The sequence below is a fragment of the Dama dama genome, chromosome 5 (genome assembly GCF_033118175.1).
Source record: "Dama dama isolate Ldn47 chromosome 5, ASM3311817v1, whole genome shotgun sequence".
NCBI lineage: Eukaryota > Metazoa > Chordata > Mammalia > Artiodactyla > Cervidae > Dama > Dama dama.
The window spans coordinates 1,401,340-1,649,996 of record NC_083685.1 but is presented as its reverse complement, the minus strand read 5'-3'; the positions used below and the strand labels follow the sequence as shown (position 1 = coordinate 1,649,996).

Here is a 248,657-nt window from a genome sequence, read left to right as displayed (position 1 = left end):
CCAACCCAAGGGTGGAACCAGGGTATACTTCATTTCCTTGCATTGACAGGCAGGTTCTTTACCACTGAGCCAGCCGGGAAGCACCTAGTTCCTTGGTGCGTGCATGTGCTAAGTCGCTCAGTCGTGTCCGATTCTCTGTGACCCCGTGGACTGTAGCCCGCCAGGCTCCTCTGTCCATGGGATTCTCCAGGCAAGAATACTGGAGTGGGTTGCCATTTCCTCCTCCAGAGGATCTTCCCTACCCAGGGATTGATTCCCTCCCAAGTGTTTTATGTCTTCTGCCCTGGCAGGTGGGTTCTTTACCACCACTGTCTGGGAAGCCCGGGGATCAAACTGGAGCACCTTGTGTTGGGAGCACAGTCTTAGCCAGTGGACCACCAGGGAAGTCCCAATTCAGCAGATTTAAATGATTTGGTGTGAAAAACACAAGATGCTTTGGAGCTCCCAGGAAAGGGTGATTTCTGGCACAGAAAGGGAAATAATTTAAGACCTCAAAGGAGAGGCCTTATTGCCAACTCAGAATGCCTCAGAGGGAATTTGAGCCTCCCTTCTTCCGCCCTGCTCTTATCTTCTATTGTGGTATTTCCTAGTTTAGTTAATGGCCTCACTGCCCACTCATTTGCCAAGCCTTTGGGAGTCATCCCCAGTTCCTCCATGTTCTTGCTCCCATACAATCAAGTTCTGCTAAATTTATCTCCTGCCTTTTGTTAAAATCTTTCCCTCTCCCACCTCATGCCTGCAATCATGTCATCTTTTGCTTGAATTGCTGCCAGTCTTCTAACTCAACTCCCTACCTCTGATGTCTATCCTTAGTTGTCCTTCTAAAACTAACATCTTAGCACCCTTCACACCCTCTCTTTTATTATCTCCCTGCTCAGAATGACCTCCGTCTTCTGTTTTGTGACCCGTTAGTCGTCCTCCAAGATGAAGCTCATGTGTCCCCTCCTCTTAAGTCTCCTCCAGTTGCTCCAGGAGAAGTCAGACTCCACTAACCCTTTATGGATACCTCTATTAGAGCATTTATCAGACACTATTATGTAATTATTTCTGAGCTCCAGGCAGGGAACTGGGTCTGATCTCCTTTTGTATCTTCAGGGCTTTGGCACTCAGTAAATGACTGCTGAAGGAATTAATTCTGGGGGGATCAAGGACAGATTCATTAAAGTGGTGACATTTGAGCTGGACCTTGAAGCAGAAGGAGAAACTATTATTATAGTTAAATTGCTAAATCCATCTTGCCCTGTTGTTCAGTGATAGGTCTTCACCCTAGGTCATTATAAACCAGAGTTTCACAAATATGAAACATGTATTTGAGAAGGATTTTAAAAATTATGTTAATTTTTTTATTTACCCAATTTATTTTCATTCTAAATCATAAGATACTTGACTAGATTCTTCTGTGGTAATGAGTAAAAAAGCTAATAGGCTCTGCCCTAGTTTCTCTTTGCAAATCCAGCTAAATCCCAAAGGTTTTAACTACATGCAAGCATACTACAGTGAGGGACTCTTCCTTGTTATGAAGACCAGTACTTTCTGTGGCGATATGGTCTGGTTTATGGATATGTAATAATTCAGTAGTTGTATACAACATGAGCAGGAAGGATGGAGTAGGGATCATTTGCTGACATATAGTTCTTTTTTAAAGAAGATTTGAAGCATGTGATACTAACATTTTAAAAATCTGGGTTTTGTTATATTTTTTGTTTGAAGTGTCATTTTGTAGAGGAAAAAAGAGCCTTATACCAGGAGTCAGGAAGTTTGTAGTTTAGTCTGGGTTCTACCATTACCTCAGTCTTCCTGTTGTAAGAAAGATGGGGAAGGGAAGAAATCTGGGAATACAGTCTGTAGAAACTATCTAAGCCTTTTCTAATTCTAATAAAATATGAGTCTAACAATCTAGTTGCATATAAATTTATCTATTTACATGCATGTTTACGACAGAGTTTCATTATGGAGACTGGTTTTATAGAAAGAGCTGATTTGTTAAAAATGTATCTGTTTATTTTAGGTGTTACTTTTAAATTCATAGTGTACATTACTTTTAATTCTTAGGGAAGGTACTTAAGGTACTGTGGACTGTGCTCACCAACATCTGAAAGATTTGAATGATTTTTGGTCATCATTGGTGAGCAGTTCTTGTACAAGCCATGACATGGAGACCCCATCCACCTCTTTTCTCCGGTGAGCCAAAGGGGCTGCTCATGACCTCATTCAGCTCTCTACAGCACACAGAAGCTTTTGCCTCTTTTTGTCCCCATTAATTCTCTCAGTATTACTGTGAACTGTGGGGCAGGAGTTCTTGGTATTTGTCAGATTTCCAAATTAAACATGATACTTACTGGAAATAAAAATACAGGCGCCAATATTTCACTTGTAGTCAGTCAAGGAGGAAAGACCTTAAGGGACACTATTTCTAAAGGCCCAATGTCTGGGTTAGTTTGTCCCTGTATGGTGTTCCTTAGCTCGGAAATTATAGTTCTTCTTCTTTGCTAGGGTGTATTTTATTGTTAATATTACTATCCTTGTGTAGACTTAAGTGGCTAACATGAAAGAGTTTTGGCATAGTGCACCCAAGTTGCCTGAAAATGGATTTTGTAGCAGAGCAGGGCCAGCCCAGGCAATGTGGTGACATATGGAGTTTCATGGTTTTTCCCATCATGTATGGCTGTGAGAGGTGGACCATAAAGAAAGCTGAGTGCAGAAGAATTGACGCTTTTGAACTGTAGTGCTGGAGAAGACTCTTAAGAGTCCCTTGGACTACAAGGAGATCCAACCAGTGAATCTTAAAGGAAATCAGTCCTGAATATTCATTGGAAGGACTGATGCTGAAGCTCCAATACTTTGGCCACTTGATGCAAAGAACTGACTCACTGGAAAAGACCCTGATGCTGGGGAAGATTGAAGGCAGGAGGAGAAGGGAACGGCAGGGGATGAGATGGTTGGATGGCATCACCGACTCAATGGCCATGAGTTTGAGCAAGCTCCGGGAGTTGGTGATGAACAGGGAAGCCTGGCGTCCTGCTGTCCATAGGGTCATGAAGAGTCGGACACGACTGAGTGACTGAACTGAACTGATGGAGTTTCCTTTTGAGCAGCTTGAACTTTTGTTCCTTGTTTTTGCTTTGAATCCATTGCTTCTTCCTTCATGACTAGCCCTGCCCATCCCTGCAAGGCCTTCTTTACTCTCAGTAAACTTTCATAATCCATCTTAATGTTAGCTGACCAACACTAAAATGTAGTGATCACCTCCATTTAGTGGGGGAGATCCTACAGAAGGGAGATCCTACAAAAGGAAGCTCTGATGACAGAAGTGTCAGGTATGAGAAGAAATTCTGAGATGAATATTTAAATCAGGAGACCTCACCCCTCAGAAAACGTCATTCAGTAGCCTCCTTTTTTTCTGGAATATGACCTATCTGATACATCTTATACATTCCTATTGCTACTTATACATCCATGCACAGGCTCTCATCTGAATTACTTCAACCAACTCATGATCAGTCTTCCTGCCTCCCAACTTCAAATTCCTCCTTAGCCTTGGTTCCCAGGGTGATCTGTTCTTCAGCGGCACTTCATTAGTTTAGGCCAAAGTCCAAGATGGCATGGCATCAGGCCCTCTGACTTGGCCTCATTTTGTGCTATAACTCTTCCCTGCCTGTACTTTGGGCTCTAGCACCATCAGACTGTTTCTAGTTGCACAAACACTCCGCACTGTTTCATGCCTGTCTTTGCTCAGCTTTTTCTTCACCCAGAAAATTCTCACCCAGACCTTAAGATTCAATTCAGGTGTCTCCTCTTCAACAAATCCTTTCCTGGCTCCTCAGGGTTGCTTAAGTTCCCACTTCTGTGTTTCCATATTATTGAAGCTATTAAGTTTCTTGAGGATAGTAGTATGACATGCCTTTGGAAATAAAGTGCTTTGTGTATAATTGATGCTCAACAAATGATTGTTGAAGTAAATTAAACACCATATAAATATAAGTGTTTATATAGTCACAGGGTCCTTTTGTAGCTAAATATTTAGTCTGCTTTTTGAAAAGTCCACCCAAAGCTATGGCAGCTTCATAACTGTCTCCTTTTCAGCTGTCTTTATACCCTGGTCATCTACGACACAAGTCCTGGATGGAGGCACACATCCATCCAAGTCCTGGAGCAATTTCTGTAACAGTATTGTTGAGAGGAAGAATCCACCTTCAGGGGCTACTTCGTATAGCACAGCTCTGTTTACTGGGAGGTTGCAAGTTCAACAAGTCATGGTCAATCCCTCTTTGATTATCTCCTCACCCATAGTCCATTGGATTAGGAGTTTGGCAGGATCATTAGCCATCACTTTCTTGAGTTGTAGATAACACACATCAGGTCTCATCTTCAGAAATGTCCTAGCTAAAGGTAACACACAGATCCCTGTGGCTTCCCAGGTGGTGCTAGAGGTAAAGAACCTGCCTGCCAATGCAGGAGATGTAAGAGATGTAAGTTCAATCCCCGGGTTGGGAAGATTCCCTGGAGAAGGAAATGGCAACCCACTCTAGTATTCTTGGCTGGAGAATCCCATGGACAGAGGAGCCTGACTGGCTATGGTCCATAGGATTGCAGAGTTGGACAGGATTGAGACGACTTAGCATGCAAAGGTAACAGACAGCTTCCTACGTGTGTCTTGAGAAACAATATGGTATAACAGAAAGAACATCGAATTGGGTATATAAATAGATTCTAATCCTGGTTTTGCTATTAGGTAACTGCAGCTTTAGATAAATTACTTGGTATCTCTTCCCGGTCGCTAAAGTTAAAGGTATTGGACTAATTCTCATAAAATTTTATGATGGCTAGAGTTTGGGATCTCTTAAGTGTTGTGACAACTTTTCATCTTTTCACTGAGCCCCCCCCCTTTTTTTTTAATCTATATGACAAGGGTGAGTAGAGCGCATGTTATTTGCAGCTAGAGGAGAGCTCCTTGGATATTAGTGCTCTGAGGCCAGGACCAGGACACTCTTGTGTTAGAGTGCCATGGCTACAGGGGGAATTGCACTAGACTAGAAATCCCAGGACTTGGGGTTCAGTCCTTGTTCTTCTCCCGACAAGTCATGACCTTTCTAGGTCTGTTTATTCATCTATAAATGAGTATGATAATACCCACTCTACTTTCTTTGAATTGAAATAATCAAATAAGCGAAGTGGAAATATCTTTGAAAATCTATACAGTAGTATTTCTTCAAGATATTTGTAATCAAGGAAAAGGTGTTCAGGTATAATATTCCCATGGAAAATCATAAATATACCATCCTTAATGTACTGGGTGCTTATCTTTGGAGTATTTTTCAGTGGTGATAGTATCTTTGTATTGAATCATTTATACTCTTTCTGCCAGTTCTTCTGGTAATCAAAAGCATACATTTGAAAGATGAGTAACTTTGAAGAAGGCTGCATTCTGAGGGAAGCCATGAAATAAAATCAAAGTTGACTAGCCTAAACTGAAATCTAGTCCATGACCCATCATTAGTTTGTCTAATCATTTGGACTAGCAAACTAAGCACAGGTTGATGTATCATTGGGAAGGCAAAATCCTCGGTTGAATTTTTGGGACCCAAATTTCATGGTTTCAACAAGATAAACGAACCTTCTTAAATGAACCTTCCTGTCAACTTCCTGCTCTCCCTAAAACAATGACATGAATATGCAGTGAGCTTAGCAGCAGTATGTGTGGCACTTAAGGGTATTTGGCTGTTCATAAACTCAGTGTGAGTCAACTGAGTGTTGTAGCTTCAGAAAAGCTGATTTAGTCTTCAGGCTGCCTTATGAGAGGTTTAGTGTCCAGAACACACCTGTAATCTGTCTGGTTCTGGGCTATATGTGTGGCATATAGATCATTTTGAGTACAGCCAGAAAAGAGAGAGATGATGCTAGTGAGACCATCTAATAGCAGCAAATGGTTGAAGGCACTGGGAACATTTATCCAGCAAAACAAACACAGGAGTGATAGTGTCACTTTATTCAGATCTCTGAAGTGGGCCATGTGTAAGAGGTTTATATTTGTTCCATATGGCTCTGAGGGGAGGTGCTGGAGTCAATGGATAGAAACACAGGGAGGTGCATTTCAGCCCGTTACTTCCAGCAGGTGATTCAGAGATGAAATAGACTGCCTCCGTAGGCAGTGGGTTCTCAGTCATTCTGAGTGTTCAAACATGGTCCCGATGACCACTTGGTGGGAGTGTTGTAGAAGAAAGTCAGTCATCAGATGGGTAGTTGAACCAGATAGTCCATGATTTGAACATATTGCTTTAACATGAGCCAAAAAACAAACAAAAAAAACCCCTTAGGGATAGCAAATCGAAAGAGCCACAAACAGACCATAGACCAACAAGATACTTTGGTTTCTGAAGAAGTGAAAGTCAAGATGAATCTGTTACTGAAGAGCTAGGTGATGGGAGGATCTTAGTATACCAGTGGTAGCAGTAGTGAGTGTTTGTCATGGTGTGTTTGGCTTGGTTGGTTTTAATCGAAAGGACCACTCTTGTTGCTAGTAGTGTGGACTTAGATTCTGGGACCCAGTAGTGACTGGATAGAATTTTGGTCCCAGAATCAGGATGAAACAACTAACTTGTGGTTGTGAAGAGTGATTTCAGCTTGAAAGTGGTTGTATCTGGCGATAAGTTAGGGGAAAAACACTGTGTGGGGATGAAGAGACCAAGCAGGTACACAGCTGTACACAGCCCCAGGGTGAGACGAGTGAATATGGATAGAAAGATGTTTGTTAACCCAGACCAGACAGGCTTGTGTTCTGTACTTTGCGAGCTACAGATAACTGGTATCTAAGAGTCCTCAGCACTGAGGCCAGGCAGACGTTGTGCTCAGAGAGGCTGTGCTGTGCTTGTTACCCACTGCAAAGGGCTTACAGTGTCGTAGCAGGGCAGATTCTCTGCTCCCTCCGCAGTTTTACCAGTGGCAAGTTCTGTCCTTAGTGCCGGAATCCGAGTCGCTCTTCAGAGTTCAACCTTGCTGCTAGCCCTGCCTGAATAATTGATGTCCCAAGTCAGATAGCTAGTCTGCTGTGGTTGGGGCATTAAACACGTTTGCACTCTGGTTCAGTAACTGAATCTAGGTTTTGTTTCTTAAATCCAATCTCCTTCTGGTATGCCAGTATACTGCCTCCTTTTAAACTTAGCACTGCCAAGGACTTGAGTCTCATTCTGCTCACCGGGCCCTACTAGCTGTTGACAGACTCCAACACAGACTACTTCCTGCCATTGCCAAATCCCAGTGCCCCAGAGACTCACCTTTGGGTCTGTGTGTGCGCTGAAGGTCTAGGCTTCTGTTCTCTAAGAAATGAGGCACCCCCTTCATCATCAGGAGGCTTTCTTACAGTCCTAAGTTTCTCCCTGATCAAGGGAGTTGATTTGACCATGCCATCTACCTCTGGGAGCCAAACTGATGCTGGCTTGTGCCTGGAGCATTCCACAGGAGGCCATCTTCCATATCAACCTCTTCAATCACTAGCCAGCAAGAGCTTCCTGAACTTGAGACCTTGCGTGCTTCTAAACCTCTAGGCAGTGCTTCTGGGCTCCCCAGCCCCATCTCTGTGCACTTAACTGGGTGCTTTTCCTGTCTAGACTCCAAAGAGTGAAGTTGTAGCTGTCCACGGCAAGCTGAACAGCTTGTCTCACAAGGATCATACAGACATTTAACATTTATTCTCTTCATTGGTTAGTTTTGTAAACGTGTATTGAGTAAGCCAGACAGCTGGACCAGGCGCTGGGGTCAAACATGAGTAAGTCCTGTGGTACTTGTTCTCCTAACCTAGTGATGGTGCCTATTTATTGAGTGCCTGCCGTGTGCCAGGCCTCCGAGTGACACTCTTCACAGAGGAGTGTTGTGAGAGGGTGGGAGGAAAAGCTGGGTAGTTTGTGTTACAGACATGAGGCTCCAGAGACAGCGCATGGTTAGTGCTTAATAAACAGTAGCCGTGTTTACCATGTTGGGTGATAACATTACCAAAAGTGCCACACAGGTCCAGAGGTGGGAGAACAAGTGTCTGAGCCAGAAGGATATATGGAGGACACAGGAAGGTCGATCCAAGGAGGAGGAAACGCAGGACTGCAAGCAGAAAAAGGTGGCCATTAAAGAGTAGCCAGTCTGTCTGGGGCACCAGAGTAGATAAACAGTCACGCTGCACCAGTGTTCGGGAAGATAGAGTTCTAGAGACGTGTGCTAAAGACAGATTCTAGCCATGAAACCTTTTACTGTATTCACAGGAGAAAATGCATGAAGTTGTAAAAACCGGAAGGGTAAGACAAGCCTGAAAATTATCCAATTAAAGGAAGGAAGATTGCAGACTGCTTAGTCACCTGAAGAGAGAGAGAAGACCTTGCAAAATGAGAAGAGATGATTACATCACTTAAATGAACATTGATCAATGTGTTTGGCAGGACAAGTGGAAATGTTTTTCTCTTAAATAATTCAAGCCTGCCAGGCTTCCAACCCGGTTTAAGATAGTATAATCATCTGCTATGTATAAATGTGTATGGTGTTCCAGTGTTGAAGGAGTAGAGTTTAAAGGAGGAATAAATAAAACTTTCTGTGTTCAGCAGAGAGTTCATGAATAAAGCCCTGCTGGCAGATACATGAGAACCTTCCGCTGAACACATTATCCTAAGGAGACGGGGATACTGTTTGCTTGTTGACCTGGATTGTAACATACTTAAAACCATATTATCAGGAGACAGGCCTGATGATTTAAAGATATTTCTGTTTCTAATGTTCTATATTTTTATAAGGTAGACTTAATTCAAGATCTATGACAGATTTTCATGGCTGGTTGGTCATATTTTCCCCAATCAGTAAATACAGAAAATGATGGGGAAACAAATGAAATTAAAAGACTATTAAAATCGTGGCCATACAAGATAAGATTATATAGTAATGATACTGTTTAATAATGTCCCCATACGTTGGGTTATTTTATCAAAAACAACATGGTACAGTGGTAAAATCATAAGTTTTGAAATTCCCAACTCTGCTATGTATTAGTTTTATAACCTTGAGAAAGTAACTTTTCTGAACCTTCTTTTTAATTTTTTGAAAAATTTATCTTTAATTGGAGGATTGTTGCTTTACAATATTGGGTTGGCTTCTGCTTTACAATATTCTCTTCAACAGTGTGAATCCGCCGTAATGATACACATGCCCCTCCCTCTTGAACCTCCTCTCCGCCTCCCGCCCCTTCCAGGTGGTCAGGGAGCAGAGGCTGCGCCCCCGTGTTGTATAGCAACTTCCCACCAGCCGCCTGCTCTACATGTGGTGGGCGCATGCTTCAGTGATGCTGTCTCAGCCCCCGCCCTCCCCTTTCCCCGTCTGTCCAGAGCCTGCTCTGTATGTCTGCATCTCCATTCCTGTCTGGGCCTTCTTTTACTCTTCTTTAGCATAAGATGGTAATACTTGCTTCTATGGCTGCTTCAAGAACTAAATGAAAAGCAGGTCTGTGAAATAATCAGCAGTATGATGCCCCACTCTCCGTAGGGACATCCCTTCCCGACATGGATGGAGCCACTCCTTGGAATATTTGGAAAGCCCCTGAGGGTGTTGCCTATGGAGCCTGTGTCACAGCTTCTGGAACAACTTTAGTGCTGATAAGGTGGTTTTTTTTTTTTTTTTGACAGTGGATTTTATTTTTGAAAAAACAAGAGCTAAATTATTGGATGATGAGGTTGGAGGTTTTAAAAGAGTGTAATGGTAAACTCTGGATTATAGAATGACCATGAAAGCAACTCTGACAAAAAAGTTCCAGAGAAGTGATGAGCAAACACAGCGTTTTAGGAATTGGTTTTGGATAGATAAGTTCTTGTGTGTTTCAACTTTGTTATGTTCTACCTCATTTCTGTAGAAAGGATGATGCAAGACAGAACTGATAATAGAGATTAGCAAAATGTGGGGAGAAAATAAAACACAGGAGGCCATCCTACCGGCAGAGAGTTTATTAAAATATTTGAGATTCTTTCGTTATATACAACTCAGGGCTGGGTGCTAACAATGTTAAAAAATAAAAAAATCTTGCTTCTCAGTCTTGCTGTATTGGGCTTCCCTCGTGGCTCAGTGGTAAAGAATCTGCCCGCCAGTGCAGGAGACACGGGTTTGATCCCAGGTCCGGGCAGATCCCACGTCGTGTGCCGCAGCTACTGAGCCTGTGCAGGCTTTGGAGCCCAGGAGCTGCAGCTGCTGAGGCCTGTGCACCCTAGGGCCCGCACTCCGCAACAAGAGAGGCCGCTGCAGCACAGAGCCCGGGCGCCACAGCTGGGGAGCAGCCCCCACTCGCCAGCCCTGGAGGAAAGGCTCACAGCAGCAAAGACCCAGCACAGCCAAGGACAGATAAGATTACTTTTTAAAAAATCTTTTTGTATTAAGGCCTATTACATTCTCCCGGTCCTACTTTGTCTTTAACGCAATGTTACCTTCAAATGAAGTTATCGTCCTCTTACTAATGTCCTCCTCTCAGTTTTCCAGACATAAAAGTGTGTCTGATTCTCTTTTTCGTACATTAACCATTTCTGCTTTAGAATGTTTTCTGTTCTGCCTCTTTTCCAGTCTTGCTGCATCCACCATCATCACTTCACTTGCTGGATTTGCCTGGGTAACTGTAGTAGCTAGGAGGCTGATTTCCTAATTCCTCCGATCAGTGTTTTTGTCCTCTGAGAGAGCCTTTTGCTTTTAATCTAATACTTTTAGATTGATTTTACTAAAATAACACTGCCATGTCGTTATATGTTTGTTACAACACCTGACACAGTGCTGTGTAACTGTTGATGAGATCATCACTGGCGCCCGTCTCTGCTTGGACACTGAGCCCTCTGGAAGCAGGAGTGATCTTCTCTGCCTTTGCCTATAGTGCTCAGGGCTTGCACAGCTGTGTGGCCCCAAGCACATTATTGAACGGCTCTATGTTTCACCTTCTTCATCTGCAAAATGAGGAGAGTAGTGTCTGAGAGCACCGCTGCATTGAAAGAGTGTGTGTGTGTGTGTGTGTGTGTGTGTGTGTGTGTGTGTGTGTGTGTGTGTGTGTGTGTGTGTGTGTGTGTGTGAAAAGGCAGCTTCTGTATTATTGCAGCTTTTGTATATGACAGTTTCTGTATTGTTAGAGCACTCAAAAAAGTTACTACTTTGTTTATCTGGTCAGACTCCTGTTTCCTTGCCCTTTGAGGGCTTCTGTTTTCTGACTCGCCTCTTCTCCCCGAGTGAGTCTCATGGGTCCCCCGCATCATCTCCCATTCCCGGTAGCCCAGGCTTCTTCCTGTTGGCAAATACTCTGCCCTTTCTACTGTGCCCTTTCTACCTCGGAGCGCCCCGCCCCTTCTGTTGCTTCCTCACCGTCTTCACCTTGCCCTCCCTTCAGGCCCTCAGGAAGCCTTTTTTTCTCTGAGAGGTCTCCACCAGAAGTTCCACCTCACACTCCTCTCTGCTTGAGCATTTACAGTTTGTGTCTCAGCTTAGGTACGTAATAGTGTCTTCGGTTTGTTTTGTCTCTCCAAAAAGAGTAAAAGCTCTCTGAGGACAGGGATCACGTTATATTTCTTTCATATTCTCTACTGTACATGGCACGGTATACTGGGTTTGTATTTGTATAATAACCTTTCCTTTCTTTTCTTTGTATATTTTATTGATGTATAGTTGACTTACAGTGTTTCAGGTACACAGCAAGGTGATTCAGTTGTACATGTATACATATATTATTTTTGAAGCTATTTTCCATTATAGGTTATTACAAGATATTGACTAGAGTTCCCTGCACTATACAGTAAACCTTTGTGGCTTGTTGCCTACTTTTTAAAATTAGAAATCTAGCATTCTATTCATACTAAGTCAAACAAATGGAATCAAAATATAAATTTTTTAGTTAGGCAAAAATTTGTAAGTTTTCTAAAACATATATATTATACATATTTTTATCTATATATATAGATAGATATATACAAAAGCTTTTCTACTAGACTTGATAAAGACTTGAGAAAGAACATCAAAAAAAAAGATGGAAAAATTGGAAAACCTAAGCTAAATGAAATGGGAGCAGTGAATATGAAATAGAAAAAGTGGAACAAACTAGATAAAAGTAAAAGATTATCATCTAGTCCAGTTGTTTTTAAACATGACTGCTCATTAGAAACATATCTGGAGCTATAGTGAAAAAAAGCAGTACCTGGGCATTTGTATTTTTTAAAAAATACCAAATAATTCTGCTATGCAGGATTTTAAAAAATGATTACAAGTTTTTCTATTAAATGGTAGTTTTGGTGATCTAGAGTTATATTATTTTTCTGTTTACCAACTGTGATACAATAGTATTACGTAACAGTTGCATAATCACAATAGTAAAAGATGTTTATCAGTTTTCATAATCAACAGTCAGACAAAAAATAATTACAGTTGCAAGCCATAACGGAAACATGATTAACCTAACAATATAAAATAATTACATACAAGCTGGGGAGGGGGTCCAGCAGAGGGATGTGGTAAGTGGAAGTGTATACATCCACATGTTTCGTCCACCCAGCCAGTCTGTGTCTTTTAGTTGGTGTGTTTGATCCATTTACGTTTAAGGTAATTATGGATATATATAATCCTATTACTCTTTTCGTAATTATTTTGGGTTTATTTTCTGTAGGGTTTATTTTTCCTTCTCATGTGTTTCCTGCCTAGAGAAGTTCCTTTAATATTTGTTGTAAGCTGGTTTGGTGGTGCTGAATTCTCTTAACATGTGCTTGTCTGGAAAGCTTTTGATTTCTCCATCAAATCTGAATGAGAGTCTTGCTCGGTAGAGTACTCTTGGTTGTAGGTTCTTCCCTTTTATCATTTTAAATATATTGTGCCATTCGCTTCTGACTTGTAGAGCTTCTGTCGAGAAGTCAGCTGATAGCCTGATGGGAGCTCCCTTGTATGTTATTTGTCATTTTTCCTTTGTCTCTTTTAATGTTTTTTATCTCTGTCTTTAATTTTTGTCAGTTTGATTACCATATGTCTCAGTGTGTTCCTCCTTGGGTTTATCCTGCCTGGGACTCTGTGCTCCCTGGGCTTGGTTGACCGTTTCCTTTTCCATGTGAGGGGAGTTTTCAGCTCTCATCTCTTCAGATATCTTTCAGGTCCTTTCTGCTCTCCTTTTGGGGTCCCTGTAGTGCACATGTTGGTGCGTTTAATGTCCCAGAGGTCTCTTAGGCTGTCTTCATTTCTTTCTGTTTTTTTTCTGTATTCTGTTCTGTGGCAGTAATTCCCACCGTTCTGTCCCCAGGTCATTCATCCGTTTTCTGCTTCAATTATTCTGCTGTCGAGTCCTTCTAGTGTATCATTCATCTCTGTCTGTTCTTTAGTTCTTCTTGGTCTTTGGTAAGCATTTCCTGCATCTTCTCCATTGTTTTCCCCAGGTCCTGGATCATCTTCACAATCATTATTCTGAATTCTTTTCTGGAAGGTTGCCTATCTCCATTTCATTTAGTTGTTTTCCTGGAGTTTTATCTTGTTCCTTCATCTGGGACATAGCTTTCTGCTTTTTCATCCTGATTAATTTTCTATACTGTGGTTTTTAGCCACTGTGGGACCGTGGTTTTTCTTGCTTCTTCTGTCTGCTCTCTGATGGAGGAGGCTAAGAGGCTTGTGTAAGCTTCATGATGGGAGGGACTGGCAGTGGGAAAAACTGGGTCTTGCTCTGGTGGGCAGGGCCTTGCTCAGTAAAGCTTTAATCCAATTATCTGCTGATGGGTGGGGTTGTGCTCCCTCCTTGGTCATTGTTTGGCCTGAGAGACCCAGCCCTGGGGTCTGCAGGACTCTATGGTAAGGTTAATGGCAACCTCCAAGAGGGCTTATGCCAAGGGAGTACCTTCCCAGACTGCTGCGACCGGGACCCCTGTCCCTCGGTGAGCTCCTGTTGACCCGTGTCTCCACAGGAGACCCTCCGACACCAGCAGGTGGTTTTGGCTCAGCCTTCTGTGGGGTCACTGGTCCTTTCTTGCTGGGTCTCGGTGTGGGCAGGATTTTGTTTGTGCCCCCCAAGACTGGAGTGTCTGTTTCCCCCAGTCCTGTGGAAGTCTTACAGTCAAATCCCGCTGGCCTTCAGGGTCAGATTCCCTGGGGATTCCCAGTCCCCTTGTTGGGTCCCCGGGCTGGGAGCCTAATGTGGGGTTCAGAACTTTCACAGCAGTGGGAGAACTTCTTTGTTGTTGTTTGTTTTTTTCCGATGCTGCCCACAGCATAGGGGATCTTCCTGACCCAGGGATCGAACTCGGGTCTCCCACCTTGCGGGCAGATTCTTTACCATCTGAGCCACCAGGGAAGCCCGAACTTCTTTGGTATTATTGTTTTACAGTCTGTGAGTCACCCACTTGGCGGGTATGGGATGTGATTTTTATCATGATTTTTTTATCACCTCCCACCATCTCACTGCAGCTTCTTCTTTGTCTTTGGACATGGGGTATCTTTTCTGGGGGGTTCCAGCATCCTCCTGTCAATGGTTGTTTAACAGCTAGTTAAACAACTCTTGCAGGAGGAGATGAGCACACATCTTTCTACTCTGCCATCTTCCATATAATAACCTTTCTTGATGCTTATTAATGTACTTTAGTAGGCAGCAAGATACAGTACTTGAAAATGAGGTGCCTCCATTCTAATAGGGAGCTAGAAACATAAATATTCAGAATGTCCCTTGGTCACTGCTGTGGAAGTTTTAAGAAAAGAAGATTAATATGCTCAGATCTATTAATTAGATAAATCATGGATCTGTGCAAAGGGTAAGTAGGGTGAGTAACTAGAAGTAAAGGCTTCCAGTCTGCAGCTTAAGCTGAGACGTGACAAAACCCTGATCTAAGGAGGTGGAGAGATTAAATTCAGAAGATACTGTGGAAATAAAAATCAAAGAGATTTGTGTTCACTCAAATGGCGTATGGAAGATAGGGACATTCAAGATGAGTAGGCTTCTTTCTTGAACCTTGGCTTAATGGTGACACCAGCCATGAGTGAAAAAGCAAATTTGGAAATTTAGATGCTCATGGATCTTCCAAAGATGGCTCCCTCTGAACAGTGGGAAAGTTGGGTCGGGGGCCTAAGCGTTAGAACTGGGACTAGAGAGAGTGAAAGTCAGAGGTCTAATAAGCACAGTGATTATTGAATCCATGGCATAGAAGAGATCACCCAGAGACAGGACGCAGAGAAATGAGAGGTAGAAAGTGGTGAGACAGAAAGTTCAGGGGACTTGGAGGAGATGCAGAAAGGAGCAGGTCATCTGAGGTCGAGAGCTGGCGGCAGTTAATGTTTGCCGTGGCGTCAGCTCACAAGCGTGTATCGAACTCAGGAAAGTATTAAAACGGGCTGAGCTGGTCCCTGGTAGGAGCTCAGTGTATAGTGGCCAAAATGGATTGAGTAGGGGAACAGAAGGGCCAACAGTGAGGATAAAATGTGAATATGCTTGGAGTGACAGGAAGGAGAGAGAATAGTTCATTGTTTGAGGATGAGATACGGCTTTTTTTTAAAATGAAGGTGTTTTGAACGTTTTTTTGTGAAGGGAGGGAAAGGACCTGGGAGAGGGAGAAGACGGCGGCAGTTGTGTGCTGCTGCTAAGGTGCCTCAGTCGTGTCCGACTCTTTTGCAGCCCCGTGGACTAGCCTGCCAGGCTCTTCTGTCCATGCGATTCCAGCAAGAATACTGAGTTGGGTTGCCTTTTCCTCCTCTAAGAGATCGTCCCCACCCAGTGGTTGAACCCACGGTTCTTAAGTCTCCTGCATTGACAGGTTCTTGACCACTAGCGCCACCTGGGAGGCCCATCAATTGTGTGCTAGGTGGCCCTTTACACATTCTTTCAATCCATTCTCATAATCATCTTGAAGTGGGGCCTCCCATCCACGTGATGTCTGAGGCTCGGCTCAGTCAAGGAAATTGACCAGAGGGGTGAAGGTTTGTTTGACTGCAAAGACCAGACTCCACCACCACATGTTACTCATTCTACACTCTTACTCCCCTCTGTATAACCTGTTGGTCTGGGTGAAGAAGGGAGTGGGAAGGAATGGGCCACGGTGGTGGTGTCAGGACGGCCCGGGGTGCAGTGGGGGCCCCGTCTCCATGACAGGAGGCGGGGTGCAAGGAAGAGCCGGCACAGAGCGAGGCCTGAGGGCAACGTGCGGGAGCTGAGTGACACAGCGAGCCTCAGTGGTCCTCTCTGACGGGGGAGGGGCAGGGAAGGGCCCTGAGGTCAGACACGCTTGCTCGATGATTGACACTTAGAGATTATAGCTGAGTAGCTGTGTTTAAGATGCTTTGGGTAAAAAAGGGTAAACTTGGTTAAAAGATATCAAAGATTCTTAAAAAAACACCTGTCTGAAGTTGCCTTCACTTTCTTGGGATTTAAAAAAAGGAGAAGTCAAGAGAGAGCCAAGTTAATACTAAAAAAAAAGAAGTCCCTTTTAAAAGGGTAGGAAGAATTGAGAGGTCAGTATATTATGAAGGAAGTCTATGAAAGTATTTTTATGTTTATATAAAGCTCCAGTCCCTAAAGAATAAGGGTAAGATATGAAAGAACTCCAGGCCCTTAAGATGAATCAGAGGACCCAAGGCCTCTGATGCAGCAGAGAGGGCATTGAACCTTGGAGTGGAGAGCCCTGCCTCAGTGCCTGGCTCTGTCACCAGGCAGTTCCCATCATCTCATGAGGTCTGTTTTCTCAGCTGCAAAAGCTGTGGGTTGGTCTGTGATCTCTACAGTGCCTTGGAGCTGGGAGTGTCTGTACTGGCGTTGGCCACAGCGTGTGTGACACGGTGGTGGTGAGCACAGGCTCTCGGCAGTGCTCACGTTAAACCTCCCTGCCTCACACCCAAGCTGTAGGGCCAGAGGCAAGTTATCAGCCTCCCTGGGCCTCAGTTTCCTCATCTGTAAACTAGGAATATTCCTAGTAACACCCCCACCGGGTAGTTGTGAAGATTCATTGAAAACAGTCTGTAAACAGCGCCTGGCAGCAGCAAGTTCTAAATAAATACAAGTTGTTGGGATCATAGGTGCTGTTACTCTGACGCCCTTTTGCAGCACTGGGAGCGCACACCACTTGCACCTACATCTTGAGGGAACAGAAGAAGGTAAACGGAGTTTGCCAGGTTCCCCTTTGGGAAAGGAATGAAAGGAATGAAAGGAATCTTCAAAGACTTGAGTTGTCGGGACCTCTGGGTTATGATTCAGCCACAGTCAACTCTCAGAATTTTCCCACAGCTCAGTGGAAAGTCACTGAAGGCTTCATGAAAGCAGTGCTGCCGCCTCCTGTGTTTCCCTGCTAGGAGGCACCGCTGACCCTGGAGTCCGAGTCTGCTGGTATCCCAGCAGGGGTGAGATCTGAGCAGCCTGCTGGACTCAGCGTCTGCAGCCCTGAATATCTGCCGTGCTGCAGACTCCCGCCTGTGGGTTTGTTGTCAACCCAGAGGTGGGGCATACGGAAGAGAAGTTTGAGGCCCAGATTATTTTTCTAGGTGGGCACAGTGACGTAGTAACTGTCAGGTTACTTTGGAATTCAGGATCTCACGTCTCCATTGTCCACGCTATTCCCTGCCTCTCTCTATGGGTAAACTTAAGATTATGGATGTGACCTCAGAAGATAGCATACATTAGTGATAGTCAACAAGATTTTCATGTTTTCTCAAATTACCCCAACAGAACCTTCACCTGTTTGTAACTGGCCATAGTTTAAACGGGATTCCCTGGTGGCTCAGACGGTAAAGCGTCTGCCTGTGATGCGGGAGACCCTGGTTCAATCCCTGGGTTGGGAAGATCCCCTGGAGAAGGAAACGGCAACCCACTCCAGCACTCTTGCCTAGAAAATTTCATGGATGGAGGCGCCTGGTGGGTTACAGTCCATAGGGTCTCAAAGAGTCGGACACGACCGAGCGACTTCACACACTCACTCATAGTTTAAACAGAAATGGAAACATCTACACATTTGCTTTTAGTCCTGACATCTTTTGAAATCTTTTTAGATCACTTTCCCAAATTTGAATTCAGCGTCTCTTTAATGGACTGACTGTCTCTCAAGCTTCCCATTCTTAGCCTTGCAGAGGAAACTAGTTTCTTGAACACCACGATGTTCAAGTAACAGTTGCTGATCTGGGCCAGTGCTCCTTTTCTGTCTCGTGGTTCCCTTTCCAAGAGCAGACAGGGTAGGTCCAGATCTGGCCCTGACATTACCTCGCGTCGAGGTTTATCCAGTGTATGAATAGAACTTGAAACCTAGGCCTCTTGTCTAGGTATGAACGCCCTTCATGGCCGACCCCAGACTTGATAGTGGGTGCCACTCACAGCCAGACGTTGGTTGTCACACACACCTCTTGACAGCATTTTAGTGACTCTGGTACCTCCAAGCTGAAAAAGTCTGCCTTTGGCCTCATGACTTCTCTGTGTATTTTTTTGTCTTTAAGTAGATCATTGGGGTCCCTGCGCTTTGCAGAATAATTGACTTCATGGTACTTGAAATGCCATATGATTTACAGCATTTTTAGATAAATTGAGGTCCAGAGGCTTCCCTGGTGGCTCAGTGGTAAAGAATCCACCTGCCAATGCAGGAGACATGGGTTCGATCCTTGATTTGGAAAGATCCCACATACTGTGGAGCAGCTAAGCCTGTGGGCCACAGCTACTGAGCCTGTTCTGTAAAACCCAGGACCTGCAACTGCTGAGCCTGTGCTCCACTTCAGGAGAGAAGCACCCGCTCTCCACAACCAGAGAAAAGCCCACACAGCAGCAGAGACCCAGCACAGGCAATAAATAAATAAGTAAAATTAGTTTTTAAAAACTGAGGCCCAGAAAAGGCAATGACTTGTCCAGGTTCCTATAAGCCCTTCTCAACAGGACTCAAGCCCAGAATGCTGACTTCTCTAAACCCTGCACCATACTGATTGTGTTAACTAGCAAGCATCTTTTAAAGGAGAGGTTAAGCTGAGTGGAGGGAATGAGACGCTTCATGAAGAAAGGACAGAGCTGAAGGAGGTTAGAACCCAGGCAGGGGTAGGGCACTGTGTAGGGAGAGGGCCCGGGGAAGCAGTGAGTGCCAGGTTGCGGGTGGAGCAGGCGGCCCCCCGGGTGAGAACAGCACGCAGAGTGAGCTGCGAGTCCTCCACAGCACCCTTGGCCTGCTTGAAAACGCTCACCCGGCCAAACAGATACAGCTGCCCATCCGGATCTTATTATTTCTACAGCTGTGATTTAACTGCTGCTTATCTTTCCTCTAGGAGATTCCTTGGAATGAAACCAATGGGAGATGAGGGTTTGGAGGAGTCTCATCAGAGCAGATGGGCCAGCAGCAGCCAGAAAGCTTGTTGCCTTTGGCCGAGAGCACCGTCCTGGATCTGGACGCCTTGTGAGTAAAGCCCAGCAGGCTCAGCCCCCAGCCCCAGTGAAGCCATCCTGCTGCTTCTTGAAGAAGGACCTCATGTGCTCTCACGTCTTCCCTCCCCTCACGCTGATGCTGAGAATCACGTTCTCAGAGAACTCGGCTGTCTGAGCTGTGGTGCCGGGAGCAGCCCAGCTGGATTGCTTCTTAGTGCTGTTGGTCCTTGGGTATATTTAGAAGTTCGCTGCACGGAAGGTCAGCAGACTGGGTTCTGGTTCTGACTGAGCCACCCATTTTCCTCGGGACCTTAGGCAAATTGCTCCTCCTTAGGCCACTGTTTTCTCACCTGAAAGGTTGTTTATAGTAAATTATCTCTGTTTGTGAAATGGTCACTGTTATCTACCAGACTTAATCTCATAAGTACTGTTACTGTCCCCCGTTACAGATAGGAAACTGAGGCTTAGAATTCTCCTACCCTGACCATTTTACTTCAATTGCCAACCCCTAGCAACCCACTCCAGTACTCTTGCCTGGAAAATCCCATGGACAGAGGAGCCCGGTAGGCTACAGTCCATGGGGTAGCAAAGAGTTGGACACGGCTGAGCGACCTCACACTGGCCGAGATCTTCCCTGTAGCTCAGATGGTAAACAATCTGCCTGCAATGCAGGAGACCTGGGTTCGATCCCTGGGTCAGGAAGATCCTCTGGAGAAGGGAATGGCAATCCACTCCAGTATACTTGCCTGGAGAATCCCACGGACAGAGGAGCCTGACAGGCTACAGTCCGTGGGGTCGCAGAGTCGAACGGGACTGAGCAACTAACCCACACCCACACACCCTGGCTGAAGAATCCATGCTTTTGAACTGTGGTGTTGGAGAAAACTCTTGAGAGTCCCTTGGACTACAAGGAGATCCAAACAGTCAATCCTAAAGGAAATCGGTCCTGAATATTCATTGGAAGGACTGATGCTGAAGCATATGAAGAGCTGACTCATTTGAAAAGACCCTGATGCTGGGAAAGATTGAAGGCGGGAGGAGAAGGGGACGACGGAGGATGAGATGGCTGGATGGCATCACCAACCCGATGGACGTGAGTTTGAGTAAACTCCAGGAGTTGGTGATGGACAGGGAGGCCTGGCGGGCTGCAGTTCATGGGGTCACAAAGAGTCAGACACGACTGAGCGACTGAACTGAACTGAACCCTGACCAGCACTCCTTTCTCTCCCTTATTTTAGCCATAGCATTTCCTACCACCTGAAATATTATATATTTTACTTTTTTGTTTTCCCGCTCCCTCTGCAAGCTCCCTTAGGGGAATGGATTTTGTTTTGTTGTTGTTGTGATGCATTTACTATGTTCCCAGAGCCTAAAAAAATGCCTGGCACACAGTAGCCACTCAAATACTGGTTGAATGAAAAAAAATGAATGAATGAATTCTTGGTAGGAGTATAAATTGGTAGACTCTAGAAAAATAAATTTAGCAATGTTAATATTTAGCATGCATTAACCTTTTGAACCTGTAATACCAGAGCTAGGAATTTATCCTGTTGATGACATATTCATGCCTGTGTCTAAGGCCATATGTGCAAAGATGTTTCCTGCAACACTGCCATGGGAAAAGGCTAGAAGCAGTCAGACTGTTAACGCTGAGGGCACTCATTAAACAAATTGTGATAGTCCTCCTCAGTGGAGCTCTGTGCAGAGGTGGGAAAGAGAAGTAGACCTGCGCGTGCTGACACGCAACAACCTGAGGTATGTTAGTAAGTGAAGTAAAGCAGAGTCCAGAACACAGTGTCACTTTCTTTTAATTTGCATTAAAAACAAAAAGATATGATTTAAAAATATATTTGTTTATGTCTGTACTGTTTCTGGAAGGAGAAACACAAAATAGTTGCCCCTGGGGAGAAATAGTTGCCCCAATCAGTTGGACTGAATACTTTATTTTTGTAAGATTTATTTATTTATTGGCTGCAGTGAGTCTTCGTCGCTTTAAGCAGGCTTTTTCTAGTTGTGTCCAGTTGTGGCAAGTGGAGGCTCCCCTTCCCTGCGGCGTGCGGGCTTCTCGTTGCGGCGGCTCCTCTTGTTGAGGAGCAGCGGCTCTGAGTGCTTGGCTTCAGGAGCTGGGGCACACCGGCTTGGTCGCTCCATGGCATGTGGGGGTCTTCCCAGACCAGGGATTGAACCAGCGTCCCTTGTGTTGCCAGGCAGATTCCATAACCACGGGACCACCAGGGACGCCATTAGAATACATTCTTACAGTACACTCTTTTTTAAAGGTTTTTTTTTTTTTAAAGCAGTTTCATTGAAATACAATTCACTTATCATAAATTAATCCATTTAAAGTGTATAATTCAGTGAGTTTTGCAGTATGACATTCTTAATTTTTAATAAATTGTGGTAAATATATATGACATAAAATTTGCCATTTTAACCATTTTAAGCTATACAGTTGAGTGGCATTAACTGCATTCACAGTGCTGAGCAGCCATCCCCACTGTCGATTTCTGAAACTCTTAGCCTCAAACAGAAACTCTGTAACTGTCCTAGTATAGTCGTTTGTAGTATTTGATTTTTCTGTAAATTGAAGTGTGGTTGATTTATAATATTAGTTTCAGTTATACGACATAGTGATTCAGTATTCTTATACATCATACTCCATTTAAAGTTATTACAAAATAATGAATGTGTTTCTTTGTGCTGTATGGTATACCTTTGTTCCTCATGTGTTTTACACGTAGCATAGTAGTCTGTGCCTCTTGGCGCATGGCCCTGTCTTCCCCTCTCCCCTTCCCTCCTCCCGTGGTAACCACAGCTTGTTCTCTACACCTGTAAGTCTTGTTCCTGTTTTGTTATATACGTTTCTTTATTTTTTAGACTCTACCTGTAAGTGACAACATAGACTAGTTGTCTTTTTCTGTCTGAGCTATTTTCACTAAGCATAATACTCTCTAGGTCCATACACATTGTTGCAAATGGCAGAATTTCATTCTTTTTATGGCTGAGTAATGTACTATTTTATATACACTCACACACACACCACATCTTCTTTATCCGTTCGTCTGTTGATAGACGCTTACATTGCTTCCATATCTTTTCTGTTGTAAATAACGCTGCTATAAACACTGGGGTGTTACGTTGTATTTTTGAATTAGTGTTTTCACCCTCTTCATGGACGTACCCAGGAGTGGCGTTGCTGGATCGTATGGTAGTTCTGCTGTTAGTGTTCTGAGGAATCTCCACACTGTTTTCCACAGTGGCTATTCCACAGTGGCTACACCACGCTACATAGGGCTCCCTTTTCTCTGCATCCTTACCAACATTTGTTACTGTGTCTTCTTTGATGATAGCCATTCCAACAGGTGTGAGGTGATATTTCATTATGATTTTGCTGTGTATTTCTTGACGATTAGTGATGCCGAGCATCTTTTCATGTTGGCCATCTATATGTCCTCTTTGGAACAGTGTCTATTCAGGTCTTCTGCCCGTTTCTCAATAGTGTTGTTTGTTTTTTAAGAGCAATATTTATTTATTCAGTCGCATCAGGTCTTAACTGTGCATGTGGGATCTAGTTCCCTGACAAGGGATCAAACCTGAGTCCCCTATATTGGGAGCATGGAGTCTAAGCAGTTGGACCAACAGGGAAGTCCCTGGTTCTTTGTTTTGTTTTGTTTTTTAAATATTGTATGAAGTGTTTATGTCTTTTGGATATTAACCCCAATTGGTCATATAATTATAACTTGCAGATATTTTCTCCCGTTTAGTAAGTTGTCTTTTCATTTGTCAGTGCTTTCCTTTGTTGTGTAAATGTTCTCAAGTTTAATTAGGTGTCATTTATTTATTTTCATTTTATTTCTTTTGCCGTAGGGGACAGGTCCAAAGAAACACTGCTATGATTTATGTCAGGGTGTTCTGTCTGTGCTCTTAGGAGTTTTATGGTTTCAGATCTTAGGTCTTTAATCCATTTTGAGTTTGCATTTGTAAATGATGAAAGGAAATGTTCTAGCCGCATTCTGTTGCATGTGGCAGTCCCGTTTTCCAGGCAGCACTTCTTGCAGAGACTGTCTTTTCCCTGCCGTGCACTCTGCCGCCTCTGCTGCGGATGAACCGACCACGCTTGTGCGGGTCTGTTTCTGGGCTCTCTATTCTGTTCTGTCGATCTGTGTGTCTGTTTGGTGCCAGTCTGTTTTGATGACTGTGGCTTTATAGTATAATCTGAAGTTGGGGAGTGTGATACCTCCAGTTTTTTCTTTTTTTCTCTCACTAGTAGTGAAATTTACTTTGTTATTAAAAAAGAAAAAGTTCCCAGCAAGCAAAAGTGCAGGGCTGTATAGCTTTACCAGTGGAAGTCTACCAAACATATAAAGAAGAGTTAATATCTACTCTTCTCAAACTGTTCCAAAAAGCTGGAGAGGCAGAACCCTGCCAGACTCATCCCACAAGCTCCCCATTTACTAAAACCAGGAAAAGGCAACACAAAAAGGAGAATTACCAGGCCCAAACCTCTAATGAACACGAATACAAAACCCTCAATAAAGCATCGACAAACTGAATGTAATCATATACACAAGAATAAAATTTTAGCCATCTTTCTGGGTAAGGGAAGTGGATACCATCTAACCCTCCATTTGACAGATGAGAGGCCGACCCACAGAGGTAAGGTGGCTGCCCCACGTCAGGAGGCTCGTCAGTAGCGGTCCTCCCAGTCCGAGGGACGGTGGTCAGAGTAGGTCACAGAAGAGGTCTCTGGCTCCTTGGCAGAAGGTGGGGCTTGTATCTCTCCTGACCCAGAGAGGGTTTAGGAGCCTCCCACGGGAGGTCTCTCTTGTATGGCCTGTGTACCCGTCCGTCTAGTAGTAGGGAATGGGGCCACTGCACCCTGGTACCAGTGTTTCTGTTTATCTCAGACTATGCAGCGAATCTTCAGGGCCCATCCAAATCCCCACTTGATTCCTAATTCTTAGAAACATTGTTATTTAAAGCATTTAATTAGCAGTCAGAGAATGGTGTGGGACATTTAATAGCTGTATCAGTTTATGAGCTCCTTCTGCCCACTAGTGTAAGCTCCAGGAAGGCAGGAGCTGGTGGTTGATTCACTGTAGTATGTGCCCAATTGATGGGTGATGGTTGACTGGGTTAGTTTAGCTGTGCTGTTCTGGGGGAAAAAAAAAAAGCTATGGTATGAGATGTGAGTTCCTCACAGAGTTTCTCTATGCCGTCCAGCAGAGACGCCTGTTGGATCTCAGAACGTTGGAACTGACAGAGGTTGTGACTGTCCCCCAGTCACTGAGAACCACGTATGGGTCTTCCTTTGTCATACTTACATGGTGTTAGTGGCACCCTCATTCACACGACTGATTACAGCTCATCTTCTCTCTCCTCTTCTCTTCCGCCTCACCATCGGTCTCAGCACCCAGCCTGGTAAACAGTCGGTGCTCAGAAAGTACTTGCTGAAGGCATGGATGAAGGAACAGACCAACTTGTTTTATAGACGAAGCCGCAGAGGCCCAGGGCGGTCGGGCTTCTCGGTGACAAAGCTGGGACAAGCAGTCAGGTCTCCTGGGTCTCAGGCGGGTCCGCATCCTCTCCGCTTTCCTTTGTGTTCGGTCAGTATTGGGGTCTAGTCCAACCTGCTTGTTTCCAGAAGGGAAACTGAGACCCAGAGAGGGGAAGGACTCGCCCACAGCCACAGAAGAAGACCATGGCGGAGCCAGGCCTAGAACCGAAATCTCTTGCCTCCCAAGCCAGCGCTCTTTCCCTGTAGAGGCGTAGGGAGACGGAGCTGGATCGGGCTGATCGCCAAGCCCCTGTAGGAGGTCACATAGCCGAGCGGCTCTCAGAGCTCCTTGTCTATTCTTAGCCTGAACTTTTAGTGACTTTGGTCTGCAGCGGCTTACCCCCCCTTTTTCCTCTACACTTGTTTTTTTGTGTATGTGTGGTACGGGTTTTTAAATAAGGGGCGCTACGTGGAGGAAGTGGGCTTCGGCGCCGTCCTGCCACAGGGGCCCTGAGAAGAACAAACGAGAGAGGGGCCCTGGGAAAACGACCCGCTTCTCTCCTCTGAGCTGACCCCAGAGCCGCGCTCCCTGCTGCCTCTCACAACTGTCAACGCAAGGCTGAACTCCTCGCACAATGAGGAGGAGATGGCCAGAAGGAACTTACAAAGAGGGCTGACTGTTAGTATTGGCCGCTGATGCCCCACTTTGATGAAGACTAAAAACGCGCTCCTCCGAAGCCATAGTCCCTTTTCTAACTTCCACCTCAGTTTCCCACTGCCCCGTCATCAAGTATGACTAAGAGCCGCTTTCTGCACAAATTCTCAAAACCCCTTTCTCTCCTTTGCCAAATACTTGCTCTGAACAGGGACACACACGAAATTTAAGCAGCTACTGACTTTGGGTTACTGGAAAGGACCAGAAACCCAGAGGATAGAAGGTAATCAGTGCTGCGGAGGAACAGAGTGACCGGTGAGGACAGCTCCGCAGGTTCAGAGGAGGCAGAAGCTGCTCTGGGCGGGCCCAGGTGAGAGAAGTCGCTGGCAGGGGCAGTTTGAACCAGGTCTGGTGTGTGAGTTGTCTGTTGCCGTGTAACAAATACCTCAAAACTTAGTGGCTTAGAGCAAAAGCGTTTATTGTCTCACAATTTCTGTGGGTGAAGAATCAGATCCAGCTTAGCAGGATGACTCTGGCTCAAGGTGTTCTGGGAGGTTGCGGTCAAGCTCCTGGCCTAAGGGCTCGCCAGGGGAGCCAGTTTCAAGCTCACCGAACTGGTCGTTGGCAGACCCATCCCTCGTGACACAAGCTTCTCTACACGACGGCTTCAGCCCTTGGAGCTGGCTTCCCCCAGGGTGAGAGATTTAAGACAGCAAGAGTGACTTAAGATGTGCACCACGGCCCTTTGGAAACCTGACCTTAGAAGCACTCTCCCGTCACTTCCGCTGACTCTTCACTGGAGGCAAGTCAGGAGGCTCAGCCCACCAAGAGACGGAGGTCACTGGGGGCCGTGTCAGGGGCTGCCTCCCCCAGCCCTGCTGGATGGACAGGGTTTAACTGAGGGGCAGACAGCATTTCAGGTGGAAATGAGAGTGCAAGCACAGAGGTCACAGAGGTCTGAGTGCGGCGACTCGGCTGGAGCAGAGCGCTTGAGCAGGGGTGTGGGCAGTAACTGGAGAGTCGTCTGGGCCCGGAGTGAACTGGGTTTAAAAAACATAGCAGGCCGCAGAGTTTTACTTCCGTCCTTAGGCGCTTGTCTCTACCGCCCCACTCCACGCTGAGCTCTGTACGTTTAGGAACTACTCCTGTTTCATTCTCAGTACGTCTCTGTGATTTACAGCAGAAGTTGGCAAGTGGTGGTGATCAGGAAGACTTAATGGATAAACCCGGTGAAGTCGGGAGAATGTGCAGCGCCAGATCTGTTGTCTTCATCCTTTAACGATTCAACGGGATCACCTGCAGAGCTCCCGATCAAGATTCAAACACTGCCCCTTATTCCTAAGGTCCCACGACTGAGATTCACAGCACACAGCCAAGAGGAGAGTTGGGCTTTGGACTACAGTCCAGGCGGTTGCAAAGAGTCAGACACAGCTTAGCGACTAAACAACACAAGCTCTTTCATCAAACCTGATCATCCTGTTGAGCCTCAGAAGCTTGGCGCCTGGGCAGGAGAGGACCAGCTTGGTGTCTAAGGGCAGGCAAAGCTGGTCCCCCTCAGCAGCGCGGGAGCGAGACGAGACCAGCACAGCCGGGCTAGGCAGGCTCCTCACGCTGGCGCTGACCACTTGCCACGCCACCTCCCCCCATGGCTGGCTGGAATGCCTCTCCGAGCTGCCTTCATGCATTGCCCTTCGGTGTGAAGGGAGAGAGAGCCTATTCTGGGGGAAGGAGTAGAGGAAACAAAACTATCAGGTGGAGTGTTTGTTTGGGGCCGCCCCAGTCTGGGAGCTTAACCAGTAGAAATGCCTTTCTCGCAGTTCTGGAGGCTACAGGTCGGCAGGCTGGGTTTCTCCTGAGACCCTTCTCTGCGCCTTTTGATGGTTGTCCTCCCATCTGCAGGCCTTTCTTCTCTGCTCACACCCCTGTGTCTTTTCCTCATCTTACAAAGTCACCAGTCCTGTTGGATTAGGACCCCACATTCATAACCTCATTTAACCTTAGCAACCTTGTTAAAGGCTTGTCTCCACATACAATCACACTGGGAGTCAGGGCTTCCTCATGCAAGGGAGAGGGACCCAGTTCATTCCATAATGGGAGCCAAAGTTTATTGCACACGTGCCTTACGTCCTGTCATGCGTGTTCTTCTAAGGGAGTGATAGCCTCCTGTTTGCAGGGATGGTGATCGATCATTCTTTTTTTCCCCCGAGGCTTTCCTTTTACTTATTTTTAAATTTGTTTCTCTGGCTGTGCTGGGTCTTTGTCGCTGCTCACGGGCTCTCTCTGACTGTGGTGGGGGAGGGCTACCCCCTGATTCGTGCTGCGCGGGCTTCTCCCTGTGGGGGTGCCTCTCGTTGCTGAACACAGGTGCTAGGGCGCGCAGGCCCCGGCAGTGTGTCAGTGGACTCGGTGGTTGCGGCCCACGGGCCTCGTTGCTCTGTGGCATCCGTGGGCTTCCTGGGTCAGGAACCGAACCTGTGCCCCCTGCCTTGGCAGGTGGATTCTTGCCCACTGCACCACCAGGGAAGTCCTGACCCCTGACTGCTAAAGGCGCTTCACAGCCACCGTCCCCCATGACGTCACAGGACTCTCCCGGTTAGTAGAGATGATGTCACCTCTCGTCTACAGAAGGGGAAGACAAACCAGGAGGGTTCCCAGGCTCCCCCCCCAGTTACAAAGTGTCTAGAATCTGGTTTCCAGATCCTGGGCCTCTCTCTATACCCTGCCTTGGTGTAATCTGCTCTTGACCACTTGGGACCAGCCCCTTAGCACCCTGACCTAGATTCTGACTGCCCACTTCTTCCTCCTGCCCACTCCATCAGAACCTAACCCCCCCCCCGCCTTCAAGTCCTTCCATTTGATTTTCAAAGCAACAAGTAGCTGACTGAAGAAAACTCAATAATCCATGTTGATTTGTTGGTGCAAGATTACTCAGGAGGGATCCTAGCCAAACAGGTTAACAATCTGTGATACTTTATAGCTTGTAAAACACTTTCTTCATATTCCGTATCTAACTTACTTTCACTATAACAAGGATTCTCTGAAGGGGATGCTACTACTATCCATACTTTTCAGACTCAGAGATGGGCAGTTAGCCCCGAATCACGCAGGTAAGTGCAGAGGTTGGACTTGAACCAAACACTGTGAGCTCTCTTTACTCTGCCTTCCTCCGCCTCCAAAGTCTGCTGGATTGTTCAGAGCAGTGTTTTGTTGCACGGACGCTCTCCTCTAACCCAGCCTGTGGTGCCCACCCTTCCCTGGGCATTCCTTCCTGACCGCCCCTCTGTCGAGCTCCCACAGCGCTGGGACTTGAGACTCTGCTCCCTTCCTGCTTAGCCGGGGTGACCGCAAACACATGTTCCCTCCTCACTAGGCTTTTGCTTCTTCATCTGGGATCAATTTCATTGACTAGGGTCATTTTCCACCTGTAAGAGTCTTAAACAAACTGATTGTCTTTATCTTCCGTTTCATTCATCCCATAAACAGTTATTGAGTATCTGCTATGTGTCAGGCCCTGTGCTATGTACTCTTCCCCCCTTTTCTCATTTCTTTTTAAAATAAACTTGGACCTTTGAGTGTCTTACTAACAGAAAACAGTAGCAACAAAAGAGAAAACCCAAGAATGAAAAAGAAAAAAGCTTCCTCAGCAGGTTCCCGCACTGCCGCCCCACCATGCGAATGCACGGGCCTGGGGGACAGACAGCAGCAGGTTTGCAAAGCAGAGCAGCAGCCCCCAGGACTAGCCCGGCAGGGACCCTGCCCTCAGGGCAAACACCTTCTCACCTGCCAGGATTGCCCCTTGAAAGCATCTGCAGGGTGCTTGTAGAGAAAAGCTCAGTCATGCAGACGAATGACTGAGGAAGGAAAGAAAGGCCACAGGGTGAGACGTGGCAAAGAGGGGACCTGGGAAGCTGGGCCTTTTCATTTCTAGCCTGGGGTGTTTCTCTTCCACACTGTCCTTGCATCGTGAGTTCTCCCTTCTCACTCACTGCTGAGACTGTGGCCTCTCTGCTGGGCGTTCCGGCCGAGGTCTGGCCCTGTGTTGCTGCTGATTTCGTAGCTGACAACAGGCCTCATGGGTCACCATGTCAACACCCAGATGTCCAGTTTCCACTGAAATTTTAGACACAAGAGTACAAGAGACAAGCCTGGTGCTCAGGCTGAGCCAGCTCACAAGCAGGGCTCCCCTCTGCTTCTCGCTTCTCTCTGTGCTTCCGGGGCAGACTCTGCTAGCCCTCTCTAGGAAACGGCGCACTTTGCTGTCCCACTCACTGCACTCTGCCCCCTGCTTTTCTCCAAATTAGGACCTGGAGCAGCTGCCTGTAGATGAGGCTCTGCTCGCTCTGCATGCCAGTTATTTGCTGAAAAACCTTCACCACTCCTCGCGTCCGGTCTCTCAAGGAGACGTTCCGAGATTTAGGCCACCGAGGAGAGTGTGAGCCCCAGTGTGGGATTAGCCCCGTGTTCCCCTCCATATGGAAGCACCCGCACCCGTGTGTTTCACAGAAGCAGCAGCTGGGTGCCTACATGTACATGAACACCTGTTTGCACTGTCCACCCTCAGTTTGAACGTCACCACACTCCTGTTAAAAATTGCATTCTATCAAAAGCACACCAACATGTGATTTAAAAAGCCAACTTCTACAGTCCTACAAGGTTTTAAAGACAAAGACAGAGTGGCCCTGGGCCTCTCCCCACCCACCCCATCCCCACTTTTCCTCCCCTAGAGGGACCACTTGCAACTTACTTGACTCTCGCTTTTACTGATACCCGTCTATAAATATTAACAGCAGGTTTGAAGTGCTGCTTCCTGGCTTTTCAGTTCAGGGGTTATCTGCTGCCGTCCCACCACAGGACGTGAGGACTCAGCCCCCTTTCTGCACTCACGCCTCCACACGTGTGTGCACGTCCCACGTTCCTTTGTCCCCGCTGCAGTGAGTGTGGTTTTGGGCAGACTGGTGGTTGCGCACTTGTCCCCGTGACAGAGCTAAGCCATGGAGTCACCCGGGTGGCTTTTCCTTCCCAGCGCATCTCTCTGTCTTGATTCCCATTTTTTCCACACATTTGGGTTTCTAAGACTGTAGCACTAATTCCCTCTCAACCCTGCCAGCTCTCCAGATCCCCCAGTGTGTCCTTGGAGGCTTCCTTCCCTCCTGCTCTGGGGGTGCTGGTGCGTGGCTGCCCGAGATTCCCTGGCCCCTTTCTTGTCTTGCATCACCTGTTTCTGGATTGCATGTCTTCTCATTTTTTGCTTCCTTCCCTCTTTTTGATGACTTACATTTTTGGAAACTTCTGAGAGTTCATGAAAGGCAAACTTTTTTAAACTTTGCATGTCTGAAATGTCCAACACCTGCTTGATTAAGTGTGGGGTCCTAGATAAGGAGTCGTTTTTGCCGCAGAACTTCGATAGCATGGCTTGTTGTCTTCTAGCTTTCAGGGCTGCTGTGGGGGCCATGCCTTCCTTGCATGTGACCTGGTAGGAATTCTTTGTCTTCAGTATCAAGAATGTCACCAGGTCATACCTATCGTGCTGGCCACTTGGTGGCCCGTTCAGTCTGGAAGCTCATGCTCTATGATTCTGGAGTATTCTCCTGAGTTATTTTATATCCTTCATCGTAGTTCTAAAACTCCTGTGATTCAGCGGTTGGGTTGAATTTCTCATCTGTTCTTTCCTGTTTCCTTCTTTGTCTTTTTTATTCTACTCTCTGCGAAATTTCCTCAATTTATCTTCTAATGCTTTTATTACATTAAAATTTCTGGTGTCATTTTTTTTTTCCTTTCCAAGAGCTTGGAGACTTTTCCCTAAAAAAAGAAAAAAAAAAAATTGTTTTCAGTGGAGTTTTAGATATAGTGAAATTAGATGCATGTGGCTAGCCCACTATTTTTACCCAGTGTCTCTAAATACATTGGTTCTCTAACAATTCCTACCTTCTGTTTGTATCAAATCCATTAAGTTTTTAGAATGGTGTCCTACTAGTTTGTACTTGACCCTCACAGCCTAGAATGTGGTATCTGTGTAGAACCTTGGGGTCGTCTGGTTCACCCCTGTCACTGACAGAATACCCAGCTCTCAGAGACGTGAAGTGTCCTCTTGGAAAACGCTTGTTCCTGCTGGGACTCACCAGAGGCGTGTGAGATGAATGACTTGGCAGATGCACTGTACTCTCGTAGCTTTTTTGTTTGTTTGGGCTAGTGGTAAAGAACCCGCCCACCAGTGCAGGGGACATAGAGATGCGAGTTTGATCCCTGGGCCGGGAAGATCCCCTGGAGGAGAGCATGGCAGCCCACTCCAGTGTTCCTGCCGGGAGAGTCCCATGCACAGAGGAGCCTGGCGGGCTACAGTCCACGGGGTCGCAAAGGGTCGGACGTTGTTTGTTTACTCTTTTCCAAAGAGTGTCACTGAGTTATAATTGACATATAATAAATAACCTGCACATATTTAAAGTGTGTGATTTGATCAGTTTTGACCCATAGACATATGGCCCACATGCGTATATATACACACATACGTATGAAACCATCATCACAGGCAAGACACTGATCTCTCCCCCAGTTCCCGTCCCCTTTGTCAATCCTTCCTCCTGCCTCCCGCCAGGCAGCCAGGGCTCTGCTTTCTGTCACTGTGGATTCGTTTGCATTTGCTCGGTACAAATGGAATCACGGAGTGTGGTCTTTCTGTCTGGCTTTTTCTGCACTAGTTTTGCTGGGTGCTTTGGAGGCCACGCCTGGCTGTCCAGGTGAGAAGGCTTCGCCAGCTCCACCTCCTTCCACAGCCTTCCTCTTCTACACGCTTCCCATCTCGCCTCCCACAGGGGCTGCCACCTGCCGTGTCCCGGCCTTCTCTCCTCCATCCAAGCCTGTAGTCAGGAAAGGACCAAATTAACATCCACAATGAGGTGACTGATACGATTTTATATGTATGACTTGGGTGACGGAAGACAAAAACTCATGTTTGGCTTGTGCCAAAGAAGTAAAGCTCTGATGGTGGATTTCTGAGCATGAGCACTTAAGTTTGGGAGAGATTTTTGGACAAAGGCCTCCCCGGAACCTCTAGACTTGCACCCTGGTAGCAGAATCCCCGCGAACTGAAATCCTCTCTGGTTCCATTCAGAATTTTGGTTTCCTGAAACGTCAGCCATTGAGAAGCTAAAAAAAGAACTAATGTCTTGCTGGCCTTCCTTCCTTTTGGTCTGTTTGGCAGAGAAAACAGCCCTGTGTCGATACGAGGTCACTTGAGAAGGCAGGGCTCCCGCGTTTCGTCCCTGGGTCTCTGGTCTGGGTGAGAGGAGGGCCACCAAAAGCGGTCCCGGGCCGCCAGACCAAACTCTGAAGCCTGCAGGCCGGCCTGGCTCTGGAAGTGACCCCCTTCTTTCCTTACTTGTTTGCACGTTTAATCTTTAATTCTTCATCAGTTAATTCACATTTCATTCTTGACAGTAAGTGCTGTGAAGGAGGAGAATTGGAAATATCTCTACATGTTAAAAATGAGAAGAGGGTGTAGCATAATCTCAACTTCAGCGCAGTCCTCAGCGGTGGCCCTGTCCGAGGGGAACGCCAGGCCGCTGTGCTCGCCAGGGAACGTAGTGGTTAGGGACCCTTGGCGCGGCAGCGGAGGAGTCAGCGTTACTTTGATAGGTAGTGTATGTGTTTGTGGTTTGTAAGGATTGCTGGAGCAACGATATTTTCACATTAAATAGTCATATTTATTAAGGCAAATTATCGTCTGTGTTCTTCAGGCTGTGCGTTAGAACTCTGTGACTTATTTACTAAAGACAAGTTTGTTCTCTTAAACACCAGCAGTGTTGCCACACACACACCCACCCCATCTCCTAGCACCATCGCTTTATCCTGCTTTTTACAGCGTTAACTTGTTTAGACGCCACGTGTGAGGGGTGTACAGTGCTTGTCTCTCTCTGGGGCTCAGCTCAAGGCCCAGCCGAGCTGCGAGTGGCAGAGGGTCCTCAGTCCCCACCGTGTGTGCTACAACCTGTATCCATTCGTCCGTTGGCGGGCATTTCAGTTGTTTCCATATCTCGGCTATTGTCAATAGGGAGTGCAGATGTCTTGCTGAAATCCTGTTTTCGTTTCCTTTGGCCATATACCCAAGAATGGGTTGCTGAATCACAAGGTAAATCTATTTTTCTCTTTTTTGAGGAACCTCCATATTGTTTTCCGTAGAGGTTGGGCCAATTTACATTCCCACCAAAAATGTATAAAGGGATTGAACTTATTTTCACATGTTTATTGATCAGTTAGACTTCCTCATCTAAACTGTCTGGTTTTAACTCCACCCATTTGTCTAACAGGTTATTTTCATAGGAGTTATGTATTGTGGACACTTATCCTTTATTGATTACTGACTATATGCACCATAGTTACTTTCTCCAAGTTTGCGGCTTCTCTTCATACTTTTTGAATGTTTCTTGTGGAAAAAGAAGTTTAAAATTTTAAATAAGTAGGTTTAGCAGTATTTTCTCTTACAGATTTTGTGCTTTAAGAAATCCATCTTTCCCCAGAGATCATAAAGTTATCTTTGTTTTTTTGTTTCTTGCTTGTTAAAAGAGTAAGTTTTTTTTTAAGAGTTAAAGTTTTTTTTAAACCACCTTTATTTTGTTTTCAGTTTTACTTTTCCATTAAGAAACTCTATTGTCTCAGAACCATCTAATGAACACTCTGTCCTTTTTCTGTGATTTGTAACGTAACCGCTACCACGTGACACATGCCCATGCAAGACAAATGTGTTCCTAACCTTTATATCCCACCCACTTTGTCTATTTGCCTGTCTGCCTATTGTAATGTCTGCCTTGAGCTTTGTACTTTAGATATCTTTTAAGGCAAATTTTCACCTTCTTCAAAAGGAGGAAAGTTGTTTTGGCTCTTTTTGCTCCTTTTTTTTTTCCCTCACATTATTTATTTTTTCAATCCAGATTGTCAAATTTCATGAAAACCCTCTTGGGCTTTTTAAGAGGTTTGTATTTCATTTAAAATTAATTTGGGAATAACTGCCAACTTTATAACACAGACTCTTCCTGTTCACAAACATGGCACGTCTCTGCATCAGATTGAGTCTTCTCTTTTGTGCGTATTTGTTAGATTTATTCTTAGGTACCCTCTAGTTTTTGTTGCTATTGCAAATGATATATTTGTAAATTGGTTCTTAGAATAGCTTTTAATTTTATTGTTATTTTGAATTTATTTATTTTATTATTATTTTCGGTTGCACCTGGTCTTCGTCGCTGCGCAAGGGCCTTCTCTGGAAGCTCCAAGTGGAAGCTGCTCCCCAGTTGCCGTGCGCGGGCTCCTCGTTGCAGCGGCTTCTCCTGAGGCGCAGAGGCTCACGGGCGGCTCTGTGGTTGCGGCTTGCCGGCTCCGGGGCCTGTGGGTTTCAGCAGCTGCAGCACAGGTGCTCATTAGCTGTGGCTTGCTGGCTTAGTTGCTCTGCGGCATGTGGAATCTTCTGGGCCAGGGATCGAACCCGTTTCCCTGCATTGGCGGGCAGATTCTTATCCACCGCGCCACCAGAGAAGTCCTCTTATAATAGTTTTTGATGGTATATAGGAAGGCTGTTGACTTATTTATTTATTTTGTTGTTGTTGATTTTTTTAACATTGACCATCTATTCAGCAGCCTTGACGAGCTCTCATTAGTACAGTCATCTCCAAAGAAATTTTTTTAATTTTTCAACAGAGAGTTAGTGCAAATAGTGTCACTTTATTTCCTTTCCCAGTCTTAGATCAGTTTCATGCTTACTGTGATCTCTCAGACCTTTATTACAATACTGAATAGTCTTTACTAGAGAGAGAAGGCTTCTAATATTTCACCATTGACTGAATATGATGTTTGCCATAGGTTTTCAAGAAATACTGTTTATTGGGCTAAGAAAATGCTTTTATATTTCTAGTTTACAAAGAGTTTTTACTACGAATAGATGTTGAATTTTTAACATCATAATAATTTGCTGTGTCTATTGAGACATGTTTCTTTAATTTACTAATGTGAATAATATTGATTGATTATCTAATGTTAAGCCACCCTGGCATTCCTGGGATAAACTCTAATGGGTGATGATTTATGTTTATACATTGCTAATACTGAAGAGTTTGTGTCTAAATTTGTGGGTAATATTGGCCTCAAGTTTTCCTTTTTCATACTTTGCTTATAGTATATAGAGGTGTAAACAAACTGTTTTTATAAGGGTTAGAGCCATTCGAATCAGAAGGGAGTTTAAAGAGCATCTCATTTGATCATATCACTGTAGCAGGAGAAACTGGATCCCAGAGAAAGGAAATAGCCTTTCCAAAATTACACAGCGTTAGAAAGAGTTGGGGCTGAAGTACTTGGATTTCCGACTGCTCTCCCACTCATGGTCTTATTCTGTCTACAGCAGCCTCGCAGGAAGAGTGTCGTTTATTGCCCCTCAGTCAGTAAAGAATCTGCCTGCAATGCAGGAGACCCAGGTTTGATCCCTGGGTCAGGAAGATCCCCTGGAGAAGGGCATGGCAACCCACTCCAGTATCCTGGCCTGGAGAATTCCATGGACAGAGAAGCCTGGGTTGGCCACAGTCCATGGGGTCACAAGAGTCAGGCACGACCTAGCGACTGAACCACCACCACATTTATGGTTGGGCTGAGAACCGGGGAAATCACATCATGAATTGTGTGACTGGAAGCCAGGCATCTTTCTCCTAGACCAGAGCCCCCTTCCAAGTTACTTTTGTTCTATGCCCAACCCCCCTGACAGATCCACTGTTTAGCCTGAAATGAAGGGAACCCTGAGACCTACATCCAAAATGATTAGTGTATAGGAGTCCAGCAATATTCTCACAGGCATGTCAGACAAGCGGCCCGTCTGCTTGAGCGCGTCTGTCTGAGTGGCCCACTCCAGCGGGCAGGGGCGAGGCCTTCATGGTCCCCAAGGGTTGTCGGGTGAAGGGACACCCTCAAGGCCATGTAAGTCCGGGGTCTCTGAGGCTGTCCCTCACGGAGTCTCTGTTACAGAGTCAGAGCAGGCCCTGAGGGCCTGTCCTTGCCGCCCCCGAGAACGGGGCTGCAGTTTGCCCCCCACCCCTCAGCCACACCGCCCCTCCCCAGTATCTCTCTGCAGGCTGCTTCCTGCACCTTGTTTTGCTGGTGCTGTTTGTGTCTGCTGCTAACAGCTGGCCCCAGCCCGGCAGCCCCTTGCTCGCAGGATAATCCAATTACCCCATTAGCCCAGCGTGTCCTTCCTTCCTCCAGAGCTATTAGCTCCCGCCTCCCGCTCCCTCGCTCCCTCCGAGGGCCGGTCTGTGGCCTCTGCCACTCCTTCCCAGCCCGGCTGAGGGCCGGGTCAGCCCCCAGTCACACAGACTCGGGGAGCCCCAGAGCTGGAAGGGGCACTCTGCGTGGCGGAAGGAAGCTGGCCGCCGTATTTCAAGTCCCGTGAGCCCGTTCGGCCCCACGAAGGCCTTAGGCCCCGGGTCTCGCGTCCACGGCCGTGTTCTTCCCTACCGCACCTGGTCACCACGCTGTATCAGGCGCTCACTATGCCCAACCCTAGGCTGGAAGGGAAACCATTCCCACTACACTGTCTGGAAATCTGTGGTTGGGATTAGAAGTTACCGTCTAAGGGAGCGCACACGCCGGTGAAAACCAGCACATTGCCCGGGAGCTCCGTCGTGCCTCAGCAGAAGAGGCGCCAGCGGAGTAGGGGACACGCTTCCGCTTCCGGGGCACAGAGCCGGCCCTGGGTGCTAGAGGCACGCTGGAGGGGGAGAAGAGGCTTCCCGCCGGCTCCGGAGGGCCTCCTGGAGGAGGTCGTGGGGAAGCTGGGGCTGTGCTGAAAGTAGGGGAGATTCAGAGGGTCCGCATTCGTTCCTGGCAGAGGCCTCCCTGAAAGGGAGAGACGGGGAGTGGGTTAGGATGGGGGGAGCGGTTCAGTGGGCTCATTCGGGGCGACTGGGGGACGAGCAGGGGCTCGGCCAACACAGCATCCTGAGGGAGGCCTGGTGTGAGCGGGAGCGCCGTCCTGGAGCTGATGCCGGAAGGGCGACCTGACTGCAGGGGCCGAAGCAGCTACAGCAAAAACAGAGGTCCGTCTGGAGCTCATCCAGGTGGGTGAGAAGATGAGGCCTCGCTAACGCCACGACTTTGGGGGCATTTCTGGAGGTAGGATGGATGGAACAGATTCAGAAGACGTCTGGAAAGAGGAGTTGGCAGGATACCACAGACTGGGTCTGGGGAGACATGGATCCCGGCAGTGGGAAGTACTGGGCAGGGAGGAGGCGGGGTGGGTGAGGACCCCCACTTCTGCAGCCTCGGGCACTCGTTAGGGGGAGAACGTCATAAACTGGCAAAGTCTGCTTAACCTGCGCCGCGTGATGCTTTCCCTACCCCACGTCCGAGCTCCTCAGGCTTCTCCTCCCCGCCTGCTGACCCCACCAGACAGCCGTGCATTTCAGAGAAGCCTTCACGCCTCTGGCCCCGAGCCGTTAACTGTATGGGACAGGATGGGGCCAGAGACAATAGAGGATCCGTTGTCCATGTCCCTTGCAGGCCAGCAAGGTGGGGGTGTCCTCGGAGTGCCCTCCCACCGCCTAGATCTTGAGCACCTTCCTTCGGTCACTCGCTGATTGCGCCAGGTGTCGCTGAGACTCCCTTCTCTGGGCGGGCGCGTCCTTAATGGGGACTTGAGTTTGCTGATGATTGGCTGTGGTGTTGAGACCTGAACACCATCCTCCTGCCTTGAGCTGGGACCCAGACGCCACGGAGCCCCTCCTCCCTGGGGCTCCCGAAGCGTGACGCCGCTGGAGGCTGCAGCCGTTTCTCCGTGGGGCACTTTGCCCAGAGCTCGCCGCTGCTGACCTTAGCAGCTGAAACGTTCGTTGTCGTGGCAGGGACTGATGCTGGTGGCTGCGCTCCGTCTTCCCACTTGTCCTTGCACGCTTGCTTTTTCCGACTGGCTACAGGACTTCACACTGATCTTTGCTCAGTTTTCTCTGCCTGGCCCCCTGAGGTCATTTTGAACCCCGATTTGGTTTGTGTTCCTTGCCTGAGCGGTCAGCCAGTGTTTACTCCCAGCCCCCACAGACACCAGAGGCTTCCAGGCGCCTGGTTTAAATACACACTTGCCACATTTCTGTTGTGGTTTACACTGGGTCTTCGCTGGTGCACGCAGGCTTTGGTCTAGTGGAGAGCGGGGGCCCTTCATTACTGTGATGCACGGGCTTCTCATCGCAGTGACTTCTCTTGTTTGGAGCACAGGCTGTGGGTACACGGGCTTCCAGTCGCAGCACTTGGACTTGGTTGTTCTAACTCACAAGCTGGGGGACACGGGCTTAGTTGCTATGCGGCATGTAGAATCTTCCTGTACCAGGGATCAAACCTGTGTCCCCCGCATCGGCCGGCGAATTCCTGTCCACTGTACCACCAGAGAAGTTTGCCACATTTCTTTATCTCAGAATGGCTGGGCATCTGGGAACATACCTTCCAAAGCACTTTCACATCTATTGTGTTTTATCTAAAAGCAGGCATGGCAGGTCAAAGAGAGACTCTCCCACAGCCAAAGAAGTCAGTGGCAAGGCCGTTTGAACCTGGTACCGACCCCCAAGGAGAGCTGCGTGAGGCAGGGTGGTGGTTTCAGGAGTGAACCAGGGGATTTTTTGGCACCTCTGGATGAGGCAGAAAAGACAGGCAAGCTGAAACCCCAAGGGGTAGGCTGGGGATGACCGCAGAAGGCCTGGCCCGGTCTCTCCAGCCCCCTAAAGATTCTGCAGCTGCCAACGGTAGTGACGGGCTCTGGGCCTGAATTCTACCAAGAGAAAACTACACAATTTTTATAATTTTATAAAAGTTTATCATTTTTATCTGACATTTCCAAAAAATCTCTGAATCTAAACCAGTTTCTATCACCCTCATTCTCCCTTCCAACCGAACTAGAAAGTGTGGGTGGATTGAGAAAGAACAGAAAAAGATCAAAACTGTGACAAGCCTCTGACAACATTTTAACTTGAAAATTGCCTGCAAATGGGAGGCGTAATCCCATGTGGGCAGATGTAAGTCAGGCGTGTGTCTGCTCCGTCTCCTCCACAGCTCTTGACAAACACCTGGAAGGCACGTCCCTGGACTCGACCATAGGTCTTGGAAAGATGAACCCTCGTCGGCCGGCCTGAGGCCCAGTGTCCCCGGCACACTCCAGGGGCCTGTGTCCTGCTGGCGGCCTCACCTTCTGCCGCCCCCGCTGACAGCACCCCTGCCCCCCTCCCCCAACTGCCCCAGGCCCAGTGTCACCCGCGGGCACTCAGGAAGTGCCCGGGAGGAACAGAGTCAGGAGATGGGGCTCCTGGCGGGCCTGCTCCTTCCCACCCAAGCCCGCTCTGGGCGCTTCCTGGCCATTAGACGCCGGTCCAGATGGCAGAAGTCTCTGTGTATCTCAACACACACGCATACTTCCTGGGCGAGGCAGAGACGCATGGATGGTTCTGCATCCAGCCTTTCCTCCTGGTGGGGGGAAAAACCCTTCCCTCAGAGAACACGGGCTCCTCATACCCATCAGCTGTCCCTGCTGCCCCGGAGCCCTTCTCCAAGCCCGAATGCCGGGAGGGCAGGGGCCTGTCGGGGGCCTCCGCCAACTTGCCCTTTCCCCTCTGGCGAAAGACGGGGTGTAGCCAGAGCCCCTCGAAAGATGCCTGCACACCCAGGCTCCGTGCTCTGCACGTCCAGCCCTCTCCTTAGCGTCTGTAAGTCATCCGACGTTCTCCTGCCCCTCCCAGCCCTGCAGCCCGCCGGGCTGTCCCACCCTGACAGCTGCTGCTCGTGAGGAGCAAACGGGGCAGTGAGGGGCGCCTTGGGGTGGGGGCGGGGGGTGGGGCGGGTGGGGGAGGGGAGAAGGGGGCCGTGGTCATCCGACTTCAGGTAGCGCGCTTTCCACTCTCCAGAGGAGAGTGGGCCCCGAGGGGGCGACCTGCCTCACCGCTTAGGCCTCCCACGTTCCTTCTCCCCTAACGCGGCCTCTGCCATGGGCACAGGCTGTCCCAGAGCTCAGGCAGAGCGTGGGTCTGGCACGGAGCCCGAGGAGAGCGCTCACCACGGCGACAGCCCCCCGGGACCGGCCACACTGGGGGCGTGCGTGCGTGACAGGCCAGGAGGTGTTCTCGGCCCCGAGCGCCTTCCCGACGCACCTTCCCTGAGGGCCTGGTGTCGAGGCGGGCCGCGCCGGGCCGTTCCTCCCACCCATGCCGCTGGCTTTGCCAAGCCCCCGAGTTCCTGTTTCTCTATCCCAGTTGAGAAGGCCCGCTTCCAGCTCTGGGGTCCCATGCCCAGCCCGGTGGGCCACGGGGTGGCCTCTCGTCTCCTCTCACTTCCCAGGCCACCCTCATCCCGGCACTGCTGGGGTCTGTCTCCAGAGCTTGCCACGCCCCCCCCCCCCCCCCCCCGCCCCCGTTGGTACATGCATAACTGGGCCTGGCCCACCCGCCCCGACAGTAGGCTCCCGGGAACCCAGCTGCTTTAGCAAGAGAAAGGGGCCTTACTACAAACGGGGAGCCTTGCAGAGGTAGGTTTTTCAGGGGAAATGGGGCCCGCCTCTCATGGGGCAAGTGAAGCGCCAGGACACAGCCTGAGCCGGGCCTCTGCTCACAGGCTTCCCTGGGAACCCTGGCGACACTCACCACAGAGAGGGCTGGACTCTGATAGAGCCCCGTGCCTGGGACAGGCTTGCCGAGGCCTGCTGCCTACCCCCGGCCCCGGGAAAGGCCAGGACAGGCCCGAGGGGCCCCGGGCTTCGAGCAGCCCCGACGTGGCCCCCAGCCGCTTGGCCCAGGGCCGGCAGGCCTCCGCAGCCCCAGGGCTGGGCTGGGCCTCACGGCTCGCTGGTGCTGCTGTCGGGGTGACTTTGTTTATGTACGTGAACGTTACGTACGTTCGTGTGCACACACATGTGTGTGTCTTATACAGCCAGGGCGTGACACACGCGTCCGTCTGTGTCTGTGTACACGCACATACAAGCGGGCTCCCAGTGGGAGCCTGCACAGGCGTGTGTGGTGAAAGGGCGCGGGGCCCTCTGGGGACCCAGGGGAGCAGGGTCACGTCGCCCCGGGACTGCCCCTGCGAGGGCCCGGGGCTCAGTTGTACCTGAAACGTCTCGAGGCCCGGCTCTGTTCCTCCCCAGCCCAAACCTTTGCTCCCCCGAGGCCTCAGCTAAAGGCTGGAGGGACAAGCTTTCTTCTTTTGGCCTTTGTGGGTCTCTCCGTGGCCTCCCCCCCAACTTGGTCAGAAGGATTCAGCCTTTGTGCTCTTGGCCGCCTCAGGCCCCAAGCCGACCACCATTCCGCCCCCTGCCCGCAACCAGCACAGGCCAGCGTGGACGGGGCAGGGGCGGCCGGCGTGGGTGGGGTGGACCGCGCGTTGGTCTCTGTGGTTCCGGTCCTGGCTGTCCGAGAGCGCCCCTGGGAACCGCCACCGTCCGCGTCCACCCACGTCTCTGCGGCAGGGGCTCGGGGGTCGTCCTGCGTCTCCTCTCTGTAGCCAGCCCGGAGGACCTCTGATGGGTGGGGCCGTGAGATACCGCCGGCGCGAGCCCGGCCTGGTTGGGGTCCTCACACACACATCTGTTCAGTAGGAGCGGAGATGAGCAGCGCAACCCAGGGAGCAGGGAAAACGAGGAGCGGGCGGCTATCAGGTCTCATGTCTTCAGCAGAGCGGTGGGAACATGGCGTGATTTCGTAGTTTCCCGTTTGGTTGAAATAGTTCATCCAGGTTTTGGATTTCACGGTCAGATAAACCTGGGGTTTTTAGTTCACGTCTGCCGTTTACAAGCTGGGGGCTGGGAAGGTGCTGAGCCTCTCTGTTCAGAGGCGGTCTGCTCTCTCTGCTGTCCCGGCACCTGTCCTCCCGGGGCTGCGTGAGGGTCCCCTGCAGCTTCTCCTGTTCCGTCTGGGCCTTGAGTGTGCCTCTGCGACTCGAGTCCTGGCCTGGCTCTCCCTGGGGCAGCCTGCTCTTCCCGGCTGCCCCCCATCCCTCGCTCCAGGCTTCTCCAGAACAGAATGGGGGGCACCTGCTCCTTGGTGGAGGGGGGCAGGGCCCAGAGACAGTGTCAGAGCAGGAAACCCCCCCTGGTGGGAGCGGGGGGTGGGGGATGGCTCCAGGGGAAGGCAGTGTAGTCTCTATCCACACCCCCCATCGATGCCAGATTCCTGTGGCCACAGGGAGGGGGCGAAGAGGGCTGCAAGGGTGTCAGGGAGGCAGGAGCCTGCTCCCCACACTGAGGGGGTCCGGGGGGGCGCCTCCTTTCTTTGGGGGTGCACATGGACGTGTGGATTTTGCTGCAAGCAGACAGCCTGCTCCCTGGGAAGAGGGGCGCCCTGGAGCCCACTCACCCACCGCAGCCCCAGGCAGACAGGCAGGCCGGCCGTCTACCTCACAGCTGCAACACACACCCATAGGCGTGTGGTAGGCCTGACTGTGGGCAGGGGAAGGAACTCAGACACCATTCTCACTGGACAAGCTTAAAACACAATGTGGCTCATTTTTATTTTATCTCAGAAAAAAAACAACAAAATAATATTCCCTTCAGAAGGCAAGGCAGCTGGAGAGGGCCTCTGCCTGGGAGGCTCAGAGCCACCTAGACTCACCCCCGCTGGCCAGCCCTGACTGCCTCCCTGCACCCGGGCCCTGGTCCCCTCGGCTACAACCCCCGGCCTCGAAGGGGACGCACGCGGCCGCTCAGGGCAGTGTGGGACGCCTGGGGCCAGGTTAGCAGCAGGACTGAAACAGAGCCAGCAGCCAGGGAGGGAAGGTAAAATAAAAAGGGTTTCCTCAGGCTTTCCTTTTCTCCTGGGAAAAAAAATACAACAACAGTCAAAGGCCACCACCAAGCGCAGCAGCTCTGAACCCTTGGAAAGCCTGGGGGGGCGGGGAGGAGGAGTGTGGCAGGGTGCCCTTTGGGGCCATTTCCCAGCCTCAGGCCAGCCGGCCTGCTCTACGGAGACTCGGCGGCACTTGGAGGTGTTTCAGCGGCTGGAGGCCGGCGCTGGCCTGGTGCAGGGCCGCCCCCGTGGGCTCCAGACCCTTCCTGCTGGGCCTCATGCTGCTCCAGCCGGCGGGGGGCTCACTCCTCGGTCCAAAGTGGGAACCGACCGCGAGAAAGGGGGTCTCCGCACATGCACTCTGCTCCCAGAGCCACTAGTCCTCCCAAGCGGGAGGAGAAAGTTCCTTCCCTTCCGAAGGGGCGGACTCGGCGGGTCCTCAGGATATTCCCGCTCCGCCCCGGGGGCCCCTGGGGCCCCTGGGGCCCCGGGACTCTGGGCGCCCGCCTTGGAGCTGCACGTCCGGGAGGCGCGCGTCCCGCTGGGACCCGCTGAGCAGCGCCAGGGCGGGGCCGTCGGGCCGGGGGGCGCTGCCGTTGGCCCAGACGCCGCCGGGGGGGTGGCCGTTGAGGCGGAGACCCACGCGCTCCGCGTCGTGAGCCGCCAGGGCGCGGGCGCCGGGGCCGCCCGCCTTGCAGGGCTCGCGCCGCCGCCGCCGCCGCAGCACGTGAGTGCGCAGGATCCTGCGGAAGGTGTGGCGGAACTCGCGGATGCGGTAGGCGTAGATGAAGGGGTTGACCACCGAGTTTCCGTGCGACAGGACGATGGCCAGGTACATGAGCCAGGCCGGGGCGTGGCCGCACGAGGGGCAGAAGAAGGTGAAGCAGTTGATGACGTGCAGCGGCAGCCAGCACAGGGCGAAGAGCCCCACGATGATGGCCAGCGACTTGGCGGCGTGCACCTCCTTCTGCAGCGTGGACCGCGCCCGCTCGCCCGGCGGCGGCGGCTGGCTCTCCGTCTGCTTCAGCTGCCGCCGCGCCGCCAGGAAGATGCGCAGATAGACGCCCAGCATGAGCAGCAGCGGCACCAGCACGCAAGCGAAGAAGTTGTAGTAGACCATGTAGTCCATGGGCACCACGTCCTCGAAGAGACAGGCCACCTGGCCCTCCCTGCAGACCTGGGAGCCGTTCCGGCCCTCCTGCTGACTGCAGTTGTTCCAGCCCAGCATGGGGGTCAGGCCGATGGCGAAGGACAGCACCCAGCAGATGGCGATGATGCCCTTGGCGCGCGTGCCCGTCACCAAGCCATTGTACCTGGGGAGAGGGGAGGGGCGTCAGACAGGAGCCTGGGCACCCGGGTAGGAGGTGCCCCGCTCCGGCACCCGGCCCCCGCCCCGCCCACCGGCTCAGAGGTCTTGGACCAGGCGCTTCCTGCCTCCCTGCCTGTGTCCTCTGATGCCTGCAGTCCTTGACTTGGTTTGGTTTGAAGGAACTAATGTGACTTGGGAAGGGGGAGGGGAGAAGTTATAACCTCCATGTCGATCTTAGGCGCCGCTAGAATGGATTTCCCTGGAGCGTGGGAATGGCCAGCAGGCTGCTCGCTGGCTGGGGACAGCACCTGCCAGATCCAGCCTGTCGGGGGGGTCACACCTCCTGCGCTCTGTGCTGTCCGTTTTCTACTTGACCTGGGGGTCCCCAGAAGCACCCCCCCCCCCCCGGGGGACAGGTAGCACAGGCGGGAAAGGGAAGGGTGGAGGTCCCAGGCCAGATGATACACTCATCTCCCTCCCAAATCCACCCACAGCCCTCTGGAGAGAGACGAGGTCAGGATGTCTTAACATCTGCACAGCAGCCTCCACACTCAAGAGGACGCAGTTGCTCGAGATCGTAAGGTCCCGAGAGGAGACGTGATCTGGCCCGAATCGCTCCTTACTCCGGAGGGCCGCGCTCGGGGAGAGGCCGGACCCGCCGGCCCAGAAGCTGATGCCAACGAAAAGAGATGGCAGGGACTTCCCTAGTGGTCCCATGGGTAGGACACCAAGCTCCCAGCACAGGGGACCTGGGTTCTACCCCCAGTCAGGAAACTAGATCTCACGTGCCACAGAGACCTCGAGTAGCCAAATAGATCAGTTTAAAAAAAAAGACGGCAGAGATTTTAAAGAACAGGCAGTCAAAAAAACTCATCTCCCAGACTGAGGAGGGCGACCTCAGTGTTCCGATGGATGACCTGCGCTTCAGGGGTTGGGTTCCCCAACACCTCTACCAGTAAACCCCACCCATCCTTTTAAAGTTCAGGTCAGCTATCTTCCCAGAGGAGTATCAAGCTCAACGAATCCCACCCAAGCTGGGCTCCCAAGGCTGGGGGCCCCGTGGATCCTGAGTCCATCTCTGCATGACCATCACTGAGACAGGACGGAATAGGTGTCGAGGAGAAACACGCTTCCCTTAATCCAGGGTTAGAAGTTTCCACAGAAACCAGCTCAAGGGGCAGCAGACACGGGGGGCCTGCAGGTCACGAAGGGGCGAGGCAGGCGGGCTGCCGGCTGTCACGGAGTGTGCAGGAGGCCCCAGACACCGCTCAGCCACCCCCGCGCCCCCCACCGCGACACACGCCTGCCCCGCGCTGCAGGATCTCGGGGGCCGGGAGCTGACTGTTCTGGGTAAAATCACCCATGGGTTAAATTTTGTCAGCTGATTCACATTAAGGAAAAGAGAAAACCTGGTAGCCTCTGACCTCTCATCTAACCATTCATTCTCTAGGTGGGGAAACTGAGACGCCAGGAGAGGCGTGGCCTTGCCGTAGACATTCCAGGAGTCCAGAGGCTACTCGGGCCAAGACGAGTCTGTCAGTTCTGAACCCAAACAGTGCCCGAGCAGGACCCCTCTCTCCCGAGCTCTGGGGCCCCAGTCACTGCGGGCTTGGGTGCCTCTGGCAGGAAGAGGTCATGGGCTTGCCCAGTTTGCCCAAGCCACAGAAAGTCTACACCGCCCTATTTCCGGTTCTGGAGCTTCAAATGTAAGGTCATATTTTTTTTTCCCCCCATTTAATTCTTACGTAGCATTTGCTGTGTGCTAGACACTGTTTCTAGTGCTCCGCAAACAGCAATTTATATAATCTCATTGAGTAGGAGGCGATTTTAATGCTGACATTTTTCTGTAAGAAAAGCATACCCCTCTCTGGGTTCTAGCGCTGGTGTGTTCCTATTTAGCCACGTTCTGTCACTCTGAGCCTCAGTTTCCTCGTCTGCAAAATGGGACTCAGAATGCAAGGCCTGGAGCACTGTCCCGTGAGGGCAGAACCGAGAGTCAGGGGGTGGAAACCACAGGCAGGTGGGTTCAGGGTAAGGGAGCTGTTCACAGGAGACATGGGCCGCCTCAGGCAGGAGTGAGCCCCCTGTCATTGGAGGCAATCAAGCAGAGGCCAGCCTTCTCACCTGCAGTCCCAGCATGCAGCTGCTCAGGGAGACGAGGCTTACTGACATTCCCCGAGTGAACCTGGGGCCCAGCGTGACGGCTGCTGGGAACACGGGTTAAAGAGCCCGGTCCATCCAGCTGTCTCCATGCAGACGAGGAAACCCAGGAGAGGAAGTCGGCCGCTGCAGGCTGTGAAGGAAGCCCCTCCTGGGGACAGGAGCAGACACGGGTGGCACGCGTCTGGGCAGAGGATGTCTGGAGGAGGCCCGGCCCTGCCCTCCCGGAAGGCGGCGGGGCGGGGGGCAAGGGCCCAGCTCCTCACCGGGCTTGCTTCTCTGCCTTTTGATGTTTTAATACGTGCAGTTCTTATTTAAGGAGCGCCCAGACAGATTAATCTTGTTACTCAAAAGAAAGCCTCTTAGGCCGAGAGCCCTGGACCCAGGCTCCCAGGGGACCGGGTCAACGTTTGGGCTCAAATGGGGCGCCACGGCCGCGCCCCAGCCTGGCCCAGCGGCAGCCCCCGGGCTGTGTCTGTGACCGGGGCGGTCTCGTCCTGCCCCGCGGGGCCTCAGACAGCTGGCCTGCCGTGCGGGGGTGTGCCCAAGCCAGCCAGCGCTGCGCGGTCCAGGGGGCCCCCATCTCTCCCACTGGGGGCTACCCTGTGACCCATCACACCGCCCCATCTCTCCCACTGGGGGCTACCCTGTGACCCATCACACCGCCCCATCTCTCCCACTGGGGGCTTACCCTGTGACCCATCACACCGCCCAGTTCTCGGTGGGACTCCGTGCCAATCTGCCCTTCAGTCAGGAGAAAGAGAGCTCTCCCCAGTCATCCAAAGGCGCCATGGCCCGCGGCTGAAACCCACCCTCCCTCCCAGGTGCGGGCAGGCCTGAGCCGCCTCACAAGCCCCGTGGGCCGTGCACCTGTCCCCTCTCCCTGCCCAGGGCCCGTCCGCAGGCTCCTTCCTTCCCCGGGGCGTCTGTCCAGGTGGGACCCCCGTTACACCTGCCCCCCAACACCAGCTCGCATCCCGGTGCGCCCCCAGCAGGCTCGGCGTCATGCCCTGCAGGGAGCGCTGTCTCCATCTCCCACTCAGAAGCCAGGGCGCTGGGGTCTGCCCTCTGGAGCGATCCAGCACCGAGGCCAGGACTCTGCAGCCCCACGGGGAGGCTGCTCCCCGGGTCTGGAGAGAGCGGTCGCCGGGGGCTGACGAGAGAGGAGGGAGGTGGCCTGAAGTGCCCCCAGGAGTCTGTCTGCTGGGGACGCGGAGCACGCCCATCCCCACCTCTGGGCAGGCTCTGCCTTCGCTCAGCAGGGCCCATGCACACGGGAGGCGCATGGACACCTTTCCGAAGCTGCATTATTTTTTTTAAAGAGAAATTAACGGTGAATGGTGCGGGCCTGGGGACGGGCACCTTAGAGCATCGGCTGAGGCTGGACTTCAGAGCAGCCAGCAGGCCTCCTGAGCGGAGCAGGAAACAGCACACGGGCCGGGCTGGCTTCCGCTGGAGGGGGCAGGGATGGGCGTCCCGAGCTGGGCAGCGGCCCCAGAGCTGCCAGGAGCTCCAGGTCCCGCCTGCCTCTGTCTCGTCCCCCTCACGCCCGGCCTGTTCTCGGGAGCCCCAGCAGACAGCGTCCCACGCCTTGTCCCCCGGCCCTGGCGTCCCAGGGTCAGGAGACACTTTTCCTTCGGAGCAGCTGCTGCCATCCTCCTGAGCAACAGGAGGGTCACAGCCGCCGCCGGCCATGTCACCGGCCGGGGATGAGCGGAGACGTGAGCTCACATCCTCTGGCGGTGGTGGTGCCCGGCCCCAGAGGGACGAACATCACCTCCACCGTCAGCCCACGGCCGCCTGACCCGGGAGCCAGGCCGGCCCCTCCAGAGCCCTGCCTCATGGAGTTCGGATGGCTGAGGTCGGGGTGGGACTAGGCCCCATTCCTGAAGGTCACAGGGCCCGGGAGGCAGGCGGGGCTGAGGAGGGGTGGCCAGGCCCACAGCTCTGAGCCTCCAGCAGCTTCAGAAAGGCCTGAATCCCCATCCACCCTCCTGCCATCCTCCCACAGGGCCCCACCACGCCAGTCCACTCACTGGGCCCTCAAAACACCTTTGTGAGCATCAAGGGCTAGAGACCCGGCCCCTGGAACCGATAAAAAACGGGCCCAGAGAGGGGCAGCCGACTCCCCACCATCACACAGCGCGGGCCACCCACTTGCACCAGGGAGCGAGGCTGGGACTTCTGAGTCTCAGAGAAGAGACAAGAAAAAGAAGCCACGGGCCTCTCTGTTGCAATCAGCAGCCCTGATCGCCCCCAGACCCACTGTCCCTTGCTTGAATCAGGGCCACAGCGGCCCTGTCCTGGAAGGGGACGTCAGTCAGACCAACCTCTGTGTCCTGGACCAGCCTGGACTCCAGCCTGCCATTCAGGCTGGTCCAAGGTTAGGGCCGGGGTCGCCTTTCCTTCTGACGAGGGTCCTAGGCTCTCGCGGGACGCAGGCATCTGCTGTCCCCCAAGAGCCCCGGGGGCAGTAACGGCCGCCTGACCAGGGGGCCGGCGGCAGGCGTGCTCCTTCCCAGACCCGGTCCTGCCGTGCTGCCAGCTTGCAGCGTGGCCCCAGGGGCTGACGCTTCCGTTGCTTTCCCACCCGCATGATGAGAGCAAACGACCTCTAAGCGCGCCCTCGGGTTCCACACACACCCTTTCCACTTGCTCATCAAGCCTCTGCCCCATGCCGGCCCAGGCGCCCTCAGCCCAGCGTGGGGCTGCTCCGGAAGTAGGCGCCACCTGTGCGCATTCACCACCTTCCTCGGGCCTGCCGCCGTGGAGCGGAGGGGCAGGGAGGCAGGGCCGAAGCCCCCCGACTCCCTCAGGGGTGGGGTGGGGAGGGACGCACTTCCTAGCCCGGCCAGGGTGGTGGTGGTGTGGATGGAGGCTGCATTTCAGTGAACTCAGCCTCGGAGAGAGTCTTTGTTTCCACAACACTTGCCTGAAGTCATTTCACAAGTTTCACCAGGAAAACCCCAACGGGGCGGAGAGCACCCAGTGACTGAGAAACACAATTTGCATAGAGGTCCAAGTGACTCACAGGCAGCAGGCCAAGTCACTTCCCCTCGGGGTCATTTCCCTAACTGCAAGCTGCAGGCTGGCCCGGAGGGGCTGGAAGAAGGCGGCTTCCAGCCGGGCCCTGTGGTTTCCCGTGGGGCCCGCCCCACCCCAGCATCAGCTGCGTGAGGGGAGGCTCAGATGCAGCCCCCCAGGCCTGGACACACGGGTCACCAGGAGCTGCAGCACGGCAGCCTCTCCCAGGTGGCCCGGGGTACCAGCCTGGCCCAGCCCACAGCGATCAGCCGGCGGCGCACCGCTGCTGGCCGTGCCAAGCCCTGGGCAGCCCTGCGGCCCCGTCCCCACTCACACACTGATGCCACACCAAACCCTGACCCCCGAGTTCACCCTGACCCCCCGAGTTCACCCTGATCCCGGGTTTGCCCCAATCCTGGGTTCACCCTGACCCTGGTGCACCCTGACCCCCGAGTTCACCCCAATCCTGGGTTCACCCTGACCCTGGTTCACCCTGATCCCTGAATTCACCCTGGCCCCCGAATGCACCCTGATCCTGGGTTCACCCTGACCCCCGAGTTCACCCCAATCCTGGGTTCACCCTGATCCTGGTTCACCCTGACCCCCGAGTTCACCCTGACCCTGAATTCACCCTGACCCCTGAGCTCACCCTGACCCCCGAATTCACCATGACCCTGGTTCACCCTGACCCCTGGTTCACCCTGACCCCCGAGTTCACCCTGACCCTGGTTCACCCTGACCCCTGGTTCACCCTGACCCCCGAGTTCACCCTGACCCTGGTTCACCCTGACCCTGAGTTCACCCTGACCCCTGGTTCACCCTGACCCTGAGTTCACCCTGACCCCTGGTTCGCCCTGACCCCCGAGTTCACCCTGACCCCCGGCACAGCCCCTCACGGGTGCGGCCCTGCAAGAGGCAGCCCCGGGAGCAGGACTCACCGGAGCGGGATTCGGATGGCGATGTAGCGGTCAATGGCGATGGCCAGCAGGCTGAAGATGGAGCTCTGCGTGAGCACCAGGACGAAGCAGGCGAAGAAGAGGCAGCTGTGGCAGGCGGCGCAGAAGCCGGTGCTCAGGGTCACGGCGAAGGGGATGGCGAGCACCCCCACGGCGATGTCGGCCGCCGCCAGCGACGCCACGAAGTAGTTGGTGACGTTCTGCAAGTTGCTGTTGAGCCACACGGCCCAGCACACCAGCACGTTGCCCAGGATGGCCAGCACGGCGATGGCCAGCTCCACCGCGATGTACACTGCGAAGCCCGGCATGGCGCGCGCGGCGGCCGGCGGGCGGGCTCAGCGAGGACGCGGGCCGCGCCAGCGCTCGGTCCATAGCTGCGGCGCGGCCGGCGCCGCCCAGGCCCCGAGCCCCTTCTCCGCAGGAGCCGGGGTGACCCTGCCGTCGGTCGGGGGCTCCCCCAGCGCTCTTCACCGCCCACGGCGCGTCTCCAGAAGGCAGGCCCCCTCCAGGCGCTCCTGCGGCATCTCTCAGCTCTGCTTCAGGTCCTGAGACACCTGCCAAGAGAGAAGGCTCGTGAGCAGCTGGACCTCGGGGCACGGCCTGAGATACCCGGGCAGCCGCCCGCCCCCCGGCTCCCGCCAGGCAGGCACCGGCCCGAGGACGACCCACCGTGCCCCGGCCCTCCCGGAAGGCGGGGGTCAGGTCAGCCCGAGTCTTCTCCCAGAGAAACCAAGACCTCGCAGATGTGAGTCGCTTCTGTGGTCTCCCCCCCCTCCCCGCCCCGGGCTCACCTCGCTTCTCGAGCCTTCTGTGGCAGCCCCGCCACCCCTCCCCTGGAAACCCCTGGGTCTGCCGGGACCACCCTCCTTGCTCAGCCGGCTGGCTCCATCCTTGGGAGCCGGGAGCTGCCCAGAGGCCCCGCGCGCTCCCACCGCTGGGCGCCCCACTGGGAGTGCAGCCCCGGTGCTGGAGCGCTCGGAGGGGGCCCGCCCCCCAGCAGCCCCCGCCCGCTGCTGCGCGTCTGGGCGGGGCGCTCCTCAGCCCCGCCCGCTGCCTCCTCCCACGCCCGCTCCCAGCCGGCTCCTCCGCCCGCGGGGGTGCTCGGCCCGGACTCGGAGGCACCGGCAACTGATGTACCTGTCCGGGCCTCGGTTTCCCCACTGACACAGCGGGGAGGCTGGACCCCCGTGATTCTATGAGCAGAAAACGAACACGCGTGAAACAGCCCCCCGCCCCGAGTCAAAATATCCTGGTGTCAAGAATCCGGGACAGCACTCTGCAGAAGCAGCCCGCCTCCCAGGGACCCCCTGAGCTGGTGGAACGTCCCCGCTCCCCCCGCCACTCCGAGGCCTCTCTCCGCCGCCTCTGCTTCCCAGTCACATTCCCTTGTGCCGCCCGCCAGGGTCCCCCGTGCCAAGTCCACCCTCCTCCCGCCCAGAGCTCCCCTGCCGGGGCTCCAGGTGTGCACGGCCAGTGGTGGCCGCGGGCCACGGGGACAGGAAGCCCGAAGGTGCCCGCACGTGGGCTGGGGGCTGCCCCGCCCTCTCTCCTCGAGGCCGCGAGGGATCAGATGGACAGGCCACCTTGGGAGAAGGCTGCTCGTGGCCCCTGGCTGCATTCAGAGGGCCGGGTCCCCTCACCCCGTCCAGGAGGTGCTGTGCCGCTGCGACAGAGGACCCGCCAGCTTCCTTCTGACCGCCCCCCGCTCCCAGCGGTGGGCACCCCGTGACACAGAACAGGAGAGAGGAGGCGGGGCCCCCGACAAACCGAGGGGTCCCTGCAGCCTGCGGGGTCTCCCAGCCGCCACGAACAAGTCCCACCGAGCCCCTGTTGCCCACACGGCACGTGCTGTCCAGTGGCTCACAGCGCTGGCCAGCAGCAGAGGTGGGCGGCCTCGGGCCACGCGGTGTCCCTTGCTGCTTCCGCCGGCAGCCGGGAGCAGCAATCCCCTGGGGCGCCTGATCGCTGAAGCCCCGCCTCCAGGTCTCTCCATCCTCCCACCGCAGCGAAGGGGCAGGCTCCCCTCTGGGGGGCCTCCCGGGTCCAGCGCCGGCCCCCGGGGACCTGTGTCCCCCCACCAGTGAGCCGCCGGCCTCCTGCCGACCCCCTGCCATCCTTCTTGCCCTGCCTCAGCCCCTCCCGGGGAAGCTGCGTTGGCAGTGCGTGGCCCACACTGGAAGCCTGACTCGGCCGGGACCACCTCCCAGACCAAGGGCCCTGGGGCCGGCTGACCCAGGCCGGTACCACGTTTCTGGGGAGCTGAAGCTGGACTGTCTGGGCCCACCGCCTGGAGCCCCAGTGATGGGGGAACACAGCCCACACCTGTGTGTGGATGTTGGCTGACCCCACGAGAGCCACGATGCTTGGCCCAGAAGGGCCTCAGGACCAAGGCCAAGCCCTCTGGTGACCACCTCCTGGGACCTCTAATCTGCAGGGCGTCCCCATCACCTTCTGCACCCGGGGCGTCCAGGCCTCACGGCACTTGGGGCCAAGCTGGAGCCGCCCTCCTGCCGTCCACAGGTGGCCGGGGGCGCCCTCCCGCCCAGGTCCGCTCTCGCGGAGCCAGCGCGCCCCGGCGCCCCGGGCTCCCGTCTGCCTCCCGCAGCTGCGAGCACAGCCCCGGCCACACAGACCACCGGGCTTCGGCCAGACCCGGCCCTCCAGCGCCCAGCAGAGCACGCGAGGGGCGCCCGGGGCAGGCGGGCTGGAGGCGGCCGCAGCATCCCGGCCGTCAGACCGCAAGTCAGCCTGGGCCCTTTGCCGGACTTTGCTGGGTATCAGTGCTCCGGTGACGGCCTGTTTCAAGCTGCTCCTGTGTCACTGACAGGAACCGGGAATCAATGCGCACAGCTCGGGAGAACCAGGCTCCAGCCCCCCGCTGACCACCCAGACCTGTGTCCCCCCACCGGGACCACCCTCCGGGCTCCACCCCAGAGCCCAGGCTCCGCGGGCCTGCTGGGGAGCTCAGGAAAGGAGGCTGCAGGGGCCTAGGGGCCCCCACGAGCCTTGCTGGGGAAATGCCCATGGAAAACAGCAGCAAGGAGGCTTCCTGGGGCCTTGGGCACCTCCCCGTAGCCCCGCCTCCGGAGGCTTTCCAGAGCCACAGGAAGGTCAGAGGCCCCAGGGCCCGGACCCAGATCTGGCAACTTCCTATCCTGCTCTGTTGGCCCTCGTTAATCCTCGAGTCATCTGTCGCTAGCCAGGAGGGGCAATTAAGTATTAACGATGCAGTATTTCCTCGTGATTGTCGCCGGCCAGGGACACAGCAGAGGGCAGAAGCCATCCACGGCAGGCCAGAGTCACGTGCCAGGGAAGCAGCATGCTGAGCCTGGGGAGGGCAGCCCCACGGGGTTCCCCGGCAGACAGGCTCCATCCAGCCTTCCTCCTCACCCTCACCAGCCTGGCCGCTCTGATTAAAACCTCTGTGTAATCACAACCCACACGCTTCCCGGCTGCTGGTCCGTCCCACCGGCGAGGCTTTGTGTACACACACCCAGATGGCGGGCGGCCCCCCAGGGCCTGCTGGACGGAGCGCCTGGCAGCGAGCACACAGCTCCCTACACCTGCCCCCAAGGACCGCACAGGCCGGGGTACCGCCTGGCCTGTCACAGCCACGCCGGGCCTCTTCCCGGGCTCCAGAGCCCCAGCCTGAGACCCCCTCCACCACCTTCTCAGCAAGCGTTTCCGAGAACTTGACCCCATGCCCAGCAGCACCCCGCCTGCCGGAGCCCAGGGAGCCTGGTGCCAGCCGCTGCCTGGCCTGAGCCCACGGCCGGGGTCCTAAGGCGCTGTGGTCCCGGGAGGCCGTCCCGAGAGCTGCCACTCACCCTGGTGTGCGGGTCACGCCCCACCTCCAAGACCTCAGGTCCGCTCAGAGAGGCTGCAAAGCGCAGTTTCAAAGCACAGGAGGAAAACTAAGGGTGAGAAAGATGAGCAACCGGTGGCCACAACACAGGCTGATTCATTCCAGAAGAGACGGAGGCAATCCAGTAACCGAAACGACGATCAAAGGTACTTAGGGTCTTCAGAGCAAGAAAGGAAAGGCATCCCTAAAGAAGAACAAGAATCCCTGGCAGCGCCGAGAAGGATGGGCAGACACCAGCCAGAAATGAAACCCTGGAAGTGAAGCACAGAGGGGCCGAGAGGCACACAGCGCGGCGTGCGGCGTGCACACGAGCTGAGAGCATCAGGGGCGTGAGCACACACCAAGAATCGTCGCCCAGGCCTCACAGAGCAGGCAGTCGAGAGCCTGAAGGTGGCAACGCCGACATCTGTCTCACGGAGGGGGCTTGGTGGGCAGCAAGAGTGGGAGAGACAGCTGGGCAGCTGGGTTCTCTCCAACTGCGAGCCCCTCGCTGGCCTTTGGGGGGCCCCAAGTCTGGGCATGAGCCTCCCCCAAGCCCCCAGGGTCCTGGGACCCGCCAGGCCCCTCTCCAAACCCACCAGCAGAGCAGTGACTCCAGCGCTGCCTGGAGGAGCCGGGGGGCCTCTTCTCTCCGGCCCTGCAGGGCTGCCAGCCCGAGGAACTCGGCACGGCCAGTCCCCAAGTGGGCGCCGGCCAGCGATCCCTCCCCCAGGGCCCCTGGGGGTGCAGCCGCTGCTCTCGGAACCTGAGGGCAGGATGTGGGCAGGGGCAGGGCTGAGGGCGCTCCCTGCACTGGCCCCCGCCCCACGGGCCCTCCCCACAGCAGGCCCTGGGGCCACATAAAGGGCCCGTCTCCCTGCTTGGGGCCTCAGGCGACCTCCCCGTCCCCTGGTGTCCAGGCCAGACGCCGGACAGGCTGCGGGCCCGGCCCCCAGCCTCAGATGGCACCCCTCGGCCACCTCCCCTGACACCCCGCTCCAAGGGGCCACTCCTCACACAGGGCCCTGAGTGCCCACTCCTCCAGCCCACGCTCCGAGACCTGAGCCAGGGGTGTCATCCCTGGGGGGTCTCGGCTCCCAGACCCCTTCCAGGTGAATCTTCAACTGGCAGGACCAGCTCCTGTGCTTGAAGAGGGCAAGGTGGGGGGGGGGGGTGCTTTCCAAATGGGGACAGACTGTAGGGGGCCCGGCGTGGGAGCTGGCGGGGGCTGGCCCGCTCCAGGGGCAGTGCCCGGGGCTCTCGGAGGCATCCACACGGCGGGTGGGGGAGGCAGACCCCCTTCCGGGCCCGAGGCATGGCGAGGTGCTGACGCAGCTCTGTGGGTGGATGGGGGTGGGTGGGCCAGAGCGGCTGGCTCCCTGACCCCTCAGTGGCCCTCCACACCCGCCTGGGGTTTGCAGAGGCTACTGAGGGGCCAGAGGTGAACCCTCCTGCGAAGATGGGCAGACCTGGGGGCGTCAGCGTGGAAACCACCGCCCTGCCGGCGGCGGGGGGGTGGGGAGGGGGGGAGGCACCGGGCGGCCCCTGCCTGCCTCTGCCTCGCACACCCCAAGGCCATCTCTCTTCCCGGGGATGGACGGCTGGGCTGACGGGGCGGCAACTGAGGCTGGAGCTGCAGGACCCTCCCTGCCCAGCAGGTTCTCACACGCCTTTCCTGCAGGAGTGGCTGCGGGCTGGAACCTTCTGGATGGACGCTCCGGGGACAGGCGCGGCTCGGGTGTGTCAGGGAAGGCTCGGGGGGCCTGGAAAGCTGGAGCACCCTGCCTCCCCAACCCCCAGCCCCTCTCCCCCTAGAGGGAGGGCAGCCCCCCTCCACCCAGCCTCTCCCACACCCTGTCAGGATCCTGTGGCTTCCACGCCCGGGGGGCCCCTCCCATGACTGGGGGAGGGTATGGGGGGACCCCAGCCACTTCCCTCCCAGCCCTGCCCGGGAGGGGAGCAGTCTCCCAGGAGGGCTTCTCCCAACATCGCAGCTCCGAGCTCCTGCCGTCCCTTCAACTTCCAGGGCAAACCCTCCTGGGGCCGCCTGCACTCCCCAGGCCCAAGAGCTGGAGCTCATCCTTCTGAAGCTCAGCTTCAGAAGGGGTCTCCTCGGGGTCGCCGAACACACACACCGCCTGGAACATCTTTTCAAGTCAGCCTTCAAGCCCTTGCCTGCCCTCTGGCCCTGCTGCCCTGGACGCTCACGTGTGCAGAGATTTCAGCAGACAGCAGAGCCCATAAGACCAGTCCCAGCTCAGAGGCAGGGGTCTCGGGAGTCAGGCAGGTTAGATGGAACGAGAGCGGCTGGCAGCTTTCACATCAGTGCTGTGAGCCCCGGGGGCCACGGCCCTGCATGGTGGACGCTGCCTCGGGGGCCCCGCAGTTTGCAGGGTGCGATGCCCGGGAGCCAGCGCCTGCTCCCCACCCGCCGCTTGTCCACCTGGCCCTCTGCTGACAGTGGTCTCTTGTGATGAGAGACCTTGGGGCTCTGGGTCTCTTGGGGTTCCCCAGCCCCGCAAGCCTAACAGCCTCTCCCCAGGGCTTCCCAGCTCAAGCACAGGCCCCAATCTGTCCACCCCCCTGACAGCCCCGAACCCGAAGCCCTGAGCACACCATCCCGCGTGTTTCACAGGATGAGAAGGCAGATTGGCCGGGGCAGGAAGCCCAGTGAGTGGATCCAGACCAGAACATTTGGATGTTCAGGCCTTGCAATCCGGCTGCCCCTGAAGCCGCCCACGGCCCCCGTGAGCTGCGGACTCCTAGGGGCCAGACTGGGGGACGTCTGGGGACCTGCACGTCCCAGGCCCACGTGAGAAAGGAAGCGTGTAAGCCCACACACACTCACCTGGCCAAAGTCCTGTCTCCCGTCGGCCGTGTGTGGGGAGTCCTCCGCTTTCCCGAAGCACTGAAGAGGGAGGCCGGGTCAGCCCAGAATACGGTCTGCTCTAAGGGGACGGGCCAGTGGTCCAAGAGACATCCGGGACCTGGGAGAGCCCGGGGACCTCCAAAGGACCCGGGTGGAGCTAGGAGGAGCGGACACCCTGGGATGGGGCCTGGCCCAGGCGGCAGAGCCTCTCCAGCCCACCCTAGGAGGAGGAGCCCCCGACACCACCCCACCTGCCCAGCCTGCTGTGCGCCCAAGAACTGTCCGTCGCGGGCCCTGGGCCGGACACGGCGGGGGCGGGGGCGTGCAGCCCAGCTGGGCTTGGCGGTGACATGGAGGATCTAAGGGAGGGTGCAGAGGCTGAGGGGGGGCAGCCTGGGATCCCCGCGGGAAAAGGGCACAGATCCCGCGGGTGGACGCAGGCTCGGGGCGCCTGAAATGGGGGAGGGGAGCCGGCTCAGGGAGCCAGCCCCGCCGCCCCCCAGGGGTCAGCTGTGTCCAGAGAAAAGGGGGTGGGGACACGCCCTCCGCTCCCAGCTTCTCTCCTTTCCCCCGCGGAGCCCTCGGCCCCCGCCTTCCTCCCATTGTACAGTCGGGGAAATTGAAGTCTACCGCGCGGTGGCCGCGCCCCAGTGCAGACATCACCGCTCGCTGGCCCGGGCCAGCCCCCCCACCCATCCCCTGGGCACCCGGAGCCAAGCCCCTCGAGGGCCGCCACCGTTCCCGCCAGTCCCGCCTCGGTTCAGGGCGGCCCCAGCGGGCCTCCAAAACGGTCCCCACCCCGGCCTCCCCCGGGGCGGGCCCCCGAGGCCGGTTCCCGCCACCAGCGCCCACCGGACGCGCCCGCGCTCGGCCGGCGCTCAACTCCGTTCCTTGCCGCGCCCTAGGCGCTCGGACGCCGTCCGCTCACCCAGCCTCCCCGGGACGCCGGGACGCTCAGGCGCTCCGCCGGTGGAAGTCCCAGCCCGCGGGGGCCGCCCGCCCCGCTCCGGCCGGCCTCTGCGCCCCCCGAGGGCTCGGCGAGGGCCCGGAGCCCGGGCGCACCGCGCCGCCCCCGCCCCTGCCGCCGGGGCCGCGCGCTCTAGCCCCTTCTCCTCGCCGCCTGCCCTGCGCGCCTTCCGGTCCAGCCCGGGGACGGTCCGGGGGAGTCCGCGCAGCGCCCCCGACCGCGCTGGGGAGCCGGCGGCGCGCCCCAGCCGCCCCCGCGCCCGCCGTTCCCGCCGCCGGCGGGGCGCGGACCCCAGCCCTCGAACCGGCTGTCGGAGCGGCGGGAAGAGACACAGCGGCCGCGCGCCTGAAGGAGGGGGCCTGCGCCGCCCGCGCCCCCGGCCCGATGACCCTGGCCGCCCACCTGCGACCCCAGACCCGGGGCCCCCACTGACCTGCTGCTCGAGAGCCGGCGCCCGCGGTCTCGGCGTCGCTGGGGCTCCGACTCCGCCCGCGGGCGCCCCCCGCCGGCGACTTCCAGCCCCACGCGGTCCGCGCCCCGCCCCGCCGCCCGCCCGCCCCGCCGTGCGCGGAGCCTGGGGTGCCTCGTGCGGCGGCTCGTGCCCCCCGCGGGCCCTCCACGCTCCCGGCTCCCGCGTCCACTCAGGCCACCTGCCTCGTCCCCTCCGACGATTCTCTCGGCCCGGGGCGCAGGCCCGCACTCGCTCCCCTCCTGCGCGAAGCCCCGGGGCGCGCCAGCCCCCGGTCACCGTGTCGCCAACGGGAAGTGCCCTGTGCCTGGTGTCCTCGGCCCTTTCCACGGCGCCCGCTCCGGAAGGAGAAAGCTTAGCCTCAAACCAGGGTCCTGGGGCTGGTCCCCAGCCTTGCCCCGCTTCCCGAGTCTGGCCGGCAGTGCGCTGGTCCAAGATTGGCCTCTAAGAAGCCGCCCCCTTTACAGTGACCCTTCTGAGCCCTCTCCAGGTCAGGTCCTTCCCCCTCCCCAACTTCTCTGAGCAAAAGGAGGAGGAGTCACCTTCGGCCTCCTCGACCCCCTGGGATCTCAGACTCTTCGCCCTGGGAGTCCTTCGTCTGCCCGCCTCACAGATCCAGGGTTGTGTGATTCCGAATGGGAACGCCCCACGTCCATCCTTCTCCAGCTCAGCCACTCAAGGGGACCCCCCCTTCTACCCTGACTCTGGACAGACACGGGGCCACCACAGTTCTGAGCACAGCAGGACAAGCCGCTCTGAGGCCGGGGTGTCGCTGCCAAACGTTTGCAGGAACCCCAGGGTGGGGGCACTGTTTGTTGGCCCCCTGGGTGGAGGCCGGGTTGGGGGAGCAGCTGTCTCTGCAGCAAGCCCACAGGCTCAGTGAAGCGCTGGAGGGAAGCGGGGGCTCCTCCGTCCGGGAGTGCAGCCTTCCCAGTTCATCCCCAGCCCCATTCGGCCAGCGGGGACCCCGCTCCCGTCTCTGCTGATGTCCAGTGGCCCCCTCCCCGGGCACAGGAGGGGTGCTGGGAAGCAGGATGGGACCCTGAGACCTCGCGGGGAGAGGCGCGGGAGCGCGTCCCCGTGACCCTGTCCCCGGCTCAGCCCCCCGCCCCACCCCCAGCCCGGCCCTGGTCCAGCTCAGCTGGCTCCCTCTCCCCAGCCCCTGCACTCACCTCCCCTGCCGGCTTTGGGGGGCCCCTTGCCTCACCTGTAGAGTAGGGCTGTTGTCTTTCTGTCCTGCTGCCCCCGGAGCTGTCAGACCACGAAGGACCACCCTCCAGGCCCTCGGCTTCCCTCCCTGGCTTCTAGGCCCTCCTGAGGGACAAACTCCTTCAGGGGGACAAAACCCTTCCGCCCACGCCATGGGCCCGAATTCACTCAAATCCTCACTCGACAGACATCCAGGGAGTTGCTTGAGTCTCCTGGGGCCCAGATGGGTCGGCGGGGTTCTTAAGGCGGGGACCACACTCAGCTGACCCCAGGTCACGCTCACCCCCAAGCGTGGGTCCCAGTTCCCTTCCGGGGCCCAAACCTTCCTGCCCAAACTTCCGCAGGTGTGGCCCGGCCCCAGCCAGTGCCCAGAGGGAAGCCCCTCCTCCGCGTGGGTGCCCCAGGCCTGGGGTAGCCGTGTCCTCGAGACGGGGCGGTTGGCTGGGCCGGCGGGACTCCAGCCCTAGAGCCAGCTCCCCAGGCGCTGGAACCCACCTGCCCTGGAAACACAGGGTCCGCAGCCTCCTGGCAGAGGCGGGAGGGGTAGGGGTCTGCCCCAGAGGTGTTGTGTCATCTGCCACGAGCTCTGAGTCCAATGAAGCCTCTGCCCAAAGTGGGCAGGAGGCAGGCAGAGGGGCTCTTCAGCAGCCCTCGCTGCCTGCCACCGTGGGCCTCGAGCGTGCTCCTCCAGGTCCGGGCCAGGCCGGGGGAGCCCTGCGAGCCCATGGCCGCACCCAGGTGATGGGGGTGGGGTGCCCAGCAGGCCCCTCGTGGGCCGTGGCATTCCTGCCCAGCCCCGCGACAGCCTGTGGAAGCTGTGGGCACCCAGCCTTCCTTCCGTCCGGGCCCAGCTGCTCAGGCCAGGCGGGGTCCGGCTGGGCTCCCCCCAGCCCACTCCCACAGGCTGTGTCCCCCGTCCCGGATGCACCTGCGCAGCCTCTGGCCCCCAGCTGGGCCGGCTCCGGGGCCGCACCAGGAGCGCAAGGCCAGACGTGGGGTGAAGCACCCCAAGGGTGCTGTGGCCAGGGTCCCAAGAGCTGCCAGGCCACCCCGAGTGCCCGCCAAGTCCTCCTCTGCGAGGGGGAGGCTCTGGAAATGTGGAGGCGGGGGCATCGCGGGGCTGCAGCTCAGGCTCCCAGGCCCTGAACAGACACGGGAGGCGGCTCCACGCCGCCAGCACCAGACGGCTGCAGACCCCGGCCCTGGCCCCGGCCAGGCCCAACCCAGGAGGTGAGCGCTCCGGGAACGCTGTGCCTCTGGCGGATCTGGGCGCATCCCTGTGGGCGGGGAACCTGAGGCCCAGGTGGAGCCGGGCCTCGTCCTGAATGACAGCGGCTTGGGCACTGCCCACAACAGCGGTCAGGCTATCAAAGGCGCCCACCCCCCCAGGAGCTCCCCACGGCGCTTCACGGGGGGCAGAGTCCATGGGGGCCCTTCCTGGGCCTACCCTGTTGCAGAGGCGGTCCCTCCCGGGAGATGGACGCAGACCTGGGGGGCGACCAGGTGTCCCCGCGTCCTGCCTGATGGGTGCTAGTAACTTGTGGCCCCAGGCCCCTCCCCGGCCCTCCTGGTCTGCCAGCCGAGGCTCCAGACCTCATGGTGGCTCCCTCCTTGGAACCCCGACCACCCTGGATACAGACGACGCAGACGCCGCCATCCGGGGTCCCCAGTGCCCTGGGCCTGGCACAGCCCGCAGGCAGAGCCCCCCACACTGCCCCCACAGCCCCCCAGTTCCTGGCCCTTCCTCTGCACCCCAAGCGGGGAAGGTCTCGGAGCCAGGAAGCCTGGAGCCCCGTCCTGACACCGTCAGCGCTTTCCCAGCGACCTGGGCCCCCGACAGAACCTGGGGCCTGCAGGCTCAGAGCCCCCACTGAGGGGCCCCCTTAGACAACCAGGCCTCCCCGAGCCCGGGACGCCCCCCACCTCCCAGCCCCGCGGAGGCGGCCGGCACAGCAGCAGGAGGGTGTCTGCCCCTCGCTGCCCGGGGTCTGGAGTGGTGCCTCCCTCCTGCTGCCTCAAGCAGAGCCCAGGTGCAGCGCAGAGCCTCTGGCCGCTGTGGGACAGCCTCCGGCAGGGCAGCAACAGAGGGGGCTCTGAGCATCCCCGGACAAGGCCCTGACCCGGGGAGGGGGTCACAGACCCGGGAGGGGTGCTCACGTCGCCCCGCACCAACAGGATCGCACCGTGTGCCAGGTGACGCGGCTAGGCCGTGGGGTCAGTCCCTCCACACGAGGAAGAAAGGCTGACTGCTTGGGCGCTGTGATGAGTAAAGGTGGCTGGTTTTTCTTTATAATTTTATATATTCTCAAGATTATCTCCGAGATATACTTCTACAATCACCCACCAAGCCTCAAGGGGCCCTCCCCCAGCAGAGCAGCACCTGCCCAGGCCGTGCCTCCCGCCACGCAGGCAGATGGCCGGCCCCCCAACACAGACCGCCCCCCCCAGGGCCCGGGACACCTCCTTGCCCGCGGGCTCCGGGGTCAGCCGTCCTCCCGGCACAGCCAGACCCTGGAAGCAGTGAGCATCCTGCTCATGGTGACCCAGAAAAGCCCAAGCCGATGTGTTACAACACTTTTAATACATTCAGGAGTATTTAATAGAACAAAATTTAGGGTATTGTCAGTCAGCAGAAGCCTGTGGTCAAGAGGAAGCCCACGGGTCCTTTTGCAGGAAGCTTGTGCTTGGCGGGAGGAGGCAGGCGGCCCCTGGCATGCTGGCTGCAGGCAGGCTGGGCCCCAGGCCGTCCAGACGGCTCCTCACAGCCAGTAGTCCTGACCAGCCTCCTGCAGTCTCCTCACAGGACCCCTGTGTGGACCGAGGGCCTGGCCACATGGGCTGTCGTCAGAGGCAGCAGGGCCCCCGGGAGACCCCCTTGCAGCCCCACCAGCCCTGGGCTGAAGCCGGGCCCTCCTCCAGGGGACGCCGGGGCCCCCACCCCCGGGCCTGCAGCAGGCATCCCCAGGGACAGCGAGCGGCCTACAGACCCAGGGAGGTCTCCGCCGGACAGGAAAGTGGCCCCCACTTAATAAATAGACTCAGTCGTGGCCACAGGCTGGGCACGCAGGCTGCCGTGAGCGTGGGGGAGAGGAGCCGAGGGGAGAGACGTGGAGGGCGGCCCGTCTCCCTGACGGCCACCGGGTGGGCACAGTGGCGCCTGCAGATGCGAGGGCAGGCCCGGCAGGCGTCCTCGGGGGCCTGGGCTCCGGCCGGGCGCTGCTCCACAGCTGACAACGGCGCTTCACCCAGAGCCTCTCACCCCACGGAGCCGCAGCGCCCGCCGCGCGGCTGCCTCCTCGCCCCAAGCCCCCAGGGTGCGGGCCGCCCTTCCGCCTGCCAGTCTGGGTTCTGGACACAGGTCACCCCAGCGGCTCCTGGGCCCCAGGACGGACCGAGGTTGGTCATCAGGATGCGGGCCCGGCCTGCAGAGCTAAGGCACTTTTGTCCATCCCGCCGGAGGCAGGCCATGTCCAAGCACTGCAGGGGCTGAAGCCGCAGTGTCTGGGCCTCAGCTCGCTCAGCTTTTCCTCCCGTTTCTGGCGACACTGGTCCTGTTTCCCCGCCTCACGTCCAGACGCTGTTTCATTGCTATGTTTACTAAAACAATTTAACAGTGGTGCTGAGAGAACAGGAGCCCTTCCCCCAATATTGCTTGTAAGAAACGCACTTTCTAGCCCAAGAACCGCTTGTGGAGGACTCCTCTGTCAGGACCCTGAGGCCAGCACCGGGTTCCCAGGCCCCTGGGGCTGGAGGGCAGCGGATGTGTCTGGGCGCGGGAGCCTGGGGGCAGGAGGCAGGCAGGTCCCGGCAGGCTCCCGACCCTGGTTCTCAGGTGGGCAGCCGAGGTGCTTCCCGGGGCTGTGGGCGCAGGAAGCCCAGTGCCCCGGCCGGCGGAGGACGAGCCTCCCGCCACGGCTCCGACCCGGGTGGGCGAGCGGGTCGGGCTGCAGGCCGAGTCCCCGCGGGGCGGGCGGCTGGGGCACAGGAAGCTTGCTGGGCCCTGTGACGGGTGGCGGGTGCTCAGGTCTCGAAGTACTTGTAGATGGCAGTCACGTAGAGCATCACACTCTGCCAGTCCGGCCGCTCGGTCCGCACCATCTCGCTGATGTCCTGGCGGGAAGCAAGCGGCCGTTAGAGCCTGGGCGGCCCGCGGGCTCCCGGCCTCGTCACACAGGCCAGAGCGCAGGGTGTGGCCACATCCCCGCCGGGTGCCCAGGGCCGCCCAAGGCCTAATGGGGCTCATCCCCACACGTGCGCGCCCCCCAGGCCCGCCGCACAGCCCCCAGCTGTGACCCCAAGGCCTGCAGGTGCCGGCCAATGCTGCTGGGAAGCGGGCGGGGGCCTGAGCTCTGAGCCGGGGTTGCAGGGCACAGATGAGCGTGGGGCCTGCCGGACGGGGAGAAAGAACACACGCGTGTTCAGTGGAGGAGCCTCAACGGGAAGCTTTCAGGGTGGGGGACTGCCCGCTTCTCGGACATCAGAACTTTACACGTGGCGTGAACCTTCCAGATAAAGGAACCATCACATAACCGTATTTCTGTCTACGTTTACAACCGAATAGAAGCCACTCAAAACCATGTGCTTCTGTGAGATCGCAAGACAGATTCATGGAACTCTGCGTGAACACTCCTGCAGGGTAAAGATGAGTGTAAACACTTGTTCAAAGCTATCGGTTGCTACAAGGCAGGTGACAGGTACCCTCGGGCTGGGAGGTAGCTCTGGGGGCTCCTGACCTGGCCCCGTGGGGTCCCTCACTCTGCGGACACCCTAAGCTGTGCGTCTCTGGGTGCGGGGAGGCTGGCTGTGTACTTGGATGCAGCGTTTTCTCCCTTGAAGTCAAACTTGCTGACAAGGCGGGAGCCCCCACAGAACAGTCTGTCCCGAGCACGGCAGCCCCGCCCCGCCCTGACCGCAGCCCCGGGCGCCCTGTGCTCTGGGCCCCCGCCCTCCACTGGGGCATAGGCCGAGCTGCTGGGGTGCGCCTCTGACGGCGACCCTGACCACCTCCAGCCAGGGCGCAGCCTCGGACGCTCCGTGTGAGGCACGGGGCACACGGGGCAGGCCGTCCACACCCTCCCGTGTCCCCGCAGCTGGCACCGCCCCCGAGCGCCTAGGGCCCCGCCCGGCAGCCCCCTCAGGATGAGTCCTCACCAGTGTGGACTTGATACCGACGCTCTCGGCCGCCTGGAAGGCCAGAGTGAAGTTCCTCCGCTGGAAGAGAAGCCGCAGGACAGCTGTGTGAGCAGGCGGGGGAGGGCCACCAGCCCACCCACGCCTGCCGCGCTGACCGCCGCCCCGGGCCTCCGGCCCCTCTGCCGACCGGCTGTGCGGTGACCCCCAACAGGGCTCAGACCTGAGCTGCCTGTACACCCCCAAAGCTAATAAGAAATACCTGTGAAATAGTTTTCCCTTTGTGGGGGTCTTCAGAAGTCATCTGAAGGGCAGGAGGGGCCCTGAGATGGGGTGCTGGGGGCAGTAGAAGGCTTGGGCTGCACTGAGCCCATCCTTTTCTGGGGGATGGTCTTGATCCCTGCCTCCTGTACAATGTCATGAACCTCTGTCCATAGCTCTTCAGGTGTTCTATCAGATCGAATCCCTTTCCACAGGACTGGAAAAGGTCAGTTTTCATTCCAATCCCATAGAAACGTAATGCCAAACAATCTTCAAACTACCGCACAACTGCACTCATCTCACACGCTAGTAAAATAATGCTCAAAATTTTCTAAGCCAGGCTTCAACAGTACATGAACCATGAACTTCCAGATGTTCAAGTTGGATTTAGAAAAGGCAGAGGAGCCAGAGATCAAATTGCCAACATCCGCTGAATTACTGAAAATCCAAGAGAGTTCCAGAAAAACATCTACTTCTGCTTTATTGACTATGTCAAAGCCTTTGACTGTGTGGATCACAAGAAACTGTGGAAAATTCTGAAAGAGATGGGAATACCAGACCACCTGACCTGCCTCTTGAGAAACCTGTATGCAGGTCAGGAAGCAACAGTTAGAACTGGACATGGAGCAACAGACTGGTTCCAAACTGGGAAAGAAGTATGTCAAGGTTGTATATTGTTACCCTGCTTATTTAAGTTATATGCAGAGTACATCAAGAGAAACTCTGGGCTGGAGGAAGCACAAGCTGGAATCAAGATTGCCGGGAGAAATATCAATAATCTCAGATATGCAGATGACACCACATTTATGGCAGAAAGTGAAGAACTAAAGAGCCTCTTGATGAAAATGAAAGAGGAGAGTGAGAAAGTTGGCTTAAAGCTCAACATTCAGAAAACTAAGATCATGGCATCCGGTCCCATCACCTCATGGCAAATAGATGGGGAAACAGTGGCTGACTTCATTTTTCTGGGCTCCAAAATCACTGCAGATGGTGACTGCAGCCATGAAATTAAAAGATGCTTACTCCTTGGAAGAAAAGCTATGACCAACCTAGAGAGCATATTAAAAAGCAGAGACATTACTTTGCCAACAAAGGTCCGTCTAGTCAAGGCTATGGTTTTTCCAGTGGTCATGTTTGGATGTGAGAGTTGGACTATAAAGAAAGCTGAGCGCCGAAGAATTGATGCTTTTGAACCGTGGTGTTGGAGAAGACTCTTGAGAGTCCCTTGGACTGCAAGGAGATACAGCCAGTCCATCCTAAAGGAGATCAGTCCTGGGTGTTCATTGGAAGGACTGATGCTGAAGCTGAAAGTCCAATACTTTGGCCACCTGATGAGAAGAACTGACTCACTGGAAAAGGCCCTGATGCTGGGAAAGATTGAAGGCAGGAGGAGAAGGGGACGACAGAGGATGAGATGGCTGGATGGCATCACCGACTAGATGAGCATGAGTCTGAGTAAACTCCGGGAGTTGGTGATGGACAGGGAGGCCTGGCGTGCTGCAGTCGTGGGATCGTAGAGTTGGACACGACTGAGCGACTGAACTGAACTGAACTGAGCCAGTCCTGGCTGGATGGGGAGGAGACTGGCCTGGCGTGGGTGGCGCTGCGCAGACCACTCTCCACACCAAGCCCTGAGTCTGTGTCATCAGCCAAGGGGTGAACCGGCAGCCCGCCCCCGTGCCCGCGCGCCCACACCTTATCCTGGCTGCTGAGCTCCTGGTAGGGGATGTGCGCGGGGAGGTAGGTGTGCAGCAGGGCGCAGAAGGCCAGCCCATCGTTCCAGCTGCTGCTGAAATTGGTGATGTCAATGTTCTGCAGGAAAAGAAAGAAAACACGTGAGTGACACCCCTGCCCGGGCTTCTCAGGTCACTGTGGAGGGGGCGGAGGCTGTCAAGTCCAGGCAGGACGAGCCTCTGTAGAAAGCTCGGTGGGCCGGGGCCCGGGCCCGCTGGTGTCAGGGGCCGCGGGAGCGGCAGCTCTGTGTCACGAAGAGCTGAGTCCAGCCGCCGCGCACCCCGACTCACAGGACGACCCCACTTCACAGTGAGGGCGGCGGCCGCCAGTCTGCAGAGGGGACACCCAGAGCCGACGGCACGGGTGGCAGGCCCCGTGACGCGTGTGCAAGGGTCAGCTCGGCTCCGACAAGTACCCGGCTCCATGTCCAGGATGCACTGTCCCCAACTATAGACGTGATGTGTCCCCAGAGCGTCTTATTATCTGACAGAGCAGGTCAGCTAGAGATTAGCCTTTACCTTATTTGCAAGAACCCTTTTGAAGCAGAAACTCCACGATTACATTTGGAAATTCACACACTTTATGAAAATACCATGAACTAAAGAGAGGGCGTCCCCGGCGTGGCACGTCCTGGGTGCTGTCTGCGGGCCGCCCTCCTCGGGGACACCCGGGCACTGCGCCCCATCCCTGAGCAGCGGTCACAGGGCAGTGCCCTGCATCTGCAAGGAGCTCCAGCAAGACTGCCCGCCAACCCCCGCACAGACGGCTAGTTCCTGACCCCACACGGGGCCCAGGGACCAGGCGGCGCTCCTGACAAAAGCCACAGGGGGGTGGACACGAGCTCTATTGCCAAAAGGAGCCGTCGGGCCCTGACCACAGGCACCAGGACGCTGCCCGCTGGGGGCGACGAGCCAGAGGTCACTCCCCCAGTGGCTGCCAATCCAGCCTGGAGGCCTTGTTCGTAGGCCGTGCTGACGGAAGTGACCAGGTCGCGGTGCCAAGGGGGCACAGACCTGCCGAGAGCTCTGGGGCGAGTGCAGCAGCGTGTGGTGGGCCCGCCACGGCCAGAGAAGGGCAGAGCCAGCCCCCCACGCCGAGGCCCGGAAGCCCCGCGTCACCGGTCCCCACGACAGCAGGGACCCCCCAGCAGGCTGGCCGCCCTCACAGCCTCTGCTCTGCAACGCCTGCCACCCCCACGGCCAACCTGCCCCTCTGCCCTCCCGGGGATCTCAGGATGCAGCCAATGGGAGAAACACGGACGGGAAGGAGGCCACCTGTCCATGGCCCCTGGGGGGCAGGGCCCCCGCGTTCCCACACAGCGGCGCGCGCTCCCCACGGAGGCCAGGGTCCTGGACCCCCACGGGACTCCTCTGCCCAGTCCTGGGGGCGCGGCCCCGACCAGGGAGCCAGGACACGGGCGGCCCAGGGGCAGCAAGGACAGAGCGCCTGACGACGTGTCCAGCTCCACACGGGCCAAGGCCCGCCGCCGGCCGCTCACGCAGGCCTGGAGGAAGCATGCCCCACTTCCTGCCCAGCGACCGGCCGACCTGGAGCCGCCTACGTGCCTGGCCTCAGCGGCTGCGACAGAGGCCCGGCTCTGCCGGAAGCAGCTGGGCCTGCAGTCCGGCAGCAGCGGGTACGCGGCTGACCAGAACCTTCAAAGCTCCGAGCACAGACGCACGCAGGGCACTCTGCCCACCCCAGGAGCGTCGCCAGGCCCCGCGGGCAGCTGGCCTGCCTGTGCCGTCTCAGCTCCCGCAGACTCACCTGAGGTGCCGCCCCGCCCGCGGCCCTCCTGAGCTCAGACGCAGCCTGTCCCCCTGCAGCGGGCAGGACCCACCTCCGTGCACTGACGCTGGGTCGGGGGGAGAGGGGGCGGTCTGAGGGCCGAGAAGCTATACAAACAGTATGTCAGAGAACATCTTAACACGTTGTCACTTGTCTTTTAATTAAGGGCCACGAAACGCACCCCCAAATACCACACAGTGGTGGTTCAGACAGTACATATTCCGCTTGCAGTGCAGGAGACACGGGTTTGATCCCTGAGTCGGGAAGATCCCCCAGAGAAGAGCATGGCAACGCACTGCAGTACCTGGCGGGCTACGCACAGGCCAGGGGGCTGCAAAGAGCTGGACACACCTGAGCGACCGACACTTTCGTATTTAAGGCAATAAGGCACGGGGCCTGAGCCCACGGTTTGCCTCTGCAACACACAGCTTCCTCCACCGGCTCAGCCATCACGGCGGGGTCTCCCACCAACCACACTGCCTGGCGTCGGGAGGCAGGAAGGAGCCACAGACAAGCCTCTGCCCAGGGGCCTCCAGGCCTCAGCCCAGGCCAGGGGGCAGCGTTTGGGGATGTTAGAGCCTGGGTGCGGATGGTGGGGAGGCAGGGCCCAACGAGGGAGAACCGGCAGGAGGCGGTTCTGGGCTCCCGGGTGACCCCCGAGTGACGGTCAGCAGAGGCCCCGCTGGCCCCGGAGGAGCAGCCCGTGGTGCTGGGTGCACGTCTGCCTGGGCCCTTGGCCAGGCTCCGCTCCGGGTTAGGGGAGGGAGGCCCGCGTGTCGTGACATCCACGTCAGACTCGCATGTGAAGTGGAGGCGGGAAGAGACGCAGGGCGGGCGGGCGGGGTGGGAGGGTGCTGGCCTGAGGACACAGCCGCCTGCACCCTGCGGGGCTGGGGCAGCAAGGACCCTGGCCCCTACTGAGCCTCCGCACGGCCGGCTGGGCCTGTCCAGATGCCCCTGGCCTGCCCTCCCCCGGGGAGCCAGCCAGTCGGTCGGGCACAGCTCTCCAAGGTCCCGGGGCCCAGCGTGCGGCCTGGAGGCAGGCCCACTGCCCTAAAGGCATCGGCCAGCCGGACCCCACTTGGGACGCCGCCCGCTGGGGAGCTGGGCCAGGATGGAGCACTGGGCAGAAGGCCCCAAGGCGCCCTTCTGAGGAGAGGGCTTCCCGCACCAGGCGGCCGAGAGGCTCCAGCCGGTGACCGTGCTCCACACCGGCCCCACCCCCGCCTGGACGGATGGATGCACTCAACCCCACAGCTCAGGGCTTCTGCCCGATACCTGAGCCAGGGGCAGATGCAGCCAATTCACCCCCAGACAGAGCTGTGAGGCTAGCCTCCCCAAGCCCAAACACAGACGCTCTGGACACACTGTCCCATTCCTTCCAGACAGACACTGAAAGGAAACAATGCAATATGCGAACCTTATTTGGATCTTAATTCAAGCAAATCAACTGTAAAGCTGACCAGGATCCAACTGGGAACTCTGAACTCTATCCAGACGTGTGTGTGTGTGCACGCTTAAGTCGCTCAGTCGTGTCCAGCTCTTGTAGCCCACCTGGCTCCTCTGTCCACAGGATTCTCCAGGCACAAATACTGGAGTGAGCTGCCACACCCTTCTCCAAGGGATCTTCCTGACCCAGGGATGGAACCAGGGTCTCCCGCATTATGGGCAGATTCTTTACCACCTGAGCCGCCAGAGAAAGTGTCCAAACGAGTGGTGATGTTAAATGGAATGCCAGGGGTGGGGGGGTAACCAGGACACCTGGGCCTGGGGTGTGTCCCCAAGGGCCATTTTACTTTAGCACTGCTTTATTAGCACAACGTACCTAAAAATTTCCATGAGAAACAAACAAACCTACAACTCAACAGCGAACAACCCAACGGTGCAAACACGGAAAAGGGCAGAGGCCCCGAACCAGCTTGTCTCCAAGGCTGACGGACGCCCAGCAGCACAAGAGAAGATGCGGGAGGCCGCTGGTAACCAAGGAACCGCAGGCCAGAACCCGGACTGTGCCACTCCACTGCCTCCCCCGCCGGGCCGCACGGCACCCTGAGAGCTGGGAACCCCAGGGGCTGGGGACGGCTGCACGGCGACAACCTGAGAGCTGGGCCCCTGAGAGCAGAAGCTGGGGACAGCGAGAAGCCAGAGCCCCCCTTCTGGCTGCGGTGGGGCAGGGAGACAACCCCTGGCCACACACACAGAGCGCCACCAGGGGCCCTGGGAAGGCCACCCCGAGAAGACCCGCAGAGGGCATGGACCCGAGTCCCCCTGGGAGCATTCACGGCAGCACGAGAGCTGGAAGCGGAAGCAACACAAACGTCTACCGACCAGAAAACGGACACGTGAAACGGGGCGCGCGCACAGGACAGAGGAACGGTACAGGCTACAGGCTGGATGCGTCTGGAAAGTCATGCCCGACCCCGGGCCGTGGGCCAGGCTCTGCAGAGGCTGCTCCAGAGCGGGCTTAGGAGCACCCTGAAGGGAAGGAGAGAGGATCCAGAGGCCTCAGTACAGAACAGGCTACAACACAAGCTTCGTCTCTAAAAACGAAGCCTGCTGAAAATAAGACACCACTTTACAAAGACAGAGAACCTACACCTGGGCTTGTTCAAACACCTTACGTCTGAGAAAGAGAGTCCACGCAAGGCGGTGGCCCAGGGTTCAGCTGCCAGAGCACAGGCTCTGGCCGCAGCCCTGGGCCTAGCGGGGAGAACACCACGCGAGGGGAGGCGGCCTGGACGCTCCGCATCTCCTCTCTGCCTGACCAGGCTGCCCGCAGGGCCCCAAGGGGGGCGGCAACGCGGGGACAGAGCCCCTCAGTACACGCACCCAGTCAGGAGCCCACTTCACGGCCTCCAGCAGCAACCGCTGCTCTTTCCCATCTTTCTGCGGTTCGTTCTGCACCGACCAAGGGCACCCGTCCACAGGGGCGTGGCTCCTGGGACCCTCAGCGGGGCGGGGCAGCCCCTGCTCCTGCACCCTCTCGGGCTCCCGACCCCCGCTCTGCTCCCACAGCCCCCGTCCTGGTTTCAGCTTGCACACAGGTCAGTTGCTGGTGTAACAGGGCTCAGGACACAGCCAGAGAGGCTGAGGGCCGCGAGAAGGAGGTGGTCCTGCAGAAGTCTGAATGCCATGCCCAGAAGCCTCAGTCATCTGAAGGCGGTCTACCGCAGTAAGAGACCTGGAAATACTATGTTTCAAAACTAATCTTGGAAGTTCCCTGAGGGCAAGGGTCATGCTCCAGACGGCATGACATCTCTCCTGGAGTGAGTGACCTCGTGATGGACACTTCACCAAGAAGGGTCCTGGATGTGTCGCAAATGAGCACGTGCAAAGACACCCAACATCACGAGCTCAGAGGCACCTGCAGAACAGAAACCAAACCTCACACGCGGGACAGGACCGAGGCTGCCCGTGCCCAGCCCCGGCCAGGACAGGGAGGACTGGGGGCCCTCGTGTGCCGCGGGGGACGGGAGCCGCAACCCTCTCAGACCACGTGACCCAGCCAACCCACTCCCAAACCCTCCACACACACCCACACAGACGGTCCAGGGGGCCTTTCCTCACAACAAGCGACAGCTGCAAACAGCCCCGAGTCCACCAACAGTCGAACGGATAATGAACTGGGACACAGCCGTAAACGGACGAGTCTCCAGGAAAGGAGGAGATGAATTACTGACACACAGCCATTACGCTCGGTGAGAGAAGCCAGACCCTCCCCAAACTGCAGCTGCGGTTCTGTTTACACAAAATCAAGAAAAACGCAAGCCCTGCAGTGACAGCAGACCAAGGGCAGGATGTTCTCAAGGAGACAGACGTCTGTCGGGCGTGGGGACAGATCCCCGGGCGTGCACGTGGATCAAAGTCAGCAAAGCTGTGAAACTGAAACCGTGCAGCGGCAGCGGTCACCACCGCACGGTAACGCCGAGCCCTGAGTCACGCCTCACCGTGGCGGGGCCACCACGCGTCAAACATGGAGAAAAAGAGGTTAGATTTGCGGTCACCAGAGGTGGGATGGGGAGGGGAACCGGAGGCAGAAACTTGCAGTTTCGAGATAAATAGGTCCTAGGGACGTAACTGGAGAAGGCAATGGCACCCCACTCCAGCATTCTTGCCTGGAAAATCCCATGGACGGAGGAGCCTGGTGGGCTGCAGTCCATGGGGTCCCTAAGAGTCGGACACGACTGAGCGACTTCACTTTCACTTTTCACTTTCATGCATTGGAGAAGGAAATGGCAACCCACTCCAGTGTTCTCTCCTGGAGAATCCCAGGGACGGGGGAGCCTGGTGGGCTGCCGTCTACGGGGTCACACAGAGTCGGACACGACTGGAGTGACTCAGCAGCAGGGACGTAACACTGCTGTATGCTATACATAAAAGTTGAGAGTAGACGCTTACAGTTCTCATCACGGAACGTCTTCCTACTCCACACGCACGTGAGACGAGGTTCACTCAGCCTCCTGTGGTCACACTTCATGTGTGCATGCGTAGTTGGACCATCACGCCCCACACCCGATGTTCATCTGTGCCGCGGTCAACCCCACCTCAGCACGTCTGCTTAAAAGACAAGAGGGCAGCCGAGACCACACTCACAGTCAGATCCAGGCTCTACACGGGGTCTCTCGGCTTCCCACCTCTGCAGTTCATCCCCAGTGTCTTGCATTTTGTGACTGAACACAGCGCGCAGTTAAACCACAGCAGAGCTAGCCCGGGGCTGCGGACTGATGGGGGTGCTGCCTGCTGGATGCTCGCGGGGGGGGTCCCCAGTGAGCCCGTGGGCAGCCTGCATGTATGGCAAGAACCCCTCCCCTCCCCTCCCCGCCCAGGCCCCTCCCCTCCTCCGCCCCTCCCCCTCCCAGGCCCCTCTCACTTGGGGTCCCTGTCGCACTAGTACTGTCTCCACTTTCTAGAGAGACGGCCTGGACTCCTGAGAAGCGGCCTGGTGGTGTTTCTGCCCTGAGTCCCCCTTAGAGCCTCACTGCCCATCAGCGTGGGGTCCACGTCCCTCCCCTGGAGCCGGGCAGGCCCCCGTGCCAGGTCATGAAAGGCAAGGGGCTGGTACTTGTCCCCCTCTCAGGATGCCTGCTCTGGGGCCGTGGCCAGCAGGCTGTGAGGAGGCCCTGGCCACAGGGAGGTGTCCACCCAGACGTGTGCGGGAGGGAGCCTCCGACGGAGCAGAGAACCATGCCTCCTGTGCACTACCGATGGGCACGCACGAGCCACGTCAACGCCGGCGAGCCTGCATCGCCCACTCTTGGCTGCAAACAGCCAGCCTGCTGTGTCCTGCATGGAAGGGCCCACTGGCAAGAAACCCAGCCCCCTTCCCCACGGTGCCAAGCGGTGGACCACCGTTCCCATGGCAGTGAAGCACCTCCACAAGTAACTGCCTTCCACAAACTTCCTGAGTGACCTCAGGCTAAACTTACACGTGTGATGGAATTAACCTGTCAAACCTCCACTGCTCTGTGGCCTTCACACAGTTATGCTGGCTTCCCATGCAAAGTCACTGAAGCACAAGAAGAAAAAGGCTTCTCATGATGGAAGGAAGTGAGGACTGTGCAAGCTGCTGGAGATGATACATGAAGATTATGTGACCCAGACAATTTAATGGTTCTGCTTTTAGCAAAAAAATTAAGCAGCTCTTGAAAACGTTGCTTATCTGATTTCTCTCCTATTTCTCAGCATTCCTCATATAATAAAAAGGCCTGCTTACTGGAAACCTCCTGGAGCCCAGGGCACTGTCTGGTGGGAAGGGCCTGGGGCTGGGCGTCGGGAGACCCCAAGCCAAGCGCAGTGGCCACAAGCTCATCCGGCCGGCGGAGCAGGAGCCCCTCGTCACGATTCCCAGGCCCGTCTCAGGTGTGACCTTCGAGGTGCGGGTTCCAATGAACACACGCGCTCCTGAGGCTTCGAGCTGACCAAGCACTAGTGGCCAGGCCGTCGGCCACACCCAGCGGCTGCCCTGTCGTCGCGGAGTTCCACAGGAAGGGAGGAGGAAGGCCAAGGGCTGGGACCCTGAGTCCTGGAGTCGACGACCCAGGGAGCCCTCCTGCCAGAGGAGCCTCAACAGGCGCGTCTGAGAGGCTCTGCCTGCCCGGGGGACAGCCACCCCTCCCGAGCACCTTCCTGAGTGCGCGGGCCCTGGAAGACACGCCCGGTTAGGAAGGCGGGAACTGGGGCTCAGCCGGGGCTGCTGGGGCTCCCCGGGCCGCTCAGCACTGCGGGAATCCTAACTGGCGTCATGGGGAACCTGCCTGAGCGGTGTCACCTACCTCACACTAACACGACGATCAAGCTAATGTATCAAAATGCTACTAAGCAATTAATTTAAAAATCAGAGCCCTGACATTTCTGGAAACACATGTTAGCACTGTCAAACCATGGATAAACAACAGAGCACCGGAAGTACATCGCGATTCTGGGAAAACTCGGTCTCCAGCTGCTGTGCTTGGCACGCAGAGGGCCCCTGAACACAGGAGGCGCCACCGCAGCCGAGCCCAGGCCGCAGAGCCCCTGGTGCCCGGCGGATGCATGAGCCCCCGGTCCGGCCGCCGCTCTGGACAAAGACGGTGTGTCACCAGGTCAGGACGGTCAGACCAGCAGTTTCCATCACTGCATGGGCAGGAACTTGTGAGTATGTGTGAGTCCACATAAAGAACGGGTGGGACCACAAATCTGGCCACTCGTTTCCCTTTGTTCAAGTATTTTAAACCCTGGGACACGGTGATATTTACAAACAATGAGAGCTTTCTGTATGGGAACCCAGTTTCCATGCAAAGTGACAATGTACAATAAAAAAAGCTCAGACTTCCAACCTTGATTTGATTCAGATCAAACCCTTATCTGCTGCCGGCACCTTCTGGATTTTCACCTCTGGGAAGGCATTCCTGTGACCTAAGACTCCAGATATAGCAGAGGAAGCTGAACCAACGCTGAGCCTGGCTCAGGAGCCTCTCGGCTGCAGAAGCCCCAGCTTCCCCAGCCTCCCACCCTGAGTCACAGGAGACAGGCTAGGACGGAGGGGAGGGGAGAGCAGGAAGGATGGCACAGGGACGCTCGCAGTGTCTCCCCAGGGACCGAGGGCCTCCTACGGAGCGAGGACAGGCGTGGGAAGGGGCGCGCCTCTCCCTCCCTGCCCCGCTCCAGCATGGAGTGACCCACATGCACCACAGGGAACCTGGGACTCTGGGGTCAGCCTCTCGGGCAGGAAAGCTGTCTTTGCAGCTCCCAGGTGTGGAGCAGAGCCTGGCGGTCTCTGCACAGGGTCTGGGAGGGCACCAGCAGAGGCTGGGGGCAGCTCCAGGCAGGGCCCAGGGGTGGGGGTGGGGGGGGCCACGTGGGCTGACACCAGCTCGCTCCCAGTGAACGCACACAGCCGCGAAGGGAACTTTCTTTTCCTACTTTGCCTACCGACCGTCCACTGCTTCAAAGGAAGCCGGGAAGGCCTGGCTATTTTTATCTGTCCATTCGTTCTCACTCTGCTGACTCTCCTCAATTCACAGGGATACACAATTCTGGGAGAATCTGCTGCTGCTTAGTGAAAAACAGTTGGGAATAAAAGAAAAACCCAAAAGGAAGCACGATGGGAGACTTTCCCTGTGGTGGGGCAGGGGCCAACAAACCCTCTCCTAACAAACACCACGGGGCTGGACAAGCTGGTCAAAAACAACCACTGCAGGACTCTGGAGATCAATCAAGGGAAATAAATTCAGACGATTATTCAGGAAAAGGGACCAAAATGTCAGCAAAGAACAGAAAGCAGGCAGCCCTCCCGCCAGAAGTCGCCCTCCTTACTTTCTTCCCTCGGGTTTTTAAGACGCACGCTGCATAGCGGAGTTGCCTGTGACAGCGCCGCTGGGTTGACAACACGCAGCTCACAGGCAGGACAGCGGGGCGGGGGGCGGGGGGAGCAGACCCGCAAGACTCACAGGCTGGGCCAGAAAAGCCTTAGGCTAACGGTGGTGAGGAGCATTTTGTAACCTACAGAGTGACTGTTAGGGAAATAACGTAAATAGTGATATGGCAATACTTGGTTCTATGCTACCTATCAGAAACACACTAGAAAGATACACACTGTGCTAAATGCAATCAAAGGGAGCCGGGGTGGGGCTATCGACCAGAGTGGACTTCAGAGCAAAGAAGAGTAGCAGGGATGAAGGTCATTTCATGGCAGAGGGAAGTTCCTCCATCCTCAACATTTATGTACCAAGTAACAGTTTCAACACACACAGAGCAAACAGCCTCAGCACTGCACAGAGACACAGAAAGCCCACGAGCTCAGGCCGAGACCCCACCCCGCCCCTCACTCAGCAGCTGACAGAGCCAGAGGATGTGGACGGCGCTCAACCAACGGCTCTAGCTGACCTCCGACAGCAGCAGAACAGCCTTTAAAAACTACACGCCGCGTCCTGGGCCACAGAATGAGTCTCGAAAAATCTGTGAGCGATTCAAGTTACAAAGAGAGCGTTCTCTGACCACAATGCAATTAAGTGAGAAATCAATAACACAAAGCTCTCTGGAAAATCCTTAAGTGCTTGGAAACTAACTAGCACACATTTGTACTTTATGTATGTTTAAATAACATCTGTCTTTTACACAGAATAGAAGTTCTTAGCAGAGTCTGATCTGAGAACCTGTCAGTCTCATAGAGAAGTCCAAGCGGGACTTCAATTACTGACACATAGCTCACTGACTAGCTCACAAGCTTCCTGAGACAGGGACTGCCTTTCTATTTCTTGATTTTTGTCTCAGTGCCCAGCACATGACCTGGCACAGGGCTTAGTATGTATTTGATAAGTCAATTTTATATTGGGAAATATTGCTAGAATGCAAGTAAAGCACACCACACATCCCTGGTTCAACCACTCGAGTCCATCAATTCTGATTCCGCTAACCTCCACTTAGAAATGCAGTGTCTTTCCTTCTTCGGTCCAAGTGCTAATGAGCAAATCCCTCAATAAAACTGTGCATTCTTACTGTTTGAGATTAAATTACCTCGGGCAGTACTGAAAGCTTCTGCTCATTTATTAAAACTATTCTGTAGTAGATTAAGTGATTTCATTATCCTTTGGATTAACTAATCCATCTCTAGGCCTGGCATTTTATCAGAAAGCAATGAGATTTCAAAGTAAAGCTCTCTTAAATTAACCTTTAGAGGCTCCTTGATTGTATTCAATTAGGTTTTCCAAGAACAAGAAAACAGTGGTACAACAGAAGCTGTTAAATATAAAATTCAGAACTGCAGGAAAGCACACTGCAAGGGTGAGTTACCCCGTCGCCTGGCTCCTCTGCCACGGTCCCCTCACACTGCCATTCCCTAAAGATACAGTCAGAGACGCCAAGCAGCAGAATGCAGGGTGATGGTAGAGGGCATGGATCACCACCTCTCTCCGTAAGCACTAAGGAATTAACTGTGTACTTAAATTACCTTTAAAACACAATTGTATACAAGCTGAGGTGCTGATTAGAATAGAAAAAGAAAAGACTCAATCTGTAAAGCAATGGTTCAGAAGCACCACACGGCCTTCAGGGAGTCATTTATCCCAATTCCTGGGGGTGGGGGGGGCTCAGGCAAACCCGACAGCAAGCCCCCTCTGATGGTAATAATCCCAGATTTAAAAACTTCAGTGAATAGTTGGTGGCAGGGCGCAATTTAAAAGAGGAAAATGCGTTAGATAAAAGGCAAACTCACAAGGGCTTGCAGTGTAATGGACAGCTAATGAAATTACAGCGATGAGGACGGGCACTGTAGGACGCCCCTCAGGAGGGTGAGCGGAAGGCGAGCTGAGTGTCAGCTGGGGAGGCTGCCCCCGCTAATTGGCCAGCGCCCACGACGGGCAGCAGGCTTGCTCCCAGCGCGGCCGGGACCGGAGGGGGAGCGCGTGCTGCCAGTCACGTATCAGCCACCACACGGCGGGCCCCACGCGGCGGGCTTCAGGGAGGGGACGCTCATCGGTCCCTGTGGCCAGATAAGGAAAGGGCTCTGGCACGTCCGACGTGGCTCTCGACAAATTAGGAGCTCTATCGGATACATCTCTCAGCTTAAAAAGATAATGCATATAAAATTATATCCAATTTTAACTCACAGACCTTGAAATAAAAGAAACAGCATCCCACCTTACTTTTAAACAGCAAAACAGATATTAGTTTCATAGGAAACGAAAGCCAGACAGAGAAAAGCCGTATGTAGACACCACTGCAGAAGTTTGCACGGTAAGCAAGGGGAAATGCGTCTGTAGCACAGACTGTCCAGTACAGAAAAGGGCTTTTCTTTATGTACAGTGACCCATTTTGCTCTGCATTGTATTTCCTCTTGCATTTTAAGTACGCAGGAAATGAAAAAATTTAAAATTATTAATGGAGGATTTTAATGAATTGATTTACTTTTTTTTTAACCTAAGGCAATGTACTTTTTTTTGGGGGGGGGGCAATGTACCTTAAAATCACAGAATCAGAGAATTTAAGTGGGAAGGAAGCAAGAGACATTAGTTAAGTCATTGATTTAATGCTTGAATGACTGCCATCAACTTGGTTACTTAACTTTTTAAACAACTTGATACATGGCAAAGTTCCATAATCTAGGGGGAGGTACTTTCTAATTATCTCAAATTAGTCAATTTATGTAATGGTCCAGAAAAATTTAAAGCTCATGTTACAAGATGACACAAAGTAACAGAAAAATAATGCTTTAAATCTATTAAACATGTAGCAAATGCTAGAATGTGTAGGACTTCCTCACTTAAGCCTCCATTTTACAAGGAATGGAGTTTAGGAGGAAAAGGGAGGCCCAGAGAGGCTAAGTAATTTGCAAAAGGTCACACAGTAACAGGCAGAGCTAACACTCAAACCTTACTTGACCTTCAAGTCCAAGGTGTTAATCACTACTCTATGTGTGATTCTCACAACATGGTCTACGGATTAAGTGCAATGTCTATAGAAATGAAGATTTCAGTCTCACTAAGCACCTCTCGAATTCTAAATGTTGAGGGTTGGTTCTCAGGAATCTGCGCTTTCCCCATAGTCTTCACAGGGTTTTACAGACAAGCTTGAGAACTGCTATTCTAAAAATGAACCTCCAGCGTCTCCCATGACATTCGATATACAAAAGTTCAGACAGCCACTGAGCTCTGCTGGATGCTGGGAGGCAAAGACAGGCCCTTCTGAGGAGCTCACAGTCTGGAGGAGGCACACACACTGGCACTTCAGTCCCCTCAGGATCTGGCAGGCAGTGTTCCGCAACGGGGGGAAGTGAACTACAGATACAGAGCCCCCCAGACACGCCCTGAAATGCAGAAAGCACCCACCCTGGACTTGGGTCCAGGGCGAATGGGACAAGAGAGCATGAGCTCCGGGGTGCTGGGGTGGGCCCCCGAGGGATGACCCCTCGCAGGGCGGGGCAGGGCGGAAGCTCCCCAGACGGAGGGGGTGCAGAGAGAGGATGGGGGTTCCGGGGCGGAGGAGGAGCCAACCAGACTACACAGAGGCCTGGTCAACCACCAGAGGCCTTGCTCTCCACACCAAGGATCCGGGGCTTTAAACAAATGGCAGAGGGGGAGCAGCTGACAGAGAAATAACCGGATGGCAATTGCAAACCGTTTCAGCAGCCAAGAAGCCGGACAGAAGGATGAGAAAATCACTTATGTCCACGCAAAGCTCAGCATCATATGTAACGCCCACAACAACCAAACACCGTCAGCGTGAGACGGGACGACCACAGGTGGTCCACAGGGCGGAACACAGTGCGGTCACAGGAGTGACCCATGGAGGCTCACAGGCCTCGGGCGAACCAAGGAAGCACGGCCCTTGAGAGCAGCAGTCGCAGAAACCCACACGCTGCCCAGCTGCAGCACCGCGACCCACGCACAGACACCCGCGGGGCCCACGTCAAACGGGGAGCGGCTACTGATGGGCTCGAGGCCTCCTTTCAGACTGATGAAGACACTATACAGCCGGCTGTGGTGATGGCTGCATACCTCTGTGAACACACTAAAATGTACAATTTTCAGTGGGTGACATATATCTTATGTGAAGTATAGCTCAATAAAAAACAATATAAAGGAAAAAAACATAAGGGGCTGGGCAATACGGACTTATGCTCAAGATCTCAGCCCGAGATCACACTGGGAGCTACGGTACAGGTGTTCCTGGGGATCGGCCCACTGTCAGGGTGCAGGACTGACTTCTCCAACTTGGCAAAATGTTTCCAAGATCCATCCATGTTGTATCATGTAGCAAATCTTCCAATCCATCAAAAAAAGGATCTTTCCATTTACTTAGATTTCAATTTCCTTCACAGTGTTCTGCAGTCTCCAGCAAACAAACATTGCGCCCCCTGGGTTAAATTTATTTATAAGTATCTTATTGTTTTTTAAAAATTTTTACTTTATACGTGTTGTGTTAATCTCAGGAGTACAGCAAAGTGATTCAACTGTATATACACAGGTGTATATTCTTTCTCAAACCCTTCCCATTTAGATGCCTGGTGGTGAGCAGAGTCCTCTGCTCTGTGGGAAGGAGGTCTCCGTCGTCCATCTGGTACAAACACTGCAGTCTGTACCGCTCCAAACTTCTGCTCCACCCCCGCCCTTCCCCTCCCCCCGGTAACCACTGGTTCTTTCTCCAAGTCTGCGAGTCCATTTCTGGTTTGTAATAAGTTCACTTGTGTGATTTTTTTTAGATTCTACATGTAAGTGATACCATATTTGTCTTTTTCTGACTTACTAAGTATGATAATCTCCAGGTCCATCCAAGTTGCCGCAAATGGCATTATTTCATTCGTTTTAATGGCTGAGTAACATTCTGTTGTATACACATACCACACTTCTTCGCCCACTTGTCTGTTGATGGACATCTAGGTTGCCTCCAGGTCTCGGCAATTATACACAGCACTGCAGTGAACACTGAGGCATATGTGTCCTTCTGAGCCATGTTTTTCTCCAGAGGCATGTGGGATCTTAGTTCCCTGGCCAGGGATCAAACCTATATCCCCTGCAGTGGGAGTGCAGAGTCTTAACCACTGGACCACCAAGGAAGTTCCCCAGATACATTATTCTTTATGATGCTACTATAAATGGAAATTCTGAAGTTCATTTTCAGTTTTCATTGCTAGTATAGAGAAATGCAGATAATTTTTATAGGACTGCAAGGAAGTCAAACCAGTCATTCCTAAAGCAAATCAGTCCTGATCATTCACTGGAAGGACTGATGCTGAAGCTGAAACTCCAATACTTTGGCCACTTGATGCGAAGAACTGACTTATCTGAAAAGACCCTGATGCTCGGAAAGATTGAAGGCGGGAGAAGAAGGGGACGACAGAGGATGAGATGGTTGGATGGCATCACTGACTCAATGGACACGAGTTTGCGTAAACTCCGGGAGCTGGTGATGGACAGGGAGGCCTGGCGTGCTACAGTGCATGGGGTCGCAAAGAGTCGGGACACGGCTGAGCGACTGAACTAAAGTGTATCCTGTAACGGCTGGATTTGTTCACTAGCTCCACCGGTTCTTATGTGACTTCCCAGAGGTTTGCTAGGCAGCATTCAGGTCGTCTGTGCACAGACACAGTCTTACCTCTTCCTTTCCAATGCCTTTCCTCCCTTTCTCGCACCCCGCTGCCCCAGAGGGAACGTGCAGTAAACGTCGAGGAGAGACGGTGAGGGGCTGTGCTTCCTGCTCATGCTCACCAGTGACCGTGATGGCAGCCCAGGGTTTCCAGACGCCCTTGGGCAGCTGGAGACAGCACCCTTCTAGTACTGGCTTGGTGAGTATTTTCACCATGAATGGGTTTTGCATTTTGTCGAGTACTTTTTCTGCACCCACTGAGATGATTCTGTGGTTTTTCCCTTTTATTCCACGACATGGTGTGTTACTTTTAATTTTCATATGTTGAACCAACTTTGCATTCCTGGGATAAATCAAACTCAGTCACGGTGCGCAAGTCCTTATATTTGCTGCTGGATTCTGTCAGTATTTTATTGAGGACTTTTGCATTAAGAAATATTGGTCTGTAGTTTTCTTTACTTGTGATGTCTTCTTCTGGCTTTGTTAATCAGGGTAATACTGGCCTCACAGAATGAACAACGACATGTTCTCCATTCCATTTTTGGAAGAGTCTGAGAAAGTCGGCTGTTAATTCTTTGTAAACGTTTGGTAAAATTTACCAAGGAAGCCATCTGGTCCTGGGCTTTTCTTTAGTTTTGATTACTAATTCTGTTTCTTTAGTTGCGATAGGTCTATTCAGATTTTCTTTCTTCTTGAGTCAGTTTTTTATAGTTTGTATAATTGCAAGGAATCAAAATCATCAACGTTAAGTAATTCGTTGGTGTACTGTTCACAATATTCCCTTTAATCCTTTTCATTTCTATACGGTCATTTAGTAAAGTCCTCGCTTTTACTCCAGAGTCTGGGAATCTCAGCCTCCTCTTTCTCGTCTTTGTCAATCCGGGCAAAGGTCTGTACATGAGCTGAGCTCTGTCAAAGAACCAACTGCTGGTGTCAATTATCTTCTCTGCTGATTCTATTTCTGTTATTTCTGCTCTAATCTTTATCATTTCCTTCCTCTGACTGCTTTAGGCTGAGTTTGTTCTTCCTTTTCTACTTTCTTCAGGTAGAAGGTTAGATCACTGACTGGAGATTTTTCTTCTTTCTAAAGGTAGGTGTTCACAGCTAGAAATTCCCTAACAGCTCCTTTTCAACATCTCCCACAGTGTTGTTAGGTCACGTTGTGAACATTTCTTCCACTATTAATTTCTAACTTCATTCAACTGTGATCAGAAGAGATACTTTGTATAATCTCAATCTTGTAACATGTATTGACGTTTGTTTTATTACTCAACACACAGCCTATCCTGAATGCTCCATGGGTACCTGAGAAGAGTGTGTATTTTGCTATTGATGGATAGTGTGTAAGAGGTGTCTCACAGGCCTGATTAGCATACAGTTTATGAATATTGTATCTGGTTTGGGTCTCGTGTCCTTGGCTAGGTTTTTCTATCAGGCTGTGTCCCAATCATTTACTGCTTTGCTTATTCTGCTAAACGATGGTTTTATAAGTGGACAGTTCAGTGGCATTAAGTACATTCACTCATACTATTGTACAACCATCACCAGCATGCATTTCCAGAACTTTCTTCAAGCATGATGGCAACTCTGTACTCTTTAAACAATGACTGCCCCATTTAAACAATGACACCAAGCCCCTGGCAACCACCATTCTACTTTCAGTCACCATGAATCTATTTTAGGGACTTCATATAAGTGGAATCATAGAAGATTTGTACTTCTGAGTGTTGGTCGTTTCATTCAGCACAATGTCTCGGAAGAAACCTCAACATCCATTGACAGATGAATGGATACAGACGTAGTGTATAAATATTATGATGGACTACTACTCAGCCATAAAAAAGAATGAAATAATGCTATTTGCAGCGATGTGGACGGGCACAGAGATTATCATATTAAGTGAAGAAAGCCAGAGAAAAACAATTTATGCTATCACTTATGGGTGGAATCTAAAAAAATTATACAAATGAACTTATTTACAAAACAGAAACAGACTAACAGACGTAGAAGACAAACATGGTTCCCAGACAGGACGGTGGTGGAGGGGGATGAGTCAGGAGCGTGGGATCAGCGGGTACGAACCACTGTATATAAACCAGACAGACAACAAGGTCTGCGGCACAGCCAGGGCAGCGGCCTCTACTGGAAAAGAACCGTGCGAGTAACTGCATCACTCTTCTGTCCCCTGAACCTAACCCCCGGAAGGGCAGGCGACAGAAGAGCCTGGCTGTGAGGTGACACGGGCAGAGACCGCACAGCGAAGGGGACGCTGAGAGGAACAACTCGGCGGAGCAAAGACTTTAAACCTGACAAACAACATCCTAATTTAAAGGAAAATATGTTTTCACTCTTAGTCCAGGTGAGGCCTCCACAAAGCGCTCATCCAGGAGGGACTTGGATGAGAACTGCTGCCGCAGCTGAACAGGGGCAGCGTGGTGGTCCACCGCTCTGGAAGGGAAGGCGCTATTTCTCCCGGGACCCCGTCACGTCCGGGGCTCGCGCTGCTCAGCTGCCCTGGACGGAAGGACCACGGTTACCTGATAGCCCTCGGTTTTCTTCTGACACCACTTCAGCAAGGCGTTCCTCTTGGACCCCCCATATTCTCTTGCCAAGGCCGACAGAGGATCCTTCCTTTCTTCCCTGGGAAGTAGAGAGAAGAAACATTTCAACTAGTGTTCCTTATCAGAGCACCCTTCCAAGCCAGAAATCCAACAAAAGCAGAACACCTCAACAGAACAAGCGCAGCCTCGGAGGCGGCCAGCGGCCAGACGCACCTGCACTCGTCTGACTGCTGTCAACCTTTATGGGCCCCGCAGCCCCACCGCCGCGTGGGGCTCAGTCGCCTGAAGGGAGGCCCTGCTCGCCACCCACAGGGGAACTGCGCAGGGCCAGTGCGACACGGCCCGGGACACTCAGCGCAGCGGCCGCGCCAGCGCGTGCGAGAGCCGCCACGGTGCCTTCCCCTCGGGCCTCGGCCTTCCTCGTCGCTACCTTTCATTTCACGCAAACTCTATGTCCTCAGCCACTTCACCTTTGCTTTAAAGCACTGGCTACAATCATAAAGGACAGGGTTAACCCAGCTGAAGGATCACTCCTGCCTTCAGAGAGCACACAACTGGGGAAGCAGATACAACTAAAGCGCGTTAAGCACAAACCACACCCGCAGCACGTCTCAAACGCCTTTACTGCCAAATTGCACATTCTTTATTGACTGCAAGTAATTAGCATTTTACCTTGCACAAAAAATAGAGTTCTTCTGTAAACTCATCACACGGCACCTCTTTACGAAGCACCACCGTGTCAGGCCATCCATATGCAGGTGCTAGGCGGTGAGCAACACAGGGCCCACCCCTCAGGGAACGTCATCGTGTAGTACGGGACGGACAGAACACCGAAGCTGGGGGAAGAATCAACAGCTACACAGGGCCAGACGCACCTGCAGATTCTATGTGGGGTACTTCAGGGTACTGTCAGGAGGCAGAATAACATCCTGCCCCAGACCAGAGACTGAATCTAAAGACTATGGCCAGCATGGCGATGGAGCAAGGGAGACCCAAACCCGACCCCTCCAGCACCAATCCTTCCTTCCAGGGACCACTCCAGCAGCAGGACAGAACACAGGAGCCCGCGGAGAGTGAGCTCTGCAGAACAAGCCATCCCTGACAGCAGATTCCAGCCCCACAACCGCACACCTAACAGTCCAGCCAGTGTCCCGGACGTCACAGGTGGCGCAGTGCCCTTCTGTCTGTATTCACCCCACAAAGGATGGGAGGACATCAGGGCACACATGAAGAACGAAGCTTTTGCCATCGAGAGGTGCACTGAAGTAGCACCAATTTGTGTTTATTTTAGAACCAAAAGTAAAATACAAAAATACTCCCACCTGCAGTCAGACCCCTGTCTTGAAGAATGACACTTTTATGCGTGTGCTGGCTCACCATATTCCTATTCTAGCTGAAAGGGCTCAGAGCGGTTTGTCACAACAGCACCGAACACAGGAAACGAGAATGAAGATAAAGGTGAGACGTGAACAAAACAAAAGAGCAAGCCAAGAGACAAACAGAAAGAACTGCCAGAACCACTGTGAAAGGCTTCCTCCAGCTCACACAGCCGTTCTGCTACAGAGACAGCCTAAAACAGCACCAATGCCCAGCGCGGTCCACGGGCACAACGAGAAGCTGCAGGAGGGAGCCTCCGAGCCTGAGGGGTCGTCTCCTGTAACTTCACTGTCAGACAAGGAAGCCAAGGCACAGAGAGGCCCTGGGGAGGCGCGCGGCTTCTCGCAGAGGGGCCAGCAACAGTGGGCGCCCCGCCTGGGGGCACTAGACACGGCCCACGTGGACAGCGCACCCCTCGCTCAGCCAGAGAGATGGGTGCCCCTGCTGCTCAGTGTCCGGGGCCGCTCTTCTAAGAGGTCGGTCCCCGAGAAGCAGGGTGTTAAACCTGAGGGTATAATCTGAGTTTTAGAGTCCAGATAGTCCACTTTTGTTCAGACCTGTAGGTCAATAAACAGGAAAGCTCCAAAAACCACTGCCGCCGCCCTCTTCGTGTTCAGCTTCCACGTTCACTGAGCCTCAGCCTGCCAGCACCTGCCCTCCTTCCCCAGCCCCGACCCTGAAGGCCTCGCTCGAGGTCCCCGCCTCCAGCCTCCCCTGCACTCCACCCACACACGGTGTTCAAGTGTCACTAACCCACAAAAAACAAAAATAAAAACACCAACTGCTTGGGGGAAATAATTATTTCTGTAACTTTGCTTTACTTTTGTACTTTTCATCATCTTTCTCCACTCTGGGCAAAGAAGAGTGGATCAGAAAACACTTGGCCCAGGGAGAACCCACACCAGGGCTGAACGCCCTTACTTCACAACCCGATCATTCACTCCCAAACGGCCCAGGGTGGCCCGAGGGGGGTGCCCCCGCAGAAGCGCCCTCTACCTGATGCGGCTGCGGGCGGTGGGGGTCACGGAGGCTGTGGGCGAGGAGGAGAGCGGCAGCTGTGGCGAGGCGGCCCCCATGGCCATGAGCGCGGCGGGCGACGCGCCCTCGGGGGCTGACACTTCACGCTTCATCTCCTCGCTGCTCCGCCTGGACACTGCGGGTCAGAGCAGAGGCAGTTCACACGGAGCTCTTGAGACATCTCGTTCAGCAGGTCCCCACAGAGCAGAGACCCCCGTGTGTTACTCCGTCAGGCCTGACTCTCGGACCCCATGGACTGTAGCCCTCCAGGCTCCTCTGTGCATGGCATTCTCCGGGCGAGAACACGGGAGCGGGCTGCCAGTCCCTTCTCCAGGGGTCAGACTCGGGTCTCACCTGCATTGCAGGCAGATTCTTTACCTTCTGAGCCACGAGGGAAGGCCAGAAACTACCACACAGGAGGAAAAACTAACATTGCCTTTATCTGACTGATAATGTGAAAGGATTGTATTTTTTTACTTTAAAAAACTGTAAAAAAAAAAAAAGGTACAGCAGTTGAAGTGTGCACAGAAGCCCACATCCCAGCACACACCTGGCCCACCATGAGTCCCAGCAAACCTGGTTCAATCACAAACACGACCAAAACCACAAACACTTGCTCTCAACTACAATCAACAAAACCCTTCTGAACTTGGCCAAAAACACTGAAGAGACAAAAAGGAAAGATAGGGGCCACGTGTAATTTGGGGTCAGGCCAAATTTTACAAAAACAGGAATCAATGAGATGGAAAAGCAAAAGACATCAAGTCAACTACTGAGAAGCAAGAAGCATCAGGAAAGTCCTACTTGGAGAGTCCGACAGAGTCAGGCACGCACCGTGGTGGACTCACAAAGCCCTGGGAACTGGAGGTGGAAGCAGCCCCTGAGAAGGGGGCCACAGGGGAGGCGGCTTCCTGTCCAAGGCGCAGGGGACCAGCGGGGGCTCACAGCGCTGGGCCGAGCGCGAGGGCCGGGAGACACGAGACCAGGCCCTGACCCCGGACGGGCCGCCTCCGCAGGCGCGCGAGTGGGAGCTGCTGCGGTGCCAGGCCGGACTGGCTGGGACGCAGGCCTGCCCGCACCAGCCGCCTCCCCGGCCGGCCGGCTAGCACCTCCTGGCTGTGGAGGGCCTGCACCTCTGCATCTGCTCAGTGATGGGCCCCACAGCTCGGAGGAGACACGCTCTCTCCTACAATAAGGTCTTAGTAAAAGGATGCACTTGCGCATCCGACAGAGTTTTATAATCATTCTGCCTTTTTCTTCCACTGTCAAATCTCTGTATAAAACTAAAGTTTCTTTCAAGCGCTGTGCTAGGAAAGGGGGTGAGAAACCTTTGTAATTTCACAGAAAGCAAAGGAAACAGACTAAGAAAGAATGGGAAGAACCCTGTGACAGGAAAGGCTCTGGGCCTCGGCTCTGCAGGAGAGATTCTGGCTGGACTTTCCACTCAGCGAAGGAGTCCTAAAACTACCAACTGAAATTCTCATCCAAGTGGGATGCTGCCCACAGGAGGCAGGGGTGAAAAACCTCTCCTTTGCTGGTCCAACTTCTAGTTGAGCTATTGAGGGTTAAAAGCAAGCCACAGAGGGAAAATAACAAGGACGCTGACAAACGGAAATGTCAGCTCAAGGAAATCAGCACGCCAAGGCCATCAGACACAGCACCGTGATGCGGCCCCTCACACGGCCGACGCCGGCCTCAGCGCATCTCTGTGTGCTGGGAAACAACCTCACAGCAGTCACAGCACACACTGGGGCAAAGATCCCGGCCCCCCGTGACTACGGCTTCTCTGATAGCTCAGCTGGTGAAGAATCCGCCTGCAACGCAGGAGACCCCAGTTCATTTCCTGGGTGGGGAGGACCCGCTGGAGAAGGGATGGGCTACCCATGCCGGTATCCTTGGGCTTCCGTGGTGGCTCAGCTGGTAAAGAATCTGCCTGCAATGCGGGAGACCTGGGTTCAATCACTGGGTTGGGAAGATCCCACATTTGTTAAGTGAATGGAACTATCTAGCTCTTTTTTTTTATTTTTGAAGTCAGGGCCAAGAAATATGATTTCTATGAAATCTGTAAGATACAATGGGGAAATTCAGAGTGAAAAACAATCAATTAAAGAGGAAGGTAAGGTTAAACGAGCCTAAAGAGAAGGTACTCAGCTCCACCAGCAGACCTTCCTGACGCATCTCTCAAGGACGTCTCAGGTGAGAGGCACTACCTGAGATGGTCTTTGCGCTCTCCATGGCAGGCACTCTCGGCAGAGAAGCAGGTCGGCTGGTCGAAGATGTTCTCAGCAGGTGCTCTGCACAGGGTGGAAAGTGCCACAGTGAGGAGACCTGACCCCGGACTTCAAGGGTACAGGGAGCAGGCAGCTCTCCTCTCGCCCAGAGGAGAGGCTTGTCCCTCCTTCCCGTCCAGGCCCCTTGACGGCTCCCAGAGTCCCCAGTACAAACACCTCCCGCCGACAAGGGCCATTTCATTCACTTGTATTTCCAGGGATGAGACATTCAGTGTGGACCAACGCTTCCAAACTACTGAGAGCTACTTCCGTCTGATGCAATTCAACCAGAAGCCCAAGACACTCTGCCGCATCAAGGCCTAAAGGCGCTCAGTTCACACCGTGCCCTGTGAGCCTACAGTGTGTGTGGCAGGGGAGCGGAGGGGGGCACACAAGTCCACGGCCAGAGGTGAGTCAGGGTGAACATGGGAGTACAGGACGAGTCAGGGTCATCAAGCCAGAGGGAGAGGCCACCCACCACGACTCGGGCGACGGGAAGCCTTCAGCAGCACTGATGAGACCAACTGGCCGGGTGTGCTGCTGGGACTCAGCCCAGCTCAGCCCTGACCGCAGAGGTCGGGGGCCACAGGCTCAGCGCTGCCGAACCTCGGGGCCGCTGGAGAGCAGACAGGGCTGCGGGGGACGGCTCTGGGGGCAGTGTGGCTGCTGTGTGAACATCAGTCTGGGGGCAGCAAGGACCCCCAGGGAGGACAGAGGCAGTCTGCACCCCACCTGTCCACCCCCTTGCTACACCAGGCCCGGCCGGGGGACTCTGCAGTCCCCTGGGGCAGCAGCTCCCCTGCCTCCTGGCCCGGCCATGTCACTGCCCTGGGGCCAAGCTCCAACACCCCTTCCCCGGCACCTGCTTCCCACAGTGGGCACCCCAGATCCAGGCCAGCACACCTCTGAGCCCAGCGCCGCTGCAGTCAGGCCGGGAGGACAGGCACAGGAGGGCCGGACGTGCTGCGTGTGCCTGGGCCACACGCCAGGTGGGGCCGCATGAAGACTGCTCACCCCTTCTGAGAGCAACACACTCGGAAGGGAAAGGAGAGTGACCGACACAAAGGGCCCCGCGCGCGCGTCTGTAAGAACAGCCTGCCTAACACACACTCCGTCTCAGCTATCAGGGCATCAGCTGCCTCTCCAGGACAGCGTGTCTCGCACACTGACACGCACTTCCCGTGCCCACACGGCGCCCTGGAGGGAAGGCAGGGGGACTCACACCGCCCAGAGCCACCACCCCCCTTCCTCGTCCTGAACCGACACACCCAGGGCAGGGCCTCAATCCTGACCCCGTGCGGCTGCCCGCGTCCTCACAGAAGCACAAATCGTGCACAAAGACAGACTAAGCAGAGTTGAGAGAACACGGACGCCTAGGAAACAGGAGTCAACATTTTAAATGGAGCCCAAGTGCCCACTTCAGTTACAAGATGGGTCCTGTCCTAGAGGCTTCATCTCCCAGGCGACGACAGTGAGACCAGGTAACAAAGGCACCGGTGAAGGGCGAGGGCCTCCAGGCACACAACGGGGGCGCAGCACAGGGAAGCCTGCCCACCTGCCGCAGCTGGCTCACTGCATGTCCAAGGACCCAAGTCGTCTCCCTTCTGAGGAGGCACCTTCCAGCGGGCCCAGGGGGGCGGCCGCACCCCCCGCACGCACACACCCTCTGGTCTGCTGCATGGGTCACTGACGCACGTGAACTGCCAGCGCGCCGCTTCGGAAAGGCAGTCCAGCGCGTCAGGCAGATGAGGAAGGCAGGAGACAGCAGACGCTGCGGTGACCGGGTCTGTTCTCGGAGCCCCTCTTGTCTTTAACCCATGCGTTACACAGAAACCACAGGCCCTGGGCAACACGTGAGGTTGGAGCAAGGAGGGAAGCAGGCAGGACCTGCCCTCGTGGAGCTGAGGCTACAGCGGAAGTCAGACGTTTAAGACAACCGCGTGCAAGGGACGCAGGAAAGCAGCAGCACCGGGGCCGTGAGCTGCCCGAAGAGTCTGGGGAGGCCTCCCCGGGAAGCGACGCTGCAGGGAGCAGAAGGGTGACTGGCAGCCTTTACACAGGCACAGGAGAGGGGCCTGCAGTGCTCAGCAGACACCAGGCAACGCCTGGACCAGCAGGGCTGCGAGGGCGGGGCTGAGGAGCACGCCCCCACCCCTGGGGGCGGGGCGTCGAGGGACAGTGTCCTGGGGGGCGGGGCGTCAGGGACAGTGTCCTGGGTGGACACCCTTCCGTCCGCGGGGGGGGTGGGGTGCAGGGGGCGGGGCGCGGTGCACGCGGGTGATGAGCGGACTGCAGGGCAGAGGGCGGGCGGCCTGGACGCGGGCAGTGCCAGGGAGACATACACGGACTCAAGGCTCCTCAGGGGCAGACTCGCAGACTGCTGACCACGTGGACAAGCAGTGAGAGAAAGGAGGGTCCCCGTGCGGAGATGCGCGGGAATCGAGGGCACACGCCGCACAGAGAGCCGGGGAGACGCCCAGGGCCGCCGGCGCCGGCAGTCGGCGCGTCCCGGGGACAGCGGGGGAACCCCGAGCTGACACCCAGCTCTGTCAGCACCCAGCGGACAAGACGGTGACAACCTGGTGGCAGGAGGCCATGGTGGCCGGGGTCGGAGCTGCTGCAGATGCTGGGGACAGAGTGAGGGGCGAGAGTGCTGAGGAGACTGGAGCAGGAAGTGGTGGCACGCGAGGTGAAGAGGCGAGAGCCGCGGGGTGGGCCCACGGCTGTCCGAGCCACGCCTGCGGGGTGAGCTGCGGCCCAGGCGGAGGAAGGAAGCCGCACAGAGACTCCCACCCACCCTCCTCATCAAATTTACAGGCAGCGCAGTGGGTTTAAAACCAGGAGCCAAGGGCTTCCCTGGAGGTCCAGGGGGTAGGACTCTGCGCTCCCCCTCAGGATACACGTTCGATTCCGGACCCAGGAACTAAGATTCTGCATGCCACAGGGCAGGGCCAAAAGAAAAGAAACACCTGTGACAAGAGAAATATGTGACTTCTTTCCACTATTCTGCGTGCTTGAAATGTTTCATGATAATATGCTGGAGAAAATATGACAGCCTAGACAGTCTGGTACCCACTCCAGTGTTCTTGCCTGGAGAATCCCAGGGACGGCGGAGCCTGGTGGGCTGCCGTCTATGGGGTCGCACAGAGTCGGACACGACTGAAGCGACTTAGCAGCAGCAGACAGTTTGGTTTATGAAGACAAACACCAAGAACCACCTTCAGAAGTGATCAGATGCACACTAGGATGCAAACACAGGAGGGCGTGGTTTCTCTCTCAGCCTCTCCTGGGAAGCTCCCCACTCGGGCTAGGCCAGAATCGGGCTTCGGTCCACCCTCTGGAGAAGGCAAATTGCTGTGAAACTTTTCAATAAAAGGTTCTTTTTCTTCTAACTTAAAAGACTTGGCTTTCTAGTGAAACCTCTGAACTTTGTATGACATTTGGTATATGTACCCTTACTGTAAATCAGTTTTTCAAAATACTGAATTTTTTAAAAGGTTTACATCTCTGTCCCCAAGTAACACAATTCAGTGGGATGATCACAGCAAGACTTTCCTTGCAGAAGGTAGACTGTCCTTGGACCGGTCAGCTTTCTTGGACGTCCGAGCTGATGACACCAACATGACCCTCAGGCCACACCAACCCTGGGCAACCCCAGCTCCCCAACTGTCTGCATGACCAACCGAGGTCTCCGCCTGACCATGAACCTTAAAGATCACTGTGCAAGGGGACAGTGAAGACCCCCCAACTACTGGGATCCACGTACCTGCTCAGGCTACAAACACTAGCTCACATGCAGTCTACAAAGGCCCACCTGTTACGGCCCAGACCACCGAATTCAACTGCCAGCCATACCAACAGAAGTCTACTTAGAACAAGACCTCTGGTCTGAAACACTTTCCTGTGTCTGACATAAAAGCATGACAAAAAACAGAAAAAAGCTACATCTTTTATAACATACTTCACTAGAAAAACCAACAAATTACCCAATTTAAGCACAGCAGAACAGAGGCAGCGCCTTCCGAATTTCTGGACTCTTCAGACTGCCAAGGGCAGACTGTGCTGTCTGAGTCACGCCGGGACGGAGGACGCGGCTCAGCAGCACTCGGGTCTCCCCGCTCAGTCGGCCTGGAGAGCCTCGGTGGCTTCCGAGGACCGAGACTCAGCTGGTGGTTCTTGGTTTTTTAACTGGTTTCTTTCCCTAGTGAGTGTTTAAGATAAAAGGCTACACTATCAACAAATTCTCCAGTAAGAAGTCACCTGAAAGTGCTTCCTCCTCCCTGCATTTGCAGTTTCAGCCAAGCCCAGTAAGGCATCCGAGCAGACAGACCTGGAGAGTGAGGGCAGCTCTCGCAGGGGGACCGCAGATCCCCGTGCCCTGTGGCGCCATCACCCGACCATGAGCAGGACATAAACAGAAGGGAGCCAGGAAAAGCCCCGGACACTCATCACATCAGTCTGTGTCCTCAACAACCCTGGCCCACACACCTGATACACCCATTTTCCACCGACAAAACCAGGGTCACGGGGAAACTCAACAGCAATCTTTGCCCAGTTCCCCAAGCTGGTCCTTTCCTAAGAGCCACTTGGGGTGCTTGTGAAATGAAGTGTCCATGCCCCTTTCCCAGACAGTCCACGTCAGCACATCTGAGGTAAGGCCCAGGATTCCACATTTTACCGAGTGATTCAGGTAAAACTCATCAACAGGTAAATTTGAAAAACACTGCTGGTGCTAAAAAGGTTTCCCCATAAACAAGTTACAGAGTGAACACACACAGAAGAGGGGGCCCCTAAGTACCCCTCACAGGCCATGGAGAAGGGCCCAGCAGGGAGACGGGAGCACACACAGAGCCGGCATGAAGGAACCAGAAGAGCATCAGGGGAGGGAGCTCAGCATGGCCAGACACGGCCCACAGCCACCGACACCGTGGACCACGGCCACTCAGGGGACAGGAGGGGGCGAGGCTGACCGCAGGGGATCGTGAGCCGGGGAGAGAAGGCCCTGAGCGAGGCGTTCCCGTGACCCCTGACTCACATGAGGAGACAGCATCAAGAGGTCAGCCCCGGGACCTGTGGGCACACACACAACCCGGGACCCAGACGGGGGCCAGGATGGGACCCTGGTCAGGATGCACCGGGAGCCTTTAAACCGCCACACGCCTTCCCTGGGTGGGGGCCCTTCCGGGTGGAGGGGAGACCTCAGGTCCCACCAACGGGTGAGGTGGAGGCGGCAGCTGGGGTGGAGAGCGAGCCTGCAGGGTGGTGGCAGCAGCCTGCCCTGGGCCCCACTGCGCCCCGCCCAACACCTGTGCGAGCCCAGGAGGCAGGAGGCCCCCCAACACGGCCCTGCCCGAGGCGGCAGCGGGGAGGAGAAGGGCCCGACGCCCAGCGTTGGCGCCACAGAGAGCCCGTGCAGACAGCACTGCCTGGGGCCCGGCTCTCAGTCTCCACTCCTCTCACAAGTGCCCCGGAGCACGGGGGCCAGGCTGCCCGGCTCCAACGCTCAGTAACTACGTGAGCCTGCATTCCTGAGACGCTCAACTGCCTGAAGCCTCATTGTCTGTGTTTATAAAGTGGGGCTAACCGCACACGCCCCATGAAGCACTGTGAGAACAGGGCCTAGCAACGTGCAGACTCCTGTCGCCCTTGGTGACACCAGGAGCATCGTATTCCAAGATGTGTCTACTAGTAAGTACTCCCTGATCTGTAAACAGGACACCTTCTTAGTAAACCTATGACATAGATGTATACCGGGGTGGCGGAAATAATGCCAAGAACAAATGAAAAAGAGCCAGATGAAGAAAACTAACAACAGCAGTGAAACACGGTGCCCGAGACGTACCTTGAACAGGGATCTCCCCGTAGTTTGGTCTCTTATCTGAGAGGGCCGTCAGGGGTTTGGATGTGGAGATCGGTCCGCTGATGGAATGTCTCTGAAACCACAGGACCAAGGGTGTCAGACAGCACGGTCATGGTCACTCAAGCGCTGGCATCACGGAGGGGACGTCCTTCAAACTTGCTTCCTCCCCCCCCAGCCCCCTCCTAGAGGCCTGGGATAGTCAGGGTCTTTCAAGTTTCCACATAAACTTCGCATGAAACCATCCACTTCCATAGGACCGTGTGCGGGGACAGGCTGGGTGTGCAGCCCCAGCTGAAGGAGGGTGTGAGACCCAGTGACGCAGCCTCGCAGCCCGTGAACGTGACGGGTCTCCCCATTCCTCACCCCTCTAACTCCTCTCAGGGTCATCCATGGTTCTCCCTGTGAGGTCGTGCACAACGCTTCATTCAGCGTATCACTAAGCATCTCAGCTTCTGGCTGTGGGCTGGGCTGACAGAACTGAGGAGACAGGGAGAGTCCCCCAGACAGGACCAAGTCCTCTCCCCCTCATCACCCTGCCACACTCTGCTCATCAGAAGTGAGTCACGGAGCCCAGCCCCCCCGGGGAGGGGCAGACGACACACGAGCGTGGCAGAGGAGGCCAGGATAGCGGGAGCGGTTCAGAGCCTGCTGCCCCGTGCCTGATGGATCTCCTCAGCGCTTTGCTTCTAAGGTCGTTTAGGGCAGGGCTGTTTAGCTCCACTTCACAGCGTGGCCCTTGAGGGTCCCTAATGAATGCTCCAAGGATTCAGAGGACTTCCCACGGTGGGCAGAGGGGCAGAGGCAAACAAACCCTGCCCCACGCAAATCCTGAGGAGTGCCGGCCCGCCAGAGCCCCAGGAGCCACTCTTCCCTGCAGACCGGCCCCTGCCCGGCCGGCCGGGCCCACCCTGTGCCGCGCGTGTTGGCGGCCTCAGCCAGGACCCGAGGGGAGCCCTGCGGGGCTCCGGCCTTGTCCGCATGGCTCTCTGCTCCAGGCACCCCCCACGCCAGCCCTCGTGCTCCCTCCTGGTCTCCCCAAATGCAGCTCCGCGTGGGCTCCTCCTCCCTGCTCACCACGGATAGCAGCCTGGGCCGCAGCAGGACTCGGCCCCAGGCCACCTGTTCGGTGACGTCTGAACAGAACTGCCTCTGACCCCTGGTCTGGCCTCCTGGCTGCCCATGGTGCAGAGCCACCCAGCCAGGACCCCTCACGGCCTCAGTGAGGCCTGAAACCCACCACTCCTCACCTTGGGCCCTGTTCCCAGGTGTTCACCAGGAAAAGGCCTGGGGGTCTATGTGTTTACAGTTCCACACGAGCTTCGTGCACAATTAGGTTTGAGAAGCGTGTGCTAGCTAAACAAGTGCTAAAATGCTACTGACTGTGGCTTCTATTAATAATTACTAGTTTGTTTTCCAAGGTAGAGAGATTTTTTAATCTCTTATCTTTACAAAAGTTTAGAAATTGACATTATGAACATTAAACCTCAGCTGACAACCACTATTTAGAGAAACTTCACCTTATTTGAAGATTATGATATCTTAGTGCCTTTATTTGCTTTCATTTATATTTTCATGCCTTTTTTTTTATTTTCATGCCTTTAAAAAATCCAATTAATAGAGTGCAAAGAAAAAAGCTCCCTATAGATAGAATATGGAGTTTCCTCTGCCTCCCTTCCAAACTAAGAGTGTAACACTTCCCACGCACACGCAAAGCACTGGCACGCACCTGCATGGGGGAGACGGCGGCCGCAGGGGGCGTTTTCATGGGACTCGGGCTCAGAGGCGTTCGAGGGATTGCTGCCGTGGCAGGGCTGGGCACTGGAAGACAGGAAACACAGGGTGAATGAGGACGTGACGGAGAACAGCGGCAGCCTCACAAACGCCCCCCACAGGGAGCACCGACCAGCCAGCACTTGGGGCTTCCGGGGAACAGCTGCCACCCACCTCCTCAACCCCAGCAGCCCTGCGCCAGGCTCAGTCTGCTCCCTAGACAAGCGGGGCTGCCTTCCAGGCCTGGCTGTGCCGGCCACTTCACTCCTGCCGCTCAATTACATGGTTAAGCGCTCCACAAACCGAGGACGCCACGTGCAAAAACCTCAGGAGTGCTTCTGTGGCTGCATCAGGTGAGAGGCTGGACACGCGGTGGGCATTCTTGGCATGTTATATGAAGGGAAGCCGGGCTCAGAGCAGCTTTCCTCCCCGCCCCCGTGGGGCTCCGCACATTCCCTCACGTGGATCTCCACAGGTGTTCCATTTAATGCACAATGTATAATATCCGCTCACATGTCAACCTCGCTCTCTAAAATGAACCGCACAGAAGGAGGATCCCAGGAATTCCCTGCTGGTCCAGTGGCCAGGGCTCTGTGCTTTCACTGCCGGGACCCAGGTTCAGTGTCTAGCTGGGGAACTAAGATCCCCCATGGCCGTGAAAGAATTTGTATTAAAAAATAAGAAGGGACCACTGGATGGCAGTGGTGGTGGCCTGAGCGAGCCGCCGACTGCGCTCCCAGAGACGAGAGCAGAGCGAGAGGGCTTGACGATGGGCTGATGCCAGGGAGGAGGAGGACGGTTTCGAAACGCCTGGCCTGCTAACTGGGCGGCCCGGCGCTGCCTTCACGGGAGAGACGGCATCTGAGGGGCCAGGTCTAACGCCAGGTGTCGGGGTCTGGCAGCACCTGAGCACACAGGCCCGCGGGGCTCAGAGGATGAGCGTGCCCAGAGTCCCAGACCTGGAAGCTGCCCGGCTCAGAGAAGACACCTGACCCCCGCCTGGGGTAAGCCCGAGTCTGTGGCCGAACAGACCCCAAATCTCCTGCTAAAACTCTCCCCACAGGAAGACAGACTCCCTGACACTGCGTGGAGTGCGATGAGACTTGGAGCAGGATGGTGACGCACACCAGCCAGTCCAGAGGGCACATGCGTGAGCGTGCCATCCGCCAGGCACAGCAGACAAGCTACCTTGAGACGCGCTGTCAAAGGACTTGATGAGGGTCTTCACCGTGGGCGTCGGCTCCGAGGACGTCGAGGACCTTCTGCTCAGCCCCATGCCCTGCCTCAGGGCTGCCAGATCTCTCTCCACAGCATTCATGTAGTTATACACCCGGCCACGCTCCTCCTCCTGCCTGAAAACAACACGCAAGTCAGGTCACTTCTGCACATACCCTAGAAAACACACACTTCCTTTTCCCAGCTGAGAAGCATTAGAAACTACCAGCTTAAAAAACAATGGTATCACTTGAGCTGAGTAAATCACCTGGTCTGATAATCTCATTAGATTCGTGAATTCCGGGAAACGATATTAAAATTTTTATATCAGGTCATCCTAACTAGGTTAAGTAACCATCGGTTTCCATTTCCATCTGTGTTAAGTGTAAGGTGAGAACACTGGTAATCAATTAGCAGTGAGAGGGAGGTGGCCTGGCTGAAGACCCTGACTCAGAACAGGGGCCGAGAGGTCTGGGCTGCCGGGAAGGCCTGTGCTGTCCCAGGAGGGTGAATCTGGCTCCATCCAACGTGCCATTCAGGCTTCCCCAGTGGCTCAGGAGTAAGAATCCACCTGCAATGCAGGAGATGCAACAGACCCTGGGTCAGAAAGATCCTTTGGAGGAGGAAACAGCAACCACTCCACTATTCGTGCCTGGAAAATCCCATGGACAGAGAAGCCTGGTGGGCTACAGTCTATGGCGTCACAAAGAGTTGACACAACTTAGTCACTAAGCACCACCAAAACAAACAAACAAAAAAAGAATAGCAGTGTTTCAACATTTCTGCAAACCTCATTAATGTCTAGGTTAAGAAGATGGTCACATTCTCATTTCTTCTGTATTCAATCTATTGCGATATGAAAAAAAAAAAAAAAGCAGCCTCATGGGTATGTAGTTGGAAAAGGCAAAAGTATTTTAATGATATTGCACTGGTCACACAGAAATAATAGCTCACAGAGTTACACGTATTTCCCAAATGTTGATGCTTATCATTAAACAATTTATTTTTAAAGTCTCTTGTTGGTATCACCAGTGATCTCATAAGGAAACCCTTTATGGGGAGCTGCTGAGCTTGCAATGGCAGATACAAGTTTTCCAAAATCCTAACATTTACTTAAAAGCCCATGTTTCATCACTGATGCCAAACACTGTCAGTTGTTTCCTTGAAGTGACAGGCTCCTTTAATCGTTTCCAAGAAATATCCACCAAACACCAAAGTCTGAATACCAACAGTTCGAGTCAGTCTTTCTCAAGTAAGGATTTTCCCTCCATGAAAACACTCTCCTCCAGCCCCCCAACACCGGTGCATGACGACGCGGCAATGCAACTCCCACCTGGACCTCAGGACTGAGACAAGTGATGGGATAATTCACTGCTGCACCAAGGACTGGAAGGGAAGCCACTCTGTGAAAACGCCAGTGGCTGGGAGCCAAGGCCTGGGTCCCCCAGCAACTCACGCCTGCCTCCCCCTCCGTGGGCAAAAGGCAATACAGCGCAGAGCGCAAACTGCCCGTCAGTGTCCCTGTAAAAACAGCCTGCGCTCAGAGAGCCCCTGAAAGGGCCCTGGGGGCCCCCGGGCCTGCAGGCCCCCTCCTCTCAGGGGCTCGCCCGGTGAGCGAGCGTCTCAAAGCCTGACAGGCTCTCGGGAGCCCGTGGACCGAGTCTCAGAGCCCAGCCCGTCAGCTGAGGTGCCTCTCGGATGGAGCATTTCTGACACCCCATTCCTGCAGTGGTGGAGAGGAGGAAGGGTGTGTACGAGCGAAGAAGTAACGACCTCCCCACTCACTCCATGTGCTGCTCAGTGAAGAAGCCAGAGAGAAACAGCTCACCAAGACTCTCCACCAGGCCATCTACTAGACCTAGGCGACGATAAAACACAACAGCTTTTCAAGTTGGCCTGTTAACTGTTTTTCTAAATTTTTCCCCTAAGGCTATTTAAGAATTGTTCAGCGTAATCAACAATCAAATTCTTAATACTAACCTCCAACTCTGACACTTAGAGAGAGATATTTGGGGCTTCCTGGTGGTTCAGCTGGTGAAGAACCCACCTGCAGTGCAGGAGACCTGGGTTGGATCCCTGGGTTGGAAAGATCCCCTGGAAAAGGGAAAGGTTACCCACTCCAATATTCTGGCCTGGAGAATTTCAAGGGCTGTATAGTTCATGGGGTCACAAAGAGTTGGACACGACTCAGCAACTTTCATTTCACTTCTACTTAATAAAAAAAAAATCTCAGAAACCAGTCTCTCCCCTCACACACAGTCTCCCTAGGAACTCGGGGTGCATCATCTAAGACTTCTCACAGGATTCCAAAGATGTCTATGTTAAATGGGAGAAACTCCATGGGTTATGAGCACAAGACACTATTCAAGCGAGCAGCAGAGAGAAATCGGCCTGCACTCTTCACTCGCATCTGAGACACCCGCTGACGGACACCGGCCATGGCCCTGAGCGACGTCCAGGTGTCTCATCTCAGCCCCACAACAGCTCTGTGACGGAAGCAGCACTGTGTCCACTGCAGAGACGGGCGAACTGAGGTCCTGACCGAGACCCCAAGGCCAGCAGCAGCAGCAGCTGCACGGGGCCGAGTCTGTCTGTCCCCAGGGTGCGCAGCCTCCGTGATGACGACAGCCCCGGGAACAGCGAGGGGCGGGGACGGGGGCAGAGGACAGGCAGGAACCGCGACAGACCAGGTGTTGTGGCCACCCCAGCCCCTTCAGAGCTGGGGACTGCGGACACTGACAACAGCTCAGGAAGACCACGGGGCCCGTGCTACTTTACAGGGCGACTCAAGGACTGACAGGCTCTGGGGAGCCCGTGGGACAAGCTTGGACTTGGGTCACTTCCATTGGACCCAAACTCGGTCACAGCAGCATCAAGATACAGTCTCCCTCTAAAGTCACATCACGGAACCAGGACTCACGAGCTCCCTATGGAAACTGAAGGGCACAGCTGGCTTCCCAAACTTACTTGCGTGACTTTATTTCCTCCAATTCTTTTGTGAGCTTCTCATTTTTCTCTTGAGCTTCATGTAAGCGGCGCTTCAGGTCACCAATCTCCTCTTGGGCTTCCGACTTAATGTCATTTGCGATGACCACCGCGGTCTGCAGATCAGCCTGGAACTGCCGCCATTCCGCTGACTCCTCCTGCATTAAAAAACCATGTTTTTATTTCCAAAAGAGAACAATGAACATGTATTTTAAAACAATAAAATGTGCTTATGATTAGACTGCTGTAATGCACTGTCTCAAGTGATGACTGATTTCTTTTAAATCCCAGAGAACTACTATTACCTATTTCTAACAGATTACGTAATTATTTTTAGTGAACGGTGTTCCTGGTGAGGAAAAGTTGCCAGCTGACCCGCTTGCTGAGGCAGCAAGCACTTAGGCTGCTCAGTGAGGATAATCAGGTCAGGCCTCACTTCCTTGTGGCAAGCTTCAAAGTTGGTCTTGTGAAAATAAACATATCATCCAAAATATGCCTCTGAAGACCTCAAGCAGGTAGATACATGGTGTGTGAACTACACTGGAAGATTTTACAGTGAAAAACTATAAATATCCTGACATCAAAAATGAACAGGAAAAAAAAAAAAAAAAATCAAAAGGAAAGGAAGAGGAAGCCAGAAGGAAAACACTAAATTTAACCTCAGCAGACAAAACACCCACAAGGAGCGGCAAAGGACTGACCGCACTGCGGCCTCCCATGGCCATGGAGGCTGCAGGCATGGCTGGGCTGCTGCCCAGGGCAGCCGCCGCCGGGAGCCACGGCCGCCAGCCCGGAGGCAGTGCCCAGCACCCCTCAGCAGCCTGAGTGATGGAAAGACATAAAGAGAGAAAGACCGTGCCAAGTCGTGTCTGGCTCGTGTGACCCCATGGGCTGTAGCCCGCCAGGCTCCTCTGTCTGTGGGATTCTCCAGGCAAGCGTACTGGAGTGGGTTGCCATTTCCTCCTCCAGGGCATCTTCCCGACTGAGGAACTGAACCCCGGTCTCCCGCATCGCGGGGTCAACCCAAACCTCGAGACCAGCACCCCCCGCCCTCTGCATCAGAGTGTCACTGCAGTCGCAGACTGAGCAAACCCACAGAAGACAGCCCACAAAGGGCAGCTTAGCTTGGGGCCCTCCATGATCAAGGGCTCATGTCGTTTCTTCCAGGATGTAACACCTGCTCCCTAAGGGCCGCTCGTCAAACACGGCACCAGCCCCTCTCTGAGAGGACGGCCTCGCTCCCGCCCGCAGCCCAGCGGCTCTGGGTCACGGCGGCATTCGCGGGCGGGCAGAGGCACGGGCGCAGCTCTCAGGGAGCGGCGCTTCCCGATGGGACAGCACGTGCACGCTTTCCTACCCGCAGTCGCCTGTGGAGGGTCTTGATTTCTCTTTCCATGTCATGTTTTTGGTCCTGGAGTTTTTTAACCGTATCTGAAAAGACCACAAAAGTTTAACTATTTATTCTTAAACCATGTTTAAAAGGAAAAATAGAAAGGGAGAGGGTACTTAAATATGTTATTCAAAAAGTCATCCTGCCCAAAGACATTCTGTTTTTAACATAAAACTTGAAAAGGAATTCCAATTCAAGTATAAACCAGTATGACTCTTTAAGGAAAGTATCAAATTTAAATTGCAATTTCTGGATGACTTCCTTCCGCAGCGTCCTAATTGTGAAACAAAAAGCTAAGCTAAATCAATTGTTAGAAACACACACACACACTGTTGGCTCATAACCAATCAAAACAACACTGACTGCAATTAAAACAGGAGCTTTTAATCAAAAGGGTTATTAACCTATTTTTACAAGCATAACTTAACTTTGCACACTGCAATAAATTCCAGAAAAGTCGTGAATTTACTAAAATTTTTACAAACTTAATTATTTAATAACTTGGGGGAGCTGCTATTTAATTCTATAGGAAGTCTTTTCACAAAGGATTAAGTAAATCAATACTCCTCAAATTATTTCTTGCATAACGTGAATTTCCTTCAAACAACGTCATGCAGCGTGAACATCTGATGAGCACCGCTAATGTGCAAAGGCTGCTCTAGACAGACCAGGGCTGCAAAGATGAGCAAGCAGACAAGGCCGTATGCCAGAACCCAGGCATGCACAGGGAAGTCGCTTTCTACTATTCCGAAAAGTCAGCTTTTTATGAAATAAAAAGTGAATCACTTTTACTCAGTAATTCAAGAAAATGGTCATAAGTACCTACTTTGTGTCAGAGTTTTGCACAAGGTACCTGAGATATAAGGAAAGGGGGGAAAAGGTGCAGTTCCTACCCTTTCAGAGACAGAAAAGAGAATGTTTTCATTGCAAAGGATTAAACTTTAACAGTCTGTCTCTACACAGCTGATTCAGACCTCACTTCACCTAGAAACTCAGGGGTCAAAAGGTCCATCCCATTTGGCTCAGGGTAAAGTGGGAACACAGGTGAGCGGGCAAGTCCAGTACCGCTGGGCGAGGGTGGCTCTGGAACCAGAGGGAACTGGGCTCTGTCTGACCTACGTGTAGATGAAATTGGGGTCTTGGTGATATCAGCAGACACAGTCAAGGAACAAGGACAGAAACTGTCACATTTCCAGTGTGGAAAACACCAGGGGTCACACACCTTTCATTTATAGTACATTTACGTGCAAAAAACTTTACAGTTAAGCAAAACAGAAAAGTGTGTATCTCTCCTCTGCTGAAAACTGCTCCCCTTCCCTCCTGGTGGCAGATGACCTGTCGTGTACGGCAACTTACACGAGACACATCACTGCAGCTCTTACTGCCCTTTTCTCAGGTGACGCTTTAAGCCACACGGCCATCTCAGGCTCACCATAAAAAGCCCAGGCTTCATTCTTTGCTCTTATCCTTTTCTCTTTACCAGCCTCTGCGTTCACGGCCACAGGATCCCCATAACCACGGTCTCAAAGGACACTCCTCTGCCCTCAGCACTGTGCGCTCACTGCTGCCGTGACTCCCCTTGCACACACAGGACGCTGACAGCCAGTGGACACACTCAGGAGCCTCCAGGCAATCTTCTTACTCATACCTTAGAGAAGCAGGAGAAGAGACAACGGGCTTTTCCTCCCTGGAAACACGGGCGTCGGCGGTCCAGTGCTGGCTGTGAGGAGCGGGGCAGCAGCCTGTCACCCTGGGGCCTCCACACACAGCTCCCGCCTCACAGCCCTGAGTGGGAGAGACGCTGCCATCTGCTGCCTCCCTCTCACATGCACAGCGCGCTCCATCAAAGGACAGAACTGCACCGACCGCCCTAAGTTTTAACTCAACTTTACAACGCTGCTTTTACTCCAGACATCCGCGCGCCTCTGTTCTCATTGTCACTGGGCCAGCCTTGCTCTGCACAACTCTGGGCACCACCCTGCCCATCTAACAGCGGGCTTCACAGTCTTCCCACCAGCAAGACCCAGCACCGACGACAAACCAGAACCGTCAGCCGGGCCTCCGCGCCACTTCCGGCCGCGGGCCCGTGCCCTCTGCGGGCGCCGTGGGCAGCGACCACGCCACGGGACCCCCCACAACCCCTGCGGTGTGAAGGGAGCAAAGTCCCCACAAGCTTTCCTGCCCTCCGATACCAGAAGACACCCAGTGCTCAGCCGGGCCCCTGCAGCCGGTCAGCACCGACAACGGCCATCGGGTGTAATTTGCAGAGGCAGGAAGGAGCCAGGAGCCTGACAGCTAAAGCTGCGCCCCTCAGGACCAGGGGCGGGGCGGCGGGCAGCCAGCTGCCACGCCACAGCTGCACCTCAAAACAGGAGGAGGATATGCGTGAGTTGAAAATAAACCATTTACTACTTTTATTTATCTTCGTTTTTTATGTTTGGCCATGCCTCACAGCAGGCAGGATTTTAGCTCCCCACCCAGGGACTGAACCCGCGTCCCCCGCGTTGGGAGTGTGCAGGTTCAATCCAGTGGACTGCCAGGGAAGTCCCTACTGCTATTTTTTTAATTTTTATTTTACTCATTTTTATCCCTCCCCTCAAAATGTGGATATAACTTTTACCCCTTGATTCTAAAAGTAATACACATTTACAGAAAAAAAAATTATACTGTTTCTACTGCTTTGCAAGCTCTCCCACTAGTCAGTAGATACTGGACACTTTTATCAATAAATACGACCTGCAGCACCATTCTGACGGCCACGCTCATACTCCAACTGGAAATACCATGATGTGTCTCCGCAACCTCCTTTAACAAACAGTCAGAATGGCTCCAGTATTTCTCACAAACACCACGAGCGCCTTCAGCTGCTCAGACGTGACTGAGGACACGTCTCCAGAAGGAGGAGAGGTGCTGAAGGACCACCTGAAACTATCAACAGGGTCCAAGCCAGCCCACCTGCTCCAGAACACAGAATTCTTCCTGAGAAGCCACCAAGTTAGGGGCTGCACGGAACAGAATGCCCGGAAATCGGTGTTTCTTTAGGAACACCGCTCTGGCCGGCTACAGTCTGAGTCTGATGCTCTATTAAAACGGCCACGGTCTTAATCACAGAAGCAACACCCCCGGCTCATCCCGTGGGCCGTGCTTTCTCTCATGCACACATCTCTCTGGCCTGCGCACACTGACCTGGCTTGCCCACCCCAGCTGGTGAAAGGGCAGCCGTGGCAGGGACGCACCACACCCACGGGCTTCTAACTAGCCCTCAACTGTTGAAAATACAGGTTAATTCCCTGGTCTCTGTGGTGACCTGCAACTCGGGAGCACCCACATCTATGTGTATAGCTGCAACTCTTAAGGATGTCTCTGAAGAGCAGATTTCTGCAAGCAAGTTGCTATGGCACTGTTATACTTGTAAAAATTCTTATCAATACTCCAGAAAGGACCCTTTTCTCTTACATGTTAGCTCTCTTTTTAATTCTTCACACCTGCATCTAGTTTTGAGTTTCATTGCTTTTTTTCAGAAGTCAAGCATCTTCCTGTATCTTTTTCTGACTAAATTATTTACGTACTTCATTTAGCTAATGGGTTATTCTAGTCTTACTGAACCTCTCTACGGATCTGATATCTATTACAAATACTTCTCCCAATGCCATTTATTAATAATTCTGGTACTCCACTGAACTGAAAATTTTAATCATACACAGTCAACATGACTCTTCTCCATGAAGGCTCCCCAGCACCCTGCCTTCCAGGTCTTCTCATCACAGCAGGAAACAGCTCTCCTCCTCTTGCTCTTGCCCGTCCTCTCGTCTCGAGCCGCCCATGCTCACCACGGTCATCAACCTCCATGAATCAGGATGCCAGGCCCCCGCTGGTCTGAACCTCGGGGCCTGCAGAGGGCAGGTGGGCAGAACACAGCTGCAGGAGTGCGCAGAACAGGGCTACGCAGACAGCGCGTGGGAGGCGAGGTCGCGGCTAAGATGGGCCTGAGGTCTTGCTGGTGTCGCTGTTCTCAACACCAGTCAGCTGTGTTTTGATCGGCACGTCAGCAGCTTTACTTTAGACGCTCTGTTGAACTGTCTTTCTGCTATTCTCCTCTAAGCTCTTCTAAAATGTTAAAAGGTGCTTTCCTAGTGGCTCAGCGGCAAGGAATCTGCCTGCCAATGCAGGAGACAGAGATTCGATCCCTGGATCAGGGAGATCCCCTAGAGAAGGAAATGGCAACCTGCTCTAGCATCTTTGCCTGGGAAATCCCATGGACACAGGAGCCTGGCGGGCTACAGTCTATGGGGTCGCAAAGAGTCGGACTTGGCTAAACAACAACAAGGTATTAAAACATCTAGTAAGTCCTAGCTGGTCTTTCTTACTTACAAAGAATGATTCGCATCAGAGACTCCTGAGTGCTTCTGGAAGGAACAACCGGCTAAAGGAAGGCTCCTGAGGACAGGAGCCTCTGGTGGGCGTGGAGGGGACACACTCTGGACATACAAGCGGGAAAAGGCGGTTTCTGAGGAGGCGACGGGTGTGTGCGCGTGCCCGTTTCACGGCAGGGCCGAGCTGCGCGCCCTCTGTGTGGTCCCCTTTTCAAGACAACACGGAGCCTGCAGTCACCGCGGGCACAGTACGAGGGTCGTGGTGCTGGGGGCCCCTGGGCCCACGTTCCCACCTTCCTTAGACGAGCCCAGGATAGCGTTGGGCCGACAGAGGAGGGGGTGTAAGGACCCCCGGGGCCTTATGCCTCGGCTTCAGACCCCATGGGGAGGTTCGATGCCCTCAGCCCCAGGGCGCGGCTGGGGACATCACTACTGAGAGGTGCATAGTTCTCTAGGCCGCAGACCTGTCTATTCCCACTGATGCCCACGTCCAACTCCATCAGCTTTACATAAAGTCTTCCAGAGACCACTTAGAGCTCTTGGCCTACGGACAGGATCCTTCCCCTGTGTTCTCTCTGCTCTACTGTTCAGAGTATTTTTATATCTCTCCTGCCATGTCACTAGGACTCTGGGAGGGAAAGGAGGTACACATGACCTCAGGCCATTGTCCTGAACTGGAAGTCTTAAAGAGTATTTAATGGGAGAGTTGCTGCTCAGACCTTCCCAGCTCAGACGTGAAGTCCCAGTGCGGCGGAGGAAACCGCAGGCCAGGCCAGCCTGGTGTGCCCTCCAGGCCTACATGGCGCTGAGCTCTCCGGGGCGCCGTGTGGACCCCCGACTACACACACACCGCGTGGTCCTGTCACACAGACACCAGGGATGCCCTGCTGGCTGTCTCCAGCCTTCTTTCTCCCTAGATGATGTCCACAGATTGGCGTTCAAGGTCAGTGGCTCTTCTACGTCTCTGATTTGCAGTTTAAATGACTCAGTAACTTTTTGTAACTATTTTTCACTGTCTAATTTTTCAGTTCCAGTACTAGGTTCGTTTTTAACAGTTTTTACTTCTCTGTGGAGATTTGCTGTTTGCTCATGATGACGAGTACGCTTTCCTCCATGTCCTGAGTACATTCACAACAGCTGCTTTGAAATCCTGTCTATTAATGCTGAGTCAGAAGCACGCTGGGGTACGGGATCAGTGACTACTGAAGGGTGCAGGATTTCTTTGGGGGAGGGAGGGGGGGGTGACTAAAAAGGTTCTAAAACTGACTATGGTGATGCTTTCATTCCACAGGAAAAAACCCTCCTTTCCCAATTAGCAGTATTCCCTTTCATAGACTCCCCTAAATCAAGTGCTGACTTAGCACGCATCCCAAATGCTAGAATTCTTGAGGAAAAAACTAACTCCTACCAGATTATGCAGCAATAACAATAAATTACATGAAACGTGTCTGGATCCTGGTTCCTATCAAACAACTATAAAGGACATCCCAGGGTCAGCCAGGAAAATCTGCACACGGGGTATCCGATGATGCTAAGAGCCTACCCTGGCTTTGCTCACTGTGATACTGCACTGCGGCCACGAGGAGAACGTGCTGACGTATTCAGGAGGCCAGTGCCCACAGCGTACTGCCAGCTGGTTCAGCTAAACACACTCAGAAGGCAAACGCTACAAAACGCTGCTGACTGCTGCATCCAGACAGGAGGTGCTCACTGCAAAACAACTCTCCAGGTACTTCTGCATATTTCAACTTTTTATTTCCGAAAACTGGACATGCAGATGCTGCTATATGTGAAATGGATCACCAGCAAGGACCTGCTGTGCAGCACGGGGAACTCTGCTCAGTGGGATGCGGCAGCCTGCACGGCGGAGGGGACACACACACGCTCTGCTGAGTCCCCTGCCGTCCACCCGGAACCCTCACAACACTGTCAATCAGCAGTCGTTTCTGGGCTGGTCCTCAGTCACTTCTGACTCTCTGCAACTCCACGAACTGTAGCCCACCAGGCTCTTCCGTCCGTGTGATTTCCCAGGCAAGAATACTGAAGCGAGCTGCCATTCCCTATTCCAGTGGATCTTCCGGATCCAGGGACTGAAGCTGTGTCTCCTGCATTGCAGGCGGATTCTTCACCCACTGAGCCGCCAGGGAAGCCCGTTAATCAGCTATCAGTTCAGTTCAGTCACTCAGTCAGGTTCAACTCTTTGCGACCCCATGGACTGCAGCGCGCCAGGCTTCCTGTCCATCACCAACTCCCAGAGCTTGCTCAGACTCATGTCCATCGAGTCAGTGATGCCATCCAACCAACTCATCCTTTGTCGTCCCCTTCTCCTCCTGCCTTCAATCTTTCCCAGAATCAGGGTCTTTTCCAATATGTCAGTTCTTCGCATCAGGTGGCCAAAGTACTGGAGCTTTAGTTTCAGCATCAGTCCTTCCAGTGACTATTCAGGGCTGATCTCCTTTAGGATTCACTGTTTGGCTCTCCTTGCAGCCCAAGGGACTCTCAAGAGTCTTCTCCAACACCACAGTTCAAAAGCATCAGCTCTTCGGTGCTCAGCTTTCTTTATGGTCCAACTCTCTCATCCATACATAACTACTGGAAAAATCATAGCTTTGACTAGACGGACCTTTGTCAGCAAAGTAATGTCTCTGCTTTTTAATATGTTGTCTAGGTTGGTCATACCTTTTCTTCCAAAGAGCAAGAGTCTTTTAATTTCATGGCTGCAGTCACCATCTGCAGTGATTTTGGAGCCCAAGAAAATAAAGCCTATTACTGTTTGCATAATCAGCAACACCCAAATACAAAATAAAACATTTGATAATTAAAACCCGTACCCTGTTTGTGTAACTTTTATCTCGGCAGGGATATGGAACCTTTGCCCTGGAAACCTCTAACGTCTCTCTAGCGATCACCTCAGTCACCACAGGGTGTCACTCTCCCCATTCAAAGCAAAAGGTCTGCAAGGGAAAGGTCTGTTTATTATCTGTGCTAAAAGGAAGACACTGGACTCCCAAGTTAATCTGAGACTTTAGAACCATCTGTACTCAGGAAGTAAAATGCAGTATCTCTCTCAGTTCACAGACAATGAAATACAAACGACATAAATGTTAAACTGAAAGTTTTCTAAAACTTTAGATGAAAAAGTGCATCACTATGTCTTTCAGGAATACAGTCTCACAAGCCACTTCAGTATCCGCACACTTGGGAATAGTCTGAATAGCCCTGAGGGGTCGTCCTACAAATGCCGGGTCAACCAGCCAGAGCTCAGAATCACCAGCAGACACCTTTAGGGCTCCTGCAAACAACCCCCCTCTCCTGGGGGTAGGTCCCCCCCAATGCCACACCCATGGCACAGGTGCTCCAGCTCCATGTTGCATCCGCCTGCTGGTCCGCCAAGAAGCAGGACCCGAAACGTCAACAGCTCTAACCAAGGCTGGTAAAGGTCCGCTTTCATTCCAATCCCAAAGAAAGGCCAAAGAATGTTCAAACTGCCACAGATGCGCTCATTTCACATGCTAGCAAGGTAATGCTCAAAATCCTTCAAGCTAGGCTTCAACAGTACATCAACCGAGAATTTTCAGATGTACAAGCTGGATTTACAACATGTACAGACATACAAGAGGAACCAGAGGTCAAACTGCTAACATCCGTTGGATCACAGACAAACATCTACTTCTGCTTCACTGACTACACTAAAGCCTTTGATTGTGTGGATCACAACAAACTGTGTAAAATTCTTAAAGAGATGGGAATTCCAGACTGCCTTACCTGCCTCCTGAGAAACCTGTATGCAGGTCAAGAAGCAAGTTAGAACCGGACATGGAGCAATGCACTGGTTCCAAACTGGGAAAAGAGTATGTCATCAAGACTGTGTAGCATCACCCTGCTTATTTAATTTCTATGCAGAATACATCATGTGAAATGCCAGGTTGGATGAATCACAAGCTGGAATCAAGACTGCTGGGAGAAATTTCAATAACCTCAGATATGGAGATGACACCACCTTAATGACAGAAAGCAAAAGGAACTAAAGAGCCTCTTGATGAAGGTGAAAGAGGAGAGCAAAAAAGCTGACTCAGAACTCAACATTTTAAAAAAACTAAGATCATGACATCTAGTCCCATCAATTCATGGCAAATAGATGGGGGAAAAAATGAAACCATGACAGACTTTATTTTCTTGGGCTCCAAAACTACTGTGGACAGTGACTGCAGACATGAAATTAAAAGATGCTTGCTCCTTGGACAAAAAGCTAGACAGCATATTAAAAACCAGAGATGTCACTTTGCCCACAAACATCCACCTAGTCAAAGCCATGGTTTTTCCAGTAGTCATGTACAGGTGTGAGAACTGGACCATAAAGAAGGCTGAGCGCGAGAGAATTAATGCTTCGAACTGTGGTGCTAGAGAAGACTCTTGAGAGTCCCTTGGACTGCAAGGAGATGAAACCAGTCAATCCTAAAGGAAATCAACCCTGAAGAGTCACTGGAAGGACTGAGGCTGAAGCTCCAATATTTTGGCCACCTGATGTGAAGAGCCAACTTATTGAAGAAGACCCTCATGCTGGGAAAGATTGAGGGCAGGAGGAGAAGGGGGCGGCAGAGGATGAGACGGTTGGATGACATCACTGACTCAATGGACATGAGTTTCAGCAAAGTCTGGGAGATGGTGAAGGACAAGGAAGCCTGGCATGCTGCAGTCATGGGGTCACAAAGAGTCGGTTACTAATGGGTGACTTAAAAACAACCAAGGCATCCAGAAAGGTTACCTCCATCCTGCCCATCCCCATCAGGCCATCTTTTGCAGGCATCACAACTTAAAATTTGTTAACAGTCAAGGAATTCAGGTAAAGAATACATAAGAACTTTTTAAATGTATCATTTGGAAGTAACTTGAAAGTTACAAAAAGATACAAGAAATAACACAGGAGGACCTGAACACCCACGTACCTTTATTCAGCCTTGCCAACGGTAACCGTGTGCCGTGCTCCATCACCGGCTGTCTCCGCTCCCTGCCCGTCTGTCTGCCTGTCATCTTTCCTTCCTTAAGAACATACGCCACGTCCCTCACCCTGGCATAACGCAGTGTGTGGTCCCTACCAACACTCAGGCCCAGTGGGCGGTCCACCTCACGCGCTTATGCCGACATCTGTCCCTACACCCTGAGGGCAGCCCGGGGCCCAGCAGGCAAGGGAGCAGGGGCTGGCCCGCCCCCAGTCCTCCAGCCTGGGACTCCGCTCAGCCTCGGCCCTTCATGACACTGGCATCTCTGGAGACAGCCCCACTCAGTCCTGGGCTTCCAGCACAACACTCCTCATCTCCCGTCTTTAATGTTTCTTTACGACTGGCTGAAGTCGCGGCTCAGCCGGAGTGTGGCCTGGCCATGTCCACGCGGCCCTGTCACAGGGCTGCTCAACTGTTCCACTGCACACTTTTTCCTCACTTGCAACACAGTAAACAGTCTGTGAGAGGATCACGGAAACTCCCATTCCTCATCAAATTTTCCACACAGAAATGCTAGTCCTACTTTTGCAACTTTTTTTGTTAAGTCTGAAATAACTACAAAATAGTTTTTAAAAATCTTTTAAAAAGCAAACAGAGCAACTCAAAATCCTAGTTCCAAATCTACCTGACCATAAAATCTTCACGGAAAAGAGGAAAATGAAACAGATAAACAAAAAAATGTAAAAAAAAAAAAAAAAAAAGTGCTGTAGGCCTAAAGAGCAATAGTTTTTGGTCTCACTACACTTGCAACCACTAGACGTTGATGATAAATGGCTTTTCCTAAGATCTAGAAAGTTAACAACCCCATTAACATCTCACTTAAATGATTTTTCATAGTTAAGCAGCTTTAAACTGATGCTTCTGTGTAACAGTCCTTCAGGAGCAAAACAGCAGCCAGGAGACGGGTGGTGCCAGGAGGCTCCAGCCCACACGTGTCCGCCCGGCCACAGCACTGCTGCCGCAGAACCCTGCCCACGCAGAGCCGCCCCACCCGTCCGTCCTGAGCGTGCACTGTCCCACGGGCGGGGGGACCTCACTCTTTAATTCAGAGACAGGCGTGCACTGTCCCATGTGTCGGGGAGGGGGGACCTCACTTACTCTCTAAGTCAGAGACGGGCGTGCCTCACTTACTCTCTAAGTCGGAGATGATGAGGTTGTCGTGAAGCTTCACCGCCCGGTGCTGTTCCACTTCGTCTTCAAGTTCAAAGATTGTTTCTTTCATGTCGCTCCTTTCTGTCTCTTTTTCTTCCAACTCTGATCGTAATTTTTCTAAGGTCATGTTCAGATCTTCTATTTGCTTCTTAGCTTCCTCTTGGAAGGCTCGGTATTCATCTTCTACCTGTGTGAAATTGATGGTGCAGATCAGGACAGTGAGTGCTGTTCTGAGCCAAGCCTCAGGACGGAGGCACAGGCCGCCTGGGCTGGGAGCGAGGTGGGCACCGCTCTGCGAGAGCAAGAAGGGCCGTGTGGCCACTGTGGGCACCCAGGAACTCGGACGCCACACAGCGTGCTTCAGCGTGGCGCGCCACCACACCACTGAACTCACGCTGACGTCACGCTGAACCTCACTAAGGTACTTACCAAGACGTTTTGGAAGTTTTCCCTTCTCCAACGTTTGGACTGAAGGCATGCATCTCATCAATGATTAACATGCTTTCCCACAAAAATGATGTCTGCTTTCTGACGGTTTCAATATCAAATTAAAAACAGAAACCAAAAATTCTCAAATACTGTTAAAACTGTTAGTTCATGGGGGCCCCCGTACATGTATGCACCAACAAATATATCTCCTAAACTGTATCTCTGAAAGTCATCCCTTAAAAAAATTAAGATTTACATTATTAACAACAGACCCTCATGCAAATGGCACAGCAGCTTAACCCAAACTCATAGAACTCTACTTGAAAAACCACACCACAGGAGGAGAAGAAGAGGCAGACGCTGCTGACTCCACAGACTGGCATTCTGGCTCTCCGTTTTTCTTGTGTCAAACTACAGCCGTGAGGGCACTGTGACTCCCCATGACATGCCCCCCAGACACGTCAGGCTCCATAACAGGCACCCCCGGAACTGGGGACTTCTGTCAGCTGTGACTCTAGCCTTAACCTTTCACAGGCACAGGACCACAGTGAAAAAGTAAGAGTGGAAGTGACATCATTACAAGAACACTTTTCACTCCATCCCAACACAAGCAGCTTAGAAAAACATCAGCTTAGGAAAAGCTAGTGGCACACCACCGGGGCTGCCGGCTCTCAGGAAGCATGCCGTGTCCTACACCCACGTCACGCGGCTCCAGAACCCTCTATCTACCTAAACAGTACCTTTGCGATGGCGTCCTGCAGCCGGTTGGCATCATTCCGGGTGTGGGCCAGGTCTTCCTGCAGGCTACTGGCCAGAGTCTCTGCTTTCTCTTTGTCCAGCCTGACGCTCTCCAGGAGGTCCTGAATGTCAGACTTGTCTCCAGAGTTATGGATAGAGTACAGCTCCGCCACTTTCTGCTTCTCGTTCTCCAGCTGGGCCTTCAGGCGGTTCATCTCGATCTGGTCACTGGCCACGGTGGCTTTGAACTCCTCCAGCGTGGCGGCCAAGGCCGCCTTGCCCTTCTGCTCGGACTCGACGACCCGCTCCATGTGGTGGCTGCGCTCCTTGAGCGCCCCGATCATCTCCTGCGCCTCCTTGTTGTCCTGCTCGGCCATCTTCAGAGTGTTGCTTAGGTGCTGCTGGACGCCCAGGAGCTGCTCCCTCTCAAACCGGGTGTTCTCCGCGAGGTCCACGTAGCGCTGCTCCAGCTCCAGGTAGCGGCCGCTCTTCACGTCCTCGTCTATGACGTAGGACACGTGGTGCTCGTCCAGGAGGGAGCGGAAGTACTCTATCTGCCGGCTGAAGTGCTCCAGCTTGTCGCTCTGCTGGCACAGGGACTCCATGAGGATGACCTTCTCCTCGCCCAGCCGCTCGTTCTCGCTGTTCAGCTCCTGGGTGATCTGCTGCAGGTCGGCCAGCTCCTGCAGTGTGGCCTGCAGCTCCTCGCTCGTGCTGTGCTGGTTCTCCTCCATCTGGTGGATCCGCTCCGTCAGGCACGCGACGGACACCTCGCTGGCATTCCCGCTGCTCCCCTTCCGCGAGCGCTCCACGCTCGGGACGCCTTCTGACTCCGAGGACGAGGGCGCGTCCAGGGCGTCGTCGCTGGACGTGAGCGGCTGGTACACCTCACTGCACTCGCTGTCCAGGTTGTCCAGCGAGTTGCTGTGCTGATGGTCCATGAGCGTGTTTTCATCCTGGCTCAGCAGATCCTCCACTGAGCCAGGGGCCGAGCCCTCCACCGAGGAGGTCAGCGTGCCCCCGCCGTCGCTCTGGTTACCAGGGGCGATCTCTGGGCTCAGCGACTGATAGCCAAACAGCTTTTCGGAATGGTCCAGCCTCTGCTCCAAGGAGAAGCCCAGCGCGTTGAGCCGGTCCTTCAGCATCCGGTTCTCGCTCTTCAGCTGGTTGAGCTCCTCGCGGATGGCGGCGTTCTGTTCCTGCAGCTGCAGCAGCGTCGACTCCACGTCAGTTGGCTGGTGCGCGGCGCCGACTGCCTTCTCCTCGGACTTCTCGTCGCCCTCGGGGAGGGGGTCCTCGCTGATGCCCAGCTGAGCACGCATGTCCCGGAGCTCGCTCCGCAGATGTAAAATCTCCACGTCCTTGGTTTTGGCCAAGGTGAGAAGATCCTTCACTCTGGCCTCCAGAGCAGCTTTGTCGCTGATCTGATTGTCCGACTTGGACTTGCTCATGCGGACATCGCATTCCGCAGCCGTGCGACCGCGTGAGCGTTTGGCCGACGCCACGTCATTAGCCCCCTGACCTGCAGAAGGCAGTTTTTTGCTCTGGTTTAGTCGGGTACGTTCACGTAATCTTTCTCTAGTAGAACTGGACTCTTTATTACCTGTGGAAGTGCTCCGCTTGGTTGAAGAACTCGTGCCTACATGATTAAGACAGAGAGTTTAAGGCAGAAAATTAGCAGGAGACAGGCACACAGTTACGCCCCAGGTGAAGGAGGAGTAGTCTGAGGAGCTGCACAGTGACTGTGATAGTCTGCCTGAGAGTTTGGTTACTTACGGTCAAGTTCAGCTCCCTCCAAACAGGAAGGTCAATCACCCTTAATCTACCAGTGGAAACAGAGGTCACACACGGAGGTGCATGCTGAAAGGGGCGAGTTTTATGGAATGTGAGCTGTGTCTCAATGATACACACGGACTTGAGTCCTAAACCATGGACTGCAACAGGTGGCTGGAGCCCAGTGTCCGGGGGAGGCTACAGCAAGGTGCCTCAAGGGATAGCCACTCACACAGCAAACTACCTGCAGAAGCAGAAAGAAGGCAGGCCATGGATGACCAGAAGGGAGAGGCAGCCTCGGGACGAACAAGAAGCCTAAGCTGCCACAATGAAGAGAAAACCGTGCTGAAAGAAAACGCAAACAACTTCACATCATGAAATGCCGCGTGTGCGTGCTGTCGCTGAGTCGCGTCTGATCCTTTGCGGCCCTATGGATGGTAGACCACCGCTCCTCTGTTCGTGGAACGTTCCAGGCAAGAGTACTGGAGGGGGCTGCCATTTCCCCTTCTTCAGCGGGGTCTTCCCGACCCAGGGAGGGAAGCTGCATTTCTTGCACTGGCCGACAGATTCTTTACCACTGCACCACTTGGGAAGTGCCACACAAATAGCACCAATAATAAGAATTATTAAAATACGCAGCATGCACTTATCCTCACTACACACACATATAATACACATATAATAGCTCATACACAGTAATTTACACAGGTTTCATTACCATCATCCTGTTTTACAGATGAAGAAACCCAAAAAGAGATGATAAATCATCTGCCAATGTCCCACAGGTAATGTACATGGATGAGCCAAGATTCAAACGCAGGCAGGCCGTGTGGCAGAACCTGCAACTTACCAGGACCCACTCGGCCTTTATCGGAGTTAGAAAACGATGTGGTGTCAACGCTAAGGCCTCATAACACACGCATCAAACAAGTCACACTGTTACCAACTGCTAAATTTTTAAACTTGTGCAAACGATTGACATGACCGTGTATTTAATATAAAAAGAACGTGTTTAAATAGCCACAAATACTTAAAGAAATCATTAGGCTTTTTACTTTGAAAAATAAGTCCCAGACCCAACCAATAAATATCCATAACGAGCCAAATGGTTATTCAAGTGTCAGTGCCAGGCTAAGCAGGGAGCAGAGAGCGGAAGCGCTGCCTGCCGGGGACGGTGTGGGAAGAGCCCCTGCTTCCGCCGTGGCTCAGGGGGAGCACAGGGAGCGGGTGGCGGCCTCGGCAGACGAGGCCGAGGTGGTGGGAGTGGCATCAAATACAGGAAGGAAAAGTGAGGCCACACGGCAGATGGAGCAGGAGAGGGAGGTTTCCACGGGCCCTGAACGCCAGCAAGAATTCAGGGGGCCGCAGCAACAATGTTCAGTGAATTTTCTTGAGCAGGAAAGAAACAGACGAGCACTCTGGTGGAGAGGAAGCCAGAGGACGCCTCGTGAAGCAGGAGGAGGAGGAAGAGCAGCAGGAGGCGTGTGGGAGACAGAGCAGTGAAGCGGAGGGAGGCCACGTTGGTGGAGAAGAGCCCACTCTCCCAACAACAGAGAGGGGATAACGAATCTGCACTAGACTTCAAGGGCAGCAGAGAGACTGCAAACAGAGGCTGGGAAAGGGCCTGGGGAGGTGACCACTGGATGCAGCCCGCGAGGGCGGGAGGCGGGCCAGCAGGGACGCGCGCGTCTGCACACAGGGAAACTCTCAAGGCCGGGGAGGGAGGGGGTGTGAGGAGTCAGAGTCCTGGACCTCCTTTTCACCACACAAGCCGGGGCATTAAACGCGGTGACGACCCGGGCTCTAGGGCGGAGACCTATGGGCCAGGGTGCTCCATCACCAGCTCTGAGGCTGGCACAGGACGGGCGCCCGGGAAGCACCTGCCAGGCGGAGGAGCACGCGGTTCGCACGATGCTGAGCTGAGAAGCCTCTAGATGACAGCTCTGAGGACGGCCCCGCCCTCCGAGGTGCAGTGAAGAGAGGACGGGGTGACGCCTGCAGAGCCAGATAAGGCTGTCCACGCCCCTCCTGGCGACCGCGCCGCTGCAGTCAGCGTGCGCCGGGGTCTGGGTGGGAGGAAGAGGCCACAGAGGGCCAAGGCCTGGGGACAGCTGGCATGCCCAGCCGAGGAGGAAGTCCAGCACACACAGCGGGGACAAGAACCTGAACAACGAGAGCAAGCGAGTGCCTGCTCTGGTTTCTGCCGCTCTGCTTTCACACACTTAACTACAAACACAGTATCCTAAGACTACTGGAAGTTTCCAAGCTTTTTTCTTTCAGTGTAAGAAACAACATATAAAGTGTTACTCCCTGGACTACAGAATGAGATCTTAAAAAAAAAAACCTGCTGCTAATGAAGGAAGAAAGAACAGCAGGACTGGAATGAATGGATCTAGGCACGGACTATCAGAGGCTGCTAACCTCAGGGAGCGGAGACAGCCAGAAACCATGGGCCACCTGATGGACAGACTACGGTCCCATGTGAAGTAGCGGGCGGGAGTACGGGAGGAGCCTAAATCTGTCCCATCAAGGCTCCAAACCCAGGGACACTGACAGTAACAGAGAGAACACAGGAACACGGTCACGGACATCACAGGAGTGAGATACCAAAATCCAGACCATGAGAGGGATTCCCTGGAGGTCCAGTGGTCAGGACGCTGTGCTTTCACCACTGGGGCCTGGGTTCGATCCCTGGTGAGGGAACTAAGATCTTGCAAGCCGCATGACACAGCCAAAGAGGAGGAAATAAAACCCAGAAACTATAGATCAAACAACCAGTTTCTACAAAAACTAAATTGTGAGGGGAAAAGAAGGGGGGATGGTAAACTCACAGATTTAAACATGAAGACTGAGAAAGCACCAGCAGTTACCGTCTGTGGGCCTTAATGAATCCTGGTAAACCCTAATCCAGACAAGCAAGCAAGCACATGTGTGCAGTATTTATAAGACAGTTGGAAATTCATATACTTACTGAGTAAGTAGCGATTTGAGAAATGATTACTATAAGGCCTGATAATGGCATTGTGAATGTATTTTTAAAAGAGCACTTATCTTTCAGAGAGAATCGGTTATGTGTGGATGACACCTGGAACTGAAGGTGGGTGTCAAGGGGCCGAGAACAGCCCAAGCGACTGGGTGACGAGCACGTGGAGATGAAATGCCACAGCCGTGCACAGGTCAGACGTTCCCCAGGACCGAACGGCGGGAGTACCGTCCCCTAAGCACCACTGCCCCGCCTGCGTGGCAGGGCAGCGTAAGCCCGCCGAGTGCGCACCTGTGCTGGTCCTGGGCCTGTTCTCCGCGGTGCTCATGGCAGGGGCGGGTGCGGGTGGTGCGCTGGAAGAGCAGGCGTTCTTCTTCCCTTTGACACCATTGGTCACGGTCACCCCTCCAGCCATCCCAGCTAAAAGGTCATCACTGCTCTTGGTCTAGAAGCAACAGAAGATTAAAAACAAACTGATTAGATAAAGTGAGACTAAGTAACATTCCGACCCTAAACAAAGCCCTTGACTTTCCGGCTGAGTCCAACACCTCCGCAAAGACCTCCTGGCAACTACCAGGCAGTGCATCCCTTGGTGCTGCAGAAACGGAACCTTCTCGCTGGCTCATAAACAACTGCAACTTCTTTTTAAAAATGTGAAAATCACAATGTACTCAAAGATGTCAATGGGAGCCCACCATATGCCCCCACGTGCCAGATTCAGTGAGGGATGAGAGGAAGTGATGACACCCTACTTGCTACCCCTCATCTAGGCTGTGACTCACCAACCAGCAGCCGTGGAATCGCACTGCGCGCCATCTGGCAGTTTCTAGAGAAGCGGCATTAAGAGTGAGGAAGAACCTCCACTGCTCTGAAGCGATCCAGTGACGGAGCCAACATCTAATAGAAGTTACTCTGAAATTTACTTTTTTAACCTTTATCTATTTTTTTTTTGGTAGCCTAAGCCAAAATTGAAAGAAGGGGATTTTTTTAAAAAGCCCACAACATACAAATAAAAAACTGGAGACTTTATGGTTACAGTGAGGGTTAAATGATCATTCTACTTGAGAAAGACCATTTGATTTATTTATGTTTTATGAAGATGACTGAAAAACATGTGAGAAGATGACTGAAAAACATGTGAGCTTTTTAAAAAGAAAACAAGTACTCTTAAGATAACTGGGTTGGGCATAAAATTACTACTTAAGAAAAAAAGTGAAGAAATCTGATTTTACTTCTCCTAGAAATGAGAGAGAATACAGAGGAGTTAAAGATCTATGGGAGAAAAAACAGAAACAAAAACATGCTTTTAAATGAAAGAATCAGGGCCTCCCTGGAAGCTCAGTGGTGAAGAATCCACCTGCCAATGTGGGGAATGGGGGTCTGATCCCTGATCTGGGAAAACCCCACAGGCCTTGGAGCAGCTAAGCCCTTGCGCCACAGCTGCTGAGCCCACGCGCTGTGGCTGCTGAAGCCCAGGGCCTAGACCCGTGCCCTGCAACAAGAGAAGCCCCCACCACAGGAGGCTCATGCACCGCGACGAGAGCCCGAACCTCATCCAAGACCCACCACAGCCAAAAATAAACAAATAGAATTGTTTTTTGAATAAAGATCCGAAAGTTTTGCCCACTAAGGTGAAGTGGTCTTTCTCTGCATCTCACTAAATCTAGCCACAACCTTTGAAACAAGAAGTAAAGAAACACATAAACTTGGGACTTCCTGGCAGTCCAGTGGTGAGGAACTGGCACTTTCCACGCTGGGGCTGGGTTCCATCCTGGGTTGCAGCCAAAAACAAAAGAAAGAAAGAAATGGGACTTCCCTGGTAGCACAGTGGCTAAGGGCCCGCATGCCGATGCATGGGGCATGGGTTCAGTCTCTGGTCTGGGAGGATCCCAGGCCACAAAGGAACGGAAGCCCTTGAGTCGCAACTCCTACAGGCTGTGCCCTGGAGAGCCCGCAGCCCGTGCCTGCGGAAACCATGCTGCAGCTGCTGGAGCCTGGGGGCCTGAAGCCCGCGCCCCACAGCGAGAAGCCTGCGCACCGCAGCTCGAGACCGGCCCTCCCTCACTGCAGCTAGAGCAAGCCCACACACAGGAGTGAAGACCCAGGGCAGCAAAGAAGGGGTAAATTACTTTTTAAAAAAGAAAGGCACATCTCCACACCCCACAACTGCGGGAACAGCGCACATGTGCCGCGAGCCCTGGGCAGTGACAGAGCCCGTGTGGGTGTCCACAGGAGCGGGTGAGTGCGCGCGGCACCCCAGTGATTACAAGTCGAGCACTTCAGTCTTGGGGCTAGCCATCAAGGCCACAGCTACAGGGGTGCAGCCGCCCTCTACAGGGGTGAGTCCGGGCTGTGGGAAGTGGCCGCACACTGCAGAAGCACAGTGAGACACGGGGGAGGACAGAGCGGCACTTAGGGTTGTGGGCTCTCCAAGCTCTTTTGCTTTCTCCGATTTTTCCATTTTCACCACTTTCTTCTTTCCTCCTTACCTTTTCACTCCAACTTCTCTTCAACAACCCTTTGTCCTTCTTAAACGAAAGCACTTGCCGCAGTAAGGGGAAAGCGTCCCCAAACAGTATCGCCTCTTGCATGCGCTCCCCAGTGCGCACACACACACAACCCGTAAAAGTCCGCCAGCTGAGCGGGGCCCAGGCCACAGACACTGGCACACAGCAAGAACACGCCTCTCCCCGCCTTACGACGGAGAAGCACTCACTGCTCAGGACCAGGTGCCGTCAACGGGGTCCACGCCTCCCGAGGCCTGACGCGCTCAGGGCGCGCTCCAGAGTGAACCGCAGACTGCCTGCCAGCGAGGAGGAGGCCACCGGCTGGCAGTATGCACGTCCCATGCCAACGCTTCAACCTGCTCCTCCAGCCCCAAGTCACAAGTCACCCAGCTCTACAGGCGCTTCGCTGCAAAGACAGCCCAACAACTGAGTGACTGGCAGGAAACCCCAGTTCTCCTACAGGAGAGGCAGCTCTGTCACAGAGGAAATGGCTCAGCGTGCTGATTCAGACTGAAGAAGCAGGGCAAAGGTCAACTCCGGGTACCGCCCCAGGGTCACAGGGTGACACCCGGCCACTCAGCAAGGCAGCGGCGAGGAGAAACCTGGGGGCATCTCCCAGCCCCTGGAATGAGTCTGTCTTCAGGTTCAACAACCTAGGGATCGAAAAACTAGCACATCCTGCTAGATCTTTACACACATACGAGGAAGTCCCTCATCAGCTGTTCCTGTGAGGTGCCCTGTGAGGTGCTCTTAAAATAGTTAAGTCACATCTGTGAAGCCCTGCGTGGACAGAAGCTTCTGGACAGACTGTGTTTCAGGCACCGCTTGCTTTCTCCCCATCAGACAAGCAGCAACGCTCTCCAGGTTTCTGCAGAGGCAAAGCTTCCACCTCAGAACAAGCAAGCAAAGAACAACAATGAATTCTGGCCTGAGACACTGGAGGCAGACCACAGGGCTCTCTGTCCACCGAACAAAACGCCAGGCCAGCAGAAAAGGCGCGGGCAGTCTCTCGGACACTGAGGGCAGCACGGGGAGGCTGCCACCGTCAGGAGGGGCTCGTGGGCCGAGGAAGCTTCCCGGGCTGAGCCGCAGAAACCCTGCTGCCGCCACTCACAAAGGCCCGGCCCTCAGCCAGGCCCTGTGCACCGCTGCCTTCTGACCGCAGCCCGAGGGCGCACACGGCCAGTCTGGCCGGCCTGCCCCCAAAGCCCCGGCTCCAACACCTCGCTCCCCGTGACGACAAGGAGAAAACCAGCCTCCAAAGGAAGGGGTGTAACGAGAAAACCAGTCACACTCTAACACACTAATACCACCCAGTTCTCCGTGGGATTAATACTGGGTCAGCACGGTCTTCAGGGCAGTGTGTTAAAGGGTGGGGCGGGAAGAAGAACCCGTGTGGGTTCGGGAGCGTCGCACTGGCCATTCGGCCAGACCTTGCACGCGTGCGTGCCCCATCAAGCCTCCTCAGGCAGAAACAGCGTTCCCCTGCTGGAAACGGCGCACACCGCTCTCCTGCTTCCCCAGACAGCCAACCGTTTCTCGGTACTCGAGCTGCTCCTGCAAATGACTCGCCTCCACGCCGCGCTCCACGGGCTCCGGGAAGGGGGCTCTGCCCCACAGGCACAGCGCTCTGCTCGCAAGCCAGCTGCCACCGGGCGTCGCCGCTGAAGACGGCCCGAGCACCAGTGAGGCCCCCCACACCGTGAGCCCCTTCACAGACAGTTCACAGCAGAGGCCCCGCGACACAGCGTCTGTGGAGGTCAGAGCTCACAGGGAGATGCGCCCTCCCACACCCGCCATGCGAGTAAACGCGGCACATGAATACCTTCGACAATGCTGCTGCGGCCCCAGGCTTCACGGGTCTGCTGCCCGCAGAGGCTGAGGAGCTGTTCTCGGGCCTGGCTTTGTCTGCTGCCTGAACTCTGCTTATCCCCGACACCTTAGGCGCTGAGCCAACACTCCTGCTTGCTTTCTTCATTCTGGGCTGCCTCTTCGTGATGCATTTACAGGCAAATCTGTGGAGAGAAACGGCGTTATACCAAGAACAAAACTGCAAGAAAGTGCTTTAGAAATTTGTTTTTGAAGGATCTTACCATGAAATAAAAATGTCTGAAAGCTAGATGTCGTTACAGAAAATAATGAGGAAAAATTCTTAGACTTGTTAATCAAAAATGCACTTCCTTCTTGAACACTACTGATCTGAAGTTACTCTGCATTCCAGTTCTCTCAGTACAAAGAATACGCCAGATCTCTAACAGAATGAGCCAACACAACGCATGTGCAGAGAAGCAATAACCGTCCTGGCAGTGAGAATCAGCCACTTTACAGGTCTCACGGTGATCACGCTTTCCAAATTATCCAGCACAGTCCTAGGTTCAAATATTTGTTGTGACATTGCACATAAACCAGCAGACAGCCCAGAAACTCCAACATCACGATCTAAATATATTTCCCAGGATATCTCTTTTATCAAGAGGAAGCTCCAAAATGCCTTATCAGAACAGAAGACTCAACGTTTCTTTCAGACAGTAAGGGCAGTCTATACCCTGTAAGAGCCGCGACAGGAACCTCCCCCCTGAGTGGAGCACACTGGACTCCACAGGCTGGAGGACCTGGAATGGCAGAGCACACAGCACTGAGGCCAGAACAAGCCCTCCACGCATCTCTATTAGCAGAGCCGGAAAGATCGTGTCTGGAGAGACACGCTGGCCAGGTCCGGGCAGAGAAAGGAACACAACCAACAGAAGTGAAAGCCTGCTGTGAATGCAAGGGCCTTTACATACAGCGACGCTGAGCACAGAGGTTGGTCTGTTTCAGGAAGGTTTCTACACACTATTAAAAATAAAGGGAAACTTACAGAGTAACCTTTTGGAAGAGAAAAGGTTCCTTCCAACAGCCTCAACGACCACTTCACCCAGACTGTGCTCAAACGCTCCAGATCCATCTTGCCCGACCTGACACAAACTGTACCAGCTGGTCCGGGGGCAGGAGCAGTGAGACAGAGGGAAGGGCCCCGCCCCGCCTCCCCGTGACAAGGCCTCAGAGCAGACAGCGCGCTCTGACCAACGCCACACTCCACAAGCAGAGCACGCGGGGCCTCCGGCTCCTCTCCAGCCTTCAACCAACTTCTCGGCTAGTCCGTCCAGAAAACGCCGCGCCTGGTCATCAGATCACCACCCGCTTGCTCCCAAGCTTGCAGCCTTCTTCCTCCGCACCCCATGAGCGCTCGGCCCACGGCCAACGCTCCCTCAAGTTCGAATCCACCAGCTGCTCGCTCCAGGCTCCCAGAGGACACCAAAACTGACCCAGACAGACGCTTCCCGGAACACACGCAACACAGTTATGCTGACCCCTGCCGACCAGCAGCTCTGCTCCTCCACCTGTACAAGGAAAGAGAATGGCTGGACCTGTCACTAAGCTGATTTTGTAGAAAAATCAAGATCCTAAGAACCTTTCCTTTAGCCTCTTACTTTCCTTTTGTACCACCTTCTCTTTTCCAAGTCTCTTGTCTTGTAAATGGTTCCCCGAAGTTTCTCTGCTCCAAATTCCAGGGCAGCCCTCCTTCCCACAACACTCAGCCCTGCTCCCATTCTCTAAACTTTTCCTAGGTCAGCACAACCCAAGGGACCTTACTACAACAATGAAACTGTTCTGTATCCATCTGTGCTGCCCATGGCTCCTGAGCGCCTGACATCCGCCTAGTGCGACCGTCACTGTCTCTGCCCAGAGGTACAGGCAAGCGAACAACCGCTTCCCACGCACAAGAATGGCTACAAGCGAGGAGACCGCCAGTGACAAACGTCGGCGAGGATGCGGCATGACTGGAGCCCTCACAGGCTGCTGGCAGAAACGCAAACCAGTGTTGCCACTTTGGAACACTGTCTGGCAGTTCCCCAAGTGGTAAACACAGGCCCAGCAATTCCACTACCGACACATACCCAAAAGAAATGAAAACATTTGTCCACACAGAAACATATGCACAAATGTCCACGGGAACATTATGCATGATGATAAAAAAAAAAAAGGGGGGGGGAAACCCAAACAACCTCAAAAATTACCAATTAAACCATGACAGAATTCTTTGCTAGCATTTAAATAACTTTTTAGTTACTAGCACGTATTTGTTTCTTACTGGATATACATTATCATATAGTTCTCTGTTTACATGCTTTCTGCATACAAAATAACTTTTTGTTTCCATTTTAAATGTCCATTAATTGACCATGGATAAACAGATGTAAGGGATTCCCAGGTGGCTCAGTGGTTAAGACTCCAGCTGCCAATGCAGGAGAGGTGGGTTCCATCCCTGTATCGGGAAGATCCCCTGGAGAAGGGAATGACCACCCACTGCAGTATTCTTGCCTGGGGAACCCCATGGTTCCCCACCAGAGGAGCCTGGTGGGCTAAGGCCCAGGGGGCCGCAAAGAGTCGGACACGACTGAGCACACACACACTCGCAGAAATGCGGTCTATCCATCCGGTTACCTATTTATTACTTGGGTATAACAGGCACAACATGCATGAGCCTTGAAAACACTGTACCAGATAAAAGCAGCCAGACCCAAATGAACATGTACTCCGTGACTCCCACTTAAACAAATTTTCCAGAAAAACCCAACCCAGAGGCAGAAAGCCGTACAGAGGCTGCCTAGGGCTGGGAGACAGAGCACTAAGTGCTAATGGACATAGGCTTCTCTTCGGGATGAAACATTCTAAACTTGCCTTGTGGTGGTGGTGACCCTGTGAATGTACTAAAAACCACTGAATTCACATCGTTTTCTGGCTGCTCTGTGAGGCTTCCAGGATCTCAGTTCCCCAGCTCAGGGTTTGACCTCGGGCCCTCGGCAGTGAAAGCGTGCGGTTCTAAACGCTGAATCGCCAGATAATTCCTAAACTTCACATTTTAGTGGGTGAGCTGTGTGGCACGTGCATTACTTCTGAATACTGCTATTCTGTAGGAAAACCAATGACATCAAACCAGAGCTTCTGGAAAGCAGACCCCGGTGCTGGAAAGCCTGACAAGATAAAGCGGAGGACGGCGGCTGTGCAGGCGTCCGAGGTGACAGAGTGCAGCAGCAGCTTTCCGCGTGCTGCGACGCGGGCCGGCCCGGGAGACTGGCAGCGCGGAGTCCGGGGCGCTCTCTCGGACCAGTGGTTCTCACCACCGGACCCGGATCCCCTCTCTCTAACAAATATGTAAGCACACCTTTACTGCTGAAATGAAATCCAAAGATATCCTCTTTATGACACACATTCTTTCTAAAAATGTCTACATAATGTGCCAACAACATGAAAATGATTTACAATAAAACACACGTGAATTTTGACAAATAACTGTTCAAGCAAGACTATACTAGGAATTAAACAGTCAGACACCCACAGCTCTGAGCTGAATCACTATGACAGGTACAGACAGTCCTGACTTGGGCACAAGGTCCTGGCAACTCAGGTACACGCCATCTCCCATGAATGCTCCCAATAATGTCGTTTTCTGAAAGGGGAACCACACTTCTGGGATATAGCTAATCTTCTGTCAACTTAAGCCATGGGGCACCCAGACATTTTGCAGAAGAGTATTGTGGGTGTGAGGGCATTTCTGATTGAGATCAATAATTGAATTCACTGGATGGGTGAAGCTTACTGTTCTCCTTAATGTCGGTGGGCCTTACCCAACTAAGGGAAGACATAAATAGAACAAAAAGGCTGGAGTCCGATGGAACTCTTCCCCGCTGGCTTGAGGTGGGAAGTTGGTGTTTTCTGCTACCAACTCTCTGGGGGGCCCAGCCTGCCAATTGCAGGCCTTGGGACGACTCAGCCCCGCCGCTGCAGAAGCCAACCCCTTTTAACAAGGCTGCTGCTGTCCTACTGGTTCTCCCCGCTGCTGGTGCTGGCTCTGTCGCCAAGTCCTGTCCAACTTGTGCGACCCCATGCACAGAGGAGCCTGACAGGGGGATTCTCCAGGCAAGAATGTTGGAGTGGGTTGCCATTTCCTTCTCCATCTCTCTCTGGAGAACCCTAACATACTTCAAAAAGCAGAGAACAATTTCCCCTCAGTGTCTACAGTAATTGCAATCCTGGAAAATTCCACATATATCCAAAAAATATATTTTAAAAAAACTTTCTTTGATGCAATAAGATTCTAGACTCAGTCATAAGTTTGTTTTTTTCTATCCCCATGAATAATTTAGCAAGATATTCCCAAGTTTCTCAGGTCTCAGGAGGAGTTTTTATATTGCGGGACTGTCAATTCATTACATCTAGAACTCCAGGGCCCCCATCTGTAAAATGTCAACAGTGTCCACCAACTGCTGAGACAAGTCAGGGGAATAAAACGGCCAAAATTTTCTAAAATGACCCCTATTAAGGGCAAGGATGCTCCAAAACAGGCTGACCAGAGACCCTGGCCCTCTGCACCAGGCTAAGGAGTGGGGATTGCTGGCCAGGAGCCCGGGTCTGGGGTAGCGGCCAGGCGACTGTGAGGTCCACACACATGCAGCACCCCCCCACACACAGACACACACACGCAGCACCCCCACACACATGCACACATGCACACACACAGCACCTCCATACACAGACACACACACACGCAGCACCCCCACACACACGCAGCACCCCCCACAGCACCTCCACACACAGACACACACACACGCAGCACCCCCACACACACGCAGCACCCCCCACAGCACCTCCACACACAGACACACACACACGCAGCACCCCCACACACACAGACACACACGCGCAGCACCACCACACACACGCAGCACCCCCCCACACACACACCCCCCCCACACACACACACGCAGCACCCCGCCAGGGCCCGAGAGCCACGCACAGACCAGGCACCTCCCCGCACAGGGTGTCACCAGCTCCAGCCCAGAGAAGTCTAGTGTGGGGGAATAAAAAGCACCTCTCCTCACAGAACAGGATGGATGCTGGGTCTCTGCATGCGCTCAGGACAAGCTCAAATAACAATAATCCACGGGGTGTGTCACTTGTATTTCTCCAGTACTGTTTCTTAAAATAGCAAACATCTCTTATAAACAAAAACATCAAAATACATGCACTGCCCCCACCCGGGAAGACACAGACGCCCCGAGCCCCCACGGGCAGGCCCCGCGCCCGGCACCGCCCCTGAGGCCCAGAGGCAGGGCGGACGGGGTGACTCCCCGGGCCAGCCGTTCTCAGTGACAGCATTCCCCGTCCAAAGCCCGCACCCTGCCCACCAATCCACACGGCCTCCATGGCAACCACACACAGTGCTTCCTCAGAAACGGGCAACTTTGATCTTAGCGAAGATTGTGCAAGAGATGAATAAAACGTAACAACCTAAAATTACACCCTCAATCTGCCTGTCTAGACTTATCTACTTGTCCTAGGGGTCAGTACTGGTACCCTTGACCCATCTTTTTCATTTTGAAGGTGTAATTAATTACTACGTTATTTAATATAAAAGCTACCATTCGGAGAGATTTTAGAAAACTTAGTACCAGGTGCAAATCAGTATGTATTATGTTACAACTGTAAACGTAAAAAACTTAGCCATGATCCTATTAATCTGTAGAGACTTTTTCATTTAAAAGAATTCTTTGCTAGGCAAGGGCAGAGGTACAACTGCTCCCGTTTATAGAAAGGAGCCCGTACTCAGCCTGGGTGGCCAGACCTCTCACCAGGATGTCCCCGGACAGGACTGACCGCTCCAGGAGCCCGGCCTAAAGCTAATTACACATCCCCAGGCACACAGGAAGTGGGCGTGTCCTCTACAGGTACCAGGAATCAGCAAAGGGAAACAAAGGGCGCCCCCGCCCTCCACAAGCGGCAGATCAAACACCACTTGAAAGTCAAACCACGGCTCTTAAAAACGGAAAGTATCCTGCAGGCCACTCCTAGGAAAGCCCACATGCAGCGTCCCCCCGGCCCCCGCAGAACTCGGAGGGCGCTGAGCTCTGAGGCAGGAGGCAAGGCACTGCTTCCTCAACAGGCACTGAACACGTGTTCTGTGCCAAGACGGGCCCAACACCAGCTCTCTGGGCAGGGTCGTGGTCCAGGTGCGGGCTGGAGAAGAATTTCCAGCCATGAGACACGGGGATAGGGAATTAGAGTTTGTTAGAGTGGGAGATGCTGTTGATCGGCAGGCCAGCTCAAGGGAGAACCGACGCTGACAGGGGTCCTCAGTGCACTTCCACACCCGGCCACAGGGAGCGGGACACGGGTCCTGCGGGCCATTTGTTGATCGGAGGCCTGTACACTGGGTGGGCGGTATACACTGGGAGGGCAGACGCCTTCTCCCTGGGGGGCAGGAGGGGAGACAGGCGATACAGCTCCATGAATAGTTACAACATGGCAGAGGGAAGGACAATAAGGGGCTGGTTTTCCTGTCCCTGCATTCCAAGACCCTCCTTGGTTTATCTGCTCTTTCCTTGGGCCACCACAGGACGCAAGTGAAACAAGGCATAAACAAACACACGGGCATCCTAAGCTGGTTAAGACACAAATACCTACTTCTCCCTGGTGGCTCGACCACAAAGCGCCTGCCTACAATGTGGGAGACCGGGGTTCAATCCCAGGGTCGGGAAGCTCCCCTGGAGAAGGAAATGGCAACCCACTCCAGTATTCTGGCCTGGGAAATCCCATGGACGGAGGAGCCTGGTGGGCTACATCCATGAGGTCACAAAGAGGCGGACACAACTTCACTTTCACCTACTTTTCAGGTGCCCATAGTCCGGGGGAAGAATGAGGTGCCCAAGTGAACAGGTGCCCACCCTTTACAAATCCCACTGAAAGCCCGAGGTCTGTACATGTGCAGACGTGGCTGGAGCAAGGAGGGAGGGGCAGGGCAGAGGTGGCGACCGCACGGCCCCTGCAGACCTGAGTCTGCTCAGAACAGAGAAGGGGGCTGAGGGCTGAAGGCGGCGCCGCCCTGACCGTGGTCCTTCCTACAGAGAAACCTGGGGCCGCGCGGGGCAGTCCGAAGGGCGCACGGAGGGGCTCGGGGAGAGGGGCTGGAAGGGCCTCGCCGCCCCCGGAGCACCATTCCTCCGCCCGAATCCGAGCTCCACACTCGGAAGCGCCCTCAGCCCACAGCTCGCCCAGACCTAAGGGCCGGCTCGCACTTCCCTCATGGGCTGCACCCCCACCTCCCAGACGCTAGAGGACCCGGTCTGCAAGCAGAGTCTGGCCTGCTCCTACCTCCCCCTTCCAGACGCGGGGTCTCGCTTAACTTAAGAAAAAGCCCTGCTTGGCCAGGAGCGACGAGAGGCTCAGGCTCAGTTCACGGTCACCTAATACTACAAGGCCCTTTCACACAAACTCCTGCGAAGTTGCTTCCCTTTTTTCCCCAATAACATTTTATTGTGAGTCTTTCCAAACACAGACACTGAAGGAACTGCATAGCAAACACCCCACATTCTCCTTTTCGCAGCTGTGTGACTGATATTCTCAGAAAGATTCATACTTGTTTCTGTTACAACTATCATTTGGTCAAATTCAGCCGAAGGTCCAGCCTTTGAGATGTTCTGAAATTCTGACTTTGACTTGAAACCCATTAGTTCTCCTTGTAAAAAGTGCTATTTTCAATCTAAGTAATTTGTCCAATCAGGATCCTCAGCTAAAATAAAAGGAGGCTCAATTTTAGGGAATCTCCACGGTTATCTCCTGACTCCAAAACCCTTCTAATTTAATGCAATTCTCCCAACTGATGAGGATGTTACAGGTAGAGATCACAGACCCCACCCCAGGCCTCAAAAGAGCACACAGCACTGGACTTCGAGCTGGGTTCACACTCCGGCTGTTTCCTCTCCTATAAAGAGTTGATAAAACCTAATTTACAGAGTTACTACACAAAAGAACATGTGCAGACCAACAAAGAGAACAAAAATCCCACCATACTTGTTCTAGACGTTATTTCACCAGGGCTCAAAGGTCAGAAAAGTGTAGCAAGAACCCAGGATCGGGGACGGCAATTTTTCTCAGTGATTCAGAAACTCCACCCTCCCCAACCATCCACCCATAGAAAACACACTAACCAAGTTTCAGAAATAATGCCAAAAGGACCGGAAAAACTTACCTTAACTGCCATTGCATCAGGAAGGCTCCTCCCTGAGAGGACTGTCCAGCAAACCACTGGGGAGCTCTGCGGCCGTCCCTGGCGAGAAGCGCCGCCAGGCCCCAGCACAGCGCCCGACAGGAGCCCGCGTGGGGCCTCCTGCGGGGAGCCACACCAGGACCCCGGCCCCTCACCCCTGCTCCCTTTGAGCGCCTCTATGCACCTCCTAGCCCCCTCCGCGCAGAACCATGCTCCCGTTACACTCGGTGCACGGGTATTCACAGCTACTTAAACGGGACTGGGGGGGCCTCCCTGTGGTCCAGAGGGTAAGACGCTGCACTGTTACTGCAAGGGGCCTGGTTGGCCCTTGGTTGGGGGAACTAAGATCTCACAGGCTGCATGGCTCAGTAAAGAAAAATGGAATTGTTACTTAATTGATAGTTTCCATTGATTTCTTTACTTAGGACACACCTCCAGGCTCGCAGCTTCCTAGCTCCCCGACCAGGGATAGAACCCATGCTCCTAGCAGCAGGAGCATGGAGTCCTGACCACTGAACCACCAGGAAGTCCCTAAAAAAGACCATTTTTTAAAATCCATTGTGTTATTTAAAAAAACAGTATTCGGAGATTTTCCTGATGGTTCAGTTGGTAAAGAATCTGTCTGCAATACAGGACACAGGAGATGTGGGTTCAATCCCTGGGTCGGGAAGACCCCTTGGAGAAGGAAATGGCAACCCACTCCAGTATTTCTGCCTGGAGGGCTACAGTCCATGGGCTCGCAAGAGTCGGACATGCCTTAGTGACCAAACCACCACCATTGGGAGACTGCCCCACCTGCAGTGTCTGATGACATCTGTATCCTGAGGCATGGAAGTTAGCCTCTCTGAAATCTCAGTTTCCTCATCCATAAAATGGGATGGTAATAATACTACCCACCTAAAAAGGATTTGGGGAGGATTAAATGAAAGAATGAGCCCACAGTGCTTAGCAGGGTGGCCCACAGCAAGGAGGGCACAAATGTGAGCTGCCATAATTTATAACAACACACTGCATGCCCCAAGTATGACTAATGCCTTATTAAAACAAAAGCAGCAACTCAAAGGACTCTCTGTCAGAGAAACCCTTCATCAGGAATGACTAAAGATTATTTTTACTCACTACTTCACTAAATTACACACTGTGGCGCATAGATGTCAACAAACAACACTTGCTTCTGGTTCTTTCCCACTGAAAACTGCATGTCAGGGAACACTGGAAGTACATGGTTGGGGGCTCCCTGGAAGGGTAATCAGGAGACCCAGACTGAGGCCTCAGGCCCGCCTGCACAACCCTGAGAAAGTCATGCTGACTCTGAGCCTTGCTGGCAAGGCCAGGAGGATGGACCAGGAGCACTGGAAATTCAAACACTCTATCTCACAATTCATACCCTCAGAACCAGGAATCAGAACCATTAAAAAAAAAAAAGGAAACCACTTTGGTGTTTAAACTACGGTGTGTGGTATTAGCTATGGTGTTTTTATGTTATATATTGATAACACTCCACCAAAATTCAAAAAAAGGTTTCAATCCAAGCAATCTAAATACATTTATCTCTCTTACTTCACAAGCTCCACATTCAAAATGTAGGAATATTAAAATTTTAAATTAAGAAAAGAGACTTAAAACACTGAGAAGGAATCACTGTCAAGGGAAAATGGAAATTTAGCAAACTAAATTGAAGACTGTGAGCAAATGTTGCTAACTGGATCAAATAACCAATTGATAAAATCATAAGTACTACAAAATCAAACAAAATGTTGAAAAGAAACTCTATTTGAAATGTTTTAATTAAATAAATCATAATGCAACAGCCGTTCTATTCTGAATTCCTCAACATATACATTTTTCAAATCTTTCTTACTGTGAATTCTCACACACAACCAGAAAGGCATTTAAAAACGTATATAAAAAAAAAATACAGACTTGGAGGGACTTCCCTGGTAGTCCAGTGGGTACGACTCCGAGGCTTCAGCAGTCGGGGCCACAGGCTCAGCAGTGCTGGAGCTCAGGCTCTACGGTGCAAGCGTGTCGTACGGGCTCAGCTGTTCCACAGCACGTGGAATCTCCTCAGACCAGGGATCAAACCCGCGTCTCCTGCGCTGGCGGGTGGATTTCGATCCACTGAGCCACCAGGGAAGTTCCTTCAAGTTCATTTGTAATAGAAGCCAAAGTTGCCACTTACGGTTACATAAGTTTGGCTTCCCAGGTGGCCCTAGTGGTAAAGAACCTGCTCTCCAAGGCAGGAGACATAAGAGATGCGGGTTTGATCCTGGGTCAGGAAGATCCTCTGGAGAAGGAAATGGCAACCCACTCCAGTATTCCTGCCTGGAGAATCCCGTGGACAGAGGAGCCGGGCGGGCTGCAGTCCACGGGGTCATAGAGAGTCGGACACGACTGAAGCGACTTGACCAGAACATTCCAGAAACCCCAGGTGTGCCGTATCGCGCTCCGCAATTTTTAAAGGTTATGTTGCTGCCGCTCAGTCGCTTCAGTCGTGTCCGACTCTTTGCAACCCCATGTTACAATAAAAATAAACATTTAAAAGACTCAGAGAACAAACCAGTGATTAGCAGTGGGGAGAGGGAAGAGGAAGGGTAGAGAAAATGAAATTTTCTCATTTTTAAGACAGATTTTATTGCATGCTTAAAATTAGGGTGTGACCATTGACTAATGTGCACATTTAATAAGGTGTTCTCCCTGCTCCCGGAAACCAGTGATGCAAACTCTGGCCCTAAGGAAAGGCGGTCTTCCGACGGACCTCTCCTCCACCTCCACCGCTGAGCCCAAGTGTGTGCTCCCCTCCAAACGCTCTCCTGGCCACAGACGAAGGGAAAGGAAAAAGCAGCCCCTCTCCCATTTCCACCCCCGCCCCCTCACAGCCACCTCCTCTCTGCCTGGCCACGCTGGTGGGGAGGGGTCTGGGTGGCAAATCCACAGGACCACGTACCCAAGTGGACGCTGAAGTCAGCCAGAAGGGGGTGATGGCAAGCAGGGCCAACACAGCTCCACGGGGAAGGCTGGAGAGAAGTCAGATGCCACTGGAATGGGATAAAAGGTTGAGTAGGAGACAAGGATGAAGAACATTTCAGAAATGCGGCTTTGAGAAGGGCAGAGAGTCAGACAGTAACGAGGCGGGTGGGACGCTTTGCTGCTGCTGCTGTTTAAAGCCCAGAGCAGGCTGCCGGGGGAGGGCTGTGCTGCCCAGACCAACACATTTGATTAGAAGCCACCCGACGTGCCTGGAGAAGAGACTGAGGCCAGGGTGATAGGTGAGCAGTCTGCCCGGAGTCTGCACGCTTGTCACTAAACTCCAACCACTGACAGACGGGACGCGAGAAAAAGGGAGCCAACTAACTGCCAGCAGCAAAAACCCCAAAGTGCGAGTCTGTTTCCCTTCACTCTGGTCACAGAAAACGTCACTCATACTGATTCACGATTTCTGTTATTCTGCAGGGTTTAACACAAGGAATATCTGGAAACTAGATGCTCCCTGCATTTTTTCAAACTTAGAACCGTAAGTCTTCTCCTTCTCACTGCTTTGCAAAGAATAACAAAAACAAAAAACAAACAAACCCTAAACTTATACTAAGACCTCTTCAGATCCATTTCTGGAGACCTTCTCTTTTTTTAATACAAGCTGCTAAAAGACCGTTAAACTACTGCCAATACTTAACATTCCAGATAAGTGACAAGGCTGGAAAAAGACAGCCTAAAAGAATTTCTGGCTATAGTACACAAATGATTTCTCCAGATTTAGTCCAAAACAAATCAGTTCCCAAAGTTCAAACGGCCAGAATGCAAGAAATTTTGAGTCTCCTTTCCCCGCTCAGCCAAGGTTTTTGAATATTTACAAAAAGAAAATGTTTATTCATGACCCTTTCAAACCATGGCTTTATGCTCAGATTTTTGGCAGGCAGTTACAAAATAGCACAATACTGTATTCATAAAATGAACTGTCGGCCATACTTTTAATTAGAAATACCAATTCGATATATTTGAACATTTTTAACTCTGAAATACAGAAAGAAACTTTTTTTTTGTAATTCGCTAATTATGCACTAATTATTATTCACTAATATTAGTATTATACTCATTTTTGTAATTCACTAATAATTAAATGTAACAATAAATCCCTTTAAAAAAAGCTAAAAATTTTAGATTTGAGAAATGTTTTGCCAATGGCACAAAGAAAGTCTTTCCAAATTAAGTTAAAATAGATTAAAACTCGAGTTCAGTTTAATAAAAACGAAATCTTTTTTCAGCACGTGTTTCGCTGATTAGATAAAATGAAGATTCATAGGAAACAGAAAGGATCGCTTTTCCTTTGTCCAGGGAGGATGTGGCAGTGCTCACCACGTGGGCAGTCCCGACCCCCGGGGACATGCAGCACTGTCAGGAGACATTGCTGGTTGTCACAGCTGGGGTGCTGCGAAAGATCCCACAACTCAAGGACACCCCTCGCCCCAAAAATCAACAGCGTCAAGGCTGACAAACTGGCACGAAAAGACTGGTTTAAACGCAGGAGGGAAGGGAGACGCTCATCTCTGTGCAGCAGACCATAAACAGGGTCTCATCTGCACAGACATCCTGTTGAGCTGAGAAAGCCAACCCAACAGAACTGGCTGGAGGAACAGGGAACAGTTATGACACGGGCCAGCGACAGCCCTGACTTCCAACCACACTCTCTGGGAAAGGACAGCCGCGCGGAGGCGGCTCTCCCTGGTCTCCCAGAATGAGACGTGAGGAGCCCCAGGGGCTGACCTGGGCCTCCTGTGGCCTCCTCACTTGCTGCCAGGCAGACCCACAGCCCCAGACGGACAGTGAAAAGCCACTACGGTCCAGCCCCCCGACACCTCGCCCGCAGAGGGAAGGCAGGGACTAAACGCTGAGGGCCCACGGCCTGCGGGGACTCCACACAGAGCAGGTCACCTCCCCACCCTCACGGGAGGCGCGCAGACCTGAGCCTCCCGCAGCTGGCCCGAGGGCAGGGCGTGAGCAGCGCCGACCAGGCTCCCCACGACGGGCCGCCATCAGTGTCGGCTGCGGCCGCGGTGAGACGCCGAGCCCCGGCCCCCACGATAGGCCGTGCCCACCGCTCCTGCCAGCCCTGTTCCAGCTTCTCCTACGCCAGGAGAGCAGCACAGCCTGGAGAGCCCCATGCGCCCCGGCACTCCACGCCACAGCCGCCTCGCCGGTGGGACAGCCCCTCGGGGCGTGCCCACTCCCCTGCACACCTCAGGCCAAAGCCCGCCCGGGGTCACCACCCAGGCCGCGGCCACGCTGCGTCCCTGCCCTGAGCTCTGTCCTCCCGCCTGAGACGCCGCCTCCAGCGCTGGGACCACAGCACACCTCACTGCCCGCCGACCCGGCAACCTTCGGAACGCACTTGGACTAAAAAGTATTCGCTCTTCACCCGCAATCTAAGTGCGGTTGGTGTCCTGGAGCTCGCCTGGCCACCCGGAGCCGGGCACACAGGCTCGCCAGCAGGGAGGGAGGCGCCGTCAGCCAGCCTCCACAGGGCTCCGGACCTAGAGTCCGAGGCCCCGCGCCAGGGCCCTTCAATGCCCCGCAACCGGGCCCAGGGCTGGGCCCAGCACCCGCTTCGCACACCGCCCCCCACTAGCCCAATATTCCCCCCAAGTCCCAGGTCTGCCGGGTGAGAAGTCCCCCTCCTTGGAAGCAGTCTCCGAGGACAGGTGCAGCTCAGAGGACCCGGACAGCAGGAAGGCTCGCCTTTGGGCACCGTCAACACGAGGGCAGCGTGGGCAGGCTTCTCCCAGCCCCACAAACAAGGCGAGAGAGGGCCAGTGCCAATCGCATCTTGTACGGACCACAGAGACAGGGGAACCGAATATCCGAGAGACGGAATCGAAGCCAGGACCTGAGGGGCCCGACCCGCCGCTGGAAGGACCTGTGTGGCAGGGGAAATCCTGGAAGCGCTCTCCAGACCCCTGTGACACAGGGCACGGCCCGTCACCACATCCTGCAACACGTGAAGGACTCTGCTCGGGTGCTCATCAGCGGCAGGATGAGGATGCGAGAGGGAAAGAGAGGAAAGCCGAGGCAAGCACTTCCTTCTGAGATCCAAATGTCACGGCGCATACTTCCTTGTGGGACGCTGAGCCGCACCATATACCTCAATCACACCGACCGCCGTTGCCTTTACTGCCTGAGTGATGACTACACGCCAAACACCAAACTCAATCACGTATCAGAAATTCAATGCGACACAACCAATCGCGTTTCAAGAAAACAGAACATGTGAAATGAATCTTTCTTCCTGATACGTCATTCTAATTCTTAACAAGTAAAACTTGAGAACAATGTTACCTGATTTAGCAGACTCTGGGCTACTAGTAACAGACATCAGGGATAAGAGACATCCTTACAAAGGGCACAGCAGCTCACCCCAAACTCAAGTTGATGGGAGGGTCTTCGGATTCTATTCCTTCAAAACTATTTCTTAGATTCAAAACATTACCCCCAGATGACCAAATCCTGTCTCTGAAAACGTTGCCCATCTAACCTGATTTACTGTAAATGAGCAATGTAACTACTTCAGCTTTAAGAAACAATCACCCCTTCTAAGGACTTCAGGACACAAAGGAAGCAGGTCTCTGAGAGACGGCACACTCGTGGAGAGCGCTTGGGCCGCTCAGGCTCGCGGGCAGCCCCATTGCGTGCTGGCTGCACGACTCTGGACACAGTACTCACGTCCAGGAGTCGGTTCTCGCACCTCTGGGTGGAGGCCGCGAGTCCTGCCAAACGGGGCCCTGCACAGACTTCCTCCCTGCCCCCCAGAGGCGAATCCCCTCATCCTGACTGCTTACTTCCTCTTTCCAAACAGCCGTTTTCAAACTTCAAAAGGTCCAGAAGGCAGGAAGAGCACTAGTGAGTGAAAGTTACCCAGCAACAGATTCCGAGGCGGCTAGTAATCAGCGAGGCCCCCACGCCAACCGCACGGCCGGGCCCTCCCCTCAGCAGAGGCTCCCGCCCGCTCAGGGCCGGGCTGGGAGGTCACCAGCAGACACAGGTGAACAGGGTCTTCTCGCACTAAGCTGGGTTAGTGAGACCCTCAGACAGGCAACGCGCTCCAGCTCTTGGGGCCCCAGGGAACAGTGGGGGAGCGTCACAGGGAACTTTTCGCAAGGGAGTTCACCAGGCTCACTCTCTCACTGGCCTCTTTCCTGAGGGACTCTCCTTTTCAGGGCAGCCACCCATCCACCCATTCCAGCCTCAGTCGCCTGAAACGTCCCTGGTTCGCTTCTGACGACGCAGCAGGGCAAACGTGTCTAAGCTCCAAGCTCCCGACAACAGGGTAGATAAAAGACAAAACAGAAACTGCTGCGCAAAAATTAGTCAGCTCCTTGACAGGTGACAGGCCTTTTCCCCTTGAGCTCACTGCGCTCTGAAGCTTCACCTGCAAAGCAGTTCAGGGATGGAGAACCCTTCTCGGAAGTCACTCTGTGGCCTTGATACAGACACGGCCGTGGCTGACCACCCTCTCCCCACCTGCAGGATGCCCTGGCCGGACAAACACAGCGCCCACGCCATCAGCAATCACATGCGACGAGGAATGAAACAGCACAGGGACCTTGGGGGGTCAGCTCTGAGGATAATAAACCCTGGGTGAGAAAGGAAACCCTGCGTTAGCCGTTCAGCAGAGACTCTCATACAATAAATCCCCTGCCTTCAATTTTTATTTCCAGCTTAAAAAAAAAAATCCCTACAGAAACAACATTGGAGAAAAAATGATAAATTCCAAAGTCATACCTGTCACTTTACTTAAAACATTGGAAGGAGTGAAGATAGACTGCATACGTGAGAAAAATGAACCGAAGACATCAGTAACTACTATCAGATGACCATCCCGTATTTAAGACTTGCCTCTGAGGGGCTTCAGGGAGAAGCGGTGCGAGACTCGGAAGAGGAGACGGGGCCCCGGCAAGTGCTCAGCAGAGGAAGCGGGCAGAGGGAGGCGGGGCGGACCTGTGAGGCCGGGGGCACCGCGGTGGGGCCCCTGCCCGCCGTCCTGCCACACCCGGCGGCCTTGGTCACCAGGTGGCCCTGCAGTTCTCGGGCAGGTTCTCACACGTGGAGCCGCACGTCAGCGCGGCTGTGACCACCGTTTACTAGGGGACCTGCCAAAGCAGCACAAGATAAATCCAGTCCTCCTTTCTGGAGGACTTCCTGAAAGCTCTTCAGACAATTCAATCACACGGGAAACAATGCCCGACCCCGTCTTCTCTTCTCCAGGCCGAATGGCACTGCGGCTCCTTCACCACACGGCAGACGCACTCCAGTGGAGCAGCAGCGGATCAGTGAAAAGAACACAGGAGACCTGGGCTCAAAGTCAAGGGTGGCCCTGGCTAACTCTGTGTTCTCAGCCTCACCTGTGAAATAAGGAAAGTCAGTCATGCTAACTACTGTGAAATGTGTTGTGAGAGGACCCTGTATGATGAAAGGGACACGTGAAATGTAGGGCTTTTCAACCATGCTGCCATGCAGGCTCACTAGGTTTCACAGTACTAATAACCCAAACCTCATAAATCGTATGAACGGAATTAGCTTCATAAACAAAGTGCTGGAACCCAGCCCCACTGAGCACATGTGTGGTGGGGGTGTGAGGAGAGCAAGCAGCAGAACCAGGGGAGAGGAGACCCCTGCCCAGAGAGACAGCGCCCCTGCTGGTATTTATGTTATACTAGACCTTCAGAAATGTTACTTCAACATAAACTTGCAGGCCGCGTTTTGTTTTGATGCTTTTTCAAAATACAAGGCACATTAGTAACTGAACTGCCCCCAAAAACTTCTGCGGGATAATATTTTATTCCTTAGAGTGACATTCTGATTACTCAACAGATGACCAGCATCCCATGATGATGGAGCTGGCCTGTCACCATGAAGGGTGAGTAAGTGTGCATCTAAATGTGCATTTCTAACTTCATTTCAAAGTAAAATTAAAAAAAACAAATCAAAACATTTATTTTAACCGGGTAACCCTTAGAGCCAACACAGAAGGATCAGTGCAGGCCCAGCTAGGCTGCTTGTCAATACAAAGCTGCCCTCGCTGGAGGGAACGCCCCCAGGCCTAACCATTTCAGATGATCCAAACTGTTTTCCCTAGGCTTCACCTTGAGTAATTTAAAGTAGCTTTACTGGAGGGACAGCCTCAATAATTCAAAGGGCAACATAACAAATACAGAAAGTCCAGGAAGAAAACAAGACTGCGCTGGAGGTTCTGCCATGTCCCCCAAAAGTCCTCTCAGCGGCACCCATCAGAAAGCGCCCCACACCCTTCACCTGGTTCCTGGGGAGGAGTGTCTATTACTTGGCACCGGAGGTTCAGTTCAGTCGCTCAGTCGTGTCCAACTCTTTTGACCCCATGGACTGCAGCACGCCAGGTTTCCCTGTCCATCACCAACTCTCAGAGTTTGCTCAAACTCATGTCTGTAGAGTCGGTGATGCCATCCAACCATCTCATCCTCTGTCGTCCCCTTCTCCTCCCGCCTTCAATCTTTCCCAGCATCAGGGTCTTTTCCAAAGTATTGGAGTACGAGGACTTGGATGCAATTCATAAATGTGCTAACTCGTCACCAACGACTCCAACACCAACTGACTCGTCCGTTGACCTCTCAGATCTCCACAGCCACATTAACCAGTTAGGTCTTTTATTTATTTTTTCCTAATTTTTATTTTACAAAAATGTTTCTACCGTCTCCTTAAAGTAACCTGCAACAACATTTAGGGCCATCTAGCCATATGCGCTCTTCTGAAAGCTGTCACAGACTCAGACTGCCCTGGTAAAACCCTAGGCTATGCTACCTGTCATTTCTTGATGTCCCACCAGCACCCCTTCTAGAAAGTAAACTCTAAGAACACAGGGCATCTTGTTTTATTGCCTCCGAGCCTAAATCTGTGCCTGATACATAGCAGCCTCTTACTTTCTGTTGAACTGAATCAATACACAGTATATTTGCACTATGGAATATTATCATAATGAGTCAGAATGGTACGAGCTGATTTGATAGAATTTTCCGGAAGTATCGAGTGGGTGAGAAAAACAAAAAGCAGAAGGACCAAAAATGCCCCATGTTTTTCAAAGCATCCCCTGAACACCCATACACTGATTAGGAAGTGGGGAACGGAGAGCGTGGTGTGGGACGGAGGGGCGGTGCACAGAGCGGCTGTGGAGAACAGCTGGTGGTGACTCCACAGGCTTAACGTCGCTACGACAGGACCCAGCGACTCCACTCCTAGGTACACATCTAAGACCACAGAATACACCTGTCCACACAGAACTTTGTACACGGAGGTTCACAGCAGCATTATCCATAACAGCCAAAAGCGGAATAAACCAGGGACTGCCCTGGTGATCCAGTAGTTAAGACTCTGAGCTGCCAATGCAGGGGGTACAGGTTCCACCCTCGGCTGGGGAACTAAGCCTGCAAACCTCGAAGTGCAGCCAAAAAATAAAACTGAAGGAGGCAGGGTTGAAAAACCCAGCAGATGATGTATCACATGAGACAAAGCGCACCCGAGGAAGCGGAATGACGTGATGGGGTCTGCAGAAAACACCGAGAGAGGGAGGAACAAGAAGCCAGGACAGAAGACTTAAGACTGACCTGAACCATGGGATTCCCTGGTGTCCAGGGGTCAGGACTCGGTGCTTTTACTGCTGGGGGCCCAAGTTCAATCTGTGGTCAGGGAACTAAGATCTGGCAAGCTGTGAGGCCAAGGAAAGACTGAGACAAACCCATCAAGGTTTTTTTGTTCGTTTTTTGTTTTTAAGAAAAAGGTATGCAAGGAGAAAACTCAGTATCTCCTGCTCAAGAACTCTTGGGCCTGGTGAGCACAGCCATGACCTGGAGACGCCTCCAGGGAAAGAAAGGAGTGGGACTCGGGACACTGGCGTCTCCTGCGCAGGAGAAGAAGGGTCCTTCATGGGAGAAAGGAGTCCAGTTGTGACCGCTGTGGAAAAAAGCAGCTTTAACAAACTGCCTCAGGACTTTCTAGGGGACAAGGTGTCCCAAGAAAATGGCTGAGTTGGGGCTTTATCCAAGAACACGAGAAGGGAGAGAGGAAGAAAGGGACAACTTTCATTTTAAACAAGTATTTCTTGACAAATTTTAACCCTGTTGCCAGTTTCTTTGCCTGTTTTCTAAACTTAATCATGATCTCTGTTGTGTGTGTTTTTTTTAATAAACTCAAGTTCTTTTGAAAATGAGTGTAATATGGGTTTTTTGGAGTTTTTTTTAAGAGATGAAGTATTTTTTCCCCTTTATTTTTTTTTTTTCCTTTAACATTCCTGTTTTCCCTGGCTATATGCACAAAAGACAAACTTGATATTTGATATCTTCATTTCTTAAAATTTTACCATTCATGAGATTTAAAAAAAATCACAAGGCAGAAGGAGGGGAAAGGAGACAGCATGCAAGTAAAGATGATGCCCACCTCGTTTCTGGTTGATAAAACAGACATTACAGAGTCTCCTCTGTCAAGAAGTTAGATTTGAATTAGACACTAAGACACAATTAAATGGACTCTGCAAGTTGGTGTGCGTGGCTGGAAGGTGTCGCAGGGCTGGCAAGGCCAGTGGACCTCTTGAGGGGCAGGGGCTAAGTGAGCCCTGTCCTCGGAGGCCGGGCCTGAGGGTCTCTGCGCCCTGCTCTGTGTCAGACACCGGGGACCAAACCCTAAGGCGAGGGGGCTGGACAGGCCTGCAGAAGACAGGGCAAGGGAGGCCCTGCAGGCAGAGGACTCTGAGCAGAGTTTTGAAGGACGAGGTGAAAGAAGAGCATTCCAGCAGGAGATGGGGAAAGCCTCAGGGACCAAGAGCTCAACAAGGCTCTGGAGGGGATGCCTAAAGAAACGCGGGGCCAGGGCTACAGGGGCAGATCTGATTGTGAATACCGGCGGGGGGGGGGGGGGGGGGGGGCATTGAAGGATTTTAAATTGTGCCAGAGGAGGGTCAGTAACTTTGAGCAGATTAACATTTTAGAAAGACAGGCAGGAGCAAACCTCAGGATTTAACCAAAGAAATAAAGACAGGACGACAATGAGGATGTGAGGAAAGGTCAGGAAAAACACCTCTGCCCTCTTTTCTTGTGGACAAATGTCCTGTACAGAGTTCCTGCGTTCTCCCCTGAAACTGGAGCACTCAGAGGTGAGTGAGAGCAGTCTGTCCTCCAAGGCAAAAATGAGTATTTCAAGAATCAGGGATTATAATATTTTGAGACACTTTAAAAATCCATGTCTGATACACATTATACATTGCAGTTTTGTGAGTACAAACAAAATTTACAGTAACTAAATCTGTTAAAGAGTTTTTAAATCTTTAAAAATTTTTAAGATTTCATGGACACAAAGGTCATCTGTTACACATCCACTTTAAAACAGATGGAGCCAGCCACTTCTCCCATCAGCATAGCCTAATTTCTTGATGGTCATGGTGTTTCACAGCAAAAGAATGGGGCCACAATACTGAAAGATTTCCCAGCTGACAGATAATCCCCACAGGGGTTCTTTACCTCAGCAGCCAGTCTATTCAATACTAACAATTCCAACCACCAGGAGGAATTCCCCCGCCTGGGCTTACACTTACACACACACACACACACACACACACACAAATATCCTGACATTTTATATCTGGTAGAAAGGGTGATCAGAAGAGAAGTATCTTTACTACATGACAGAGCCTCCTTGGTTGCCTGTGGCTTGTGACAAATGAATTACCACAAAGTAAACTCATATCTACTGTTTTTGTTTTTTTTTATATCTACTCTTAAAAAGTAATCTATGTTTTAATCTTCTTAGCCGCAAAAGCCCCAGGAACTTTTTCCTAAACTCCCTTACTGCAATAACAAAACAATAGATTCTAGGTTCTCTTTTTTTCTAAAAATATCTTATTGTGATAAGGGAACGAACCTTGTAGATGCCATTTACAATCCCACATACCGACATTTACAATCACCAGCATATCATAAAAGATGCTTTAACATCAAGAAAATGACATTTTTAGAAAGAACAGCCTTTTAGTTGAATAAATTTAGTTTTACAAAAAACTATACTGTCCTTGTTAAATACATTGAAGCCCACTCAACACTTCGTTTCACAGCCTGACCAAGAGTTTCTGAGGTTTGTTCATACCAACTTTATGACACCACCTCTCCAATCTTTAAGGAAGGACCACAATGTCATGGAATTGGTGAGAAGGCCCAGTTCTACCTCTGGCTGAAGAGGATTAAGTAGGCAAGGAGCCACTGAACATTAAAACTGACACCTCAAGCAGAGTCCTTCCATCTCCACTTCCAAATCCCACCTTTACACATGGGGAAATAAAGCCCAGAAAGGAAAACTGACTAGCCCAAAGCCACAAAGAGAATTTATCTTGCCTCCTGACACCTTGTCACTTTTCCTCTACTGCATCATAACTATGCATAAGTGAGCCACGTGATTTAAATATGTATATGGTTATACACCAAGTCTTAATGTATTATGAAACCCAACCCTGATAATTATTTTGAACCAAAGCAGTATTATCATCTGAGTCATCTGAAATACGGGCTTCCCAGGTGGCACTAGTAGTAAAGAATCCTCTTGCCTATGTGGGGGTTCTATTCCTGGGTCGCGAAGATCCCCTGGAGTAGGAAATGGCAACCCACACCAGTATTCCTGCCCAGAAAATTCCACGGACAGAGGAGCCTGGCGGGCTACAGTCCACCAGTTGTGAAGAGTCAGACACGACTGAGCACGCACACGTGCATCTGAAATACAAGAGGAACTGGGTCGAGTCAGCTATAAAGAGAACCTCTGCCTCAGAGAAATCCCATCTCAAGAGGACACAACAGCAGATACACACCCCCAAATCCCAAAAGTTAAGTTTAAAATAGAAATTCTGATACAGGCCTCACCTTAACCACAATCGCTGTAATCACTTCCCACTCACTATGATGCAGAACTGGACACTCAGGTATCTGGACTGTTGCCACGGTGCGCAGTGATAAAGCTCTACCACGGCACAATATTCAGTCTTACCGAAAATGAAGGTCAAGAAAATCCCTACATACCTAGAATGTGCACAGGCAGTTAAAGAGCGTCCACCAGCTGTCTCCAGTTGAGTCTTTAAAGACTGCGTGGAGTGCAGTCTTTAAAGGAGGAAAGGAGACATCTTCGCAGAGGAAAAAAAATTAGTGGACCAGCTATCTCTTTATAGGAAAAAAAAATCTTACCCAGGTTAATACCCTACTTCTCACACCGTACACTCTTCATCGATGTCTTTACTTAATAAGCTATCCATAAGGTACTGAGGTCTGCTGGTATCTACCAAAACCCCAGGCTCTGATTTCATGTCAAGATGCAGCTCCGGGGGTGACAGCAAACGTTATCTGTAGTTTCTTGCATCTCTTGAAAATTTATGAAACATTATCAATGTCTGGAGATGCTTTAAAAAAAAAAACACAGACATTTCCCCCATAATCGATACAGGACGACGAATTTATGGTCATTTTCCTCGGGTTCTCGCGTGCTTGCCGGCGAAGTACCAAGGGCATCGGCAAACCCAGATTCAATTGCGTTTGACTGATCACAGACATTCTTCCTTGGTTTTGTTAAGCAGGCCGAAACTATGTGGACACTGATTTCTTTTTCCCAAGTCATCTATCTCAAACGAAGCTGCCCAGAGACCAACTCTGATGTCTCAAGCGTTAACCACTGAAGCCATACAATGACCGGACTGAGGGAAATGCAGATTTCCTTGGCAACAACACAAGAGTGTTCACCTTCAACCTGAAGCAATGAACCGGGTACGGAGAATTAAGGACCCTCCGTCCGCCCCGGGCTGACCCCGCCAGCAGAGAGCCGGGCGCAGGTGGGGGTGGAGGGACGGGGGCGCGCGGCCGGCGGAAGCGGAGCCCGCAGGAGGCCCGAGGCCAGGGAGCCAGCCGGGGGATGCGGGGCCAGAGCACCGCCGGCCAGGGGCTGTGGAGCGGTGGCCCCGGCCGCTCCTGGGGCGCGAGGGGAGGGCGCCGGCGGGCGCGCGCGCGAAGCCGGCCCTGCCCAGGGCGGCCGAGGGCGGGGGGCGAGGCTGCCGGCCAGGCGGCCTCGCGGGAGGCTCCGGGGCCCTGGAGCGGCCGGCGCAGGCGCGCGCCGGGCCGGGGGGCCCGGGAGGGGATGGCGCAGGCGCGGGCCGCCGGGGTCCGCGGGGCCGCCGGGGCCGGGCCGCGCGGGCGGCGCCGAGGCGAAGAGGCGCGCCGGCCGTCGCTCGTGCTGAGGGGGCCCGGAGCAGGCTCTTACCGCGCGCCGCCGCCTCGCTCGCTCGCTCGCTGGCTCCGCGGGCTGGGGCCGGGCGGCGAGCTCGCCCGGTGGCGCGGCCCGAATCCGTTGAGTCCGGCCTCAGGGCGGCAGCCAAGCCCGCGGCGCCGTCCGCCCGGCCCAGCCCGGCCCAGCCTCCCTCACGGCGCCCCCGCCCCCGGGCCCGCCTCTCGTCCGGCCCCCCACGGCCGCCGAGGACTGCGCAGGCGCGGCGCGGGCCCCGCCCACACGCGTCGCTGCGCAGGCGCCGGCCGCGCTGCCCTGTTCGCGTCCCCCCATCCCCGGCCCGGAATCGCGCAGGCGCTGTACCACCCGACTGGCCTCGGGCAGGCACTGCGCATGCGTCAGGCTTCCCGCGGGCCGTCGGGGTGGTGGATGCTCCTGGCGGCTGTTCAGAGCGTGGCCGAGTGATCCATTAGCGCTCCCCTCATCCCATCCCAAGGCTTGGCTTAGCCCAGAGGTTCAGCCTTCATGCAGCACGTATCTACAGCGTGCCAGGGACAGTGCTGGGCTTGAGCTGGACAGTGGTGAGAAAAACACAGAAGCCCTGCCTTCCCGGTACTCCCCGGCGGTCTTGGAAGAGATGGGGATGCAGGTGTTAAAGTAAGCACAACATTAACCGTTCTAAGTCTAGACAATTTCTTTGTCTTCCCATATCATTTTTACGGAGTTATATTTTTGTAGAAAAGTGTTCATGTTCTCAAAACCATTGGCGTAAAGTTGTTCACATAATTCTCTGGTGGTTTTTATTCATATAAATCTTTGTTCCTTTTTGCTTCTGAATAAATTTCCAATACATTCACATGTTTGAAAGTTCAGGAAGCGCCTTCTCTACCCCAGGTCCCTTGCTGTAGTTCCTCTTCCCAACTGCAACTAAATACATTGAGTTTCTTGATATCCTCCCAAAAAAATTTTATGAATATAAGCAAAGATCCAAAATAACCTGATTGGTTCTTTCGATTCTCTTTTTATATATACCATAAATGGTAGCCTACTATGGGCTTCTCTGATGGCCTACTATACATGATGATCTGTACCTTTGTTAAAAAAAAAAAAAATCGGAATAGCCATGATGGTTTAATAGCCTAGAGATAATTCAACATGTGTGTAGGACTTGAGTAACGGTCCTCATCCCCAGACAGCCTGGGTTTAAATCCTGGCTTCCTCACTTTCTAACCGTTTGTCTTCACATTCCAGTTTCTTAGTCTACAAAGTGGGAGCTGTTATGGGTTTTGGGGATTAAGTGGGATAATGCATGAAGGGAGCTTGGCATGATGCCCAGCAGCCATCAAATGCCTGATGACTGTGAAGGGCATTCACGTTGCATCCGTTTTGGCCTTTACAATTCAAACAGGTCTCAACATCATTTAGATCCTAACGCCAGCCCTGTAAGAACTTCACAGAGGACAAGACGCTCTAACATTAAAGACTAATTTAATATATTAGACACTGTAATATAAAAGTACACAAAATAAGTATATGACTCAATGAAATACAAAAAACCTGAAGGTCGGGAAAAAGAACTTGAGCTGTTTGCCACATCTCCCTTCTCCCTTGCCAACACTGCAACTTCCCCGAGGGTCACCACATTCTGACCTCTAACTCAGGATGAATATGGGCCGATTTTGAACTTTAAACAAGTGGAATTCTATCGTATTGATGTCCAAGGGCCGCGGTAACAAGTTACCACAACCTGAATGACTTACAGCTACAGGAACATATCATCTCACAGTTCTGGAAGCGGCAAGTCCAACCCCTAGGCGTTGGCAACTCTGGGTCTCCTTGGAGGGCCCTTGTCTCTTCTGCCTCTGCCAGCTGCCTGCATTTCTTGATGCTCCTTTGCTTGCCACTGCTTCTTTCCAACCTCTGCCTCGGTCTATGGTCTTTGCTGTATTTGTGTGAAGCCCCCCTCTGATTCTTACATAAGGACACTCATGATGGTGTTTAGGGCCCAGCCAGATAGTCCGGGATAAACCCCCCATCTCATGATCCTTAATCTATCACATCTTCAAAGACCTTTCCAAATAGGCTAACATTTACAGATCCCAGGGAAGCACTGGATATCTTCAGGGGGCAGGATTCAGCCTGTAGCAGGTATCCTTCTGTGTCACCCTCTTTCACTCAGCGTTAAGTCTGCAAGCTGCATCCGTCTTGTTGCATGCATCTGTGGCATGCAAAATGAATATCACTACACTGTATGAATTTACCATATGGTGGTTTATCTATTCTATTGATGGACATTTGGGTTGTCTCCAGTTGTGAGCTATGTGTGGAATGAAAACTGGGTTAAGCAAAAAAAAAAAACATTCCTGGTGTTGCCAATGGGAAGCTATATGCACCCTTGGTACACACCCCTCTAGGTTATCTGATTCTGAATTCTGGGGGGCTCTGGGCCTTATGGGCTTCCCTGTGGCTCAGGTGGTAAAGAATCTGCCTGCAGTGCAGGAGATCTGGGTTTGATCCCTGAGTCTGGAAGATAACCCTGGAGAAGGGAATGGCTACCAAATCCAATATTCTTGCCTGGAGAATTCCATGGACAGAGGAGCCTGGAGGGCTACAGTCCTTGGGGTTGTAAAGAGTCAGACAGGACTGAGCCACTAACATTTTCTCACTTTTTCACTTCCTGGGCCTTATATTGTCTTTGAGTTCTTTTGCAATATAGTAGAAGATTGATAGCAATGCACATAATTCATGTCCTGGGACAACCCTCCCCACAGTGGAAAAACCAGTTTTGCTTCCAAGTTCATTTCAACATTTCTATTCGGTAAATGTGTCTGACCTTGGAGTTCTCCTTTCACCTGATGATAACATCTTGCTGGTTCCCTCACTTAATGAATGAGTTCAGTAGACTCTGATATGTGTTTATATTATATTTGTATATGAGTCACGATTTTACTTTTTAACATTAGGAATCAAGTTCCCATGAACCTTCTGATACACAGCAAATTACATTTCATGAGCCAAAACCACAAAGCTAGATTTTCTGCTGTTGAAATTTCAAAGTAAAAGGAGCTGCTGACATTTCCTGAGTAGCAACCAGGTCTGCACACCTGTGCAGGGGATGGGTGGGCATGAAAGATGGCTTTGACCAGGTCCCCAGCCTCCAACAGCCTTCTCTGAATAGGCAGCCGTGTAACTTGGTCCCGAGTCAGGTGAGATGGGGCTCAGGTGTCCTGGAGGCATCAGCAGGATTCCAGGAGGAGATGGCATTTGAGGAAGATCTGAGGCAGAAAGCGCTTCCCCCACTAGACCTCGAACTTGGCTTCTGTATTGTGGACAGAAGCCGGTCACTGCAGCTTTGGGACCAGGAAGTGACATGAGATGAGATCGTCTTCAGGAAGACTGGCCTTGTGGCGTGTGCAGGATGGGGAGGGAGACCCTCAGAGTCTGGAGACCTGGAGAGGCCGGGAGGCCTGGTGGGGTGCTGGGGTCAGAGGAGAGGTCACAGGCCTGAGGGTGGGGTGCACAGACCTGTCCAGACTTCACCCCAGTCTGTGGCTGGGCCTCACTGCACCTCGCTCCCTCCTCCCCCTCAGCTGATCAGGAGTGGATGGGGCAGAAAGAGCAGGTGATTTGGGCAGCTGCTGGCCAGGAGCAAGAGGTATCCAGAACATCTGTCACCATGGGATCCCCTCCCAGAGCCCAGCCTCCACCACCCCCGACCACCAAGTGGCGGGATCTGGGGCGCTGTGATGACCAGCCTCAGAGGCAGACATCGCCGCCTGGTCAGGCTCTGCCGGCCCTGCAGTTTTTGCTGAGATGGGTGGAGCTCTGCAACCTGGAACCCCCTCACCGCCCCCCCACCAAGCTCTGTGCCTCCAGTTCTAGTTTCCCGCTGACCAACTCGGCTCCCCCAGACGCCCACCCCCAACCCCACCCACCCTACTCGGGCCCAGCTCCTCCGTCTGCTCCACAGCTGGAGGAGCCAAACAGGGAGGGCCCACAGGCCAAGTTTTCATCAGAAAACAGGTGTCCCCAGCAGTTAGCAGATCGTCAGCTCCTCGCACGCCAGGACAGCAAGCCCGGGATTCCGCTCGCGCCTCTCCAGGAGCCGGGGCGCTCCGCGTCCCGGGAAACATGCAGCTGTCAGCGGAGCCAAGAGGTGTCTGCAGACCGAGACGTGCTGCCCGCAGCTGCAGTGTTGGCCCTGGGAGGAACTCAGGGACCAGGCGGCCACGCTCTGAAGCCTGGCGGGGAGGGACTGGGGGCAGTCCAGAGGAGACACAGGAGGGACAGCGACGCCGGACAAGGTGGCCACCCTTGCTCGTGGCCCACAGAGCTCAGAGGTCATGAAACCCTCTCAGGGACTTCCCTGGTGGTCCAGGGGGTAAGACTGCATGCTCCCAGTGCAAGGGGCCTGAGTTTGGTCCCTGCTCAGGGAACGAGATCCCCCACGCCACCGCAACGGAAGGTCCTCCGCGTGGCAGTGAAGATATCCCATGTGCTCCCACTGAGACCCGGCGCAGCCAGAAAAAGAAAGAGGCCCCTTACTTCACAGTCAGGGAGACTGATGCCGGCAAGGAGGGGGCCTATGTAACAGCTCTGCTGGCCCCCAGACTTGAGCCCAAACTCTGGCCGGGACAGCTGTGTGAGCTCGAGCGTGGCTCTCAACCTCTCTGCACCTCCAGTTGTTTTCTGAAGAATACCAGTACAACACACCGGTCAGGGATGTTGGAGAACTAGGCAATAGGTCCCCACCTCAATAAGCACCCCCTGCACACCGTGCCTTTCTGCACACGCGGTCACACGGCTAGTAAACAGTAACGGCTGCGGCCCTGGAGACTCAGCGTGAGCGTCCCGAGGACAGGGCCTGGCACGCACCAGGGCTCCGGAAATGCTGCCTTTATGCTGGCAAACCTGGAAACCTCAGCAGTGGCCACAGGGCTGGAAAAGGTCAGTTTTCATTCCAATCCCAGAGAAAGGCAATGCCAAAGAATGCTCAAACTACCACACAATTGCACTCATCTCACACGCTAGCAAAATAATGCTCAAAATTCTCCAAGTCAGGCTTCAACAGCACATGAACCGAGAACTTTCAGATGTTCAAGCTGGATTTAGAAAAGGCAGACAAACAAGAGATCAAATTGCCAACATCTGCTGGATCATCGAAAAAGCAAGAGAGTTCCAGAAAAACATCTACTTTTGCTTTGCTGACTATGCCAAAACCTTTGACTGTGTGGATCAAAACAAACTGTGGAAAATTCTGAAAGAGATGGGAATACCAGACCATCTGACCTGCCTCTTGAGAAACCTATATGCAGGTCAAGAAGCAACAGTTAGAACTGGACATGGAACAACAGACTGATTCCAAATTAGGAAAGGAATATGTCAAGGCTGTATATTGTCACCCTGCTTATTTAAGTTATATGCAGAGTACATCATGAGAAACGCTGGGCTGGAGGAAGCACAAGCTGGAATCAAGATTGCCGGGAGAAATATCAATAACCTCAGACATGCAGATGACACCACCCTTATGGCAGAAAGTGAAGAAGAACTAAAGAGCCTCTTGATGAAGGTGAAAGAGGAGAGTGAAAAAGTTGGCTTAAAGCTCAACATTCAGAAAACTAAGATCATGGCATCTGGTCCCATCACTTCATGGCAAATAGATGGGGAAACAATGCAAACAGTGTCAGACTTTATTTTTCTGGGCTCCAAAATCACTACAGATGGTGACTGCAGCCATGAAATTAAAAGATGCTTGCTTGCTTCTTGGAAGAAAAGCTATGACCAACCTAGACAGCATATTAAAAAGCAGAGACATTACTTTACCAACAAAGGTTCATCTAGTCAAAGCTATGGTTTTTCCAGTAGTCATGTATGGATGTGAGAGTTGGACCATAAAGAAAGCTAAGCACCGAAGAATTGATGCTTTTGAACTATGGTGTTGGAGAAGATTCTTGAGAGTCTCTTGGACTGCAAGGAGATCCAACCAGTCCATCCTGAAGGGAATCAGCCCTGAATATTCATTGGAAGGACTGATGCTGAAGCTGAAAGTCCAATACTTTGGCCACCTGATGCGAAGAAGTGACTCATTGGAAAAGACCCTGATGCTGGGAGGGATTGAGGGCAGGAGGAGAAGGGGACGGCAAAGGATGAGATGGTTGGATGGCATCACCGATGCGATGGACGTGAGTTTGAGTAAACTCTGGGAGATGGTGATGGACAGGGAGGCCTGGTGTGCTGCGGTCCATGGGGTCGCAAAGAGTCTGACATGACTGAGCGACTGAACTGAGCTGACTGTCTCTCAGCTCTGGGTCCCTGTCCACAGAAAGCACTCACCCTGGTCCAGCCTCCTGGTTCCACCTCCACAAGGACCCCGACTGAGACTCCACTCATGTTCCTCCGCCTGCTTGTGGCCCTCTCCCGTGCCAAAGTGTCTGATTAAATCCCGATTTTACAGGTGAGGAGGGAACTCCCTGGCAGTCCAGTGGTTAGGACTGGGTGCATTCACTGCCGAGGGCCTGGGTTCAACTCCTGGTTGGGGAACTAAGATCCCATAAGCCACCGCGCGGCCAAAAAAAAAAAAAAAACCTGCTTTACAGGTGAGGAGAGTGAGGCCCAAGGACCTATGTGAGTGGCCCACGCCTTGGCCTGTGGGCCTGGGGCCCCTCCCTCAGCCGCCAGGGTTCCCCTTGCAAACTAGCCTCCCGAGAACCCTATACAAAATTCTCCCCGTGAGGATAGCTTTCACTCTAGCGAGACATTAAGCAAAGGGGTAAAGAGGGCGGGCCTAAGAGTACATCCATGTCCCGTTTGCAACCCAAAGCAGGGCTCTGTGTAAACATGCTGCGTTTGCAGGATGGCCTGAAGGCAGTTCCGAGGAGTTCTGTAAAGTCCCGGAGGAAGGACCAGCCTGTTGAGAAAGCATAAGCCGCCCTGGGAGGCTCGTTTAACACTGGGTCAGCAGGCCTGCCTGTGGCAGCAAGAGGGGCTGGGAGTGGGTCAGAGACATCGGGCTGGGAGTGGCTGCTGGCCTGGCCTCAAGGGGCCCGGGGTTCCGGTCAGAAGCAGGCTGGCCTGGGCCTGGTGAGGAGTGGGCCTCCAGCCTGCTGGAGAAGGAGATGGACGGGCCACAGCTGGGAGGTCTCAGGGGTGGAGAGAGCCTCCGTTCTCCCTGCTCTCGGGGATTAGAGTGAGCTAGGAGGGTTTCCGGCACAGGGGTGCCAAGCCGAGGAGGGCACCTCTGCAGAGGGGGGACAGAGGCCCAGAAGGCCAGCGGGCTGGGGGCCCAGGTGGGGAAGGGGACCTCTGTGTTCTCGGGGCCGTTTGTGGGTAGGAGGGGCTGGTGGCCAGAGCCTCCGGTCGGGGTGAGCAGCAGGGCTTGGCCATGAGGTTCACTGGCCTGGCCCGGACCCGGGGGGTGTGGGGGTGGGGGTGGGCACTCCCCACGTGCGGGGTGGTCACTCAACCACCGCGGGGCTCTGTGAGGGCCGTGAACCAGGAGCAGCATGGGGAAGACTCAGTCCCAGGCTTGGGTCCAGCCAGGGGCCAGAACCGCCAAAAGGCCGCCGTCCGGTGGACCCGGGCGGCCGTGACAGTGAAGGCCGCAGGCCAGGGGCTCACACAGCCGGCACGGATGTCTCACAGATCTGGAGCCCACGGTCAGAGTGCCATCCGGTTTGGTTCCTCCCCCGGCGTCTCTTCCTGGCTTGCGGCTTCTCTCCATGTCCTCACGTGGCCTTTCCTCTGGGAGCAGCGGAGACACAGCTCTGGTCTCTCGCTCTCTTTTTTTATCCCCCCAGCCATGCCTCATGGCTTATGGGGTCTTAGTTCACCAACCAGGGACCGAACCCAGGCCCTCGGCCCTGAAAGCGCCGAGGCCCAACCACGGGACTGCCAGACAACCGTCTCTCACCCTCTTCTTATGAAGCCATCAGGCCTGGAGTCAGGGCTTCACGCCTAATCTCTGCTGGGGCTTAGGGCTTCAGCACCTGCAGCTGGAACACGGCCCTGTTATAACCACACGGAGCGTGGAGTCTGGGTCTCCCGGGGTGCGGGGTTGGCGGGGGTCAGAGGCAGGGTTACACCAGGTGGCCTGCTGGGTGGACAGGCTCCTGCAGCCGCCGCCCACCGCCCACAAACCCTGGAGTCTCTTCCTGGCCGTCACCATCACTGTGTGAAAGCACCCTGCCTAGGGAGTGCCCCTCAGGGGTGCATTGCCTTAAGGGGGGCGGGGGGAACACAGACAAAAATCAGGGGTCACAGCCTCACACCCTCCAGCCCCGGGGAGGCCCCAGGTCTGAGCTGGCCACCATCCAGGCACTGCCTTCCCCTGCCCGCCCTGGGGATGGGGGTGGGACTGCTCCAGTGTAGACCTCGCCCCTCAGACCCCTTCCTTGGCCAGAATCCCATTTGAATCAACTCTTCTCGGCAGCTGCGCTTCTCAGCTGGCGCTCCTGGTGAAAGAATCCACCTGCCAACGCAGGAGATGCAAGAGCCGTGAGTTCGATCCCTGGGCTGGGAAGAGGCCCTGGATGAGGACGTGGCAACCCACTCCAGCAGCCTTGCCTGGAGAATCCCCGTGGACAGAGGAGCCTGGTGGGCTGCAAGTCCACGGGGTCGCAGGGTCGGACGTGACTGAAGGGAGTTAGCACGTAGGCAGAGCTTATCCTAGCAGCCCGGCTCCCCTCCACCAAGAAACCTGAAAATCCAAAGGGAGAGTTCCTGGCCAGGTCCACCACAGGAGGAGAACGGAAGAGAGCTGGTGTGCAGACCGAGCCCTCAGTGATCTGGCTGAACAGGCCCGAGAGGCCCCCAGAAGGTCTGTCCCAGGACACGTGGCCTGTGACGCAGTGACATGCAGACAAGCAGCCTTGCCCCCCCCCCCCCCCCCGCCCACCAAGCAGCCCCCCCAGCAGCAGCCTCCCTTCCCAGCCTGGACGCGTCTGAGACGCAGCAGGGCCCCGTCTTCCACGGGACCATTCCTGTAGCTGCCTGCGGTTCTCCCCACCACCCCAGGAGAGCAGGGTCACACAGGGTCCCCCGCCTCGGGTCTGACAGTGCCCTCCCTCACCCCGGGGTGTCCCGCGGCTCCCAGCCTGCCCGCTGACCCAGGGCGGCCGCTCTGGGAGGCCGTCTGGCCTTCTCAGGAGCCACTGTCTGTCACCCCCTCACTTTTTCTGTTTATCTGTTCAGAGCTGTTGGGAACAGCCCATCATTTGTTCCATCATGGAAATAATTCCTTTTAAGGCCACTGGGGCCTTCTTTTTGGGGGGGTGGGTGGGGGGGGGTATGCAGGCTCTTCTGAGGTCTTTACACAAAATCCCGCGACTGGGGTACGTGCGTGATGCCAGGCCTCGGCTCGAGCCCAGTGGAGAGGCAGCCAGCCTGTGGGGAGCGTGGAGACACCGCGTCCCCAGCCTGTCTCTGCTCTTCAAACAGCTGAGACGGTGGCAGTGGGGTGGGGGGGGGCCTCCATGCAAACTTTGTTTACCCACCTACCAAGCAAAGGGATTGACTCTGAGGGTCTTTGGGGTCTGAGGCCTTAGACCCCACAGCCGCGAATGGTCCCGCTCCCTGGCCATGCCACTGGCCTGGGCCGGGCTGGATGAAGCCCCTGCTCTTAGCAACAATGGGGAACCGTCCGCTTGTCCCCAAGTCAATTCCTCATGAGATAGATGCGTTGGAGCTTTTCATTAAAGGTTTTCGAATAGGACCCAGAAGGCAGGGATAGAGAGATGTAACTAGACTTTCGGGAAGATTCCCCTGCAGGAGGGAATGGCAAACCACTCCAGTTTTCTTGCCTGGAGAATCACACGGCAGAGGGGCTGGGCCTGGCGGCTCTGACAGTCCAGGGGGTCTGAGTCAGACATAGCTGAGCGTGCGCGCACACACACACACACACACACAGAACTGCCTTTCAGGGGCCAGGTCCAAGGAGGGGGGCCCGCGGAAGCCTCTTCCTCGTCAGCAGGCGTCAGGAGGGCAGCAGCCCAGCGTCCATGCAGCTCTGCAAACGCCAAGCCTTCCGCCTCAAGGAAGGTGCCCTGGAGGAACCTCAGGGTGATTCTGGCAGATGTCGAGGATGGCAAGGCCGGTCCCCGTGGCTGTGGCCCCGTCTGTCCCCACCTGGCGTGCCCATCTCCACGGGGACATGGCTTCCCTGGACGCTGGGTGGCTTTTTCTGAAGGCAAGGCTGGTGGCGGCTCAGGGGACCCACGCCCGGCAACCCAAAGGCTGGGCTCGCAAGCACCGGTGGAAACCACGGAGGCCAAGGGGCTCGTGCAGGGCTGGGCTGGGCATGGCTGGACCCGCCCCCCGCACCGGGCCATGTCCATGTCCCTGCAGCTGTTCACCCCAAACCCAACAGCCCCGCGCTTGGTGGAGAGGCGGCCTGTGGGGAAGTGGACACCCTGGGCTGGGCCCGTCTCCAGCAGTGCCCGCCTCCTCGGGGAGGCCTCCTGGATGCCTACCTGTCCACTCCACCTGCTGCTGCTTCCAGCCCCAATGCCCACCCCCAGCCCTGACCCATCGGCCCCGTCGGGGGCGCTCCCAGAGCCCCTGGTCACGGCGTTTCTATGGCACCACCAGCATGGACACAAGTCGTCTCAAGGAACTTTAATGAAAGTGTCAGCAGTCTTTCCCCCACACCGCAGCAGGAGAAATGGCTGAGCTGGAACTCAGACACGCGGCTGCCCGGAGACCCACCGCCAACCCCAGCGTGTGGCCAGGCTTGGGCTCCAGATGCAGGGCCCCAGGCGGCAAGGCGGCATCCGGCCGCTGAGCCTTGAGGAAGGTCACGTCTGGCCCCTAGCCAGTCACCCACCCGCCAGCTTCGCCGCCTGTCAGTGCCAGAGTGTCAGACGAGCAACGGGGATGCCTGGGGACCCATAGCAACTGCCGCCACAGTGGGAAGAGCGAGCAGTCATCCCGCCACTTGGCAGCACGCATCCTACGTCAAGAAAGAGCTTGCAGAGGGGAAGGAGGTGCCGCAGGGGACCAGGATTGGCACAGACGCTGAGAGACAGCTTTCCAGTTTCATCATGGTGGACGCAGATCATGAAGGCTCCAGGGAACAGAAACCAGGCCAGGGCTTTCCAGGCAGAGCACATTCCCCCCAGGGCTGGACAGGATGGGAAGCCAGGCTAAAAAAGGTCAGGGGCCAGAGGCCGGGAGACCCACCAAGTCCAGAGAACATTCGGGGACAGAGGACACCCCTGCCCCCCGCCATCTGCTACACCCTCATCTGCCAGGGGGACCACAGCTCTCCCCACGAGACCAAAGTACAACTAAATAAATACAGTATGAGGACCCAAGACCTTCGAGTGGCTTCTTTTTCCGTCCCCCGTGTCAGCAGGTCCGCCAGCAGACAGGAGAGGGAGGGGCACGTGACCCCCACGTGCCTGGAGCTCCTGCCCGTCCACACCACGGGGGAGAGCCTCCCGCCCCGCCGGGGACACGGGACGGGCCGAGCAGTGCCCCGCGTGACCGGTCTAATCGCGTGACAAACGAACGCCTTTTCCTGAGTCTTGCCTCCGCTTCCCTCCTCTGGTTCAGCGACATCCTCACTTCCCGCAAGTCCAGCCTGGAAGCTTTGCCTGTTTCTTTTCTCCTTGCCCCCGCCCCTTCTTAGACAGAAGCCAAACGATTCTTCACAGATGCGCGTCTTCAAAATACCTAGAGGTGTCCCCGGTTCTGTCTCCTCTAAGTCAGACGGTCGGCAGGGTAACCAGCCACGTCCTGGCTTCAGCCCAGGGGCGTGGAGTGTGTGCGCAGGGGGGGTCGGTCCCTCCAGCTGCTCCGGGGTGGGCGCCCCCACCCTGGGCCTGTTCCCAACCTCCCCCCCAATTCCGGGTGCCCAGGAGACTTCCGGAACAGCTCCCGATGGAAAGAGGGCTGGCGCGTGGAGGAAGACGAGATGGCGCTGTGGACACCGCTTGTCCACAGAGTACATTCTAACATCTTAGTGGGTGTCTGAATCTTGTTAGGAAACAAAAAAAATTAGAGACTATGTATAAAACTTAAAAATATTCAAGTATCAAAAAGCTATTCGGATCAAAGTTTAAAACAAGCTGTCGGCAAGCTGCCGCCGCCACCAAGAGAAGAAAACCTTTACAAGAGTCTGTGGGGCGCGTGCGGCGAGGGGGCGCAGCCGATCTGGGTGTCGGGGGGCGGGGCGTGACTAAGCGGACGGGAGGGCAGCGGGCAGACGCCCCGGGTCGGAGGAGGCCGGCCTTCTGAGCCGACGAGGCGAGCGTGCTTCTGGACGGTGGGCGGGTTCGCCCTCCCCTGATGAGCCGTGGTCAAGTGCGCAGCCCCGGGCCCCCTCCCCTGGTGTCCCGGCCCTGCACGTGACACAGGTCAGCGGGCGGCTGCCCACGCGATGCGCGCGAGATGGGCGGAGACAAAGCAACGGAGGAGGGCAGGAGGAAGGCCCGTGCCGGCCGCAGAGCCTTCTGCAGAGAAACAGAAGCCAGGAGGTGAACGGGGTCAGGCGCCACACGGTGTAGACTCGGCTCCTCCAGCCTGGTTACAAAGCAGGACTGGAGCGTTCTGATCTGGGAAATCGACACGCTCCCACCCGCACCGGACGGGGCCTGGCCCCCCGCCCCCCCACCGCGGGCATGAAGCGGCAGCGGTATTTATTCAGGACGACGACTCAAGAGTCAGGGAGTCCGCTCCTGCCTGCTCCCTCCTCCCCCGAGATGCGCCATCTCATCTCGACAGGTGATCCAGTGGAAATCTTTCAACTCTCTTAAGTTACATTTCGCAAAAAACACTCCCTTCGCCTGGTCCCGCCCAGGCCCACGACGGGCGACGCGCTGGCTCGGGGCGCCCTCTGGTGGTGGCGTGGACACAGTTTGAGGCCAGCCTAGGGCCCGCGAGGGCAGGGGGGCCGGGACTGCCCCGGCCGCTTCTGCCAGAGGTCGCTTGTCTCTTGGCAGCAGCATGGGCCTGGGGTGGGGGGGCCCTGTGACTCCTCCAGGAGGCTCAGCTCCCGCTCTGTGGCTGGATGGCCCGTGTCCCTGGCAGGGCCCTGGGCCATCCTCTGCTCTCTCGGGGCGGGCCGGGGCCTCTAGACTTCGGTGGAGAAGAGGACGCTCTGTCTCCTGCTGTCCGGGGCGGGGATGGCCTCCAGCTGCAGGAAGTACAGCAGCACCTGGACCTGCCGGGTGGAGTGGGAGGGGATGGCGGCTCAGAGAAGGGGAGGCTCCCCCTGACCCCGGCAGAACCCAGGGCCCTCTGGGGACAACGAGGCCCTCACAGCAGAGGCCTGGGGGCCCCCCGCCCCGTCCCTCAGACCGGTCCTGGGAGCCCCAGCCAAGAGCAGAGGGCAGAGCCGCAGCCCACCTCGTGGCCCTGTCTCCAGACCTCAGCCACCTCCCCTGCACGGCTCGGTGGGAACCCCTGACAGGACGCAGGGGTGCGGGGCGCGGGCAGCGGCCACAGGTCCGGGCCAGGTAGGCAAGCCCACCGTACCTGGGACATGACCTCCAGGGACCAGCTGTCGGTCATGGAGATGGCCTGGCTGGGGTTGGCGGGCAGCTTGTTCTCCTTCTCCGAGGGCCGGAGCAGCGTGGGGCCAAACACCGTGGCGAGGTTGTGCAGGGACATTTTATTCACCGTCTCCTTTTCCGCCACCCTGTGGTGGGGGGGGGGGGGGACTGCTGTGATGCTGCCTCGGGGATGGGGGCGTGGAGGTGGGTGGGGACCCAGGCCACCCCAGGAGGGCGAGCGGAGGGCTCCCCAGCTGACCCACCCTGGCTCTTCCCGGTCGGAACGCAGAGGGCTGGCGGCCCACAGGGACACCCGAGCCCATGGCTGGCCAGGGCACGGGGGGACGGGGGTGGTGGTGCGCCGGTACCTGGGGGGACACCCACAGATGGGGGGAGCACTACAGAGGGAAGGCCCCGGGAGCCAGGGAGTCTGATGGGAGCAGGGGACCCACCGAGGCCCTGAGCAGCCCAGAGGAGGGGGGCTACCTTTTCAGGTGGTCCAGGAGGAAGAGGAAGGTGAGCAGGTTGGCCTCCGGGAGCGACAGCAGCAGGTTTAGCATGCAGCTCTCCTTCGCCACGGGGTCTGAGAGCGCTGCGGGGGGTGGGGGGCGGTTACTCCTCACAGTGACCACCCCGGGCTGGAGGGCGCCCCCAGGGCCCGGGCCAGTCACGGTCCTGCCTCCCACGCTGGCCCCCGGTGAGGGCCCTGGGGTGGGAGCCTGGCCACCCTGGACGCCTTATCTGACCCTCAGAGGGGTCGAGGGCACCACATGGGCCAGTGGCGGGGGTGCCAGGCACAGCTGCCCCCCTGGCCGCCTCGGCCCTTCCCACCTGCTCAGGGGAAGCGGAGGCCACAGACCCCCCATCACACGAGCCTTTGCACCTGGGTGGTGGTGGGTGGGGGCAGGTCCTCAGCTGAGCAGCCCTGGCGGGGGTTGGGTGCGGAGGCTGCAGCCGCCCTGAGTGCCAGCGCCCCCCACCCTCCGGGTGGGCCCGGGGTCAGGGTGTACTCGGAAGCCCTGACTGATGGGCCAGGGTCTGGGGCCACTGAGGAGGACAGCAGCCTCCGGACCCCACACTGGCAGCTGCAGTCCACAGCGGCAGCCCCCCATCTCGGCGACCTCGAGGGACGGGCACAGTGGTCAGCCCGTGGGAGGCCTCCCGGGACGGCTAGGTTCCTGGTCCCCAGCCACTCGCAGAGTTTGTGCTGAAACTTGGGTTTCCCTCCCATCAAAGGCTGACAGGAGAGGGGATGGGAGACGCCCCGTGCTCACCGATGCCTTCAGCGAAGTTGGGGTAGAACTCGTCGGTGAAGAGGGGCTCCGGCAGCTCGCGGAAGTAGAGCTTCAGCGTCCCAGCGATGGCGTTCACATCCATCTCGCTCATCATCACCGACACATCTTTGTTGTCTGGGGAAGGGCGTGGAAGTGGAGCGGAGCCCTCCGCGGACCCCGAGTCGGCTCCACCCTCTGAGCCCCAGCCGGACCCGTGTGGGTCACCTGAGGGCAGCTTAACTACAGTGGTGGTGTCCCCCCGCCCCGCGCCACACCGGCCAGGGCTCCAGGCCCCCCGCGGCGGGAGGAGACAACGATCTTAGACAACCCTGGGGTCTCCCAGCCTCATCTGGCAATCGGGGCGGTTCCATCAGCTTTTTGGCACCAGACTCGCTGACCCCTGGGCTTGGTCGGCACCTCTCTCACACCCACCCCCGGGGGCGGGGGGGTGGCAAGCTGAGCCCCCAGGGGGTAGAGCCGGGGGGCGCCGCACGGAAGCCCCTGGTCCGACTTGGCAAGCGCCACGCGTGCGTGGTCAGCATGGGTTAGGAACCGCCTTCTGCGAACCTCCCTCCCCGGCGGCGCACGCACCGCACCCACCCCTCCCTCCGGCCCGGCTGCTGAGACACTCACTGACGTCAAAGGCCGCCTTCAGGGCCTGGATGTCCGTGGCCACTCCGGACACGCGGTAGATGCCCACCTCCTCCATGCCCCGGCGCTCGATCTCCTCGACGCACTGGCGCACGATGTACGGCACCTTGGACCGCTCCCTCCTGCGGGGGTGGGTGGGGGAAGGAGGCGGTGCCTCAGCGCTGGCAGCTCCGCCCTCTCCGTGGGGCCGCCCCCTCGCCTCTGGGCTCGCCCGGAGCACCAGAGCCTGGCGTGTGTCCCCCCGGGGCTCTGCGGTCTCACGATCATCACTGCCTCCCTCTCATCAGGGTCTTTCCAACAGTCCGGGTGGGCCGGACACCCTCCGAGCACACCCACCCCGCGGGAGGCCTTTCTGAGCGAGGTCGGCTACCGGAGGTCAGTCCCGAGCTCCCAGGGCCCTGGGTTGACGGGAGACTGACTGCAAGGGTCCTGGGAAGCGGTCTGGTCTCCCAGTCGGGTGGGGGAAAGGGGACCCCTCCAGGCCTCAGGCAGAGGGGAGCCCGGCACCCGGCAGGCAGCGGGGCCAGAGGATCAAGTCCACAGGGCCACCTGGCCCCCGTGCTCAGCTCGGAATCCTGTGACGCTACCCTTCTCTCTTCCACGACCTAACAGGGGACAGTTCCAGCCCCTGCAGGCAGGACGCCAGAGTAAGAACTTTTCAACTCTTCAGAGTAAGAACTCTGGAGGGTCGGTTCAGTCTAGTTTAGCGACTGGATCCGGGACCCAGCAGAGCCCTGCTCCCAGCCCCTCTCACGAGTGGTGCTCGTCTGGGGGTCCCTGCTCCCACCCAGAGCCGCCCAGAGGAGCTGGGGGGACGGCTGGGGTGTAGCCGGGGGCCAGGCTGTAGCCAGGTGCCCCGCCTGACCACCAGTGAGGTCAGGGCCGGGCCAGGCTCCAAGCCGGGGAAAGTGGGTTCTGGAGGAAGCGGCTACGTGTCCTCAGGCCCAGCCTGAGCCTGAGACTCCTGAGACTGACCGTGGGGGGCGGGGGCGGGCGGGGCGGGACAGGAGCTCGGATCCTGACAAACTCCAAGCGGGGGAAGGGCGCCCTGCTGAGCCCGGCTCCGGGGGCGGGACACCCCCGAGCTGCTGGGGACTCGTCCGTGGTCAGCACGGGAGGCAGCCACACATGGAGTGCTCCACGGGCCTGCGAGGGGTCCCCGCGCAACGACCGTGCCCACACGGGCTACGTCCTGCAGAGACACCCGGGGAGGGCGCACCCCCCGCCCTCAGGGACGAGAGACGGGAGCCCCTGCCCGCCGCCACTCACTTGGTGACCACGGCGATCTTGACTCCGAAGACGCCCGTCTGTTTTCGGGAAGGCATCCTCTTCAAGCTGAACTCCCTGCTGGTGAACTTGATTGACAGCTTCACTTCAATCTGGAGGGGAGGGTGGGGGGCACGACCCTCTCAGCCTCCTGGTCCTCAGAGCCTGCTCCCAGGGCCCTGCGATCTCAGGCTAAGGTCCAGGTCGGGGGCAGGCTCTGGTCCAACTCAGCGGCAGATGGGAACAGCCAGGGCCGTCTGAGGACCCGCTTCTGCACAACCTCCCCCCTCCCTGTGGCTTCTCTTTCTCATTTAATCCTGATTAAAAAGAACCACTAGACTCCATGTTGCGTGGCAGCCTGCACAGGAGGGCAGTTTGGCGGAGAATGGATCTATGCATCCACATATGTATCCACCAGCTCAATGGACATGAGTTTGAGCAAACTCCAGGAGTTGGTGATGGACAGGGAGGCCTGGCGTGCTGCGGTCCATGGAGTCGCAAAGAGTCGGACACAAGACTGAGCGACTGAACTGGACATACCATACGTATATGTGTGGCTGAGTCCCTTCTACATTCACCTGAAACTGTCACATTGTCAACTGGCTATATCCCAACACAAAATAAAAACCTAAAAAAAAACAGGCCACTAGAGAAAATGTATAGAGAATAATGTAACAAAAAGCCACGAATCACCTATCAAATGTCAGCATGGTGTCCTACATGCTAACCCGCTTCAGTCCTGTCTGACTCTGTGTGACCCCAGGGACTGCAGCCCACCAGGCTCCTCTGTCCAAGGGGTTCTCCAGGCAAGGATACAGGAGGCTGCCACGCCCTCCTCCAGGTACAACCTACATGCCCAGAGCTTTTCTGGTGAGTGGCAGTGTTTTTTCTTAAGGTCTCAATTCTTACGGGGCACTGAAGTCTAATCAGGGGTCTCAGTCTCTGTGTGCAGACCCCAGGGTCCAGGCCCCCTCCATCCCCATGATGACCCTGGACCCTGCTCTGAGGAGGGACGCCCAGTGCCTGGTGGGTGACCCGCACTCCAGCCGCAAGTCTCTGGCCCGCGTGGCCTTGGGCCCGCATGCTGCGGTTCCGCCCCACGGGGCCTCTGCCTTCTCCAGCCCCGAGGGTCTCAGAAGGGACTGGAACCACCCCAACCCTCTACAGGAAGCAGAAGCCAGCACAGTGCTGGGTGGCACGTACCCCGTTCATGGCGATGACCGTCCGCTGCCAGTCTCTGTCCTGCAGGGTCTGGGGGTCCAGCTGAAAGCAAGGGGCCATGGTTACCTGATGCCCTGGGCTTCCAAGCAGAGGCTGGGCCAGGCAGCAAGCCCAAGCCCGCGACTCCTCCACGTCCAAGCAGAATCAGCAGCAGGCCTCGGCCGGTACCTCTTTTCAGAGGCCAAGTGGGGTCCAAACGGAGGACCCGCCAGAAAAGTCCTGGAGCCTCAGAGCCCTCCCGCCCCCAGACCCTCGCTGCCTGCATCCCAGGCTCAGCTGGGGGGCGAGTCAGTGAGCACTCAGGCCCTGCACCCTGCTCCCCAGGGAACCCACCCTTCCCAGCAGCGCTCACGCCCGCCCTGGCAGCCCCGGGGGCTGGGGGCTGTCCTGCTCCCCCAACCCCCAGCATCACAGGGGGCTTCACGCAGCTCAGAGGCTGACCAGTCATGTAGGCGACACTTTGGGAAGCCTGATTTCAACAGCATCTTCTGGGGGTGGGGGGAAATGTGTCATCTAAGAGCTGGGGACCCTTAGTGTGCCCCTCTGGCATGGGGGCCTGTGCAGGTGGGGCCTTTAATCTGGGCCAGGCCCACCCACGGCGGGGCCTCCCCCTCCTGGGAGGTTCTCGGGCCACACTCCGGGGCCGTGGGGACCCCGGCCTGAGGGGCAGGTGTGCAAGCAGAGAGCCAGCACAGACCACTGCCCCGTGGGGCTTCCTGGCGCCCAGCTGCGGTCACACCTCCTCGGGGGCGCCTGTGGGCGGGGGCGGCAGGGACGCTGGGCCCTCAAAGCTCCGGGGCCAGTGGAGCTCCCGGCTTCCGACCAGGCCAGGTGTGGCGGGAGCGGGGAGGCTCCCGGGTCCTGACCGCCCAGGAAGCAGGCCCAGTGCCCCCAGCTCCCAAGGAAAGGGACAGGGTCCCGCCACTGATGGCAGTTTCATCATTTTAATTAAAAACAAAAAACTTCTCTAGCCACGCTGTGTAGTGGGATCTTAGTTCCCTGCTTAGGATCGAAGCCTTGCCCTCTGCAGTGGAAGCGTGGCGTCCGAGCCACTGGGCCACCAGGGGCGTCCCCCACGGGCAGCGTTAAAAGGGGAAATAGAGCAGCAGAAAGAGAGCCTTTCTGGTTCCCTCCAGAGGCTGGTAACCCCTGGGCCTTTCTCCCCGTCCCTCCCCTTCCAGAACTGAGACCAGCACAGCCAGCAGGGGGACAGGGTTGGGGGGACAGAGCCCGGCCCCTGCCCACCCCAGGGACCCCGGCTGCCCCGCAGGCCCACCTTGCCCTTGTGCACGAGGCTTCGGATGTGGGTCCACAGGGCGGTGCTGCAAGCACACATGTGCTCCTCCCCCGAGGCCGCCCGGCTGCGGCCCGCCAGGCCAGGGTGGAGGTGCCGCAGGAGGGTCTGCAGGGCGGCCGTGCCCAGCGTCTCCCGCATCCTCGGCCCTGCTGCCCGAGGGGCTGGCGGCGGGGCAGCTGCACGGTGGACGGGACAGCGGCCGGGCAGCAGCATCGGGCGGGAGTGTGCCGGGCTCGGGGCCCGCCGCCTTTTGACCCGGCTTCTCAGGAAGCCCCGCCTCTGCAGGCTCGCCCGGGTTCTTCGTTTTGTTTGTGTGGGAAAAACACCCCCACCGGCAGCTCGTCAGTTACGGGAACCCCGATGCGTCACGCTTTCCCTCCAGAGCCCAGAAAAGCCAAGCTTCCTTCGCAAGTGGCCGGTTTCCTGCCGGGCAGTTTGGAGACGCTGAGTAACCCGTGTCTGCCCGGCCAGGCCGCCGCACGGCTGGACCTGCCCCCCACTTCCAGGTCCTGCGAGACCCACAGCCACGGCCTCATCCATCCCTGCCAGGGCCGGACTCGGGTGGAAGAACACCCTGCAACCCCCGGAACCGACCGCCCGGCCCAGGGACCGGGGGGCTCAGGGCCGCCGACCACCCACCCCCACCTGCCTGCCCTCCTGCCCCCAGTCCACGGGCTGGCCCGGCTCCAACAAACAGAGCGGGCGGAAGCCACGCCAGGGGGGCGCGCCGGGGGCAAGGCCGCAGCCGGGCTCCGTCCACAAACACTGCTGGAGGCTGGCGCTCCGCCTGGGCTATTCACAGCACAGAGGAGTAAACAAGCGGGACGGGCTGGGAACGGAGCACGCGGGGGTGGGGGGAGGACCAGGAAAGAGCGAGCGCCTTCGGGAAAGCCACGACGGGGCTGGGCGGGCCGGGCGCCTCCTCCCCGGTCGGAGGTCTGCGTCTCCATTCGCCTCCCCCAGGGCTGGGCACGGGGCACCCCCAGGGAACAAGGGGGTATGGCAGGCCTGGTGGACGGTTGCCCCGAGCTCTGCCTGGAAGGCAGGAGCGGCCTGGCGGTCAGGGATGGACGGCCTGACGGACACACTCAGAGCATCCTCTTGTCCACCCCCGCCCGGGCGGCGGCAGAACCAATACACGGCAGGCGGCTCCCTCCTCACCCGCCTCCTTGGAGGCTGTGGTTTCCTCCGGGAAGCGGTCAGTGCCCAGGACGGGCCAGTGGGCCCTCCCCGGCCCTCCAGACCAAGCCCCATGTATCTCATGCTGTGACGTGCTCCCGGGAGTGGTCCCCTGAGAGGGGACCAGAGACACCCCCACCGCCCGAGGGGACGATGCCCTCCAGCCTCTGTCTCACTAGTGCGTTCCTGGAGCTCTGATCTCTGCATCTTTAACTCCTTCCTGCCCTCCCCTGGCCCCAACCCACCCAAGGCCCAGAGGACAGCTCTGATCAAAAAGACAAGAGAGGGGACCTCCCGGGGGCGGTCCCGTGGTTGAGAATCTGCCAGGGGAGGCAGGGGATGCGGGTTCGAGCCCTGGGGTTCGGGGAACTAAGCCTTCAAGGCAAACCTAGGGAGTCCACGTGCGGCGACGGAAGAACCCGCATGACGGTGGCGGGGACCCCGAGTGCCACAGCGAGGACCCGATGCACCCCAACAAATAGGAAACAAACAGTACCAGGGGCTTGTCGAGGACGCTGAGAAACAGGGCCCCTCAGGCACCTCCATGGGGACGTGAACTACTGCAGCCTCTCGGGAAGAGCAGGCCAGCAGCTCGCAGAGCCAACCGTGGCTGCCTGACCCAGCGATTCCCGCCATGGCTCTCCACACGGGAAGGAGGGAAGCATCTGTGAACACGCCGACCGTGACAGGTTCACGTGGCACGAACTGGAAGCAACCCAGGTGTCCACCCACCAGAGAACAGACAGATAAGCAAAACGTGGTGTGTGCACACACGGGTGAGACACGGTCCAGCCAAAAAAGGGAATGCGGTGAACGCACGGTGACGCGGGTGACCCTCAGAAACGCTTTGCCAAGTGGGGGAAGCCAGTCACGGAAGCCGCGTCACAGAGCACGAGGCTGTTTACACGAAACACGCAGGGTGAGCAACTGTTGAGTCAACACGTTGTGACTGACTCTCTGCGACCCCATGGACTGTATCCTGCCAGGCTCCTCTGTCCATGGGATTCTCCAGAAAGGAGTACTGGAGTGGGTTGCCATGCCCTTCTCCAGGGGATCGTCCCAACCCAGGGATCTAACCTGCATCTCCTGCCCTGCAGGTGGGTTCTTTAGACGGAGCACATCCGTACACAAAAAGCGGATCAGCCTGGGCCTGGGGGTGGGAACAGGGAAACTGCTTTGAGAGAATGGAAATATTCTCAAACGCGACTGTTGTTAACAGTCGTAAAACTGTAAATTACTAAGATCACTGGCTTATCTTCCTGGTGACTCAGACAGTAAACAATCTGCCGGCAATGCGGGAGACGTAGGAGGATTTGATCCCTGGTTTGGGAAGATCCCCTGGAGGAGGGCATGGCAACCCACTCCAGCATTCTTGCCTGGAGAATCCCATGGACAGAGGAGCCTGGCGGGCTACAGTCCACGGGGTCACAAAGAGCCGGACACAACTGAGTGACTAACACTTTCACTTTTCACTGAGTTCTCTACTTGAAGGGGATGCGGTGGATGTCGGTCAATGAAAAAAAGATGCGGGGTCCCAAACGGGACCACAAGTAGAGCAAGGAGGGCCTGGGCCACTCTGTACCACTCCCCACAGCGGCAGAGACTTCTGGATGAGGGAGGGGGAGAGGACTCGGCGGGGGGGGGGCGGGCACGGTGTAGCCACCCCCTCCCCCACAGCAGGACCTGCAGGGCCACACGCCCCTTGCACGCGGCCCAGCTGGGAGAGTACCTGGAATTGCTGGGAAAGCCCCAGTTTAGGCAGGCTGGGCCCGGGAGTCACAGACAGCCTCCCTGAGGTGCACCCCCCAGAGAAACGTGTCCACGGGGGAGGGGGGAGGCGGCCTGGCTGGGGTCCCGGGCTGTCGTCAGCATGACCAGCCTCCCCTGACCGCCTTCCTTCCTCCTCCTGCTGAGGATCCAGACTCGTAAACAAGCCTGGCTGCCCCCAGCCTGAGTCACAGACCCCCTCCCGCCCCTCCGGGAGGTCCCCAGGACTGATGACGGCTCTGAGTCACCCCAGGTCCCGGGAGGGGCAGTGGGACTGGGGGACTCGAGTCTGCAGGCCACTCTGACCTGTTTCCCAGCTACAGACAAGCCCTCATTTTTCTGTGCTCCGCAATCTGCGTTTTCACAAGCTGAAGGTTTGGGGCAACCCTGCATTGTCAGATGCCTGTACGCACTTCGTAGTAATGAAGTCTTTTTTTTTTTTTAATTAAGGCACTTAACACTGCTTTTTTAGGCGTGACGCTACCGCACACTCTGACCTCAGTACAGTGTCAACATCCCCTTCACAGGCACTGGGAAACCAGAAACTTCACGTGACCTGCTTCACGGCAGCACCTCCGAGGTATGCCTGCAGGTCTTGTCCCCAGGAGATCGGTTTCAGCAAGAACCCTGCTAAGTCAGTTAAGCAAAAATCCCCTGCCCTACAGACTTCCCTGGTGGTCCGCTGGTTAAGAGTCTGCCCTGCAGTGCGGGGGGTCGTGGGTTCAATCCCTGGTCAGAGAACTAAGATCCCCAAGGGCCACAACACAACGTCCGAGCCCTGCAATGAAAGATCTTACGTGCTGCAACTAAGAACCGACGCAGCTGGATAAATAAAGGGTAAATATTTAAGAAAAAAAAAAATCCCTACCCTCAATATTTAACCATTCCCAGCATGTGACCACGCTGTTCGTCCCTGCCTTCCCTGGTGACGTCCGCATCACCCGGGCCTGTCTCCTGCAAGAATCCCACTAGACCAGCGCAGCCAGAAACCCCCGCAGTCCCACTGTTATCTGATCACTACCGCTCTCTCCCTGGTGGTTCAGACGATAAAGAATCTGCCTGCAACGCAGGAGACCCCGGTTTGATAGAACCTGACTCCGTAAAGGAGGAAGACGAGTGTTCCCTTTCCTGTCTGAGCCTCCCGGTTACCCAGCAGCAGTGCTTGGAGGCCCCGGCTCAGACCCCAGCACCCCCGGGACCCCAGTCCTGCAGGAGGACGCAGATGATGTCGAGTCCAAGGCTGGAGGAACCAGAGTTGAGAGCAGGCATCGGGCGCCCAGCCTGCCAGCTCACCGTGGGCTGGGTGAGGTGTGGGCAGAGCGGGGTGTCGGGACAGACGCTGGGGCCAGGGCAGGTGCAGGAGGGAACGGGGGGCGGGGGACAAAGGAGGCCAGTCGTCCTCGGGCGCGGAGGCAACGACCGAGGCCCCGAACGGTGACCAGCGCCAGGCAGGTGCCTGAACACCGCCGCGCTCGGAGGCGTCCGGCTCGGGATGCCCACAGAACAGCCCCATCTGGGCAACGCCCCGGTGTCCATCAAGAACAGACCGAGGCAGCCTCCCCCAGAGCTCAGGGGTGAAGAATCTGCCTGCCAGGCTGGGAGACACGGGTTTGATCCCTGGTCCGAGAAGACTCCACTTGCTGCGGAGAAACGTGTTCCACGCTAGCTGCTCACGACTACTGAGCTTGTGCTCTAGAGCCCGGCGGCGGGGGGGGGGGGGGGGAGCCACAACCACTGAAGACACCTAGAGTCCGCGCTGCTCCGAGACGCGAGAAGCCGCGGCGGTGGAAGTCCGCGCCCTGCACCCGGAGAGGAGCCCCTGCTCGATGCAACTAGAGACGAGCCCGCGCTGCAACGGAGACCCAGCGCGGCAAATACTATGCACATATATGTAATACTAATAAAATAAGTAAATTTTTTTTTAAGTAACCACTTAAAAAGAAAAAATAAGACAAAAACAGGGTGGTCAGCAGTGAAGTTGGAATCCCTGGGATTCCACAGAGTCACAGCCACCCTGGGCTGCCCCGGCCGAGGGGAGCCCAGCCCCAGGCGCCGTCAGCCTCCTGTCCTTGGGTCTCAGCGCAGCCAGGACTGCGCCCCCAACACCCGTCACCCTTGCCCTGTGGTGCTGGCTGGTAGGTGGCAGAGGGCGGCAGAGATCGGAAGGGCACCCTGGCTCTCAGGCCCGGTCCTAAGGGACAGGGGTCCCTGGAGGCCCCGAGCCGGCCAGTTCCCTCAGCAGCTTCTCCGGCACCCTGCCCCTCCCGGGAAGCCAGCCAGCCAGCCGCGGCGGGGCTGGGAGAGGACTCCCCAGGGTCGTGGGGTGTGAGTCGCCCTCTCTGCCTGGAGGGTCTTCACGTCCTGCACCTGGGAAGGGATGGGGGGCCCCCTGGGGAGCCCTGTCCTCCGCGGCCCCCGGCACGTCCAGCCACTCCCCCAGGAGGCCTCATTGTGGGGGGTCCCGGGGCACCGGGGGAGCAGTCAGGGCCCACAGGAGCCCCCTTAGCTGGGTCCGGTCATCTGCCCCGTAAGGAGAGAGGGTGCTGGGGCTTCCTCCTGGGGTGCAGAGCCTGCAGCTGAGGCTGTGAGAAGCACAAGGCGGGTGCTTCCGTGAGAGCCGGAGCGCGCATCCCGTGCTCGGAAGGCTGAGGGCCCGGAGGGCTTGGACCTGGGGACCCCTAGCCGGTCCTCTGTGGCGACTTCCTCTTCACCCACCAGGGGCTCCTCTGCCAGCTCCGGGGGTCGGGGGGAAACAGCACCCACCCCACGGAGGGAGGCAGCTGCAGGCCCGGAAGCGGGGTCTACACGCCAGAGAGGGGGCGCCAGGCGGGGAGACTCAGTCTCCTGTTTTTCCAATTAGAGGCGGCTCCTGAGTGAAAAGGGCAGCCCTGCAGGGTGCTACCTCGGGCTCTCCAGAGGCCAGGGAGGCACAAGGCCTCCTGGAAAAACAGGCAGAGCTGGAATTCCCATGGGGACAAGACGCTGCGTGATAGGCAGGCAGGGGCGGAAAGGGACCCACGAAGGCGCCAGCCCAGGTCTCCCACGGCGGACGATTCAGAGCCGGCCTGCCCCACTGTCTCCCCAACTCCCCCTCGGCGTCCCTGGGTGGGGAAGAGCGCGGGGCGCCCGGAGGCGGGGTGCGTGGGTTCGGGGCGGGGGATCCCCCGGAGCCCACGGGGAGCGGAGGGGCTGCCTCACCTGCACCTGGCCCTTGCCCACGATCCGGTCTGCGCTCTCCCCGCCGTCCTCCTTGGCGAGCCTGGTCTTGTGGTAGCACTTCTCGTAGCACAGGATCCTCAGGGTCTGCGAGCCCTCCAGCTCGATCTCAAACTCCTGCGCCCCGGAGAGAGGAGGAAAGCCCGGGTTACTGGGCGGGCCCCGCAGAGGGACGCTCAGTGCTGCCGGCCGAAGGGGCCCCTGAACCGCAGCCCTTCCCACACAGACAGCTCCCCTGAGGCCCCGCGGCGAGACCCTCCCCACTGTTGCCCGCGATGCAGACCCTCGGGAGCCGCTGACCCATGAACATCACACCGCCAGTCTGGGAGCTTCCGGAAGCTCTGGGCACCTCTCACGCCTAACCCAAGCTCCTGGAGCCAGCATCTCACAGGGTGGTCCCCCAACCACCTGCACCAGGGGCCCCAAAAGGGGGTGGCGCTGGTTACAAACGCAGACCCGCTGTGGGCTCTGGGGGGGTGTGTCTCTGGAGGCCCACTGATCATGACCAGCGCCCACCCAGGTGGGTGCACGTGGGGGGCCAGGGTTGGGGGACACAGGAGTGTTCTCTCCTTTCCGCTCAGCTCTGCTGGGGACCTCAAGCTGCCCCGAGAACGGTCTATTTGGGAAAACAAAAACATCGACCCAGGCGAGGCGAGAGACAGACCCGGGAAGAGAGGTTCTCCTGCAGGCTCTCAGCATGTCTGCTGCGGGCTGCATGGGGCCTGCTTCCTCCTCCGTCACCCCCATGACACCTCGGGAACTCTGGCGTTTCCCACCAGGGTTTTCGCCAGCTTGCATTCTTGGTGGGGAAATGGGGGTCAGGGGGTCGGGAGAGCAGGTATTTCTGAGCCTGAATGGGGGCCGGTGGGGACAGCGCATGTGTCAGGAACCTGCAAGAACCTAGACGGTCCACACGTGCAACCAGGGTGACAGGCTGCCCTGAAGGCCCTCAGCCCAAGCTCGGTCTCTGCAGCCCCCTCGGCAGTGTCCAGAACCTGGCGTGCGCTGCCTCTGTGGGGTCACGCCCTCCTGGATGGGTCCGCCTGGCTCCGACACCCCCTGCCCGGCTCCATCCTTAATCAAGGGACAGCCCTTAGCGCGGGTGCTGGAGTTCTAAGGACCAGGCAGGTGCGTTGGCTCCCCAGACCCCCGGCCCGAGGGTGGCGTGTGGCACATCTAACGATCATGAAAGTGATGCTGAGAAGGGACCAGGGTCCTCTCCAAACCAGCGAGGCGCCCCCAGCCCCCGCCCCAGGAGCAGAGCCCCGGCTTCCGGGCACCAAGAGTCACGGCACCCAAGGCTCATTCCAATTTCTGAGCAAAAACACCATGGAAACCTCCCAGATAAACACTCAGCAACAAGGGCCTTAATGGTAAGAAGCCCTTCAAAGCTCTTTTTCCAGACGCTCTGCCAGCAAAACAAGTGTCTGTCACTGGCGGAGCGGGGTGTGTGTGCAGGCGAATTCTCAGGAACACGGAGATAAAATCTCCTGGCCCGCCTGCTCCCCCGGGAGATTCCGGGAACGCTGCTGGCACGGAGGCCGGCGGGGAAGCCCTCGGGGGACACACCCCACGGACGCAGCGCCTCGAGATTGCCCAGAAGCAAGGCCTCACCTCGTTCCAGTTGGGCTCGGCCGTGTCCCTGTAGACGCGCGTCTTGGCTTTATTTACAAAGTAGCCGAAGGAATCCACCTCCAGGGTGCAGTACAGACCTGCGTGGGGCCACACGGAGAGCGGACTGACCACATGGCTCTTTGTCACCCGTATTTCTTAAAAGCAGGTGTTATTTTCTAAATCACACACACACAAAAGTCTTGGGTTTTTTTTCGTAGCGCTGTAACACCTGCAGGATCTCGGGACCCCAACCCAGGATGGAACCGGTGCCCCCCTCGTCCCCTGCAGTAGAAGTGCCAGATCCTGATCTCTGGACCGCCGGGAAAAGTTCTTGGTTTTCTTTCTAAAACAAGACACCAAACCAGTGCCGTCAAGACAGCTTCACGTCACAAGAGTGCAGCTAGAAGCCTGCACCTGTCATGACATGCGCTCCTCTGCTCACGGACAGTAGCTCGGCGCCGGGAGAGAAGTGGTGTAGGGGCGCAGAGCGGGGCTCGGTCCATCAGCGTATTAATGAAGTTCTCCAGGCAAGAGTACTGGAGTGGGTTGCCCTTCCCTTCTCCAGTGGATCTTTCCCGACCCAGGGATCGAACCTGAGTCTCCTGCATTGCTGGTAGATTCTTTACTGTCTGAGCCCCCCGGGAAGCCCTACTAATAAAGTTACTATACGGTAAAAGAAAACGTGTAGTTGAATAGGTATCCAGGCTTATTCAAACCTAGTTATAGTTATAACTTACCCAACAGAAATTGTGTTGCTTACTTTAAAAAACGGCTCTACTGAGGTGTGAATGATTGTACCTTCACGTTCACCCACTGAGTGTCCAGCTGGGTGCTCCTGGGTGAGCTTAGAGTCCTGCAGGCATCACCGCCATTCGATTTTAGTGCATTTCCGTCACTTCTAAAAAGATCTCTTTGGCCCATTTTTCCCATTCAAGCACAAATCTGTAAATCTGCTTTTTCCGTCTATCCAAGTCTTTTGCTCATTTTTAAAAGACTGTGCTGTCTCAGGCATGGCACTGTAAGCCTTCTTGATAGATTCTGGACACGAAGCCCTGATCATATCCACCCGGCCTGGAAACAGCTTCTCTTCTGGGGCTCATCAGGGACTTCTTGTTTGGTTTTGTAGGGACAGTGGCATGGTCAGCAGAAGGTGGCTGCCCCGCGTCCTCCTCCAAGGGGCCCTAAGAGCTTGGGGGTCGGGCTGACGGGGGAGTGCGTGCTGAGCCTACACCGAAACGCAACCAACCCTCACCACTCCAGAGTGGCCGGACAGGTGCCCCCAAGGGGAAGGATTAAAAGGGTATCCCTTCCGCACATCAGAGCAGCAAAACCTCCCCGGCACAGGGTCGGGGTGCCAGCCCTCGGCCTCCTGGAGACCTAGGCCGCATTTTGTTCTTCTTGTTCAAGTTGCTCAGTCGTGTCCGACTCTTTGCGACCTCATGAATCGCAGCACACCAGGCCTCCCTGTCCATCACCAACTCCCGGAGTTTACTCAAACTCATGTCCATTGAGTCGGTGATGCCATCCAACCATCTCATCCTCTGTCGTCCCCTTCTCCTCCTGCCTTCAATCTTTCCCAGCATCAGGATCTTTGCCAATGAGTCGGTTCTTCGCATCAGGTGGCCAAAGTATTGGAGTTTTAGCTTCAGCATCAGTCCTTCTGATGAATATTCAGGACTAATTTCCTTGTCTGTAGCAAAACCTGACCTCTACAATTGCAAGACCTGCCTGCAGGGGGCAGCTCCCAGCTCCCAGAGTCTGAAGAGCCAGATGCCGGCAAGGGCAAGATCCACCCCAGAAAGCAACCCCACACCCAGTGGGCAATAGCGAGCACCACACCTCCGGGCGGTCAGCCGCCTCCCTGGTCCCCGCACCCTCCGGCTCAGGGTCCGGCCACCTTACTCCCCACACCAGCCACCTACTTGAACTCTGCTTAAAGCCGGTGGCAGAGTGGACGATGACATTCAGGAACCCATAGAGCCCAGGAGATTCGTCATCTGTGCAAGAGACCAGAGAGGTGAGCGCCCGTCCTCCTGGGAGGGGCAGGCAGGTGGCAGGGCTCTGCTTCAAGGACCCTCACGGGGGACACCGCATGACTGTCACTTGCTCAGCGGGGGACAAGGCGACAACGTGAGCAGAAACATCCGCTGTGGCCTCTGTTCTCGGGGACCTTAGGATCAAGTCCTAAGTTCACAACGCGGGCAAACCAGGGACGAAGACGAGACGTGACGGGTTCTCAGGACAGGAGAGGGGTCGGGAAGCACATCACATGGATGAGGCGCACAGTGTGCAAAGCACGCTCTTGTGTGTGAGCGCGTGTGCACGAGTGTAACAGTGAATGCAGGCGGCACGACCACATGTGGGGGCCAGTGGGGGGCCGGGGAGCAGGGCCAGACCCGGTGCACAGAGGGTCTGAGGAGCGGCTCGGGACTCAGGACCAAGTCTCTGGTCTCCTGGGTCACCCCAACTTGTCCCGTCCACTCCAGGGAGGAGCCGACAGGAGCACACACAACCCCGGGCACGGAGGTCCCCAGGCCCAGGACAGCGCCGACAGCAGTAAGGAACGGCGGCCTGGAGGGTGCGGGGCGGGGGGCGGCCCACCTTCCTTGTTGATGGTCAGCGGGATGCTGTGGACGGTCTGGAGTTTGACACACGAGTTCGTCAGCATCTGCAGCTCCACGGATGTCAGTGAGAAGCTCTTGAAACCTGAGATGGGGGCACAGGGGCGCCAGCCGGTGAGTCCACCTGGCTCCTCGGAACCCCCGGGACCCCCTGGAGCGTTTTCTCCAGCTATCCTTGCAGCGGGCCCTCAGCACACCCCGGTGAGGAGGCCCACAGGGTCCACATCCTCCCAGGGAGGAGCCGCTAAGGGCCAGGTGGGGCATGGCCCAGGGGGCCTGGGCTGGGCTGAGGCGGGGAGGGAATCTTTGCAAGATGCTCACAAACACAGGGTCGCCTGCCACCTCGGCTGGGCCTTATGGCAGTTGTGAGGGGTGACCCGGGGCAGCTTCCTGTGGGGTCTCCCCAGACACCCAGCGCAGCTCTGTCCCTTGCACCCCCATCTCTCCACCGGGTGGGGGAATGGGGCGCACTCCTGAGCAGAGGACAGACGCTGTAAGTGGTCTGGGCCCCTGGCTACAACAGGATACCCGAGATGGGAACACGGGCGGGGTCCCGGGCACCGGCCATCAGAGCCACCAGGAGCACCCCATCCCCAGAGACGGTGGCCCTGGGGGGGAGAGGGCAGAGGCGTGTGGAGCCCCAACCCACCCGGGATATGGGGCTCAGCCTGGCTCCCCCTGCAAAAGGCACGCGCAGGAACTTCTCAGCAAGAATGGCTTGGAGGTCCCAAGTCACGTTGGAGGGGAGGTGCAGTGGGGAGCGGAGGCGGGAAGCAGGCAGCCGCAGCCCCAGGTCCCGGGCAGGGTTTGCCCTCCAGCCCTGAAGGCAGTCAGGCAGCACGGGACAGCTGTGAACTGAGCGGAAGGAAAGACCCGCTAACACAGGGGGAAGCGCCCAGAGAAGGGCCCGTCCTGGAGCGGGGTGGGCGCCCTGTCCCGACAGCGGCCAGACACAGGGGAGCAGGGCCAGCAGGGTGTGGCCGCGCAGCCAGGCGCGGCCAAGAGCCTCGTGGCACCAGCATCTGCTGGGCTCTGTGGCAGGCCTGGGGGGCGGGCGAGGCAGGGGTGGGGGGGTTCAGGGAAGGTCGGGGGGCCCCAGGGGCAAGGGCAGGAGACCCACAAGGCGGGGTGGGGGGAGTTCAGGGAGGGCCCGGGCAACAAGACGGGTTCACGGCGGGGGGGGTCGGTCAGAGAGCAGGCTGGCGGTGGGCAAAGTTACGGAGGGCAGGGGGTCCTTTCAGGACAGCCCTCCTCGGGTGTCTCCTGTGTCAGGGCTCCACAGCGCACCTCACTTGGATGAATTCCACGGCCCAGCCCGCTGGGGAAAACGAGGTCAGAGACCACAGTGCCGATGCCCCTGAACCCGCGTCTGGAGCCCCCGCCCCAGCCCGGGGGCCACTCACACTTCTTCTGCTGCTCCCGGATGTTCTCTCTCCACTCGGCCCTCTCGTAGTCGGAGGAGATCAGGAACGTGTAACTCTGGGGGCAGGGGGAGAGCACGCCCCAGTTATGGCCTCCCCGCTGACCGAGCACCCAGCAGACCGGGCTCTGTCCCGGCCACCACGTGGAGCCCGCAGCGAACCCGCTCAGGGAACCCACAGCCCCGCGCTGCAGGCATCAGAGCTGGGGTGGGGGGGGCGGGGGGGCGCGGCGGGGCGCTCCAGCAGCCCTGCTCCTGCACCCCCTGGCCGCCTGGGTCAGGGTGACGTGTCGCAGCACAGGGCCACCGGGTCCCCAAGACGGATGTGCCGAGCGGAGGGCTGATGCCCACCAGCCCAGGCCCTGACGCGGAGGCAGGGGCCCCCGCGAGGCCCCCGGCAGGCGTGCGATGCCCACAGAGAAAGGCCCTCAGGGTAGAAAGTCCCCAGACTGCATCCTTGCACTGAGAGCCTATGAGCCCCCAACCCTACGGAGACGCCCCTGGAGTCCCCACCACGTCCCAGCTGTGGGGGTTCGGGCCAGAGCCCCAGAAAGGGGCGCCCCCGGGCCGGGGTGCCATGCTGCACAAGTCTCTGAGGCCGAAAAGGCACCACAGGCAGCCGGCGGGGGTGGGGAGTGGGCGTGGCCTGCAGGTGGGGCGTGATAGGTGGTGGCTGGCGGGGGCGTGGCCAGCAGGCCGTGACTGGCGGGTGGGGGCTCGGCCTGTGGGTGGGCGTGGCCTATGGGCATGGGCGTGGCCTGGCTGTCATGTGGGGCGTGGCCTGGGCGGGGCGCGGTAGGTGAGGGGCGTGGCCCGCCGTGTGGCCGGCGGGCGGGGGCGTGGCCTGCCTGCGTGGCCTGCGCGGCGTGCCCGGTGGTCACGCACCTTCCCGTGGCGGCTGTGTACGCGGAAGGCCATATTCGGGGACATGAGGAGCAACAGCGACTCCTGCTCTGAGAGCTTCTTCCTCAGCCTCTCGATGGCCTTGCTGCCCTTGTTCGCTCTCTGCGGGGAGAGGATGCAGTCAGGGGTCCAGCCCCAACCCAGCGCTGCCCGCTCCTGCTCAGCCTGCCCCGGGCTGGACCCTCGGTCCGCAGAGGACAGAAGCCCGTGGACAGGGCCTCGGCCACACCGCCCAGGCCGGGCGCGGGCTGCCAGAGTGCTCAGTCCCCCCTCCTTGAGTAAGTCCTCCCTCCCACGGACCTCCCTTCTTTCACTTTCTCCAAACTCAGGACAACGTCCAGGGGCCTGTGGTGACCCTGAGGGCCCCTGACCTGCACATTTCAGCGTCACGTCCCCGGGGAGTGAGGGGCCTGTGCAGGGCGAGACGCGCCCCCAGGACCTGGCAGGGAGAACCTTCCCTTCTCTTCTCCCTGCCGTCTGCCGCCCTCCTGAAGCCTCCGTCCCAGGGGCACGGCCTGGACAAGTCCAGCAGTGGACAGGGCTCGACAGCCCTTGGGACACTCTGCCCCAGCCAGACAGACAGCCCAGAGTTCACGCCCATCCAGGGCTCCCCCGTTCCCCGGGGTTTGTGGTGCAGCAGGGCGGGCCGGGGCACGCCATGAAGGACGCCTGCCCCGCTGTACCCACCGCAGCAGCTGCTGTCCCTGGTCATCAACCTTCTGGGGATCCACCCCGTCTCTGACCACCACACAACACCTACAGACCCTACAGGTTGGGGGCTCGCCCCCGCTGTTCCCTCAGAACACTGCTCCTCTCCAGAAACAACCAGGGGTCTGCTGGATGCAGCTCAGACCCTCCGGAGGGGCCGCGTCCCCCACCTGGGACTCGCTCCCCATCGGGGCAGTTTTAACAGGGGCAGCGGGGCAACTGCCCCTGACCTGATCCTGGACGGCTCCATGTCTGATGGGGCACCTGGTGCTCCGAGCACTCTCGGGGTCCCAGCAGGTCCCAGAGACCCGCAGTGGGTCAGAGGCTCAGCAGAACTCGCCCGCTGGGAGGTGCTGCTGCCCCCGGAGCTGCAGAGCCAGCCTGGCCCCCCGCCCACCACCGTCCGTCCACCTTCTCTCTCTGGATGTCGCTCTTGATCTGGGAGATCTTGATCTTCATGGCATCCAGCTCCTCGTCCAGCACCAGGGGGATGCTGGGCGCGGCCTCCGACTCGTCCACCATCTGGAAGCTGAGGTCCGTGAGCGGGATGTACCACTTGCAGTCATACTGCTGGGTTTTGCTGGGTGGGGGGAGTGTGGGGGGGACACATCAACAGGCTGCCCACCCTCCTCTGCTTAAGTCACTGCCTTCCAGTCTGGGAGCCCTAGGGTCACAGCCGTGACATCTGCCCGACCTTCAAACCCTGCCCGTGGTCCCCAAGACAGGCCAGGATGAGGTCACAAGCGGACACTGGCAACCCGGCCCCAGTGACCCCTGTGCAGGGGCGCTGCTCACATGGGACTCAGGCCCCAGGGGTCTGACATGCCCTCATCCGCTCTCTCCTGATGCGGGAGACCACCTAGGCCGCCAATGACAGTCAGGACAGGACTGCAGACGCCCCCACACCTGTAGCTTGAGGGGCTGCAAATCCACCCAGTGTAACCCCCCTCTCTTGACAGACAGATGGGGAAACTGAAGCTCTCTTCTGATTAAATCCACTCAGTATGGCGACGGCTGAAGAGCCCAGTTCGGTGACTTGTCTTTTCCTTCACTGCTGCCCCTGCACCCTGGGCGGTCTGATCCCTGAGGGGCTGGGTGGGGTCTGCAGGCCAGGGCAGAGAGCCACTTAGAAGCCACCACGTTCTTGGCCATCAGGCACCGTGCATGCCCCACCTGCAGCAGACCCTGCACCCCCAGACCTCTCTGGGTCACGACCTGACAGCTCCCCCCGAAGTCACTGTCAGGTTCCCCTTTTCCTGTTAAAAGTCAACAGCCCAGTCACTCACACTGACCCAGGACATCTGCTAATGATGACCTCTGGCCGTGAGCCTGGCACCACGTCCAGTTGGAAACAGACTGTAGCTTAACGAGGGTGGCCTGGCCCACAGGGGGATGACCTCTGCAAGCTGACTGGCAAGAACACCCGGTCTCCCTCTACAGAAGCCGCCCCGGGTGCCCTGGACCCGCCGCCAGGCCGGGGGCTGCACGGTCACTCACCCCCCGCTCTGCTTCTTGAGCTTGGTGCAGAGCAGCAGGTCGGTGAAGAGGAAGACGTGCCGCAGCTTGCGGGCCCCCTCCACCAGCTCCACCATGAAGCTGTCCTTGAGCAGCTGCCGGTGCTGCAGGCAGGGCGGGAGAGGGGTGGTCAGGGCAGGGGTCAGGGCCTCCGATCCCCCCCTCCACCTCCCAGCGCCTCCTCCGCCTGCAAACACCTCACACCCCTTGCCCTCTGTACACTAAAGTCCCCAAGCGCACGGGGCACACGGCCTGTGGGGGAGTGTGCATGGACAGGGTCCCGGCCTCTGGTGTGGAGGCCAGGGGGCACGGTGCAGCTCGGGGGATAGAGAGCCCGTCTGAGCAAGGGCGGCCCGCGCCTCCCTCCCCAGGACAGCCCTGGAGACCCAGGCGGGAGGCCGGCCAGGAGAAGAGGGGACGATCTCGTGCGGGGACCGCCACCACGCTGGTGAGAAGGGCCCGGTTCTCAGCACGGACAGCCGCCTGGTACGCGGGGAGCGGTCACGCTCAGGGCCAGGCCTGGATCTGCAGGCATCAGATGGCCGGGCAAGGGTCCCCCAACTGGGACCCCACATTCCAGTCCTTCTCAGGTCACGGCCCGCTGAAGGACAGCAGCCCACACGGGGGTCACGTCTCTCATGCTGGCCCCGAGCCCCGAGGAGGCCTTGAACAGCAGGGGAACTTGAGGCACCAGCCCCCCAGCAAGCCCTCCACCCCGGGGGCTTCCCTGAAATACAGGCGCGGGGCTTCCAGCTCGCACAGGTCCAGGGCGTGTGGCAGTAGGTCGGTCATCAGCTGACAACCAGCGGCCACCGCCTCATCAGCTGGACCAAGGCTGTGCCGTGCCGAGGACAGGAGGAGAGGCTGCCCCACGCACGCCCCGGGTCACTGGTCACTGGAGGCGACCCCAGCACACCCCGGGGGGGCAGGTCCCTGTGCCCACTTTGCAGACAGGGAGCTCCACCACCCGCCCCTGGCAGTGCAGAAAGCAAGAAGGGACTCAGGGGTCTGTGCCCGGGAGGAGAGGGACCCTGCCCACCCAGCCTCAGGGAAGGCCCCTCAGAAAGCGCAGCGCCCCCAGTCTGCAATGGCTGGCGGCGGGGGGAGGGGGGCGGTGTGCAGAGTGTCAGGCCCGCTCATTGCGCAGAACCCCAGAGCCGCCTCACCACCGCTGCCCCCAGCGGATCTGGGCACCTGGGTCCACTGCCACCCGCACCCTAGATTCTTCTTGGGGAGGCTGTGCCTCCCTGAACCCCCTGCCAACGCTCAGCCAGGGCCCCCCCAGAAGCGAGTGCAGCCTGGGCTGGGCCTCCCCCCCACGCCCAGGTCACCGTCACCTGTGGCTGGGCTCACGGCAGCCCACCAGGCCCTGGCACGGGGCACAGATGGTTCACACGGGCGCTGCCCGCGCCGACTGCACCATACATGCAAGGGCAGGAGGGCTGCCCGCATGCCAAGGCCACAATGCGGGGTCACCGCCCTCTGCCTGCCCGTGCCCCTGGGGAGTGTGGGGGCGTGGGCGCCTGACAGGGGGTCTGTGCCGGGGTGGGGGGGTTGGAGGGGCAGGTCCCGGGACACTGAAGTCCTCGAGGGACAAACATGGTGATGTCCCCTCAGCAGGGGCTCGGCAGAAGGTTCTCTAGCCCAGGAGGCAGGACGGGGGTGGGGGGGGGGGGGGGCGGGGAGACCCAAGGGGCTGAGCTACTAGCCATCGCCAGCAGAGGGCGTCCGACCTCCAGCTCAGAGGCGGACCGTCCCCGGGGCCGCAGGGCACAAAGGCAGGAATTGCCCGAGGTCCTGGCCCCAACGGACCCGTGCACACCCCTCTCCCCGACCCAGGCACCACCTGCACCCTCCAGGGCCACCAGCATCAGACCCTGCACCCGCCACTCCGTGTTAGTGGGCGCCGGCTCAGATGAGGGGGTGGGGGGCTCTGAGGGGCAGACTTAGCAGCCAGGCCCCTCCCCATTCACCCTGGGGGCCAAGACGGACTGTGTATGTGTGTCTGTGTATGTCTGTATGTCTGTGTGTGTGTCTGTATATCTGTGTATCTGTATATCTGTGTGTCTGTGTATGTGTGTCTGTGTGTCTGTGTCTGTATATCTGTGTGTGTCTGTGTGTGTGTGTCTGTATATCTGTGTGTGTCTGCATGTGTGTGTCTGTGTGTCTGTATATCTGTGTGTGTGTCTGCATGTGTGTGTCTGTATATCTGTGTGTGTCTGTATATCTGTGTGTCTGTGTCTGTGTGTGTGTGTCTGTATATCTGTGTGTGTCTGTATATCTGTGTGTGTGTCTCTGTGTCTGTGTGTGTCTGTATATCTGTGTGTGTGTCTGTATATCTGTGTGTCTGTGCGTGTGTGTCTGTATATCTGTGCGTTGGTGTGTCTGTGTGTGTGTGTGTGTGTCTGTATATCTGTGTGTGTGTGTGTCTGTATATCTGTGTGTCTGTGTGTGTGTGTCTGTGTCTGTATATCTGTGTGTCTGTCTGTGCGTCTGTGTGTGTGTGTGTGTATGTGTGCGTATCTGTGTCTGTCTGTGTGTGTCTGTATATCTGTGTGTCTGTGTGTCTGTGTCTGTGTGTGTGTGTCTGTATATCTGTGTGTGTCTTTGCGTCTGTGTGTGCGTCTCTGTGTCTGTGTGTGTGTGTGTCTGTATATCTGTGTGTGTCTGTGTGAGTGTGTGTCTGTGTATCTGTGTGTGTCTGTGTGTGTGTGTCTGTATATCTGTGTGTGTCTGTGTGTCTGTATATCTGTGTGTGTCTGTATATCTGTGTGTGTGTCTGTGTGTGTGTGTCTGTATATCTGTGTGTCTGTGCATCTGTGTGTGTGTGTGTCTGTCTGTGTGTGTGTCTGTATATCTGTGTGTCTGTGCGTCTGTGTGTGTGTGTGTGTGTGTGTGCGTATCTGTGTCTGTGTGTGTCTGTATATCTGTGTGTCTGTGCGTCTGTGTGTGTGTGTCTGTGTGTGTGTCTGTATATCTGTGTATCTGTGTGTATGTCTGTGTCTGTGTGTGTGTCTGTATATGTGTGTCTGTGCATCTGTGTGTGTGTGTGTGTGTGCGTATCTGTGTCTGTCTGTGTGTGTCTGTATATCTGTGTGTGTGTGTATGTCTGTGTCTGTGTGTGTGTCTGTATATCTGTGTGTCTGTGTGTATGTCTGTGTCTGTGTGTGTGTCTGTATATCTGTGTGTGTGTGTGTGTGTCTGTATATCTGTGTGTCTGTCTGTGCGTGTGCGTATGTGTGTCTGTCTGTGTGTGTCTGTATATCTGTGTGTCTGTGCGTCTGTGTGTGTGTGTGCGTATCTGTGTCTGTCTGTGTGTGTCTGTATATCTGTGTGCGTGTCCCTCAATAGGGACGTGCCCGTGTATGTGTGTGTGCGTGTCCCCTTGGTGTGCGGGTGGGCCCCAGTCTGCATGTGTCCCCAGGTGCCCCCGTGGGCACACCCGTGTCCCCCCTGCCCCGTGTGTCCCCACGTGCCCACGGCCCGCTGCGTGCGGTGGGGCTGCGAGGGAAGGTGCCAAGGCTGTGGACCGGCACCTCCTGCAAGAGACATGGCTTCACCCTCGGGTAGCCGCGTCCGCCCGGCCCGGCCCTGAGTCTGCACCCCCTTCTCTCCTCTCCCTGCAGTGGGGTCGCTGGCTCAGCCGCCTGGTCTCCCCCAGCCTCAGTGTCCTTCGAGTCGGGGACAAAAAGACCTCCCCAGTGGGCCCCGGCGCCCCTCTGCCGAGTCCTCTGGAGGCCGGGGCCCTGGTCCACAGTCTCCCCATGCTTAGGTCCCCGCTGATCCCCAAAAGGCCTCTGCTGGGGAGACACCATCACCCCCATTCCCACAAAGGGGTTACCTCGTGTGTCTCAGAGGAGCGCCTCTTTCCTGAGGGTCTCCCCCAGGCCGGCTGGCCGCCTCCGGCTGCCACCCAGACAACACGGCCCCTCGTCAGCCGTGTGAGAGCAGGAGGTGGCCCCCAGCGGCCCCCCGTGCGTGCCGCACCTGAGCTCCGCTTCCAGCCTCCAGAGCAGTCAGAAACCAACGTCTGGGGTGGAAGCCCCTCCGGTTGACGGTGCTTTGTTACAGGCTGCCCCCAGCCCCAGCCGACGAGGACACGCACCCGAGGGAGCCACGGTACGACGGGGGCGCCGGGAGGACAGAGTGACCATGGACGGCCCAGGTGGGGGCCAAGAGGACGGAAGGAGGCGCTGGAGGCGAGGACCAGGTGGGCCCGGCTCGGCTCCCAGCAGGGGCTGCATTCATCATGTTCTGGCCCTGGGAGTGGGGGGGCCGCGGCCCAGGGAGGGCTCCGCTGAGTCACTGCACTCGGCGAGGAGAAAGGGGGTCCCCGCTGGGTCCACTGCTGGTGCGGTGGGCAGAACCCAGGACAGGCGTCCTTAACCAGCAAGGCCTGGGGCAGCCTGGGAGGGGGCTCCCTAATCCATCAGTCGCTGATTGATTAGTCCTGTCTGCCCTGGACCGGCCAGGTGGCGAGGGCACAGAGGTGCACCTGCCTTCATCCTGCTGGTGGTGATGGTTTAGTTACTCAGCCATGTCCGACTCTGCGTGACCCCGTGGACCGTAGCCCCCAGGCTCCTCTGTTCATGGGATTTCCCAGGCAAGGATACTGGAGTGGGTGGCCATTTCCTTCTCCAGAGGACCTTTGCAACCAGGGATGGACCCCGCATCTCCTGCCTTGGCAGGGAGATTTCTGTGCCCCCAGCAGACAGCCCTGAATGGAGGGCCGTGGTGAGGCAGACTCATGACCTTTCAGGGTCACTGGCCCTCCTCCCCACTTTTCGCGGCCGAGGCACCCACATGACTCCCCTCGAAGAGCAGACGCCGCGGGCCACCAGGGCCAGATGCGGGTGGGGGCACGGGGGGCGGCAGGAGGCCAGTCCCCGCAGAGCCCCAGCCCCTCCACACTCCGTCCCGCTCAGGCGCCCCGGGACCCCAGCCGTGGCCCCGGGGAAGGAGGCCTGTGATGGAGACACAGGAACAAGGGCCTGGCTGCCGACTGCAGACGACAGCTGGCCAAAGGCAGCTGCTTCCAGCGATCGGAGGAGCAGGAAGGCACGTCTCCTCAGGGATGCCCGCTGCAGCGGGAGGCGCGGCACAGACCTGAGGCGCCCTGAAGCCACTTCCCGGGAGGGGAGACGGAGCCCACGGGAAGGCCGTCTGGGCGGAAGCAACTCCCGTGTCTGCTGAGGTCATGCGAACTGGTGACCAGGGAGGCTGGGCACTCAGGCACGACTTCCCCCAGAGGTTAGGAGCTTAGGGCCGAGAGCCACCTGCTGGCTGCCCCGAGTGCCCGGTGGGTCAGACTGGGAACAGCTGAGCCCCCGGGACTCGAAGGAGCGGGCAGGGGAGGAAGCGGCTCCCATTGGCGGAGACAGTCAGGTTCACTGCCGGGCTCACACGGCCCCGTCCCTGCCTACACCCGCCCCGGTGCACGTCCGGCAAAGGGTGCTCACTCTGGATGCCGGCCCCCCGACTAGCACACCTCTGCCATCTCACTGCAAGTTGCCTGGCACGGGCAGGCCCCTCCCGGGAAGGGCGGAGGCAGCCAGGGTGGCACCTGGCCCCTCTGTGCCACACCCTCTCCTCCAGGGATGACAGAGGGCAAGAGGAACTCTCGGTGGGGGGTACGGGGGGAGGAGGGAAAGGGGAACCCCCAGAGCACGTCAACCCTATTCTCAGCTATGAACACACCACGCCCCGCTCCTTTACTTCCCCAGGGAGTCTTTAAACCCTCTGTCAACTGTCTTATCGTGAAAGAACAGTCAGGGGGGCAAGGAGTGGTCTCCAGGCAGACAAATGCCGTCTGCCTTCTGGTCCATCTCCCCAGCTGGGGACCCCTATCTGGCAGAAGTGTCAGGGGCTCAGGACACAGCCCCCACCATAAGGCCACCACATCCCTGCAACCCCACCTGGACACCCCGCCCGCCGGCCAGGGTCCACCCTGCCAGGGCCAGGCATTGCTGTGCCCGGCTGGGCTGCAGGGACACAGCGGGGCCCCGTGTCCCCAGCCGGGGCAGTGGCCACTGCACCCACCTCGCCCTTCTTCACGGTCATGGACTGCCGGCGGGGCGTGATCTCCTCATTGATGCTGGACAGGAAGTTCTGCGAGATGCGGAGCGCGTCCTGCAGCAGCGGGTGGTCAGGGTGGCTGGGGGGCGTGTGCTTCAGCAAGTCCTGCATGGGGGAAGGGTCGAGTCAGAGCCGCAGATGCGCTGGGGGGGTGCGGACCTGGGGACGCCCCTCTGACTGCCGGGGCCGCATGGCGGAGCACCGTGCCTGGGGGCGGTCCTGAGCGGAGCCCACAAGCCAACGCCGTTTGCACGCTGCCGAGACGGGCTCCACGCTGCAGCTCTGGGGCAGGTTTCTCCAGCCAGGGCCGGGAAGCTCTGGGCGGGGGCAGCCCCGTGCCCTTCAGGAGGCTGGCGCCATCCCTGACCTCAGACCACTCGATACGAGTGGTACCCACTCGTGTGTGGTGGTGTCAAGCGAAACCGCCTCTGGACATGTTTTGTGTCCATCTAGACCACCCTGGTGCGCTGATCTGTGCGAGGTCAGGAGAAAGCCCCCAACCTTCCCGACTCCTGCTCTCTTAGGTCAGACCTGGGAACTTCTCTCCCCAGGGAACGCCCGTCATTTGAGCTCAACGGCTCAAAGTCAACCGCTCCCAGGTCCAGAGACACAGAACCCTCTTGGCTCCCAAATCCTACGGCAACAAGAGCCTGGGGAGATTAGACAAGTCAGGGAGACTCCCGAGTGGGGATCCCAGGCCAGTCCCACTGCCAGACCTGGGCGCATTGCTGCCAGGGGATCAAATGAAGGGCCTCCAGGGCTTCAACACCAGAGCCTGGCAAACGCGCAAACCGCAAATCTCAGCTCAGCTTCCTCCATCCACACGCTCTCTGTGACGTAAGACGTTAAGAAACGTGCACTGGAGGGGAACCACGCAGCCCAGGGAAGAATGAGGCAGAGCTGCCAGGGCGCCACCGCCCTGACGCAGCACACAGCAGCCAAAGGCCACGCGCAGAACTGTAGGCCCGGCCGCCTCTGTGAGTGATTAAAAGTACGTCAGGTGTGCCAGCATTGAAGGTCCTCCTGGTGGAGGGTCCCTTACGGGGAGGGAGCAGGAAAGGAAACGCACACTTTATACGCTTCTGCGAGCTGGTTGTACATTTTTTAAAAATGCGTGTGTAAGACTTGCTCTAAAGACCCATGGATAGGGTCACCAGGCACTAGGGCTGGGGGCCTTTCTCCCTCTATTTTCGTTTCTTGGTATTAAGACGACCCGGCTGCCCAGGCGGCATGAGTGGTAAAGAGCCGCCTGCCAATGCAGGAGACTTAAGAGACGCAGGTTCGATCCTTGGGTCGGGGAGGTCCCCTGGAGGAGGGCAGGGCAACCCACTCCAGTATCCTTGCCTGGAGAATCCATGGACAGGGGAGCCTGGCAGGCTATGGTCCAGAGGGTCACAGAGAGTCGGACATAACTGAGCGCGCGCGCGCACACACACACACACACACACACACGGAACCACAACCACTTAATAACATGTGAGTGACTCCCCGCTGTCCTCAGGAGCAGCCCCGCCAGGCAGGACCCCCACGCGCCGTCTGTCTGGTGGAGGGTGTGGTCCGACCACGGTCCTGGTGGGCACCTGGCATCCGTGCCCTGCCCCCTCCCCCGGGAGAGCGTCTCCATCCTCGAGGCCCTCCCCACCTCCCACCCCGGGAGCCCGGGAAAGGAGAGGTGCCTCACTTCTGCATGCTCAGTACAGGCGCGGGGCAGAAAGGGGGGCAGGTGGGCAGAGCTGACAGACCGCGGCGTCAGCCCCAGGACAGCAGAAGCCAAGAGCCCCAGGACGCGGAGGCCCCGGGCCCCAGGGACTCACGTGCAGGACCAGCGTGCTCCGGGTGACCCGGTCCACGGGCTTGTAGAGCAGGGCTGCGGGGAGACAGGCAGGGGCTGAGAGGCCGCCCGGGGGGGAGGCCGCCCGCCCACCCTCGCTGCGAGGGTGCAGGAGGCACCCCACACCGCCCCTCTGCTCGGGCCGGGGGGGAGCCCGGCGCCTCGGAAGGCTGGGGACGTGGCTGTGGGCTTTTGGTCCGTGACGTCAGCGCCGGGTCCGGGGCTCATCCAGGACCCAAGCCGGCGAGGCTGCCTCGGCAGCAGGTGCTCAGAGGCAGGCGTCAGGCTGGCTCCCTGGGAGGATGGGCCCGTGCGGGTCCCTGCGGGCAGACCGGCCCCCGGTCTACACGCAGATCCAGGCCTGATGCTGAGACACAGCTCCCGGTTGAACCGGTGGGTCAGCTCGTTTGCTTTTTAGTGTTTATGTATGCAGGCTGTGCAGGGTCTTGGCTGAGGCAGGATCTCTGATCTTTTCTGAGGTGAGCAGGATCTTCAGCTGCCTTACGGGCATTTTTGGGCCCCGGGACGCAGCGGCCTGGAGCCCCCGTGGCCGGGGCTGTGCCCTCTTCTCGGTGGCCGGCACGGCCCATCGCGGGCACAGAACCTAACATGTTCTCCTGTTTTGGGGCATCTCTGCCCGTGACCCCCACGAGCAGTGCAAGGTGTGCACTTACCCCCATTTCACAGACACGGGGGAGACCGGCTCAGAGCGGGGTGAAGCTCCAGCCCCAGCTCACATCACATGTGCTGTGCTGTGAGTGAACATCCTCCTGAGACCCTGAGAGCCAGAAGTGAGAAGGACCTTCTTGTTCCTGAGCCCACTCTGCCCAGAGGGAGGAGGGCAAACACAGGCCTGGGGGGCCTCACCGCTCGGCTCTGAGCCCTGCCCAGCCACTCGGGACCTGCCTTCTACACAGCTCCTTCCATCCTAAACCCGTCGCATCATCTGGAAGAAGGGACGATATGATCCCCCTGCAAGGTTGCTGGACGACAGCAAGGCGCTGGAGAGGCCAGGCAGGCGTCCCGCCCGCTCCCTGCTCCCCCTCCTCGCGACCGGAGGTCTGCAGCAGCAGACGGGGGCCCAGCTAGGCCACCCTGTCCCCTCGCGGCAGCCACCCCCACCTCCGCCCCGCGGGCCCCGCTGGGGCCTCGGCACCGAGAACTCACTTTCCAGAGAGTTCTTGGTTGTCTGGTCCTTGGCCTCCTTGTTGCTCCTGGCTCGCAGGTTCTGCAGAGAGAAAAGCGCCTTTTAACGTGGGGTGAATGGAGCAGCCTTGATGGCGGCAGCGAGCTTACCCCCAGGAACCTTGGGCAGAAACCTCACCCTCCTCTCACGCCGCAAACCTCAGGGGTGTGTCTGGGGCACAGTGTGAGAGGCGGGGCCGACTTCAGCATTGCAAAGTCTCCGTTGTGAGGCGCCCTGGAGGCTGAACAGCACCCCCACCCTACAGGAGGAGCAGCAGCCCCTCCTGCTGCTGGGACGTCCCCAGGCATTGGTAAGTGTCCCCAGGGGACACGATCGGCCCTGACCGAGACCTCTGACGCAGAGGATCTAGCAAACCCAGACCAAAGGCAGCGCCCCTCCTGGGAGCGTGGACCAGCTTCCTCGCCTCAGTTAAACAGCGTGCTTGGACACAGGGGCTGGCAGGGGGTAGTGGCTCAGAGCACCCGCCTCGGGGCGGCCACCAGCAGGCACGCTGCCTCCATCCCACCCTCTCCCAACTTTGCAAATGGCCTTGCCCGGGAAGCAAGCAGAGCTTTTTTAGTGGGTGGGTCATTTTTCAACATAACCGCATCACAGGAGCTGCCGATTCAGTCCGAGGTACCGAGAAGCGGAATGAAAGGGCCCTGTGTGCCTGAAATATTCCCTGGGAAGACACTGTGGTTAATCCCAGCACGAGGACGGGGAGCAAGAGAAAACCCAGCAGAGGGACCGGCACCGGCCTGGAGACGCGTCCCTAACCTCTCGGGCCACAGGAACCCTCCGGGGCCAGACGCCCGACACAGCCTGGTGCCTCCCCGGGCTTTGGCTCTCCTCAGGGGCTCCTCCATCCGCCTGCCTCAGCAGCTCCCAGAGGGCAGGGGAGGGGGAGTGGGGAGCGGGCGTGAGAGCTCAAATCTGCAAAAATCAGGTGCTGCTCCAGTGAGCCGGGGCGGCAGCCCACGCTTGGCACCCCTGGAAGGCACGATGCACGTGGGCCCCTTCATCATCTGGGGACTCAGGGGGTGGCGGGGGGGTGGGGAACTGCCTTAAGGAAACTTACAAGTTTGGTTTAACCCCACAGCTCCCAAACCGACTACAGACTCCAGAAGCCCTTTTCACATGATTTCCGTTACCTATTTATCAAGGGCTTCCCTGGTGGCTCAGACGATAAAAGAATCTGCCTGCAATGCAGGAGACCTGGGTTTCATCCCTGGGTCGGGAAGATCCCCTGGAGAAGGGAATGGCTACTCGCCTGGGGAATTTCATGGACAGAGGAGCCTGGCGGACTATAATCCATGGGGGTCACAAAGAGTCGGACAGGACTGAGTGACTAATATTTTCACTTTTTTTCTTCTTGTCACCTGTTTATTATCCAGGGAGCCCAGGCTCATGGAACCCAGCGCGGGTAACTCCGGCCTGACTGGACGATGCCAAACACGGATTTCTCAGGCCAGTCCTGGGAGAGATGAAGGATCACCGCTCCGTGTCCTTGGAGGTGGACCTCCCGTCCCCACGGCCGAGCTCTGACCCCCACCCCTGAATGCAAACCCCTACACCTGCGGCCTGCTCCTTCCATGTCCTTGTGGCTCATTTCACGTTTCGTGTGGTTCTCTGGGCCTATTTCTTTTTGTTGTTTGTTATCTGGCTCAGTTGTAGCACAAACAGGATCTTCATTGCGGCATGTGGGATCTGGTTCCCTGGCCGGGGATTGAACCCTGCACAGAGTCTTAGCCACTGGACTACCAGGGAAGTCCCTCTCTGCGTCTTTTTGGAAACAGGGATGGAGAACCCGAGTGGACACTGCCTGACGGTACGAACTTCACGGCAGCCTGGCCGCTGGCTGCTCCCGAGCGCTGTCCCGTCTCCCGTGCCCGGGTCTGGGCTCGGATCCCCTCCTGCATGTGGTCGGTGGGATCCCGTGGGCCCCAGGTGGTGTCCCACCGTCGTTTCCTCCCGTTTCTGTAGAAACCTGTCTGCATGGATGTGAACGCGGCCCCGTTTAAGTGCAGCCTGACCTTAAAAAGGTCACAACTCTTATTTAATTTGTCAAGGTCACCTGGGGACTCAGCGCCCGTACCCCAGCTGTTGGGGGCGTGAGGGCTGCTAGTTTCATGGGTGAATGAGAGGAACAGATCCAATGCTCCAGGCCAACCAGGGCGGCTGTGGAGGGCAGTGTGGAGCCAGCCTGAGGCCCTGGGTGCGTGTGGCACCCACAGGCTCTGGGGGTCGGGGTGGTATGTGTTAGCACCCTGGGGGAACATCAGCGCCGGGACCCGCAGGGCCCACCTCCCCGACAGGCTATGAAACAGCATGAATGCTCCGCAGCGAAGCCCAGGTGTGGCTGTCGGCACATGCGATCAGTCTCCAGCCAGAGAGCCCCGCCCTGTTTCTGGTTTCCATTTCTCTTCCTAAAGCTGAGTTCTTGGGGCTTCCTCGGGGGTCCACTGGTTAAGACTCTGCGCTTCCACTGCAGGGGACATGGGTTCGATCCCTGGTTGGGGAACTAAGATCCCATAAGCAGGCAAAAAGTAAGAAGTTTAAGAAAAAAAAGAAGCAGCTGAGTTCTCACTCAGAGGTCTTCCCATGCAGAATCTTTGCTTGGCAGGGCAGGCGGGTCAGGGGTCTGAGGAAGATGGGCCCCGGGGAAGAGGAAGGCGTCCCCCCCTATTGCAGGGAACTTCAGGATGGGCAGGGCGGGGAGGACCGAGCACGGCCACCTGGTGGCCCGTCTCCTGCCTCCGGGGGCTCTTCCAAGGCCCCTCCTCGTACTAAGACTCCAGGGCTCGAGGTTTCAGAGCTGCCGGGCTGGTGCGGCTGGCAGCCTGCAGCTCCCCCCGCCGTGGGTGGGCAGCCCACCCCGCGCCGGCGGTAAGCCCCAGAGGAGCGGAGCACGACGCCCCCACCTGCTCTCCGCCCTCAAGGTGCAGTGTCAGCTCAGGCTCAGGTGTCGAGACCCCTCTATTCCTGGGGCCTCACAGGCAGCACAAGACAGCGTCCGTCCGGGGGGCACAGACGGACCCCCGAACTGGGCCCTGGCGGCTGGGTGGGCAGGGAGCTCCCGAGGCTGCTCAGGACAGCGCCCCCGCCCCCCACCCCACCTGAGGCTGAGGGAGCCCACCCTCGGGCATCTGGAAACACAGCTGAGGTTCACGACCAGCCCTTGGTGTGCAGCGCGTGTTCTCTGGGGTCACGGCGTGCCCACGATCGCCCACGGCGCCCCCCTGCAGCCCCACCCAGGGAGGTGGAGGGGCACACCTCTCTGAACAGCGTCACGCGTACCTCAGAGATTTCTGCAAACTGAGCGTTGGCCTGACAGCACTTCTCGGCTGTTTCCATGGCAACTTCATAGTTGTCCACGAAGGCCCGGTACACACCCAGCTGGCTGGCCTGCAGGGAGGAAGGGGGAGAGAGTGGGACAGGTGCTGGGCAGGAGCTGGGGCAGGTGGTCTCTGACCCCCAGTGTCAGGCTCCCTTGAGCCCAGGTGCAGGGGCTGGCGCGGGGCTGCAGGAACCTCGGCTCCCCGCCGCCCACCTGCTTCTCTCGCCCACGCGCTGAGCGAGCTTCTGCTTCCAACGCGACATGTGGGGAGGTGACTCACAGTCCCGGGCAGGTAGGGGCTCTCTTCCTAGCAACCTCCTCCTCCCACCCTGCTCGTTTAAACCGGGCCATCAGCAAATGGCTCGAGTTCCAGGATGTCAGTGAACACGCATGAGCGTCTCCGGCAGGTGGGAGGGGGGCGGCTTCTCGTCCCAGCTGCAGACCCCTCGGCGGGACCCATCCCTGGCCCGAGCGGCTGCTCTGTTGCTGCTGCAGTCCAGTCACTCAGTCGTGTCCGACTCTTTGCGACCCCATGGACAGCAGCACGCCAGGCCTCCCTGTCCATCACCATATTTCCTGGAGTCTGTTCAAACTCATGTCCATTGAGTCGGCGATGCCATCCAACCATCTCATCCTCTGTCGTCCCCTTCTCCTCCCGCCTTCAATCTTTCCCAGCATCAGGGTCTTTCCCATTGAGTCGGCTTTTCTAATCAGGTGGCTAGAGTATTCGAGCTTTAGCATCAGTCCTTCCAATGAACATTCAGGGTTAATTTCGTTTATGATTTGATAAACTGCTGGTTTGATCTCCTTGGACCATAAAGAAAGCTGAGCCCTGAAGAACTGATGCTTTTGAACGGTGGTGCTGGAGAAGACCTTTGAGAGTCCCTTGGACTGCAAGGAAATCAAACCAGCAAGGAGGGGCTGCACAGGTCTGCTTCTCTACGACCTCTTCAGACACATGAGAAATGCGCAGCTTAGCAGCCCACGGAGAAGACGGGCTCCCACTGCCCAGACATGAGCCCCGTCCAGACCTGGTGATGGGGCTCAGGTGTCACACGGCACACCTGGCGGGTATGCACACCTGGAAGGCGGGAGACCCCCCCCCACTGCCAGCTGCAAAGCCAGGGGTGCTTCTCCTGTTCTCAGCCAACGGCGTTAACAGAAGGTCTCCCGGCTTAGCCTCCTGCCCCGACACTCAGCTGAGTCAAGGCTTCCGAGGTTTGTCTGCAGCCATCACCGTCACCAGGGCCCAGGTCGCCTCCAGAGGCAGCAAGGAAACCCCAGCCTGGGCAGGCGAGGGCAGACTCTGTGACCGGCTGGCCAGGCCTCCACTGTAGCCCGCCGGGAGCTGGAGGCCCAAGACTTCTGATCCTGGTGTTTGTTCTGCATCGAACCTAAATTCTATTTCTATGTGTATTTGCATTTATATTGAATTTTACGTTTCTTTGGATGGCAAGCCCAGATGCCCTCGGCATTGTCTGGTCTTCTGGCCCCGCTCCCTGTGGGGGCTGCACTGAGGGTATGGGGGTGCATGAGGAAAAACAGCAGCTGGAGCAGGCCCTGCCCGGCCCCCGCCAGTGTTCACCCGGACAACTCGCTGCGTCCAAGACCCCGAGCCCTTTCTCCCCCCACCCCGCTCACTGAGGGTCTCCCACCCAAACAAAGGCCCAGCTTTAGGCACTGCCCCCACCAATCATTCAGACATAGTGCGTGCAGCCAGTTAGCAGGAGCACACGATAAATAAGTAAAGAAAGGCATAACATGACAGATGGCTAAAGGCAGAGCAGGGGAGAACGGCGGGGCTACCGTAGCTACTGTGACTGGGGCGGCCTTCTGAAGAGGCGATGGCTCAGCCTAGTCCCAAGGGGATGTTACTACTGAGGTGTGTCCCCTTGGAATCTCTAAGTCAAAGCCCTGACCCCGAGCACCGAGAATGTGACTGTAGCTGGAGATGGGCCTAAAGAGATGATGTGGAGAAAATGACGCTGTTACGGGACTTCCCGGCTGGTCCAGTGGTTAAAACTTCACCTTCCAGTGCGGGGGTTCAATCTCTGGTCAGGGAGCCAAGATCCTACCTGCCTCCAGGCCAAAAAAGCCAAAACATAAAACAAAAGCAATAGTGTAACAAATTCAATAAAGAATGTAAGAATGGTCCACATAAAAAAAAAATCTGTTTTTTAAAAAATGAGGCTGTTCAAATGGGCCTGATCCAATCTGAGAAGGGTCCTTATGCGAAGAAAAGATTAGGACACAGAAACAGCCGGACAACCGCGTGGGGACACGGGGAAAGGACAGCCGTCGACACACCGAGGGGAGAGGCCTTGGGAGAAACCAGCCCTGCCAGCGCCGGGGCCTCAGACGTCCCGCCTCCAGAAACGGGAGGAGGTAGACCTCTGTTGTTTGAGCCGCCTGGGCTGCAGCAGCCTAAATACACTCACACAGAACCCCCGTTCGGTACTTCTCCTGCCCCCTCTTCCAGGAGCTCACATCTCCCACGTGGCTTTGGAGATGTTTCAGCAACTTGTGCACAAATCAGAAGCTGAGCTGCATGGGTAACAGGACAGATGGAGGTCAGGTGCACCAATCAGAACCCGAGCTGCAGGGATGACGGGACAGACGGAGACCAGGTGCACCAATCAGAACCTGAGCTACAGGGATGACGGGACAGACGGAGACCAGGTGCACCAATCAGAACCAGAGCCGCAGGGATGACGGGACAGACGGAGACCAGGTGCACCAATCAGAACCCGAGCTACAGGGATGACGGGACAGACGGAGACCAGGTGCACCAATCAGAACCCGAGCTGCAGGGATGACGGGACAGATGGAGGTCAGGTGCACCAATCAGAACCCGAGCTGCAGGGATGACGGGACAGACGGAGACCAGGTGCACCAATCAGAACCCGAGCTGCAGGGATGACGGGACAGACGGAGACCAGGTGCACCAATCAGAACCAGAGCCGCAGGGATGACGGGACAGACGGAGACCAGGTGCACCAATCAGAACCAGAGCCGCAGGGATGACGGGACAGACGGAGACCAGGTGCACCAATCAGAACCCGAGCTACAGGGATGACGGGACAGACGGAGACCAGGTGCACCAATCAGAACCCGAGCTGCAGGGATGACGGGACAGATGGAGGTCAGGTGCACCAATCAGAACCCGAGCTGCAGGGATGACGGGACAGACGGAGACCAGGTGCACCAATCAGAACCAGAGCCGCAGGGATGACGGGACAGACGGAGACCAGGTGCACCAATCAGAACCCGAGCTACAGGGATGACGGGACAGACGGAGACCAGGTGCACCAATCAGAACCCGAGCTGCAGGGATGACGGGACAGATGGAGACCAGGTGCACCAATCAGAACCCGAGCTGCAGGGATGACGGGACAGACGGAGACCAGGTGCACCAATCAGAACCCGAGCTGCAGGGATGACGGGACAGACGGAGACCAGGTGCCTCCGACCTCACCATGTGAGGCACCGACAGGACACAGCATCAGTGCAATAGTTAGACACAGAACCTGAATCTCTTCCTGAAAAAAACATCTGACCCAAACCGACCTGTACCCTTAAGAAAAATGTCAAGTTTGCGGAAGACCAGCACAGGTCGTGGAAGCGGTACAGACGTTAAGAAACTAGAGACCTGATGACCACACACGTCTCGTAACCTGGACCACATCCTGACTCAGAAGGAAAATGGCTATAAAGAACAGGACACCTACCCTGGAAGAGATCTGTAGAAGGACCGCATATTAATTAGCAGTATCACATGAACACGAACAGCTCCGATGGAGGGCTGTCCTGTGGGCTGTGGAGGAGCATGTCCTTAGCAAGTACATGATGACGCACTTAGAGATTAACGGCAGGATCAGCACTTTACCCTCCAACTGTGTGTGTGTGTGTGTGTGTGTGTGTGTGTGTGTGTGTGCGCGCGCGCGCACACACACAAAGGAGAGAAGAAAAGAAAAAGATAAAGCAAAATGTTACAAGTGGTGCAGCCGGCACACAGACTTCTTTGTGCGATTCTTGGAACAATTCAGGAAGTCTGAAATGATTAGTAACCAAAAAAACTGAGCTAATAAAAATTCTGCCAGAAACGAAGCCCCGGTTGGGTAGTGATTAACCCACAGGAAGGGAGTCAAGGCAGCGGCAGGAGGGGCTTCCCGGCGACGAGGTGTGGCTCGTGAGTTCCTGGGAAGCGGTGGTACCAGGGCTGGGCCATCGCGGGCTCCTGGGGGCGTCCCGAGACTCTCCCAGCTGGGCAGCCCGACCCCACTGTGCTAATCTGAAAGGGTGGGGACAGGGACCTGTCCACCTGTCCGTGGGGATGCCCAGCGCCCGGCCCCGGGGGGCACACAGGTGAACACACGGCACATAGCTCCCGAGCAACCACCTCCCACGGCGGCTCCTCTTCCCGTGGGGCTGCGCCTCCCCCATCCGCCTGTTGCAGCGTCTCACACACGAAGGCAGCTCCAGGTCACCAGGGAGACCAGAACAAATGCTGCACATTCCGGTGTTTGTCAGACTAGTAAATATTTTTTGACTTGAGTGTTATTTAGGAAAGAGCGTGGTTGCTGCCCACAACACGGGTCTTCAAAGATGGGGGCTTTGAGGATGGGGAGTACTGGTCTCCTGGCTCTCTGGCCCCGGGAAAGGGGTCCCCGGTGGCGGAATCTGAACCAAAGAGGCGTTCCTCCCCTTCCTGCAGCCCGGGGCGGTGGACGGAGGGAACGGCCCAGAGGAAAGCCACGCCCGAGCGGAACGCCAGGGTCCAGCGTGAGCCGAGGCCGGCCAGCTGGGCGTCCGGGAGGCCCAGGAGGGCTGGGGGCTGGGGCTCAGTGTCCGTGCACTCCGGGCACTTAGAGGGGGCCTGGTGACCTCGGCCGCCCCAGCAGTGGGTGGGTGTCAGGCTCCGGGAGCAGCCTGGCCTCCCCCGCCCGCCACGCCCGCGAGGCCCCCGCGTCCCTCACCAGCTTCTGGAAGAGGTCGCCCACGCGCTGCTGGTGGCCCCACTGCTGCACGCGGGGCAGGAGCCCGTCGTAGAAGTCCTTGTGGATCTCGTAGAGCTCAGGCACTTTGAAGAAGATGGTCTCGATCTGCTGGCTCGTCAGCACCGGCTGGGAGGTGGTGGCGGCCGCCTTCAAAGGTTTCATGGGCTGGAAGAGGGTGCGGGTGGCGGGTGGTGGGGCGGAGGTGTCAGGGGCCGGGGCTCGCCACGTGCCAGGCGAGCGGCGGTCACATGAAAGCACACACGCTTCTACTTTTAAATTTCAGGAGCCACAAAAACGTGAAGCCGGCTCAGCACGGCACCGCGTCTCACGAGTGCGCCCACCGCCTCCCCGGGGAGGGCCGACCTCTGCGGTCAGGCCGTGTCCCGCCCTCCTGCGGGTGTTGGCGGGGATTCCGGGGGGCAGGCGGGGGCTGTTCCCCGGCCTCCACGGCAGCGCTGCCCAGGCCCGCCCTGCCCTCCCGGCTCCCCCATTCCCCCTCACCAGCAGCAGTGCCTCCAGATGGCTCAGGTAAGTCTCCTCGCTAGCCAGGATGCCAGACAGGACCCACTTTCTCATCTCTGAGCCCTTTTCCAGGTCCAGCTCACCCTGCAGGACAAAAGGACAAACGTCAGGCCCGGGGGTGGGGGGGGCGAGGCGGGAAGAGTCCTCGAGATGGAAGAAGCCAGCTCGTGACCCTGATGACCAGCTTCCTGACAAGGTTCCGGGTGGGGAGAAACTCGGGAGGCCTGGGGGTGCCCCGGCAGGTCAGCGCCCATCTTCTGGTCCCCACCACGTCTGGCCGGTCATCCAGCAAAGCCGGGGGCCACCCTTGGCCTCGACGGTGGGCAACGCGCAGTGGGGAGCTGGGCGGGGGCGGCGGGCAAAGCCCTTCTTCACACCTTGAGCTCGTGACCGAGGAGCGGCCGTCCTGGAGGAATTGAGCCCGGATGGGGGGGCGGGCGTCAGGCCCAGCGCATGTCCATCGTGGCTTCTCTGCTACCCCCGACCCCCGCCTGGCACCTGCCCGGCAGCCTCAGCGCCGCTGCCACCGGACCTTTGGACCAGCCAGGGCTGGGCGGCCCCGCCCCCTTCCCAGTCACAGGGGTGAGGCTGGCACTGACGCCACCTGCCCCAGGGAAACCCCATTTCCTGGGTTCAGGGCCTTTGTCCCTTAAACCTGCTCTTCTGAGCCTGCTTTCTAGACGCTGGGACCCACACACCTGTGGGCTACAGCAAGGACCCCCACCTCCCCACTCTGCGGTCTTTCCCTCGAACACAGAGCTGGCAGGCCCCTGGATGCAGACGGTGGGGGGGGGGGGGGTGGCGGGTAAGGTCCTGGAGGCTGCAAGACCACACCACAGCGCTGGGTGTGACGGTGTCACGGTGGTGGTGTGTCCCCGGCGCCCCAGAACGCGACTGTCCTCGGAGATAAGGGTCTTCAGAGACGTAATCAAGTTAACACGAGGTCAGTGGGCTGGGTCCTAGTCCTAAACGGCTGATACACCCTTCTAAGAGATCAGGTGATCAAAAGGCATAAACTTCCAGGAACAAGACAAGCAGGTCCTGGGGATGTAAGGAACAGCAGGTGACTGTGTGTGAGCCGCTCAGTTGTGGCCGACTCTTTGCAACCCCAGGGGCTGTAGCCCGCCAGGCTCCTCTGTCCGTGGAATTCTCCCTCTGGAGTGGGTTGCCACAGTCAGTACCACATTGTATACGTGAAAATTGCTGAAAGAATAGATCTTAAGAGTTCTTAGCACAAAAAAAATGTATAACCAGGTGTGGTGATGGATGTTGAGTGATGGCTAGCAATCGTTTTAACAATACACACATATATCCAACCACTGTTTTATATACCTACAATAAACACCGAGTTATAAACCTACAATAAACACCAATGCCTCAAGAAGACGAGGAGGAGGAGATCAGGACATGGACGTACCCAGCTGGAAAGACACAGGGAGAAGACAGCGTCTCTGAGCCAAGGAGAGAGGTTTCAGGAGAAGCCAGCCCTCCTGACACCTTCATCTCGGATGTCCTGCCTCCAGAACTGGCAGAAATCAATCTCTCTTGTTTAAGCCACATGGTCTGTGGTGGTTTATTACTGACGCCCAGGAAACTGACACAGAGGATGATTCCAAAGGCAACAAAACTGCTTTTTCATCAACTTCCGGGCTGAGGCCCTCTGCCTGCTCCCTGACCAGCAATGAGACAGTCTGGGGTCGGGGTGGCTGTGCCCACGGCCTACACTCAGCCTGTGCTGGCCGGCCCCACTGCGGCCCGAGGGCGGTGCCAGGTGGCCGGGGCCCTGGGTCCATGTCCAGAGAAGAGGACACAGCCCTGCCCTTTCCACCACTGGCTCCCCAGCCTGCAGGTGAGCGGAGACAGCCCTGCCCTTGGGTGTGGAACCGGAGCACTGGCCGTTGGTCACTCGGGAGGACGTGACGGATGGGGCAGGCCCGGCCTTGGCCCCACTGACATCTGGGGCCGCAGGATTCTCTGCTGGGTGCCGGGGGGGCCACTCTGTGCCACACTGGGTGTCAAGCGGCATTTCTGGCCTCCATTCACTGCACCAGCAGCAAGACCCCTGCCCCCGGTGAGGACAGGGGCAAACGTCTGTGGGTGTCGTCACCCACCTTCCCACGCCAGCGCAGGCCTCCTGGCGTTCCCGGCGTTGTTCAGTCGCTCAGTCGTGTCCAACTCTCTGCGACCCCATGGACCGCAGCACGCCAGGCCTCCCTGTCCATCACCATCTCCCGGAGCTTACTCAAACTCATGTCTATCGAGTCAGTGATGCCATCCCACCATCTCATCCTGTTGTCCCCTTCTCCTCCTGCCCCCAATCCCTCCCAGCATCAGGGTCTGTTTCAATGAGTTGGCTCTTCCCATCAGGTGGCCAAAGTATTGGGAGCTTCAGCTTCAGCATCAGTCCCTCCAATGAACAGTCAGGGTTGACTTCCTTTTGGATTGTTTGATTGTTTGACCTCACGGCGGTGGCTTCTCGTTGCCGAGCACGGGCTTCAGGAGCCGCAGCCCGTGAGCTCAGCAGTTCTGGCTCCCGGGCTCCAGAGCACATGCTCCACACTTGTGGTGCAAGGGCTTAGCTGCTTCGAGGCATGAGGGATCTTCCCTGATCAGGGACTGAACCCACGTCTCCAGCATTGGCACGCAGATTCTTTATCACTGAAGCACCAGGCAAGCGGGGTTTGATCTTCTTGCGGTCCAAGGGACTCTCAAGAGTCTTCTCCAGCACCACAATTTGAAAGCATCAATTTTTCAATGCTCAGCTGTCTTTAGGGTCCAACTCTCACATCCGTACATGACTACTGGAAAAACCATAGCTTGGACTATATGGACCTCTGTTGGTAAAGTAATGTCTCTGCTTTTTAATATGCTGTCTAGGTTGGTCATAGCTTTTCTTCCAAGGAGCAAGGTACTTCTAGTTTCATGGCTGCGGTCAACATCTGCAGTGATTTTGGAGCCCAAGAAAACAAAAGTTTTCATTTTGTCCCTCATCTATTTGCCATGAAGTGATGGGACCAGATGCCATGATCTTAGTTTTTTGAATGATGAGTTTTAAGCCAGCTTTTTCACTCTCCTCTTTCACCTTCAGAAAGAGGCTCTCTAGTTCCTTTTCACTTTCTGCCAGAGGTGGTGTCATCTACATATCTGAGGTTATTGATATTTTTCCCGATAGTTTTGATTCCAGCTTCTGCTTTATCCAGCCCAGCATTTCTCATGATATACTTTGCATATAAGTTACATCAGCAGGGTGACAATATCGTCTTGACGTACTCCTTTTTCTATTTAGAACCAGTCTGTTGTTCCATGTCCAGTTCTAACCGCTGCTTCCTGACCTGTATACAGATTTCTCAGGAGGCGGGTCAGGTGGTCTGGTATTCCCATCTCTTTATGAATTTTCCAGTTTTTTGTGATCCACACAGTCAAAGGCTTTAGTGTAGTCCATAAAGTAGAAGTAGATGTTTTTCTGGAACTCTCTTGCTTTTTCTATGATCCAGTGGATGCTGGCAATTTGATCTCTGGTTCCTCTGCCTTTTCTAAATCCAGTTTGTACATCTGGGATTTCTCGGCTCACCTACTGTTGAAGCTTGAAGGATTTTGAGCATCATCTTGCTAGCATGTGAAATGAGCACCACTGTGTGCTTCCATAATATCTGGAATTGGACCTCCCAGGGCAGCCCCACTGTGCCCCCAAGCCTACTGGCCCTTCCCACCTGCCTGGCCTGGAGGGAGGGAGGTACTTGGTGGTAGAGAAACGGCAGATCTGATAGGACTCACCTGGGGCTGAGTCAAGCGGTGGGGGTGTGGCCATCAGCCAGACCCGCTCTGCGAGCCCCACTGTCTCAGGCCCCTGCCTTCCTGCCCTGAGCCCTGGCTGACCAGATGCAAACTGGAGAAACAGGGCCCAGTTCCCACTTCCCCCCTGCGTCTGCTTTCTGCATCCCTGGGACTCACAGCACATCCTGGCTGCCCGCTGGGACCACCCAGAAAGGCTGCCTGGACCACCACTCTGCTCTGGGAATTGCGCTGTGTGCATAAGCTAGGTGCACATGTGTATTTGTCTCGTGTGTACACACGTGTGTGCTCGTGCATATGTGTACACGTATGTGTGCCTGTGTAAGCATGTGTCCACACATTTGTGTGCTTGTATGTATACATGTGTGCTCCTGTGTATATGCACACATATGTGTACTCCTTGCACACGCTTGTGTGCACGCACACGTCTGCGCTCATGCATGTGTGTGCTCATGTGTGTGTACACGTATGTGTGCGCTCATGCGTGTGTCTGTGTACACGTATGGGGGTAGCCATCAGATTCTTGGCTTTCAGCGACTCCAGGGGAAGGACACCCACGTCCCATACCACAGCCCCATCCAGGCCGTGCTGGGCAGAGGGAGCCTCTGGGGCACGGGGCCCAGAACCCCAGGTTCTCCACCAAGATCTACAGAGTAAACCACCCAGCGAGAGGACCCAGAACCACTGGCTGGGCCCTGGCATGGCCACACCGTCACAAGGGTCCATGGGCCCCTCCAGGGAACCCTCGTCCGTGAGACGAGCAGGTCCCAGGGTCCAGGACCGTCCGGGCAGCCGGCTCGGGGGCCCCTAGCACCATTAGCACAGATGTGCAGGCTAGGGGGCCCTGCCCTCTCAGGACCCACTGTCCTCTCAGGCCACGTCTCAAATGGAGGCGCCCTGGGGAAGCCAGGGGGCCCTGCCCATGCCTCCCGCCATGTCTGGGGTGAAGGTTCGTGTGCCCGGGGGGAGAGCTGCTCCCCAGCCCCGCGGCCTGGAGAGCCGGGCAGAAAAGGGCGGCGCCCCGTCCAGCTCTCTGCTCCCGAGGGCCTGGCTGGGTAAAGGACCATCTGGGCGGTGACCAGTGTTAGACTGGAACCTTCTCCTGAGCCTCAGAGGGGCTGGGGGCAGTGGACAGGGGCCTGGACACCGGCCACCCCACCCGGAGGCGAGAAGGCAGAGGGGACGGGGAGAGGGGGCAGAGGGCAGGGCGGGCCCATGGTGTTGACACCTGCCTTGCACACGCGCCAGCTCTGGGGCGTGTGCAGGTGCCTGGGACGTGGAGAGGGCGGGAGGAAGCCGGAGGAAAAGGCAAGAGGCCTCCACTGCCCGGAAGCGGGAGGGGAAGACAACATAAGCCCTGGGGCTGAGAGAGCAAAAAAAAACCCGGTGTGACAACAAGATCAGGGAACGGGGGGAAAAGAGTGGCTGCCCACCGGCCAGCTGCCAGGCCCGGAGCTGCAGGGGCCCCCGCCCCACGCCCACCCCCACCCCGGGGTGCTCAGGGCCTGCCAGCCAGCACGGCCGCAGAACAAAGGCTACCCACCCCCAGGACGGCAGCTGGGGTGACGCCTGGACGCTCGTCCGCAACCCTGACACACGCTGGCCGGCAGCCCCCGTCCGGGCCCCCCAGGAGCCCGCTCCTCTCTGCAGTGTCTACGAGGGGCTGATGAATGTGTAACCTCACTGTCCCTCGCAGAGACAAGGGGCATGTGTCCGCTGGCCCTCGCCCAGGACCCGGGTCCCCAGCTGGCACTAAGCAGTCGTCGTTCCAGGGAAATGCACGCCCGGTGGCCTCTCTGAGGATGCCCGGGAGGGAGGCTCTCACTGGTGCTCCGCGCTGGGACAGCCTCCTAGGGTAGCAGGACCCACACTACTGCCCACCTGGCTCCTCCTCACAGTGCCCCCGGCAACACAGGGAGCCTGGCCCCGCGGACCCCCTACTCACTGCGGGGGCGTGTGTTCCTGGAGCTGACCTGCACCTCCAGGAGGTCTCCGAACCCCCGCATCGCCATGGGGTCCCCAGGAAGGTCCTCCTGACGGCGCCCCACCCTCCCACCCCGAAAGGGCCCAGGCTTGGCGGCGGAGGCCGAGCCCCACCCTGGAGGGGCGGGACCGAGGCGAACGGGCAGGCACCCTGGCCCTGGCGGATGGGGAATCGGGCGGCTGTGACCGCAAGACCACAGCGCTTCCTGTGGGCGCCAGGAAGCCACAGACGCATCATCCTCAGACCCACAGTCAGAGACCAAAGAGGGAAGTGTCCCTGCGTGGCTGACGGGGCACCAGACAGCCGGGGCTCTCTGCCGGTCTCCGGTGCCCTGAGCCCCGGACCACGGGGCTTCCAGAACAAAACCACGCATGCCTCATCCGGTCCTGCCCCGGCTCCCCAGGTGCCTCCTGAAACCCCCGGGCCAGGTGCCCGCTTGGGGCTGGAGCCCCGAGGCCCGAGAAGCAGGTGCGGCCTTCTCGCTGTGTGTGTAAGATGAGAAGAGTCTGAGGGCTCCTATGTCTGGACAGGCTTCCCAGCAGGTGGGCCCCCAACTGGGGGTAAAAGGTGGTGGGCAGAACCCCAAGCCAGTGTGCTGGGGGCCTGAGGGCAGGGGCCCGGGGCGGGCCGCGGAGCTTCCTCCTGGGGGGGTGGGAGCTTGTGCCAGGGGAAGACAGCCCTCAGGGACCACAGACAGCAAGGACCGTCCCGAGTCCAGGGATCCGCCGGTAAGACGTTCGTCTGTCCCAAGTCACACCCGCAACACAGCGTGAGACAGGAGACCTCAGGAAGGGCAGGGCAGGGGCCAGAAGGCGCAGTTGCAGGGCCGGGAAGCCTTCAGAGCCGTCACGGTGAAGCCTCGAACAAGTCACTCTGCCTCTCTGAACCTCGGTCTCGCCGTCTATGGAACGCTGGGGCTGGCCATGTGGGCAACGAGCCACAGCAGGCAGGCATGCGTTACACACAGGCACCCACCCACCGCCCCCGTTTCAGGGGGAGAGGCCTGCCCGGCAGCGGTGAAAGCCCAATGTCAGGGGCTCAATCACGTCTGGACTCTTTCGAGACCCCATGGACTGCAGTCCGCCAGACTCCTCTGTCCGTGGGATTCTCCAGGCAAGAATCCTGGAGCGGGTTGCCATTTCCCTTCTCCAGGGGAACCTTCCCGACCCAGGGACTGAGCCCGGGTCTCCTGCACCGCAGGCAGATTTTCAACTGTCTGGGCCGGCAGGGAAGCCAGAAATCACAGAAGCCAAAGGAAAACGGCAGTCCTGAGCGAAGGCGCCGGCCCTGCGGGGAGGCCCCACGGTGAGGAGATGCACTTCCAGCCACGGGGGAAAGCGGAGCCCTCACTCTCATTGCTAAACCCAGGGTGGAGACACCCCAGAAACAAGCTGAGCGGGAGGAGGGAGGTGTCTGTCATCGGGGGCAACGGGACCAGAAAGACAGAGGGTGCGACCCACCCCCGGGGACAGCACACGCACTCAGCCTAGCAGGGCGGGCCCGGGAGGTCAACGGGGCGCCTGGCCGGGCCCCGATGCCCCTCGGGGGCGCTGGCCTGAGGTGCGGGGCCACGAGGACCGGGAGCCAGGCCCGGCGCGGCTGGCCTGCCTGCTCCGTGCGCTTCCACGGCTGCCGTGAGGGAGGGCGCCTGGGGGCTGTGCCAGCTTCCGCTCGCCACGGACCTCGGGGCCTCAGCTCCACAGCAGAGCAGAGGTGATGGCGGAAGGGTCACTAATGACGAGGAGGCCCCCGGAAGAAGACCCCGGGGAGCGGGTGAGCCATCTCAGTAGCTCCTTGGGCAAAGGGGGGGCCAGTGCGCTGGGGGGGGCCTGGACCCCAACCTGCTGTGCGCCCTGCTGGCCGAGACAGAGCCCCGGGGCCCCTGCACCCACCCTCCACCCCCCGGGACCCCCACACCTGCCCTCTGCACCCCCCGGGACCGCCACGCCCGCCCTCCACCAACCGGGACCCCTGCACCTGCCCTCTGCACCCCCCGGGACCGCCACGCCCGCCCTCCGCGCCTGCCTCCCATGCACCCAGATCCGGGACAAGGGCCTCAGGGAGACTGGACCCGCAGCGGCCCCCACTCCCGCCCTCCCACCCCGACTCACCGCTCTGCTGGGCTCCGCCGCGTCCCGGCCGCCCCGGGCCTTGCTGCCGAGGTGAGGCGAGGAGGCGGGCGAGTCGTCGATGTAGGGCAGCCCGTCCTGGGGCCGGCGCGGCTCCTCCGCCCGGTCCGCGGCACAGCCGAACCCCGGCGGTGTCCCGAACAACGCATCTGCGAGTGCGGAGAAGCAGGCGGTGTCAGAGGCGGGGAGGGGCTGGGGGCCCTCAGCCTCGGGGGGCACCCCGCCTGTCCCCTGCAGGCCTGGAACGGGGGCGAGGGGCTGGGGGCCGTCAGTCTGGGGGGCTGGGGGGCACCCCGCCTGTGCCCTGCGGGCCTGGAACAGAGGCCTTGCATAGCCTGACCTCACCTTCACAACTGACTCTCCAGGTGGGCGGGGGGGGCCCCCTCCCCAGACAACGCGAGGCTGGGCCTTTGATCCCCGCAGGTCAGGTCAGTGGGGCCTGAAGGGTGGACCCCAAAGGCTAGAGTCCTGCTGCCCAGGGACGTTCTTAAGCCCCATCTGGGGGGATCCAACCTGACCCCACCGACCCGGGTGCGCGGCCAGGAAACAGGCTGTGGTTCCCTCCCGACCCCCCGCTGAGGGTCCCTGCAAGCGCAGAGGGTGGCTTATCCTATAGCAAGCTCTCCCCGATTTGGGGGGGTACCTGGCCACAGAGTCGACACCCTCTTCCTTCACTCCCCCCACCCCCACGGATCACAAGCCACACGGGCTCCCGAGCCCGCTTCCCAGAGCCATTCTTACCGAGCGGATTCCCTGATCGGGCCATCAGCCCACGAGGGCCCGGCCCGTTCCCAGCCTCAGGTCACGGCCACCCGTCCACTCCTCCTGCCCAAGGGCGCCCGGGCCTTCCGAGAGGTCATCCCGACAGGGCTCAGTCACGTCACCGTGACACACCCGCAGGCAGCCCGAGGCACCGGCACAGGTGGCCTCCGGGGCGGCCAGGCCCTGGTTGGCAACAACTTCCGGCACCAAACGCTCCACGCGCTGGCGGCACCCAGACCGCCCCGGCCAGGTGGGCCCAGCAGGGACTTTCCGGAGCCTACTAGAGCAGAGGACGGGCCTCACTGGCTGCCAGGGGCGCCACAGGCACAAGCTGTGGGCCGAGACAGGCCACCGAGCTTCGGGCCGAAGTCCCCGCTCCCTGCCACGCCCCCGCCTCACCCCACCCCTCCAGCTCCGCTCCCAGAATGTCACTGTCCTCCAATAGGGGCCCTCAGCCATGGCTACCCGCCAGCGCCATCCAGGGGCTCTGAAAGCGTAACCCAGGCGGGCCCCGCACACACTGACCGAGTTGGGGGGCGGCCTGGGCCCCAGTGGCCGTGAAGGACCCCCCGGGGGCTCCAGCCAGGGCAGAGAGCCTGCCCGGGGCCCTGGGGTCTGCACCCGGGGGCCGGTCACCAAGGCCAGGCTGGGCTCTGCCTGGGCGTCCAGGGGAGGGTCCCAGCCCTTAGGGGCTGCTTCTGGGGTGAGAACGGCAGAGGACGCCGAGGGCTGCACGGAGGCACCTGGTTCCTCCTGACCCATCTGCGGGGCTTCAGGGACCAAGAGCACCGCGCTGGGTGCCACCCCTGGGCCCCTGGACTTCCGGTCTCAATTTTTATTTTTTGATTTTTTTTTTGGCAGCACATCACAGCATCTGAGATCTTAGTTCGCTGACCGGGGATGGAACCCACGCCTCCTGCACTGGGAGATCGGAGTCTTAACCACGGGGCTGCCAGGGAAGCCTGGACTGTGGGTTCTGTATCGTCCAGACGGGGCAGCCCAAGGCCTCAGTCAAGCGCTGCCTCCTCCTGAGAAGACGCAAAGGCCCAACCTGTTCTCACTCAGCACTCCTGAGGACATGGGGGGCGGGTGTCACAGAACCCTGCTAAGACAGAGCCCTGAGTCCACACCCCACCCCCCAAACAAGTCTGATCCTGGGCTGCTCTCCTTTCTGGAGTCACATTTTTTTTTAAATAAAATAAGGACTTGTCCTCAGGGAGGCGGCGGGGAGGAAGGTCGCAGACTCGAGAGGCTCGGGTTCCACCCAGGCAGCAACACACCTGAGACCGTGCCAATCACGCAAGGCGTCCGCGTCTCAGGTTCACTGACTTGAAACTGGGCCCGTGGACTAGACCATGGACAGAGCCCGCCTGGCGCTAAGATGTCACGGTCGCCCAGCCCTCCCCGCCGCCTACGACAGCTCTACCCTCTGCCCCCAGCTTCCCATTAGCGTTGAATGGCCAGCGTCCACACGTCCCAAGAAACCTTCAGCTGTTTGTTTTTTTTTAAAATAACCATGTTGTAAAAAGTCGACACACTCTTCCTTTCCTGGAAGAACACGACCTGAGCGCGTCACCTGATTTCCAGGCCCCTGAGCGCGCTGAGCTCCCGTCCCAGGTCAGGTCAACACCGTGTCCCCAGTGAGAACCTCAGGGTACCAGCGTCAGGCTTGGGGCCCCAGGGCTCACCCCCAGAACCGCAAGTGTTCACACGTGTGACTCCCTCACGTGCTGGTTCCACAACAGCATCCGGGCTAGACCCCGCTGTAAACCCAACTCTGCGGTGAGGGGCCACTGGCCCGTGTCAAGTGGGACTGGCTGTCGGTGCTGCTGGGGAAGCTTCGCCCGGCCAGGCCAGTCCGAGGGGCCAGGTCTGCAGCCAGGCGCCAGGGGTCACAAGGCGGTGCCCTGGAAGCTAAAAACCCAGCCGTCTCCCCACTCTGCACACATCTCCCCAAATGGACATTGGTTAAAGGAACCAGTGCCGTTAAGCCTCGGTCCTGGCGGGCCGGCCACCCCTCGTGTTCTCACCCAACGGCTCAGTCTGCTGCCCAGCTCATCTGGACTTGACACCCCTCGTTTGGATGACCACCCCCCTCCCCACCCCGCCCCGGGCTGCTCCGATGCAAATGTGTCACGGGAGGAACCCCTCCCCCACCCCACTTCCAACCAACACGTGGGGACCTGCCTTCCTCTTGCTCCACGACTTTCACACCCGACGTCCCCCCATCTTGAGCATAAGGCACGTTATTCGGGATGAGAAAGGCCGCTGTCTGCCCAGAACCAGGGCAGAGCGAGAGGCAGGGCGTGCTCTCCACCCCTCTGCCAGTGACACCCGGGGGAAACCTCTCCAGGCGTGGCCACCTCGGGCAGGACTGGGCACTGCCTACAAAGCTCGACCCAAAGCTGAAGCCAAACCCAGGAAAGCAGCGTGTGTGGACCTGGTGGGCCTGGGATCCCACGGCTTCTAGAGTCTCTGGGAGATGTTGTTGTTGAGTTGCTAAGTTGTGTCCGACTCTTGCGATCCCACGGACTGTAGCCCGCCAGGCTCCTCTGTTCATTGGGTTTCCGAGCAAGAATAACTGCAGTGGGTTGTCATTCGCTCTTCCAGGGGGATCTTTCTGACCCAGGGATCAAACCGAATGAACTGGCCATTGACAGGCGGGTTCTTTACCACTGAACCACCAGGCAAGAGAGAAGGAGGCTCACAGTGGGGAGGGGAGGAGGGGGAAGGAGGAGGAGGGACGGAGTGGGGCTGAGTCACAGCTCAGGCTGAGCTTGGAAAAGCGTTTACACAGTGAAACCTGAAACCTCCTCTGCAGGCAAGTCAGCCCAGCCCTCTGCGCACCTAAAATCCATTCTCTGATGCCTGGAAGAAAAGGCAGTCTCCCTCCCCATCCCACAAAAAAGGCGAAGGACTAAGTCTGGGGGGTGGGGGGCACCAAGGTCAAGTCCCCTTCTCACACCTTAAGGGCAACACTGGTTTTTTAAAAAAAAGTCCTTCAAAACATCAAACACAGAACACCTACAGAATCCAGCAACCCCACTTCCGGTATGGACTCAGGAATTCAAAGGAGGGTCATGCCCAGGTATCTGCACGCCCACATTCACAGCGCCTGCCCGCTGAGGGATGAGACACAGGATTCAAAGCGGAATACCGCTCGGCCTTAGAAAGGAAGGATGGTCCAACGCCAGCAGCAACGTGGCTGAGTGACCCCAGCCGGTCCCGGAAAGGCAGGTCGACCCTCTGGTCGCACCGTGTGTTGCCGTTGTTCAGCCGCTCCGTCGTGTCCGACTCTGTGACCCCGTGAACTGCAGCATCTTCTCATTTCATGGCTGCAGTCCACAGGGTCACAGAGTTGGACACAACGGAGCGACTTAACAACGGAATGGACTGCAGCACGCCAGGCTCCCCTGTCCTTCACCATCTCCCAGAGTCTGCTCAAACTCACGTCCATTGAGGCCGTGATGCCATCCAACCATCCTGTCGTCCCCTTCTCCTGCCCCCAATCCCTCCCTGCATCAGGGTCTTTTCAAACGAGTCGGCTCTTCGCATGAGGTGGCCAGAGTATTGGAGCTTCAGCTTCAGCATCAGTCCTTCCAATAACCACCCAGGACTGATTTCCTTTAGGAAGGACTGGTTGGATCTGCTTGCAGTCCAAGGGACTCTCAAGAGTCTCCTCCAACACCACAGTTCAAAACCATCAATTCTTCGGTGCTCACTAGATGAGGTCCCTAAACAGTCAAACTCGTGTACACAGAACAAGGATCGGGGGTTACCGGGGCGGCAGGTGGAAGGGAGCGGAGCGAGAGTTTAATGGGGCAGAGTCTCGCTCAGGAAGAACAGACGCCTGGAGCTGGTCAGCGGGGACGGCTGCACAGAGATGGGAGTGTGCCTCGCACTGGACACGTGCAAGGACTAAAATGGGCCGCTTCACCCTCTGCACACTTAACCGTTATGTACACACACTCCTGGGCGTCCCTCCTGCCAACGCAGGAGACGCCAGAGACATGGGTTCGAGCCCTGGGTGGGGAAGATCCCCTGGAGGAGGAAATGGCAACCCAGTCCAGTGTTCTTGCCGTGAAAATTCCATGGACGGAGGAGCCTGCTGGGCTACATGCAGTCCACGAGGCTGCAAAGAGTCAGACGCGACAGAGCACACACATAGTCAGACACATTCCTAACAGCCGGCCACCACGGGCAATGCTGGGGGAGTGGACGAGGAGGGCTTCATCTCTAGCAGCCCCTCAGCAATCACAGCCAAAATAAGCACAGAACGGGGGGTGAAGTCAGTCAGAGAGAGAGAAACAAGGAGTACAGACTACTGCTTATACCTGGAATCTAGAAAAAGGGCACAGATCAAGTTATTGGCAAAGCAGAAACAGAGATACAGATGTTTACAGAACAAACATGGTTACCAAGGGGGGCGGGGGGGGGGGGGACAGGTTGGGAGACTGGGACGGACATGCACGCACCGTGGTCTCTGAAACACAAGACCAACAAGGCCTTCTCCCAGACACCCCCAGCCTGTGCGCCCGTTTAGCCTGTGCGCCCATTTAGCAATAAAGACGACGAAGGGAAGGCTGGGCCTTCTCTGCAGAGCAGCCTGGGGGTCACACAGCCCCACCGTGCCCGCTGGGCTTGCACGCCCCCTGCCCACCCACACACCCCCCACCGGGGCTGGGTGCCCTTCCTGCCAGCTGGGCCCCGAGTGAGCGGAGGACCTGGCCCACCGCAGACCACACCCGGGGAACCGCCCGCCACGTGCCTGCAGCCCTGGACACTGGGCCCCCTGGGCCTGAGAGAGCCTGGCCACAGCTGCCCGGGACGCACCAGCCGCCCCAGGAACAGCCTTGGTCTTCTAGCCTCCCCATTTCCATGTCGAGCGAGACGCCCTCTGAAGCCTCTGCTCTGCCCCCTGGGAAACCCTGCTGCAGGGTTCCCTGGGAACATGCGCCGAAGGGAGCTCGGACCAGTGGCCGTTCACGCCCTGGGGGGCGGACGAGCAGGGCGGGGGGGCCTCCTGGACCCCATGTGCCTGCAGCGTCCCCAGCTCCAGCCTGGGTCACCTGGCTGCCCCATCCCAGCCCAGGTCCCGCCCTCAGGCCAACGCGCCCCGGTGGGTGGGGGGAGTCCATGGCCCTCCCCACCCAGAACGCAGCAGCGAGGGGGAGAGTCCGGAGCAGCGACTGACAGACACGCCCCGGGGTCCGGAAGACAGAACAGGGGCAGGGGTGCGGGGAGCTGGGGTGCGGCGGCAGGAAGACCCCGGCCGCGGGGGTCTCCAGCCGGGATGTGTTTATTTACAAAGGTAAAAGCACATCAGACAGCGGCTTCCTTCCGGCGGCTCAGCTCAGAGGACCACGGTGTCCCCTCCTCGGGCTTCCACCCTCCCCTCCCAGCCCCACACCCCGTCGTCCTGGCCCCCGGCCCAGGCCAGTGCTGGCGGTGCTGGGCTGGGCACTCTTAGGGCCAGTGGCTCGTATTCCTGGTGGCTGGGGGCGGGGGTGGGGGGACCCTGCAAGGTAGGCCCGCTCCTCTGAGAGAGGCTCAGAAAACCAGGGGTGCGGGTCAGGTCTCACTGAGGGGTCCACAGTCCCCTTGGGACAGAGCTGGCCCTGGACCCACATCCTCTGCTTTGCGCCCTCCCGGGGGCTCAGTGGTCAAGAAGCCGCCTGCACTGCAGGAGACTCCAGTTCCATCCCTGGGTGGGGAGATCCCCGGGAGGAGGGAACGGCACCCCAGTCCAGTGTTCTAGCCTGGGAAAGCCCACGGACAGAGGAGCCTGGCGGGCTACAGCCCATGGGGCTGCAGAGAGTCAGACACGACTGACGGGCTCAGCAGCAGCAAGAACCCGTCACCCTGGGTGCTGAGAGCAGATCCCGGGGTCCAGGCTGGCTCCTGCACTTGCAGCAGCGCCTGAGCGCAGTCAGGGAGCCTGTGCTGCTCAGGAAAGCAAGCTTCCCAAACAGTGGAAAGCTCTCACAGCTTTGATGGACAAGTGGGTATTTTTGCAAAATTCCCGCTGACCTTTGCCCCGCACTGCCTCTGGGCCAAACACAGGGCTGGCCACTCACATCAGCTCCTTGAATCCCTCCCCACCCCACCACCCCTTAGGAGGCAGGAACTCCCAGACGCCTGTTTTTCAGACGGGGACACTGAGTCCCCGAGAGAGAGAGGAACTGCGTCTGGGTCCGTCGTGTGAGCTGCCCAATTCAGTCAACTTACAAACACACTTCAAAGCAAAGGTATTTTTCAAAGGCCAAACTGATAACTCTGTGACTCAGCAACTCCCGTCCTAGGCATGTGTGACTCAGGTGAAAACAGGCGTTCCAACCGAAACTTATACCAGGACGTGCAAATGCTCTTTCGCAACATTTCCAGAACAATCAGAAGGTAAACAACACAGGCATCCATCAACTGATGAACGGGTCAGGAAGGACCAGTCAGAAGCCTGGGACACACACACACACAAACACTCTCTCTCCCGTATATAAGACGGATAACCGACGAGACCCACTGCAGAGCACGTGGAACTGTCCTCAGTACTCTGTGACGAGCTGGACGAGAAGAAAACCCAAACACACGAGCACGCGGGCCTTCCCGGGTGGCAAAGCGTCCACCTGCCAATGCAGGAGGCGCGGGCTTGACCCCCGGTCCAGGAAGCGCCCGCATGCCTCACAGCGGCTAAGCCCGTGAGCCACACCACCGCGGCCCGCGCCCTGCGCCCTGCAACGAGACGCTGCCACGCCAGAGAGGAGCCCGACTCACCACAACTGGAGAAGCGCTCACACACAGCAGCAAAGGCCCAGCACCGCCAAAGCGAGGGATGAGTGATCACAAAGAATAAACACGTGGACGTGCTTAACTGAATCGACTTTGCAGCACGCTGAAACACAACGCTGCAAATCAACGCCGTGAAAGCGTCAGTCGCTCAGTCGTGTCCGACTCTTTCCGACCCCGTGGACTGGAGCCCGCCAGGCTCCTCCGTCCATGGGATTCCCCAGGCAAGAATTCTGCAGTGGGTTACCATTCCCTTCTCCAGGGGATCTTCCCGACCCAGGGATCGAGCTCAGGGTTTCCCACATCGCAGGCAGATTCTTTGCTGTCTGCCACCTTCACTTTAAATCAATTATACTCTAGTAAAATAAAAAAAAAAAAAACCCTGATGAATTAATAAATACATGGACATACCAAAGTGGTCTATCCATAGATGGGAAGATTATTGGCTTAGAAGGCTACAGGGTGGATGAATCTCCCAAACTTTATGGCAGGAAGTGAAGTGAAAGTCACTCAGTCGTATCTGACTCTTTGCAACCCCATGGACTATATACAGTCCATGGAATTCTCCAGGCCAGAATACTGGAGTGGGTAGCCTTTCCCTTCTCCAGGGGATCTTCCCAACCCAGGGATCGAACCCAGGTCTCCCGCCCTGCAGGCAGATTCTTTACCCACTGAGCCACCAGGGAAGGCAGCCCCCAAATACCAGGCGGCAACCTGACCCCACGTATACGAAATGTCCACAACAGGCCCGTCCACAGAGGCGGAGAGCAGGCGCCCGGTGAGCGTGGGGCTTCCTTTCGGGGTGATGAGACTGGGAAGTGGCCAGGGGAGGCGGCTGGCTGCCCAACGCTGTGAGCGAACTAAGTGCCCCTGAGCGGCTCACGTGAAAACGCTTCCTTTTCTGTTACATAATCTCCCATCTCCACCGTATAAAACGGAAAAACTGTTTTTGTCTGTTAACCTGGGAACTTGGGAACATTGTCCAGCTGTTTCCTGACGAGCTGGAGCGTCATTCTGGCCAGACGTCAGGACGGCCTGGCACTGGGACCCCCGGCCGCCGTGGGCAGAGAGCCGGGGCCACGCGTTCTGACGCGGCTGGGTGGTTCCTCTGTTTTGCCTTCTTCCACCGGCAGGCTGGCAGCTGTCCCTTCCTGCAACCACACCATGCGGGTCAACATCCTTTTCCAGAGAGACGGCCCCCGTCCAGTCGGCCCCCGCAGCCCGCGGGGTTCTGTGGGAGGGTGGAGGGGCAGCGGGCATCCCAGGAGCCAGGCCTGCCAGTCCTCAGGCGGCCACCCGGACTGTGACACCCCCAGGCCAGCCTGGCAAGTCCGGTCGGGCACAGAAGGCCCCGAGGCTGGCTGACAACCACCCCAGGCCAGAAAATGCAGTCGGGAGGGGCCTGAGCTTGCCCCACCCTCCAGGCAGCCCCGGGTGCCCTGAGCCAGGCTGAGCTCTTGGGGGCGAGGCCCCATCGACAGACACAACAGCCCGTCCCACCCAGCTGGGTGGAGACCAAATTACCAGGTCCACTTGGCTGGCCTTCCAGCACCAAAGCCCGCGTGCACCCAGGGCGAGCAGACCTGACCAGCACCCACGACGTCATCGGAGGACTTTCCCCTGTCTCCAAGGACCCACCCACTGTGCCTTTGGCTCCCGGATCCCCTGGGAGCGGGTCGGGGAGGGGAAGGTCACTGATGCTTCGGGCCCAGACGGAGGCTGCAGGACCAGCTGGGAGCAGCCGGACTCTGCACAGCCCGATTCCGTGACCCGGCGCAATCGGCTCCAGACAATCAAACTAACATTTACTGAGCACCCCCTCCCTCGGGCCAGCAGTGCCGGACACGGGATGGCGGGGCACCCAGCCCTGGCCCCGAGGGCCGCAGAGCCCCAGGAACCGTGAGGCAAGCCCACCAACAAGGGTGGCCGGACCCCCCAGGCGGGCAGCAGAGGAGGAGGTCTCCCCCAGGAAGTAACCACGGGGTGAGGGGGCAGGTGCCGGGTCCCCTGGGAAGGACAGAGGAGCAGGAGGCCAAGAGAAGGCGGGGCTGAGGCTGGGAGGGTGAGGCCACAAGCCAAGGGGTGCGCAAGGCCACGCGGAGTGGGACGCGGACAGGAGGGGCTTTCTCGGGGCCTCCGGAGGGCCTCACCCCGCCCCGCCTCCGTTATAGAACTGGAGAGGATTCACATCTGCCGCCTGAGCCACAACCTGCGGTCGTTTTGTTTGGGCGCCCACAGGAGGCTGACCAGACACGGCCTGTGGCCTGGAAGAGGCGCCGCAGGAGAAAGGGCTGCCCGAGGAGACCAGAGGCTTTTCCGGGGGCAAGGGCAGGGTGGGAGAGGAACCATCAGGGACGGCCCCACAGAAGGAGGGGACGGAGTCTCAGGGGGCCCCACGTTTGGGGAGGGTGACATGTGGGAACACGGCAGGGGGCAGTAGTCCTGCTGGGGCAGCCGAGGTCACAAGGGTGGGCCCGGGGGGCAGGCGACGCTGGCGGCACGTCTGGGTGAGGAGCTGGACTGCGGCCAGCAGAGGCTTGTAACAGGCACTCCGGGGGAGCGGGTACAGCGCCCGGCTTCAGGCAGAAGCGACACAGACACATGGCGGGAACTGGCCGACAGTTCGGACACAGGAGGAAGGGCCGAGAGAACAGCGCATCCCCACCGCCGGCGTCTCAGACCTGGCCATGGGGAACCCACCAGCGGAGGCCCCCGGGGACGCGGCAGAGGACGGCACTGCAGGACGGGGTCGGGGGGGCATCACCGATAGGCAGGGCCCCCCTCGGTGGCCTGGGCGCCCGGCCAGGAGCTGCGGCCCTGCCGGGAGGCCCCGCTGGGTCTGCGGGCCCCACCGGACCCTCTCCTGCAGCAGCCACCCAGCGCTCGCCTTCTCTTCCTCCCCAGCCCCAGAGCAGGGCCTGGCCCTGCCTTTCCCACGGGCAGAGGCCCTGGCACCCGGCCCCACATCGCCCAGAGCGAGTGCCCGGGTGCCCTCATCTCGGCCGCCGGCCCGGAAGGCTGGTTTCTCTCTCCTGCCCACGTGGTCCAGAGGAAGGCTGTGGCCTGCATGGGCCGCTCCGGCACAGACTCCACAACAGGGAGACGCGTGGGTGTGGGTCCCTGGGCACCGCCCCCCACCCCGGGTATCCCTAGGGCGTTCCCACCCGGAGGGCTGCCTCCCAGGAGGCATCGGCCCTGCTGACCTGGCTGCCTGTCCACAGGGCTCTTGGGAGAGTCTGCCGGCAGCCGGCAGCCCACGGGGTGGACACTGCTCTTCCCGGGCTCAGCTTCACCTCCAGCCGCAGGAGGCTCGGGCGGCCCTGAGTCTGAGCCACCGTGTGGGCGGCGGGGAGGGCAGGGGCTGCGAGGGGGCCCACCTGCCCACCTGCCGCAGCACTGCCTCCGCCCGGTGATGGCCCTTTCCCTCATCGGGGCGGAAGGGCCTCTCCCGCCAGAGCAGCCCCTGATGAGCCCAGGGCGGGGGGCCGGCGCCCAGCCCTCGCTGGTCCTCTGGGCGTGAGGACAGCCTCGGAGACTGGGCATCAGGTGGTGCCAGCCCGAATGCCACCAAGGGGAGGGCGTGCCCCCGGCTGCCTGCTGCGGGCCCGAGGTCAGCTCCCCCGAGACGCGTGTGAAGCAGTGAGGGAAAGCAGTTTGGGGCTGTGCCTTCCCTGAGTCTCGGGCCCCCGCCCTCCACATCCATCCAGAGGGACGCGACCGTGAGGGGCCTGGACCAAAGGCAGCCTGGGAGCCCAGAGCAACGCACGTGTGTTACTTGGGGGCTTCTTCTCTGTGCACCGTCCTCTGCCGCGAGTGGGGTCCACTCACTGACCAGGCCGGCAGCCGGCCGGCCGGCCAGGGGCAGAGCAAGGTGGCCAAAGCCAAGACCGCTGGGTCCAAGGTCAGACTCCAGGGCCCCAGCTCCCGGGTCTCGTGCCAGGACTCAGAGGGCGTGGTCTGAGCACCTCCCTGCCCCGTCTATGCTGGGGGATGATCAGGGCTTTCACTTGGGGGCCATCCCAGGGGGTCCGCGAGGAGGCCAGGGTGACCCAGGGCCTGGTGCTCAGTTTTAGCCTCTACGGTCACCTGCTCCAGCCAATCGGAGGGTGGGGGGAGAACCCTGGTCTCAAGGAGTCCAGGGCATGTGACTGCCGGCCGCCCCGTCGTCCTGCACCCCAGCTGCCCCTCTGGACAGCAGCGGGCATCCAAGGCACGTCCACCTTTCCAGGCTCTGCCATCAGGAAGCTTGGGGGCCCATGGGTTCGGCTGGTGCACCCCAGGGTCTCACACCCTCTTCGGGCCTTCACGGTCTCCCCCCATGGTCTTAGTTCACGCCGCTCCAGTTTTGACGGCTGCTGCCCTTCCCTTTGGAAACAGGCAAGCAAAACCAACACAAACAGAGCCTCCACCCAGGCTGGCAGGCTCCCTGGCCCACATCCTGCTCTCCTCCTTTGGGACCCGGAGGGCCCGCTGCAGCGGGGGGCCCCTCCCCGGGCGGGGCAGGGCGCGGCATCTCCTGAGAAACCCTGCAAACCTCCTCCTCAGGCCCCATGATTCAGTTCCTTCAAGTGTCCTGTGTGCTGTTTTCCAGCACAATCTCTTCTTACGTATGAATCAAGATCCTGGATCGGGCTTTCTGCTGCCACGACTGACGTGAATTTTCCCTTTAGAAAACAGTCTTCCCACAGGACCCAAAGTCATTCTTCTATTAAGAGTGTGTTGCACGTGAAGGCAGCTGACACCATCTCTTTGTCTTATGGCGTGTCGCCTGTGTCACCGGGTTCGTGGCAGAGATGAAGAGTTGCCCAAGCTGTGTGACAAATTCCTCAGTCTGTGGTGATGGCAAGGAACAGCCAAGTTATGCAACTGAGGACAGGAAGGTGGTGGCCTCTCCTGGTTACTGGGGCCAGGCTCAGCAAGCTACAGCTTGATCCGGCCCACGGCTTGCTTTTTTGAAAATAAAGTTTTATTGGAACATGGCACGCTCTACAAGACGGACAGCTGCTTTCAACCTGGGATGGTGAGGCTGAGTGGCTGCAACAGACACCACCTGGCTTGCAGAGCTGAAAACGTTTAACAGCTGGGTCTTTGCAGACACAAGGTAGCTGACCGCCCCCCTCAAACCCCGCTTAGGATAAAAAGCAGAGGTGGAGAGGCCCCAAAATAATGGCTCTACGTACAGAGAGACAGTTTTATCTGAGTTAGGTTTACCATGAAAATGCCAGCCCCCTCATTTCCACTGGAAAGGGGCCAGAAAGAGCGAGTCCGGAGACCCAGGTCTGGGGTGAAGTGACGTCAGACCAGGCGCAGGGCCGGGGGTGGCGACCGGAGGCGGCCCTGTGCGTGCTTCAGCACCAGGACATTCTGAGCGAGGAGCGGCCTGCTGTGCACACACCTTCATCTTGAGCTTGGAAAAGTCCCCTCGAAGCCAAAAACCACGCGGACCTGGGGCTGCCTGAACATGCTGAGCGCCTGAAGGGGCGGAGAGCAGGGCCTGGCAGAAAGCACTGGAGATGTGGCTTTGGACAGCACGCGTGCAGACTTGGAAGGAAGGTGCCTCTCATTGCTGGCATCTACCACTCGCTGCACCTACTGCGCACCCGCCCCGCAAAGCAACGGGCCCCGTCTTCAGGCGGAGGCGGGGAGGGAGCCCTAGGGTCCAGCCTCGCAGAGAGGACCGGGCGCAAGCAAGCATCTGAGCTGCCCAGGGGCCAGAAGGAAGGATATCTTGACTGTGAGCTTGGTTAAACACGGACGAGCTGTCAGGGGAGCGGGACACACTCCCATCCAGGGAGGCTCTGCCAAGGAGAAGCCACTTTCAAGTGCATCTTCAGTGCCGGGTTTTCAGCTGCCTCGTCATCAGCGTTGGCCTCATAGTGCCCCCCCCACCCCCCCACCAAGAAGAACACCTCTCCCCCTTTTGATTCAGCGTCTCTGTCTCCCGAGACGCTCCCAGATGGCTGGCTGGTCAAATCCCAGGAGCATGGAGCCCCTTGAGAACATCCAAGGTCCTGAGTATATTGCAGGTTTGGTCTCTGGGATGGTTTTTATTTTTTAAATGATTTTATTTTTGGCTGCGCTGGGTCTTCACTGCCGCACACAGGCTTTCTCTTGGTTGCAGCGAGCAGGGACTACTCTCTAGTCGCTGGGCATGGGCTTCTAATTGCGGTGGCTTCCCCTGATGCAGAGCAGGGGCTCTAGCACACGCAGGCTTCAGCAGCTGCGGCAAGCGCGCGACACGGTTGTGGTTCCCGGGCTTAGCGGCCCCGGGGCCTGTGGGATCATCCTGATCAGGGATCAAACCCGTCTCCTGCATCGGCAGGTGGGTCCTTAACCGCTGCGCCACCAGGGAGGCGCTGGACACTTCTTGAACTGAAGGCTCTCTGCGGAGGCGGGACCATCTCACAGGGTCCAAGTGCTGGGCGGAGACCCTTGCAGATCAGGTCAGCCCCTGGGTGGCCTTGTCAGCCCCGGGAGTGGGGTGGGGTGGGGAGGGTCCCAGCAGGTCCCGTTGAGGAAACCAGACTCTGTCCATCGATGGTAACAAACGTGTCCCTCGGGTGGGGAAGGTGCCGATGTGACAGAGGGTGGGGGGCAGCTGTGCCTGTGTGGGGGCATACGGGGAACCTCCAGATCTTCTTCTCAAAGTGCAGTGAAGCTGATACTCTAAGAGAAAGTTTAAAAAACAAAGACACCCCCCCCCAACCCCACCAAAGAAGTCACTGCCAGAATGTCCCTGAGGTCGTGAGGTCCCTACCCTGCCCTCCAGGCCTGTCTGCCTTCTGGACCCCTGGACGAGCCCCCTGCATGCACTCTGTCCAGAGAGCACGGCCATGGCGAGTGGGGAAGGGCGGCGGGCGTTCAAACACCCGCCCGGAATCTCCCATGTGTGAAGATGCTCCCGGCATTGCCTGCTGCCCCCACACACCTTCCGAGGGTGCTGGTGACTCCACCGCCCCAACTCTCCAGTGGCTCCTCCTACGGGAGCCCGCAAGCCTGGCCCAGCTGACCGCTGCGAGCCGGCCCTCGGGGAGCCCCAGGTCCCCGACAACTTGAACGGTGTCCGGCTCGCAAAGCCAGGGAGCACCTTTCTGCCACCCTGGGCCATGCCCCCTGCTCAGCCTCGTCTCTGCCCCGTCACAGGCCCCCCGTGGATTCTGCCGTCCCAGCGAGGCGGCCACAGCTGCACATTAAATTCCTGGCCGTGTTTCCGCGGCGGGGGGCGGTGGAAGGCTTTGGGCTCGCCGGGCGTGGAGATCTTTGCCAACACACGGATTCCTGAGGCTGGAGAATCCTAGAAGCTGTCCCGCATGCCAGACCTGCCTTCCCGGTCGCTGGGGAGCCCCGCGGCCAGCTGTCAGCCACCCCGCACAGCAGGAATCCGGCAGGAACGTGCCCTGCGCCCTTCCCCGGATACCAGGGCCCTTCCCCGGATACCAGGGCCACCTGCCCCATCTGGCCGGGCACACGGCAGTCCTCAGTGGCACGGGGCTCCTGCCGCTGCGCGGTGGGGGCCGTGGGTGGGTGGGGCACAGGGCCTGGGACCATCGGACGGGGCGGCAGAGGGCATCAGGCGCTGACCGTTCCCCTCTGCGGGGGTTCTCTCGTTTGTCAGCTGGGAGTGACTCGAGGAATCTGTAGGGCTGGGCCGGGACCCACGGTTACGGCCGTAACAGCTGGCTCGTGGCAGGTGCCTCACGGAGGAGGGGCTCTGCATCTGACTCGATACCCCCTCCCATCCACAGAAGGCCGCGCCATCCACCCTGGATGGGAGCCGGGTGTGGAGGGGTGTGTGTGCGGGGGGGTCTGTCCTAGGGGCTAGGCCGACTGTGCTCGCCCCGCCCCACCCCGCCCTGCCCACGTCCCCCCCTGGACAGCGCGGCCACCCGCCCCGTCCAGCTGGGCTCGCGGAGCATGCGGGCTTGCGAGTTATGCCCCCGCCTACGCCCGCTCACACGTTTCTGCCCCGTGTTGAGAGGGGCAGCCGGACACCAGGCTAGAGGGCAGGAGGAGGGGGCTGGGGGGGGGGTAGTCCCAGGAGAGGAGGTCTTTGGGGTCTTCCTGGTCCCCCCAGGGCGCCCTCAGCCAGTCCAAAGGCCGTCTGTCCCCTGCACACTGCCCTCCTGTCTCCTCCAGCCTCCTCTCCGGGGACCTGCTCGCCACCCACTGGCCCAGACCTTAGCGTGACGTGACCCCCTAGTTTCCTGTCGCTCTCCAGCAGCTGGGAGCTGGGGGACCCAGGGCTCAGCCCAGGACGGCGTCCCGCAGGCCCAGCCCCAAGGGCCCAGGGAAGGCACCTTCCAAGTGCCGCTCTGCCAAGCATAGGGCCTGGCACCTCCTCCTCAGGACTTGTGGCCAGCGGACTGGCTGAGTCCTCTTTCCAGCGATGAGAAGCCTGGGGCCCAGCGAGACACAATCAATGGCCCAGGCCACCCAGCTGGGCGGTGGGTGGCGGGACCTGGCACGTTGACTTCTGCCCCAAGCAAGCTGCTCAGGTGCCACTCAGGTGCCATCCTGCCACCGGAGAGGCTGGGGCCTCGGGGCAGACGGAGCCTGACCCGGCTGGGGGCTGCCCGTCGGCTCTGTGACCCTCGGGCTGGTCAGCGGGCCCACCTGATGGGTCCCGGCTTGCCCCGGCCTCGAGGGGAGACGCCAGGCCAGGGAGACGCAGCACCACAGGGACGTGGGAGGTCTGTGCCCGGGTGGCACTGGTACCCAGCCCGTCACCTCGAGCGTCCAGGCGCCCCCACGGGCCAGGGCTCACGCGTGTGGGTGTGGCGTGTTTCTTCTGACCCGGCCTGGGTTGGGGGATGGGACGGTGCCTGCACAAGAGGCCCCCGCGTCCCGCCCGTCAGTGGCCGGAGCGGGGACAGGACTCGGATGCGGGTCTGGCATCTCGCTGCAGGCTGGGAGCAGGAGGAAGGCCAAGGAGCTCTCAGGCGCAGGGGGTGGGAGAAAACCCAAGGGAGGGTCTCCTGTCAGGTTGGGGGCGGGGGTGTCAGATTTTTCAGGGAGGGGCATCTCAGAGTGCCTCCCGCGTCGAGGCTGAGGGGTGCTCCTGCGGGAGCTGACTCCCCAGGACCGAAGGAGGCAGTGGTGCGGGGCTGGCACGTCCCCCGGCTCTGAGGCGTCTCCTGGGACACATTGCTGGACACCGGCCAGCCCAGGGGCCAGCCAGGTTCTAACCCGCCCCCCCAGACAAAGGCTGGTCCCATCACACGAGATCCTCGAGCCGCTGTCCGGCTCCACGCGGCTCAGGGCTGGGCCGCCTCCTCCCCAGGACACACCGCGGCCGGGCAGCCAGCAGGCCAGGGGCTGCCCGTCTGCACTGCACTCACGGCCTCTCTGGGCAGGCCGGGGGGGCCCTGCTGGCCCGAGTCCAGCTGCTCAGATCGGGCCGCTCCCCCGTTGGACCGCCCTGGGGGAAGTGCCCCGGTCCCAGCCAGGAGCAGGTGCGTCTCGGGCTGGAGTGAAGGGAGACTCACAGACGGCTGGGGCTGACTCTGGGCCTCAGAGACGCTTTAGAAGGCGTGTAACGTGGGAAGGGTCTTTTTGCTGGCAGGGCGCTGGGGGACATGGTCGGGTTCCTTCCTGGAGAAAGCGGCTGGAAAAGGCCTGAGACACGGAGGCCTGAGGCGTGTGCCAGGCCGCTGTGTGGGCGGGCGACCCAGGTGGTCTCCCCCCGCCACTCCTGGCAGGGGGTTGGCGGTGCCCAGTCGGGAGGGACAGAGACCTCAGGGTCAGCGATCTGAGGCCCAGGAATCGGGCTTGTCGTTTCCAGGCCTGTCTGGCAAGTCCGATCCCAGATCCCGTGGCTTTAAAACAGGACCCTGGGAACTGCAAGCCTGCGGCATGCATGATCCGGGTGAGCCGGGCCAGGATTCCACCACGTGGGGCGTTTCTAAAAGACATCCTAGGCCCAGTGCTGGGGTCGGGCCACCCCTGGGGGCACTTCTGGTTGCCGTGTCCTCCTGATTCCTGCGAGAAGGGCCTCCTCCTGGTGGGCCCAGGGTCTCCTGTGGCTTGGGGGGTCCACGCTGCCCGTGTCCACGAGCTACGTCTCTCTGGAGGACTCGCCTTTCCCCGAAGGTGTTCAGCACTGACGCCCCAGACCCGCGTGGGGACCTGCTCTCCGGGCTGGCCTGCAGGTGGGCCCCCCACCTGAGTCGGGGTCTGGCAGCTGTGCCCGTCGTGGGTGTGGCCAGGGGGTCGCGGAAGCAGGAGCAGCGCCCAGCTAGACTACGACTGAGCCGTGGGGCCGGGGCAGGCTGGCGCTCGCGATGACAACTGGGATTATCACCAGAGGTGGTAATTCCCACGCCAACGGTTTCAAGTTTCAGGTCAAGAGCTGAGGCCAGTCTTCCCATGGCCTTTGGACAAGATCCTCGCAGCCTGTTTCCTGCCTGGTTCCTCAGCTGCTTTTGAGACCCTGAGCCCCAGGGGGTGGGGAAGCCCCTCTCGGGTCTGGGATGGTGTGGAGGGGGCCACGCCTTCCTGGTGGGTGGCTCTGAGATGGGGCGGTGTGTTCAGCTTTCAGGGTTGACCGGAGGGACGGGATCGCCAGGTCGGGGTCCCCCCGACTCGGCGGCCTGACGGGTGCCACAGGCCTGCGGCCATGTGACCGCAACCCCCACACGGGGAAAACACTTCCCAGCACCACCTTCCACCCTCCAACCCCCAGAGAGCGGCCCCCACCCCGTCCTCCAGAGCAGAGCCTGCAGCCTGGTGTGGACGCAGAGGGCCGCACCAAGGGTCCCAGGCAAGCTGGGCGGGAGGGGGCGTGGTGTGGACCTCGGGCAGCCCTCGTGGAATGGACCACACGAGGCATCTGATAATTACGAGAAACGATGCCTGTGCTTCTTGACGCTTCCCGCTCGGGCAGGGGAGCCCCCGTGGCCTGCCAGTCACCCCCAGGGTGTGTGTGTGGGGTATTATTATCCCCACTGCACTGGTGGGAATGGGGAGACGGGAAGCCAGCCGGCCAGCCCACGGGGACCCCAGCTTGTCTGCTGTCTCTTCGCAGAGATGACCGGAGCAGCCCCCAGGGGCGGGGGTGTCAGGGGCTGGGAACGGGCATCACACTTCCTGCTCTGAATATGTGGCTCCAGGTGGGCGGTGCCTGGGCCTCTCGGACTTGGGGGGCACAGAACTCTTTCCCGAGTGGACATGAGACTTCAGCCCTGACTTCTGCTCAGGTGGACTATGCCTCAAATTCTGGCGTCAAACACCAGGTATCACCGCCCCCCACCCCCGGCCCGCTCAGAGTTCAGTCCCAGGGCATCTGAAACTGGTCCAGCTCAGGGTGTGGCTTTGGACCCGTGAGGCTCTCCAGGAGCTGGCCTCGGCTGGGCAGATCTGCCGGTGTGAACCCCACATTTGCAACTTGACTTGCCAGCTCCAGGGGCTCGGGACATGGGGGCTTCCTCTTGGAAACCTTCAGCTTCTCTCTGAGAACAAGGTGGCTCCTGGGGCCCCAGCCCTCGAGGATGAAACCCCCCCAGGGCCAGGCACACGCTGTCTCGGGATCTCAGGGGCCCCAGCCCTCGAAGATGAAACCCCCCCAGGGCAAGGCACACGCTGTCTCGGGATCTCAGGGGCCAGGAGGGAGTCAGCGCCCTCATCTCCGAGACGAGGCTCAGAGATGCCCGTGTGGGTGGGCTGGAGCCCGGCCCCGTGGCTGCATGCTCCCCGAAGGCTGCACGCACAGACACACGCACATTCACTCGCACGTGCACACCCACCCCCGCGTGCACACGTCAGGACCCGCGCAGGGTCGAGCCCTCCTCCTGCTGCTAGGGGATCCGCATCCCCCTGCTCGACACAGACCTGCCACCCAGAGACCCAGGGGGACGAGGGCGGGGGCGGAACTCCCACCCACCGAGGTCCCCGCCCCACCTCTGCCCCAGGCTCGGGCTCATGAACCCAGCGTCCTGGCCCTGCCAACCCGGCTTTGGCCTGTCCGTTCTGCTCACACGCGTGTTGCTGGCCCAGTCGGGGGCTTGAGCGGCCCCCTTCCACCCAGGCCACGTCTCCCCACGCCCTTCACCCTTCCTTCGCCCCATCCCACCTCCCCCACCCTGCTCCAGGAGACCCCACCCCCGGGCGGTGCCAGAACAAGCCCGGCTTGCAGCTTCCACAGCACTCGGCAACCACACGATTTACTGCTGTCCACAGGCCCGTCCCACCGTCTGCTCAGAGCCGTGACTTTGCTTCTCCTTTTCACCCTCCAGGGTGGGACTTTCCGCCTCCCACACAGGCTGGAAACCGCCCATCTCAAACTTGCCTGGGGCCTCCCTAAGCCGTGGACCCAGGACGAGGCAGGCGGGTCTCCTTTCCTCCAGTAAATGTTAACTGAGCACCTACTCTGTGCCCCGAAGTCACTCCAGGCAATGGGGACACGGGAGTGACCACAGGCCTTCGGGAGCTTACTCTGGAGGACACGGAATGGACAGACGGTTGCGGGGGACCCTGGGCAAGGGCCACCCGTCATCCTAAAGAGGACTCCACCATCCACAAGGCCACCTGCGGATGGCAGAAAATCCAGTGAACTCAACCAGGAAGAGGAAGACCACGTTTGCCACCACCCGGGGAGGGGGGGTCTGAACTGAGTCTGAAGAAATGAAGTGTTCTTGACCTTGAAAGTGAGACCCCAAAGGACCTGAAGGAGCTGAGACTTTCCTTAGGAAGCACTGAGTGGGGCTTCCCTGGACGTCCAGGGGTTAAGAGCCCGCCTGCCAATGCAGGGGACACAGGTCTGGCAGCTAAACCCAGGAGCCGCAACTGCTGAAGACACGCTTAGAGCCCGTCCTCCACAGGGAGAGAACCCACTGCAGAGAGAAGCCCGCAACCGCGGGCAATGGCAGCCCCTACTCATTGCAACGAGAGGAAGCCCAGGCGGAGACCCAGAACGGCTGCTGATAAAGAGAGACGCCCTGAGCAACGCGGGTGCCCTCACCCGGCCTCCGTCTGCGGCACACGGATGGCTGCCGGGGTTCTCTGCTCCCCGCCCCCAGGGCCTACAGGACCCCCTGGGCCCCTTGCTCTGGACCTGGCATCTGGGACTCCTCCCGGGAGGACCTCGCCCACCCGCCCTGGGTGGGGGTGTGGGCAGAAGCAGGAGACCCACCGTCTACACTGGCGCCAGAATGAACCGGGGTGAAGACGAGAGGGCACGAGGCAGTGCGGGGCCTGGGCAGGGGCCAGACCCTCGGGGGGAGCTGACATGCCCCCTCACGGCCCGTCTGTGAGACACGGGTGCCCAGGCTCTCCCGGGGGTGGGGGCGGTCATCTGCACCCGGGAGCAGCAGACGCCCGCCGTGTCCACGGGGGGGTGATCCCGTCACTTCACGCCGCGTCTCTGTTTGTGCACAGGCGAGCCGATCAGGGATGCGAGGGCCTCGTTCGCGAGGAGGGGTCCTGTGGGCCCGAGGGTCAGACAGGAGCACGGGCCCACGGGGTCCTGAAGGCCTGGGCGCCCGGGGGGCCGGGTGTAGCGAGCCCACAGCACCAGGAGTGGGGCAGGCGCCCACGCGATGCGGGAGGAAGCCCCCTCCTCAGAGGGGGCAGGTCCGCAGCCTGAGCTCTCCCCGCGAGCAGGACCCACAGTGCTGGTCAGGCCGGGACCGCCTCCCTGCTCCCCAGGCATGGTCTGCAAGCCCCGGTTTCTCTACACAGGGCGGGTTCGGGGGGGACTGGGGCCAGGCTCTCGGTCCGGCAGGCTCTGGGTGTCCAGGCCACACCCGCCCCGGCAGGCAGCCGGCTGGGCTGCGTGGGAACGCCCTTCCTCCCGACGGCCAAGCATCCCACGAGGAGGCGGAATGTGGTTTCCCGTGTAGTTATTTGCTTAACTTTTAATTCTGAAACAATTTCAAACTCACGGAAAAAAAAAAAAAACCCTGTGAGCAGAGTTCAAAGAACCGTGTGTTTAGGGCAGCGATGACCAGGAAAAGGGAGCCCCGAGGGTACCGACCAGAGAGCGCCGTCCTCAGACACCAGGGGCCTGCAACGCCCCCTCTGCCCACGCAAGCACGCTCAGGGGCCCACGCCGGCCTCCCGGAGGTGGTCGACCAACGCCTCCAACGGCCGAGGCCCCTCCGGGCGGTCCATCCACCCTCTGCCCAGCTGGCAGGGCACCGCGGAGCCGGAGGGCGGCCGCGGGCTGTCTTCCTCCGAGTCCAGGCCCCCGTGTGCTGCACCCGACAAGCAGGTTCATCGAAAAGCCCGAAGAGTGGGGCCCCACCCCTGTCAGCGTCGAGTCAGGGGCCCCACGGCTGGCGTGAAGAGAACCTTTATTTTAAACCTACGACCTACACACGGCAGCAGCGAAACTCTAGAGAAGACTTGCCCACATCCTCACCTTGGTGACCTGTCGCTGAGGTTCGTTTCCCCGACATCGCAGAAGTTCCTACCCTGCGATCACGTCACGGAAACCGCAGAGAAGGCAGTACCACGGGGCACCGGGAGCCTCACCCACCCGGGTCCACACCCCTGCCACGGGGAAGCTGCCTGCCCCTCCCGTCGAAAGACAGGAGTCCAGTTCTAGGTCTCCACCACCCTGGACCGGGGCCGGCCCTGGGGCCTGCGACCGATACGGTGGAGGTGAGGACCTGCGAGCTCCACGGCCCGGACCCCAAGAGGCCTGGCACCCTTGGCGTGTATCCGCGGACCCCAGCCTCCGTGTGAAGGCACCCGGGCTGGGCCGCGGAAAGAGGGGCTGACCGCGGGGACCCAGAGGCCCCCGCCAAGTGAGGCCGACAGAATCGCCCACCAGAGCAGAGTCAGGAGGGGTCAGACCGTGCTGTGCGTGCTCTCAGCGTGGGGAGGGTTTGTTACCAGCAACAGGCGACGGATACAAACCCTGAGCCGAGGCTCCAGGCGTCACCCCTCACTCCTCACCCAGGAGCCTGGAGCCCTCGGCTACCGAACCTTCACTGTCGCCACGTGCTCATTACCTCACATTCCACCCGGCTCCTGTAACCCCTTTCCTCCTGCGGGACCAGGTCAGTCTCTTTCCAGCTTTCCACTGTTACGAATACAATGAATCAGCTCGTACAATAATACCAAAAGGAAAAGGGAAAAAAAAGTCCTATTTCCTTAGGAAAATCTAGGGTGGGATTCCTGGGTCTGAGTTTATAAACACTGTTAATGACTCCTGAACAATATGGACACGGAGGACTCAAGAGAAAGGGGCTGGGAGTCAACGCGGCTTTGCAGAAACCAGGCATCCGCGTTCTGAAGCCAGGCCAGGTCGGCCAGACTTCCTGAACCTGGCAAAACTCAATGGACTCTGGTTAGTCTAGAAAAGGAGCCCGGTTTCCAGGAAAGGGCAGACACCCGGGTCCCAGTCTCTGCCTGCTTTCCAGACTCCTTGGTCCCTCAGGGCCCCCCCACGTCCCCGTCGGCCGGCCCCCACCCCGATTCCTGACCTGCTGACTGGGGGGCAGGACCCTGGTCCACTCCAGGGCCAGTGGCAGGAGGGCACCTACCCACCCTGTTCCACTCAGGAAGCAGAGTGTCAAAAACACCCAGGCGTGGGAGCGCCAGCCCACCTCGACGCTGGCTTCATCACTGACTTGCCCAGGGGCGGGCGGGTGGCTCACCCAGAAAACCACTCCACCACCTCCCGGGGTGGAACCTGATCGGAGGTTTGCCACATCCAGGAGCGCCTGGCTCAAGTTTTCTTGGCAGAGAAGGTGTCTGGCGATGACCACGGGATGCGCCACCAGAAACACGCCTTTCCAAGGACTCCTGCCTCTCATCAGCGCCGGTTCCACCCCCAGCGGGCTGTGCCCAGGGACACGGCACCCGGCCCCATCCCTCATCCACGGCCGCCGCGTGTGGTGGGCACTCCCGCAGGCGGAGCAGGTCGCAAGGGCTCAAGCGGAAACGCATTCCAGCCATGCTCACAGCAGCCAAAGGGGAAACAAGCCGCCGATGGACGCAGCCTGGAAGGACGTTCTGACGCCTGCCACGGTGTGGACCGGCCCTGAAGCCACGCTGCTGAGCCAAGTAAGCCGGACACGAAAGGACAAACGCGGCAGGATCTGTGAGGCGCCTGGAGCGGTCAAACCCAGAGGCAGAATGCGGAGGCAGGGGGTGCAGCGCTGTTCGTATTTCTTGGGGACAGAGTTTAGGAGGCAGGTGGGAAGTTCTGGAGTCAGACGGTGGTGACGACGGCAGGACAATGTGAATGTACGCACGCTAAGCTGTCACCTAATTCTTCGTCATAATTTTAAATGGAAAAAAAAAAGTTTGATGACAACCGAAAACCTTGCCTTTAACCCCTCGCACGTGCAGGTTTGGACCACGCACGCACACACACACATGCGCGCAGACCCAGGCTCCGAGCCGGCGTGCCCCCTCACCCCACCCCACGCCTGCTGACAAACAGCTGGGTGTTCTGGGAAGCAGGTCTGTGTCTCGGCTCCGAGGAGGAAGCTGTACCGGCTCCCTGCCCGGCCGACTCCTCCCTGGAGAAGACGCAGGACCCCGGTCTCCAGGGCCGGCCGCCCCTGGCCTCCCCCCAGCTCATCCCCAGGACAGCGCACGCTTGTGGAGGAGCTGCGGACACACGACAAGGGGCAGCTCCTCACCCTCCACCCCCCGCCCCCGGCCAGGAAGCGGGGCGGCCTGAGGACAGGCCTTCCAGAAGAATCCGGGAAACAGGGCCACGTCCATCCAGAGCCACAAAACCATGGACTCACTCGTGTGAGACGTCCAGAAAAGGCAAGTCCACACAGACAGACAGACAGAGGACGAGCTGTGCCCGGGTCGAGGGCGGGGCGGAAGTCGGGGGGACCGCTGGGGGCTGCGGGGTTTACTTGGGGGGGGGCGGGGACGAGGTTGTGGGACGAGCGCGCTAGACGCTGGTTCCCTCGGCCGGTGGACCTGGAGAGGCCACGGGACACGGGGAGCGCGGGGACCGGACGGGATGCAAGGGCCTCGGGGAAGCTGCGGAGCAGGAGGGGAGGGGGCACAACCGCGACCCCGGCCGGGACGGGACGGGACGAGACCAGCGGTGGCCACACAACCACCCGGTGGGTCAAGGTGCCCCTGCCCGCCCCGCGCCCCACCCCGGAGCGCAAGGGGCTGGACCCAGAAGGCCCCCGCTGCAGGATCCCGACTCCTGCATGCCTGGGAAGGAGGAGGCACAGTCGCACGTCCGCGTGGCCGGGGCCGGGAGCTGCGGGCGGCGGGGGACACGGGACGGAACTCGGGGGGTGGGACGGCGGTTTAGGGGATGACACAGCGGCTGTACACCTCGACTGTGGCTACACCACCATCGGGGCTCAGAGAAGCAGCCCGAGGAGCGACTCCCACTGTCTCTTAAATTACATTTCAGGCGCATGCACCTCTACTGACATCGTAGCATCTTTTGTATCTTTAGCACTTTTTAAAAAAAAAAAGAAGAGATAACTTACATGTACATTTCTTAACTTCTGACTCAAAGTTTCACTTTCCTAACAAGGACAAAAATTCCTGTAATTGGAAATCTGTTAAAAGGGAAAAGGGAATTGGCTGGAAAACAAAGAGGCGAAAATAAACATATGTTAACTATGTGTGGAGAGGAGGTTAAGGAAACTTTACTGCAAAAACCATTATATAAAATACACATACAGCCAAACCGTTAACACTGTGTAGCTAGACATGAATACAACGTTAAATGTCAATTCTGCTGCTGTTTACTCACTAAGTCATGGCAGACTTGCTGCCTCAGAGACTGTAGCCTGCCAGGCTCCTCTGTTCATGGGATTTCCCAGGCAAGAAAATGGGAGTGGGTTACCATTTCCTTCTCCAGGGGAATCTTCCTGACCCAGGGATCGAACCCAGGTCTCCTGCATTGCAGGTATATTCTTCACCAGCTGAGCCACCAGGGGAAGCCCTAAATGAAATTACATTGCAATAAAAATGAGTAAAGGCTACAGACCATGGGGTCGCTGAGAGTTGAACACCACTTAGCAACTAAACCACCGCCAAAAATGAATGAACAAATCAGATGGCTGAGGGAGGAGGCAAACAAAGGTAGGATTCAGATGCTACAATAAAAAGACCGCTGAGCTGGGAGGCTCGTTCACGCAGGCAAAAGCGGAGCCAACCCAAGCGTCCAGCCACAGGTAACGGATAAACAGAAGGTGATCCATCCGCACAACGGAACACATGAAATTCAGCCTTAAAAAGGGAGGGTGTCCTGACACCCACTGCAACACAGACGAGCCCTCAGGACAAAAAGACAAATACGGTAGGATTCCACTTACAAGAGGTCCCTGCAGGAGTCAGAGGCAGAGACACTGAAAGGGAAGGGTGCGTGTCAGGGGCCGGGCCAGGGCCCGGGGGCGGTGGGCGCTGGTGTTAGCGGGGTCAGAGCTTCCGTGCGGGAAAACGCAAAGTTCTGGAGGCGGACGGCGGAGTCAACGGCTCAACACTGCACTTGATGCCCGAGCCCAGAGCTCAGAGATGTTAGGGGGGTCAATTTTATGTAGCGTGCATGTTACCACAGCTAAACAAACCACCCCCGTGACTTTCCCAAGTCCTAAGTGACCGCGCGCCCTGGGGCAGGAGGGTGCTGACATCGTGGCCGGGGCCCCAGGCTTCACGCGGACATGGGCCCCTGGCAGGGAAGGGGCCTGGAGGAGCAGGGCCGCTGTCTCTGCCCTTCCAGCCATGGATCTGTGGACAGCCGCTCCACGGGGCCCGGAAGAACCAAGGAAAGCACTGAAGTCCACCCACGCCGACGCGTGGCGTGTCTGTCCTGCAGGCGGGACACCACCCCATCCAGACGGCTGCTCGCCAATAGGGGTCCCTGAGTCAGGAAGCCAGAGCAAAGGTCAGCGCAAGGAGGCCACCTGCTCAGCCCGAGCCAGGTCGGCAGCCGCCCAGCAGGGAGGAGGTCTGTGCGGAAGCGCCCCCGGAACCCACAGTGACCCGGCTGGGGCACCAAGCAGCGCTGGGGGCGGCAGGCTCACTCTCCCACCCCACGCTCCCCCGTCCTCCTCTCAGGCATCGCCAGGGCTTTCTCTGGCTGCGGGCGGGGGCGCACACCAGACCTCCCCGCCTCGTCAGCAGCCAGGCCCTCAGCCCAAAGCCCCGCTCCAGCTGCCCCGAGCCCCACTGCAGACAGCCACGCCGCCCACTCCGCCCCCTGGAACCCTCCCCGCATCCTCGGCCTCCACAGGGGCCTGACACACTCCTTTTCCGTGGGGTCCACTCAAGACCCCACCAGGGGGGGCCGTCCCCTCCACGCGAGCTTCCCCGAGCTAACCTGGCAGAGTCACCCCTTCTTGGTGCCCACCTGGCACTGACCTCCACTAATCAGTGTCTGTGGGCTCCTTGGGGTCAAGCACTGTGTCGAGGCCTAAGCACAGAGCTTGGACCCGGCAAATAAGTGTTACATAAACTTCAGATGAACAGACAGCCAGGTGGTTGATCATGAAGGGATGGATGGATGGATGGCGGATGGAGGCATGGTGAATGGAGGGAGGGAGGGTGGATGGAGGGACGGATGGATGATGGGGGGATGAACAGATGGTGCATGGATGGTGGGGGGAGTGATGGATGGAGGGATGGATGGATGGTGGAATGGATGGATGGTGGATGGCATGGCTAGAGTGCAGCTTGGCTTTCCCAGAACATCTGCTACCAAGGAACAGATGAATAAGACTTGACTCACACATATTTGGAGCTTGAGAAAGATTCAGGATTCCAACATCCTGCTCTCTCAAGGTGAAGGGATTCTCTCATAACTGTGACAGATCACTAACTATTTTCTTAACTTTTTATTCGGGGTAATTTTAAGCACAGACAAAATCGACAGCACGGTATCACATTCCGGTCACCACACTTCAGCCGCTGTGAACCCACAGGCAGCCTGGCTCCAGGGGCGAAACATCTGGAAGCAGGAAGACGGTGGCGGCGGGGGGGAGACAGGAGCTGTTGGCGGCCACTCCCCACCCCTGCGATGTTCTGGGGGAAGCAGGCCTCCCGGGGACAGGACGGCCAACCCTGCCTGCCTCATGGGCTCCGTGAGAAAAGCTCACAGGGGCTCCTGAGCATAGAGGAGGGACCCACCCGCGGCGCCGTCATCTCATCCGTGGCCAGGACCTGGAAGCGCCACAGTGGGAGACTACGACCGCCCGCAAGGGGGCCTCTCCCCGCCTTTCCGCCCTGAGCCTGTTACACCTGGCTGCTTGACTCCCAGAGATGGCCTTGGGGCACATACCTTCCCCGACCTGGCCTACAGGACCACACAGCCTATACACTCAAGTCCTCAGAGGTGTCTGACCCAACAACCCCAGCAGCATCCTGCTGCCTCAGCAGAGCCATGTAAAGCGAGGAAGAAAACTTCCCTTAACACTTGCTTCCCTGAATCAAAGTGAAGATTGCTCAGTTGTGTCCGACTCTTTGCAACCCCATGGACTATATGGTCCATGGGATTCTCCAGGCCAGAATACTGGAGTGGGTAGCCTATCCCTTCTCCAGCGGATCTTTCCGACCCAGGGATCAAACCCAGGCACTGCAGGCGGGTTCTTTACCAGCTGAGCCACAAGGGAAGCCCTGTTCCGCAGAAGCTTCTAATAATTAATAACAGATCAGCCTCCCAGCTACGACCCTAAAGAAACCCACTCCCCCTTCCACAGAGCAATCATCAAGACACACAGGCAGGGCTCGCGGATTCCGCAGGCGGACGGCTCTCAGGACACAGGAGATGGCTCAAGGCGGCTTCCAGACAGCCAGGCTGGCTCGGAGGAGAAGATCAGACCTCCGTGTGGAAAGTGCTTATGAAGACCGGAGGCCCCCGGGAGCTGCCGACGGACAGCAAGAACACCGGGATGTCCTACAAACCACCAGGAACCGATTCTGCCAACAAGCGGGGCTGGGAGGCAAGGTGCAGTCCCGAAAGGGAACGACCCGCTGGGAGACCCTGAGCAGAAGAGCCGCTGAGTCAGTCACGCCCGGACAGCTGACCCACGGAAACTGATGCTGATCAAAACAAGCAGGACATCAGAAATCAGACTCGCCGGGAGTGACGAGGCAGGGGCGGCTGTGTGACTTCCCAGCTACGGTAGAGGCGGTCCCCGTGGGCAGCCGGGACAGAGAAGCGGCCTCCAGTCTCCGCCAGGCCAGAAGCCCCGGTTTCAGCTGAGTCCTCGGGCCCAGCGGCACCACGCCGAATAAAAGCTACGCCTGGACACGTCTGCGGACACCAGGCTGGACCTGGACAACTAGATGTCGTGTGCCACCCTGCGGACCCACAGGAGGCCCAGTCAGATGAGCCCGCAGACCTGCCCCGCCTTCAGAAAGCCCCACTGGAAGCAGCTGTGGAAGGGGACGGCCGAGGGACCATATGTGTGTCCTGACCCCCAGTTCCCACCCGTCTGCACACCCGGGGCCCCGTGGGGACGGCGTGGGCGTCAGTGCAGCCCGCTGACAAAGGGCGCGCCCCAGGAAAGCCCTGCCTGGCCCTTTCACGTCCACAACTTACGGTCACGTCCACGACTTACCGTCATGCCCCGTCACGCTCGCCTTAGAAGTCGGTGGACACAGAGTGACCCTCCTCCCTCAGGACAGACTCCAATCCACTCACGGGCTCAAGGAACCCAATGCTCTGGGGCCGCGGAGACGGGAGAGGGATGGAGGGAGACAGAGAAAAAGAGGATGGGGAAACAGCCACGTCCTGCTCTTCTCCCCGAGGTCCCACTCGCTCTCGGGGAGACGGGAGAAGCACTGGGGCTCTGGCAGCCACGCCCTTGCCTGCTGCCCCCTATCAGCCCGCTGGGATAGGGGGGCCTATCCCACCTGCTGCCTGGGGGAGCCGCATCCCAGCCCGGCGCCTGGGATGGGGAGCCTCTTCCAGGCGGCCGAGTCTCAGCCTGCTGACCTCCCTGCTTCCCTGCTGGGGTTCCTGCACCCGAGACCACACAGGTGGTGGAGACGAGCGGCTGCACGGGGCCCGTGGGCTGGGAGAAGCCGGGACCGGGTCTCCCAGGCTCGCCCCAGAGCCCATGGGCCCCTCTGCAGAGAAGAGTCGGTTCTGCCGTGGGGACTCGCGCCACGTGGCTGCTGACAAAAGACCACGGAGGGCGACCCAGACTGATGTGAGTCATCACACCCCGGCTTCTTTAGAGCCGTCTGACCGCGCCCTCGACAAGATGCTGACCCACGGGGCCCTCCTGGTGGCCCAGAGACATGGTGGTCCTAGATCCAGACCCTCCCCGCCATGCAGCAGGGCCCCGAAGCAGACACTTTCACCCTCTCCTGTTCCTAGGGGAGGAAGGGGAACGCTTTCTGCAGTCAGTGTTCATAGAGGGGTTACACATTCCGTTCTGAGATCGGAGCAGAAACGAACCTGGCTGTTCGCACGCGCTACGCACACACAGGCCCAGAGGCTGAGCCACCGTGCTGAGCACCCCCGAAGACGGGTCGCAGGTCAGGTCGCCGGGGCCCCTGGCCAAGAGAATGGTGGCAGGACTCTGAGGCCCGGCTCGGGGACCCCCGCGCCTCGGGGCAGACAGGAGACGGGGGGCACGGGCGTGGCTGGCCCACCGGTGCGTCCCCACTCACAGCCACAGCTGCTCCATGACATCAGGGAGGCGGGGGGCGAACGTCACCCCATCTCTTCCACCACGAGCCTGCGGGTACCCCCCAGTCCCTCCTCAGGGGCAATGGGGGCGCGGATGACTCGAGCGCACGGCCCAAGTGCCCTGGGCGGAGGGAACCGCCCAGCAAACACAGCAGCTGGCTTTCCTTTGAGGCCACAGGGCAGAAAAATACACAAAAACTGTACCTTTAACACCTGGGAATGCCGCTGAGCCCAGGAGGACACAGGAAGCGAGGGGCTGGAGCGGTGCCCAATGGGTGAAATGGCCTGCACGTCCCTTAGAATCGCTCACCACGGGGCATTCAACCAACTGACACCAGGTGCCTGAGGGGGCAGCTCTGTGAGACCAGAGAGGGGGCCAGACCCCAGGGGCCACTGTCCTGGGCGCCCAGGCCCCCACCGAGGCCCCAAGATGTGGGCATACTCGCCGGCTAACAGAGTCACATTCCTGCACCACAAGCCACCCACCAGGCCTCGGGCGTGTCCAGGCCTCCAGCCTTCAGGGTCTGCACTCTTCCCGCAGACCAGGTGGATGTCCATTCCAGAAGGCTGACCTTGTTCCACGCCAGGGTCCATGCACGCATGGCACCCGCAGAGCAACTCTCCCCGCCCCTGGCAGGCCAACTGACCTGGCAGCATTCTTTCCAGGGAGCAGGTCAGGCCTGTAAAATGCACCTTCAAAGGCCCTCGGACGCCAACAGAGGCACCTGTGAGGAGCCGCCCCCGGGCTGCCTATCCCCGGCCCTCGTGGAAGCGGCAGGCACGAGACAGAGCGTCCCTGCTCCCTGCAGAGTCCGCGCGCTGTGGTCTCTCGGCCACAGACCGGGCCTTCCTGGCGCCCCCCGGGCCATGTGCTGACCCCGCTTGTGCACACGGCCGCGCACCTCGGTCACCTCCTCCCAGGCAGGCCCTGCCCGCAGCCAGCCAGCGTCACGACCCCTCCCCAGCTGGATGGACGGGGCGGATGGGCGGGCAGCGTCCCCCCAACAGGTCTGTCCTCTCGGGCCCTCTGCTGCGCGACCTGCAGGCGGAATCTGAGCCGGGTGCCCCAGGAGGACGGACGGGTTCAGGGTACCTTGCAGTAGATGTTTGTTTGCTTCTGTCGTGACGCATCGGGTGCCCCTAACACTAGCGGAGGGGTCCCTCACTCAGGGCCCACTCTCATGCGCCGGGCACCGCTCGCCAGCCAAGGACAGTGCCCGGCGCCAGGCCCCCACACCGACCACATGATCTTGGGCGGGGGTCTGGGTCCCACGCCCCCACAGAGCCAATCTGACGGACAGCATGTAATTATGATAATAATCGCACTCCAGCCGCTTCACAAGAATGTTCTGAGGGCACATGAAACAGCCTCCTCCAAAGCCAGGTTTACTTCCCAGGTTGGGCCTCACGGTCCCCGCCCGCACCCCGGGCGCCAGCCGCCACCCAACCCACACCTTCGAGCTGGGGATTCGGGAAGCTCTTAGGATTGAGCAAGAGGAGCCCCAGCCTCAGCACAGACGCAGAGATGGTCTCGGAGGTCACCTGCAAAGCCAACAGGCTCCCTTGCTGGGGAACCTGTGCTGTCGGGCCCCCCAAATCAGTGCTGATTATCAGATGGGGGGTGGTGAGCCCGGTGGGGTCAGAACAAGGAGGGGCTGAGCAAACAGGATCCTCAGAGATGGGGGCGGGGTCGCGCTCCACCCGAGACCCCCAGACCCCGCAGCTCCCGAGGTACAGACGCCACGGGCAGGTCTCTGTCTTAAGGACGCGCCACGCGGAAGGAGGAAGCCACGCAGACGCAGGACTAACGGGAAGCCGCGGCGCGCACACAGCTAAAGGCAGGCGCAGGGACACCACCAAGGCCCTGTCTGCCCTGCTTCTCAAAGACAAGGCGCAGAGGAGCAGCCTGCCCACACACCCGTGGATACAGACACAAGCGGCTTTCCAGGGGGCGGGCCCGGGCAGCCCAGTAAACCCCTCTGAGGGTCCGAATGGGGAGAGGTGGGACCATGGTAACGGGAGCACAGGTATAAACGGGCATAAAGAAAGACCTGCAAACACTGTGTTCATCAATTTAAGGAAGAAATTCAAGGGACGTCTTTGGTGGTCCAGTGGTTAGGACTTGGTGCTTTTTTTTTCACTGCCGTTGACACCGGGGTTCAATCCCTGGTTGGGGAACCAAGATCCTGCAAGCCTCAAGGCCAAAAAAAGAAAAGAAGGAAAGGATCTTTTAGCAATGACAGAGTCCAACCCCTAACTTCTAGATGAGGAAAGAGATGCGGCTGGCCAGCAGTCCCCGCCTCAGTGGGCCGCTCAACACCTCACCATGAATTCCTCCTAAAACCTGGGGCAAGGCTGCTCACGCACCAGGTCTCTGCTGTCTGATCAAGGACTCGCTGAGTGCTGGGGACCAACCTGAGTCCCTCCACCCCCACACTCATACACTGAGGGCCTAGCCTCCAGCATCTCAGAACGTGGGAGGCAGGCTTCTCATGATGGGTCATCAGGGTGGGGTCCTAAGTCAATTAGGCCAAGGCGGATAGTGTCCGTATAAGCAGAAGCTGTTTCAGAGACACTCAGGGCCACCAGGGATCCACGGGCACAGAGGGACCGCCCTGGGAAAGGGCATCAAGGGGGGCCCGGCTGCCAGCCAAGGAGAGAAGTCCCCGAGGAAACCGTGCCCGCTGGCACCTTCACCCTGGACTTGCAGACTCCAGGACCGAAGGGAAAACAGACTTCTGCTGTTGAAGGCCCCCAGTCCGTGGCAGTTTGCCCCCAGGACACGAACACAAGTAGGGGTGAAAGGCAAGGAAACACGGCCATCGCTCCCAGGGTTTGTCCTATGAAGGACCAGAGCTGGGGTGTGAAGGACGAGGACGCAGCCTGGCAACATCCAGACCCTACGGAGGGAAAGCAGTGAGACTCACAGAAGGACACGTGTCTCAGGGTTCCACTCACAGGAGGCACAGAAGACAAAACCCACAGACAACGGGCTGAAAACACGGTGGTGGTGGCCAGGGGCTGGAGGTGGAGGAAAGGGGAGGTATTGCGTAATGGAACAGCTTCTGGCTGCAATGACGAAAAGTTCGAGACATAGTGACGGTTACACAACAGCATGAATGCGCTGAATGCCACCGTGCTGGACGCTGAAAAAAAGACAAACACGTCAAATTTTGTTACGTTATTTTGCCATGATGGGGTTCCCAAGTGGCTCAGAGGTAAAGAATCTGCCTCCAAGGCAGGAGATGCAGGTTCCCTCCCCGGGTCAGGAAGATTCCCTGGAGAAGGACATGGCAACCCACTCCAGTGTTCTTGCCTGGAGAATCCCACGACAGAGGAGCGTGGAGGGCTACAGTCCATGAAGCTGCAAAAAGAGTCAGACACAACTTAAAGACTAAACAGCAACAACGTTTTCTAGGATAAAGAAAAACCTGTCCCACGTCACATAAGTAACTCATTTTAATTAAAGTTACTACATTTTTTTTTTTTTTTTTTTTTTTTTCAGAAAAAAGGGGGAAAAAATCCAGCATGAATTAACCACAGGAGTTCTAATTCCAGTCGGGGTCAAGACCCCCAAAGGGCTCCAAGTTTATTAAATCCTCCATCATCTCCTGAGCCTTCATCTAAAAATCAGACTCAGTCAAGACTCAGGCCTATTATCCGTCGACTTGAGAAGAGGCCTGTCCATTCCCCGTGAACCCGGAACCCTCTGAAACCATGGGGTGGGCTGGACCACAGGACTCCTGGCCAGGGAGGGGAGGCCGTACTGAAGCCAGAACAGGGAGGAATGCGGGGCACTGAGGCCTGGACCCACACACATCTACATCTCAGCTCCTTCCTCGGTGAAAAGCCCAGGATGCTGCCTTCTGTTCCCCAAACCAGAAAGCCATCCTTTCCGAGCCGGATAATCCTTGTACAATTCCACCGAGAGTCCCTTTCCAGCCTGTCGATGACTTAAACGGTCTCGGACTTTGCCTCCGTCCCCGGGAAGGAGGTCCACTCAACAGCCCAAGGCAACAACAAAGTCGTGATCGCTCTGACGATAACGTGTCACCAGGATCCAAGGGGCAAATTCACTGCTTAGAAACAGGAAAGAACAGCCAGCCGCCGCCGGAGCCCAGGTAGAAACAGGGGACGCGCGCGGTGGGGGTGCCCCGGACGTCAGGAGGAAAGGGCCTGGCTGAGCGGTCTTTCTCAGGAAGGGATGGCCAGAGTCCCAGAGAGGAATTTAAGGGACGAGGGTGGGCACAGCCGCCTTCCCACCCTCCCAACCCGGCCCTGGGCTGTGTGTGTTCCCGTCTCCCACTCCCTTTTAAGCTCCCAAGTGGAGGCAAGGACCACGCTCCCTCCTTCCACTCAGCTCGCAAGGTGGGAGGGGTGGGCTTGCACACAGCAGGGCTCGCAGCTGGAAGGACCCCGGGCCCTACCCAGCCCTGTTCCTCAGGGGTGTGAAGGGCAGAGGAAAGGACCGGGGGGGGGGCGGGGGGGGGAGGTCCGCATCCCCGAGGGACCTAGAGGCCCCTCTGCCACTTCCTGGCGGCATCCATATATGCAGATGGGGGTCGGGGAGGGGGGTGAGGCCAAGCTCCCTGGGAAGACGCGTGTCAGGGCACGGTCACCATTCCAGCTGCTTCCCTCCCCTCAGACACAGAAGCTGCTGCAACAGAGAATTAGGTGAGGTCCTCTCCATCCACGCTGGGACCCTCCCCACTGTCCCACATCAGAGGCGCGGGCCCTGGCCGGCGGGCATCTAGGGAACGCGGGCAAATGTCAGGAAGGAGACAGATGGCCTGGCCCTGGCGGTCCCGCCTTCGCCTCCAGCCACACTCCTCAGAGGGCTCAGAGAAGCCGGCTGGGCAGGCTCCCAGAGCTGCAACTGCCAGGAGCTGCAAAACCCAGCAGGAGACACAAGGCGCCACCCTGGAGGGCTTTCAGAGGAGGATTCACCAAGGGCCAAAGGGGAGGGGGCGGTGCAAGTTGTCAGACAACCTCCTAGGCTGGGAGCCCACCCTCTGTCACCCACAGAGCAGGGGCTGAAGGCAGGCGAGGGGCTGCGAGCTCCGGAGACGGCCTGCGGGGAGGCCCCCCAAACACACCACCCCAACAGGGCCCCACTCGCTGGAAACTCCCACCTCCCCCAGCAAGAGAACACAGTTTCAGACGACAGGTCTCCACGAGAAGCTCTCCTTTCCTCCTTTGTTGACAATGTTCACACGTACTCTCGCGGGTGCTGAGGGCCAATCCGAGCTGGCTAGCCTGGCCGACAGCTGGCCAGACGGGGCTGGTGCCCAGCAACCACAGGGCAATCCTCCAGAGCCCAGAGGAGCTGAGCTGCCTGCAAAGCGGTCTTCTCAATACTACCGGCTCCCCTACACACGAAGGGCCTGGAGGATGAGGCTGGGCCCCGCCACAGGTCCCAGCAACACAGCTCGGACAGAGTCAGCAACAAGATGAGCCCAAAACAAACAGGACGGAGCGCGGATGGCAAAGAGGCCCCTCCACAGAGCCAAAAATAGCCTCACTTGCTTCAAGAGGATTCTGACCAATCAAGCACACACAACTCCATCGGCAGAAAAAGAAATAGTCAATGAAGCGGAAAACCACATCAGCTCAGCAGGGACCGGGACTCTGCCAGGTTCCCAACTGCCTCACCCCCAACAACCCCAAATCCCAGTCCTGACTCCCACCACAAACTGCGCCTGGCTCTCGAAACCCAGTCCCATTAGCCCAGCGCCACACGGTGTCTGTACACAGATGTGCACACGCGTTATACACACGGACCCGCAGGTTTAATCTCGGAGCCAGAAGCCAGACCGTGGACTCGGAGCTGAACATAAGCATGGGTGGGCAAGGGGGACGACAAAGCGGGGGTGAGACGCCCAGCGGTGAGGTCTCCCGTCCAAACCGGACAGATCAGCACGGGTGTGGCCCTGCTTCAGCCCCAGATAGAGCTCTTCAGCCCCGGCTCTTCGGTAGCCCACTGAGTCAGAACTGCCTGTGGCCTCCCTTCCTCCTGGTTTGTATTTTTCACCTGCTCTGACTTGCTCTGGGGCTGCTGGCCAGAGAGCGAACCCAACGCTCCTCCAGCCTGGGAGCAGCTGGCATCCCGTGGGTTCCCCAGATGTGTTGTGGAACTCTCCCAGGGCAGGTGGCGGGGACTGCCCAAGACACGGATCAGTCCCTGCTGAAGTATCCACCCAGAGGGAAGAGATGACACCCCGCCCCCCCCCCCAGACCATCCCTGCTGCCCCAGGTGGAGGGCGAGGAGATGGCCGTCCAAGGCGATCCTGGTCCCGACCCACAGAGAGGAAGCACTCTCACGAGAAAGCACAGGCTCCAGACCCGAAGGAAGGAGCCACCCCCACCATTCTGACACACCACCCCTCCCACCCGCATCCCACTCCAGACGCTGGGAATCTGCATTCAGGAGGAAAGCAGGGATGGAGTTTGTTCAGGTGGGGGAATGGATGCGAATCCTTCCAGCCCACCACTGGCGCCTGAGAACCATCCCATCAAGTACCTACCTGCCCCGTACCCCCGACCTCTCAGGGGTGCCCACCAGGCTGGCAGAGGCACTCACCTGCGTCTGCGTGGAAGGTGCCGTCCTGAGGCAGCTTGCCGGACAAGCTGTCCCCATCGCTAGGCCAGATCTGCCCAGTCTTGCGGACGCCCACGATGGTGGCCTCGGACACGACGACGGCGCCCTGGCGGTGCCGCTTCTGGCACTGGGGCGTCGGGGGACTGCTGCTGTCAAAGGACTGCTGGGAGTTTTGCGAGGGCGAACGGCTCTTGTCCCGGAACGGCCGGTAGGTGGTGGGGCTCGGGGACACGCGGCTGGACTGGCCAGAGGAGAAGTCCTCCTCGCTGGACGTGAGGTTCTCATTGGAGCTGCAGTCCGGCGTGTAGCCGCCTCCACTGTCCTCAAAGCTCCGCGGGGAGTAGGACCTCCGCGGCCAGGTAAGACGCTTCTCCTGCTCCGAGGTGCTCTGGCTGCGCTGCAGCGCGCCCTTGGCCTCCCCTTCCACCATCATGCCCCCGACGTAGATGCTCTGGTAGGGCTGGTACTCCAGGGGCGGCCACGGGGGCCTGCCGCTGCCGTTGGCGTTGATCAGGTTGTCCTTCAGGAAGCGCGGGTTCAGCTCGACGTCCTCATAGTCACCGTCGAGGCCGCCGCAGCCGCTGCCCTCGGAGGCGCGCCCACGATACGAGGGCCTGGGGGTGTCCGCGGGGCCCGACCCGGCGCCCTGCTGCTGTGACTTCTTGCGCTCCATCTGCATGGCCTGGCTGCCCAGGGAGCTGATGCGGTCCGACACGTCTTTGTCGTTGACCTTCACCAGGCCACGCTCGTGGTGGAACTCGACGTTCACGTAGAAGGGCTTCTCGGTGTCCGCCGCCGCCGCGGGCTGACCGGGGCCCTTGCGGATCCTCTCGAAGTTGGAGCGCAGCGCCGCCACGCTGGTGGGGGGCCCGCGTTCGTCTCGCTCGGTGGCGGCCGCGGGCCCGGGCCTGCGAGCGGCCGCGGGCCTGGCCTTGCCCGGGGAGCCCTCCCCTTCGGGCCGGGCCTCGGGTTCGTCGGCGACCGGCGGGTCGGCGCCCTCGGCGGGCGCGGGGTGCGCGCGCGGCGCGCGGGGCTCGGCCGCGCCGTCGGGGGGCTGTGCGGCGCGCCGGAAGCCCCAGCGCTGCCGGTCGTAGCTCTTCTTTTCCTTGGCCAGCAGCGTCTGCAGGTAGATCATGCGGAAGCGCTCCTGGTTCACCTCCTGTTCCAGGCGCCGGATGGAGGCCTTGCAGCGCTCCAGCTCCTGTTCGATGTCGCCCACCGAGCGCAGCTCCATGCGCGGCGGCTCCGAGTCCGGGAACTGCGCCTTCCATGCCTCGGCGAAGCCCACCGGGTCCACCATGGCGCGGCCGCGGCTCCTCACCTGTGCCGCTCGGCTGCGCGCGCCAGCGAAGCCGGCTTCAGCGACGGCGCAGCGGCCTCGCCAGGCCCGGCCCGGGACGCCGGGCGGCCCCCATGCCCACGGCGGGGCGAAGGCGGCGGCGGCGCGCAAACAATGCCCGCCCCTTCCCGGGCGGCAGGTGAGACCGCGGCCCGGCGGCCGGCGCGCGGGGCGGGGCGCGGGGCGCGGGGCGGGGCGCGCTCGGGGGAAGGGCGCGGGGCCGCGCGCCCGCTATTGTGTGCGGGGCTGCCGGCGCGCGCGCGCGCGCGCGGGGCGGGGCGGGCGCTGCCTCCGCTCGGCCGGCCCGCTAGCCCATGGCCGACGCCCGCGCGCCGCTGTCCTCGAGCTCCCGCGCCGCCGCCCGGCTCCCCGCGCTGTGCTCGGCCCGCCCGCTCCCGCCGCTCTGTCGCGCGCCGCCCGCGCTCGGCGCCGCAGGAAGGGGCGGGGCGGGGCGGGGAGGTGGGCGGGGCCGCGGCGCGGCTGATGGAGCGGTGGGGGGGCCTCTTAAAGGGGCCTCTCCCGGCGCGGCGATCTGCCCGCCCGCTCCCGCCGCTCTCGCGCGCGCCGCCCGCGCTCGGCGCCGCAGGAAGGGGCGGGGAGGAGGGCGGGGCCTCAGCGCGGCTGATGGAGCGGGGCGGGGCCTCTTAAAGGGGCGGCCACTCCCGCCGCCCCCCCCCTCCCTCCCCCCCCCCGAACCCGGCCGAGGCCCTGCCAGCGGCCCCCGCACCTGGGGAAACTGAGGACCGGACGGCGACTTCTGTATCCCCGGGAACAGGTGCCCTGGATCCAGGCCAGCCGGGTGGCCTCTCGCTAGCGTAACTGGCTGAGCGCGCTCCCCAGCGGAAAGGTCGCCCGGCGGTCGCCACCGGGCCTCCGGGCGCTGGGGTCCCGGCGTGACGGCTGAAGCATCACGTAGAGGGTCCATAGGAATGTCTCCCCCGCACCCCGGGCCGCTCAGCACGCATGTCTCCCTTCCTGCAGTCCTGACTGGGAACTTATCTGTCACCTGCCTCCCAGGGGGGCCCCGGCCTCCACTGGGCGCCCAGGGATGGGGGACGGAGGCGGACAGCACGGCCCCAGCGGGCAGTGAAACGGAGTCTGCTTTTGGTCCGCCGGAGAAGCTCGGAGATCTCAGACACACAGCGGAGTGGACACCGGGGGTGCGGTGGGGGTGGGGGGCCCCGAGGGCCGAGAAGACCCCGACCAGCCTGCTCGGTGACGCGAAAGGAAATGGGATGTGTCAGCCGGAGACCCAGGCTAGAGGCCAGGCGCCTCTGGGCCGCTCGCGCCTGCTTCCCCGGGCGTTAACGTGAGAACCAGAATGCACACACACGCCCGCCCCCGCCTCATGAGGGTTCTCTTACCCCACCCCCCCTCCCCCAGCTCCGGTGCCACCCGAGCGGATGCCCTGACGTCTCATCTAGAGGGAACGGAGTCCAGGGCGGCATGGCTGGGCTTCAGGTCTCTCCCCCGGAGGCTTGTGTGACCTTGGCAGTTCCCTTCCCCTCCTCTCTGAGCCGGCTTTTCGTCCTCACGTGGAACAGTGTGTTGTGAGCACCGTGCGGAAGCTGCCCGATGGGGGGCAACCATAAAACCTGTGCTGTTCTTCCCGTGGTCGCCTTTCACGGTGGTGCCCTGGGAGCCTGGCAGGAAAAGCCCCGGGGCGGTGGGGGCGGGGAGGGGGGACTGCAGACGCTTCCAGCCACTGCTCCCTGCTGCTCCCTGCAGGTGCTCCGCGCTGGGCTGTGTCCACCCTAACGCGTTAGGTCCACCCTAACGCTCCTCTGCCCAGCAGACAGGGCCCCGAGGGTAAAAAAGCCTGTTTTGCATCTGAGGAAGGAGGGCTTGAGGCCAACTTGGTGGCTGGCAGAGCCAGGCAGGAACCCAGCAGCGTTCACATCCTGAAGACCTCTTCTTCAAGTTGGAAGTAGTAAACCCTGACCTCCCAACGCATGGCCCACAGCAGCTCACCATCAGCATTAGTGCCTTCCTCCAGCACCCCCGCGAGTGGATCTGGCAGAACCAGAACCCAGTGCCTCTGGAACCCCATTCCCTGGCCATCAGCAGGGAGAATCCCAAAAGCATAAACTGTTTTTTTTCCCCCTTGCTAACAGGGTCTGAGTTTTCAGGGGGTATTTGTGGGTTCACCTGGGACAATATCATTAAGCACCAGGGAAGAAAAGAATACTTTGGGCGGGGGGGGGGGGGGGGGGGAGCTGCTGCATCTATCAGTGAGGTGTTCCTCTCTGGTTTGCAGGCCCCCAACTTGGCCCCACCTTAAATTTGTGTGCACTGGAAACTGACACTGTTCGATTTGGGTTTGTACGCCCTGTTCTCTTGGCAGAGCAAGTGGCTTGCTGGGCACAAGGACACTGCAAGATAGTGGCTATCTCCCCGTGGGACAGCTTCTTCTGGCACCAAGGACATTCCTCCCCTCCCTAGAGTCTTCCCTGGAAGCACCCCCACCCTGGGTCTCTGCTCCTTCCCCGATGAGCTTTCTTATCATCTCTCCCTCCAGAGGAAGGGAGGGCGGAGGAGGAACGTGGGATCCATATCCATTAACGCTCTGTGATCCCCACCCCGTGTCTGTTCCCAACTAGATCTAAACTTCTGAGGACAGAGATCGGTCTGTCTTGTTCCCCAGTGAACCCTCAGTGCTTACGACATAATAGGTGCTCAGTCAGTCCTGCCCCCGCGGGGAAGAGGCGGTGGTGAGCATGCAGGAGGGAGGACGGGGTGAGGCAGGCAGAGCCAGGCCGCGGCAGAGGTACATGGGCTGTGTGAGTGGACATCCAAGAGGACGCAGAGGTCTGGGGAAGGCTGGCCGACCGGGGTGACGCCTGAGCTGGTCCTGGAGATGGGGACGGACAGGCAAAGACGGGGAGAGTTCAGAGGTCCGGGTGTGTTTGAGGAACAGCTGGGTAAGCGGCCAGGCTGACGTGGCCTGCAGGAGGTCAGAACTGGGGTTTCACTCACGAAAACCATCACCACCATCAGTTAACATTTCCATCACTCCCGGCAGATTTTTTTTTTTCCATCTAAAAACTAAAATGGGACAGGAAAGTGGGATTGTCGGTGGTATTTCCCCCTTTCCACTTCCATCATTTTCCGGGATGAGGCTCTATAATTCATTTCAAAATCTCTTTCTCTCTCTCACACACACACGCAAACACACGTGCACACCCTCATGTACCCTCAATAGCAGCCCTAGGGGTTCTTGAACCCAGGATCAGGTTCGGACAGGCCCCTCCCCAAAGGCTGCTGCTGCTAAGTCGCTTCAGTCGTGTCCGACTCTGTGCGACCCCTTAGACGGCAGCCCACCAGGCTCC

General features: G+C 57.2%; 5 protein-coding genes and 1 non-coding gene across 17 annotated transcripts; 1 reads left to right on the top strand and 5 right to left on the bottom strand.

Annotated features, from left to right (window-relative positions):
- Window positions 1-42,947: 42,947 nt before the first annotated feature.
- ADORA2A (adenosine A2a receptor) lies at window positions 42,948-51,070 on the bottom strand. Its single transcript, XM_061141415.1, has 2 exons — window positions 50,679-51,070; window positions 42,948-44,560 (listed from the first exon to the last, which is right to left on the bottom strand). Exons 1-2 carry the CDS (start codon window positions 51,002-51,004, stop codon window positions 43,687-43,689), a joined length of 1,200 nt encoding a protein of 399 aa, XP_060997398.1. The 5' UTR covers window positions 51,005-51,070; the 3' UTR covers window positions 42,948-43,686.
- Window positions 51,071-62,523: 11,453 nt separating this feature from the next.
- On the bottom strand, window positions 62,524-147,438 carry SPECC1L (sperm antigen with calponin homology and coiled-coil domains 1 like). Of its 6 annotated transcripts, none has more exons than XM_061141410.1 (16): window positions 123,753-123,942; window positions 119,712-119,865; window positions 116,268-116,303; window positions 114,667-116,186; window positions 113,477-113,684; window positions 102,940-103,013; window positions 101,565-101,740; window positions 98,571-98,734; window positions 97,339-97,430; window positions 95,595-95,685; window positions 89,693-89,776; window positions 87,462-87,618; window positions 85,065-85,167; window positions 67,141-67,257; window positions 65,206-65,265; window positions 62,595-64,164 (listed from the first exon to the last, which is right to left on the bottom strand). In XM_061141410.1, exons 1-16 carry the CDS (start codon window positions 123,903-123,905, stop codon window positions 64,075-64,077), a joined length of 3,279 nt encoding a protein of 1,092 aa, XP_060997393.1. In that variant the 5' UTR covers window positions 123,906-123,942; the 3' UTR covers window positions 62,595-64,074. The 6 variants fall into 6 exon arrangements, with proteins under 6 accessions (XP_060997396.1, XP_060997394.1, XP_060997393.1 ...); XM_061141408.1 differs by adding an exon at window positions 147,312-147,438 and having other exon boundaries at window positions 62,597-64,164; window positions 114,667-116,303; XM_061141411.1 differs by lacking the exon at window positions 123,753-123,942 and adding an exon at window positions 121,910-122,091 and having other exon boundaries at window positions 62,525-64,164; window positions 114,667-116,303.
- On the bottom strand, window positions 81,925-81,997 carry TRNAG-CCC (transfer RNA glycine (anticodon CCC)). Its single transcript has one exon. It is a non-coding gene; the product is annotated as a tRNA-Gly (tRNA).
- Window positions 147,439-157,871: 10,433 nt separating the features above from the next.
- On the bottom strand, window positions 157,872-245,304 carry BCR (BCR activator of RhoGEF and GTPase). Of its 4 annotated transcripts, none has more exons than XM_061141403.1 (23): window positions 243,972-245,304; window positions 207,253-207,419; window positions 199,345-199,449; window positions 198,823-199,008; window positions 193,807-193,914; window positions 190,491-190,551; window positions 189,307-189,359; window positions 187,457-187,597; window positions 181,400-181,521; window positions 180,314-180,482; window positions 179,177-179,296; window positions 178,275-178,350; window positions 176,852-176,956; window positions 176,173-176,247; window positions 174,251-174,348; window positions 172,619-172,753; window positions 165,160-165,219; window positions 163,960-164,069; window positions 162,673-162,812; window positions 162,040-162,174; window positions 161,252-161,357; window positions 160,749-160,911; window positions 157,872-160,434 (listed from the first exon to the last, which is right to left on the bottom strand). In XM_061141403.1, exons 1-23 carry the CDS (start codon window positions 245,287-245,289, stop codon window positions 160,345-160,347), a joined length of 3,843 nt encoding a protein of 1,280 aa, XP_060997386.1. In that variant the 5' UTR covers window positions 245,290-245,304; the 3' UTR covers window positions 157,872-160,344. The 4 variants fall into 4 exon arrangements, with proteins under 4 accessions (XP_060997386.1, XP_060997387.1, XP_060997388.1 ...); XM_061141404.1 differs by having other exon boundaries at window positions 180,314-180,431; XM_061141405.1 differs by lacking the exon at window positions 243,972-245,304 and adding an exon at window positions 208,012-208,333.
- Window positions 166,722-176,166, top strand: LOC133056261 (uncharacterized). 4 transcript variants are annotated; one of them, XR_009692774.1, is made up of 3 exons: window positions 166,722-168,750; window positions 169,893-170,000; window positions 170,577-171,321. XR_009692774.1 is itself a non-coding variant. In XM_061141407.1 (3 exons), the coding sequence occupies exons 1-3, from the start codon at window positions 168,621-168,623 to the stop codon at window positions 170,856-170,858; spliced, it is 465 nt and encodes a 154-aa protein (XP_060997390.1). In that variant the 5' UTR covers window positions 166,722-168,620; the 3' UTR covers window positions 170,859-171,321. The 4 variants fall into 4 exon arrangements, 1 of the variants encoding a protein (XP_060997390.1); XM_061141407.1 differs by having other exon boundaries at window positions 169,948-170,000; XR_009692775.1 differs by lacking the exons at window positions 169,893-170,000; window positions 170,577-171,321 and adding an exon at window positions 174,469-176,166.
- On the bottom strand, window positions 191,366-193,156 carry LOC133055677 (uncharacterized). Its single transcript, XM_061140808.1, has 2 exons — window positions 192,346-193,156; window positions 191,366-191,499 (listed from the first exon to the last, which is right to left on the bottom strand). Exons 1-2 carry the CDS (start codon window positions 192,837-192,839, stop codon window positions 191,385-191,387), a joined length of 609 nt encoding a protein of 202 aa, XP_060996791.1. The 5' UTR covers window positions 192,840-193,156; the 3' UTR covers window positions 191,366-191,384.
- Window positions 245,305-248,657: the final 3,353 nt, after the last annotated feature.

What these genes read in the sequence shown, in the direction of transcription:
- ADORA2A (XM_061141415.1), bottom strand. Translation starts at nt 51,004, where the DNA reads ATGCCGGGCTTCGCAGTGTACATCGCGGTGGAGCTGGCCATCGCCGTG. An exon ending in GCCATCCGAATCCCGCTCCG is followed by an intron (nt 44,561 to 50,678) that starts GTGAGTCCTGCT and finishes CCCTCTCCCCAG; the next exon opens with GTACAATGGCTTGGTGACGG.
- SPECC1L (XM_061141408.1), bottom strand. Translation starts at nt 123,905, where the DNA reads ATGAAGAAAGCAAGCAGGAGTGTTGGCTCAGCGCCTAAGGTGTCGGGG. An exon ending in CATCATCTCCGACTTAGAGA is followed by an intron (nt 103,014 to 113,476) that starts GTAAGTGAGGCA and finishes TGGTCTTTTCAG; the next exon opens with ATACGGTTAAAAAACTCCAG. An exon ending in CCCTCCACAGGCGACTGCGG is followed by an intron (nt 101,741 to 102,939) that starts GTAGGAAAGCGT and finishes TTTTTAATGCAG; the next exon opens with GAGGAGTCAGCGGAATGGCG.
- LOC133056261 (XM_061141407.1), top strand. Translation starts at nt 168,621, where the DNA reads ATGGACTGTATCCTGCCAGGCTCCTCTGTCCATGGGATTCTCCAGAAA. An exon ending in CTGCATCTCCTGCCCTGCAG is followed by an intron (nt 168,751 to 169,947) that starts GTGGGTTCTTTA and finishes TCCCCTTCACAG; the next exon opens with GCACTGGGAAACCAGAAACT. An exon ending in TTCACGGCAGCACCTCCGAG is followed by an intron (nt 170,001 to 170,576) that starts GTATGCCTGCAG and finishes GTTACCCAGCAG; the next exon opens with CAGTGCTTGGAGGCCCCGGC.
- LOC133055677 (XM_061140808.1), bottom strand. Translation starts at nt 192,839, where the DNA reads ATGCTGTTTCATAGCCTGTCGGGGAGGTGGGCCCTGCGGGTCCCGGCG. An exon ending in AGCGGCCAGGCTGCCGTGAA is followed by an intron (nt 191,500 to 192,345) that starts GTTCGTACCGTC and finishes CGTGCCTTCCAG; the next exon opens with GGGTGCCAAGCGTGGGCTGC.
- BCR (XM_061141403.1), bottom strand. Translation starts at nt 245,289, where the DNA reads ATGGTGGACCCGGTGGGCTTCGCCGAGGCATGGAAGGCGCAGTTCCCG. An exon ending in CTCAAGAAGCAGAGCGGGGG is followed by an intron (nt 180,483 to 181,399) that starts GTGAGTGACCGT and finishes CCCCCCACCCAG; the next exon opens with CAAAACCCAGCAGTATGACT. An exon ending in CAACTTCGCTGAAGGCATCG is followed by an intron (nt 161,358 to 162,039) that starts GTGAGCACGGGG and finishes CACCCCCCGCAG; the next exon opens with CGCTCTCAGACCCCGTGGCG.